The sequence below is a fragment of the Sus scrofa genome, chromosome 7 (genome assembly GCF_000003025.6).
Source record: "Sus scrofa isolate TJ Tabasco breed Duroc chromosome 7, Sscrofa11.1, whole genome shotgun sequence".
NCBI classification, from domain to species: domain Eukaryota; kingdom Metazoa; phylum Chordata; class Mammalia; order Artiodactyla; family Suidae; genus Sus; species Sus scrofa.
This window is the reverse complement of record NC_010449.5, coordinates 20,485,821-20,748,625: the sequence shown is the minus strand read 5'-3', so window position 1 is coordinate 20,748,625 and position 262,805 is coordinate 20,485,821. Positions and strand designations below refer to the sequence as shown.

The following is a 262,805-nucleotide window of genomic DNA, read 5'->3' as shown; positions in this document are numbered from 1 at the left end:
AATATAATAATTTTATGTTTAATAAACATCGGCAATGTGACTTACTAAATTTAATATTCAGTTTTAATTTCTAAGGTAGTAAATAGCCACATAAATATGTAACTTACATTAACAAAACTTTTGGGGGGGTGCTACTAATTTTTAGGAATGTGAAGCAGTCTTGAAATCTAAATATTTGAGAAGCACTAATCTCAATTATTCTCTGATACTTGAATTTCCCAAGTGGGTTGGTAAGTACTTGAAGGCAAATGTCTAACACAAATATTAAGATTTTTGGTTTTTTATTCCTTCATTCTCTTGTCTGTCTTTCCTATCAGCTTTATCACACTGTATGATAACCATGTTTTTCTATTTCAGCCTCACCATATAGAATTCCTTAAGAGAGAGTTTACTTGGCTGATCTTTGTTTTTATTCTCTCTCCTGGTGTCTTTTGCTAAATGAGTGCTCAGTAAGTGTGTGAAAACTCACACATAGCAGAGTAATAAGCCAGGAAACAAAAAAAAAATATGTCCTAAGAAATCTATCAAAATTCATACGTCATTTTTCCCTCCCAAATAGTCATTGTATAAAGCTATATATTTCTTCTGATTAAGGCGATTGCCTAACCTATGTTTGTATCTTGTGCTTTATAAATGCCTTCATTAGAGGCCTGAGAAGGTATAAAAAACAAAAATCTTCTCATTATTGACAAATCCTTTTCTTTTGTGGGTGGGTTTGACTTTTGAAATAATTTAAAATTGTTTGAAAAGAAGCTTGAAGGTGGTTACAAAAACCCTGTTCCTTGTGTCTCTTATGTGGTTCTAAGAGCAATTCCAAAATGTCAGGTAAAAGTGTTTTGCAATGTATCGTTTCTTTTGTAATACTCTCTATGTATTTATTGAGCCCTACTCTGTGCGTTAAGACTAAGTTCTCTGTTTCCCCTGTGTAATTTGACAGTATGTCAGGGACAAGATACTGAAACTTTGGTCTCAGCCCTTGAGGTATCCGGACACTGGTGGGGCAAACCTTGTGGCTCAGGTCTGTTGCTTCCTTGTTGGCCATATGCCTGCAGAGATTGGGAAAAAAAAGATAAAAGTTCCTCTGGATTATTAGTAAGAATGGTTTGTGAGGCTGAAACCAAGAGACAGACTGGAGAGTTTACAATCCTATTTAGGCTGCAGATCTCAAAGTTCTTTTCTTTGGCATATATATATATATATATATATATATATATATATATATATTATATATATATATATATTTATTTATTTATTTTTTTCCAGCTATCCTACACTTTGCACTCTCTGAGCAGGCACGCTAGTGGAGTGCCTGCTTTTATTAGCCCCATCCCTTGGTGACTCAGGAAAAGCAGGTTTTAATCAATTTTATTTGGGGCCTATAACAAGCAGACAGAATCCTATTTGCGTTCTGGAAGTGAAAGACAAATCAGCTGTCTGCCCTGATCCACACACCTGTCCCAACAACTCTTCTTACACTCCTTTGAGTGTGTCTTGATATTCGAATCGTTCTCTTTCCAGCTCCATTTGAACTTAACATTCTACTCTGCATCTTTAACGCTGACCTCAATTTATTGCTATCTTGCGTCTATCAATTTTTTTTTTTTTTTTCCCTTTTTAGGGCCTCTTCTGTGGCATACAGAAATTCCCAGGCTAGGGTTGACTCGGAGCTGCAGCTTCCTATATACACCGCAGCCACAGCAACAAGGGATCTGAGCCACTGAGCTAGGCCAGGGCTTGAACTCCCATCCTCATGGCTACTACTCAAGTTGGTAACCCACTGAACCATAACAAGGAACTCCAAGACCATCAATTTTGAATGGGAAGACCACACCTTTAATCTGAATTTTCCCTGGAGCTGATTTTAGATCTTTTGTTGCTAACAGGCTCATCAATCTTGTTTCAATGCCTAAGACTCCATGGGACATCTATAGGCTCTAAGGTCACTTTGAAGGTGGTGGTGAGGTCCCTCGTGGCATAGTGGGTTAAGGATCCTGCATTGTCACTGCAGCAGCTGTGGCACGAGTTGGATCCCTAGCCCAGAAACTTATACATGCTGTTGGCATGGGCAAAAATAAATACAGTAATTAAAATAAATAAAATAATATGTGTGACTCACACTGTTTCATTGTATAGCATGGCCTTAGAGCATTTGATGACCCACAAGTGGACTTAGAGAATCTCTAATACAGCTTGAAAAGACATGAAGAAATATCTTTGCTTTTTTTTTTTTTTTTAATTTTTCTCGACATGACTTACAGGGATCAGGAGAAAGGCTACTGGTTTTTCTGCCTTCTGGCCTCTACTATGTGGCCAGGAGGTTGAGATCAAGAATTCGAGTGGCTGGTGTCCTAATAACTAGATCTCTGGATTTTGATTTGCAGATAGATAGACTTGATTGATTTAACCTCAGTGATCATACCAGAACACTGATTCACATTAATCAATCTTACACGCTGCTGCTTTGCAAAAAGGGACACCAATTTGCAGTGAAGGGAACTTCAGTAACCTGGTAATCAAGACTCCACACAGCTATTTTCCTGGTGGTTATGCACACTTAACTGAGTTTCAATGAAGAAGGTGCTCATTGCACACAGAAATCAGAACAAAGCGGCATGCTCTTTATTTTTTTTTTGGCAAAATACATTAGTATGATGAAGGTACTTTAGTTGTTTGTACACTTTCAGTGATTTCTTACAATTCCTATGCCCAAAGTCACACTGATGGATGGCAGGTCTAAAGTGATTTTCTATGGTTGCTAATTCATCCATAGCTAATCTTATTAGGCTGTTAATTCCCAGAGGACATGAGCAGTAGTGGACAGTTTCCAAATGTTGAATGAATGTTATTCAGGGAAACCATGGGGTTATCCTTAGTCTCAAAGAGGATGCCTCCTTTTTCATTCACCACTGAACTTAATTTGTATAACCCCTTTTGACTACCACATCTAACAGACATCTTTATTACATATTTTCATCTAGATGTAGTAGTAAAGTGAACTTGAGAATAGAATACACCTGGCCCAACTTAGAGACGATGAGAAGAGGTGAGCTTATCAGCAAAAAGTCGTATCATAATTTTTTTGTTCTAGTCTTTTTCCTCTATTTCTCTTTAAAAATGTGCCATTTTCAGCTATTTCAAATCTGTGGTTCATCCTAAAAGTCAAAAATGTATCTTGTTGCTTTAAATTCCATCTAGACTTTTGAGTTCCCAGTTAGAGAATGTCCTTCTATACCAGGACATGTGTTAGACATTGTTTGTTATTAGAAGTAACCTAGAATTTTCATGCGCTGAAATGCATCTCTTTATTGAAGCATACAAAAATAAATAAATATATACACACTTATTTGAAAACAGATCGTCTCAACTTCCCTGGACTGCCAAGTCTACTGGGGTTTATTTGCAGGCTTGTGTGTGTGTGTGGAGGGGGTCTCTCTTTTTCTCTTATTATCCCTATTCTTGAGGGCCTGACCCCCTACCTGGCACAACCCAGAGGGGAACCTGAGAGCTTTTAAAAAACAGCCTAATTTCTTGCCTTTGGAGAAGTGAAGAGTGCCCCGCCCCCATCTATGAAAAGAGGCATTTGATAGTTTCAATGTCTTCAAATCAAAGATTTAGGTCTCTAACCCCCCACCACCCAGGACCCCCAAGGCCTACGAACCCCCTCCCATCCCGCCCTAACTGCTTTGGACTGGCCCAGAATCCTTGTCCCAGTCCACAGTTCCTGTGGGTCTGTACGCAGAAATCACAGAGGACCTGTGTTACTTCCCTTGCGAAGAAACAGAATTCTGGTGTAAATTTAGGTGGAAATCATTTTGTGTTTGGCCCCCAAAGAAGGGAAGCATGTGCCCAACCACCCCTGAGAAAAAGAACTTCCAGGGGCAAAGGAGCGAACAGGTAATTTAGAAGAAAAACAGAAAGTGGTCTCCGACTGCCCAGGATTTCCCTAGGAGTTGGGGGAGTTGGGGACGCCTGGACGCGTAGTCTTGGTGGTTGCGGAAAAAATAAAGATAGATCACGAAGCCTGAGGCTTCTCGGATCCTTTTCCGAGCAAATCCGAGTGATTTGGTGCGAGGTATTTTAATATTTTCCCCTTTTTGTGCAGTGGAACAAACACAACTTGGGCGCACCGCGGCGGCTCAGAGCCTGCCAGCCAGGCGGGCGACCGGAGCACCAATCAGCGCGCGCCTGCGCTCTATATATACGGCGGCCCGACCCAGGCGCGGCTGCATCGGCGCTTTGCCACTTGTACCCGAGTTCTCGATCTTCATCATGTCGGAGACTGCTCCTGCCGCTCCCGCCGCCGCGCCTCCTGCGGAGAAGACCCCGGTCAAGAAGAAGGCCGCCAAGAAGCCTGCTGGGGCGCGCCGTAAGGCGTCTGGACCCCCAGTGTCCGAGCTCATCACCAAGGCTGTTGCTGCCTCCAAGGAGCGCAGCGGCGTGTCCCTGGCTGCGCTCAAGAAGGCGCTGGCGGCTGCTGGCTACGATGTGGAGAAGAATAACAGCCGCATCAAGCTGGGTCTCAAGAGCCTGGTGAGCAAGGGCACCTTGGTACAGACCAAGGGCACTGGGGCTTCTGGCTCCTTTAAGCTCAACAAGAAGGCGGCCACCGGTGAGACCAAGCCCAAGGCCAAGAAGTCGGGCGCGGCCAAGCCCAAGAAAAGTGCTGGGGCAGCCAAGAAGCCCAAAAGGCCATGGGCTCGGCCACCCCGAAAAAAGCCGCTAAGAAGACCCCGAAGAAGGCGAAGAAGCCGGCCGCAGCTGCTGTGACCAAGAAAGTGGCCAAGAGCCCAAAGAAAGCTAAGGCTGCCAAACCTAAGAAGGCTGCCAAGAGCGCGGCTAAGGCAGTGAAGCCCAAGGCCGCCAAGCCCAAGGTTGCAAAGCCCAAGAAGGCTGCACCCAAAAAGAAGTAGGTTGCTGAACGTCTGCTTCTAAAACCCAAAAAGGCTCTTTTCAGAGCCACCACGGATCTCAAAAAAAGAGCTGTGTACTTTAACTTTGGTCCTACTTGTCTTGTCGCTCTACACTTAACCCCTTCTAATTTTTAATCCTAAGGCGGGTTTGGGCGCGAGCTGTGGCGGACACTACCTTGGAAGGGCGGAGAGGTCGGCGGAGCAGTTCAGTGGGCGGGTAGACAGACCCTCGACCCCTCCCTGTGGGGTAGCAGCACCTTCCTGGGTCTGCCTCCCGGTCAGCAGTTTGCAAAGGCTTTCCGGCGCCTGGCGCACTTGGGACATCCGCCAGCCCCACCCCTCTCCTGTGAACAGCAAAACAACCACAAATACATTCAGCCAGTTTTCAGGCCGAAGGGATATTCCGATTGGGCTAAAAACCCATTCAAAAGTCCCGCCCAGTTACTGGGTTGGCTCCCTGCTCCAGCCCATGATTTTCACGCTGTGTTTCATTGGTTGGTGGCCGGCCTCTATCCATGTTCTATGTTCTCGGATGTTTGTTTTCTTACTGTTGCATAAACCCTTTTACTTGATAGAGCCAAGTGTTGTTTTTCAGTGGTTTTCCATGTATCCGAAAGTCAAGTTGGTGTCTACTGAGGGCGTTGGTAGCGTCCAACCCAGGGAGGAGAGTGCGTGTAGGCGCCCTTGCCCCACCTCCTTCCCAGCGTTGCGTTCTTTTAATTCCTGTTTACTGTGGCAGTAAAGGAACTAGTGAAAAACTGCTACGCCGGCGGCAACTGCTCCTCCGCCCAGGGCAAGGCTAGGCTAGGGATTTTTTTCTGTTCCTCGCATAGTTTAACTTTGGATAAATGTGTGACGGTTTGGAGCACATCAAAAACAACTTTTAGTCGGCCATTTTGTCCTGGCGGGCCGGTCCCAAGTCATTTTAGGTAACTTTAACATCTAAAAATCGGAGATGTTTTAAGTGTATTTTTGTGCAATCCAAATGTTTCTACACGAAAGAGATAAAATATTGGTAAGGTATTGGAAATGGGGGGGAGGCGTGATTTCTCTAATAAAGGGCTTTAGTTTTCATTAACAGTGTTACCTGTGGGATTCTTTCATATGCACGGTGTTTCTGGGTAGAGAAAGTCCAGCGCCCTGCTTTTATTCTGGGGGGGACGCAGGCGGGGGGCGCAAAGAATTTCTCAATTCCATTTCCTGGGACAGGGGCATGCCTGCAGCTCAGTACTTCAACCATTGCCACAAGGCCAAATCTTCTTGTTAATTGCTGGTTGTCGTGGTAGTGGCCCCAGAGTTCATTTCTCATCTTAGACACTATAGGAGAAACCAAGAAATCTAGTGGATAAAAAGAGCAGATTGGATCCAAGTGCAGAGAAAAGCAGCGAGAGACCTGTAGCGAATGCTGCAATGTCTGGATCTCTGTCCCCTTCTGAGTTCTGGTGCTTTGAGCCTTCTGACCTCCTGCCACTGGGGCCTCTCCAGTTGGCTCAGGTTGGGTCAAGTTGCAACAACCAGGAGACCGAATAAAGACACTCCAAATACAATATAGTTTGTGCTTATAGCACCATGTACTTACGTATGTGTCCCCTTTCTCCTTCAAATAATTTCAAGTCCACCATTTGCTTGATTTTCACATCAACTAAAAGGTAGGGGAGGAATCACTAAGCAAAGAGAGTTAATTTTCTTCATACCTCTTGTGAATGCCCTCTGGGGTGTAAATTTACTGGGTTTCTATAGAGTCGATCCTAACATTGAATGTTTCCTGCAAGCGTATTTGCATAGGTGAAAATTGTCCTGTCCTTTGAAACAAAACATATGGCTCAAAACCAAATATGAACATTTTTCAGTAAGGATAGAGGAAGGGTTCATTCACAGAGAGCTAAGTTATAGTAAAAGTCTCTAATTTTACCTAGTCTTGAGACACGGTCTTAAACAATGTTTTCTCAGTTTTTTGTGCATGTTCTTTCATTTTGTTCCATTCCCTCAATTGTTCGTATAGTCACTGACTTGGGTCTAATAAGCCATTCATTTGAATACAAAAACTGGCTAGTTTAACAAAAAGATCATTTTCTTGATTTTGTGTAGTTTATAAAACCTGCATCTTATTTTTAATTTAACTTTATGAGCTATTTTATTTATTATTTTATTTGACTGCGCCTGGGGCATATGGAAATTCCTGGGCCAGGGATCAAACTCCTGCCACAACAGTGACCGAAGACACTGCAGTAACAAGGTAGGATCCTTAACCCACTGTGTTAAAAGTGAACTCCAATAAAACATATTTTATTTTGACATTATTAGTATCATTTTCAGCATTCACTTACCATCATAAAATAATGTTGACAATAACAGTAATATATTCAAATAATTGTCCAAACATGGGTAATTAACCAAAAATGGCAGGGAATATTGCATAAACTAAACTGACTGATAATTCAACAATGAAAATTCATGCATGTTCATGAGTGATAGAAATGTAACCCAGACATTAAGGGTTACTTGCAGTGTATTTTATTCTAAACTTTTTTTTTTTTTTTTTTTTTTCCCCTATACGTGCTCTCATGGCTGAAAATTTAAACATCTTATTACGTCCCCTAGGCGATGCTCTGGGCATCATTTCTTCTATGCCTGAGGGGAATGTAAAAGGTAACTTTAGTTGAAATCCATGCCAGCGAGGAGAAGGTCCAGTACAACTGGTGATAACATCATTAGAGAATTTCAGAAGGGAGCAGGGATTTAGGGCACAATGGTAACAGCAATAATGTTGAAAGCTATCATTTCTTGAGAATTAATTTACAGCATGCCAAGCACTGTTGCTGACCACTCCAAATTTATTTTCCAACACATTCTTGTCACAGCACTTTGAAATGTTACTGAAGCTTGGTCACATTAAGTTTCTGCTCAGCCAATATATTTATACTTTGTGTAATAGTGCTGTTCCTCAGAAATGGAATAAAAGTCACATATGTAATTAAAATTTTTGGGTTTTGTTGCTGCTGCTTTTGTGTGTGTGTGTGTGTTTAAGGCCACATCTGTAGCATATGGAAGTTCCCAGGCCAGAGGTTGAATCAGAGCTGCAGGTTCTGGCCTATGCCACAGTCACACCACAGTGGTGCCAGATCTGAGCCACGTCTAAGACCTATGCCTCAGCTTGTGGCAATGCCAGACCCTTTACCCACTGGCAAGGCCAGGGATCAAACCCATATCCTCATAGCTATTAGGTTCTTAACCGTTGAGCCAAAAAGAGAACTCCCTATAATGAAAATTTTTCTAATAGCCGTATTTTTAGAAAGTAAAATCTATTTTAATAATATTTTAACCCCCTATAATCAAATTATTTCAACAAGTAATCTAAGGCAAAAATATTAAGGACTTTTTTATTCTATTTTTCATACTAACTCTGAAATTTAAGCGCATCTCAACTTGGACAGGTCACATTTCAAGTGCTTAACAGCCCCATATTGCTGGTAGCTACTATCTTGGACACTATAGCTCTATAGCAAATACTGTTAGGACGACACAAGAGAATACTTGCTCTGGCGTAGAATCAAGGTGTTTACAAGGCAAGATTTAAACTGACCTGGTTCTGAAGTCTGTAACTAAAGACCATAAAGTGCACATGGTCATCCTACCTACCTCATCTCATACCAGGCCTTTGAACAGAAGAATCTGATCACAGAATTTAGCCTACATCAGGACACTGCAGCCACTTCCCCATTCATCCCAAGGCCATCTGGCTCCAAGACAGAGTTTTATCCGTGAGGAAGAAACTAGATCTGATCATCCATTTTGGGGAATCTTATTGAATCAAAAAATATCTAGTGTTGATTTGGTATGAGACTCCGTGGCAATGATATTTACTAATAGTATGAATTTGGCCAATTCACTAAAATCTCTTGGGTTAAAGTTCCTCTGCTGTTATAGAGAGAGCGTGAGAGAACTTGCTTTGAGGGTTGTAGCAAAAGTGATATATGTATAATTCAAACAAATCAGTTCATGTTGTCCTCAATCCATGGAAAACTGTCACTATTAGCTATTAGACTGCTCCTTCCAATGAATCGGTGCCTTTTATTTTCTTCCTTCCATAGGGGCCTCTCTAAAGGAAGATTATTTTCAATACAGAATGGGTCAATGTCAATAACACCTGTGAAGTTGTCCCAGCAAACTCATCTGCACACTGGAATTGTTCCTATTGTTCAGAGTTGACTTTATATCCTCCCAGTGAACTTTCTCCTGGTAGCTCTCTTTGAGAATGGTACCTTCATCTAAAGCAACAGGAAAAGCAGTGCTCTGAGTCCGAGAGTCATGCAGGATCTGTGATTCTCAACTCAGAGCACTCTGCTGAGGTACAGTAGAACTTTAAGGGGATAGGGAAGGCGTGGATATTTTGGAAAAGCATAACCAGTGCTGAGAGGTAGATTTACACTGAAGCTAATGAAACTCTAGTGCCATATCCTGTACTTCAAGGCCCTGAAAGGGGTCCATGGGAGTAGGTTGATTTGCTCTTATTTATTTATTTATTGTTTTTTAGGGCCACACCCACAGCATATGGAAGTTCTCAGGCTCGGGGTCGAATTGGAGTTGTGGCTGCTGGCTGGCCTACTCCACAGCCACAGCAACTCCAGATCCTAGCAGTATCTGTGATATACACTACAGCGCAAGGCAATGCTGGATCCTTAACCCCCTGAGAGAGGTGAGGGATTAAACCCTCATCCTCAAGTATACTAATTGGGTTCTGAACTCACTGAGCCACAACAGGAATTCCTGTGAAGAATTCTAAATTTTACAAATCACACATGAAAGGAGCATGACAGAATATTTTCTAAATTTGAAAACAATCCTAAAAACATACATTACTAATAAATAGTGCTTTGAAGCTGAAATTTTGTCAAGAAAGTAAAGCAAATTGTGATCACCCTAAAGGGAATACTGAATTCTCATACCACTGTCTATACTGTTTAGAAAATATTACAAAATAATTGTCCTTTAAAGATGGAAACGGAGCATGTAGTCAAAAAATATGGAAAAATAAAGCATTATAGTCTTGTATTTAATAAAATGTGCTATTTTCTGAATTTCATGATGATGGTTTTGTCTGTTTTGTAAAAGTGGAACTTGCTGATTTTATTATAAATTGTCATTATCTAGTTTGCAATTCTGTTTGTAGTTTTGAGTCACCAAGTTGTGTAAGCTTTAGACCTCAAAAAAACCCTTCATTACTGTTACTTCTACTTGTGGAAAATTTAAACACATTTAAATGGGTGTTTTTGGGACATGGGTAATAAAGAGGAGAGCTCTAGAAATGCTGCCTTTCAGTATCTCAAATTCCCTTGACTTAAAGATGCATAGGCACATATTTTTGTTATATAAATTTAGTGGATCTCTGGCGGTGTGCTTTAGTTTTTAGTGCCTGAATCCCATTTGAGGCAAACCAATTGCAAACGTTGTGTAGATGTTTATGGATACTTAGATGAAATCAAGAGGGCTAAAAATATTGGCAGCACAGCCAAGGGTCTCTACGCAGAGGCAGTGATAAAACACTGCTGACATTACTGAACTTGAGAACTTAAGCAAACTACCGCATAGTCCCTTGGGTAACGCAAACCCAAAGATTAGGTTTCTTGTACTAAAACTTCTCGCCATTTAACTCTAAGAATTCAGCTATCTTATTACAGCTGCTTTTAAGTGAGATTGTGGGTGGCTCTGAAAAGAGCCTTTTTTCTACTGTAAAGAAAAAGCTTTTTTATGCTCTTTCCCCACGGATACGGCGGGCAAGCTGGATATCCTTGGGCATGATAGTGACACGCTTGGCGTGGATGGCACACAGGTTGGTGTCCTCGAAGAGCCCCACCAGGTAGGCCTCACACGCCTCCTGCAGCGCCATCACGGCCGAGCTCTGGAAACGCAGGTCGTCTTGAAGTCCTGCGCGATCTCGCGCACCAGCCGCTGGAAAGGCAGCTTGCGGATCAGCAGCTCCGTGGACTTCTGGTAGCGCCGGATCTCGCGCAGGGCCACTGTACCCGGCCGGTAACGGTGGGGCTTTTTAACACCACCAGTGGCAGGGGCGCTCTTGCGGGCCGCCTTGGTGGCCAGCTGCTTACGCGGCGCCTTGCCGCCGGTGGACTTGCGAGCGGTCTGCTTAGTACGAGCCATCACAAGTAGAGAAACACAAGTTGTGTCTGAAACGCGCCTAGGTTGTTCTCTTTAAATATAGTCAGAAGCATTCTGATTGGTCTTTTTAATTTTTCAAATGTACCGCGCGATAAAACCATTGGCTGAGAGGTGAAGGCGGGACCAGTTAATTATCGGAGAATCTGATTGGATGAATTACGAATTTTCAAATAAATGTTTCATTTCATCCTATTCCAACTACTCCGGGCATAACGAACCATTTCAGGACCGTGTTTACTTTTACCATGTTCAGAAAATGTGAGTGAGACTTGATTCTTCTATTCTTGAAATGCTCGAAGGTCGTGAATCTTGCCGGTCCGCAGGCGAAACTGAGTACAATTGTTGTCAGTCTTTCTCTTAGACAGTTGGGTTAGTTTTTAAATGTCTCAGCCTGGACTGCCCCTTTCCAATTCTGGTTAACTTAACTCCCCTAATCCCGAGATTCTCTTGTGAAACTACACAGAAGCGTTCTTAGGTGTACTATTTTACAAATTACCTTTGATATTGAACTAATGTTTGCTTACACTGTTGTAATAATTTCGCTTAAATTCAAAATTTTGAAAAAGCGAGTTTATTGGCCAAAGGCAAATTTCCTTACTTCTCGCTACTTCAAGGCAGCGTGATTCTCTTTCCTTTTTGTAGTTTTGTGGGTTACAGAATTTCCACCTGGTATACACTAAAATACTTGTTGTGAGACATCCTGCTTCCCTGGAACTGTTCTAACCTCACTGTGTTACAAGACAGACAACCACTAACACAGCATAACCTGGCTACCGGCTTTTTTGTGTGTGAAAACGTGGATGGCTCTGAAAAGAGCCTTTAGATTACTTGTAAAAAGGCTACGTGTTTTGTCTTGACTTTACTTGCCCTTGGCCTTGTGGTGGCTCTCAATCTTCTTCGGTAGCAGCACTGCCTGGATGTGGGACAGACAGGACGCCAGCCTGAGCGATGGTGACTTTCCTCAAAAGCTTGTTGAGCTCCTCGTCGTTGCGGATGGCAAGATGCAAATGGCGAGGTTTAATACGCGTTTTCTTGTTTGTTTTCGCGGGGAGCGTGACCTGCCAGCTCCAGGATCTCGGCAGTCAGGTGCTCAGTAGCGTCGCTAAGTACACGGGGGTACCCGCGCCAACCCACTTGGAATAATTGCACTTGCGGAGCAGGCGATGCACTCCTCCCACCGGGAACTGCAAACCAGCTCGAGAAGACAGAGTTTTGGCCTTAGCTGGAACTTGCTTGCTTGTTTACCGCGTCCAGACATAATAAAACCGTGAAATTAAAAAGAAAACACTGTGCTTGTAACGAGAAAACACCCTTCTAGGAAGAAAACTTTTTAAGGTCAGAGATGCGCCAGTAAGCTATCCGATTGGTTGAAATAGGTGCCTTCTTTAATCCAATAGAAAACGAGAGTGTATATCCCTTATTTGCATAAACCACTCTCCTCCCCATAATGACAATGTACCATGTGTATCCAATCAGAAGTGAGACTTCAAGAACCCTCATTTGCATTGAGCGACTATAAATAAATGGACTCGACTCTTCACACCACTAATCTTGACTGTGGAGACTGCGGTGAGTGTTTCTGCAGCGGTGAAGACACGCCATGCCTGAGCCATCCAAGTCTGCTCCAGCTCCTAAGAAGGGCTCTAAGAAGGCCATCACCAAGGCGCAAAAGAAAGATGGGAAAAAGCGAAAGCGCAGCCGTAAGGAGAGCTACTCCATTTATGTGTACAAGGTACTGAAGCAGGTCCACCCGGACACTGGTATTTCCTCCAAGGCTATGGGCATCATGAATTCGTTCGTCAACGACATTTTCGAGCGGATCGCCGGTGAGGCTTCGCGCCTGGCCCATTACAACAAACGCTCGACCATCACTTCCAGGGAGATCCAGACGGCTGTGCGCCTGCTGCTGCCGGGGGAGCTGGCTAAGCACGCTGTGTCCGAGGGAACCAAGGCGGTTACCAAGTACACTAGCTCCAAATAAGTGCTTTCATAAGCACTTCGTATTTCAAAGGCTCTTTTCAGAGCCACCCACTTTGTCAGAGAAGAGCTGTAACTGTTTGTCTTGGTTTAAATTAAATGCAACACTACTTGCGTTTAAAAATCTACTCTTGTGGTTGTTGATAGTTGAAACATTTCCCAAAGACTGAGCATCCAAGTGCTTATTAAACTGTTGGAATGCTCGCTCTTTTCCACAAAGGTAGAATTTTCTGATGTGGATATTGGAATTTCCCTGCTGGGTGCTGAGGCATTTAGAGGATTTCAGAGGATAGAGGATACCCTCAGGGCATGATAATCCAGCCTGCCCTTTGAAAGGGGGATAAGGGGGGGTTTGGTCAAGGCAGCAAAAAGGGCTGGTAGTGGCTTTTTGTTTTGGAGCCTGAACTCTGGCATTTGGGAATAAAGCCAAGTCGCCTGTGGTTCCTTTAACAAGCTGTGGGCGCTTTCATGGGGTGTTATCTCAAGCTATTTGGACGCGGTTGAAATGAGATTTTCTCGTTTCGCATTAGAATTGTTTACTGATGGCAACAGCCAGTCTAAAGCCTTTTCAATTTTACTCCCATCCCTGAAATACTGGCTCCCGTTTCCTGGATCATTTATCTTTCGGGGTGCCACTAGAAGCGCCTGAGAGGGAGGCATTATCGCTCTAGGAGGGACAAAGTGTTTGAATTTGCCGGCTTTTCCCGTCTGGCGCCACCTCGTCGGTGACCTAGCGGGGCCCCAGTTAGAGAGGAAGATGTGCTGGTTTTCCTCCGTAAACCTTTTTCAAAGAACCCGCGATTCCCAAAATAATCCTGATGGGAAGGTCTTTGGTTGAGGAAGAGGAGTCAGTGAGTGGGGTTGGCCCAGGTCTGGGTTTGAGTGGCAAGAAGAGCTGAGAAAATATCTGCAGATGGCTGCCTATTAGAAGGTGTAGGGGGCGGGATGGCGTATTTTCCTCCAGTTTATGAGCACCATATGGATGTGACATAAAACAGTGTATTTGGATGAAGAAACAGAACTTAAGTGTCTCCAAAAAAGACCAAAGAAAATTTAATTGTAAATGATCTTGTACCAGATCATACACCAGTCATCTGACTCCTATATGAGAAGCATTTTCTATCTCAGCATGCACAAAAAAACATAGTGGTGAAAGCTAGTCCTAGGAATTAAAATAATAATAATAATTATAAACCCCACACCCACATGAAAAAATAAATTACTCAACTCAAGATGAAGTTTAAGAATCACTGATCGTTAGGCTCTCCTCCTGGATGTCTGGGTAGTAGTATTATCTCAGCCTCTTCAAAATGATCTTCTGAGGTAGGGATTATTTTTTTCCCCCTTCTTGTCCTTCATAATGTCTGCCTGTATGCTTTCTTCTGTCTTCCTTTTCTCTCCTTTTTTTTAATAGTTGATATTTTACCTAAAACTGTGTGCTTAAATGACAAAATGAAGCCCAAACCTGAGCTCCTACACTAAAAGCTAGGCCCTTTTGAGATCTGTACTGATACCTGGCTGATTCTTAACAAGCAAACTTGGAAATTAAAAAAAAAAAAAAAAATTCAGATGAATTGGACTCACAGTTAACACCCCAAAACTATAGGAGAGTGGTGAGAAGCCAGAGATAAAAATTCACACATCTCCCCAATTGGATTCAGAAGAAACACCAATTTTTCTCCTTTAAGTATTTTTATAATGGCTGGATTAGAACCCTATTTGGATAATTCTAATATCTGTGTCATCTTGGTCTTTATATACATTGATTATCTTTCCTCACTCAAATGAAAAATTTACTTATTAGTATGAGAGAGATTTTATAAAAAAATAAATTTAACCTGGGCACTTTGCATGTGACTCTGGGTCTTATTTAAATTTTTTTTTTTTTTTTTTTTTGTCTTTTTTGTCTTTTTAGGGCCGCACCCATGGCATATAAAGGTTCCCAGGCTAGGGGTCTAATCCGAGTGGTTGCGCTGTCCTACGCCACAGCCACAGCAACACCAGATCCTTAACTCACTGAGTGAGGCCAGAGATTGAACCCACAACCTCGTGGTTCCTAGTCGGATTTGTTTCTGCTGTGCCAGCCATGATGGGAGCCCCTTAAATTTTTTTTTGTTTTAAAGGAGCTCCCCCCTTCTCCCTGTCTGGGATAGGAGGGGCACTACCTCATTATCAGCAGGTGAAAGTGGCAGTCTAAATTTCTTACTCAGTCTCTTTGACACTAATAGAGAAGTTCCTCATTATTCCTGGGTAGAGGTGTAAGTCCAGGATCACCATGTGGCCTCTGTAGGGATCAATTTTCCTTCTTCCCTTCCAGTTTCTTTGGTTGGTCTAATAATTAAATTGATATGACATCAGGGCAGCCCTTCCCAAGATGTGCCACTTTAGCATGCAGATCATCTGGAGCTGAAAGCAATCAAGGCTGAAAAGATGCAGGAAGAACCTTTGAACTTCCCCTTAAATGCCTAAAAGAGTTTAGAGGATCAGTTCCAGGAAAGCAGCTCTCACCACAAATAACTACAGTGTAATTTGAACTTGGTGTGGTAGACAGCGCAGACTAGCAAAGACCGTTTACTAAAATTCCTCTTCTGTTTGGCCCTGCAAACATTCATTTACAAAACATTTGCTTTTCTTCATCTTCCTATGAATTACCTCCCTACCTTTCGAAATCCCAAACCCCTAATCCCTTCTTCTCTCAGGCCCCAATTGTCTAACTTGTCCTTTTTTCTTATGGCCACAAACCCAGAAATTAAATTTGATTTTTTTCCTGTTAATGTCTCATATCAATTTAATTTTAGACAAGCCAGAAAACCTAGAAAAGCAGAGGAAAAAAAATGTCCTCCCCAACAACCACAACTTCTTTCCTCTCCACATGATCTTGTCACCTAGAACACTCTCTGGCACTTAACATGTGCTCAGCAAATGTATTTTGAACCAATGCTGAATGTACTTCTTTCTTGAGTTCTCTTGACTTTCTAATTCACAATGATTATCTTCTTCTCCATGTGTTCCTTTTAACATAAATTGCTTAAAACCTCCAGTTTGGAATGCAGAATATGGTTTATTACTTAAATTTCAGGTATATGCACCCCTCCCTGCCCTTTTCAAAAGAGAGGATAAAATCTTTGAGACAGCATCTGAGACTCAGAACCTGCGTATCTAACCTATCTTTTTACATCTCCACCATCTTTGAAACATTTCAAAGGCACTGAGACAGTGATTACTGATGTTTATTGCTATTGTTGATGGTGAAGATAATGATAAAAACTAAAAAGGAAGTTGAATGTTGTTAAAAACCATAGAAGTCAGAAGACTTGAGAGAAGGTAAAAAAGAAACAGAAAATGAACATCTTTACTTTCCTGTCTGGTTGCCTGGATGAAAACATGGGCCTCTTACAGAATTGGCTTAGTAGTAATTTTTCTCACATACAGGTTCTTGTTCCTTTTACTATCCTGTTTGACATCAGCAGACTTTGAGGCTTCCACCCTTAAAAATTCCTGAAATAGGAAGCTCCTGTTGTGGCTCAGCGGTAATGAGCCTAGCTAGTATCCATGAAGACACAGGTTCCATCCTGGCCTGCCTCAGTGGGTTAAGGATACAGTGTTGCCCTGAGCTGTGGGGTAGGTCACAGAAGTGGCTTGGATCTAGCATTGCTGTGCCTGTGGCATAGGCTGGCAGCTGCAGCTCCAATTCAACCCATAGCCTGGGAACTTCCATATGCCGTGGGTGTGGCCCTAAAAAAAAAAAAAGTCATGAAATAATAATTTGCCTCCATCTGGACCCCATTTATGAGACTGACGCGCTGCTACTGTGCTAAGAAGTCACTGACAGGACCCCATTTATTTCTATCTCATGTATCATTAAGAGAAAAAAGAGTTTTGTTCATAACCTCTCTTGATTTTCTGATGGTTTAAGACCAGACAGACTCTACAGTAATATTAGTATAATGTTTAATAATACATATGTTAATCTCTCTCTCTCTCTCTTTTTTTTTTTAGTGCTACATGTGCAGCATATGGAAGTTTCCAGGCTACCGGTCGAATTAGAGCTACAGCTGCCCACCTGCACCACAGCCACAGCAACTTGGGATCAAGCTGGGTCTGCGACCAACACTGAAGCTCAGGGCCTGACCCACTGAGAGAGGCAAGGTTGGACTCCACATCCTCATGGTCGGATTTGTTTCCGCTGCTCCAAATGGGAACTCCATCGTTAATCTCATTTTGAGTACTTCTGTGCTATGTGTTTGTTCCCTTATTTCCTAAAAGTCCCAAGACTTCATGTACTTATGTGCTGCAAAGTTCTCAGCCTTCTAAGAGCAAGAGGTCCAGTGTAGGAAGATGGAGTTTACTGAAGTACTTACAATACGGTATTTGGCATGAAAGTGAGAAAATGAGGGTAAGACGGTTGGCAGTGGCACTGGGGAATGATGACGACTTTCTCAGTTCAGAGTCCTTGGTCCCATTAACTCAGGTTTACTTTGGACAAAGTGAACAAACTGAGTCTTTCTGTTTCAAAATCTCTAAGACGAGGATAGTGTTTACTGTGCGTACCTTCCAGGATCATATATCGTCTAAAGGCGGTAGATGAATAAAACGGAAGATTTGCTGGATTATCCAATTCTTGCCTTCAGTTTCCATTGCTCAAATAGTTTAAGAAGACTTGGACCAGGACAAAGAATTGCTTGTTTCCTGTCTACCTCTTTTTTTTTTTTTTTGCAAGAGTTAAAGAGCTGGAACAGTTAAAGCAATGCCTGGCATAGAAGTACCTATCCTTTAAATGTTACCTATTTATAAATTGTTATGTGTGTATGCCTTTCCAAAAATCATGAGTCACAATCCCAGTAGCCAAGTGTAAGAACGATGAGAATAATCATTCCTGCATCTGACTGCGTTTAAGGATAGCACTTTGAGAAAACTAAATAGATTCAGTTGTTACTATTACAAAGACACATCAGACAAGATAATACACGAGCAAACAGAACTGACACTAGATGGGAATGCTGTATGCAAATGAAGGATTCTGGTTCTGATCTCCCATTGGTTATTTAATAATAGCCAATGGGAGAATTGCACGCAGTCTCCCTCCAGTTAGTATAAATACTTCTTTCGCCCTCATCTTCGCTCTATTTCGCTTTCTCTTTTGTTTAGAAAGGCTTTCTGTTTTCCTTAGCAGTTATGTCTGGCCGTGGCAAACAGGGTGGTAAGGCTCGCGCTAAGGCTAAGACTCGGTCCTCTCGGGCTGGTCTTCAGTTCCCCGTGGGTCGAGTGCACCGCTTGCTCCGCAAAGGCAACTATTCCGAGCGGGTTGGTGCTGGGGCTCCGGTGTACCTGGCGGCAGTGCTGGAGTACCTTACCGCCGAGATCCTGGAGTTGGCGGGCAATGCAGCTCGCGACAATAAGAAGACTCGCATCATTCCGCGCCACTTGCAGCTGGCCATCCGCAACGACGAAGAACTTAACAAGTTGTTGGGTCGGGTGACCATCGCTCAGGGCGGAGTGTTACCAAATATCCAGGCAGTGTTGCTCCCTAAAAAGACTGAGAGCCACCACAAAGCCAAGGGCAAGTAAAGTATTACTTGTTTGGCAAGGTATTTTGCTTCCTATCAAGAAAAAAAAAAAAAAAAAGGCTCTTTTCAGAGCCACCCATCTTTTCTACTTAAAGAGCTGTTATGCTTTTAATTACTCTCCCCTTATATGAAGGTTTCGGTACCAGGGTAGAAGTCAAAGCTAGCAAGTGAATTACCCGAAAGAAATCTTTAGCCCCAGTAATTGTTCTTGAGGACTTTACCTGTGACATAACCATTTTACTCTAAACTGCCATCCCTGTCCCAGTGGTGAGAGCTTGGGATTTTTCCTTCTGAGTGAGAGAAGGTTATTAGTGATAAGCACAGATTTCTTTAAGGTTAACTTTCGTCAAAAATGCAACACAAAAATAAATATGCATCTAGATTCAGGAGTTTATAAAAGCATTACACATTTTATCGAGTAGATGAGAGTAAATTATAGATCCTTGACACTCCCCTTTAGTTTCAAAATCGTCTCCCTGATTGTCCACAATATTCGTGCCACACCCAAGAAAACCTTAATATTTTAGATGCTACCCAAATGTAAATTTCCCTAAGCATTTCTAAAATATCTTTGGTTTTTGAACTCAACAAAACCCGTTGACGAAGTTCTTGTTGTTTTGTGCGATTATTTTGTAAATTTTAAGAATTCTAGGGCTTTTGAATGCAAGATTATTGTCCACAATAGATATAGAGGCGAAAGGGTAAATAAGATGACGTCAGGGCGTCAGAGTCTTTTTGGTGAACTCATTCACCAATCTGAAAGCCGCTCTTGAGCCCCACAGGCTCAGAAGTAGACCAATCAGGGGAGGGCGCGGGAACGTTTGAATGTTCTTGGGCCCAATAGTCGGAGGTCTAGCTGTATAAAAGAACGGTGGCTGACTCCTTCTCACTAGTTGCTGTAAGACAAACTCCTTGCTTGTTAGTTATGGCTCGTACCAAGCAGACCGCTCGCAAGTCCACCGGCGGCAAGGCGCCGCGCAAGCAGCTGGCCACCAAGGCGGCCCGCAAGAGCGCGCCCGCCACCGGCGGCGTGAAGAAGCCGCACCGCTACCGGCCCGGCACGGTGGCCCTGCGCGAGATCCGGCGCTACCAGAAGTCCACGGAGCTGCTGATCCGCAAGCTGCCGTTCCAGCGGCTGGTGCGCGAGATCGCGCAGGACTTCAAGACGGACCTGCGCTTCCAGAGCTCGGCCGTGATGGCGCTGCAGGAGGCGTGCGAGGCCTACCTGGTGGGGCTCTTCGAGGACACCAACCTGTGTGCCATCCACGCCAAGCGTGTCACTATCATGCCCAAGGATATCCAGTTGGCTCGCCGCATCCGTGGGGAGAGGGCATAAGTTAACCAGTTTCAAGTGTCAATCTTAAACCCAAAGGCTCTTTTCAGAGCCAACTATAATTTCACTTTTGAGAGCTGTGTCACAAGGCACTAGAATATACTCAGTGTACATTGGTTATTCTACTCTCCTCGACTTTTGAGGTTTAACACAACAGGAGGCAGAACAAAGGAGTTTCGTAGGCTTTTCCCTGAACGAACGGATTTTACACCAAAACGTGAGACTTAATACACTTACCGTGACAGCCACCAATTCCAAAGATTTTTGCCTCCGTTTCTATTTCCACCCATTACTTAAACAACCTTTTCTGACATCTGAGGCAGAAGTTAGTAGGGCCTGGTAAAATAATTTGGATCCCTCTCCTACAAGAAAAACCCACAGAAAACACAAGATAAAATGAATTTCGTAGTTTACTTGTATTTATTTGCTTGCTGGAGTTTTAAAAGGCTTTTGGGTTACATAATATTTGCATTAGAAAAAGTAAATCTTGTCATCTGTGTGTCCTTTATGTTTATTTGTAACATCTCATTTTGCCAGACTACTACAATCCTCTGCCTGGCACAGATCTTTATTCCATATAAGGGATCTGTCAGAAGCACCATTGCCCTTAGCTTAAACCAAGTTGATGGCCCTGCCCCAACTCTTGTCCCTGCTGCTGTCCAAGAATCTTGGTTTTTGCTCTTACAGCTGTGCTAGCTCTTGTGTTCACTCTTTTGATTCCCCCCCACCCCAATATTGCATGTATCTGTAGGATTAAAAAGGTGTTTTAGGTTACAGGGCTTCTTAGCTTTTAAAAGTAAATGTGTCCATTGCTGCTGATGCACAGAGGACAATGGCTGGGTCAAACTGCTCCTTTCTCCCTCTCCGCAGCTAAGGGACATGGATTTGGCTTTTAAGTCTTCATTTAGTGCATTTGTCCAGTGCCTAGGAAGAAAAAAGTAGCACCATCTTAGAATCCACATCCTTTTTAATCTTTCTAGAGTATTCTGGAAGGTGGAAGTATTTGGATGCTGGCTAGCTAGCCAGGGATCAAATCCCAGCTTTACTGTTTAATATGTCATCTTAAAAAAACAATTTGAACATTATCAGAAAAATGGGGATAACACTACCCACTTCATAGGTTTGTTATTGGATAAATGTATGTACTGATTTGGGGGCACACAGCATTATATACACTGAACATTTTCAACCTTTTAAATAAGAACGAACTCTGCCTTTTAAATTTCCTTTTTATTTGGCATTCCTTAGTTGCAGAGATTCTGCTCAGTTCCAAAATAAAACTTTAGCAGATATTTTTATAACCAAAGCATGGAAGAAATTCACATTTGTGAAAGAAAGTTATTGAACACTTTGGACTGGGGTGTGGTGTCAGCATTTTAATATCACTGCCTTAGGCCTCTATTATATTAGGGGTGTGAGAAAGGTGGGGCTGAAGGCAAAAGAATTTAATGTACAGATTGTATTTTAAATGGCTGTGGCAAAGTCCTCAGTCGAACAGGTTTTCATTTTGGTTTTGTTTTTGTTTTCCTCCAGGCTCATAGGAGTTACACCACAAGGTGTAGTTTACAGCTAATGCCACTGGAGTTTTTTAAATAAGGACTTTCAAAGGAAGGGAAGTCAAGGTTTGGGTGCATTTTTCAGACTTGAACTTTTAGTAGTGGCTTTTCCAGTTGTCCCAGTAAAAGTAAGTTATTGCTCAATGAGTATTTTACACACCACACAACAGTGTGATTTAACACAACAGTGGGCAGTCGATATGAAGATTTGAACTGCACCACAGGCTTGGTTGCAGGAAAGCCAGAAGCCTGAGATTGTCAGTGCACCTTGGGAACTGGCACAGAAAAACACATTTGGACAACATGTTTAACATGTGACGTAGGAAAAGCAAAACAATCTGTTGATGCCATGTACTTTATTACATACTGTGTTTTTTTGTTTGTTAGTTTTTTTAAATCCTCTCCCTCTCCTTCTCTCTTCTTGGAAAGAGATTTATGACAATTGAGTTTCTTTTGGAGGCTCTGTCTTTAGGCAGATAATGAGAGTTTAGCGAACTCCTCTCTCTGCATTTTCTGTTTTCTGCAAATGCTCAAAATAACCTATAGGGGAGGGAAAATAATTTTCTCTCTACCCAAGTTCTTGGCTAATATCTACAGTGTAAAAGGTAGATTAACAAGAGAAAAACAAACATAAGTTTAATAGCATGTATGGCGCACACACGCAAGGGAAATACTCAGAAAAATGAACAAAACTCCCCAAGTTGGGCCAAACCACCATCTTAAATACCATCTTCAGCTAAAGACACAAAAAAGTGAGAGGTACCAGTTATGAGATGTTGTCAGGAAAAGGAACAAGGTTAAGTTTGTTTTTCAGAATTAAGTGCAGTGCCTTCTCATGAGATTATGTCGTGATTTAGTCATTCTCTTCCTAGTAGAGAGGCAAACAATTTAAATTTCTACTATAAATGTAAATGTCCCTTACAAGAGTATTCTCCTCTGCTTTCAGAAACTTTTCTTTTTTTTTAAAGTATCAGCTCAAAAATAGTCCTATGCCAAAGAAGCATATGAGGGAAGGGGTATCATATTCAGCTACCCTTCACAACAATCTTCCTGACTAAGTACAATATTTTAATAAGCCTAAACTAAAATTCTCAGCCGAAAATATAAATGGCCCCAGATTCAAAGAGCAAAGGGAGCAAAAACAATCCAGAGATTAAAAATCAACCTATATACTATTTTATTTCTCCCACATTTTCATTGGATCGCCGCCTGCCCAGAGGTGGGCGGGACCCAGAGGGAGGCAGCTATGCCCCCCCCACCCCCGGCCCTGCGTTTTCAGTTCTCAACGAGGTCCGGTTACAGCTTATAATTACTCTGGAGCAAAGAGCGGCTCTCTACTTCTCCATATCGCTGGAGGACTAGGTAACATGTCTGGACGCGGCAAGGGCGGCAAGGGCCTGGGAAAAGGTGGCGCCAAGCGCCACCGCAAGGTGCTGCGAGACAACATCCAGGGCATCACCAAGCCCGCCATCCGGCGCCTGGCTCGGCGCGGCGGCGTCAAGCGCATCTCCGGCCTCATCTACGAGGAGACCCGCGGGGTGCTGAAGGTGTTCCTGGAGAACATGATCCGGGACGCCGTCACCTACACCGAGCACGCCAAGCGCAAGACCGTCACGGCCATGGACGTGGTCTACGCGCTCAAGCGCCAGGGCGCACCCTCTACGGCTTCGGCGGCTAAAAACTTAGGTCTTTATTTCCTGCATAGAAAAAGGCCCTTTTCAGGGCCGCCCACTTTTTCACAGAGGGGACTGTACCTAACTTGCGTTTTAGAGTGTTATTTATAAATGTTTAGTTTTAATGATAACATAGTGGTAATAATTAGGCCCAGCGGTTGCTCGTTCACCAGGTTTAGCCAATCGCCAGCTATACGCTAAGAGTAGAGGGTATTCTCAGTGGACAAATTATATCAGGCCTGAGTGGGTGCTGCTGGCCCCTCACGAAGATAAAAAAAAAAAAAAAAAAAAAACTGCCAGTAAGGCGCTGAGTGAGTTAAGATCAGCACTCTCACCTTGGCCGCTTCTTCCAACGCCGCCGCCACTGCCAGGTTGCGAAAGGTACCCCTGAATTTTGGATTGGGCATCATGATGGCCCTTCCCCACCCCTCCAAGCCGGTGCTTTAGAGTTTTAAAAGTGCTTTGGCGTTGCTGATTTTCCTCCTCAGGCTTGATTGAGGCCCTCTAATCCTCGGGCTAAGCAGAGTTTGTAAATTCCCATTTACTAAGCTAAAGAAGTCTTTTGAACCCTAATGGAGTAGCCCCCTCTTTTACTGTGGCACTCAAGAAGCTCTCTTGCATCTTCCTTTCTCCCGTATTTCCACTGTCTTGTGAATTGTAAAAAGTTTTTTTTATGAAAGTTTCAAAAATGACAATATGGTTATAAAAATTTTTTTGAAGTATGTCCTAAAATTGATAACCAACCAACTGAATAATCAAGATCTTTAATGTTTGAGAAGTGTATTGATGGTTGTTCCAGAAAACATTTTACTGCCTGGTTATTCTGCTAATATATCTCTCTGATACTGGAGGAGGAGTATTGACTTGGTAGTTGGGAAAGGAAAGTGAGATTATTAATTTCAGGTGAAGGTTAATTTTGGGGCATCATCTGCGTATAAATGGTGATGAGACTGGACAAGATCATTAAGAATTTAAACACGGTTTATTACAGCACATTTTAATAGTAAATGAGTGGAAACTAAATTGTCATCAGATGGGACTAGGCAAGTAAAGTGTTATTTATATGCATAAAATTGTGCTTTATAGTTCAGGCTGCTATAACAAAAATACCATACATTGTGTGTCTTGTACAGTAAGCATCTTTCACAGTTCTGCAGGCTGAAGTCCAAGATCAGGGTCCTGAACAGATTCCGATGTGGTGTCTGATGAGGATCCAGTCTCATAGACTGCTGCCTTCTGGCTGTGTCCTTAGTGGTAGAGTTGAATGAATGTATACCTGAATTTTCTACACAAGTGCCCTCTTCTGCCCCCAGGCCCACCAGAGTGCTGCCATGATTATTGCCCATCTACAATTCCGGATTTTTCACTGATTGAATTAATCAGCATATTAGGTTTTCTCTAGGTCTAAGATGCAAGAGTGGCAGATCATGCAGCATTATCTATGTTCTGAACAAGGATTTCATGAGTGTTAGGACTGAGGAATGCTCACACATTTTCACCCAGGGCAGTGGTAGGTATGACTAAAATCAGTCTGAAACTATCTACAAGGCTATTAACTAAAAAAGACAGGCCAACCATAACAGAAGCTGGTCTATGGAGCAACCACACCTCCCTCCAGTATAGGAAATCGATATTCACCCGTCATTACATAGGCTTTGAATGGAGGACAGGAAATTCTTTCTAAATTGCTTAGTGATGTGTATCCCAATGCCTACAACAGTATCTGGCACATTACACAAAATCAATAAATATCTTCTGAAGGACACCAGGACACCAGCTAAGGAAAATATAAAGTAACCACTCTCTCAACCAGGCCCAATTTTTGCTCCTCTGGTCATCCAGGATGCAACTCTGAATGCTCCCTATTGTCAGTTTAAATTAAGACAGTCTAGGTAATTATCATTCCTCAAGAAATCTTGGAGGACAGCTAATAGGGGGGAAATGGTATGCAAAAACTAGGAGGAACACTGACTGAAACTAACATACTGAGCCTGAAATCAGCCCTCCATCCATAAAAATTATTAAAAAAAAAAACAAAAATAGGAGTTCCCGTCGTGGTGCAGTGGTTAACGAATCCGACTAGGAACCATGAGATTGCGGGTTCGATCCCTGCCCTTGCTCAGTGGGTTAACGATCCGGCGTTGCCTTGAGCTGTGGTGTAGATCGCAGATGCGGCTCGGATCCCGCGTTGCTGTGGCTCTGGCATAGGCCGGAGGCTACAGCTCCGATTGGACCTCTAGCCTGGGAACCTCCATATGCCGCGGGAGCGGCCCTAGAAATGGCAAAAAGACAAATAAATAAATAAATAAATAAATAAACCAAAAAACTAGACAGTTCAGTTGTAGCTCAGTGGGTTAAGGATCCAGGGTTGTCACTGCTGTGGTTCTGGTTACAGCTATGGCACAGTATCAATCCCTGGACTGACAACTTCTGCATGTCTCAGGTGTGGCCAAAAAAAAAAAAATTTTTTTTTTGAATGATAAAAATTTACAAAAAAACCCCAAACCCCACAATGTTAGAGGCATTTGTGAATATCTTTTTAGAGGGGAATAAACTTTTCCCTATTAGCCAACTTCAAGTTAATTCAGGTCACTTTTCCAGCTGAGTTCTAAAGTCTGGCATACTTCTGGAACATGCTTGGATTAGGGCCATTCTTGCTTCATAACCTTTTGTGGCTGCAATTGACTAGACCATATTTCCAGGTTTAGCAAGAGAACCTCCTCACAGACCAGCAGTGCCTACTCTAAAAATTTCCTTTTCTGCCACCCTGCCTGACGGTGTGTATGTGTGTGTATATATATGTACATCTCATAAAATTCACCCACTTTAAGTGTCCAACTCAGTGAACTTTAGTATATTAACTTGTACAACCATCACTACAATCTGATTTTAGATACTGCAAAATTCTATCAAATATCTATTCCTCTGTGAAGGAAGGTAAAAAAGTACCACTAACTGTTGAGGGCTGTGTTGACACCAAGATGGAAGCTCGTTTTCTTCATAAATTAATTTTAATTTCGCTTGAATTCAATGCCCTGGATTTTCTGGAGCTGAATCTTGTTTCTTTTACCCACCATTTCAGATTACTTTTTTAATCAAGACAAACCACCGTTGGTGGCGGTAATTTCAGCACTGTTCTCAGGACGCGACTGAGAACCGTTCAGATGTCTGAGTCTGTTTCATAATACGTAAAAACACAGATTAAAAACAAAAATTCACTGAACAGGGCTTTGGAGTTTCTCTCCCGCTTTCGCACGCCCCCAATATTGGTCGCACCAGGAAAATCACATGAGATCATCAGTTCTGATTGGCTAACACCCATGAATGGGGCTTGCCGATTGGGCAGTGCTCTTTGTGCCTGGAAACCAATTAAAGTTTCTAGCTTTCAAGGTTGTATTCCACTTTTAATGAGTTGAGACTCTCAACCCCCAAACACACCAGTATACAGTGAATGAGAGAAAGACTGGGAGTTACCTTGGTGTAGGAATGTAAAGATCTCGGACTTACTTTTGCTGTTAGCTCCGCAATCTTTCCTGATGAGGAACTTCTCATCGTTCATTTTTACTACAGCATAGTTACAGCCTTTTGTTGAATGTTTGGGTGGCCCTGAAAAGGGCCTTTGGTTTAGAAAAAGTTTTGATGGGGAATCAGTACTTAACCACCAAAGCCGTAGAGGGTGCGTCCCTGGCGCTTGAGCGCGTAGACCACGTCCATGGCCGTGACGGTCTTGCGCTTGGCGTGCTCGGTGTAGGTGACGGCGTCCCGGATCACGTTCTCCAGGAACACCTTCAGCACCCCGCGGGTCTCCTCGTAGATGAGGCCGGAGATGCGCTTGACGCCGCCGCGCCGAGCCAGGCGCCGGATGGCGGGCTTGGTGATGCCCTGGATGTTGTCTCGCAGCACCTTGCGGTGGCGCTTGGCGCCGCCTTTTCCCAGGCCCTTGCCGCCCTTGCCGCGTCCAGACATGCTCACAAGAGAAGCGAACCAGCAGCAAACGACAAAGAGCCTCAGAGGCCACCCTTATATACATACTCCCCTCCCCCCCCCCCCCACCGAGAGAATGGGAAGCGCGCAGGCGGGAAATGTGACGCCAATAATCCCCTCCCTTAACCCCTCCTCCAAACCGGCGGAAGGGCGGGGACGGCAGGGCGGGTAGGGCAGTCAGGCAGAGCCAGTTTGACCAATAGTCTGCTTCTTTAGCTGGGCTTTGTTCTAATGCAGTACCGGAGCTAGGCTTAAAGGGAACGTGAGTCCAAAAATTCTAAGTAGAAAAAAAATCGAAGGTAAAAATTTCACAATAAAATTTGTTAGTCTTATAAATATCGAGATCAAAGAAATTATAAATTTAAATTCACAGTTAACTAGCTTTTTCTGACATGTTTTACTTTTTACCCATTTTTGATAACGCTTTGTTTTGCAACTGATGCTTACAAGGCCTTATTTTTTTCAGTTCTCTGCAGTGCCTATTCTTTCCAATGCCTCTAATCTTTTTACTAGAGCATGAGCAGTACTACTTATCAAAGGGGTCAGTCTGTTCGCATACGCAGGGGACTTTTACAGAGGGCACACCTGTGAAAGCTGTTGTTTGCTTTCCTTTTCCAGCAGATGGCAAGCTATATTAAGCCAATTCGAGTTGAAAATTAGTTTACAGCTACTTCATTTGAAAATATGGGTGGCTCTGAAAAGAGCCTTTGGCTTAACTTTCAAAGGAAATCGGCAATTATGCCCGTTCTCCGCGAATGCGGCGAGCTAGCTGGATGTCCTTGGGCATGATGGTGACGCGCTTGGCGTGGATGGCACACAGGTTGGTGTCCTCGAAAAGCCCCACCAGGTAGGCTTCGCAGGCCTCCTGCAGCGCCATCACTGCAGAGCTCTGAAAGCGCAGGTCCGTCTTGAAGTCCTGCGCGATCTCGCGCACCAGCCGCTGGAACGGCAGCTTACGGATCAGCAGCTCCGTGGACTTTTGGTAGCGGCGAATCTCACGCAGGGCCACGGTGCCCGGCCTATAGCGATGGGGTTTTTTCACGCCACCGGTGGCCGGTGCGCTCTTGCGGCAGCCTTGTAGCCAGCTGCTTACGCGGCGCCTTGCCGCCGGTAGATTTACGAGCGGTTTGCTTAGTACGGGCCATACCTACACCTAAAAAAGCGTACTAAGTACTTGCACAAATAAGTTGGCTAGACACATAGCTAGTATATATAGTACCTAGAGTATACTGATTGGACGAGAAAATGTTTACGTCTCAGGCTCTGATTGGTCTTCTTTTAAACTTTCCAACAACCATGCAGTTTCATTGGCTACTACGTTCTATCCTAGACGCTTCTCACATTTACTTTTGTTCTTCTTCCACTGATTGATTTCGTGTCAAAGCAATACTTTGAAAGTTACATTTTTGAAAAACTAAACATTAATTTCATTGATGCTGTAGTACTATTTGCTTATTTACTGGGTGGGGGGGAGTGGGGGCTGAGGGAATAATCCTCCAAAATTGAGGGAAAAATCCCAAAAATGTACTCTAAATCACCGGCTTGATAACCAGATATCAGGTTAGAAATTCGCAAAACCATTTTACAAGGGCTCCTTTGTAATGTTTAAACTGAATAAAGAACTTCTTTTAAACCATCAAGACATAATCTCTAGTAAAACCACACTAGCAGCTTCAGAAATATTTCCTTCAGTAAATCACCTTCCTAAATATTTATGCTCAGACTTTTACACCTGGAGCTTTCCGAAACATGATATCTAAAGCTTGGCATACATACATTTCGCCAGCCACAATGGCTCAGGGAAGTTGCTCTATGGGGGGCAGCGATGGACTTGCTCAATAAATGAATTCCGGACCATAAAGAAGCGAACTTATAATTGCCAAAGACCTTACAATCACTTAATTTCAACGTTAATAACGCCGAACATCACCTCTTTAAAGTTAAGAACCGGTAGCCCAGAGTCTATATTTTGATTGGTTGAGCCCATTATACCGACTAGCCATTAAGGAAGCAGAACTAGCATCCTTCATTTGCATGAAGCCTTTCCATTTCTTTTGATGCCTGTTAAACCCAATAGATACAGTAGGTACAAATCATTTAAAGAAATTCGTGAATACAGTATTTCCTTTTTAAAAGCTATGTTTGATTAAATGCCACATTCCTCTAAGAAATGCTTGTTCTTTTCCAGAAGTATTTACTTATGTAACCTTCCTCTTGGAGAAAGATTGTATGTCTGTTATAACTGTCCTTTAAACTAAGAATCATAGCTCCAATTGTTCTCTTCCAAATTCTTAGAAATTGCACGATACATTTTGTAAACAAGACTCTCAAGAGAATGAAAAAACTATTAGAGAAAACACATCAAAGGCTTATGGAAGCATTAACGTAGAGCTCTTATGTTGAGGAAAACCAGGGAGGCTCAAGTTACTCAGGCTAGTGCGGACTTGTTTGAAAACCGCAGTCGCGCGCGCGCGCACGCGCGCGGGAATTACACGTCACTACTTCATTTGCCCTGGTCCTAGGCGACTGCCCAGGGCCGAATTGTGAGAGAGGCATTTTATTCTCTCAGTAGTTTGATTAGTAATATGAAATCATTTTAGCATCATTAACAATTTTACAGCCACAAACAAATTAAAGGGAGATGGCCTTAACATTATACCTTGGGCCCGACCCTCTTGCTTTCAAACTAAGGCAATTTATCCCCATCTCCCCTCCCCCAACACCTCCCCACGAGCAATGTCTGAGAACAGTTTAGTTCACCCACAGCTTGCTTGCGCCCATCATGCGTTAGGTTTTGAGGTTGGGCTATGTTGTGAGTATGAAAAGGCATTGAAAGTTCGCTAAGCCCATTGGGCTGCAGGAACAAACTGCAATTAACAGAAACTGTTTGCATGCTATGTTTTCCATAGGCGCAACTTTAATGCTAATTGCGGTGTTAGCCAGTTCCTCTGTTTTTCAAATTCTTTTGCCCCAAATACATAATGCATCCTGGTGCGGACCAAGAGCGCCAGTGCCTCCGGTCTTTACCACACATCACTGTTCAGAGCTGCCAGGAAAGGCAGTGGCATCAATGAGAACTTGTCTCGAACCTGCAGATCAGGCCTCCAACCCCTCGATTTCCTCTCCCTCCCAACCTTTTGCATTTATTGCAGTTAGGAACGAATGTCCCTGACCTTGCTTCCTAGAGGTGAAGGCTCAGGTGAAACTCTTTGATTCTTACGTGATTGCCTTACAGCGCCCCGACCTGCAAATAAACCCTGCATTTTTTAAAAGGGAAACAGCACCCTCTGATGGTAATGGGCAGCAAAGCCGTACTCTCCCTTGCCTAGTATTTGTCTCCACGAGGCAACCGGCGAGAAGGGTGGAGGGTTTGTTGTTGGGCGCCTCAGTGCCAGCGCCAGGGAAGCGGGACCATAGGGTTCAGGTGCCGGCGACTGCCTTCTGAGACCCTGGGGGGAACGCAGGGGGCGCTAGGGTGCCGGGGGCGGGCGCCGGCGCGCACCAATCACAGCGCGGCCCCGCCCTATAAATACCGCGCGTCCGGGCTCGTGCTGTCTTACTGCTTTGTCAGGTCCTAGCTGTTTTCCTATTCTTGTTCTGCTCTCACCATGTCCGAGACCGCGCCGCCCGCCCCGGCTGCTTCCACTCCTCCGGAGAAGCCTTCGGCTGGCAAAAAGACGAAGAAGCCTGCGAAAGCTGTAGCAGCTGCGAAGAAAAAGCCTGCGGGTCCTTCAGTTTCGGAGCTGATCGTGCAGGCCGTTTCCTCCTCTAAGGAGCGCAGCGGCGTGTCCCTGGCTGCGCTCAAGAAGGCACTGGCGGCTGCCGGCTACGATGTGGAGAAGAACAACAGCCGCATCAAGCTGGGTCTCAAGAGCCTGGTGAGCAAAGGCACCCTAGTGCAGACCAAGGGTACCGGCGCCTCCGGTTCTTTCAAACTCAACAAGAAAGTGGCCTCTGTGGAAGCCAAGCCCAGCGCCACAAAAGTGGCAGCGAAAGCTAAGGCAACTAGTGCTTCTAAGAAGCCCAAGAAGGCCACCGGGGCGGCTGCTGCTAAGAAGGCTGTCAAGACTCCGAAAAAGGCTAAAAAGCCAGCGGTAGCGAAGAAGCCTTCCAAGAGTCCCAAGAAGCCCAAGGCTGTGAAGCCTAAAAAGTGGCTAAGAGCCCTGCCAAAGCCAAGGCTGTGAAACCCAAAGCTGCCAAGGCAAAGGTGACCAAGCCAAAGACTGCCACGAAGCCCAAGAAGGCAGCACCCAAGAAGAAGTAAAGTTCCGGTTGGAATCTTCAGTAACCCAACGGCTCTTTTAAGAGCCACCAACTTATTTCAAAGAAAGAGCTTTAGTACAGAGAAACCTTACAAACTGCAGTCTTTGCAAATGCAGCGTTTCTAAGGCTGTGTTTGTCCCACAATGTAGAGGCTCAGGGTAAACTTTGCTGTGGGGTCCTAAGTTAACTACTGAAGAAACTAGCGTTTTCTGGTCTCCCAGCAGAGGCTCAGGAGCTCTTTTGCCTGAATCTTGGGCATCTTTACATAAATACCTGGGGGAATGTTGGGGGCCTGTCCAGGTCTCCTCATATCGGTTTTCCGTGGTAATTACCTGTAGCTGTGTTTGAACCTGTGGCTCGGGCTGGGTCCTTATACTATATGCTGGTTTGTCCCTACAATTCCTGAGTGTTCTCTTGAGATTTCTGGGGGCATTACATTCTAGGGTGATATTGCTAAATCGGCATTTTACAAAATGGGGTGGCCCTGTGAAAAATTGTAACCAGTGAAACTTAAGGCTTAACACTACAGGGTGTGGCTGGGGAGCTGTCTGACCTTAGGGATGATGGAGACCCTCTGGCCTGCCAGGCGCTCAGATTGGTGTCTCGAGCTCAGCAGGTAGGCCTCGCACAGCTACCGCACCATCAGGCGGAGCTCTGACCTTGCAAGTCGTTCTGGCTCCGCGACTTAACCTTGGGTCGATTTGCAGGTTGTCAGCTAGTTTCCTGCCATGCGTCAGGACAAAGGATATTGGCTGCACTGGAATTTTAGAGCTAAAGCCCCAAAGCTCTTACCTGGCTTCTCTGATTATGGAAACAGCTGCCCTGATTGGGTGATATTTGAAACTCCCACTCCCTGCCTAACTAGATCTTATTTCTTCACCTGCAGGGTTTTCAACCCAGGCGTGCCACGCCACGTTAAATACTTGGGGGACACTTTCGAGCTTTTGAAACTTTAATTCTGAGATTCAGTTTAATAACATCTTTTTTTCCCACATCCAAGAAAACCAGTACCATATATTGAGCCAGGTTTACTCACTTTTACTTAAGCTCAATTAGTTGTAAAACCCATATGCACATATGAAATTTTTAATAATCAGTTTAATTATTGTCCCCACTGTTTTGCATGGCTCCTTGCATCCCCTTAATGTCTGCCATATTGGCATTTTATATCCCTACTCCCTTTCCCCAAACTGGAATGTTTTGCCTTTTTTTTTTCTTTGTAGGACCGCAGAATTCTTGCTGGCTATCCCTGAGCCTGGTACACGGTAGGTACAAAAATGATTGAATTGCTCAATTCATTCAATAAATTTTTTTTTCCTTTTTTTTTTTTTTTTTAGGGCCACATCATCTGCAGCATATGGCTGTCCCCAGGCTAGGGGTGCAATCAGAACTGCAGCTACTGGCCTACGCCACAACTTATTGCAAAGTGTGCTACTTAACTCACTGAGCTAGGATAGGGATTGAACCCTTGTCCTCATGGATACTAATCGGGTTCTTAACCTGATGAACCACAAGGGAATTCCTCCTGTTTTCCTTTGAATTCAGTCTTTTACATACACTTATCCATATACACGTGTGATTATTTTCTTTTTCTGTTAGAGTTTTATATTATTTACAAAATGGTGATATATGCACTTCTCTTCATGTTGCTTTTCTCTTAACAAAACCTTCCGGGACTTCCCATTGTGGCTCAGCAGTAGCAAACCTCAGTTCAATCCCTGGCCTTGCTCAGTGGGTTAAGGATCCTGCGTTGCCCCAAGCTGAGGCATAGGTCACAGATTCAGCTTGGATCCCGAGTTGTTGTGTTTGTGGCATAAGCCAGCAATCGCAGCTCAGATTCCACCCCTAGCCTGGGAACTTCCGTATGCTGCAGGTGTGCCCTTAAAAAAAAAAAAAAAAAAAATTATGGAAATCCTTTCAAGTCAAATCATCTTTTCTTAATGTTCTTCATGTGAAGTAGAGAAATTTATTCATCCGTTTCCTATCGATAAGAATTGAGTCTCTACCACTGGTGACCACGGTGCAATAAACAATCGAATTCTAAAGCTGAAATTGCTAGATTAGAGTGTATTTTAAATTTCAGTTGGTGCTGACATATCCTGAATAGCTCTTCATTCCAGCCACTGAGGTGTGATCTCATTAATTTCTGCCAGAGTCAAGGGTGTTAAAATCATTTAACTTTGTTATACTTGTGATCTGCATTACCGTGGCCGCCAGTGCATCATTTCTTTAGGTTTATTGGCCATGTGAATAAGCTTTTCAGAGAAATTTCCACTTATATCTCTATTAATTTTTTCACTGGGCAGTTTTTTTTTTTTCCTTTGCCCAATTGTGTTTTTTCTATAGAAGGAAATAAAGCTTATGTTATCACCTCTGTTTCAGATAGTTTTCTACTCTTGGCTTTTTTTCTCTACGTTCCATTTATATGTTTCTTTTACATATATGTTTATATAAAATTTATTATGTAATTTAGAATACTGTCAACTTAAAAAAAAAAAAACAAAAAAACGCACAACCTAAAAGTTGAGAGTTCAGTTTTATTTGGAGCAAAATGAGGACTATAGCCTGGGGGCAGCATTTCAGACAAGCTCTGAAATGCTGCTCCACAGAGTAGGGAAGACCAGTCAATATACATATGATTTTGGTGAAAGAAGGAGGTACACGTAACCAAAGCACACATTTTTACAGGAGGTCGCTGCTAGTCTCCCGAAGGTAACTGCTAGTTACAAGGAGCAGATGTCACCATGAAGGATTTTAGTACTTTTCTAGATATGAGGAGATGCAAGAATGGGGCTCATAAAATCTGAAAATATCTAACTCTCTGAAGACCTGTTCTGCCAGTTTTCCCAGAGCCGAGTGCTCACTCCTGAGCTCCTTTCAGAGGGTGTTGAGGGTTGGCACCTGCAGCAGTTCATGGTTCAATCCATGTAGAAGCAGATGGTAAGTGCCAATCTCAAGTTCACAATATTAAGCATTGTTTTGTTTTGGGGTTAAGCTTTTTTTTGGAGGTGGGGGCTGAACTCTGGCATATGGACGTTCCCAGGCTAGGGGTCAAATTGGTGTTGCAGCTGCCGGCCTACACCACGACCACAGCAACACTGGATCTGAGCCAATCTGCAACCTACACCACAGCTCACGGCAATACCAAATCCTTAACTCACTGAGTGGGGCCAGGGATGGAACCTGCACCCTCATGGATACTGTTCGGGTTTGTAATCCACTGAGCCATGGCAGGAACTCCCACAATAGTAAACGCTTTAATCACATGTGCATCTTTTACAGCTTCTAGATTTCCACTCTTGGTTAAGAAACTGAAACACATTCCTCTTTTTATTCACCTTCTAGATTTTCTTCTAAAAATTTGTGCTTCTTGAAAAATGCTTGGTCTCTAATCCATCTAAAATGTATTTTACGTAGTTTATGATGGAACCTGGGTTTACATCCTTCCACGTGGATGGCCAGTTGCTTTAATACTGTTTGTTAAATATTCCATTCATTGCTCCCACTGACCTGAAATATATCATCTTTGTTATTTATTAAATTCTTATATAATGGGATCTATTTCTGTATTATTCTTTTCTACAGTTCTCTCCATATGAGACATGTACCTTTCTTAATTCTACTCCTAATTAATTTATGTCCTTGTTTCTATCATGAACAGAATACTTTTCTTATTTCCTTTTTTTTTCTTTTTTCTTTTTTGGCTGTCCCTTGGCACATGGAGTTCCTGGGCCAGGGATCAACTCTGAGCTGAGCAGCATTTGAGACCTACCTGCAGCAATGCCAGCTCCTCAACCCACTGTGCCAAGCTAGGGAGTCCCAGTGCTCCAGAGATGCCACTGATCTTGTGCCACAGCGTGAACTCCTCATACCCTTTTTAAAAGTCTTACTGCTAGGAAAATCTAAAATGTATTGTTATGTTGTATCCAGCAAATTTACCAGTCTTTAATTAATTTTACACACATTACTCCTTAAAATAAGAGCCATTTGAGCTTTTCCTCATCAGCAAAATAATGTTATCATTTTTTTCCCCTTAATGTGAATACCAAGCATTTCATTTTCTTTTTGTACTGCATTTGCTAAGAATTTCCAAAGTAAAGGGTTTTTGTTTGTTTGTTTTGCTTGTGTTTTTGGCTGCTCCTGTGGCATGTGGAAATTCCCAGGCCAGGTGTTGAAACTGTGCCATAGTAGCGACCTGAGCTGCTGCAGTGACAACACCAGATCCTTAAGTTGCTGTGCCACAAGGGAACTCTCAACGTTAACTACTTTTAGCAAGCATCCCTTTTTAGTTCTAAGTTTTAATTAACATGGTATTAAGTGTTATCCTTTATCATGATATGTTATTAACTTTTGGTATCTCCATTATATTTAAATTGTTACCTTCAATTCCTATTTTACTTACAAAAATTAAAAGGCTGCTAAACTTTCTTCATGTATTGATATAATCATATGTTTTTTCTCTTTTAATTTGTTCAGTGCTTTGTTAGATGTTAAGCTTCAAACTTAATGTGGCTGAAAGAATGAAATAGAAGAATGAGATGAGTTTCCCTAAGATGGCCATCTGTAAGAGAAGCAGGTGTGCTGTGATGGAATTGGGGGAGGGTGAATCAGAAATTCTGTTGCGAAATTTCCAGAGTCCAAGAGATTATCAAGTGGACGAGGGAGTAGTTGACAGGGTTCAAATGTTGCTGATAGACTGAAGTGATTAGAAGCCTGAGAGACAGAGTTCCCTTCATGGCTCAGCAGTTAACCAACCCGACTAGGATCCATGACACTCAGTGGGTTAAGGATCCAGTGTTGCTGTGAGCTGTGGTGTAGGTTGCAGACACAGCTCTGATCCCGTGTTGCTGTGGCTGTAGCATAGGCCGGCAGCTGTAGTTCCAATTGCGCCCCTAGCCTGGAAACTTCCATATGCCATGAGTGTGGCCCTAAAAAAAGGAAACGAAAAACCTGAGAGTAGTTCCTTTGGTGATCAGTATGGAGGTCACTGGCAGCACTGACAAGAGTAGTTTTACAGAGAATGGAATTGAGATGGAGCCATGCATTTGGGAGTCATTGGTATGTGGATGGCATTATTTAAAGTCATGAGACTTGACGAGGTCACCAAGGAGGTGACTGAGGTGGACAGGAATATAAAGAAAAGGGAAAGGTTAGAGGAGACCTGGCCCTGACCATTTATCATTGATAAATCTGAATCATTATTCTACTGCTTTGTCTTCCCATTTGCTTATTTAAAAGCAAACATTGGATTAGAGCAGTGTTTTTCATGGCCTCTTAGAACATATTAGAGTGTCTACATTGTAGAGGTAAATATGGCTTCCTGGAATCTGGGCTTCCGGCACTTACCTTGTTAGGCTCTGCTTTCTTCTATGGCAGTGGTTCTCAACCAGGAAACATTTGGCAATGTCTAGAGACATTTTTGGTTATCACAGTTGGGGTGGGATGGGGGGTTGCCACTGGCATCTAGTAGGTAAAGGCCAAGGATGTTGCTAAACATCCTATAATGCACAGGACATTCGCTACGACAAAGCTCCACATGTCAATAGTGCTGAGGCTGAGAACCGTACTTTAGAAATAGCCGTTTTAATTAGTTTTTTTAATTACTCTATTATTTCCTTTTGCAAATATTTTTAAATCTTTATATTTAAATGTATCTCCTCCCTTAAAATGCAGCTTGCTCAACCATTCTTGTAGTTTAAAAAAAAAACAAAACAAAACAGGAAGTTGCCTCTGCCTCCTTCCCACTCCAACGACAGCTGTTCCCACTTGTGTCTTGCTGCTGTTGGTGGTTTGGTCCTCATTTACTCAAATTCTGGAATTCAGAGGGAAACTTGTCACCGAGCTTTGTTGAAGGTGTCCCTAGGTTTCTTCTTTGCTCTCCTAATTGTTCTGTTTTTGAGGTGCTACAACTGATTCTTCCCTTGTCTCCCCTGCCTCTGTGCCTCTCGAATCTCCACATTTCTTCTTGGCCCTTCCTACTCTATGTTACAGGGATTTCTCCAGACAAGGCTATCAATGGTCTCCACATTGCAAAATACAGAATCGGTTCACAGGCCTCATCTTCCTCATTCTTTCTGCAGGATTTGACACAACTGATCACTGCTTCTTCCTTGAACCAGTTTCCTCACCTGGTTTCCAAGATTTCACTTGAGCTGTTTTATCTCCCTTCACATTTGTTCCTCCTCAGACTCCTTTGCTCCTTAGATACCTTCTCTGCTCCGTGACCTCTAAACTTTGGAGTAATTTACTTCAGCGCTTGGTCCTTGATTTCTTTTTTTTTTTTTTTTTTTTTTTTTTTTTGTCTTTTTGCCTTTTCTAGGGCTGCTCCCGAGGCATATGGAGGTTCCCAGGCTAGGGGTCTAATCAGAGCTATAGCCGCTGGCCTCTGCCAGAGCCACAGCAATGCGGGATCCAGGCCTCGTCTTCAACCTACACCATATACCACAGCTCATGGCAACACCGGATCCTTAACCCACTGAGCAAGGCCAGGGGTCAAACCCACAACCTCATAGTTCCTAGTCGGATTCGTTAACCACTGAGCCACGATGGGAACTCCTGATCTTCTCTTACCAACTCACTGCAGTGCTCAGCTCATCCAGTTCCACAGCTTTAAATACCACGTGATGACTCCCAGATGTGTATCTCTGGTCTGGGACTTTCCCTCTGGCTCATAGCGATGTTCAAATGACAACTTGACATCGGCATCCTAAACCTGGCATGTCCAATACCAAATGCTTGATCCTCCTCCAAACTGCTCTACCCACAGGCTTTCCCATTTCATCAAATGGTCTGACTGCCAGGGGCTTCCAAGCTGTTTTTCTTTTTATTTATTTATTTTCTTTTTATGGCCAGAATTGTGGCATATGAAAGTTTCTGGGCTAGGGGTCAAATTGGAACTGCACAGCCACATTTCAATTTCCGCTGCAGCTCATGGCAATGCCGGATCCTTAACCCACTGAGTGAGGTCAGGGATTGAACCTGCATCCTCATGGACACTATGTCAGGTTTTTAACCCACTGAACCATAAGAGGAACTCCTACTTTTCTTTTTTTTTTTTTTTTTTTTTTTCTTTTTTCTTTTTAGGGCTGCAGGGCAGCATATGGAAGTTCCCAGGCTAGGGGCCTACTTGGAGTTTCAGCTGAAGGCCTACACCACAGGCATAGCAACACCAGATCTGAGCCGCATCTCTGATCTACAACGCAGCTTGGGGCAACACTGGATCCTTAACCCACTGAGTGAGGCAAGGGATTGAACCCGCATCCTTATGGATACTAATCAGGTTCTTAACCTGCTGTTTTTATTTTTTTTAACTCAACTCAGAGTAAGAAGTATTTATCACAGCAAAGCACACACAAAGTTAAATACCTCATGAGACAATGCTATTTTTATGTGCTATTTTCTATGTTCTAATCTATTATAAAGAAAAAAGTTGGTAGTAGCCCATTAAATTGATTTTATGAATACCTAACAGGTATTGCTTCCTTTAGCCCTGTCCACACCTTCATAAACAGTCCCTTCAACTTCTTCTTTCGGTTCAATATTTTGGTTTAACTTTTTCCTGTTGGACTCCTACCTTGGCTCTCTCCCATTTTATAGGAATCAAAGAATAAAAGGGTAAATGGGATTCAGTATGGAAAGTCTGCATCCTGCTACGATTGCTTCTATTGTCTCCATGAAGGTGGGTGTGAGCAGCCAATAATGGGTGCGGGTGGGGACTGTGAGAGGCTCAAAGCTTTGAGAGGCCAATGTCTGAAACAACTACCACACAGAGTGCAAGTTTCTTGAAGGCAAAGTCTCTGCTTGTTCCCTGCTGAAGCCTCAATGCCCACATAACCCAAAAGAAGTATTTGTTGAGCATGCGGAGATGCAATGAATCTGAGCAACTCAGTTGGACTGGGGAACAGCATAGAAGTCCCAGGGGAGGTCCATGGGCCATGGATTTATACCGGCCAAAATATTCAAGGTTAGGTGTTGTTCACCAGCCATACTCAACCATGTGGGTATAGGTGCAGAAAAAGCAAGTTTATTCATGGTTCAGAAAAACCATGAGGCAAAGGAGCTGAAGATGCTGAAACAGGGTGGTTGAAGGGAGGGGCAGTGGGAGCTTGTTGTAAGGAAGAGAAAGTGAAGACGGGAGGGGGCAGAAATAAGTGTTTTTACCCCTCCTGCTGATGTCCCCTGGCATATTCCCACATCACAGCAAATTTACCTTTCAGCCATCACTAAATGTTTTCCTCATTTGACCATTTTTTCCATACCCACGCTAAACTTTTATTAGGTCTCATAGATGATGATACAAGTAAGCAAGAGTGAAGAATAGAATCCATGTCCATCACTTTGAACTACAAATGTCGGGAGGTCACCCAGACACATGCAAAGGTTACTCTAATGAACACCAGTATCTTGGTGTATGTTGACTCCAATCCAGGCCTTTACAACAGCATAAAATAGAATTGTCTGGAACTTCCAAAGTGAAGGAGGAAATTGAGGGATTAACAGTCTGGAAGCTGGAATGAGCCACAGGCCTACCCAATGCATCCAGCACACCTAGAACCTACTCATGAATGCTGACAGATGAGATGGTGTTTATTGAAAAAATCAATCCTACCAACTGAGATTACAGTCAGGGAGATGCTATCCCAGAGACAAACGAATGATACTTCCATCCAGTGAAATGTCAAAATTTTGTGAAAAAAGTTGTATTGATGATCATGTATAATGTGTCACAGGAGCATAGACTATCATGATGGACAGAGAGAAGGTTTTTAAAAAATAAAACCAGACTGAGATTTACAGCTCAAGGAAGGCTTCCCAGAGACAAACTGATACTTCTAGACTTCAAGTGAAACAATGGTGATAGTAAAATGTCAGGATCAGAGTTCCCATCGTGGCTCAGTGGAAAGGAATCTGACCAGTATCCGTGAGGACACAGGTTTGGTCCCTGGCCTCGCTCAGTGGGTTAAGGATCCAGTAGCAGTGAGCTGCGTGGGTCTCGGACGCAGCTCAGATCCCACATTGCTGTGACTGTGGTGTAGGCTAGAGGCTACTGCTCCAATTTGACCCCTAGCCTGGGAAACTCCATATGCCATGGGTGAGGCCCTAAAAAGACAAATAAATAAATAATAAAGTCAGGATGCAGGGCTTCGAGGTGAGGGAACCCAAAGGGAAGCATTCACCTAGAACAAGAAGAGAAGGGATTTTGGAGGATTTTTCAGTGTGTTCCTAGAGTTGCCCAGCAGAGGGAGGCTTCTGGCTGATAGCAGGCTGACCACAGACAGAAGGCAGAAGCTGGAGGCCTTTAATATTAATCATGGTCCCTACTCATCAGCACTCAGAAAAAGGTTACCCATTCAAAAGAATCCTTTAAAAATTCAAAAAAAAGTGAGGAACTAGATTTACTATTCTACATCAAATTCTAATTTTCATGCATTTGTGAGTGTATCTCCTTAATTTGTCATAACATTCTGTTTTTCCATTTTTCACTTAACCAAACATTTTCACTAGATTAATACATGTTCAAAATAATCACTTACTATGCTGCATAATTCCTCAAACTTGAGTAATTTACAGTTATCTATTTTGTTGGAAGGAATTCTAGAATATTTGGGCTGCCCTAATTAATTTTATAATTAAATAGATATCCGATATGGGGTACTGGCTCCTTCAGAATTGGTTTCTTAAAATATCTTCCAAGGTCATGGGCCTATGAAGTTTTCATAAGATTACTAAATTTCCTAATTTGGAGTTCCCCCCATGGTTCAGCAGTAACAAACCCGACTAGTATCCATGAGGACGTGGGTTCCATCCCTGGCCTCACTCAGTGAGTTAAGGATCTGGAGTTGCCGTGAGCTGTGGTGTAGGTCGCAGACGTGGGTAAGATCCAGTGTTGCTGTGGCTGAGGTGTAGGCCAGCAGCTGCAGCTCTGATTCAACCACTATCCTGGGAACTTCCATATGCCACAGGTAAGGCCCTAAAAAGACCAAAAAAAAAAAAAAAAAATTAGACAATACACAAAAAAGGAATTTTCTAATTTATAAAGCCACAAGTTATACAGGATTTAGGAGACTGGTCCATAACTTTAAAGTAGTTATGAGTATAAATAAAATACTTCCTTTAAGCTTGTTTAAATTTTTATTATATATGAGTGCAAAAAACAAAATAGCTGAGACAACCTCCCTCCTTTTTTTCCCAAAATGCATATTTCTACTTTGATAGAACCAAATCTATCTAATCAGCAGGCTTCTGTGACAACGAGACTTGTTAGGCTAAATATTAAAAAGTCCAAGCAAATGCATTTTTCTCTTATTCTTTATAGTTATCCAAAGAAAATATATGGGGCTCCTATGTTATGAGTGTCTTTGCTGGCAGCAGCTGCATGCAGTTCCCATTTGTCCCTAGCCTGGGAACTTCCATATGCTGTGGGTGCAGCAATAAAAATAAAAAAATTTAAAAAAATTTAAAAAGGACAACAAAAATGCATTTTTGTTATTGTTATCAAATATGACATATTTCAGTTTAAAATGATTTGAAGCTTTGTAACACATTGTTTGGATTATGGCATAAATCACAAAGGCAATGGCTAGTGTGAAATCCTGACAGCTCACACATAATCAGCTGAACAGAAAACTTAATAGTTTCTTTTGGTTCTCTGTCTCCTAAAACAAAATCTTCCCAGTTGTTGAGACCAAATTTTCACCCTCATGTCTCCCATATTTTGGCAGGACATAACAATAAATAAATCTGATTGCGTGTTGATGGAGTTCCTACCCATGGCTTTGGCTTTCTCTATAAATAAGACAATAGTCCTGGGTAAAAGCAATATCTGATATGGTGGCGAAACAGAAACAAGGAAGGAGAGGAGGTCTGTGGGGAGTGGGCAGGGGATTGACCACAGCAGGAATTCCAGGAGAGACCACCTCAAAAAGCATCACTCCCTGAGTTCCCACTGTGGCTCAGTGGGTTACGAACACAACTAGTATCCAAGAGAACGTGGGTTTGATCCCTGACCTCCTTGGGTTAAGGATCTGGTGTTGCTGCAGATTTTGTTTGGATCCAGCCATGGCTGTGGCTGTGATGTAGGCCAGCAGCTGTAGCTCCCTAGCCTGGGAACTTCCATATGCCACAGGCAGGGCCATAAAAAGGCAAACAAAACAAAACAGAAAAGCCAGTCCCCAGAGGAGGCCTGAATGGGACACACAGCAAAAGATTCGGGCAGGATGAGTTTCCCTCCCACACCACATGGACCCACAGGCACTGTGGATGTGTGTATGATACGCAGGTGACCCTCAGCACCTGGGGGTCTCAGAGAAGGGGACACCAAGCAGACTGTGGAGAGGATCATGACCAGGTGACACTTTGGACAGTGACCAGAAAGGAATGGGATGGAGATATAAAGCTTTATCTGATTATCTGTTTCAGGATTTCTGGAGAAACAGGTCCCAGTGGTACCAGATGTTTCCGGGAGAACTTTGCCAGTTACATCAGGCAACATTCACTGTGCACTCTAGCACTCTTCTCTTCCCTTAGATTTTATTTATATTTTTATATACGATTTTTATTTTCTCCATTATAGTTGATTTACAGTGTTCTGCCAATTTCTACTGTACGGCAGTGACCTAGTCATACATACATACACATATATTATTCTCACACTATCCTCCATCGTGTTCCATCACAAGTGACTAGATGTAGTTCCCTGTGCTACACAGCAGGATCTCATTGCTTACCCACTCCAAATGCAACAGTGGCATCTATTAACCCCAGACTCCCAGTCCATCTCAGTCCCTCCCTCTCCCCCTTGGCAACTACAAGTCTGTTCTCCAAGTCCATGAGTTTTTTTCCTGTGGAAACATTCATTTGTGTTGTATATTAGATTCCAGATGTAAGTGATATCATATGGTATTTGTCTTTCTCTTTCTGACTTACTTCACTTGGTATGAGAGTCTCTAGTTCCATCCATGTTGCTGCAAATGGCATTACTTTGTTCTTTTTCACCGCTGAGTATTCCCTGAGATTTTAACAGTAATCAAACACTCAGAGAGCCTTGGATACATGCCTTCTAACCCCTCCTTCAGCAGATAGGAAAACAATACAATAAGGCAGCTCATGCAAGATGCCCAGGTAGTTAATAGCAGCTGGTAAAAACAGTAACTATAAAACATGACATGTTTTTAAGGGTTACATTAAGTATAATCTATAAGTACTGCTCATAGCATGTGTCTAATAACTACAAGGTACAAAAATATTTATATATGTTTAAATATGTGTAGCTTGTATAAGTTACACCTGGCACAACTCTGTTCTTTGCTTAGGTTTCCTAGTTCATCATATTATGCATAATGGATTTATGCTTAAAACATTAAAAACACTCCAGAAAATATAGAAGATGTATGTGGATAGATATGGGAGGGAGAGGGAGGGAAGGCAAGGGCAGGAAGAAGAAGGGAGAGGGCAAACCAGTAGGGATAACAATAAGTTCTAGGAAGTATAGGAAGAGATTCCACACAACTGAAGCCCACAGCAGGAGTTCCTGCTGTGGCTCAGCAGGTTAAAAATGCGACTAGTACCCATGAGGATGGAGGTTTGATCCTTGGCCTCGCTCCGTGGTTTAAAGATCTGGCGTTGCCATAAGCTTCAGTGTAGGTCACAGATGTGGCTTGGACCCAATGTTGCTCTGGCAGTGGCGTAGGCCAGAAGCTGCAGCCTGATTCACCCCTAGCCCAGGAACCTCTTTAAAAATAAAGAGGTGTGGCCCTTAAAAATAAATTAAAAATCCCACAAGAGCTGGATGACATAAGCATGTAAACTGGTTGAGTCCTAAGGCAACTGGGAGTGCTAGGGCCTAGGGCACACTAACATTCTGTACCAGCCAAAAGGTGTTTGTCTTTGGTACCAGCGCCCTACCCCTTCGTATACCACCAGACAGGCAAGTTCTCAATCCCTGGTAAAAGGCTTCAGCATTAAAGATCTTAGACTGGAGAATCATTCATTCATTCAACAAATATTTATTGTGCATCTACTGTGAACTAAGTACTCAACTAGGTAGAAAAACAAACATTCTACTTGCTATAGAACTTAATTTCTTCATCAATAAAATGGAGATTTTAATCCCTGACTTAACCCACCATTTGAGCCCAATCCTTTGTGACTGCCGTGGGTAGAGCTTTTTATCGGTTTCTCTCAGTGGCTCTGCTGGTCTCTGGAGGATGCTGGCAGCCATCCTGACAGCACTGCCCACCTCTGAGCCACCACTCTGCCATTCTGCAAGGGCCTGCCTTACCCTGTGGAGGCTTACTGCTTTAGCTGCTCTGCTGGTCCTGATCCGCTTTGCCTCAAATATATGTAAAGGCCTTTTCCTTATTATCCATCACCAAGATATTGTGGGGGTCTAGAATTGCCCCCCAACCATGCCGAGTACCAGGAGAATAAAAGAAGTGGATTACAACTGGGTCTTAAAAGTGGGTATTAGATAGAGTTCCCTGTGCTATACAGCAGGATCTCATTGCTTATGATGGAGCATGATATTGTGAGAAAAAAGAATGTATACATGTATGTGTGACTGAGTCACCTTGCTGTATGGTACAAAATTGACAGAACGCTGTAAACCAGCTATAATGGAAAAAAATAAAAATCATTAAATAAATAAATAAATAAAAGTGGGTATTAGAGAAGACTTTTCTTCAAATCCATTGAGGGTAATTATTCTCCAGTGGTGACTCAGATGCAGCTCCTTCCACCCTGTGGCTTGTCCATCTTCAGGTCAGGGCTCCTGAGGATACTCTATGGATGGTCTTTAACCCAGCGACTCTGAAGAGAAAAAAGACAAGGAGCACTGTGAGTGGCAGATGCTTGACTGTGGGCCAAGTCTAGAGGGTACAGGTAACTTTTGCCCAATTTCCACAACCAGAACTCAGTCACTCAGCTATATACACTAACAAGAAGGGCTTAGCGGAATCTAACTTCAAGTCCAGGAAGAAGAAAGGGACTAGAGTGAACCAAAGTTTAAGAGTTTAAGAGCTGACAATCACTATGTCTGGCCCTGTCCTTTCTCCCCTTCCTGCTATGTCCCTGTGGCCATCATCTATCCCTGGATGGGGTTGGTGTTGAGATATTAAGAAAATAATGGGAGTTCCTGTTGTGGCCCAGTGGAAACAAACCCGGCTAGTATCCATGAGGATGCAGGTTCGATCCCTGGCCTCACTCAGTGGGCTAAGGATCTACACTGCCGTGAGCTGTAGTGTAGGTCAAGCTATAGCTGCTGTGGCTGTGCGTTGGCTGGCAGCTATAGCTCCCACGTGACCCCTAGCTGGAGACTTCCACATGTCATGGTTGAGGTGGTAAAAAAGCCAAAAAAAAAAAAAAAAAAAAAAAAAAGGGAGAAAAGAATGAACCAATGCAGCTCTTTGAGCATAGGACCTACAGATAAAATGATGCACAAGTCAAATGATTCTGATGATTATGAATCATGTCAGTAAAAGGAATGCGATAACAGGTAATTTTTATTTTTGACTTTTAGTTCAACTTCACTGAAGTCCCTTTTACACAGGAAACACACTGCTTGACGTGTTTGGACAAATGTATTTTCATGTTACTATTACACTAACCAAGACACAGAATATTTCTCACCCAGAAAGTTCCCTTGTGCTCCTTCAAAGTCAATTCAGTAAGACCTAAAAAACGGAGAAAGTCTATATTCATGGATTGGAAGGCTTAAAATTGTCAAGAGGTCAAATCTCTCCAAGTTGTTTATAGTTTTAATATGATCCTAATTAAAAATATATCTGGCACTTTTTTAAAAAGAAATTGGAAATCTGATTGCAAATTTACATTAAAATGCCAGTGGCCAAGGATAGCCAAGCAAATTTTACAAAAAGAAAAAATCCAACGACTTACACCATCCAATTTCAAGAAGTCATTAAAAAGTTCTAATAATGGAGTTCCTGTCGTGGCTCAGCAGTAACAAACCCAGTAGTATCCATGAGGATGCAGGTTTGATCCCTGGCCTCACTCAGTGGGTTAAGGATCTGGCATTGCCATGAGCCGTGATGTAGGCTACAGACGAGGCTTAGATCCCACGTTACTGTGGCTGTGGTGTAGGCTGGCAGCTGCAGCTCGATTCAACCCCTAGCATGGAACTTCCATATGCCGAAGATGTGGCCCTAAAAAGACAAAAAAAAAAAAAAAAAAAAAAAAAAAGTTGTTGTAATCAAGACAGTATGTCCATACATATTGGCCTAATGATGGACAGAAAAATCAATGGAAAGAATAGAATACTTAGAAACAGACCCACTCATCTATAGTCAATTGATTTTGACCAAAGTTCCAAGGCTATTCAATAAAGAATAGTCTTTTCAACGAATGGTTCAACTACATATTCTTGTGGGGGAAAAAAAAAGGACTTTAATCCTTACATACAAATTAACTCTACATGGTTCATAGACCTTAAAACACAGAAGAAGAGCTTCAATACCTTAAGACAGGTAAAGATTTCTTAAAAAGACATAAAACCCTGAACCATAAATAATAAAATGACAAACTGTACTTCATCAAAAGAAAAATTTCTGTCCTTCAAGAAAAGTTAAGACAATAAAGAGAGAAACCACAGACTGACAGAAAACATTTATAATGTATGTATTTAACAAAGGACTTGTACCCAGAAAATACAATGAACCTTACAACTCAATAAGACAAGCAAGCAAAAAAAAAAAAAAAAAAAAAAGAATAAAGTTTTCAACAGACATTTCACAAAATATATACAAATGGCCAGTAAGTACATGAAAAGATGCTAAACATTATTAATTATTAGGGAAATGAAAACTGAAACCACAAGGAAATACCATTTTACACACCACAGAATATCTAAAATTAAAAACAGTGACCCAGTGTTAGCAAGAGTGTAGAGGAACCAGTCCTGTCATACATTTTGGATGGAGGTAGACAGTTACAACTACTTAGGCAAAAGCTCGCTGTTTCTTATAAAAAATTAAACAAATACTTATACATCCCAGCAATTCCACCCAAGAGAAATGAAAACATGTCCACACCATTGATTTGTATGTACGTGTGGATACCAGCATTTTTCACCATGCCATTAACTAGAAACAATCCAAATATTCATCAACAGGGGGATAGATAAATGCATTATAATGTGGCCATATAATGAAATACAGCATAAAAGAGAATAAGCTATTGACACATACAAAGACATGGAGGAATCTCAAAAACACTTTGAGGAAAATAAACCAGATGCAAGACTGCATATGATATAAATTTCACTCATGAAATTCTAGGATGGGAAAACTATAAGCTGTAATAACAGAAAGCAGGTTGGTCATTGCCTGGAGCCAAGGGTATGAATTTATTTATTTATGAATTATGATTTCATAATTATTTATGAATGTATTTCCCTTGTGCACAAGGGAAATAAATGGATAGAAATGTTCTGTATCTTGATTACAGTGGTAACTCATTGGTATATAAAATTCATTGAATTGTATAATTAATACAGGTACATTTTATTATGTATAAGTTATTCCTCAATATAATTGATTTTTTAATTATATTATTGGCTGGAATGGGGGAAAATTATTTTCAGGATAATTAAGCACAGTATAAAATTAAGAATCTTATAATTGACTCTATTTATACATGAAAATCAAGGAGAGAAATAATGGCATGATTAATTAAAATTAAAAGCAAACTTTAAATTTTATTTTAGCCTAACTAAGGCTACCGTTCAATTTTCCATCTTCCATTATTCTGGTTGTTTTATATTATCCTAGTTTATCAACTTATCTATCAAGGAAAAGCTATCAGATAAATTCATTCATATGGGGATATAAACATATGCTAAGCCTTAGTGAACACCTTAATTTCTAAAAAAGATACTGCTTAAACAAACAAAACTAAAAAAATCAACTTTCAAAAGGAATTTTTATTAAAGTATAGTTGATTTACAATGTTCCTTCAGTTTCTGCTGTACAACAAAGTAACCCAGTCATACATATACATACATTCTTTTTTTTTTCATACTACCTTCCATCATGTTCTAACGCAAGAGATTGGACATAGTTCCCTGTACTGTACAGTAGGACCCCATTGCTTATCCATTCTAAATGTAATAGTTTGCATCTACTAACCCAAATTCCCCATCCATCCCACTCCCTCCCCCAGCAAACACAAGTCTGCTCTCCATGTTGTGATCTGTTTCTGTTTTGTAGATAGGGTCAAAAACTCAATACTTAATGGTAAGATTCTACATACTGAAACAAGTAAATGAGAAGATCTGGAGAACAAGTCCTTCTAGATCCTTCCTTCTCTCCCTCTCCACATGAACACATACCCTGGCCCTCATCCAAATGGGATTACCAACACCAGCCACCTGGTCTAATTAGGGTTCCTATTAAGTAGCTCAACAACTGGGGTTAAGGACTATGCTCCCAGAATGGGTTATGTCATATTGGTATGTCCTATCTCTCACTATGCCACATCAGAGTACCTGGCAGCACTTTGTAACTGTTGGAATTTGAGAGTCTTTCACTGGGAGGGTGAAAAGGTAAAATGAGTGAGAGGGGGAGAAGAGGGAAAGATGCACACCTCAGAGGAGCACTTTGCAGTCATCAGGATTTAGATAACTAAAACAACAGGAAAAGGTTAAAAACACGTTGAAAGCTCTTAAGAAAAATCTTAGAAACAGCATGAGATCACAGTAGCAGAGCCTGCCTGCTCTCCACATTATGGAAGTATACAACCTAAACGTTCTTCAACAGAGAAACAGGAACACTTTATGATTTATTCTTTCAAGAGGATGGACTCAACCACATGTATATACATCAACAAAATCAATACCACATGGGAAAAAAAGCAAGCGACCAAAGTGTAGATACAAAAAAAAAAAGGTCAGTACAGCAGGACAGCACTTGATATTACTTTGCCTGTCCTTGAAAATTCATTGAAATGATGTCACATGCATCTAATCTTTGGGAAATTACTTTAAAAATTTTTTTTAATTAAAAACAGGTACTGGGAGAGTACAACCCCTCTTCAGAAGCATGGCTACCCCTAAAGGGGATAGATGGTAAGGTCTTCAGCTTGTTACTTTTTTATTTCTGTATACACAGTCTGAAGCAGTAAGTCAAATGTTGACTTTTAAAAATCTGGTGGTTGGACCTGCAGGTTTCCATTACATTATTTTTTGTGCTTTTCCATTCTTGCAGGAAAGCCCAGTAACTACAGAGCTGGGCTAGAAGGAACTGGTGGTTAAACGGTTCTGCAACAGCCTCACCCCCGCCCTCCTGCCCCCACCCCCCCGCCCCCGGGATCTCTACTCAACTCACCTCTTTTTTTCTGGCAGACCTGGGATCTCCATTTTCATCACCTGACGATTCCACCAGGATCAGTCCTTTCTCCAAAGCTCTCACCCTTAGAGAAATGAGAGAGGGATTCAGAGACTAATCAGAAGATCCCCAGGCATTTCAGCCTCAGACCCTAGCTTAGGGGAGGGACGCGGAGATAGATACCTATCAGGTGAAAGGACCCTGGGGCTGCGCGAAGGAAACTGGCCAATCAGAAACGCCAAAAACAAGCGCCGCGTGGGGCGTGCGCCAGGCATTTAAAAGCACGGGGGGGGGGGGTTGCTCGCAGCGGCCGGGGGCGGAGCCAACTCTGTGGGCGGGGCTCCTTCGCAGTCGACTGTCGCCACTAAACGCGGCGCCGCAACCAGGGCTCAGAATCGCATTGGTCCTGTTTCTGGCGCCGGAATTCGGCCTCATGAAGTCTCCTCCGCTTCGGAGTCTACCCTGCGGCCGCTACATGGCCAGTCCCGGTCCTCTTCGCAAACCCTGCTGCCTTGCTGCTCTCCGCGCGCGTCTCCTGAGCAACCGAATCTCAGGTTAAGAATCACAGATGAGGAGAGCTATGGAAACTGAGGAGGTAAGTGAGGGGAAGGGAAGGAGGGAGATAAAGTAGTACTTTAAATTGTGTTCAAATGCTGTGACTTGGAACTTTTCTTTCAAAAATCAGCTCTAAGGAAAACAGGAGAAGTGAAAACCTAGTTATATACAATGATGTTTATTTCACCGCTATTATCGCAAGAAACCACTTGAATGCATGTGTGATTATGAAATTGCTGCAGTCATTTAAAAAACCACAAATTAACATTTTTTTTAGTGCCGTGGAGGAAAGCTCACATAGGAAGAAAAAAAAGCAAGGTCAAATATATATATGAGGAAAGTGATCTACCACCACTGTAGGAGTGTTCATTCCTTAGAACTGGGAGTATTTCATAGTATTCCACAATAAATGTGAATTTTAAAAATTTTATTATTATTATTTTGGCCTGCACTCTCAGCTTATGGAAGTTCCTGGGCCAGGGACTGAACCCGCGCCTCAGCAGCAACCTGAACCACTTTGGAGACAATGCCACAGTGGGAACTCTGCAAATATCTGTTAACTGAAGCAGTAGATATCTATAGCTATTTCCATATTTATATACAGGAAGCCGGGGAGAGGCAGAGGTAGCAGTGAATGCTGTCTGAGAAGTTGAGCTCAGACCTGGATGTGGTAAAGTTGGTAACTAGGACGTGACCCCAGAATATGAGGTTCTGGAACAGAAAGACTATGACAGGGAAGGTGGAAAAGGTAATGACAGGTGCATTCCTGACCTGGTTCCCAGTGAGCACATGCTGCCATTTTGACGCATTTCCTCTGAGGCACTGTGTAGACGGGGTCTCAGAATTATTCCCATGAAATTCATTTGATTGGAGCCTTATCCATCCACACCATCCCTCTTTGGTTGAAGTTCCCCTCCTGGGATGTTAATTCCCCCCACACTTCCTGTCTGCCCAGCTGGTGATCAGAAAGAATGAGCTCACCTAGCTTCAGAAAAAAGCAGATAAGCAAAAGACTACCCTGAAGCTAGAGTAGAACACATTATGGTCAAAGGCTTTGGGGCCAAAATGACCTTGGCATTGTCTAGAGCCAAAGAGAAGGCAAAGTATCTGGAAGTGAAAAGTAGGAAGAACAGATTATTAATCCAGAAAGGCAAAGTCTGGGGCCCAGTTTGTCTTCTAGGCCATGGTGAGACGTTTGGACTTGACCTAAGAGCAGACTCTTTCTGTGTGGGTTGGTCTGTATTCCTCTGCCTCCCTCAAGTGCTATCCTATCTGTCCCTCCTGCTGTGGCCTGACTGTGACTCTGGTTCTCTGCCACAGCATCACGTATACTCCACTATACCTAATCCTTCATGTAGTTACCAGGGGAGGAGGTGTCAAAAAAGTATGAGGAAGGGGCATCTATATATAAATATATAAATACATAAATATATATATTGGCTTCTGCCCTTGGTTCCTAGCACAGAGCTTCTAAATCCCTTGGAACTTCCTGGATTATAGGAATGTCTCTTGTTCTGATGAGACACCTCTTGGTGGGCTCCTGGATTCAGGATGGGGGCTGATCACCAGAAGGACCAAGTCATGGTTAGTAGCTTGGAGCTTTCAGTCTCACTTCCCATCCTTCGGGAGTGAAAGTGGGGCTGGAGGTTAAATTAAGGTTAATTATGCCCAGGGGATGAAAGCTGTTGTAAAAATCCTCAAAGTACAGGCTTTGAAGAATTTTAGAGCTGGTGAACACCTCCATGTACTGGCAGGGTGGTGTACCCCAGCTCCATGGGGACAGAAGCTCCTGTGCTAGGGACCTTTCTGAACCTTATTCTATCTTTTCATGTGTTATTTGTATCCTTTATTGTATCTTTTATAACATAGTGGACCAGTAGACAAAGTGTTTCTCAGAGTTCTGTGAGCTATTCTAACAAATAATCAAACCCAAAGAGGAATCATAGAAACCTCCACTTTATAGCCAGTCAGTCAGGAGCGTAGGTGACAGCTTGGACTTGAAACTGGCTTCTGAATGGGGTGGGGGGGGCGTGGAGACAGTCTTGTGGGGCTCAGCCCTTAACCAATGGGTCTTCTCTAACTCCAGTTAACGTCAGAATTGAATTGAATTGTGCGACACCCAGCTTGGTGTGGGGAAAAAACAAAACATATCTGTTGTCAGACATAAAGTGAAATATTGTGAGTATGGGAATCGTGGGAAAGTAAAGGAGAAGTAGGAGGTTTTTCCTAGACACATGTATCCTGCCTACTGTCATGTATACTCGATGAATAACCCAAAGATGTAGTTAGAAGCTGGTATGATATTGCTTCTTAACAAAAGAGCAGTAGATTTTTAGACAAGTGACAAAACAAAGGAAAATAACTTTCCAGGTGACACATTGAGAGGAGACAAATACATGGGAGAAAGTAACCCTAAAAAAGGACTAATTTTAGAAAGATTTGTTTTGTAGCTGCTTCTAGTACCTCTCTGGGTTGATAAGGATCTGAGTTGTGCCCACAATTAACTTCTGTCTTTCCTGGCAGAAAGGGGGTAGGGGACACCTTTACAAGTCTCTGTCCTGCTTTTAGGCCAATAGGAGGACAGAGAACTTTTCTTAGATCTGTTTGTTTTGATTTGTTTTTGTTTTCCTCAATTGCTTTCAGCTCAAAATAATTCTTATGCTGAAGTGATATATTTTGAGGTTGGTACATTCTGCTACCCTTCACTTTTTAGTTACAAACCAGCCTCTGTCAGGAGCATGACTAGGAGAATGCTGACAGGGAGTGTGGGTGATGGTCTGACTTTTTCTGTCTTCCTCATGATGGAGGCCTAACCATGCCTCTGACACCCCAAAACACCTCTTTTGCTTCATTCCCCCTACTCCTAGAGAATCGGTGTCACAGGACCTCAATATCAACAAACATCATTTCTTGTATCAACTATTAATCGTTATAGCATTTTGCAGTTGTGTGACATTTTTTGGTCATCCTTAATGTTTGTGTTTTGGCCAACTTCACCATGGTCCTGTCATTAGTCACCTCAGGTTTGATAAATTAGGTTTGATATGGAATATATATATATATTTTTTTAGGGCTTCACCCATGGTATATGGAGGTTCCCAGGCTAGGGGTCTAATCGGAGCTGTAGCTGCTGGCCTACGCCACAACCATAGCAATGTGGAATCCGAGCCTGTGACCTACACCACAGCTCATGGCAATGCTGGATCCTTAACCCACTGAGTGAGGCCAAGGATTGAACCTGCTTCCTCATGGATGCTAGTCAGATTCATTTTCGCTGAGCCATGACGGGAACTCTGGAATATATTTTTCTAAGTAAACCTGGGTGTAGTTAAGGTTCACTTGGTCATATGTGCAATACAATAAAGACTGCCAACAATCATGCCAGCCATAACTATTGACTGAGATTTTAAAATATTTCAAGAGAGCTGGATCTAGCACAGTCTGGAAAATATCACCTTCTTTTCCAGAACTGAATCCCCCATGAAAATTCATTTTTACTCTTAATCTCCTCCCCATTTGAAACATCTTGTTGTAAGCCAGGTTTAACTCTTCTCTTATGCTTTACTTGGTTGCTGCTCAGGCAGAATTCACGCTGAGCCATCTACACTTACCAGCCTATGTTCAAACCCAAGCATTATTTCTTGCTAGCTGTTGTGAGTTTAGAGCATAATCCAAGGCTACGGCTCAGATTTTTATTCTAGATGTCAGTGGCTAGAAGAGTCCCTGTCATCTTGATTTTCCTCTTCTTTTCTACAGTTGACAGAGACAGTTACAGCTTCCCCTGGTCCCCCATCCATGGGTGGAAATGGCATCAAACAAACTGGGAGATCTCACCATCCTGGTCACCCAAAGACTCTTGGAAATCAAAGCTCTGAGCCCACTGGAGAGGGAAGGAGAGGACCAAGCATGGCCTTTGCTCTGAGGTTGCTTTCCCCTAGCTCAGGCTGACTATATGTGGTATTTTTACAGTCATTATAGCCATTTATTCAATGCTGATTTATTAAGCATCCACTAAAAGTTCAGCACTCTTATCGGTACAGGGAAATAACAGTGAAGAAAACAGACCAAGTTTCTACCCCCATAGAATTTAGATTATCTTCTCTATCAGTTAAGCCCAAAAGGAGACTTTGCTCCTTTCCTTACTCATCTGGAGGAGGCAGGAACAAAGGAGAATATTGATAGACCTGGAAATAGGGCCGGAGAGTATCTGAGAAGGAGGCCTTCGGGAAGGTGAAGATATGGGAGCCAGTAGTCATGTTGTAAAAGGATACAACTCCAGCCTCGCAGTCCAGAAAAATCCCTACGACCAGGGGCTGCTCCCTCAGTTGAAGGGAAGTTAGAGGAGAGGTAAGCGCTACATAGCCTTTCTTTTTGCACAGTCTGATGGCCCAGAATCCAGACTGAGGCGTCTGTACCAGGCCAGTGTCCCTCTGCACATTTTCCATACAGACTCCTAAATCCCACCCAGTTCCCTCTCCCACATCCACTTCAAAGTAATGTTTTCCTGAAGTGAAGCCCTCACAGCCCAGGATACAGGGTAAGGCACTAAATCTCCTAGAAGAACTTTCAAGATTCTCCTGGGGGGATCCTCGAGTCACTTGTCTCCGATCCTCAGATAGAACTAGTTCATAATGAGCTGTATCTGGATCCAGTGTCACACTGACTGAAAAAAAAAAAAAAAAAAAAAAAAAAAAAAGACATGATATTTGTTACTAAGAGTACAATTTATTTGAAATAAAACCAGCCTATGTTCAAACCCAAGCATTATTTCTTGCTAGCTGTTGTGAGCTTAGACAAGTCATTTACTGAGCCTCAGTTTTATTAAATACAAAGTAGAGACCATCGTATCTGTTACCAAGATGGTGGGGAGGATTGAATGAGCTAGTGTATATGTTTAGTGTTTGGTAGAATTCCTAGCATATGGTAAGTGCCCAGTGAGTGGAAGTAATAATAATGACATTATTATCATCACCATCGTCTTCAACATCATCACCCAGAGAAGCCAAGTAGCAGAACTAACCAGAGTTAATACGGTTACTCTTTTCTCCATAGCCCTTCCTCTCCCTTGTAGGACTTCTAGGAATCAAGGAATGTTGAAATAGAAATGATCCCTTCCCCATCTTGACTTAATAACCTCCAACACTGAACAACACAGCTAATGTCATAGCTTGTTACTAGAAATCCCAGAATTTTACCAAGGCCTCAGAAAACACACCTAGTCCCATACTTTTAAATGTAAGCCCTTCTTTCTTGCTTCAGATAATATGCCATAGGGATTAGAATAAGATATTACACTGATGATAAATATATATGAAAAATATCTGACTAGAGTTGAGTAAGACAGGAAAAGAAAATGATGAAGTTTGATATTGGCCAGCAATGCAGTTTTTAAAAATGAAAAGTAGGAGTTCCCATCGTGGCTCAGCGGAAACGAATCTGACTAGCATCCATGAGGACGCAGGTTGGATCCCTAGCCTTGCTCAATGGGTTAAGGATCTGGCGTTGCCATGAGCTGTGGTGTAGGTCGCAGACTCGGCTCGGATCCCAAGTTGTTGTGGCTGTGGTGTAGGCCAGCAGCTATAGCTCTCATTCAACCCCTAGCCTGGGAACCTCTGTGTGCAGCCTTAAAAAAAAAGACAAAAAATAAAATTTAAAAAAATAAAAATGAAAAGTGTCAATGGGATGTTCCAAGCAGAGAATTAACAAACTATTGGGTTAAACACCAATAAGGTGGACTGTGGAAATAAGGGAAATCAAGTCTTAGGAAACACTTCCTGTGCTAGATGTTCTCCATCCATCCCTCCAGATCACTCCCTATCTTTCTCCAGCCTGCTCTGTGTCCAGGAAGGCTAATCCCTGTGGACACATCAACCAGGCTCCTTGCCCTCTGCCTGCTATGGGTTAAGCCAGTGGGAAGCACTCGAGGAGACCATAGGTGGGAAACAAAAAAAAAAAGTTAGGAGGAGTTCCCATTGTGGTGCATCGGAAACAAATCCGACTAGTAACCATCAGGTTGTGGGTTCCATCTCTGGCCTTGCTTAGTGGGTTAAGGATTTGGCATTGCCATGACCTGCGTAGGTTGCAGATGCAGCTCGGATTCCATGTTGCTGTGGCTGTGGCATAGGCTGGCAGCTGTGATTATATGTCATTCAGTAAGCCTCCATCTTCCTGGCAGATTTGTTCTGGGGACTCGCCTGAGCTCACTTTGAAGAAGTAATTGGCCATGTTGGGAGGCCCATGTGCAAGCAGCTAAGGGGTGACTTCTCAAATTTGAAGGCAGACTCCAGCCAACAGCCAGCAAGGAGCCAGGTCCCTAAGTCCCATAACCATAAAGAAATAAATTCACCCGACAACCTGAGTGAGCTTGGAAGAAGATTCATCCCCAGTCTAGCTTCCAGATAACACAGCCAGGCCAACACATTCATTGCACCCTTGTGAGACCCTAAGCAAAGGACCCAACTAAGCAGTGTCCAGATTTCTGACTCACAAAACCTGTGAGATAATATATGTGTGTTGTTCTCAGCTACTAAATGTGTTTGCAGCAATAGATAATACAGCCACCAAATAATTTCAGGTCTAGGTCCAATTTTGCAGCCAAAAAAGTTATGAAAAAAACTGAGTTTTCAGAACTCTTTGAATTTTCTAGTTGTGGATAAGAGATTGTAGAAATATAGCAAGCACTGATGAAGAGAATTAAGGGAGAAGGAAACTCAGGCTTTGGAATTGATGAAACTTGCTTTTCATCATGGTTTTAACATTTACCATCTGTACTATCTGGGTCAAGGCTCTAAAACATGAACCACAGTCCATTATACTCACCTACTTTTCCTGCATTGCTCTGAGAAGTGAACGAAATAGTAACAATAAACACTATGTCCCAGCCTCTGTGCTAAACACTTTAAACATATTTTAATTTTCATGGTAACCCAATACAGCGAAATATTCTCATTTTCCAGCCAGGGAAATTGAGGTGGGTATTTGCGTGGAGTGACACAGCTGATAAATAAAAGAGCAGGAATTTGGCAGATCTGCACGGATAACCAGTGTGCTATGTCCCTGTCTATGCACTGAGGCAAACTGACAAGGGAGTGTGACCGCTCCACTGAAAATCCCTGAATGGTTCTCTGGTTGTGGACTTGCCAAGGGACAGATGGTGAACGTGGTTCCCTTTAGCATTTAGGGCTTCTTCACATACCTTGATGGCTCCTTAATATCTTCTTCACATCAAAGTAACGCTCAGAAACATTGCACACAGTATGAAGGTCCAAAGAGAGAGGCTCTGGTTTGTCTAACTTCACAGCCCAACTCCTAAGAATAAGCAGAGGCCAAGACTTCTTTAGTGGTAAATCCTATTGGGCTCCATATACCCACACCCCTTCCTTCCTGCAATCCATACAGGACTCACCTGCTCAAAGTGTCTTTCACATCCTATGGAGAAACAACAACAAGAGGTAAGTGTGGGGACATTGGTATATCATGGTGCATGGCATGTGGGGCTGTTCTCTATAAACACTCCTTCCAAAGAAGCGAGTGACCCTAGCCTTAGATACTGATGGATACCCAGATAGAATGATCTCCATCTGGGCCTCTGGATAGTTAACAGTTCAAGACGTCTATCTGATATCTTCCTTGCAGAGATCTGTCGGGGCTGCAGTGTCTGTAGTCACATGTACCTGTGTGGGCTGCTTAGGGAAGAGGACCAGGGGCTTTGCCTCTGCTCCCTCTAGAAAGACTTGCTTTCAGTGACCTAATTGCCTACAGAGTAAACCCATATTAGAGATCACTCATCACAAAGGTCCATAGTGGTGAATCCACAGATAGCCCCTGAGACTGGGCAGCAATTACTCCATGGTGGTAGAGTCACTCTACATCCTTGATCTTACAGTTCTATTAGTGGGAACTAGAATAAACAGCTCCAGTCAGAGTTTATGTTAATGGGCTGTATCTGTTGTGCAGCTGAAAGAAGGCCCCCAATGAGCTCTGGAGGGCTCTACAAGCAAATCAGGGAGAAGGTTATCCCTCATTGTGGTTCCCTACTTTATCATCCCCTCATGTGGAGGAGTATTTCAGGAGACAGTTTGATGGTCAAGGTTTTGTGAACATGGGACAGATGCAGATGGTAGCAAAAGTGATCCCATGGTTCCATGTGGCCAAGAAACCCACCATATCCATAGTTTTCTAATTCACATTAAGGCACTCTAGACCAGTGGAGGCTACCTTGCAAATATTGACATATATCTAAAAGAAACGTTACTTTAAATTCCCTACACTGGAGTTCCCACTGTGGCACAATGGAATGGGCAGCATCTTGGGAATGCTGGGACCTAGGTTCAGTCCCAGCCCAGCACAGTGGGTTAGGGACCTGGCATTGCCACAGCTGTGGCTTAAGTGGAGACTGTGGCTCGGATCTAATCCCTAGCCTGGGAACTCCATATACTACAGGGCAGCCAAAAAAAAAAAAAGTCCCTACACTAATGTGCCCCTTTTGAGTAAAACAAGCAGGACTTGCTAAGCTTCCCATGCTCTCCCACCATCCTCCTAAAAGCTCAGAAGCAGATGCCTTCTGTCCTTTCTCCAAGTGCATGGCCTTACCTGAAGCAGATTCTGGGCTGAGCCCTGACATTTATTCTCTAGTTCCAGGATGTGGCTCTGGAGTTCATGGCTCTGCTGTTCCAGATGGACCTTATTGTCCCTCAGTCTCCTCAGAGTCTGCTCTTTTTCTTTTTCTAGTTTCCATAGATAAGACTTCTCTTCTTCATGGAGGAATCTCTGGAGATTCTTAAAGTCAGACTGGATTTTTTGTTTCTGAATCTCTATCTTCTCCTAGAGTCAAGAAAGTATTCTCAAAAGGGGGAAGCAAACCAAATGTCCATTGCTGGATGAAGTGATAAACAAAATGTGATATATAGATACAGTGGAATACTATTTGGTCTTAGAAAAGGAATGAAATTCTGATACATGCTGCAACAGGGATGAATCTTGACAACTTTATGCTAAGTGAAATAAGTCAGAAAAAATTTTATAATGATTCCACTTCCATGAGGTACCTAGACGAGTCAAATTCATAGAGACAGAAAGTAGAATAGTAGTCACCAGGAATTGGGAGAAGGAAGGAATGGAGAGTTATTGTTCAATGGAGTTTCACTTTGGGGTGAGGAAAAAGTTCTGGAGATGGATAGTGGTGATGGCTGCATAACAATGTGGAAGTACTTAATGCCCTAGACTTTGTTATATGTATCTTAACATACTCATACACAAAACGGCTACCTTAACATTATTTTCCCCTGAGTCATGAATTTCCCCAAATTCCCTGCTGCAGATTCATCCCCAGGAGGCAGGTACTCAGGTGTGGAGGGGATGTCACAATTCTTTATAGTCACCTGATTAATTTCCTTCTTCAGCCAAGATACAAAAGAGAGGGTAACTTATTCATGGAACTAGAGCCAATGTCAAACACTTTGTCAGTTGCAAAGATTAAAAATGAGTTTTTATTTGGGATATAAGAAGGTAGCTCTGAGTCTGAGGGAATTTCCTAAAGCAAAAGCTTATAATGAGCATCACTACGGCTGGACTTTAAGGCAACCAGGCAAGTAGGAGAGTCATGATTCTCAGCAGCAGGAGGGCTGAGTAGCAGGCTTTTATCATAGTTAACTGCAAAATATTCATCCCCCAACCCAGGGTCCATTTACTTATCTTTACGTGTAAGACTGATAGAAACCAAATGATATATTTTGTGTGACTCGGCTTTCATTTGGGGAGCTAAGAATTGCAATTTCCGTTACTGCTTTCTTTACTCATGCAGTGTTTCAATGATTGTGATGTTTCAGTAGAAGGGTCATTATCAGGATTTCCATATATATTACAATATGTATGGATCCTCTCCACTGCCCAGGATCCCAGAAATGAGAGAATTGGAAGTTAAGTCCTCTGAGAGTTCAAATTTAACAGCCATTTGCAAAGGATTAGGGCAGAGAGGTTGGAAAGTTGGAAGAGACTTCTGAAAGAGGCAAAATGGATCACCAGCCTGTGGGATTTGACTGCAAGCTGATGGATTATGTAAATATTTCCAGAAAGGAACGCTCTCTGATCATGAAGAGGCTGGCCAGCCGCAGAAATGGTCTTAGAGACCTAAAGTCTGTAGTGGCAAGTTGTAGGTTCTTGGAGCACTTTGATCCTCCTTATAAATCAAATAGATTTCCTCCATCAGCCTCATAAGTTTGAGTAACAGAAATCTCAACCTGAAGTGATTCTGTTTTCTTAGTGCTCACAAAAGTTGTTTTCTGAACCTGTGACTGAGAACCATACCCTGTATTGTGGTACATGTGCCAAGACAATAAAGTTAATGAGGCCTTTAAACCAGGAAGGTATTTTGAGATATTTAAAAATTGAAACTTAGTCAAAAATGGCTCTAGGTAAATAGGCATGTCAATTCTGGTTCTTTTGACTGAGGTATCAGAATCTTGGCCGTTAATACTGAAAGGCTAAAAGGGTTGGAGATAAATTCTCATCAATATAGACAACAAGCAACATAAAAACAAAAAGTGGCTGCTTCTTTGGGTTTTATCTATTTGGTCTGGTTTAGTGAGAACAAGCCATTACTAGGTTTCATCCGATCACCCCTATGTCCAAACCCTAGGATGGAAAATTGCTTGAGATCAATAAACCCAAACTCTTACATTCCATTCAGTTATTTGCTTTGCCGTGAACATCTTCAGCTTCATACATTCCTCTTCCAGTTGCTTCAATTGTGTCACTGCTTTCTGGAGCTCTTCCTGAAGGAAAATAGTGGGTCAAATAAAGTCTATTCAATTTGACAACTCTTCATTAGGCATCTACGGGACATCCAAGACTATTGGAATAACATTGAATATGGATTGAGTCCTTACACCTTGCTAGGAAGCCTGCTGCGGGCTGTGTTGCAGTAACGTATTGGATCCTCTTGGCAAGTCTGAGCAGTTAGTAGGCTTTTTAACATCATTTCTGTGCAGGAGAACCTGAGGTTTAGGAAGGGGATGAATAACTTGCCCAAGACACTATAACTGGTAGGTGGTTGAGCTGTTATTCCAGCTCTTCTCCTGACCTAGAACTGAGCTACATCTACCACTAACAGTCTTGCCAGGAAAATGCTGCACATAAAACAAGATAAAAATCACCTAAAAAGATTTTATGAAATAATATGCTGACCCAAACAGAACTGATGTCAGAGTGTTTGGCACACATGGAACTTTGTATGTATTATGGTGAGTAGGGCAGGAAAGACCAGGATGCCAGCTGAAGTTATTAGAAACAGTTAATGGAGGAGGGACCCTCTGGTATCTTTTGAAGAATGATAAATGATTTAGTATCCATATTAAATTTTTAGGTTATTTTTCAATATAGTTTCTCACGTTTTCATGGGAAGCAAGTTTAAGCTTAACCAAATTGCTAGTTGTGGTCAGTACTCACAGACAATTGTCTCTGTCCTAAACCCAATAAGCATACTCATTAATTCTCCAGTGTTCTCAAGAAAGGGCTCTGTGGAGCTTGTTAGCAAAAGACTCTGTCATCCTTGCTATGTGTGAAGTGCTGTTCTAAGCTTTACATATATTAATGTCCAGAAAGCTTATAACAGCCTTATATGTATGTATGTTGGGGAGGGAAGGAACTGTTGTTATCTCCATTGACTGTTGGGGAAACTGCAACATGGAGACATTGAAAAACTTGCTCAAAGTTACCCATCTAGTAAGCAGTAGAACTGAGATTTCAAACTAGGCAGTCTGACTCCTGAGGCTTAGAATCATCACTCCATGCTTCTCCTTTTCTTTTTACTTGGTGGGAAATAATTCCAGTGGGAATATCCCCATTACTGAATTAGCTGTTCCATGGAGTTTTAGGAAGAGTTGCCATGTGCTGAGTGGGGTCAGTACTGATGTGCCCTGATGGAGGACCCAGAGCCTAAGTGGAAGATCACCTCCACCTCACAGGTAAGGGAACAAGGAGCTCACACTGGGGTCAGTTTTCTCAAATCTAGGCCAGGCGGAAAAGGAATAAAAGGCAGTAGGGCTATGCCCACTCCTTCATTTCACACTGATAAAGGGGAGCCTTCCTCTGCATGCTTTTGAGTGAGAAACTTAGGAGTTGCCCAAAACCTCTCTCTCAGCTTCATCCTCCATGACCAACTATTTCCAAATCCTCTACTCACTCCCCTTCTTGAGTCTGACCTAGAACTCTTCCCTTCCTCCTTCTTACAGAATAGTCTGAATTCTGCTCCTCGATATACCTTTCATTTTATCAGCACTTGAATGCTCTTTTTAATGTCAGTCTCATCTTCCACTTTTTTTTTTTTTTTTTTTTTTTTTGTCTTTTTGCCATTTCTTGGGCTGTTCCCGCGGCATATGGAGGTTCCCAGGCTAGGGGTCTAAGTGGAGCTGTAGCTGCCGCCTGCGCCAGAGCCACAGCAACTCGGGGTCTGAGCCTCGTCTGCAACCCATACCACAGCTCACAGCAACGCTGGATCCTTAACCCACTGAGCAGGGCCAGGGATCAAACCCGTAACCTCGTGGTTCCTAATCGGATTCGTTAACCACTGAGCCACGACAGGAACTCCTCATCTTTCACTTTGAATGAAAACCCCGCTGTGGTCAGGACTACTCTCGGCTAGGATTTAGACTCTGCCCTGATTCCAAGGTTCTGGGCCCTGATTTCCATTCCCATGAGATCACCTGCCTTTCCTGTACACACCCTCTGGTCTGGTCACAGCAAGTCAGGTAAACTCCCAGGGCTGGGCCTTTGCACATGTGAGCCCCTCTGTCTGGAATCCCCTCTCTCTTCTCCACACTTCTATATGTGGTTAATTTTTATGTGTTCTTCTGGAGTCACTTTTGGGGAAATTGCCCCATTCCAAATCAGCCAAACCAGGGGACTCCAGGCAGCCTTTGTGTTGGTTTGTCTTTCCTACTAAACTATAGGTTACCTACAAGGTGGTGTCTTTGTCCCCTGTGTTTTCAGACTCTATCCCATGGTCTTGTACATTGTGGTTTCCCAGATTACATACAGAGTGTGAGGCAATAGGACATGCATGTGGGTGTTGGAGCACATGGCAATCAGGGCAGGGAGAAGGTCATCAAAGTGAGACTGGCTAGGGACAAGAGTCTGACCATTCCGGTCAGGATAGACCATTAGGACCAGATTCAGTGAGGACCCCTCATAAGAATGACATGATGAAAACTTTATTCTAGGATCCTGATCTTGGGTTTCAGGCTAAATAATCTCAGGTCTCAGAGTGGGGTGAGGGGCAACATGAGGCCAGGTACTTGCCAAACCCCTCTGGCCCACCACTTACCTTGTAGCCTTGGCACGCGTCTTCCACCAGAGTTGTGGCGTGCCCTCTGTGCTGTGGTCCCCGATCACAGCGCCAGCAGATGAGCTTGCCTTCATTCTCACAGAACAGATGGAGCTTCTCTCCATGTTCCTCACATGACATTTCCTGGTCCATCTCCTTGATGGCTTCAATGAGGCCTCCCAGCTGCACGTTGGGTCGGAGGCTTGACATTTTAAATGGCACCCGACACTGGGGACAGGAGAATGTCTCCAGCCATGGCTGCATTCGGCAGAGATTCTCAAAGAAGTTCACAATGCACGAGTGGCAGTAGCTGTGTCCACAGCTGATGCTCACCGGCTTAGACATGAGGTGCAGGCAGATGGAGCAAGTGGCTTCCTCCCTCATCTTCCTGGTGGTTGTGGTTGAGGCCATGGCTTTTCCTGAAAAGCTCCAATATTGGATTTAGAGGCAGAGAAGAAGCAGCCAGAATTTTCCCACCATGTTCAGAAATTACCTCACCTGAGCCTCTGTGATGCACTGGCTACCACTGGCCTCCACAGGTCATGAGGTCTTCTTTCTAGAGAAAAGGAATAGATTGGAATTTAGAAAATGTGTACAATGTAGCTTTGTTGTGGAGTATGGTAGCCATTATTACCTGTGGCTATTTAAATTAATTACAATTAAATAGAATTAAAAATTCCTTTCTCACACCCACTAGCCACATTTCAGTTATTTAATAGCTGCAGGTGATGGATAGCTAAGATAGCCCAGATATGGAACATTCCATCATTGTGAAAAGTTTTCTTGGACTAAGTGCTGAGAGAGAGAGACAAGGTAGGCCTCCTCAGCAAAGTTGCAGCAAGAGAGAGAACTCAGTGAGGGACTGTCAGACTCTTTCCCACTCTAATAAAGGTTGAGAATAACTAGTACCAGAATTATTTCTTTGTAACTGGTAATGACACTTAGGTAACTGGGTGGTCTATGAAGATTCCATTGAAACAATCCAATTTGACTCTAATTAAACTCCCACTCTTACCCACAAAGAACCATAGACACCAGCTTAATAAAATCCCCAGTGGAGACACAATCAGGATGATAGTGAAAGTAAAAAAGACATCCAGAAGAACCAGGGAACTCTATTAGCCCTCCCTGACCTGACAGAAAGAGAATTAGAAAAAGCTGGGGGAGTTCCGTTTGTGGCTCAGCAGGTTAAGAACACAACTAGTATCCATGAGGGTATGGGTCCGATCCCTGGCCTCACTCAGTGGGTTAAGGATTTGGCGTTGCCATGAGCTGTGGTATAGTTTGCAGACGCAGCTCAGATTCTGCATTGCTGTGGCTGTGGCCTAGGCAGGCAGCTGCAGCTCCAATTCAATCCCTAGCCTGGGAGCTTCCATATGCCGGGGATGCGTCCCTAAAAAGAAAAAAAAGGGGGAAGAGAAGGGGTTGGTTATGGGTAGCAGAGTTCCTGGAGAGCTAGGGAGGTTAACTGTTGCTTCTCCAGAGCAGGACCTGACTCTCAGGAGAACTGCAGGGTGACTGGAGCACGGGAGTTTGCAGAAGCCAGGATGTGGGGACATAGGAAGCAGATGGGGAAGGTAGGGCCTCTGTGGGACCCTGGGTGCTGGACCCCTGGTGTCCTTCAATGAGGACCCGACAACCCAGAGACTTTGGAGGAGGGAACAGGAGTGAAGAAGTCAGCCCTTTACCCACTGCTGCAGCTGCTTCGGGACCCCAGCCCTGCTCCCTGCTTGCCTACTCCTGGCAGTTGGTCAGGGAGGGCAGTGGAGGCTGGAGGAAGTTTAGAGAGTGACCTTTCTTTTGAAGTGACAGTACCAGAATTAAGAGCAGGGATTCAGCCAAAGTTACTGGAGAGGCCATTTCCCTCTAATAAGTAGAACCGGGCTCATGGAGCCACAGAGAATTTCTTCCAGAGACATCTGTTCTTTGGCAGGTTATCTCGCCCAGAAGGTCCACTAGGCTCCTCTCTGCCAGGGATACTGTGCTCCTGGGGAGAAGGACCTACCTCCCCTCCTCTGAGGCCCAAGGGTGCCTGTCTTGGGCCTTCACTCACCTCACACCCTGGATCTTCTGAGACTGGATGTGGAGGGTGGGAAAGGAGAAAGCAGACAGGGTGTGAGAGCTCTGAAGCCAAGGCCTGGCCATTTTCAGAGTTCCAGCAGGCTCTGTTCTCAGAAAACAACCCCTACCCACCCCGCGGCCGCCCACCACCACACACTCACATGCACATGTCTCCTAGCCCTCCGCCAAGAAAACCTGGGCCTGGACCTTTTCCACTCCCGTCACCACAGATAGTCACACACTCTCTGCTAGATCCCTCCGTAGCAGCCAGGAAGTTCACGCAGGCTACAGAAACTCAGAAGTGAAACTACTGTGGGAGGCGGAGCTCTGCCCAGCTGAGGAGGAAACCAGTGAAAATGTGCCCATCTCTTTTGCACTCTGCTTATGCTGAAAGGGAGGGGAGATGCTAAAGAAATTTTTTTTTTTTTTTTTTTTTTTTTTACAGCAGTAAAAGGGATGGATTGGTAATTCAGGAAGTTCTTTTGTGACTCTAGCACAGAGGATCTAAACCCAGGAAGTCTGCAGAGTTCACAGACTCTGACTTGAGATCTTTCTGCTTTTGCCACCAAACCCCTTGGGATTCATAACCTCCCTGGCTGATGTTACGTTTTGCTATTTTTAGGCTGCTTGTTGTTTTATAACTGCTCTGAAGGATGTGGTGAAAAAAAAGGGGTGGTACCATAATGGGGCTCATTGATGGCAGAAAATTTCTCCAGGCAGTCTCCCATTCTTTGCCCTGATACCCTGTCTCATCTGCCTCCTCAGTGTCCCTGTGAAAGATTCTCATCCTTATCAACAGTCAGAGTTGGGCACCAAGGACAGCAAACGGAACCACTAATGGCCCAGCAGTTAGTGGCCTCAGCTGAGAGCCATGTGAGCTGGGAGCATTGCTCAGTGCTCTCTGGGGGTCTAGGGTTGAGTACTTAGTGCCTCAGCTCCAGCCTCTCCAGTTCAAAATAGAAGCAAAAATACTGGGCCCACCCAATTTAGAGTTATTATTTAATGTGAAAAAACTAACTCAAAATAAGACCTTGCCACATGCATAACCTTAGGTGTAAGAGGTATTTGTGATAAGTGCACAGTGTTTGCTTAGGAAATAAATACATGCAGTGGCCCAGGGGAGCCAGTAAGGATGGCTAAGGACACAGGCAGGAGAAGTTAAGTTTGGATTCTGAGAGCTGCCTGGGATGAACTCTGGGTCCTGGGCCCCTGGCTGGGTGGGTCAGTTGCTGACCCTGGAAGTTCATGGTCTGTGCTAAGGGCATTGGACCTGCAGCTGGAGACTGGGGGGAACTTGATGCAGCCACAGTCCTGCTGGTTCAGCAGCTCAGGCTGGAGGCAAAATTGTGAAACAGCTTCCTCTCTTCCCACCCAAACAGGAGTCTCTCTTCAGCACTGCATCCTCCTGGCTGTTCACAGAGCCTTTGGCCGTTTTGCCACCAGGTGACTCACAGTGCCCTGGCATGTCCTGTGGTAGCTGGCCCCACACATGGTACAGGACACATCTACTCCCAAGGCAGCCAGCATGCAGACGGAAGAGAAAGAATGAGACCCCGAATCCTGACCCAATGCAGACTCTGTGCAGATTCGCACGACTTTCATTGTTGTGGATGCGACTCTGGACCCAGCTCATCCCAAATGTGTCCTGTCAAAGGATCAAGAAAAGGAAGCTAGTGAATGCCACCGAGTAAACAAACTACTGCTACCAACAGGCAATGACAACAAGACCAAAGCATCAACCTCATGCCAGCATCTGTCCTGTGACAGCTGCCCCATCTTGTACCTGTTTCCGTTGCATGAAGGAGGGACTGGTTCACACAGAGAGCTGTGGGTCTTGAAGGCGAGAAGGATGTAGGTGAGCCTTTGTGCAGAGACTTGTTCCTCAAAGCTGAGCCCAGACAGACACTAATTGGAGCTGCTCCCCCTGGGGAGACATCACCTCCAGTAAGTGAGGCTGGGCTTGACCCTGTGAGTCTGGACTGTAGGAAGCTAAAGCCCCAGAATGGGGAGTGGGTCACTGGGGTCTCCTTAAAAAGGCCTGGGCTCTGGGTGTTCCTTCTGTGGGGACAGTCATCCCTTAGGTGTCCCTAAGGTGCCTTCTGCAACTCCTTCTGGTATCTTCTCAGCCAGGCTTACTCTGACCACCTAGTTGCACCCCTCGCCCACTCCCATGCCTTCTATGGTTCCCATGGCACTTATTACTGAATATTTTATTTAAGTCCATCTTGCTTTTTTTTGGCCACACTCGCAGCATACAGAAGTTCTGGGATCGATCCCATGCCATATCAGGACAGTGTTGGGTCCTTGACCAGCTGCGCCACTGGGGAACTCTGCTGTTTATTGCTTATTGTCTGCCTTCTATATAAGAATGCAGATTCCATTAGGGTAGAGAGTTTTGTCAGTTCTTTTCATTGATGAATCTCAAGTATCTAGAATAGTTCCAGATATAGTGGTATATGTTAAACAAGAGAGGCTTTCTAAGCTGCACTAAAGCACATCATAGAAGGTACGCACATGTGTGTGTAATGTACGTAGTGTGGTGTGGGTGATATGTGAGGTGTGTGATGGTGTATGGTATGTGTAGTGTGTAATGTATGTGTGTGTGAGTGATATTATGATGTAGCATCTGGTATGCATGTATATGTATGTATGTGTGGTGTGTTGTGGGATGTACAGTGGTGTGTGCCAGGTGTGGAGTGTGGTACAAGGTTTGTATTTGTGTGATATGTGTGATGGAGTATGGTGTGTGAGCAGTGCATGTGTGCATGTATGTCTTGTCTGTACATGTTGCAGGAGGTAGGCAAGTTAACAGGGCAAATAGTAACAGAAAGTACCAGAATCCATGATGGCTACTGGTCTCCCAGAGAACTGTCTCTCTCCCTCCTGTAGAATATATTAATGATTGGGACTGGGTGAGAATGAAAATGAAAGAGCTAGGCCTCTGGGAAAGAGAGCGTAGCAGAGATTTGATAACAGCACACTGCAAAAGTGATCTTGAGGACAAATTTTTCAGTTGAGCAAAGGGGAGAGAGGAAGCAACACCCAGAGGTAGGAAGAGGGGACAAAGGATTATAGGTTAAAGTAAATAAATAAATTTTTAAAAGCCTGGAAGGAGACTGCTCTGAGCTATTCAGAGTGATAGGCATAACAAAGGACTTCTCCAGAGAAGTTTTAGCATCCTTCATGAATAGTTTGTACCTAGAGCTCTCATGGCACAGATGACAGTTTCACTGACACCTGATTCGAAGTGAGCTGGGACTTAAAGAGGACCGTTTTCCTTGGTTGGCCCTAGGAACAGCTGGTAATTACACACCTAACAAGAAAAGGATGTGTACTCTTACCATTTCTATTCAATGTTGTGCTGAAGGCTCTAGCTGGGGAAAATAGGAGAAAAAAGAGAAAATGAAAGGTAATCATATTTGAAAGGAAGAAGAAAAATACTGTCTTTGCCAATAACAATTTTGTATCTAAAAAACTTTAAGGAATCCATATTCAAAAAATATAGATCTAATAAATGAGTTCAGCAAGGTTGCAGGATATAAGATCAATATATGAAATTTCATTGTTTGTCTATATATTAGCAGTGAACAACCTGACAATAAAATTAAGGAAACATTTATAGTAGCATCAAAAATAACAAAATGCTTAGGAATAAAATTGACAAAAGCAAAACAAAATTATATGCTGAAATTTGTAGAACATCATTGAAATATTGTAATTTTTTTTCTTTATCTGGCCCAAAGCAATTAAACATCTAATCAGCAGATTAGAAATATGAGAAATATTAAAGGAAGTTCTATAGAGAGAATGATACCAAATGGAAATACCAATCTAGACGAAGGAATAAAGAGCCCCAGAAATTGTGACTTCATGGGAAAATAGGTAACATTTTTAAAAATGTTATTTAAATCTCTGCAAAAGGTGGTTGGCTGTTTTAGCAAAAATAGTAGCAATGTAATTTGGGATTTATAACATGTAAAAGTAAAATTCAAGGTAACAGCACAAAAGTAAGTAAGAAGTGGAAGTATACTGCTTTAAGATGGATTGTGATAAATTAATGGTATTCACTATAAACTCTAAGCAAAGAATTATAGCTAATAAGCCACAAAAATAAATACAAAAGAATCATGAAAAAATTCAAGCTGTTCAATAGAAGGGAATAAAGAGGGAAAAGGGAACAAAGAGTAGACAGAACACATAGACGAGTAATAATAAGATGATAGGCTTAAATCTATATGTAACAATACTCACATTTAATGTAAATGGTCTAAATACCCCAGGTCAAAGACAGGGGTTGTCACGTTGAATACACACACGCACATGCACACCCACATGCGCACACACACATCAAGCCCCCCCCATATGTTGTCTACAATAAGCTCACTTTAAATAGAAAGACGCAAATTGTGCACTATCACTTTTCACAAGTTTATTGAAACCTCCTAACTAGTCGCCCTTCATCTATTCTTTTTTTTTTTTTTTTTTTTTTTTTTTTTGTCTTTTTAGGGCTGTACCCACAGCACAAGGAGGTTCCCAGGCTAGGGATCAAATTGGAGCTTTAGCTGCCGGCCTGCGCCTGCCCCCCAACCACAGCAATGTGGAATCATCTGCAGCCTACACCGCAGCTCATGGCAGCACCAGATCCTTAACTCAATGAGCAGGGCCAGGAATCAAGAATCGAACCTGCATCCTCATGGATACTAGTTGGGTTCATTAACCACTGAGCCATGACGGGAACTCCAGCCTTCATCTATTCTTGCTTCTTGCCCTCCAATCCATTCTGTGTGTTTCAGTGTTTGTTATTTTTTTCTTCATTGTTCTGGTAAGATGATCTGTGGTTTGAAGGACTGGGATGAAAGTGCTTTCCTCAGAGGTGATTTGTGTTTGCTTTTGCCTGACAGCTGTAAACTCAATTCATGGCTGGAGGGTTTTGTTTTGTTTTTTGCTTTTTTTTTGATAGCCCAAGTGAGGTGAAATTTTATCCCAACTATGTAATAAAATTGGCTTATGGTTATAATTTATCTCTTTTTCTTTTCTTTGTGCCCCATTCTCCTTAGCACCAGTGTTCTCAGATTGCAGTTACCAGGAAATGAGATGGGTTAACTTCTAGTCCACTTTCCTTTGGGATCTCATTTTTATTGGTAGTAGTGGGGTGGGGGTGTCTTCTTTCGCATTTACCACCTTTGTAGGATTGGGGCTTTGATTTTGGACTGTCTTTGTTTTCTAATGTAAACACTTTAAGCTATAAATTTCCCTCTAGGCACTGTTTTAATTGCCTCTCACTAAGTTTGCTATGCCTTATTTTCATTATTCTATAGTTCAAAATATTTTGTATTTTTTATGATTTTAAAGGTGATAGATTATTTAGAAGTAATTTTTTTTTTTTTTTTTTTTTTTTTGTCTTTTTGCTATTTCTTGGGCTGCTCCCGTGGCATATGGAGGTTCCCAGGCTAGGGGTCGAATCAGAGCTGTAGCCACTGGCCTACGCCAGAGCCACAGCAACGTGGGATCCGAGCCGCATCTGCAACCTACACCACAGCTCACGGCAACGCCGGATCGTTAACCCACTGAGCAAGGGCAGGGACCGAACCCGCAACCTCGTGGTTCCTAGTCGGATTCGTTAACCACTGCGCCACGACGGGAACTCCAGAAGTATGTTTTTTAATTTCTAAATATTGGGGGTTTTCTCCTAGATATCTTATTTTCTTTGATTTCTAACTTATCTCTCCTGAGATCAGAAAACATACTCTATATGATTTAAATCCCTCTAAATTTGATTTGTATAGTGGCCCAGAATATGGTCTATCATCATGAATATAACTACTTATACTTGAAAAGAATATGGGTGCAGACATTCAGTGTAATGTTATATAAATATCAATTTGTACAAGGTGATGAATAGGCTTTTTCAGATCTTCTGTGACTTTTCAAATATTGTATCTCATTATTCTATCATCACCAAAAAAAAGGTATTAAAATATCCAACCAGGATTGTAGAATTGTTTATTTTTTCCTTTAATTCTTTAAATTTTTATATCATGTATTTCGAAGCTTTGTTATTAAGCTTATATGTACTTATGACTGTTTTTCTGATGAACTGACTCATCAATACGAAATGTCACTATCTGGAAATGCTGTCTTAAACTCTAGTCTGTTATTAATGGACACTTCAGTCTTTTTATGCTTATTGTTTGCATGGTACAAGTTTTCCTAAACATTTATTTATTTATTTTATTACTCAATGAATTTGTTACATTTATAGTTGTACAATGATCATCACAATCCAGTTTTATAGGGTTTCCATCCCACAACCCCAGCACATCCCCCCACCCCCCAAACTTCTCCTTTGGAAACCATAAGTTTTTCAAAGTCTGTGAGTCAGTATCTGTTCTGCAAAGAAGTTCATTGTGTCCTTTTTTCAGATTCCACATGTCAGTGAAAGCATTTGATGTTGTTGTCTCATTGTTTGACTGACTTCACTCAGCATGATAATTTCTAGGTCCATCCATGTTGCTAAAAATGCTGGTATTTCTTTCCTTTTAACGTCTGAGTAATATTCCATTGTGCATATGTACCACATCTTCTTGATCCACTCCTCTGAAGATGGGCATTTAGGTTGTTTCCATGTCTTGGCTATTGCAAATAGTGCTGCAATGAACATTGGAGTACATGTGTCTTTTCCAGTCATGATTTCCTCTGGATAGATGCCCAAGAGTGGGATTGCTGGATCGAATGGTAGTTCTATTTTGAGTTTTCTGAGGACTCTCCATACTGTTTTCCACAGTGGTTGCACCAATTTACAATCCCACCAACAGTGTAGTAGTGTTCCTTTTTCTCCACACCCTCTCCAGCACTTATTGTTTGTAGACTTTTTGATGATGGCCATTCTGGCTGGTGTAAGGTGGTACCTCACAGTGGTTTTGATTTGCATTTCTCTAATAATGAGTGATGTTAAACATCTTTTAAAATGTGTTTTTTGGCCATCCATATGTCTTCTTTGGAGAATTGTCTGTTTAGATCTTCTGCCCATTTTTGGTGGGGTTGTTTGTTTGGTTTTTTTTTTGGTATTGAGTGGTAGGAGTTGTTTATAAATTTTGGAGATTAATCCCTTGTCAGTCGATTCATTTGCAAAGATTTTCTCCCATTCTGTGGGTTTTCTTTTGGCTTTTTTTTTTTTTTTTAAGGCCACACCCATGTCACATGGAGGTTCCCAGGCTATGGGTCCAATCGGAGCTGTTGCTGCCAGCCTATGCCAGAGCCACAGCCATGCCAGATCCCAGCCGAGTCTGCAACCTACACCATAGCTCACAGCAATGCCGGATCCTTAACCCACTGAGCAAAGCCAGGGATCGAACCCATAACCTCTTGGTTCCCAGTCAGATTCGTTTTCAATGCACCACATCAGGAACTCCCATTCTGTGGGTTGTCTTTTTGTTTAGGGTTTCCTTTGCTGTGCAGAAACTTTTAAGTTTAATTAAGTCTCATTTGCCTAAACATTTATTTTAAATTCATCTGTGTTTTTATTTCCGGGGTTTTTCTTCTAGCTAAAATATGTTCAGTTCTTGCATTTTTATCCATTCTAATAATCTATGCCTTTTAATTGGAGTACTTATAAAATTAACATTTAACATTAACCTTTATTTTTCTTCCCATAAAACATTGAAATATAAATTGAAATAGCTGGCATCCTAATTCTATTCCTAATCTAAGGGGGAAGGACAAAGTTGGAAAAATTTCAATAATTTATCATTTTGTGTAACGTTTCGTATTATACTGTTTTCTTTTGTATATAAAAATATCATTACATTTTGCATGAATTACTAGGACAAAATATTTTCCAGGAAGATATCACATATCTGTCAATTTTGCTTCCATCTTTCTTTCATACAAGCTACATAAGGGACACATTATTTAAAGTAAACGTATTTTACCTGGCTTCTTAGTGCTTTATCTGTTTATATGTTTACCAGTAGATGGCACTCTTGCATTTTTGGTGGCTTATGTCCCTATAGCTTTACCTTTGTGAAAGCATAACTACTTCTTTGACCAATATTAAAGAAATATAATTTAACCTGGCTCTTATGAATGATTTTAAATGGTTCATACCAACAATGGCAATTAAGTCCAAACATTTGTCATTTTAAAATGTATTCATGTATTCACACAATAAGCATTTATTGAACAGCTTTTTTATTGTAGACACTAGGGTGGACCCTAGGGATAAATCAATTAAAAAATATAATTTATTTCCTTTAAAAGTTTCCATAAATTTAAAATATTTAAAAAAAATTAATTATATTTCTAAATGTTACAGCAAGGTAAGAAAAAGTATCGAGGCTGAGAAACAAAGAAGCTCCTGGAAGAACCTGGACACTTCTGCAGCAGTGATAACCTCTGAGCCATGTTCTAAAGAAGAAGTAAAAGTTCATCAGGAGAAGAAGGGAGTCCAGGAATTATAGAAAGACTCTTGCAGAAAGGTCAAGTGTCGTTAAAAAAAATTCCATATTATGTAAATACAGTGAAGTTCCAGGACTGAGAGCATGGACTACATGAGGAGGATTGGTTTTAAATAAATATGGGAATGAAGATAGTAAGGCATCCAGCAGAACTCACTTATCCCTCCTCCCCTCTCTTTTGTGTGTTCTTTTTAAGGAGGGATTACATGGCTGGGGAAATTCATAAACACCGCTGAGCCAGAATGCTGGGGGAAGGTGGAGAATGAACCTGTTTGTTTGCTCATTCCAAGCTAAGCTCTTCCTCCTTCTCACCCAATCCTCTCACCTTTGAAGGGGCCCATATGGCCTAAGTCCAGACCCCAAGGACCCCTTACCCTCGGACAGAACCAGATTCCAACCAGAGATGAACTAAAAGCCTTCCCTGACTCTTAGCTACAGCCAAACTCACTCTCAGCCTCTCTTCCCAGAAGTCTCCCACCCTTTGGAAGACTCCCCAGCATTCTAACGCCCTTGGGGGCCATGGAGGTGCTGACAAGTCCCTAGATCTACACCTGATAAAGTAGTGCTGGGATGATAAGGTCTTCAGCCTTTGCATCAGACCCTTTTCTGTGGCTTTTATGTATCTTCCACCTGTTTCAAACTCTGTTGTCAAGACAACTTTGGTCTTCAATGGTACTTTTGTTGTGAGTTTAAAAAAAAAAAATCTATTTACAAAACGCCTAGCCTGTACCCTTTAAAAACTCATTATCATGAAACTGCGTTATCATGAAAGATAATGCAACAGAGGAGAGATCTTCCAGACCAGGCTTTTGACCGTAATAGTTACAATGGCTCTATTCAGAGAGAGGCCTGGGTCAACCCAGGGTCAGGGACCTGGGGATCATTAAGTGGAGAGCCTTTATCCAGTTCAAAATAATGCATTCTCTCCAAGATATAATTTGTAGTAAAAACAATACTTAAATACAAAATGTTATATGTACTAAAAGTTAAATCATAGTTTTCTGTAATGTTGTGTGTAGAAAGTCATGAATGTATGCGCACAGCCATGCTCTGCTTTGCTGACTGGCATAGTGTTCAGTTTGGTAATACTTCACTGGGAATTAGTGGGAGAATAGGAGAAGGTACAGTCTAGAGCCTAGGCTTCCATCTCCTTCCACCAGCATTTTCTACAGTATCTGTCCTGGGTCTGCTTTGGATTCAGGGCATCCAGGGCTTCTTTCTACATCTAGAAGAGGGCAAAGGCTTTCTTTGGGAAATGAGACTGTGGCCTCTCTTTTTTTTTTCTGGAGATTAAGTCACAGTCCAGCTCAGCTGTCCCAAATAAAGTTTCCATGTGAAAGTTTTCAACAATTTTAATCATGTTCAGCCAGGCTGAACATTAGAATCACCTGGGGAGCTTGCAAAATTCTCATCGCCCACGACACACTTCAGAACAATTATCAGGATCTCTGGGGTCTGGCTCAGGCAATAGTGCTCTTTAAAGCTACTCAGGCAGCTTGAATGTTTACCCAAGGTTGAAAACCACTAGATTAAAGGCCAAGCTTTATAATAAAAATTTCAAAGGAAGTCTCATTTGTCTAGAGATGTAGCAGTGATTTTTATTTTTTTAAGTGGAGTTTTGCTGCCATCCACATACCTAAGCTTTGCTTCTGAGAAACTGGGCATGTGTGTTCCTAAAACTCCCCAGGTGATTCTGAAGCTCCCCTCTCCATAACAGCCACTGACCCCGGAACATCTCCACTGTCGATCTCCCCTGTGAATCTTGGGAAGTGGTAAGTTGATTGTTGGAAGATATTGGGCCTTTAAATCCTGAGAAATACCTTCTAAGTCCTTCAGACTAACATTTGCCACAGTGCAGCAAGCTGGAGACCAAGTCCTTGAACGAGTTTTTGCACTAGAAGAGGCTCGGGTGGTTATAAGTTAAAACTACAAAGTCAGCTGAAGCCTTGAGGGGCAATGAGCTCGGCAGGATGTGGTCTAAAGTCAAGAATTCAGACACATCCAGTTATCAAACTTTAGGCTTAGCTGCCTATCCTGAGACCAAAGTCATGCATGGAAATTAGGTGGAAAATGACTTTGGAGAGAATTGAGGTTATGATCGGTGGAAGTTTTTCTAAGAGGAAACTTCTGGCTCTGTTTTGGAGGAGACAGAGTTGGTTCTCCCAGCAGCATCAACACAGGGTTAGTGAAGACTTGAGATGTTGCATAAAGTAGAGAAATAAAAAGAACTGGAAATGAGGATTGCATAAATTACAAGCACATGGACCTTGTTGGAGACTTGCCTGTTGTAAATGTGAAGTGATGGTCCTGCTGCAAGGCAATCTGATAGTAAGGTTTGCAACCGAGCCAGTTACTTTACTTCCAGGATATTATCTGAAGAAAATAATCAGACCAGTAATCAAAAGTATGTGGTTTATAATGGTATAGGTTTAGGTAGGCATATAGTTAAATTATGATTCATCAAGACAAAATTATATAGCTATTAAAAAGGAAGGCACTCATCCATGTACAAAAGTTCAATATTATATAAAGGTCTCAACAAAATATTAAGTGAAGAGTAGGTAACAAGATAATATGGATACTTTAATCCTATTTTTCCTTTAAATGACATGTTTTTATGAGTATGTGTATTTGTCTATGCACCAGAGCAAACTAAAAGTAATAAACACCAAAACTATGATTCTCTCTTGAAGGCTATGTTGGGTGATCTTTACTTTCTTCTTGATAGTTCCTGTATTGCATTTATTACTTTTAGAACTCATATTTTACTACTTTGGGTGTAGAAAACTTTTTGCCATATAGATTCCTTTATCCTTCATTTATATGGTAGTTGTCTTTTGTGTTACACCTACATATGCTGATAATTTCATCAATTGTTCTAAACTTTGCTTCCAATGTCAAACATATTTTAAGGAACTAAAGAGGAGAAGACTGGTCTACTGTACTTACCTAGGTATTTACTTTTTCTGTTGCTCTTTCTTCATTCCTGGCATCCAAGTTTCCTTCTGGTATGAGTTCCCTCCATCTGAAGAGCGTTAGCAATATTTTTAGAGCAGGTTTGCTGTGAATTCTCTTAGTTTTCCTTCATCTGAGAAAGTTTTCTTTCACCTTTATTCCTGAGGAATATTTTTTACTGGATATAGGATTATACATAGATCATTGTTTTCTTTCAGCACTTGAAAAAGATTATACTACTTCTTTCTGGCTACTATGGTTTCTGATAAATAATAACATAGTCTTTCAAATCATTGTTACCTTCTGAATTTTCCTCCAACTGACTTCAAGTGTATTTCTTGGTCTTTATCTTATAGCACCTTGATTATGGGCATGGTTTTCTTTGGTTTTAGCCTATTTGGAGTTTTCTGATATTCTTGAACACGTACATTTGTCTTTCAGTGTACTGGAGATTTTTCAGTTAATATTTCTCCAACTTTTTTTTGTCTTTACTGTGATATTTTGTGTCTCCTTCTGAGACTCTAATGACACAAATATTGAAAACTTTTCAGAATTGTCCCACAGGACCCCAAGTCTCTATTTAAAAATCTTTTCTCCTCCCTTCTCTTTAGTTCATGTTGAATTTGGTTTTTTTATTTTTCATTTTTTTTATTTTTTTTTCCACTGTACAGCATGGGGACCAAGTTACACATACGTGAATTTGAAGATAGATCTCTACAAATTATTCAGAGACTTCTCTTTCATCTGCATTCTGTCATTGAGCCATTCAGTGAGGTTTTATTTTTTGGGGGAGGTGCTGTATTTTTCAAAGTTCTATTTGGTTCTTCTTTATATTTTCTGTTTCTTTGCTAGGCATTCTATCTTTCCAGTCATTTCAAAAGAATTTACAATTGTTTGCTGGAACATTATTTAAATAGCTGCTTTAAGTCTTGCCAGAAAATTCTAGCGTCTGTGTTATTTAACTTACCGGCATCTGTTCATTGCCTTTTTCCTTGTGAAATGTTGCCATTTTTCTGATTTTTTAAATTTTTATTTTTTAATTGAAATATAGTTGATTAATGTTTCAGATGTACATCAAAACAATTCAGTTATACATATATATGTATTATTTTTTAGATTATCTTCTAATATAGGTTATTATATTAATATTGTTCTCTCTACTATACAGTAGGTCTTTGCTGTATATCTGTTTTATATATGGTATTGTGTATCTGTTAACCCCAAATTTCAAATTTATCCTGATTATTCTTATTCTTCATATACCTAGTACTTTGGGTTCATATCCTGGTCATTTTGAATATTATTAAACCCTGGGTGTTGTTTAAATCCTATTGAGAATATTTATCTTTTTGCCTTAGTAAACAATCAACCTAGTTAGATTTAAGCTGTATGTTCCCATCAGCTTTCTTTGGATCAGGTCAATTTTCAAAGCTTCTGAAGTGCTATTCACATTTGCTTCACATGTGTGCCACGCAGTGGTCAATGTCCATGGAGGTAAGAGAGCCATAGTTCATTCCTCCATTCTATGCTATGTTGCTTAAAGTCTGATCCATGCACACACTGCCTGGAGATAAGCCCAGGAGTTCATAAACAATCTCATGGTATTGCTTTCCCAGGCATACTTTCAATGTCTTGGGGCTCCTCTCTGAGAAGAACTTTGGCTGGAAAGCTGGGACTTTATTTACTCCACTCTGTGGTATTCCTTCTGTGACTGCACATTTGTCCAGGGCCAAATGGCAGATATCCAGAAAAAATAAATGGGAACTCACCATATCATTTTGAGACCACAGTGCTCCTGACATGAGATGAATTTCACCTCACTTAGAGTTTTGGCTATGGGATTGCTTGAAGGCTAGAGTGGAAGAAAATGGAGAAATTAAAAAAAAAATATATATGGGTTTACTCCTACTCTTTTGAGTGTTAGAAGACCCCTTTCTCGGTCCTTGAGCCAGAACTGGAGGACTTCCTCTGGATTTGTCTTTGTGCCCCTGGGCCCACTTCTGGGTTGTGAGCTGCCTGGAGTCCAAGTCAGGGAATACTGAAGAAAAATTAATGACAATTCACTCCCAGCTCAGTAGTACTTCAGATTCTCTTCTTCCCCTCTTTGCCTAGCTTCTGTTTCCATTTTAGAGTCCTCTATAGCTGCTTTATGAATTATTTCCAGGTTTTATAGCTGAAGTCAATGGAGGTACAGCATGGAGTATGCTTATCCATCTTATCCAGTACTAAAACTCCTAGGGTCCTTTTAAGGCAAATGTTAGTAAGTCAAGCATCTATTTCTTTTTTGAACAGAAAAAAAAATTAATGAAAATAGTTTTTTTTTAAAGACTGGTTAAGATGACTATACAATTTATTCTCCCCTCTTTTTCTTTTTTTTTTTTATGGCCTCACCTATAGGATATGGAAGTTCCCAGGCTAGGGGTTGAATCCGAGCTGCATCTGTGACCTACACCACAGCTTGTGGCCACACCAGAAACTTAACTCACAGAGCAAGGCCAGGGATTGAACCTGCATCCTCACAGCACACTATGTTGGGTTCTTAACACACTGAGCTACAGCAAGAACTCCTTCCCTATATTTTTTCATTATATTTTACCAATTTAAACAGGTAAAATATAAATAGAGGGAAATAACAAAACTTCAAACCAGTATAGTTTTATAGCATTTCTAACAGTGAGTTAGAAAGTAAGGAGAAAGTTTTGTGCAAGGCTGGTGCCACGGGCCTACCAAGCTCCAGGACCAGGAGGTGGTATATTGTCTGGGAATTTGACCTTGCAGGGTAAAAAAGACAGAGATAAAGAGTGTTCTCTGTAAGGACATGGGACCAGAGACAGGCTGTATGAAGTCTGTAGCTGATGTTAGACTCTACTGCTCAGGGGTATTAGTTTTCTATTGCTGCAAAATGAAACTACTAGCAACCTAGTGGCTTGAAACAATGCACATTTATTTTTATCCAGTGTCTGTAGGTCAGAAGTTCAGGCATGGCTTAACTGGGCTCTCTGCTTCAGGGTCTCACCTGGTTGCAATCCAGGTGTTAGATGAAACTGAAGACTCATCAGAGGCATGATGGGGGAAATAACCACTTCTGAGCTTCCTCAGATTGTTGGCAAAATCCAGCTCCTTGAAGATGTAGGACTGAAGGTTTAAATTTCTTGATGGAGGTTGCATCAGCTACTAGATGCACCTGATGTTTCTTCCTGTGTGAGAGGTTCCCTAATGCGACCACGTGCTTCCTCCAAGTTATCAAACGAGAAAGAGAGAGAGCAAAGCTATTTGCTTGATGGAGGCTAGTAAAATATAATCATAGAAATGACATCTCACCACCTTTGTCATTCTGTTGGTCAGAAGCAAATCACAGGTCACACCCACACTCAAGGGCATGAACACAGCAATGGATGTGAGGAAAGAGGGACCACAGAGGTTATCTTAGAGTCTATCACATGATGAAAGAAGCAACCAATCAATCTGTGGCTGATAACATCCAGGGCTATGAGCCTTAGCAGATATAGTCCTGAGGAGGCAGGGAGGCAAACACTGCGGCAGGCAACTGGTACCTCAGTTAAGCTGCTTACAGGATCAGAGACCAGATCTGAGATGGCCAGAGTATTATCACAGGGCAGGAATCTTGAATACTAGGGTAGGACCTGGAATGGTTCTAAAATGTGAACCATAAAATGAAGATGAAGGTAACACAAAGAATTCTAGAGACCATAAGGTATGCTTTGAGGCTGAGGAAAGAGAAGAGAGAGACAGAGAAAGACAGATGAGTAAAAAACAGAAATTTTGGTTTGCCTACCAAAATTTCAAAATTTATTAATATAGACCTAAAAGACAGCAATCAGATGCAACAAATGGAACATGAATTTACTTTAAAAGACAATAATATTCAAGTCAGACCAAGATAACTATGTTTAGACTGCTCAAGGAAATGGATTAATTTTACTTAAAATCACCAGGAAATTATGAAACTGAATGAAGTAGAAATTAAACAAAAGCAGACTATTTTTAAAGTTTGGAAATCCTAGGAAAAATATGGGCATTGAAAAAAGAAACTTTATTGCAAAATAACTTTTTGACTAAACATTATTCCTGGAAACAATTTTTGACTAAATACAATGGAAGAGAGCATAACAGCGTTTCTTTCTACCCAAAGTAGCAATGGGCCAGCGTTGTCAGAATTGGCACCATCTGGAAGCTTGATTCAAATGCTAAATCTCAGGGCAAGCCCAGACCCACTGAGATATCTATGACTTTAATAAATCACCACATAATTCACATGCACATTAAATTTAAGAAGTGCCATTTTAGAAGAAAATTTTGAGAGATTTGTTCAGAACACAAAGCAGAAAGACAAAAACATACACACATATGTGTGTACATGTATATACATACCTAAACAAATGGTCACATATGTATATTCACATACACAAGGACACACACAGGTAATTCTATATGCATAGGCTATAACTTGCTTTTTTTTAGTCACTTTTTTGTTTGGTTTTATAGATTTCTTTTAGCATCTCTCTTGTTACTCAAACAAGATAACCAAAATTAACAGCCAGGTCTGGCTCATAAAAAATACACAGAGAGGCTTTTCTTGGGTAAATAAATTAGAAACTAGTGAAATAAATAATTTAGAAAAAAATGATTTCTTTCTATGCATACTGTGTCTGCTTCACAAATTTAAAACTATATGACATTGTAAAAAATGCATCCAAGACAAATGGCATAGATGCAACTCATTCTTGCTTAATTTTCTATGACGCAGGCTCTATCACAATGTATTCACTTAGTCTTATTGATGAGCATTTAGGTTATTTCTAGTTGTCCTTCCATTTTTTTCTTCTTCTAGTTGAATTTTTACTGAATCTGTCTATTAATTCAGAAAGGGTCAATATTTTCATGATATTAAGTTCTCCCATCTAATAATACAGCATATAGTTCCATTTATCCAGATCTTGTTTTATGTCCTTTACTGGTTTTTTGTTTCTTTGTTTATGGCCACACCTGTGGTACATGTAAGTTCCCAGGCCAGGGGATGAATCGGAGCTGTAGCTGAGGCCACAGCAACACTTAATCTGAGCCACATCTGCAATTTACCCCAGCAGCTTGAGGCAAAACGGGATTGATCCTTAATCTACTGAGTGAGGCCAGGGAGTGAACCCACATCCTCATGGATACTAGTCGGGTTCTTAACCCATGGAGCCACTGCAGGAACTCCTTGTTTTATGTCCTTTAATAAAATTGTATTATTTTCTTCAAGTCATACTTCTCTTGTTCAATAATTCTTAAAGATTCTAGAGTGTTTGTTGCTAGAGAACATGAAAATCCTCTTTCAATTTCTGTTCTTGGCTAGTTATTTCTACTATTGAGAAAAGCAATTGATTTTTTTTTTAATGTTTATCATTTTTCCAGTCAGTTGACCAAATTTCCTTCATGCCTTTGTACTTTAATCCCCAGTGATGTTGAACAATTCTTATTCCCCACACCATGCCTCTATGACCTTGCTCTTTCTGGAAGGTCCTTCCCCTATATTACTGACCTTTTCACACCATCTATGAAGACTTGACCACAGACCACCTCCTCCAGGAGGCCTTCTCTGACAGTCCTGTGTTGACAGGGGTCCTTATTTGTTCTTTCTGTAGTCTGTGCCCATTCATATTGTTAGTTCTGATTACTTTTCATCCTAGCTGTCTGTCTTTTTGTATAGTCTCACTCGGTGGACTTTGAACTCTGTGAAGTTATGGGTTAGGTTTTAAACTGATAATCTCAGAAGCTAGCATCATGTCTGGAACACAGTAAATTCTCAAGTGGAATTGTACTGCTCTGATTGGAAACAGCTGTAAATGCCAGATCAGAGAGAATTTTTTTTAAGACTCTGATCTTTTCTGTTACATTCCTCTTGATACTTGTAAATAAGTTATAGATATTCTTGAAGTGTGGAAGCTCACTGAGTTGATTTAACAGTTTGTTATGTGAAAATCATGATGGGGACTAAGGGATTTGGATCAGCTACATAAATCTTGATTTTTAATGGCAAGCATATCTCAAGAATACATCCATTGAGTAAACTAATGTTTATTGAACACACATGATAGGCCAGATACTGTGCCAAGTGCTGTGGATATAGCACTTCTCAAAATACACAAAATTCCTTCAGGGAGCTTGCAAAATCCAACTATAGGATTACACTATTTAAACAAAATATGAAACTTGAAGAATATAGTTTGAATCTTATGGCACTGGACACTGTTGATCACTCTTTCCTTATTACAGTTAGTCCTATTGTGGAGATCCAGTCTTGGCAATTTCTTTTACCAGGGCTGCTGCCAGGTCATGCTGTACTTTTGCACAAATTAGAAAATGTTGCACTTTCATTGGCACAGTATAGGCAAACCAACAAACAAAAACTCTCATTTGTCCTCTTTTTTAACTATTTTCATTGACTGACCAAGTATGGAATGACTTTACAATAAGTCATAACCAGAATTTTCAGTTATAGGAAGGAAGGCACTGTTGTTTCAGTTCTCCATTTTATTTCCTCACTTTTCACAAGTGGACTGTGGTAAGCTAAATAATGCCATCTAAAGAGTTCCACATCCTAATCCCTGAAACCTGTGACTGTTACCTTGTATGGCAGAGGGGATTTTGCCTGTGTGATTGACTTCAGGATTTTTTTTTTTTTTTTTTTTTTTTGTCTTTTTGCTATTTCTTGGGCCGCTCCCACGGCATATGGAGGTTCCCAGGCTAGGGGTCTAATTGGAGCTGTAGCTGCCGGCCTACGCCTGAGCCACAGCAACGCAGGATCTGAGCCGCATCTGCGACCTACACCACAGCTCAAGGCAACGCCGGATCGTTAACCCACTGAGCAAGGGCAGGGATCGAACCCGCAACCTCATGGTTCCTAGTCGGATTCGTTAACCACTGAGCCACGACAGGAACTCCTGACTTCAGGATTTTGAGACAAGAAAGCTATCCTAGATTTTCCAAATGATCCCAATATAATTATAGAAAGTTCTTAGGGAGGTAGGAGTGCCAGAGTTAGAAAGATTTGAAAATGTTATACTGCTGCCTCTAAAGATGGAGGAAGCAGCCATGAGCCAAGGAAGGCAGGTGACCTCAAGAAGTTAGAAAAGGTAGAGAAATAAACTCTCTCCTAAGCCTCCAGAGAGAGTGTAGCCCTACGACATCTTGATTTTGGACCCAGTGAAATCCATTTTGGACATCTGACCTCCAGAACTGTAAATACGTGTTGTTTTAAGTCACTAAGTTTGTGGTAATTGATTACAGCAGCAGAGCCCTAATACAGGGGAACCAAGTAGCAAAATTCCAGTAGGTTCCTTGTGGGAGTGTGGCGAGACTAACTCAGGCAAGGAAAATCAACTAAGGCAATTTGAAGCTAATAAAAGCAGAAAGAGCAAGACTTCATTTTATAAGGGTTGAGAATCAAGCTGGGAAGACCCAGTAGCAGCCACAGTCCAAAATTTAAGAATCACAAATTAAGAACAAGTCCAAATATCAAGATTCGAGCCGAGACTGGATTAGAAAGAGCACAGATATGAAACAGGAAGGAAGCCTGCAGGGTAGCTTCATGGGAAGATATCAGAGTGGTCAAAGTTCACATTTATTAAGCTGTGGGCCCCAAGTGCTTAAAGAAAACCTAGCTGATTTAACAATATTCTTTAATGGGAACATCTCATTTATTGAGGACCTACTACCAGTTAGCATATGTATTTCATTTAACTTGCCCAATATCCCCATGAGTTGAGCATTATAACCCTTGCTTTACTTATGGAGAAACCAACTCAAAAGAGCTTAAATGACTTGTCCAAGGAGACAGAAAACACTAGGAAGTGAAGATGGGGTTGACTTCTCTCCAGTTCCAGGAGCCCTGCTCTTTCTTCCATGCCTGCTCGCTCTTTCAGGAAAAAGGCTTGTTGACATTTTAAGCTGTATGCAGAGTTCAAAGCAGCAAAACATAGTGTCATCTTTTGAGATACTCATTCTATCAGTGAGAACTTAAAATGAAGTTAAAAATTAAGCAGCAAAACCAAACCCAGACTCTCTGCTCTGAGGATGTAGGGCTAAACCTGCCTGCCATGTGACGCATTATTTATCCTTGTGAAATTGTGGAATTATTTGAAAGTGAAGAAGGGATGAAAACTCTTTCTTTCTTCAAGGTAGCCTTATAGTCTAGGTCTTACAATACTGGTTTAATGGTGAAGGTAAGTGCATTTCTTCTTTTTGGGTTGGAGGATAATTACTAATCAATCAGAGCTCCATTAAGGGGAGAGAAGAATTTGAGGGGAAGTCAGAGGAAAAAAACATTATCAGCAGCCTAAGGGTCTCCATCTGCTAATCGTTTCATTGCTAAGTGAAGAGACTTTCTAAAAAAAAGTAATCAATTCAATCAGGACCCTAGAGCAAGGCTTGAAAGGCTACTGGTGACAGTGAACTCTGAACAATGGTCACGTCTCCAAGGATTCTGTGAGTATTAATTGTGACACCTCCATGAATTGGAGAAGCTTTGGCTGTGGAACAAAATACTGGATCAGAACTAACAAGGTTTGGGATTGGAGATTGTGACTCAGGAGCCTTTTCAGATTTCTGTGTGTAGTTGAAATTGTCTCTCAGAAAAAGGAAAATATGAGCAAAGTTGTGAATAATATTTAAGGCAAGAAAACTTGTGTACTTGTAGGGATGACCTGGTCTGTTGCCCTCCTTGTACAACGGAGGAAAGGTGCCCAAACAGATTATGATTAGTGCCTGTTAGTTCTATGGTGGGAAGCCCTGTGGTAGGCGAGGAAGATCCAGGGAAGGTGCCCTCTCTCAACCTGCCCAGAGAAAAATCCCAATTCCATAGCATAGATAGACTCACACAGGCCTGGAAGACACAGCCTGAGCTTGTTGCTTGGAGGAAAGAAGAGCAGACACCCCTGCTTATCTCCTGGGGAGAGGAGCTGTGAGTCTCCTGTGGGCAGGGCCCCAGGTGCACCTTAATTTTGACATAATCCTGCCTTGTAGGATCACCCACTCTTGGTGCTTAGTACATTTCTTTTTTTCATGATTAATTAATTCATATGAATTGATAGCATGATGTAAATGATCTCTGGAACAACTAGTTTTATTCCAGAATTACCAGTCTCTCAGATAAACATGATAAAATGGGCCTCGGTTTTACTAACCTGGAAGAAATGACTTCTTCCCATGTTGTCTGGTGTTTGTAGTGAGATGCATCCCTTCATTATCCATCTTCTGGATTCTAGTCCAGAAGAACCCACTTTTAAAAGAAAATGTTTAAAAACAACTTTGTAAAGCAAAAGCATTTTTGTGGAAAGACAGGTCATTTACTGTAATCCTGTGTTTATTAATCGGAGTGGACCCAAGTGCCAGTCTTGTGACTATTTATTATTCTGTCTGTTGTTAATATGAATGACATTTTACACTATAAAATTATTAATATTGAGAAGGCATAGCTCATACCTTTGTTTTCACTCCCAACTGTCCTGTGAAGTAATGTTATCTCCATCTTTCCTATGAAACAATGAAAGCTCTGGGATCTTATACAATCTGCTCTGCTTCACCCAGACTGTCAATGACGGAAAAGAACTTGGTCCTTGGATACTCTTTGAACTGTAGATTCATGCCCTTTCAACTATGTGTAACATTTACTCTGGGTAAACTAGAAATCTTGGCCAGCTTAGATGATGCAAGACAGACTGTATTAAGGGAAATCTAAGATCATGATGACTAAATAGTGAGCCCTAGACTAAGAATCCATATGCTTATGAATAAAGCATATGGTTTATATGATTAATTTTATACCAAATATTGTTCTATTTTGTATCATAAGATTATTTTTTAAATATAGAGTTTGTACTTAATTTTAATTCAGTTTTTCTATGTCTACTTACAGCTTTGACACTAATACCCACTACCTTTTAGAAGTGTCACTCCTGACTAGGAAGGTCCTTGACAATGTTTATAATTGCGCTAAGACACATTCCACTGTCTCTAAGGGTAAAGCAATTACACCACTTCTCAGACTCCATGCTTTTACATGCTTCTGTCATTATTTTAGAAAAATAGTTTCCACAACTATGTCCCAGAATGCTTTTCCTTTAGGATGGTTTGGGTTGTCTGGCTGATTTCGGTATTTGTCTTAAGCACAGGAAAAGGAAATTAACAACTAAAATTAGCTAGTGAGTCAATATTCAAAGTAGCATATGAAACCATAAAAAGCTAAGGTAGAGATGGCAGCAGATGGAAAGCAAAAGACAACTGAAGTGATAGGTTTGTGATATAATCCCACTAACAAAAAACCAAAAAGAATAGTCTTTTTAAATTTTTATTTAAATATTCAAAGCTCAACTTAAAAGTATGGTTTTGGTTTTTTTTGCTCCACCCATGCCATATGGAAGTTCCCGGGCCAGGGATCAAATCATCCAAGCCAACGCTGTGTTTACGTCACAGCTGTGGCAACCACCAGATCCTTAAACCACTGTGCCAGGCTGAGGATCGAACCCACTCTGCTACAGAGACAATGCCAGATCCTTAACTGGCTGTGTCTGGACTCCTTGAAAGTATTTTCATTATCAAATTTCCTTCTGAACTAAATGATCAAAACTTAATTTAAAATCATAGTAAGCAACAGGGATATAGAGCACAGGGAATTATAGCCATTATCTTGTAATAACCCATAAGGGAGTATAATCTGCAAAAAATACTGAATCACTATGCTGTACACCTGAAAGTAATATAGTATTATAAATCAACTCTGCTTCAATTTTAAAAAACATAACTGAAAATCATATAAATTCCATCTAGAATACCTTAAAATGAAACTACCCTGTTGTGTTTTAAGCTTATGAACATAAAGGGGAGTAGTATTAATATATAGAAAAAAGCAGCACTCTCGGCATTAAGGACACGGTGCTGGCTCAGTTAACTCTGACTTAAAGCAACTTTTCAAACTTTCTGCACATCAGTCTTTGCATTAAATACAAAAAAAAAAAAAAAAAAAAAAGAGAGAGAGAATCTCCAAGTCTCTTTTAGCTCTAGAGCTCAGTGTCTGTAAGATTTGTCAGAGTTTGGTGGGAAAGCTGTAAGGGGAGTATAAGTACTTGCAGCTCCATGTACAGTTAAAAAGTTGCCTTCGGGAATTCCTCTTGTGGCTCAGTCAGTTAAGGGTTCCTCGTCTCTGTGAGGATACAGGTTCTATCCCTGGCCTCACTCAGTAGGTTAAGGATCCAGTGTTGCTGAAAGCTGCAGCATAGGTCACAAATGTGGCTTGGATATGGTGTTGCTATGACTGTGGCCTAGGCCCAGCTGCAACTCTCATTGTACCCCTGGCTTGGGAACTTCCCATATGCCACAGGTACAGCTGTAAAAAGATTTAAAAAAAAAAAAAAATTGCCTACAGCCAAGTCTTGGGATCTTACGTAAGACAGGAGATCAAATGGAAAATGGTCCAAACTCCAGGTCAGCTGGGTGTCCTCTCCAGTTTCTTCAGCTAGGATCTCCGTGTTGAGCCCTGAACTGAACTCCTGATGTTGTCCAGATGTTAACAGGACTAGAAAGCCTTCAAAGGCAGAGCAAAAGCAACTTCATGTTTCCTGGTTCTGACTTTCTGTCGTCAGCAACTGGCCATTATTTGGGTCTTTTTTTTTTTTTTTTTTTTTTTTTTTTAAGGGCTGCACCTGTGGCATATGGACGTTCCCAGGGTAGGGGTCGAATCAGAAATACAGCTGCTGGCCTTTATCACAACCACACCAAAGCAGGATCTGAGCCATGTCTGCGACCTACACTACAACTCACGGGCAATGCTGGATCCTTTACCCACTGAACAAGGCCAGGGATTAAACCCGTGTCCTCATGGATGCTAGGGTTCCTTACTGCTGAGCCACAACTGGAACTCCAGTCCATTTAATAAAAAAGGAAAGTGTCATAACTTAGAGCGATCTTGTCAGAATTCTAGAGACATTTGGCAAGCAGAAAACTATCTTGACTATGCTATATGAAGCCTAATTATTGTTCTTTCAAAGACACTTAGCTTCTTCCAGTTATAAAATTAGTTAACTACTAATAGTTAAAAAAAAAAATCGCTTGCTAAATCTGGAAAGTCATAAAGCATAATGTGACCACTGGGTGTTCCGTAACCCAGAAGCAGCCATTTTTGGCACTTGTGTGAATCTGTTTCTTTCTCCTTGGATGTGCATGTGTCTACACAGGCATAGTGCACGCTAGAGTATAGGATTTTCCCTAATGTTATTCAATATCTTTGAAAGCATTATTTTTAACAAAGTCTTTTATAAGAATCTATCCAAAATGATTCACCAAACACTTACTAGTAGGTTAATTTTGTCTCCAATATTATGCTGTAATAATAATACTGCAAAGAATGTTTTTTTGGACAAAAATCCTTCATCTGTCTCTTTCATTATGAGCTTCCTTTCTAAGATCATAGATTATGATCATTCTTAAGAGTGCAGGTAAGTCTTGTTAAATTTATGTACAGAAACAATGCAAAGCTTTGAATGATGCAATATAAACATGGCACATCTGTTTGTGAAGTCATGGGTACTTCAGGTTAGGAATGGCTGCAAAACTGATACTATTATTAGGATATTATTAGGATGAGGAAATAAATGTATAAATCCCCCAAAACTGGTATGCAGTTACCAAATTAAACATGTCCATTTTGAGGCCATGAATTCTCTTTATCTGTCAAATTGCTGGATTTATTCATAATTGTAGTAGAAAGCCTTTATTCAGTGTGATTTTAAAGTGATTTGAAGAACTTTTTATTCCAATAAAGTGTCCAAACACTGTTAGCAAAGACAAGAATAAATTTTTTTTTTTGGTTGGGGAGCATACCTGTGGCATATGAAAGTTCCTGGGTCAGGGATCAAATCCAAGCCACATCTGTGACCTACACCATAGCTACAACCTACACCACAGCTGCAGCAATGCCAGATCCTTAATCCACTGTGCTGGGTCAGGGATCAAACATGGATTGAACGCTAGATTCTTAACCCACTGTACCACAGCAGGAACTGCAAGAATAAATATTTTTAAACCACTAAATATTACAGTAACACATGTAAGTATTATACAATTTTGTTCTTCATGTTCAAAGATACTATGGAACTTTGTTCTAGTTGTACAGAAAGAACAGAAACATGGTCACGATGAAAGAAAGGGCTGCTCTGGAACTTGCCTCCTCAACTCTTGAGCTAAATTTAACTTTCCCATCTTCCGATCTGCCTCAAGCCATAACATTCCTTACCTTTGCATGGTTCTCTGTGGTTTGCAATTTTCTCATTCAATTCTTCTAGTGCCACTCAGAAGAAGTCTCCTTTCTAGACTTATTTTTATTGAACAGATAAGGAAATTGATAAAGAATTTAAATGACTAATTCTAAATCACTTAGCTGATTTTCTCATAAAAATTTAGTTCTCCATAAACATAGCAATAAAAAATGTATTGTATGGAGTTCCCATCATGGTGCAGCAGACACAAATCTGACTAGTAACCATGAGGTTTCGGGTTCAATCCCTGGCCTCACTCCCCCACTCAGTGGGTTAAGGATCTGGTGTTGCCGTGAGCTGTGGTGTAGGTCACAGCCGTGGCTCAGATCTGGTGTTGCTGTGGCTGTGGTATAGGCTGGCAGCTGTAGCTCTGATTCTACCCCCAGCCTGAGAATCTCCATATGCCGTGGGTTCAGCCCTAAAAAGAAGAAAAGGAGGAAAAAAAAGAAATGTACACCAAAATGTAAATCATATAGCTGTGTTGTATCAAAACTATCACTGATGCTCAGAGAAGGCAACACTGACACAAGCAAATTACTTGTGTGTCTTGTTTTGGATTGTTGTTCTTCCCCATAGGTAAAAGCTCATCGTGGTGAAAGAGATTCAGGGCAGAGGGAATCTCCACCACAGAGTGTGGTACAATACCCCAGGGGAGCCAAATGGACAAGAAGCCTTCCACCAGAAAAGGTAAAGCCACATCTCTTATTTGAGGGCTCCTATGGAAGAATGGAAGCTTATTTCCAGTGCTCTTTCCACACTATTGCTCTCCTCTCCTCCTTTTTCTCCCCTCCTTCTCCTTCTTCTCTACACGGCTCCCTGTTGTAGAGATTCTCCCAGGGTAACATTGGACCAGCTCCTCATCCTGTTTCCTGTGCTTTCTCCTTAGGGAGCCCCACTGAGTTATCTATGAGAAATTAAATCAAATGATCAATAAATCCCGGGACACAAGGAATAGAATGAGTCCAGACAAAGCCATTTTAAACAACCCTCCAATCTGTGTATGAGTTTCTGCTAGAATTTCCTTGCTATCTAGCTATTTATTTCCATAAGCTTTGGAAACCTCTAGTAATAGAGAAATAATTCTTTGGCAGGCAACCAGTCCCACCCTTAGAGTCTATTTGGCCATTAAAAATGATTTCTTCTGTTATATTTTTATTTGTTTCTTCCCAGGTTCTCTCATTGTTTCTCTTTAGTCCCAGGTCTCCACAAAAAGCAATTCATTATTCACATGGGGACACTTTCAGTATTAGCCCATTGGTCCATATTATGGAGACTTAAAATGTGTTTCTCTTGTAGCAAATCACCTACAAAGAGTAAAAATGGTTCCCCATATTAACTTTTTTTTTTTTTTGTAAAGCTGAACATAGGTGAAGGCAGATCCTAGTGACATATGACAAAAATATTTCCAAGTGATCATTATACTAAGGAGGAAGTGGAAGTGCTCACTTATGCATTCTCTCAGGTATTTTAAAAGAGAACCCTTGGGTGTTTGACTAGCTGAATTCAAAGGCAGCTCTCTAAGTATAAACTATCAAGCTTTATGGTAAATGAATATGCAAAACAGATGGGACCACAGACTTGCAGCTGGGAGGCTGACTGTGACTGGTCTTCTCCATCTTCTCCATTCACTTTATTTTGGAACAATGTGACATAAATGCCTCCATATTTGATTGTAAGATCCCAGATTTATCATCTCAAAGTCAACTGAAGATTATGACAAAGCAGGGTTTTTGTTGTGGTTATCTGGGTGAAAAATGATGGTGAGACTGTGTGAGATCATCTGAAGTTTTTTCAGAGTTAGCAGTGGAAGAAATGGAAAGAAGGTGATCTCGGGATACTGATTGAAAACATCTGTATCCTTCTCTAGGTCCTGAATTCTGTTCCTTACGCTATGGACTAGCTCTCATCATGCACTTCTCAAACTTCACCATGATAACTCAGCGTGTGAGTCTGAGCATCGCAATCATTGCCATGGTGAATGGCACTCAGCAGCCTGGTTTACTCAATGCCTCCACAGAAAGACCTCTTGCATTCACCCTCAATCACTCCAACAGATCCATCAAGGAATTTAATACAGGAGTAAGTATAATGGAGAACAGGGCTCTTTGTTGAGAGGGAAAACCCAATTTGAAGGGAAGACTTGGGTCCTAATTCTTTGGTGTATAGAACAGGAATTTACAATGATGAATGAAAAACAATTGGAATTATTTTTCTTGGAAATATTGCTTACTTCTGTCACTAAAATAATCTTTTATTGAGATTATTATCATTACAAGGCAAGGAAACTATAGAAAATGAATTATGAACACTTTTTTTTCTTCTTTTCAGGGCCACAGCTGTGCCAAATGGAAGTTCCCAGGCTAGGGGTTGTATCAAAGCTACAGCTGCCAGCCTACACCACAGCCCAAAGCAATGTCAGATCTGAGCCGCATCTGTGACCTATACCACAGCTCACAGCAACACTGGATCCTTACCCCACTGAGCGAGGCCAGGAAACTTGCATCTTCATTGATACTAGTTGGGTTTGTTTGAGCTGAGCCACAACGGGAACTCCTGAACATTTCTAATAAGGAACAGATTTCTGGATATCTTCAGTATAAAACTAGGTTCTGTCTAAGCACACCCTTCTGCCTGATTCCAAGCAGGTCTCTGTACTTTCCACTGTCTCTGAACCATTTACCACTCTGTAGGTTCTGTGTAATAAATAGCAATGCCAATGGTTCCTGCTCATTCTTGCAAGTGAATTTTATCCTGTAAAAAATCAATTGATACTCTCCTCTACTTGGCCCTCAATTGAATAAGCCATTTTGCCATACACTTAAAATCATTTCAGCATTACTTCCTGCTATAAATGTGTAGTGCTTTGAATTCTCCTTCGGGCCAGTTGTAACAGCTGATCATTTCCCTCATTAACCAATGAATTAAATAAAATCTTTATCATATCTTCATTTTATATTTATACAAGAATCATCATTATATCTTATTTAAATTTCTTCCTTTAAACTATCATTTACTGTACATTTCTAAAGTCATTCTCGTTATTTATGATGTTGTTACCTTGGTGCCAGCTTATTGATAATGACCTCTCTGCCTCCAGTCTTTCTTCCATCATTTGTTCTACACATTCACACTCCTGTGCTCAAAAATCCAGGATACCTTCAAGTGACCAGCTCCTTTCTTGACATGCTGCACTTCTCCAGAACCTCGGCCCACTTCTCAGCACACTCCTATCTGCTACCAATGGTCCAGAGACAGTTTTTGCTCTGAGAAAGTTAGAGTCCTGGTTAGTTTCTGATCCCTGGGTGTCGTTTCAAATGCTGCAAGTCCACTTTTGCTGTTTTCTTCAGTAACAGTGATTTTTCCTATTTCTCTTTATACAAATCATAATCATTCTACAAAGAATGGTTTAAGTATGTTGTCCTTCCTGGGACCTTCCCAAATTGTTTTCCCCACTCCTCAAAGTCCCTATTTTACTACTCCTCATCCTCAAACTTGAATTCTCTCTCTCTTTTTTTTTTTTTTTTTTTTGCATTTTAGGGCTGCATGTGTGGCATATGGAAGTTCCCAGGCCAGGGTTCAAATAGGAGCTGCAGCTACCAACCTACAGCACAGCCATAGCAATGCCAGATCCAAGTCTTGTCTGCAACCTACACCACAGCTCATGGCAACGCTGGATACTTAACCCACTCAGCGAGGCCAGGGATTGAGGCCAGGATTGAACCTACATCTTCATGGATACTAGTTGGGTTTGTTACCACTGAGCTACAACAGGAATTCCTTAAAACTTGAATTCTGGTAAAAATTGTTTATCTTGTGTTATTTATAGTTTTTTTCAAGTTGATAAAATAGTTCCACTTAGAGATAAGTGTATGTTTACATTTTTTGTCTCTTTAATTCAATTTATACCAAGATGCCACTTATCTAGTGGGCTACCAAAAATTATCAGGTTAGATCAGAAGAAAAATGTGATCTTATTAGTGTGTGATATATATTTTAGGAAATCGGCCCTGCTAAGGCAGACCATGATTTCTAAATTTGATATGAGTTCAGTAAAGATGTATTTTTCTTATTTTTTGAAATGAGAGACAGCATGTCACCCAAATTTTACCAGAACCAAAATAGTTAAAAAGAAGCTCTTTTACTATATTTCTCTGATAGATGAAATATCACTCAATGGCTTATTTCATTTACATCTTCCTAACATCTACCTATGTAACCATTTCTTTATCTCTTTTCTTCTTTATTTTCTCTATTTTTTTCTCCCTCTGAGAGGAGCAAATTAAGGGTATAGTTGGAAAAGGTGGAATATTTAAGTTCTGCAATAAATAGAGGAAAACCAAAATTGATATTTTATAGGAGGGTCCCACCAACTCCAAGCAGCTCTGGCTGTAAAGTAGATTTTCATGAAAGAACTTAGCAAGAAAATTTCCTTTTCTTCCCCCCAGGCCTCTGTGTATGAATGGAGCCCAGAGACTCAGGGTATCATCTTTAGCTCCATCAGCTATGGGATAATACTGACTTTGATCCCAAGTGGCTATTTAGCCGGGATATTTGGAGCAAAACAGATGCTTGGTGCTGGTTTGCTGATCTCCTCCCTTCTCACCCTCTTTACACCACTGGCTGCTGATTTCGGAGTGATTCTGGTTATTGTGATTCGGACAGTCCAGGGCATGGCCCAGGTATCCAGGCTCTTTCTTTTTCTTTTTCTTTTTTTTAAGTTTCATTGAAGTATAGTTGATTTGCAATGTTGGGATGATTTCTGTTGTACAACAAAGTGATTCAATTATGTATGTATATACACATATCCATTCTTTTTCAAATTCTTTTCCCATATAGGTTATCACAGAGTATTGGGTAGAGTTCCCTGTGCTGTACAGCAGATCCCTGTAGACCATTCATCCCATATACAATAGTGTGCATGTGCTAATCCCAAGCCCTCAATCCATCCTTCCCCCTGCCCAGCTACTTTCTCTTTCTGGGAGGGATATGGGTTCCTAAATTCTACTAGAGATCAAGAGTCTGAATGCTTTTCATTTCAGGGAATGGCATGGACAGGTCAGTTTACAATTTGGGCAAAATGGGCTCCCCCACTTGAACGAAGCAAACTCACCAGCATTGCGGGCTCAGGTAAGGATGGATCATAGCTTTGTAATCTGCTTCATCCTACCACATCCTTCCTTCCATGCATGGGGTGGCTTGGGGGACATGGAGAAAAGTGCTACCCCCCAAAAAAAATCAACAATGTGACAGTCACATAACAAATAAGAAAGATACACCTATCCTGTAAAGCCACTAAGACTTGGAAGCAGAGAAAACCACCATGAACTAGGATAGTCAGAAAAGCATTTGTAGGAAAATGTTTAAAACTTTAAAAATTGGCATAAATGGAAAAAAGATCAAATAAATGTTATGGATACCCTTTTAACAAAGATATGCAAGTGATAATTAAGACTATCGATGGTAAGGAGATAAATCAGGCTGGAAAATAGAGTTTCAATTGCTCATATTATTCTAAGCTCTTAACTATTCTGAGCTAATTTTCACAAAACCCTTTGATATAAGTACTATTTTAAAACTCATTTTACACAGAAGGGAATTAAAGTATCCTGAGATTAACTTCTCAGAGACAAATAGTTAGCAGGGGGTAGAGATATGATCCCAGGCAATTTAGTTCCAGCGTGCACACTCTCACTCACCATGCTACAGTTCCCTTTCATAGTGTGTGATCACACTAAGGACTGGACAACTTCATCATTGCTGTTGCACTGAGAGTGTATATTTGAAGAACAGAACTGAGACTCAAGTCTCTCTCTTTCCAGTCCAATGCATGGCTGCATCTGCATTTTTTACTCTAAAACAACCCTCCTGAGTTCTGACTCCTTCCATTATAGGTGTCACCATCTCCTCTACATACATGCTCTCAGTAAGTCTTCCCTCTCCTCTAGCTTTGTTTCCTTAAAATTTCTCTCCCCATCAAAGCAAAGTCACCTCCCCAAAGCACGGATGGGGCAGTTTTGCTCACTTGTTTGGGAAACTTCAATGTGTTCCTTCATCTTACAGATAAAAATTGACCTCCTTATTGAATGGTTATAAAGATGCTCAACCTAGCCTGCCTTTCCATTCAGCATCCCTCTGTAAGCAAGGCTCAGGTCACACCACATACAATTTGCATTTAACTCCTATTCCTACCAAAATCCGATCCATCCTACTGCTTAGTTCATGTAAACAATTTGTTAATCTTATCATCAGTTTTAATTTTCTCCTCATGTGTACTTTCATAGAAAAATTGTACTTTTATTATCGTATTTGTATTCCACGTCCACTTTATTCCAAATTGCATATTGGGACCCACTGAAGGGGTCATAAAATCAATTGAATAGGTCAAAATCAGTATTTTAAAATAAAAGTGGATAGAAGATTTTGGAGTGAATTGCACATCGTAAGGCTAAGTATTGATTTATGAAACTTTTGTTGTGTGTGTGTGTGTGTGTGTGTGTGTGTGTACATATTATGTTGCCATGTAAGATATATTTCCTATTGTGGGTCTCTGAAAAATAGAGTTCAGACTCAAGTTCTACATTGTGTTACACTTATAATATTGAATTTTTGTTGCCCTTTTCTCTCCAACTGAACTGAATGTTCCTTGAGGTGGAGGACTTTATCTTGTTAATTTTTGTAACACTTTAATTCTCTGTTGCCAATGTCATACTGCCCCTGTCAAAATGTAACTAATTATAAATACTGATGGTCTCTGTTTGCAGAGAGTTTCTATGACAAGCCAAAGGATTGGGATTTAGTTACACTGGTGTTAAGGAGCCATTGAAGTGTTGGGAGGCGTATCATGATTTATTAATTCTGATGACTTCACATGGCTTTGATGGGGGAGATCTGTGAGCTAGGAGAAAGACTCTCATCACCCAGTAATTTCTAAGTCTGCCTCCTCTCTGTTGGGACAACATGCAGGGAATCCACTCAGTCTCAACCTTTGCTATTTTCCTAAGTGTTTTTTATCCCTCTTCTCTTCAGGCGCAGCGTTTGGGTCCTTCATCATCCTCTGTGTGGGGGGACTAATCTCACAGGCCTTGGGCTGGCCTTTTATCTTCTATATCTTTGGTGAGTCACTTTCTCTTAAATCCTAACACCTCCATTTCCCAGGCATTTAGTTTGATGCTTACCTTACCTCTTGCCCACATTCTTCCCATTTGAGAGAAAATGCCCTTTGTTAAATGAAAGATGGCAAAGACTGTTGAGAACTGTAGATTTCTACTGTGTGGTTCAGATGTCAGAGTTGGTGAAGCACATTTTCCATGTGTCTTCATATTTTATTATAATTAATATTTTTCTGCCAAGATGCCCTTAACCTATTCTCTACCAGGTCAATCTTGCAAAACTCATTAAATGCACCCTTCCCTATGGGCACTACCAAGACTTATCCCATCAGATTAAGTCTTTCTGTCCTCTGTGATACTCACTAATAATTTCTTTTCTAGGCTTTGTTGGTATGTAATTATTCCTTTCCCCTTCTCCCTCTCTTTCACTAGACTGAAATAATTGAGCCAGGGAATCCTTTCTATATTTTAAAAATCACTTTGGTACTACTATAGTGCCTGACTTAAAGCTTCATAAATAAAGGAATGGATAAATCCAGTAATTAGAGGGAATTTAAAGAACATTAATCCCCAGAGTCTTTTAATTTAGATTCTCTTTGAAAGACAAATCTCAGCAATGAGATTTGTTTATGTCCTATTGTTACAACTAAATGGTGTCATTCAGTATGGTTCTGGCTAGGAGGGCTTTCTCATTACTGATGCTAATCCCAGGTCATTTTGGTTCACCCATGTTAATCAGGTACTGTCAAGAAAGATTTTCTGGAAATCTGTAATAGCTGTGTTATTTGAATACAAAAGACACTGTCTTTTGCAAAGGTGTTGGAAATTTTTCCTTGCCTTGCCACATTGATGTTATGGCAGGTTGTTTGGCATACAGATGACTACTTTCTTCTTCAATCCTGACTTATTTGGATCTTCCAAAATAGGACAGTAGTATGTATATTAAGAAATTACTACCAATGACACATAACGTTACACCCACTGGAGTCTGAAGAGTAATTAATCAGATATGCAATGGTATGTTCATTCTCATGTTCTCTCCAGAGGGCTTCGACGTTGACAAATGACATTCTATATTTGAGAGGTGGTATTTGGAACTATTTAGTCACAAGGAGATTTGTAGATGAGATGAAATGAATAGGAAAATTTAGGTCCTTATGGTGGAATAACCATGAAGAGATATGTATACTTTATGGGGGAGGTGTGCTACTTCAGAGGAAACTCCCTTCCCCCAGCACACAAATCTACCTGGAAACTAACTGGGTTGCGGCTTCCCAGGTAGTACTGGCTGTGTCTGCTGTCTCCTGTGGTTCACAGTGATTTATGATGACCCTTTGCATCACCCATGCATAACCGCCAGGGAAAAGGAACACATCGTGTCCTCATTGGCTCAACAGGTATGGTGCACCCCCTTCTACCTGTGGACCACGCAGAGATTTCCAGGGCAGGGTGTGGGGTGCTCAGGAGAAGCACCCTCTGGCCTTTTCTAATGCCCATGTTAATTAGATATTTCCTTTCAGTCCAGTTCTCCTAGACGATCTGTCCCCATAAAGGCTATGGTCAGATGCCTACCACTTTGGGCCATTTTCACGGGGTTTTTCAGTCATTTCTGGTTATGCACCATAATCATAACTTACCTGCCAACGTACATCAGTTCCGTGCTCCATGTCAACATCAGAGATGTGAGTATGCTTCCTGGACTCTTATAAAAATGATAATGGCCATAAAGAGAAATAGTTCTATGCTGCCTGCTACCTTTTGGCTTTGTACATAATGCTCATTTAACCTTCACAATGATCTTGGGAGAGTCATTATAATGATTCTCACTGCACAGGTGTAGAGATAGGGACACACTGAGGTGAGAGGACCTGTCCTGGATTACACAGCTCCTCAGTGGTAGAGCTGCTGCAGCATCTGTGTTCTTAGCCATTATGCAACACTTCTGTACTGGCTGATTCTTCACTTCCCCTCAGAAATGAGTAGTGCTTTTCTCTGGAGAGCAGTGTAGTGCAAGTGCTGGCTCTCTTACCTGAAATAGTGTTCTTCTTATGTGGAAATGGATGCTAATTCCCTTAAAACAACTCAGAATAGCAGGAAGATGGGCTAATGGGTGGCCTGTGTAACTGATAATCTCTGGGGCCACCTGCCCCTCTGTGACTACTCACTGTGTCAATTTCCTTCCTTCAGAGTGGGGTGCTGTCCTCCCTGCCTTTTATTGCCGCCTCAAGTTGTACAATTCTAGGAGGTCAGTTGGCAGATTTCCTCCTGTCCAGGAAACTTCTCAGATTAATCACCGTCCGAAAACTCTTTTCGTCCCTAGGTAAGGATAGTCAGGACGCAGTTAACCAATCCCTTTCTCCACATGTGGTCAGAGAAGTTTCCTGACAGCATGTCTTATTGCCCAGGGCTCCTCCTTCCATCACTATGTGCTGTGGCTCTGCCTTTTGTGGCTTCCAGTTACATAACAACCATTATTTTGCTGATACTTATTCCCGGGACCAGCAACCTGTGTGATTCGGGATTCATCATTAATACCTTAGATGTTGCCCCCAGGTAAGATCTTAACCTGCTTGTTCCCCTCCTCCATTCCCTTCTGGAGGTTTATACCTCAATCTTCTTCTTATAACTCCTTCTTATGAACAAAATGGTGGCATAAAAATGACAAATATCCAAATATGTCAGTATGTGGCCACGACCTAAGGCATTTTTAGAACAATAGTGCCCAATCTTGGCCAGTGACATTTGAATGAGAAGCTTCTGCAGCTTCTCCACTAGAGATTAGACTGTGTATTCTGGGAAAGGAACCTCACATGTGTTTTGGAAAAGCTTCCAGAGTGTTGACGTTATCAGCTACTACGTATATATACATATGTATATATTCTTGCGATGAGCCAAACCCTATTCAAAGGACTTATACATCAACTAATCCTCACAACTACATGCCCTGTCATTGCCCTCACTTTATAAGAGAGATGTTTGAGGAAGCTAAGTGACGTTCCTGAAGACACACAAAGGTAGAGCTATGATTGTGACCCAGGCCAACACCTTAGCTGTTTGTCCAGAGTATGTTGTCCTGTCCAATGTACAAACTACTGCCATGCTGAGCAGCCAGAGTGCCATCCTGGGCTCCTGGGAGACAGAATTATTCCCTAGTTGTTGAGTCAGTGGTTAGGTGATTTCAGGATCGGCAAACAGACATTGCCTCACTGTCTTGAGGGGATCAGAAACTGCATTGGGCTAAATGACTTGTCTATTAGAGCTGAACTGCATTAAAGTTGAGTTGCTGAAAAGCCATGGGCAACTTTCCATGTAAAATCATGTATAAAATCATCTCCCTGCAGATATGCAAGTTTCCTCATGGGGATCTCAAGGGGATTTGGGCTCATCGCGGGAATCATCTCCTCCACTGCCACCGGATTCCTTATCAGTCAGGTTGGGCCAGTTTATTGAACATCTTCCAGTAGCAGGTATTGTTTGAGGCACTGGAGATTCATAGCAGGGTCTCTATTCTAAAGGATTATATGGTCTGATGGGGAAAATAAGCATGGATGTCAACACAATTATCCATGAGGGACTCTAAATCAGGGCTAGTAAGTCAGATTTCCCAGGGAGAGAAAAATATAAGCTGAATTTCTAAAAATAAATAGGTGTTAGGTTGATAAAAAATGAGCAATTCAGGCAGAGAAAATAGTATATGTAACTTCCTAGAGGAATGAAAGTATAAAACATCTCTTAGTTATGACCAGAGTGAATGATACATGTTAAGGAAAAGTAAAAGATGAAGTCACAGATTCAGAAGGGGAAGTTTATGAAGAGCCTGTTCAGATTAATTCCAGTTTTTAAAAACATCATAAAATGAAAACACAAGGCCAGCTGAAAGATAGGTAAAATCATGGGTGAAAAAAGAATGCCTGTGAGACCAGGGAGCATGGCTTGTGAAGCTTGTAGGGAAGATGGAAAGGCAGAACCAGGCTGAGATGGCAGGAAAACATGAGCCAGCTTACAAGGATTTGGCATTTTTGTTTTGTTTTGTTTTCTTTCTTTCTTTGTTGTATTTTTGCTTTTTAGGGCTACACCTGCAACATATGGAGGTTCCCAGGTGAGGGGTCAAATCAGAGCTGCAGCTGCAGGCCTACACCACAGCCGTAGCTATGCCAGATCTAGCCGTGTCTGTGACCTACACCACAGCTCATGGCAACATTGGATCCTTAACCCACTAAGTGAGGTCAGGGATTGAACCCACATCCTCATAGACACTAGTCAGGTTCGCTACCACTGAGCCACAGTGGGAATTCTGGATTTGTTTTGTTTTTAATACATCTCTATGTGATCTAGTTTTCAGGTTAATTTTTGACCAGATGTCTAGGAATCCATTATACCTATAATGCCAGAAATGAAGTATGACTTACAGGGGCTTGGTGAAGAGAATCATACGTGCAGACCAAATATAACTCACATCACATTGAGATGTCCACTAAGGGGTTGCCGTGACTGATGTCAACAGCAAAAAACAAAACAAAAACAGAGAGCACAAGAGTGAAGATCTTTAAGGCATAGTTTTAAATAAGTACTATGATACTTTCTAGAATGTTGCGGTCCAAATTTCTAGAAGAAGATTAGTGTAGGTTAATTTATTCGAGTTTAAGAGAAATCCGTCTTAAGCCAGAACACAATGTTCATTTTGGAGTCCTCTCATTTCCAAGAGTTTCATGAAACCTTCTTTGATAACTCAAGATGTTAAGTGGTTATTGCATATTGTTCCCTAGATTCTTTATGGTCAGTGTTGCAATATACAAAATGGAGGATTTCTAGACCTGGTGCAGAAGGAACTGTGACACTGGTGATTCTGTGTTTCTTGCCTCCAGGATTCTGTGTCTGGATGGAGGAATGTCTTTTTCCTGGCTGCTGCTGTCAACATATTTGGCCTGGTTTTTTACCTCACATTTGGACAAGCAGAAATCCAGGACTGGGCCAAAGAGAGGACTCTTACCCGCCTCTAAGAATATAGAGTTGTAAACTTAAATGCAGTACTGACGATTAAGTTTTTTAACATTTTTTACTTATTTTTTCTTCATATTCATGGCCATAGACTCAGCAATTCTCAACTTTGGTGGTGCGTTAAAATACCTGGGGTCTTTAAAATACCCGGATGAATGGGCTTCCTCCAGAGATTCTGAATGAGTTGGTCTGGGGTAGAGCCCAGATATCACTAATTTTTAGACACACCTCAGGATTTCTAACATGAAGCCAGCATTGACAACTGCTGGACAAACTTGAAACATCAATACCTGTTGCCTTTGAAATTTCCTTTTTGACAGGAACTAGATAAATAAAAATCTGTGTGAAAATAATCACCAATAAATACCTTCACAGAGGTGATTATAGACACAGAGAAGATCTACTGGAACCATAGCTGTATATTATAGAGAACAGCGCAGATAGAATTTTAAGGCTGTAATCCACAGAATTAACATTTTTATTGTTTTTATACGTGGTGAAACAGGGATGTTTATTTATGTGATTACATTCTATTAAAATTCACATTTAAATTAAATGGGCCATTTTTAAATTATTTACATCAGGATATTTCCATCAGGCAAAACAGATATTTACTTATCCTCGCTAATTTCCAGGAGATGAATGACCAGGAAATGACCAAGAGAAAATTAAATTAATGTGGTTTACTGAAAATCATGGGAGAGAGAAGATAGAATTGGAAATCTTGCAAAGTAAAAAGAATGGAGCTGAAGGAAGTCAGTGTGGCACTTCTACAAGAGACAATGAAATCACAACATTGTAAATCAACTATACTCCAATATAAAATAAAAGTTAAATTGAAAAAATTTTAAATAAAAATAAAATTAAAAAAGAAAGCTGGAGGAAGATGACAGAGACACTTTCAAATGAAATGAATGTTCAAATGGAGGAGAAGAATCTTGAAGGTATAACAAGATGAAAGAAATCATAAAACAATACCATCCACCAGAGAAATTCCTTTTCAGGATTGGCCTTCTTCATATTTTCCTTATTTTCCCATGGTTCTCAAATAGTCATCATCAACCCGAGAGGAATGAATTCTGGTTCCTACCACCTAAAGCACATCCTCAAGTTTGTATCTTCATAGAGAGCTGAGGTTTTGCTGCAGCTATTCTAGAGGAGAAATTCTAGAAGCCAAGTAGAACCACAGGGACTAGAGCCTTGGGCTAATTTAGCAGATAAAAAAATCTCCTAATGCAAATCAGTAGGTATTTTTGAGCAGGTGTTTTAAAGAAAACAGATTGCAGGCTCTGAGGGTGATGATGTGCTAAGAACACTCTGACTCTGTCTTTGGATATTTATGATATGGAGAGGAAGGAGAGTGTATAGCAAAGAAGAGAAAAAAAGGAATAGTGTAATAGATGGGTGAATTAAATACAGGGGAAAAAAAAGAGACAACCCAATAGGCAAATGTTTTGAACAAAGACTTCATAAAAAAGAAATTCTAAGTAGCCTATAAATATATAAATAGGTGCTCAACTTCCTTAGGCATTAGAGAAATGAAAATCGAAACCACAGTGAGATACCACTTCACACTTAACAGAAAGGACGAAATAAAAGAAGATGGAAAACAGTGAATGTGGGCAAGGGGTGGAGCAACAGGAACTCTCACCCCCTGTGCATGTGAGTATAAATCAGAACTTTGGGAAAACTTGGAAATATCTCCTAAAGCTAAATTTAGACATTCCAATGACATAGACATTTCACTTGGAAGTGAACATAGACGTTCTGAGAAAAAGGTACAGCAGTGTTCACAGGAGCACTATGTATAACACCAACAGGAAACACCTAAGTTGTCAAGAGAAGAATAAGAAAAAAAATTATGGCCTGTTCATACAGCAATGAGAATAAATAGACCACAACACCATGGATGGATCTCATAAACACAAATTTAAGTGAAAGACAAATCATACCCTCTTTCAAAGTTTAAATAGTGGCTTTTTTGAAACAGACAAAACTAATCTATCCTATTAGAAAGCAAGTAAGGAATTCCCCTTCTTAACGGAGGCTCCTCAGGTGCCGGTAATAACCTCTTATTTGGGTGCTAGTCACATGGCTGTTTTCACTTTGTGAAAAGAGTACATTTATTACTTGTACATTTGTACATATGTAAAAAAAGAAAAACAATCACAAAGCAAATTCAGTGCTTCATTCACTTCGAAGTTTCTCTTCTCTCTTTAGCTGAGGTCTGACAAATGGAGCGATTGGGAAGGAGCCTTGGTCTCTGCTTTCTTCATGTTCTTCCTGATCCTCTTCCTCCTCCTCCTTTGCCCAACCCTCCAGCATCAGAGCAGGAGGGAAGGCAGCGGGACAATCTCTGTGGCCAGCTTTTGGATCAAAGTCTAAGTTCCTAAACAACAAAATGAATGAGCTTTCCAAGAAAATATGTCCATGGAAGCATCGGTTGTAAGCATCAGAGGTAAGAACAACGACTCAGCTTTTCTTGCCTTTCTGGGCATGTTAATTGATTCCTGGCCAATAACATCTGTATCAGAGACACTTAAGTTCTATTTCTCCATTTGGTGGTTTGAAGAAGAGTTAACCATTCATATTTCCTTTTTTTCCCCCTACAGTTTTATTATCCAAGGGGAGTGGGGGTGTCCATTCATATTTCCTAATGACTTCGGACTAGATGCAATTGTGAGCTGATGAGAAACATCTCTAACCCATCTCTCCCATCCTAAAGAGTTGTTTCTAACATCGACAACTCTTTTCTAATGTTAACATTCATGTGAATTAATTCGCTTTTCTCAAACAGCTTGTCGACATCTAACAATTAGGTTCTCTGCTTTTTCTCTTTTGACTGTTAACTATTATGAATCATAATACAGTTCTTAGTGTTGAGCAAACTGTTCCTTGAGTATCCTTTTGCTCTACCACAGGATTTGGTTCACTGATAGTTTATTTAGGACTTTGATTGCTCTATTGGTCTATGACATTAGCTCTGAATGTTATGTGTTGTCTGGATATGGGACTTAGGCTGATTTCAAAAGAAGGGGAAACTTTCCTTATTCCTCAGTACTCTGAAAAAATTAATTGGAAGAAAACTTTATCATTGTATTATTATCTAAAGACTTGAAAGCATTGGTTTATAAAATTATGCAGGCTTAAAGCTACTTTGAGGGGAGTTCTTTGATAAAGTTCTGGGGTTCCTTCATGGTTATGGGCTTGTAAGGGGTTCTGTATTTTCTTCCATCAATTTTAACAGCTTAAGATAAATTGGAAGATCAGCTATTTCATATGCAACTTAAAATATATTTGCAAAATATTCCAATATTTTATCAACTACCTTTTTATAATCATTTTTTCATAGCTGAGGTTTGAACATCTTTTGTACATCTAACATGATGCATGAGTGCTTTCTTTCTACTTCTTCATTAGACCACTTAGTGCTTTATTTTAAAGAGAGCTCATATTTTTAATATATTGTCTTTATATTTTATCAACCTTATCTCTTATTTCCCTTTGTTTTACTTCTTGTAAATTTTGTTTTAAATGCTTTATTTTTATTTGATTATGAAAACTTAAGCTTTAGAGGAAAACTTCTACTCTAAGTCCACTTTAGTGGGAAGATTACACTTTGCTGTAGTGCCCCCCCACCCCGAGTTTTTGTTTTCTTAATGCTTTATTTCATAAGTTAATAACCTGTGGAATAAAAGAGCGACTTTTGACTACTACCTTACATTCCCTGAGGAAACTGGTACACTGAGACATCCTAATAGCTCACCCAAGTGCAGTGCCTTGGTTTCATTACTGTTCTCTGAATTTGCTCTGATTGCAGTTAATGTGTTAATGTTGCATTAAGTACTCCCCATACAAGAATTGCATTCTATCTAATATCATAATTGTCACTGTTATTTAAATGTAATTCAAGGGTCAATAGGGTGGGGCAAGCCAGGTACTCAGGGAGCCTCTTTCTCGGCTTGTATAAGCACAGCCACATGTGTGGCATATGGAAGTTCCCCAGGCTAGACACCACAGCCACAGCAACACCAGATCCTTAACCCGCTGAGTGAGGCCAGGAATCAAACCTGCATCCTCACGGACACCATGTTGGGTTCTCAACCCGCTGAGCCACAACAGGAACTCCCCCTCCCACTTCTTAAAATATTTCAGTGGATAGTATTTTGAAACAGTACTTGGATCATCCTCTGAGTCCCAGAATAGTGGAGAATTTCTTCTTTTAATATGTCATACTATCGTTTTAGAGCCCTACTACATTTAAATATTAACCAGGAAAATAATTTTTGTTTTACGAAAATTTCAAGGCAGTATTGACTTCATGCATGTCTTTTCTGGGGTCTAATAAGGAAATTTGGTCAGCAAGCTAATTTTTGTAGGAGAGGTATATTTAGGCTCCAAGTTATTCTCTTTAACCTGGAATTTCATGCTTTCCCCTAAGACGGTCCAAGGTGTTAATTACTTTCACCTGATGCTGCTTTGAGCATTATGAGTGATTTGTTTTGCAGCTAGTGGTCTTAGAGTTTCCTTCAATTTTGTCTTAATTAGTGATTTTTCTTGATTTGCTGGGAATCCCACAGCTATTTATCTGTATGCCAGTACCTTATTATTGTTTTTTTATCTAGTTTCTACTGACTTTCATCCTTGGATCTTCCCCTCCCCCACCCCCAGATCTTTTACTGTGCATTCTCCATAAACTTCTCAGTGCTGTAAGCACATGAACATATTTCCCAAGGTCTTCCCCAACTTCCACAAGTTCCAGCTTATTTCCTAAAATTGCCTGAAAATATGCCGAAGTCCCCACTACCCCTCTATCCATTAAAAGAGAAAAAAAAAAGCATCCACATTTTGTTGTGAAGCAATACCTAGCGTGTAAACAAAGGGATAATTCCAAATATTGGTTTGGGGATTACCTGTTAATGATTAATATTCACCTATCTTTTCGTTTTCCTACTTTTCCTTGGCTGATGTGTGTGTGTGTGTGTGTGTGTTTATATCATGGGAAAAGATTTGCCAGAGTTGGAATGGTCTGAATTCAGAACAGCTGAAGCAAGACAGGTTCGGGAACTAGTTCTTTCAGATGAAGCTGGAATACTTTCCCAGAGTACAAAGTTTTAAGATATATTCTATAAAATTCTCAGACAAAAGATATGTGACTCCTTCTAGATTTGGTATAAATTATACAACAAGGTGGTTAAAATTTTTTTTATTAAGCTCAAATTGTGTCATGAAATATTTATTCTAATTGTAGTCATTCTTCAATTGTAGGCCGGCAGCTGCAGCTCCAATTTGACCCCTAGCCTGGCAACTTCCATATGCCCTGGGTGAGGCCCTAAAAAGCAAATAATAATAATAAATAAATAAAATCTGTTTTTGGAGTTCCTGTTGTGGCTCAGTGGTAACAAACCACACTAGTATCCATTTGGACATGGTTCAAACCCTGGCCTCGCTCACTGGGTTAAGGATCCGATGTTACCATGAGTTATGGTGTAGGTTTCAGACAAGGCTCAGGTCTGGCGTTGCTGTGGCTGTGGTGTAGGCTGGCAGCGAAAGCTCTGATTCTACCCCAGCCTGAGAACTTCAATATGGCTTGGGTGCGGCCCTAAAAAGACAAAGAAAAAAAAAATCTGTTTTTTCCTTTTTATTATTGTGGAATAGAACTAGTTCTGCCTAAGCCAGCTGTTTGCCAAAATAAAGGATGTTTTCTCCTTGGGAGCCCCCATAGCTGCTCTCAGTACCACTACAATTCCTAAGACCTAAGCTCTTTGCCAAGTGTTGTCAGTGTATATGATAAATAATTCATTTAAATGACTCACTTGCGGAGTTCCCGTTGTGGCTCAGTGATTAAGAAATCCGACTGGGACCCATGAGGTTGTGGGTTCAATCCCTGGCCTTGCTCAGTGGGTTAAGGATCCGGCGTTGCTGTGAGCTGTGGTGTAGGTTGCAGACTCGGTTGGGATCTGGCATGGCTGTGGCTCTGGCGTAGGCCGGCAGCAGCAGCTCCCATTGGACCCCTAGCCTGGGAACCTCCATATGCCACAGGAGCAGCCCTAGAAAAGGCAAAAAAAAAAAAAAAAAAAAAAAAAGAAGAGAGAGACATAAGTAAATAAATAAATAAATAAATAAATAAATGACTCACTTGTGCAGAGGGAGCAAAGGCCATGGACATCAACAGCAGGTGAATGTAACAGCTCTCTTCAGTTTGTGTTGAAACTGCTTTCAGAGTGGTCATGACTGGTTGCTTTTCTGAAACCAAGGGAATGCTTTCACCCTGTTTACATGTGACTCTTCAGTTCCAGAAAGTGTTCCCTAGTTTTAAGGGTGAATTAACTATTATCCCCAGCGGTCCAGCCCTATGGACCCATCTCCACCTCTAACCCTGGCCCCAGGAGTGCTAGCAGAGATATGGGGTGCCGTGGACATAAAGTGTCAGTGAAACAGGGAGTTTCCATTGTAGCTCAGTGATAATGAACCCAATTAGTATCCATGAGGACACAGGTTCGATCCCTGTCCTCACTGAGTGGATTAGGGATCCGGCATTGCCATGAGCTGTGGTGTAGGTCACAGAGGTGGTTTGGATCTTGTGTTGCTATGGCTGTGGTGTAGCCTGGCAATTTGACCAATTTTCCCTAGCCTGGAAACTTCCATATGCCATGGGTTTGACCCTAAAAAGCAAAACAAAAAAGTCTCAATGAGGCTGAACATCACTGAGATTAGTGGGCAATAGCCTTACTTACAACTCTGTTATCACCCAGAATCTTAAAATTTTCAGCCAGCTTGGCATTTGGAGTCATAAATTTTGTTGAGGTTCTTGGAATCAATCTTGAGAAAGAGCTGTTTGGCCATTTCAGGCCGTATATGGTGTATGTGAATGCTGCCACCCAGAAGTTGGATGTAAAGGGTCTTTGGTCTCACCTACAGATATAGGGAAGAACCAAAATGTGTCAGACAGGTTCAGGTTGGTGGTGTAGAATATTATTTACACATCAGGTACAATGAAATTAAGGCACGCCTCTCATACAACTATCGTCATCATTCATACATTTCTTCAAAGTCAATTTTCATCATCTTTATGAGTTCTTTTCAACAGTAATTTAATTGTTCCTTCTCAAGATAAGACTAATCTTAAAGTTGAAGCTCTCCACGTCCTTTCATAAAAAGAGTTGTTTCAGAGTTTCCGTTTTTGTGCAGTAGAAACAATGAATCCGACTAGGAGCCATGAGGTTACAGGTTCAATCCCTGGCCTCACTCAGTGGGTTAAGGACCCGGCATTGCTATGAGCTGTGGCGTAGGTTGCAGACGCGGCTCGGATCTGGCATTGCTGCAGCTCTGGCATAGGCCGGCTGCGACAGCTCTGATTAGACCCCTAGCCTGGGAACTCCATATGCCACAGGTGTGGCCCTTAAAGGACAAAAGACAAAAAAAAAAAAAAAAAAAAAAAAAGAAAGAGTTGTTGCTCATGTTGTATCTTGGCCTCCAGATGGAATTACCTTTCTTCTTCATTTATGTGATGTGAGCCACTTCTGTGTGACTTTGGCTGAGATGCTGGAGGTACCATGATAAGTGATGACATTATGGTCCTCACCACAGAAGTTGACATCCTAAATAGGGGTTTATACCCCTGTTCCAAAAATACATGTCACATGGCTACCATATAGCTTTCTCAGGCTAAAGTAGTGAACAGACACTGTCCTTATCCATGTGAAATGGAGTAAGACAATAAATGTGCCAATAAATGTGAATAAGTACACTTCATATTGTGTGAAAGTGATAAATGCTAAAGAGAAAAATTAAACAGGGAAGGAGGACTCATTGAAAAGGTGACATTTGGGTAAAGTCTTAAAGAGAGGACATTAAAGAGGGGAATTGGCTTTGGGGAGGAGCACTCCAAGCAGAATGTTAGACAGTGAATTCTAAATCAATCTCATAATTACAATTAGGATGAGTGCTAAGGGAGTGCAGATGTAGAAGAATTTAAAAGATTGGAGAGAGGACAGATTGGCAAAGAAGACCTTACTGAGAAAGTGACCACTGAGGTGAGCTCAGAAAGTAAAAACTGATAGATAAAGCAAAATGCTAAATATGTTATAGGCCAAAGACCTGCCATGAATAAGAAGAAAGCATTATAAAAATAATAATGTAATGACTAATATTTGGGGAGTGCTTATTATGTGCCAATTAATTCCAACACGTAGGTAGTGTTTTTAACCTCATTTTACAATGAGGCAACAGAGACAAAAAAGATATTACATAATGGGATTTAGAATCTGGGCAGTTTGACTGGATCTTGATGATCAGGAAAACTCATAAGATAGGAAATGGTTCTGGGGATAGCAATGATTTTGAGAAAGGCCATAAGTTGACACCATTATGAAAGTTACTGACTTTTGATTTATGATACTATGCAGGACTGAGAGCTTTCTTAGTGTGTAACCGTGTTTTAAGAGAATTTGTAGAGAAATAGCAAACATTGGGAGAAAATTTAATCCAAACTTGAGCCTTACTTCAGGCTCCACTTACAAGACAGAAGGTTATTATTTGGCATTTGACTTCAAATGAAGCCTAATAAGACTACTTAATGAAGAGCTGGCAGAACACAACAAAGCACAAGGAAACCAGAACTGCTGTGTTCTCTATGCATGAGTGGTGTGCGTGGGAAGCCAGCCTGAGGTTAACGCCTACCTGTCTTGCACATTGCCCCATTTCTCTCCTAAAATCACTGTTCCCAGATGATCGGCTTATCAAGAGCCCTAACAAAACATAGCAGCAACATTTGGAAAGTGTTGCCTGACTATGCTGAGTGGTGAACAGGCTCCAAACCTGGGTCCAGCATGCCCAGGTCTGCTGGTTCTCCAGTGTTCCTAGTGCCTGGAAGGCCCCCTCGTAAGCTGAGTGGGCTCCCCTTTCTGCTTTACTATTGAGCTGGGCTTTTCCCCACTTCTTTTTGATTTATTTTCCATCACATGATTTGGCACTGAATATGTCACTGCTGCTGTCTCAGCAATCCCAGGGTCATTGCCCTATTGCCCCAGAGAAAGGATTTCATAGCATCTGCCAGCCTCTTCCTGGTTTATACTTTGATTTCAACATTGCCATTTCTGCCCTCATGTGTTGTAGCTCTCTTTTCCACTTCCCCATGTCTTATCAGCTTTCCACTAATTCCTTTTATCCCTAGATTTGCACCTTCCTTGCTAGAAATCATCCCACCCATCCAAAAGCAACTGAAAACCTTAACTCTTTTAGGCATCAAACCCTAGGACTCTCCACTAGTCCGCCAGTAAATATTATATTTACTCCTCAATTCCCCAAACTCCAGTCTTTCATATATATTCCCCATTGTACATGCTTCCCCACCTGGAAAATTCATATGCAACCACTCCTTCCCCTAAGAAACCTTCTAAAATGTTCTTAGGGTGTTCTCATGTGGCACAGTGAGTTAAGAATCCAATTGCAAGAAAGGTTGGGGGAAAAAACTGTAACTGCAATGTATACATCTAAGGATAACCTGACCCCCTTGCTGTACAGTGGGAAAAGAATAACAAAAAAAAAAAAAAAAAAAGAATCCAATTGCGGAGGCCAGTTTGCTGCAGAGGTGCGGGTTCAATCCTGCTGGCCAGTGCGTGGCTACAGATTCAATCCCTGGCCCAGGAACTTCCACATGCAGAGGGCATGGCCATAAAAACAAAACAAAAAATAAATAAATAACAAATAAATAAGGAGGCAGCATTTAAAAAAAAAAAAATGTTCCCAGGCAGAATTAGTTACCCTCTTTAGTTTTTGTCACATCCTATTTTAAAGTTTTGCACTTATATATATTCTATTTGAATGTAATCTCCTAGAGGGTGGTAACCATCTTCTCCATTTCAGCTTTTAACAAATAACCTGACACAAAACAGATGTATGATAATGATACTTTGAATGGTCAATAAATGAATGAAGGAGTTCCCATTGTGGCTCAGTAGAAACGAATCTGACTAGTATCCATGAGGATGCAGGTTAGATCCCTGGCTTTGCTCAGTGGGTTAAGGATGGGGTATTGCCATGAGCTGTGGTGTGGGTCACAGATGCAGCTTGGAAATGTGGTATAGGCTGACAGCTGCAGCTCTGATTTGACCCCTAGACTGGGAACCTCCATATGCCACGGATGTGGCCCTAAAAAAGGCAAAAAAAAAAAATGAATGAATATTTCAGGATTCTCTGGTACTCACAAAGTTTTGTAATATAAAAGGAAACGTCTTAAGGCACATGCCTTAAATTTTATCTCCACTGTGATTTCCAACCAAATAAAAGTCAAATGGGTTAAAAAAAAAAAAAAGGAAAATATATGTAATTGAAATTTGGGGGAGGGTGAAGATGATGAATCTTGGACAATTTTCCTGTTTCTCAAATTTATTTGAAATAGTATTAAAATAAAAAGTATATATACATTCTAATTTATTTACAAAGATGTAGCTTGCATCCTTTCAGTTAAAAAGAAAAATATTTTAAAAAATTGTCTTGGAAGGGTACAAGGAAACATTAATCTGGCTTCTTTCACAAGGGAAATAAAGGGTTGGAGACCATGACTAAACAGTTTTTTTGCTTGTTTTGTTTTTTGTTTTTGGGGTTTTTTTTTTGGTTTGCTTGCTTTTGCCCTCTTTTCTAGTTTTGAATTTCAATCCACATAATTGTGTTGCATATTCTAAATAATGTCATGTTTAAAATAGAACTTATGTTTCAAAATATGCAATATTGTGTTAAAAATTTCTGAATTTTAGAGTTAAAAATACTTAAGAGGAGAGTTAATAACAATCATCTCATTTTAAATGATTTTTATTGAAGGATCATTTATATCCAGAAAGTGGCACATATCAACAAGCTAAATTTTCAGAGTGACAGACCCATATAATTAGTTGCCAGATTAAGAAGGTAACTGCTACTACCATCTAGTAAGACCCTTCAGGCTCCTTTCCTGTCCCTAAGCCTCCCAGAGTAACACTTATCCTGACTTAAATTAGCATATAATTTTTTTGGAATAATTTTAATTTTCAAAAAATTTGCAGAGATAGTATAGAGTTCCCATTTACCTTTCACCCAGTTTCCCCACTTGTTAGCATTTTACACTGTTGTGGTACATTTGTCAAAAGTAAGAAGCTAACACTATGTTAGTATTAACTAAATTCCAGAGTTTATTTATATTTTACCACTTTTTCCATCAGTATTTTCTTTCTATTTCAGGATCCGATCCAGAGTACCACCTTGCATTTAGTTGCCAGATTTCTTTAGTCCTTCTGGTTTTTTAGGATCTTAGCAGTACTAAAGAGTCCTGGCTAGGTACCCTGTAGAATGTTCTCCAATCTCGGTTTGTTTTTCTTACAATTATAGTGTTGAGTTGTGGGTTTTTAAAATAATACCATAGAAGTGAAGTGTTCTTCTCATCACATCATATCAGAGGATACGTAATATTCACGTTATTACTGTGATGTCAACTTTTATCACCTGGTTGAGGTGCTGTTTGCCAGGTCTTTCCCCTGTAAAGTTCATATTTTCCTTTGCCTTTCTCTGTTCTTTAAAGATAAGTCACCGAGTTTAGCCCACTGTCAGTTTGTCAATTTTTTCTTTTCCTCCATGGATTACACTTTGGTATTATAGCTAAAACTTTAAGCCAAATTTCAACTCCTACAGATTTTCTCCTGTAGTTTACCTTAAAAGTTTGGTGCTGTTATGTATTACATTTAGGTCTCTTATCTATTTTTAGTTAGTTTTTGTATAAAGTGTGAGGAATGTCTCTAGCTTCTTTCATTGGCATAGGCACATCCAGTTGTTCCAGCACCATTTAAAGAGGCAGTCTTGTCAGAAACTCACAAGGCCATTTCCCATCAGACTCCCCTTCTGGGTGAAAGTTACCTGGATTGAGGGGGGCGTCTGTGAAGCAGTTTCTTATCCATCACTTCTCTGGTTCCTGGGAGGCATAGAACTTTTTATGTCTACCCTTTGGCTACAAATGCAGGCTATAAAATTACTTGGATGAAGCTTAGTTGGCTCCTCAATGACAGACCAACCCACTCCTTGTGTCATTTGTCATCTGGCCCTTCCAGCCACATATCATCCTGTGGTACTAAGGAAACAGGAAGGTGACACCATGTTGAATTTGCTGTTGGTGTTTGTATAAGTAATAAACTGTCTAAAGACATTTGGGCTCATTGTTTCCCTCCTGGCCAAACATTTGAAAATATGGCAAGCTAGACTAGCAGCTTCCACTGTGCTGCTGCTTAGACACTACTCAACTGCTTGACAGTTTGCTTTCTACCTGGAAAATCCTAGAGAAAACCTAGAAAACTGAAATGATGAAATTCAGCAAGGTGGCCAAATACAGTATTACAGCACAAATTATCAATAGCATTCCAACAAAGAAAAGCAGTGGGAAAGTAATAATGGAAAAAATTCTTTATTATAGTTATACCCAGATACTTTACATCACATAAGATAATAGACAATTTAAAGTAGAAAGGATCAAAGTTTACTAAGAATGTCAACTTTACAGGACCTCGGACAATTCACAAAGAGATAACGCAAAAAGATATTTATATTAGGAATACAAATACATTGTGATAACTATTAACTGAAAATGTTGATGGCTCTGAAAAGATCCTTTTGTTTTATGCTGTTTAAATGCTCTTAATGGCAGCTCCTTTGGGCAGAGCTGGCATAATTGACGATGGTCTTGATATCATATAAGATACAACATGCTTAGTCAATTCCCTGGGCAAGAGTAGACTCATAGACAATCAGATCTCCCTTAATAGGCCAGTACCAGTAACAATCAACCAGGTGGGAGTCGTCTCCTACCAAATGCTTGAAGATATCTTTGGCAAATAGTTCTCAATATACTTGGATGAAATGCCCATGTTGTGTTACACCTGTTTCAAAAGATCAGTAAATTAGATGGACATCTACTTGTTTCTAAGTCATCTCTCCTGCAAATCTTCTACTTGGTAGCAGTTTTCCTAGAGTCCTCTTAAGAGATAGCAAATATTTTTTTTCTTAGAATAATTTATGGAGATAGCAAAATCCTTAAAGGGAGCCCTGGGTGTAATATACCCAGCCTTCCATTACTTTGAGGTAAAAAAATAACAGTTGGTACCAAGTGGGACCTATTTTCTAGTTGCTGAATTCAAATGAGGTGTTGGGGGAACCAATCTTTGATTGGATGAAAAATAGAAAAAAGGATACATGTAAATGAGCTTCTTGGAGCTCACCCTGATTGGGTGGCATTAATACTCTGGTATCAACCACTCAGGAAGCAAAAGGCAATCAGATAGCCTAGTAGGTGATTATAGCTTCTACCAAGAGCACTATGAAATGATGTTCCCTACTGCAACTATTTTTTGTAGATTTCAGTTTCAACAACTTGAGAGATTGACCCCCTTAATCTAAGTCCATGTGGTATACTGTTGGCCTAGTTTGGGTCATATATCCCCTACCTACAATCAAATGTTGTTAGAGACCACCCCTGAATTGAGCAAAAACTATTTGACCTGGGGGTGGAGAATGACTTTGGAAAACATGGCACCTGGGCTAAGGCCCCAGTGTCTCCAGGACTGATTGAAATCCTCAGTAAATTAGAAAAATTCTAAACAATTTATAGAGAAGGTACTAGACTAGCATATTAGGTAACAGATTAAATCAAGATACTATCAAAGATTGAGAACATTATGAAGATGGTTTTATTTTACTTATTTATTGAAGTGTAGTTGACTTACAATGTCATGTTATTTTCAGGTGTGCAGCACAGAGATTCAGTCATGTATATATATTCTTTTCCATTATAGGTTATTACAAAATATTGAGTATAGTTCCCTGTGTTATACAGTAGGTCTGAAGATGGTATTTAAACACTGAAGAATAGCTTTAAACATGGCATGAAATGACATTTAAAGCCTCTAATCCAAAAGTAGAAGGATAGAACCTATCATTTCATTAGAGCACATACACAATAGTACTGTACAACCTTGGAAACAAAAACTGCAAAAGAACTATTTTATTCATAAGGGAAGGTGTTGATGCTGAGAGAAAATTAAACTGACTTTTTTTCCCTGCTGTGTTAACTTACTAGTTGACTGGGTGATTCACAACCAATGAATTATTAGTGTAACAAATGAATTATTAGCAAAAACCACAATAACTAGAACTTTAATTTAAAAAACTAATATGGCTCTTAACTGTCTTTGGTTTATGATATTCAAGTCCTAGTTGAAAAAAACTCCCAACTGGCATAGTTGTTGATGGCCTTGACACCCTCAGACACAGTGTGCTTGGTCACTTCGCCTGGCGGTAGGTTTCATAAATGTCTTCACATGTGGCCAAAGTTAAAAACTTGATTTTAGGGAGTTCCCCCTCTGATGAAGCAGGTTAAAGATCCAGCGGTTGTCTCTATGGTGGCTCCAGTCACTGCTGAGGTGTGGGTTCAATCCCTGGCCTTGGCACAGTGGGCTAAGTATCTGTGTTGCTGCTGCTTTGGCATAGGGCACAGGTGGGCTTGGATTCAATCCCTGGCCTTGGAACTTCCATATGCTATGGTTTCAGCTGGAAAAACAAAAAACAAAGAAACAAACAAAACACTTGCTTTTATTAAATCTAAGACTAGACTACCTTAAGCTTCTTTGACAACTACTATTATCTAACAACCAGAACCTAAGGTCAGTTCCCAGACTGGACTGTGGAATAGAGTCTGATCTGGAATGAGTGAGACACCTGCAAACCCTTTGACTCTGGAGTTCAGGGGAGAAATGGTGCCGCTAATCCCTGTAGAGTAATGAGGAGTGATTATGTGGTTAAACAATCATTTTCTAAGCTGTCCTTTTTGAAAGGCCAAATACTGAAGAGGCTGTGAAGTATAAAACAATAAGAATTGGAAAGGAAGAGATAACTGCTATCTTTATTTCAAAATACGTTTAGCTAGTCCAGTTCTATGGAAAATCATGTTGGAATATGGATTGTGGTTGCCTTTGATCTATGGATTATTCTGGGCTGTCTTGAAATTTTCATATTTTTGAACGTTCTTGTTCATGAAAATGTTGTTTCTATATTTAGTCCTGCTTTATTTTATTTATTTATGTTTTTTGACATTTCGGGACCGCATCCGCGGCATATGGAGGTTCCCAGGCTAAGGGTCTAATCGGAGCTGCAGCTGCCAGCCTACACCAGAGCCACAGCAATGCCAGATCCGAGCCGAATCTATGACCTACACCACAGCTCACGGCAATGCCAGATCCTTAATCCACTGAGCAAGGCCAGAGATCGAACCCAGAACCTCATGGTTCCTAGTCAGATTAGTTTTGGCTGCACCACGATGGGAACTCCTAGTCCTACTTTAATACCTTTTGCAGTTTTCTATGTAAAGACGCTTCCATATTTTTTGTTAGGTTTGTTCCTATGTCTTAGCTCTTTTTTGTTGCTATTGTGTTCCTTTATTGCTATTGTGAATTATATCCTTTTCTTTATAATATCACATTTTGTTTGAGGTTGGTAACTAAAAATGCAATCTGATTTTATTTTTATTTTTTTTATTTATTTAAATTTTTTTATTGTGATTTCTTGGGCCACTCCCGCGGCATATGGAGGTTCCCAGGCTAGGGGTCTAATCAGAGCTGTAGCCACTGTCCTACACCAGAGCCACAGCAAGTCGGGATCCGAGCCGCATCTGCGACCTACACCACAGCTCACAGCAACGCCAGATCCTTAACCCACTGAGCAAGGCCAGGGATCGAACCCGCAACCTCATGGTTCCTAGTTGGATTTGTTAACCACTGAGCCAGACGGGAACTCCGCAATCTGATTTTAAATGTCACTTTTATATCTGTCAAACTTACAACACTCTTATAAATTATAGTAATTTATGTATAGAATTTTTGTTTTTCTATGTAGACAATAGTATCATCTATTGATAATTATAGTCTTCCTTCTTTTCCAATCATTTCCCATTTTTCTCCTGTGTTATTATGTTAGCTATACTTTCCAGTCTAGTGTTAAAAATATGTGGTAGCAAGCATCTCTCTTATGTACCTGATTTTAACAGGAAAGTTCACCTTCGTGTGGAATGTTTTTCTGGTTTTATAAATGTTCTTTAATTTCAATTTAGTTTAAATTTTATTTGAATTTCAATCTACTCTCATTTTGCAGGGAATGCTTTCCTTTATCATTTTGTTGAACTACATATAGAAATCTATGGTTCCTGATGTAGATTGCTAACCCCAACTTTTTAATTTAATTATATTTGATTCTTTTGAATAAGGTGGATTTTAAAAAATTACTTTCCATCATGAATAGCATTACATTTCAAAGGTGTTGGTAATAATAATAATGATGGCAAATGATGACTTTCATGTATTGATTTTTTATTATATGCAAAATACGGTGAGTGGTTTTATTTTATTTCATGATGAATCCCTGTTGCTTTCAATGATCTCTGAATAAGTGAGAATCAAAATAAAATACACTTGTTCCTAGACCCAGATGGTCAGCAAATGTGTCTGGAGGTAAACTAAGCATAGTATAATTTATAGAACCCAGGCTAATTAGAAGATGCAATGCTATCTTACTTACTTGATAGTTCTGAGATTCTTTCTACAACACAAATAGCAAATTAATTTTGTTCACCGTCTTATTTGGAAACACATAACCCCTCAACAGATTAGCACTCGTAATTGTCTTCCATGTCTTCTCCTAAAAATTATATTTGTCACTAATGTTCTCTTTCCTTTCCCATGGCTGCTGTCTTCAATAGCATAAGATTTTGCAGTTTTAGCTAGTCATTTCTAGTCTGTAGTTGCTGAAGTAAGTAAGGGGCATTAAAACTAGGAAGTTGACTAGAAGAAAGCCATATCTAAGGACAGAAGCAAGGAGTATCTGCAGTATGGCAATCTAGCACATAATTGAATGTGTTGTGTAGATAAGAAAAAACTTACCATCCTGCTCAACTGATAAAAGACAAAAATAGTAGAGATGGTCTTCCAGTATGAGCTTGATGATCAGACTGACCCCATTAGTTATAGAGATGATGAGGCCAAACAGGAGTTTGACTTGAACTTGAAGCAAAAAGGGTTTTCCAGTATCATGATGGGGTCTTAAGGTTATGAGCAGACATAACATGTCATTTGCTTTCATGATTTAGAATGTGTGTGAAAAAGCAGCCAAGCTCCAGAGAATGACCATTATCATTTGGTCAAGTCTTTCATTTCAGGATGTTTTTTAATGGCCACACCCATGGCATATTGAAGTTCCGTGGGGCCTGGGATTGAATCTGAGCCACAGCTGTGGCAACCTGGGATCCTTTAACCCACTGCATCATGCTGGGGATCAAACCCGTACCTCCACAGCAACCCTCACTGCTGCAGTTGGATACTTAACCCACTGTACCACAGCAGGAACTCCCCGTTTCAAGATTTTTAGATTCATCTGGTATGATTACTTGACAGCTGCCCTTGATTCACCTGAATCACTGCTGAACATTATGAGTTTGGGGCAGACTGTGCACATGAGAGGTGCTTCCTCTGACAGGATCCATCCTGGCCTTCTAGACTAGACACAGCAAAGGCTTTCTGTGATCACAATGGGATTGTACATTGGTGCCCTCTGAGACATTACTCAAATTCAGAGCCAACATTCTGCTGAGTTGTTGTGTGTCTAATTATTAACAACAGTTGTTCACAGCCTTATGAAAATATTTTGGAGGGTAACCTTAACAGTTACTGAAAGAGAAATGTGTACCCTAGTCTCTCTAATAATTCTTGTGACTAAAGCAAAGCAATTTAAAAGCCAACCCATTTCAAAAGGGAAACATAAATTTTTTAAAGGCGGATATCACAATCTAAGACAAGAAAATATTTCAATTATGTTTAAGTGTTTAAAAATTAATTATAGAAATGAGGCAAAGCTGGAACAGAGACAAATCAAACAAAGTAGAATGCAAGAACAAACAACTCATGAGCATTTTAAAATGAAGTTAAAAATTAAATTGCAAAACCAAGTCACATTTTCTGACCTGGATAATAATGCAAGGTTAGATGCATTTGAATTGTAAAGTTGCTGGTTATTTATTGTAGGGTCCAGAGTCCTTCAAAAATGACTCAGGGAAAAATCTTTTACACAGAAAGTTGAAATTTACATTCCTGGAGTTCCTGTCATGGCTCAGTGGTTATCAAATCCGACTAGGAACCATGAGGTTGTGGGTTCGATCCCTGGCCTTGCTCAGTGGGTTAACGATCCGGCATTGCCAGGAACTGTGGTGTAGGTTGCAGATGCGGCTCGGATCCTGAGTTGCTGTGGCTCTGGCCTAGGCTGGCGGCTACAGCTCTGATTAGACCCCTAGCCTGGGAACCTCCATATGCCATGGGTGTGGCCCTAGAAAAGACCAAAAAAAGACAAAAACAAACAAAAAAGAAAAAGAAGGAAATTTACATTCCTTACTTCTACATAATTGACTTTGATTATCCATGCTTCAATTTCCAAAATGCAGATGGACAAATCTGTTTTTCTTTTCTTATTTCATAATGAATACAATAAAACTCAACTGAAAGAATTGTGAGGAGGACATATAATAAATGCTTGGAAAAAGCAGCTTGGACTCCCCAAGACCCAGGCACCTCTTTCAGAGTCCTTGATCTCAGTGATAGACTTTGCTAGGATCCCACTCCTCCACCAGGATCCTGGGAGGTGGTTTACTCTTCCACAGTAGAGTCCAAATAGGTTTAAATAGTTGAACTCAAAATCAAAAGCTTTCTGCAGGGACCATAAACTAAGCACTGAGAAGGAACTTAAAATCAAAGCAACGAGTGGGAGCTTAAGCCAGAAGAGCTCATAGGAGTGCAGAACTAGGTTTAATTCTCCATGGCAGAGACAGATTCCAAGGCTTTTGTAGGGAAAGGTGTCTGGTCTGCAAGCACAGAGAATGCACGGAGCTGAAAATGAACCATCTACCTAAAGCTGGGGATCTAAAGGCATTGCTTCATCTCTGAGACAAAGACAAGCAGAGCCACATGCAAATTTGGAAAGCAGTGAGAATGTTTTACCTAGGAATATAGGTAAAAACAAGTCAACCAAAAGAAACTGAGAGAGGTTGGCCTTCACTGTGCCTCTGTGGATGTTCCAAATTCATGTTGCTTATTCCCCAAAGTGAGTTACAGAGTGGCTTGAACTGTATGACAACATGTCACAAATATTAGAAATTTATATTATTTTATAGACTTTGTGAACTTACCTATAGACAGCAAAAATAGAAAAATATGGAGAAACTAACTTCACTAAACCAATGTGAGATTTTTTTTTCTTTTGTTTTTTCTTCGTCTTCTTTTTTTTTGTCCATACTTGCAGCTTGTGGAAGTGTGGAGGTTTCCAGGCCAGGGATCGAACCCACACCACAGCAGTGACCTGGGTGGCTGCAGTGACAATGCTCTGATACTTAACCTGCTGAGTCACACAGGAACTCCCGATGTGAGATATTTTTGTTATTGTTATTCCTATGTGTATGTGTGAGGAAAGGGGAAAGGACCAGGGAAAGCAACAGAAGTTCAAGTTTATCTGCAATGTTGCAGTTCAGTATTTCAAAGGAAAAAAAAATTAACAAGATTTCAAAGGGAAAAAACCCCACAAAAATAGTGAAGAAGAGGAAAAACAAAAAAGTACTAAATGTCTATATTTAATTATAATAGCTTCTTTTTTAACTTTTTCAAAACTGAACCACCATTAAAGATACAACAAAGCAAAGCAAAAACAAAATGCAGATGTCTTAGAGAATGCATCTGGGGTTTTGAGGAGATAGGCCTTAAGGAAAAGTCGAGAATCTCACGGCAGAGAAGCCCTTGCAACTGCCAAGGCGAGTCACATTCCGAGTCCTCAAGCACACTTTTCCTGAAAAATTTCTCCAAAGACCACTTGGCCAGAAGCCTTCTCATTCAACTCCATGGTTGATGAGTCTCATTAATGATTAGCTGTTCAAGCCCCAGGTGGCAAAGCATCCCTAGCTGCCTCCGGTAAACCTGTGGAGGGAAAGAGAGCAGAGCAGGTTCTAAGGTGAAGTCATCCCTTAGACACTAAGTTGGTAAGTCACTTTTCTTTTTCTTTTTTTTTTTTTTTTTTTTTTTTTTTTTGCTTTTTTAGGGCTGTGCTTACAGGCTAGGGATCGTATCAGAGCTACAACTGTCAGCCTATGCCACAGTCACAGCAACTCGGGATCCAAGCCGTGTGTCACAGCTCACAGCAATGCCGGATCCTTAACCCACTAAGCAAGCCCAGGGATTGAACCTGCCTCCTCCTGGATACTAGTCGGGTTTGTTAACCGCTGAGCCATGAAGGGAACTTCCTTAGTCACTTATTTTGGTGTTGCTACAAAAGATCTTAAAGGTCCTTTCTGTGTAACAATTGGCAATTTTTGTATACCCTTCTCTAAGTTGCAGGTTTTCTCATATTGATTTTTAAAATGTGCATGAAAATGTAAAAGCCTGTTTCCTTAACGAGGAGAAGAGGAGAGAGATAGAAGTAGAAAGCTGAAGTTTTTCACCCATCACCTATAAACTTTGAGTGTCTTCCGCAATTGAGACAATGGCAATTGTGAAAGACAATTTCAAGAAACAGGTGATCTGGTGAGATGTTTACAGGCTGAGTTTGAGGAATTACATTTTGATGTAAATTGCCTGGGTTAACAATTACTAACAGTAACATCATAATTTCTGTTGTAGCAGCAGTTGGTAGGACACACAGGAAGAGTTGTAGAGTAGTGTGAAGGAACATTCCAGATAAGAAACCACTGGCAACGAAATTCGATTCCTTACATGGAGAATCATTTCTCCCCACAAAGGTTGAGCAGGGATTTTCTCCCGAGCACACTCACAGCAGCCACCAGGCTATTGCCAGTGTCCTGAAGGACTCCAGCCTTTCTGTAATCAAGTTCATTGCCTTAGTTTCCTACTCAGATTAGGTAAGGTTCTGGGCATTGACACGAGACAGGGCTGGGGATGACTCTGGCCTAAGACAGCATCTAGTGGAATGTCAGAACCAGTGCCATGGTGTGAAGTTTAACCAACCTAAAATGCCTGGGGATAGAAGAGGAAATATTGCAATGAGGCAAGATGATGGACTCTAGGACCAGCGGAGAGTGGTAGGTGGGCTTAGGGCAATTGGAAGGAGGTGGTCAGGGAGAATCCTCAAGGCAGAGATGTAGAAGTTACAATTTTTCTGGTGGTATTTGTGGCCTCAGAGAAATGAGAGAGAGTGCTATTAGTAGGAGCCCCCCCTACCCACCCCAAGTCATTAAACCTAGTGGTCTCTGTAGAAAGGTGAACCTCAGTGTGATTCCCTGTGGACACTGCTTCGAACATCTCAGGATGCAGCATCTCAGGATGCCACATACAGTCCCTGACTCAAGCAACCAGCAGGATTTTCTGGACCAATAGTGGAAAATAAGGCAGCTGTTAAAAAATATACATGTGTATATAACTATACATGTGTGTTTATATATACACACATATATATACATATACACACACATATATAGTTTCTTTTTTACAGCCTTAGGTATTGGAGGCTAACTGGAGTGGAATTGTATTACCCTTGCAACCTCACTGCCAGGGCATCCAGAAAAGTCTCTCTTTCTTTTCCTTTTTTTTTTTTTTTTTTTTTTTTTTTTTTTTTTTTTTTGGTGTGTGGTTTTAGGGCCACACCAGCAGCATATGGAGGTTCCCAGGCTAGGGGTTGAATCATAGCTGTAGCTGCTGGCCTACACCACAGCCATAGCAACCAGGATTCAAGCCACATCTTTGACCTACACCACAACTCGCAGCAACTCTGGATCCTTAACCTGATGAGCAAGGCCAGGGGTCAAATCTGTATTCTCATGGATGCTAGTCAGATTCGTTTCCATTGAGCCATAACAGGAACTCCCAGAAAACTTTCTTGAGGTCACCAAGCTTCCCTGGAATTCAGATGTTCCATTGGCAGCCAAATGTTCTCAGAACTTTCCTTTATGTGGATCCCTATTTTCTATGTTCAACCACCTGTTTAGCTGTGTGAGTAAATAAATTATAAAATCTCCTAGGAGAGTGATCACCATGTTATGTGATCACATCTGCTGGAATTGGGCACTTAGGTTTCTAAGACAAGGCATACCTGGTTGTCTAGAATAAAGATAATAGAAAACTGGAAGTAATTTGACATTCAGAATGTTCCAGTCCAAAGAGTCCACAGCAGAGTTGATGGTAAAGTCTCCCAGCCACAGAATTACATTGACTGACATCATAACAAACATGGAAGTGAGAATAAATATCACACGTGGGGAAAAGCTGTTAATGAAAACAACATATCCCTGTTTATACTGCCAGGTTGTGCAAGACAATGTAGATGGCCATATCTTCGTCACTTAGTAAAGATCTCCCAATCTTTGCACTTAGGGCAATTTCCCTGGGTACAAAGGCCTATTTTTAAAAAAATTGAAGTAGAGTTGGTTTTAATATTGTGTTAGTTTCAGGTGTAAAAGGCCTATTTTTAAAGTGTCCTGGCCACACCATGGAATTAGAGTACCCAGTGCCAAGATATGAAGAGGCATCTCTTCAAAGAAAATATGTTGATAGCAAATAAACACATGAAAATATGCTCAACCTCATTAGATAAATGCAAATTAAAACCATGATATTACTATATATCCTAGAATGTCTAAAATTAAAAAAACTGACCACAGCAAATTGTTGAATATGTAGAGGATCTGGAACTCTCTCACACATTGCTAGTGAGAATGTAAAATGATACAACCACTTTGGAAAGCAATTTGTCATTTTCTTAAAAAGTTAAACCTATACTTGCCATATGACCCAGCCATTCCATTCATAGGTATTTAAGAGAAATGAAAGCACATGTCTAAATGAAGTCCTATGCATGAATGTTTATAGCAGCTTCATTTGTAATGGCCACAAACTGCAAACAATGCAATTTTTCAACAAAAGGTGAATGGATAAACAAATTTTGGTAAAGCCATGCAGAAAAGTATGATGACGTATTAATATGCACAGTAGAGACGAATCACAAAATAATTATGCTGAGTGAATTAAGTCAGGGAAAAAAGTAAAGACACGGCGTATAATTCTATTTCTATTAAATTTCTAGAAAATGTGAGCTAATCTATATCGCTAAAAGAAGATTATTAGCCAGAGGTGGAAGAGCAGGATGAATGGGGTGGAGCGGGGAGATGCTGCAAGAGAGGATTACAAAAGGATAGGAGGAAACTTTTAGGGGGTGAGGTGGAAGTTACTATTTTGATGCATTTATTGTCTCATCCTTCAAAACTTTTGAAATTATACAGTTTATATTTATTTATTTAATGTGCTTATTTCTTTATCTATTTACCATGTCTGTGGCATGAGGAAAATCCCCAGGCTGGGGATCGAACCTGAGCCATAGCAGTGACAACACTTGAATCCTTCCGCTAGGCCACCAGAGAACTCCTGGAATTATACACTTTAAATAAACATAGTTGTACATGAGTTATACCTCAAATAATGTTATTTAAGAAAAAAAAGAATAGAAATAGATACATCCAAAGACCACACTCAAGTAGGATAAAGTAATTTCATTTAAATGTAATTATTTTAAAGCCATGATTCCATAATAACTCTCTAAAAAAGGGATATGAATTTATATCCTGAAACTTCACCAAATTCACTGATGAGTTCTAAGTTTTATGGTAATGTCTTTAGGATTTTCTAGGTATAGTATTATGTCATCCACAAGCAGTGATAATTTTACTTCTTCTTTTCCAATATGTATTCCTTTTATTTCTTTTTCTTCTCTGATTGCCATTGCTAGGACTTCCAAAACTATATTGAATAACAGTGGTGAAAGTGGACATCCTTGTCTTGTTCCTGATCTTAGCAGAAATAACTTCATAAATATGCATTTCATAAATGCCATAGAGATTTAATGTATGGTTATAGTTATTCCCCCAATACAATTTTTTTATACTGTATGTATGGTGACCCAGTTACACATACATGTACACATTCTATTTTTGCACATTGTCATGCTCCGTCATAAGTGACTAGACATAGTTCCCACTGCAACACAGCAGGATCTCATTGCTAATCCATTCCAAAGACAATCGTTTATATCTATTAATGCCAAGCTTCCCAACCACCCACTCCCTCCCACTCCCCCTTGGCAACCACAAGTCCATTCTCCAAGTCCATGACTTTCTTTTCTGTAGAAAGGTTCATTTGTGCTGTATATTAGATTCCAGATATAAGTGATATCATATGGTATTGTCTTTCTCTTTCTGACTTACTTCACTTAGTATGAGAGTGTTTAGTTCCATCCATGTTGCTGCAAATGACATTATTTTCTTCTTTTTTATGGCTGAGTAGTATTCCATTGTGTATATATACCACATCTTCCTAATCCGATCATCTGTTGATGGACATTTGGGTTGTTTCCATGTCTTGGCTATTGTGAATAGAGCTGCAGTGAACATGCAGGTACATGTGTCTTTCTTAAGGCAAGTTTTGTCCGGATATATGCCCAAGAGTGGGATTGCTGGGTCATTTGGTAGTTCTATGTATAGTTTTCAAAGGTATCTCCATACTGATCTCCATAGTGGTTATACCAGCTTACATTCCCACCAACAGTGCAGGAGGGTTCCCTTTTCTCCACACCCCCTCCAGCATTTGTTATTTGTGGACTTATTAATTTTGGCCATTCTGTCTGGTGTGAGATGATATCTCATGGTAGCTTTGATTTGCATTTCTCTAATAATCAGGGATGTTGAGCATTTTTTTTCATGTGCTTGTTGGCCATCTATACATCTTCCTTGGAGAAATGTCTATTCAGGTCTTTTGCCCACTTTTCAATTGGGTTGTTAGCTTTTTTGCTGTTGAGTTGTATAAATTGCTGATATATTCTAGAGATTAAGCCCTCGTCAGATGCATCATTTGACACTCCTTTCTCCCATTCTATAAGTTGTCTTTTTGTTTTCTTTTTGTTTCCTTTGCTGTGCAAAAGCTTTTCAGTTTGATGAGGTCCCATGGGTTTATTTTTGCTCTTATTTCTGTTGCTTTGGGAGACTGACTTGAGAAAATATTCATAAGATTGATGTCAGAGTATGTTTTGCCTGTGTTCTCTTCCAGAAGTTTGATGGTGTCTTGTCTTACATTTAAGTCTTTCAGCCATTTTGAGTTTATTTTGGTGCATGGTGTGAGAGTGTGTTCTAGTTTCACTGATTTTCATGAAGCTGTCCAGGTTTCCCAGCAATGCTTGCTGAAAAGACTGTCTTTTTCCCATTTTATGCTCTTGCCTCCTTTGTCAAAGATTAATTGACCATAGGTGTCTGGGTCTATTTCTGGGTTCTCTATTCTGTTCCACTGGTCTGTATGTCTGTTTTGATACCAGTACCACACTGTCTTGATGACTCCGGCTTTGTAATATTGCCTGAAGTCTGGGAGAGTTATGCCTCTTGCTTGGTTTTTGTTCTTCAGAACTGCTTTGGCAATTCTGGGTCTTTTGTGGTTCCATGTAAATTTTTGGATTGTTTGTTCTAGTTCTGTGGAAAATGTCATGGGTAATTTGATAGGGATTGCACTGAATCTTTGGGTAGTATGGCCATTTTTACAATATTAATTTTTCGAACCCAGGAGTATGGAATATCTTTCCATTTCTTTACATCTTCTTTAATTTCTTTGATTAATGTTTTATAGTTCTTGGCATATAAGTCCTTTACCTCCTTGGTCAGGTGTATTCCCAGGTATTTGATTTTTTTAGGTGCAATTTTAAAAGGTGTTGTATTTTTGTATTCCTTTTCTAATATTTCATTGTTAGTATACAGAAATGCGACTGATTTCTGAATGTTAATCTTATATCCTGCTACTTTGCTGAATTTGTTGATCAGTTCAATTAGTTTTTGGGTTGTATCCTTAGGGTTTTCTATATATAATATCATGTCATCTGCATACAGTGACAGTTTTACCTCTTCTCTTCCTATTTGGATGCCTTTTATTTCTTTCGTTTGTCTGATTGCTGTGGCTAGGACTTTCAGAACTATGTTGAATAGCAGTGGTAAGAGTGGACATCCCTATCTTGTTCCAGATTTTAGTGGGAAGGCTTTCAGCTTTTCTCCATTGAGTATTATATTTGCTGTGGGTTTGTCATCAATGCCTTTGATTATGTTAAGGTATGTTCCCTCTATACCCACTTTGGTAAGAGTTTTTATCATTAATGGATGTTGGACTTTGTCAAATGCTTTTTCTGCATCTATTGAAATGATAATGTGGTTTTTGACTTTTCTTTTGTTAATGTAGTGTATGATGTTGATTGATTTGCATGTGTTGAACCATCCTTGTGCACCTGGGATGAATCCCACCTGGTCGTAGTGTATGATCTTTTTTATATGTTGTTGGATTCAGATGGCTAAAATTTTGTTGAGAATTTTTGCGTCTATATTCATCAAAGAAATTGGCCTATAGTTTTCTTTTTTGGTGGTATCTTTGTCTGGTTTTGGAATTAGGGTGATGGTGGTGTCATAGAACGTCTTTGGGAGTATTCCTTCTTCTTCAACCTTTTGAAAAAGTTTAAGGAGTGTGGATATAAGTTCCTCTTTGTACATTTGGTAGAATTCACCTGTGAAGCCATCCAGTCCTGGACTTTTATTTGCAGCGAGTGTTGTTATGACATATTCAATTTCATTTCTAGTGATTGGTCTGTTCACTTGATCTATTTCTTCTTGATTTAGTTTTGGCAGGCTGTAAGTCTCTAGAAAGTTGTCCATTTCTTCCAGGTTGTCAAATATGTTGGCATACAATTGTTCATAGTATTCTCTCATGGTTTTTTGTATTTCTGTAGTATCCATTGTGACGTCTCCTTTTTCATTTCTGATTTTGTTTATTTGGGTTTTTTCTCTCCTCTTCTTGGTGAGTCTAGCCAGAGGTTTGTCAATTTTGTTTACCTTTTCAAAGAATCAGCTCTTGGTTTTGTTTATTTCTTCAATTGTTTTTTTTTAATCTCTATTGATTTCCTCTTTGATCTTTATGATTTCCTTCCTTCTGCTGACTTTAGGTTTTGTTTGTTCTTCTTTTTCTAAGTCATTTAGGTGGTGGGTTAAGTTGTCAATTTGAGATTTTTCTTCTTTTTTGAGGAAGGCCTGTATTGCTATGAACTTCCCTCTGAGAAATGCTTTTGTGGCATTCCATAGATTTTGAGTGGATGTGTCTTCATTATCATTTGTCTTGAGGTATTTTTTAATTTACTTCTTGATTTCCTCATTGACACATTGGTTTTTTAGTAGCATGTTGTTTAGTCTCCATGTAGTAAGTTGTTTTATCATTTCTTTTCCTATGGTTGATTTCTAGTTTCATGCCATTGCAGTCAGAGAAGATATCTGAAATAATTTCTATACTCTTAAATTTGTTGAGGTTAGCTTTGTGCCCCAGTATGTGATCAATTTTTGAGAATGTTCTATGTGTCCTTGAGAAGGATGTATATTCTGATTTTTTTGGATGTAATGTCCTGAAAATGTCAATTAAGTCTAATTTTTCTATTGTTTCCTTTAAGATCTCTGTTGCCTTATTGATTTTCCTTTTTTTTTTTTTTTTTTTTTTTTTTGTCTTTTTGCCTTTTCTAGGTCCACTCCCATGGCATATGGAGGTTCCCAGGCTAGGGGTCTAATCAGAGCTGTAGCCACCGGCCTATGCCAGAGCCACAGCAACATGGGCTCTGAGCCGCGTCTGCGACCTACACCACAGCTCATGGCAACGCCGGATCCTTAACCCACTGAGCAAGGCAAGGGATCGAACCCGCAACCTCATGCTTCCTAGTCGGATTCGTTAACCACTGCGTCACAATGGGAACTCCTCCTTATTGATTTTCTGTTTAGAGGATCTGTCCATTGTTGTGAGTGGGGTGTTAAAGTCTCCTACTATGATCGTATTCCCATTGATTTCTCATTTTATGTCTGTTAGTATTTGTTGTAGGTATCTGGGTGCTCTTATATTAGGGGCATATATATTGATGATTGTAGTATCCTCTTCTTGAATGGCTCTTTTAACCATTAAATAGTGTCCTTCTTTGTCTTTCTTTATGGCCTTTATTTTGTCTGATATGAGTATTGCAACTCCTGCTTTCCTGCCTTGTCCATTGGCATGAAATATCTTTTCCCATCCCCTCACTTTCAATCTATATGTGTCTTTTGCTCTAAGGTGAGTTTCTTGTAGGCAGCAGATTGAAGGTTTTTGCTTTTTTATCCAATGTGCCACTCTGTGTCTTATGATTGGAGCATCTAGTCCATTGACATATAAGGTGATTATTGATAGATACGTATTTATTCCCATTTTAAACTATGTTTTCCAGTTGATTCTATGTTTCTCTTTTCTTCTTTTCTTTTTTGGGTTGGATGGTTTCTATTTATTTTATGCTTGAGGACTTTTCAGTTTTTGTGAATCTAATGTTTGGTTTTGATTTGTGGTTGCCCTGTTTTTTAACCACATTAAGCCCTTCCTATATCTGCTTGCTTTTGCCTGATAGTCATATAGGCTCAAACACATCATTAAAACAAAAAAAAAGAATTATATTTTCTTACTTTCCTTCCCCACATTGTATGATTTTGATGTCTTTTTTTTTTAACACCTTCATGTTTAGATCTGTATGATGGCTTATTTAAGTGATCGCTTTCAAATTGTGGTTTCCTCCATCCTAATTCTTCTCTTTCTCTTTTTTTTTTCTCTCTCTCTTTTTTTTAATTTAGAGAAGCCCTTTCAGTATTTCTTTTAGATTGGGTTTATATTGCTGTACTCTTCTAGCTTTTGTTTGTTGGAGAAATTCTTTATTTCCCCTTCTAATTTAAATGCTGTTCTTACTGGATAGAGTATTCTAGGTTGCAAATTTTTTTCTTTTCAGCACTTTAAATATATCTTGCCACTCCTTTCTGGCCTGTAGTGTTTCTGTAGAGAAATCATCTGATAGCCTTATGGGGGTTCCCTTATAATTAATGCTTTGCTTTTCTCTTGCTGCCTTTAGAATCCTCTCTTTAACTTTTGCCATTTTTATTATAATATGTCTTGGTGTGGGCCTGTTTGGGTTCAGCTTTTGGGGGGCCCTCTGTGCTTCCTGTATCTTGATATCAGTATGCTTTAGATTTGGAAAGTTTTCAGCCATAATTTCTTCAAATGTATTTTCAATCCCCTTTTCTTCTTCTTTTATTTCTGGAATTCCTATTATATGTAGATTGTCCTGCTTTATATTATCCCGTAGGTCTCTTATATTGCTTTTGTGTTTTTTAATTTGGTTTTCTGTCTGCTGTCCTGATTGGGTGATTTCCATTATTTTATCTTCCACATCACTAATTTGTTCCTCTGCATTATTCATTCTGCTCTTTATTGCCTTAAGCTCAGTTTGTATCTCTGCAAATGAATTTTCTAGTTTTTCTTGGCTCCTCATATTTTCTAGTTCCTTTCTAAAGGAATCTGCATTACTGTTAATATCCTCTCTTAATTCCTTCAGTATTTTCAATACCTCCCGTTTGAACTCAATGTCTGTCAGAATGCAGAGGTCTGTTTCATTGTTGTCTGCTTTAGGCGAATTTTCCTGTTCCTTTAACTGGGAATGTTTTCTGTACTCCTTCATCTTGCTTGTGTTTTTCTTTTTCTGTGAGTCCGGGGAAGCCAAACTGTAGTCTTGTAAGGCTACTTCTTTGCAATAATACCCCTTTGTATTTTTTGGGGGGGTCACCATTTATTTTTGGTGTGGGAGTTTGAATGTTTGCTGTCTCTTTCTTCGATGTGAGCAGGCTGTTGTTCCCAGGATGCTCAGTGTGTTTTCAGGGAGAAGAAGGTAAAGAGTAGGGCCAGCAGTCAGTGCCTGGTCATTGGGTTCTCAGTAGCAGCAAGGACCCGCAGGAATGTGGCACAGGCTACTCCTAGTTGCAGTGCTCTCCAGAGCCTGAGTCTCAGCACCCTGCCCCCACCCGAGTGTCTCAGGCTGTTGTGTCTGGGCTGGTGGTTCAGATGATCTGTGTGGCTCTCACTCTGCTTTGCTGTTCTCAGTCCAGCTGCTACGCTTTTCTCGGTGACTTTGAGGTCCCGCCGACTCAGCCAATCTTTCCTCAGTTAGGTGGCTTCCCAGGAGGTGGGTTCCTTTTCTCCTTCACAGCTCCCTCTCAGGAATGCTAGTCCCATCCTGATTCCTTTTATCTCTCTTTTTTTCTTTTGTTCTACCCAATTATGACAAGAGTTTCTTGCCATTTTTGGAGGTTTAAGTTCTCCTGCCAGCATTCAGTTGATGTTCTGTGCCAGTAGTTTTACATGTAGATGTGTTTTTTGATGTGTTTGTGGAAGAAGATGTGCGTGACCTCTTACTCCTCCACCATCTTGCTCTGCCCCCCCCACTATAAATATTTAAGGTGATATATATCATTACACCAGCAACCACTTTATAATATGTAAATATATCAAAGTAATATGATCTACACCTTAAATTTATACAATGTTACATGTCAAATTTATCCAGTAAAAATTGTATCATCTCATTACCCAAGTGTCTAACTATTGATGGCACACTTATCAGCAATACTCACGGTAGGGTTAAATAGGCAAGTAGTATGAGAGTTGTCAGGGCTACCAGAAGCCAGATTCTCAGGTGCAATAGAGGAGGCCAGAGGAGCACAGCTCCAAGGTGACCCTCATTTGAAGTAGCTCTAACAATGATGACAATAAATTACATAGCAACCACTTGCTGAGCACTAGGCATGCACAGTCTATTGCATCCTTACAAATCTTTGATGAAGGTCCTGCTGCTGCTATTGCTGTTGTTGTTCTTATTATTATCAATAGATGGGAAAATGAAACATACAAATTTGCTCCTGGTAGCACTTGGCATGTCAGGTAATTCACAAGCCTGGATTTGAACTTAGAAATGCTTGGCCCCGAGTCCAGCTCTCTTAAACTGGTACACAGCATTCTAGATCCTAAATAATAAGCATTTCCAAGACCTAGGCATAGTATACCCATTATATTGAGCCAAGGATGAGTAATGATCCTCCTTATACCCCATCCAGATGGAATGGTCCAGATTTGTTTGTCTGTTGCCCACTTTTTAAATGTTTCAAAGGAGTTTCTTTTCTTGTGGCTGACACCTTGGATAATATATCACCCTGATAGGTGAAAAACCATCATCAGGAGAGAGGAACATGATGGACACCATGAAAGAGTTGAATCCCACAGTGGGGAAGTACTTCCAAGATACACAAGGGGATGAGAAGCTCAGTCCCAAGAAAGGTAAACTCAACCCAAGCTATGTGGTTTTAGGATTTTATGGTGGATTTTTACAATGTCATAATACGAAGAAATTAATTCATATCATTTATTTATTTAATTCTTTTAAAAAATCAAGTACTGTTAATGCACATTTGCAAATGCATGAGGGGAACAAACACCGTTATTCTAAAAAAGTATTTTATTTTTGATGATTATCTTCTAATCTTAATCCATATGCATTTACATTCTTGAAAACTGCTACCAAATAATCTCCACATAGGATTGTGTAGTCTTCTCTTTATCTCATATGATATTGTAGGAAAAATTGCATCACTTAATTATGTAAAGTACAAAAAATTAATTACAGAAACCTTGAAAAATCAAGAAATGTAAAAAGATTTTAATAAGCTTAAATCAGCCACTGTACTTTGTTTTTATTGCCTGCCTTTATATGTATATTTGACATAGTTCTGTGCTGTGTATATTATGTTTTATATGTTTCAAATCACACATACTCTTCCATTTGTTTTATAATACAATCTTTTCTTTTCTTTTTTGCTTTTTTAGGGCCACACCTGCAGCATATGGAAGTTCCCAGACTAGAAGTCAAATAAGAGCTGCAGCTGCCACCTACACCACAGCCATGGCAACTCCAGATCTGAGCTGCATATGCAGCCTACATCACAGCTAATGACAACACCAAATCCTTAGCCTACTGAGCAAGGGATAAAAAACCACATCCTCATGGATACTAGTTGGGTTAGTAACTGCTGAGCCACAACAGGAATCCCCCCCCCTTTCACAATCATTATTCTTAAAGGATATGTATTACTATTCCAATAGTCCATATTATTATTCCAAAGAATATGTGTTATTATTATTATATCCAATAGATAAAATATTATTTACCTGAAAAAATCCTCCTGTCTTTGGATATTTAAGTTGTGGAATTTGGTCTTTTGCTTTCCTACTAGAAAGATAGATAGATAGATATGACATATTGTATATGTTCTATATAACATTATCTATGTCTATATATATACATCATAATATCCTTTAACATAACACTTATCTGCAGTTGGATTATTATTTCCTCAGGGCTTTTTCCTAAGAAAAGTAAAAATTTGAAGCAATGGTTATAAATATTTTATTTCCACTGGAGACTAAGGTCTCTCATCTATAGAGACCTTAGTTTTTAATCTGAACAAAAGTGAGGCCACATAGAGAATTTTGAGCAGAAAAAGGGGTGATCAAATTTACTGAATGACTAGAGCACTCCAAATGCTGTATTGAGAATAGACTGGAAGCAGAAATTCAAGTTGAAGACTATGGCAAAAATCCAAGCAACAGACATTAGTAGCTAGAACCACATGGAAGAAACTATAAGCCAAAAGACAGCAGTTACCCTGGTGAGAAGTGGTTGAATACTTATATACATTTTGAATGTAAAGATAATAGTATGTTCTAGATAGATTGGATGTAGACTGTGAAAGAAAGATATCAAGGATAAATTGCAAAGTATTTGGAAGGATGGAATTTCTATCAGTTGAGTTGGAAAGGAGTTTGGGTGGAGCAAGACTGGAGGGGAAACTTAAGAGTTTAGTTTTAGATTGATTTTGATTTGTTGATTAATCAATTGATTTTTAGTGGAGCGAAAAATGATGCATCTTAAATCAATAACAACTTCAATTTGACAAAATGCAGTGTTATTGTATAATATATTGACTTTAAAACATGAGATGTTGCTCCAACATTATTTTTCATATATTTTAACTAGTTATCTCATCACCACTTATTACATAATTTTACCTTCCTTCATTAGCCACAACATCCTTTATTCAACATCCTTTACAATCATCCTTTTCTGTATGATTTTTGTGGATAGTCTTCCTTGGATTTTTTTTTTTTTTGGCTTATTATTCTTTCTTCAGTATAATGATGTCTTAGCATTTTACCCTCATGACAAATTTCAGATCTTTATAAAGCAAATATCTTTCAATATTTGCCCTCCACCCCCATAAAAAATTCTTGTAGTCTGCTGATTCATATAGTCGGTCCTTATTATTTTTTACTTACTGCGTTTGTTTTCTATTTTTGCAAACATATTACCACAATCTTTTTTTTTTTTTTTTTTGTCTTTTTTCCTTTCAGGGCCACACCCATGGCATACGGAGGTTCCCAGGCTAGAGGTCTAATTGGAGCTGTTGCCGCCAGCCTACTCCAGATACACAGAAACGCCAGATCCGAGCTGTGTCTGCAACCTACACCACAGCTCACAGCAATGCCAGATCCTTAACCCACTGAGTGAGGCCAGGGATCAAACCCGCAACCTCATGTTTCCTAGTTGGATTTGTTTCCACTGCACCACCATGGGAACTCCCATATTACCACAATTATTATGTCATAATGACCTAAAATAACACACAATTATTATGTCATAATTCCTGTGGCTTAAAGTTCCAGACATGGCTTGGCTTAGCTGGTTCTTCTCTGGGTCTCACAAGGTTGCAATCAAGAAGTTGGCCAGATTGCATTCTCATCTGGAGGCTAGATTGAGGAAGATACATTGTGTTGGGGGGGCTGTAAACTGGTTATTAAATTAAGAATATGCAGATTATGACCTGCATGAGAGGACACAAGCCACCCTCAGGGGATTGGCTTATAGCTCCCTCAGCATCTGAGCTCCCACTTTGGGAAGTGAAAACCTTAGGATCATTTTGATTGAAGGCACACTTCTAGTACATTCACCCAAAAGAAGTAAAGTCACAAGATTATTACTTACAGATAGCCAGAAATGGGCGGAAGGTGGAGGGTGTCATTGCAGTGAGCCAGTGGACAGGGTGTCCTCCACCCTGGGTCACAGGCAAGCAGGAGATAGAATACAGTGTAGCAAGCACCTAATTATAAGGTGATTGGTATAGAGGTCACAAATTTTTCACAGGCTCAGCTCTAAGTGGTTATTTTTAAGGTGTCCAGGTCAAAGCAAAGCAGTAACTTGTAAATCCTAAACTCAGTCCCTTACCCAAATATCAGACTCTAGATGTGAGCAGGGTTGCTGTACTGTAAAAGCCTACTCAGCAACTCAAAATAGCTATTTTCTCATCACACCCACTTCCAAGCTCATTCAGATTGTTGGCAGAATTCATTTCCTTACAGCTAGACAGCTGGGGGGCCTGGATTGTGGGAGGATTTTGGCTGGAGGCCACTCTCAAGTCTAAGAGCCTGCCCACAGTTTGTTACCATGAGGGCTTCTCCAACTTTCTGCTTCCTCCATCAAGTCCACAAGAAGAGTATCTAGCTTCAGTTTGCTAAGATAGAGTCTCACATAATGCAATGTAATCATGGAGTGGCATCTCCTGTTTAGAAGTAATTCATATGACCTGTCCCAATTCATGGGGAAGAGATTACCCAAATATGTGAGCACCATGACATGGGAATCTTTGGGGATCACCCTGGCATCAGTCTGTCACATCAAGTAAAAAGTGAAGTCTCCCGGATTCTGATTAGAGTAGTACTGAATTCCTCAATATAACTTTCAAATTTCAAAAGTCCATAATTCACGGTGTCGATGCCCTCTTCCAGAAGGTAAATACTGTATCTTCAAGATATTTATTCATTGACACATACTCTCATACATGCATACAAGCTCACACATTTTCATATAGTTGGAAGTAACCATTGAAATTATTTAGCAGCCAGGACGGCATGGGTGCCAATCAAAGTAGACACATCTGGAATAATTCATTCATAATAGATGCAGGAAACAAATAACTTTAAGGACATGTATAGTAGCCTGTAGGGAACATTAATATGCAGTAAGCACCAGACTAAGCCTTTTAAATGCACCATCTAGGGAGTTTCTGCTGTGGCTCAGCAGTAATGAACTCACCTAGTATCCATGAAGACATGAGTTCGATCCCTGGCTTCGCTCAGTGGGTTAAAGGATTCAGCATTGCCATGAGCTGTGGTGTAAGTCACAGACGTGGCTTGGATCCTGCATTGATGTGGCTGTGGTATAGGCTGCTGGCTACAACTCTGATTCAACCCCTATTCTGGGAACTTCCATATGCCATGAGTGCAGCCCCCCACCCCAAAATTTAAAATAAATAAATACACCCTCTAGTGTATCTTTCAGCAGTCTCATAAGGCAGGTGTTCACCCATTTGTGAGCCATTAGTCTCCTGGTTTGCTGACACTTCCTTTCGGGAGCCTTTGGCCTCCAAGATCCCAAAGCAAATTGGGGAAATCAGAAGCCACAAGAAAAGATAAATTATTAGTTAATTTGATTTGGCATAGGAAGTTATCATCCAGCCTTCCTTTGCAAAGAAAGGAAAACCTTTACAAAGATTGATTTTATTTATTTATTTATTTATTTATTTATTTTTGTCTTTTTGCCTTTTCTAGGGCCACTCCCCCGGCATATGGAGGTTCCCAGGCTAGGAGTCTAATAAGAGCTGTAGCCACTAGCCTGCTCCAGAGCCACAGAAACGCAGGATCCGAGCCGCGTCTGGGACCTACACCACAGCTCGTGGCAACGCCGGATCCTTAATCCATTGAGCAAGGCCGGGGATCGAACCCACAACCTCATGGTTCCTAGTCGGCTTCATTAACCACTGCACCATGATGGGAACTCCCAAAGATATTATTTTCGAGCTCAGTCTAATTGCAGTGTATATTTCCAGTTTCTTCCAAATTCTTCCTTCCTCTTCCTCTCCATTCATTGCAAAGATTTTTGCTCCACTTAAAAAGAAAAGAGAAGAAAAGAGTAGGATCTTGAGGGAAAGGCTCTTTTGTAAATCCCAAGAAATACAAGCCACCATATACACACAGTACAGTGTTTAAGGGCATAGACACCTGAGCTATACTGTTAGCTGGCCCCTCAGTGCCTGTAAAATAGGAATAGTAGTAGTAGCTGCCTCATAGGATTGTTGTGAGAATTAAATGAGTTACTTCTCAGTCATCACATTACACAACCTGTGAGAAGTATCAGACACACCTGCTGACTCCCTCCTCCCTGTAGGAGTCAACCCCTTTCCCCTTGGTTTCCAGAACTTCACACTCTCCTGGTTTCCTTCCTACCCCACCAACCATTCCTTTTCAGTTTCCATTGCCAGTTTTTTCTCCATTTATCTAACCTCAAAGCATTGGAGAGCTCTAGAGTCCATCCTTGGTTATCTTCTCTATTTATTGTCATTTCCTAAATATGATGGCTTCAAGTATCAGCCATAGGTTATTAATGCCCAGTGTTAATGCCTCAGCCTCTACCTCTCTTCTAAAATTTAGAATTGTATATCCAGAAATGTTTTTAACATCTCCTCTTGGGTGCTTAAAAAGCATCTTTGTCTTAACTGTCCAATAATAAGCTCCACTGCCCCCAAACTTTTCCCACAGAATCTTTTCCTCAGTGAACAGCAACTCCATTCTTCTAGTTGTTTAGAACAAGAGCCTCTCCAGTGCCTCTCCCAAACCCATCTGTAAAACTGAACCCAAGATTTGGTTACTCCCACACTACGATCTCTCTGGGATCTTCTTTCATCTTAGTTCTGCTGCTACCACCTAGTCCACAGTTCTCTACTTCTGCATTATTACAATAACTTCTTCCTGGCAATAGCTGTATTTCCTGCAAATACAAAACCAGATGATTTAATTTTGTGCTCATTTTTTTTTCTGCTATTTTTTCACTATATTTTTCGTAGTTTGTGGGTGTCAGTTTTTCTCTAATGAGAAAATCTTTATAGAGTTTTAATTTCAAAATGTAAATGAAAGTTTGCCCTCAATGACTGAATAATATGAGAATAAATCTACATCAAAGAACAACTCTTTCAATGTTTAAAATATGAGTTATGTATAATATGTGTATTTGTGTATCTATTATACATAATGCACGTAGTATAAATTGTATAATTTAAATATGTATGCATAGGAGTTCTTGTTGTGGCTCAGTGGGTTAAGAACCTGTAAGTGGGTCAATCCAGCATTGCTGCAGCTGTGGCATAGGCCAGCAGCTACAGCTTGGATTTGACCCCTAGCCTGGGAACTTCCATATGCTGCAAATGCAATCGTAAAAAGAAAAATAAATATGTTCATGTATACATGTTTATATGTACTATTACTTTTAATACATATCCTCTATATTTCTATATGTGTATGTATGTATGTATGTATAACCTGGGCAAGAGAGTGTTTTTTTTTAATTGTAGTATAGCTGTTTTACAATGTTGTATGAGTTTCAGATGTACAGCAAAGTGATTCCATTATACATGTATATTTTTAAATATGAGTATTTCATCAGCTATAGACTATAATAACCTAGGAATGGGAGAGACATAATTGAAGGAAGAACAGAATGCCTAAGAGTAAGCCATGGTCTATAAAGCCGTATTATAAAATACCCTTTGACTCATCTCAATGATTCCCTTCTTTTGTAATCTTTCTTCCCCAAAGCCAACAGAAGTGCCATTTAAATCCTTAGTTGATACCTTTCTGCATTATAACTTGTGAAAAATAAACAATGGTTCAATAAGGAAAGCACTAATATAATGTTATAATATTTCCAGCTCCAAGCTTATGTTCCACTCGCTATGGAATAGCTTTTGTCACACATCTCTGCAACTTCGTACTAGTGGCACAAAATGTTGTCATGAACATCACCATGGTAGCCATGGTCAACAGCACAAACCATCAGTCCCAGTTTAACGACTCCACTGAGGGGCTGCCTGTTGACCCATTTGGTGACCCAAATGATTCCCCGAAGAGTCTTCCTACAGGGGTAAGCAATGCAAGATCTAAGTTGTGGTCTTGTTTTTGCCATTTGTTTGTTTGGATATTTACTCTATGTTAAAAAGTTTTCATTGAGGAAATTGTAATTTGAAAACAAATGAAAGATCTAATGAGGCTTCTTAAATTATGAAAGAGCCGTCCTGTAAATGGTGTACCAAAATGTTCTCTGTTTCTCTAAGGCCCCTGTGTATGACTGGAGCCCTCAAATCCAGGGCATCATCTTTAGTTCTATCAACTATGGCATGATCCTGACACTGGCTCCCAGTGGATATCTGGCTGGAAGAGTAGGAACAAAGAGAGTGGTTGGTGTTTCTTTGTTTGGATCCTCACTTCTCGTTCTCTTCACCCCTCTGGCAGCCAACCTTGGACTAGTGTTCCTCATTGCAACTCGAATACTTCAGGGCCTAAACCTGGTACCCAGATATTTTATAAATATGAGCTGGATATGAATTTCTATTTGGGACCACATATCAAGAACTTTATTTTCATTTCAGGGGGCAGGATATGGGGGTCAGTTTGCACTCTGGGAAAAATGGAGTCCTCCACATGAACGAAGCCGACTCTGCAGCATTGCTGTATCAGGTAAAAACATAAAACTGAAATGAGGCCACTACAACCCAACATTCTTGCAATGAGTTCTTTGACAATTTTTTTAATTGCAAGGTTCTTTGTCTTCTGCTTAATATTGATCAAGTATTTATAAATTAGGGAAATGGGTCTTTGGTCTGTGACATGACTTTCAGTTACTTCTCCCAGGTTGTCATTTGTGATTTGACTTTGCTTATAATGATTTTTTGACATTTTTTTAAAAAATATATTTTTGTATAGTCAAATTGATCATTCTTTTCTTTTATGGCTTCTGGGTTTGAGTTATAGTTGGAAATGTTATAAAAGCATGCAACCATGGCTTTTATTGACTATGTATGGTTTCATTTTTTATATTTAAATTTCTGACATATTGGAGTTTATACTAGTGTTCAGTGTAAGGTATGAATCCAAATTAATCTTTGGAATTGCTCTCACTTGTCCTGAGAACTGCTTTCTGATAATGAGAAGCATTATCAGACAGTGTGCCTGGAATTCTGGAGGAAGAGGCTTTAGTTACTTTGAGAAAAAAATGAAAAACAGAAAGAGCATGGCTAACAAATTAGAGCTTGCCCAAGTATGGGTGACGGGTAAGAAAACAAAGGTAGGAGAGCCAGGGACTCTTCAAGTCCAGAAAACAAGCCATGTATACACACATATATGTATACACACATGCTTGACCCTAGGTCTCTCTAGAGCCCTTCACAACCCCGGAGGATTAGTCTTTCTCATCAGAGCTTATATTCAATGATAGGGGAACGGAAGCTCTGATTTGGACTACTTTGGACTAAAGTCACAAAGCTCTGATTTGTGACTTTCCAAATCAGTCACAGCTGACTAAGGGATGTCCTCAAATATAAATAAGGATTAGCCTTCCCAAATCCTCAAACATTTGAAGGATACCAAGAGCATGAAAAAGAAAAACCAAACTCAGAAACTTTAAGAACCAACCCAAATGAAAAAGAAATTAATAAAGGAATTAAGACAAGATTTTAAAGTATTAACAACTAACCTCAGAGAGAGCCAAGGGAATATGTGTAGATGACATTCATTTAAAAAGAACACACTGCTATTTAAAACAGTTGTTATTAATTAAAAATATGATCAAAATATTTTTATATGATGATTTTTAATTTTTCCATTATAGTTGGTTTACCGTGTTCTGTCAATTTTCTATTGTACAATATGGTGACCCAGTTACACATACATGTACACATTCTATTTTTGCACATTATCATGCTCCATCATAAGTGACTAGACATAGTTCCCAGTGCTACACAGCAGGATCTCATTGCTAATCCATTCCAAAGGCAATAATCTGCATCTATTAACCCCAAGTTCCCAATCCGCCCCACTCCCTCCCACTCCCCCTTGGCAACCACAAGTCCATTCTCCAAGTCCATGACTTTCTTTTCTGTGGAAAGGTTCATTTGTGCTGTATATTAGATTCCAGATATAAGTGATATCATATGGTATTTGTCTTTCTCTTTGACTCACTTTACTCAGTATGAGAGTCTCTAGTTCCATCCATGTTGCTGCAAATGGTATTATTTTGTTCTTTTTTATGGCTGAGTAGTATTCCATTGTGTATATATACCACATCTTCCTAATCCGATCATCTGTTGATGGACATTTGGGTTGTTTCCATGTCTTGGCTATTGTGAATAGAGCTGCAGTGAACATGCAGGTGCATGTGTCTTTCTTAAGGCAAGTTTTGTCCGGATATATGCCCAAGAGTGGGATTGCTGGGTCATTTGGTAGTTCTATGTATAGTTTTCAAAGGTATCTCCATACTGATCTCCATAGTGGTTATACCAGCTTACATTCCCACCAACAGTGCAGGAGGGTTCCCTTTTCTCCACACCCCCTCCAGCATTTGTTATTTGTGGACTTATTAATTTTGGCCATTCTGACTGGTGTGAGATGATATCTCATGGTAGCTTTGATTTGCATTTCTCTAATAATCAGGGATGTTGAGCATTTTTTTCATGTGTTTGCTGGCCATCTGTGTATCTTCCTTGGAGAAATGTCTATTCAGGTCTTTTGCCCATTTTTCAATTGGGTTGTTAGCTTTTTTGCTGTTGAGTTGTATAAATTGCTGATATATTCTAGAGATTAAGCCCTCGTCAGATGCATCATTTGACACTCCTTTCTCCCATTCTATAAGTTGTCTTTTTGTTTTCTTTTTGGTTTCCTTTGCTGTGCAAAAGTTTGTCAGTTTGATTAGGTCCCACTGGTTTATTTTTGCTCTTATTTCTGTTGCTTTGGGAGACTGACTTGAGAAAATATTCATAAGATTGATGTCAGAGTATGTTTTGCCTATGTTCTCTTCCAGTAGTGATCAAAATATTTTTAATTGAAATGAGTGGTCAGAATACCTATGTGAAGAGATATGACATCAGTGAATTGGACAAATAAATTGAGAGATTATCCCAGAATGCAATACAAGAAATTCAGGAGATGGCAAGCATGAAGGAAAATTTAAAAGATTTGGAATGAACGCAGTGGCTTTATAGAAGTGGCAACTACCTTTCCTCTCATTTCCTGTTAAATAGGGACAGAGCACCTGGAATAGGTCAATTGACTTTCTAGAGGAATCTTGGGAACCTACAAGACTGCAAGTTCTAGAGTCTCCGTAGTCTTTGGTGTTGGGGGAGTATTTTAGCAGGCCCGTAGATGGCCTCCAGAACCCATTCTGGGAACACAGAGCTAATGGTGTCTGAGGAGGCCCAGACTAAACGTCACTGAAGGAACCTATCAACAGGTGGAGTAGGCTGAACCTACCTGCCTGCTTCAGTAATTCTTAGAGAAACTGCCATTTCCACTGATGCCGAGTTCCTCAGCAGGTACCATTGGTGAACAGCATTACACAGCCCATGAGATTAGAGGAGGACTCTGCAGAAAGGCCCCTGCCCTCAGTGAAAGGGCCCAGGTACTGCCAGCCTCTAGGACAAAATGTACTGTGTCTTCCTCTAAAGGGCCCACAAAAGCACATCTATTCAGGAAACCTTGTAACCACTTAAGGAGCTCAGAAACTTAAGGAAGGAAGACTAAGCAGACCAAACAGAAGATAGCTCATATTTGAGGCAGGTCTCATAGGTAATGGAAACACACACACACACACACACACACACACACACGTATACCTTTAACCCAAGGATCATATATGACAAACATAGGAAAAAATATTCAACTTCACTATAAAAAGAAAACAATGATCTACTGTTTTGCATTCATATTTGGAAAACTATATTTAGAAGCTTTGAGGATGCCCAGTGTTGTCAAGAGATGAGGAAAAACATAATCTTTGTTGGCAGTTTAATTTGGTATGGCCTTTTAGTAGGATACTTCGGTAGCATCTGTCAAAATAAAAAATGCACAGTCTTTGATTTAAGTAAGTCTACTAATGATATTTTACTGTATAGAAATAAATTCTGTTTATGTTCAGAAGTGATAGTTTATATCAGAAGTAACAATAACACTGTAGGTAGAAATTCAGTGACAAAAAAATATTTATAAGAACAATTGCTGAATAAGAAATGTCACAGAACAATAGGTTCATTATGAGCCTGCTTATTTAAAATTAATAATAATTCACATAGCTATTTTTTTCTGGTTGCACCTGCAGCATATGAAATTTCCCAGGCCAGGAATCAAACCCATGCCACAGCAGTGACCCAGGCTGCTGCAGTGACCACTCTGGATCCTTAACCCTCTGTGCCATAAGGGAACTCCATAACTCACATACGTATACATGAAATTTGACAAGTTGATGCTAATGTTCATCTGGAAAATAAAAAAAAAGGAGCTCCTGTAGTGGCTCAGTGGTTAACGAATCTGACTAGGAACCATGGAGTTGTGGGTTCAATCCCTGGCTTTGCTCAGTGGGTTAAGGATCCGGCATTGCTGTGAGCTGTGGTGTAGGTTTCAGACATGGCTCAGATCCTGCGTTTCTGTGACTCTGGCATAGGCTGACGGCAATAGCTCCGATTAGACCCCTAGCCTGGGAACCTCCATATGCTGCGGGTGTGGCCCTAGAAAAGGCCAAAAGACAAAAAAAAAAAAAAGAAAGAAAAAGAAAAAGAAAAAAAAAATAGCCTAGTTTTGAAAAAGTTGTAAAAGGGAAATGTACCCCACTATATATGAGAATACTTTGTAAAGCCATGGAGATTAAAACAGTGCTATTAGCATATCCATAGACAAATCTATTAAGTTTTCTGTCTACTTATTATATAAATGCATTTACAAAGAAATGCATGTGTATATGGATATATATTATATGTGTGTGCAGAGAGGACAAGGTATACAATTATACCTCAGATAATACATTTTTGCTAATAGCTAACATTAGAGAGAAGAGTGGGCATGGATTGGGGGGCAGGTGCAGGGGACTTTGGTGCTTTGTAATTTATTTTTAAAATAAGCATATGTTATATAAGTTGTGTAATTAAAAAATAAAATAGCATAAAAGGAAGCACGGTTATCATCTAAGGAACTGCCAAAAAAGTGGGCCTTAGGAGAACATATAAACTCAATCACAAATTTGAAGTTCATGTATTTTACTATATTCATCTCTTGGTGATACTGCTCTGTAACAAGTCATCCATCGTTCCGTAGGCATCTCTCAGCTGGCAGTCCAAAGCACCACAGCTTACCCTCTCTTTGCAGGAATGATGCTGGGAAGCTGCATTGCCGTCCTCCTGGGTGGTCTCATCAGTCAAGTCCTTGGGTGGCCTTTCGTCTTCTATATCTTTGGTAAGCTGCTGTCTCTTCATTCTCAGGTTTTCATGTTGAGGGAGATTCTTCTGAGTATCTCTCTATGTGTACTTTTCTGGAGTAAATGAGTCAAGACAGAAAAATCCTAGTAAGACAAAATGTCATAATGTAATAGTAGGAAAGAATTAAAGAAGTAGGTTAATTCTTTTAATTATACCAGTGAAGAATTTGGAAGTCCTCCTCTCTATGATGCTATTAACCCACCATGATGCCTTCCTAACACAAAGTTATTGGGTAAAATCTGCTACCCTAGCAGGAAGAAGGGGACAGATTTGCAGAACAGTGGTTTGTGAGAGATGGAAGAATCAGAGTTGAGGGAAAAGAGCTAAGAGCCCCAAAGGAGTAAGGCAGGTAGAGTTTGCAGGAAAAAGTGCCTAATAGGAGGCAATTATGCACAGAGAAAACCCTGGTTATCAGCAGATAACCCTTGATACTTAGCAAAGCACTGATCAGGGTATGTGTATGAAGACATCATCTGAGGCCAGGGCAGGGGAAAATCACTGGAAAAGATGAAAGAATAGTGTCCAGTACTTATAAAGAATCAGGGCTAGTGCCTGTTTCCATAAGAGAGACTTTAAAAATTTATAATGCTTAGGTCATTGGGCAGAATATTCATAAATGTCTTTCCTTAAATAGTGAGAAATAATTAGCTCTATGGGATGCAGTCTCATGGATCCCTCTAAAAAATGATGATGGCCAGACCTATGAGGATTAGTGTTTCCCTATAATTTAACTGTTTCCCAAAACAAAGTTCAAAAATATTTATAGGAATACAAAAATATTCAGCACCCAACAAGGTATAATTCGTAATGTCTGGCTCTAACCATGGGTCACCAGAAATGGATAAACGTGGGAAAACACAATCCATAATAAGGAGAATAATCATTGAAAACCAACCCGGAATTGACACAAGTGTTAGAATTAGCAGACAAGAACAGTTATTATAGGGAGTTTTCTTGTGGTACAGTGATTAAGTATCCAGTGTTGTCACTGCTGTGGCACTGGTTTGATCCCTGTCTGTGAACTTCCATATGCCATGGGTATGGCTGAAAAAAGGAAAAGTTATTATAACTATATTATAACATAACTCTATTTGTTCAAAAGTTAAGTAGAGACATGAAAAATATATTTTTAAAAGACCCTAAAACAAATTTCTGGAGATAAAAACACAATATAAGGATTGAATTAGTGACAGATGATATACAGAAGAAAAGATTAATGAACTGAAAAGTAACAATAGAAGACATACAGATGGCCAGAAAACACATAAAAAGATGCTCAACATCTCTAATTATTAGGGAAATGCAAATCAAAACTACAGTGAGCCAGAATGGCTATCATCAAAAAGTCAACAAACAATAAATGTTGGAAAGAGTATGGAGAAAAGAGAACCCTCTTACACTGTTGGTGGAAATGTAAATTGCTACAACCCCTATGGAAAACAGTGTGGAGGTTCCTTAAAAAATTAAAAATATAACCATCATATGATCCAGCAATCCCACTCCTGGGCATCTATCCAGATAAAATCATATTTCAAAAAGATACATGCACTTCAGTGTTCATTGCAGCACTATTTACAATAGCCAAGACATGGAACAACCTAAATATCCATCAACAGAAGAATGGATTAAAAAAAGATGTGGTACATATACAAAATAGAATATTAATCAGCCATAAAAAAGAATGAAACAATGCCATTTGCAGCAACATGGATGGACCTAGAGATTATTATACTAGGCGAAGTTAGTCAGACAGTGAAAGACATATCTTATGATATCACTTGTATGTGGAATTGTAAAAAAGGATACAAATGAACTTATTTGCAGACTCGCAGATTTTGAAAACAAACTTATAGTTACCAAAGGGGAAGGGTGGGTTTGGGGAGGGATGGATTGGAAGTTTGGGATTGGCATATCACACTGAGGTATATGAGTGATTGCCCAACAGGAACCTGCTGTGTACCATAGAGAACTCTACCCAATATTCCGTGATAATCTATGTGGGAAAGGAATCTGAAAGAGAAAAAAATAGCAATAGGAGTGGGAGGGATCGGGAGCTTGGGCTTATCAGACACAACTTAGAATAGATTTATAAGGAGATCCTGCTGAATAGCATTGAGAACTATGTCTAGATACTCATGTCGCAACAGAAGAAAGGGTGGGGGAAAAAACTGTAACTGCAATGTATACATCTAAGGATGACCTGACCCCCTTGCTGTACAGTGGGAAAAAAAAAAAAAAAGTCAAAGCTAACATAAAAAAAAAAAAAAGAAACTATTCAGAATGAACTACACACACACACAAAAAAAAAAAAACCAATAAAATAAGAACATCAGTAAGGTGTGTAGTGCCCAAAGGAGAGGAGTGGTATGGGGGCACAGAAAGAAATCTGAAGAAATAATGGCTGAAAATTTTCCAAATTGTTGAAAACTATAAACTCACACGTCCAAAAAGCTCAATGAATCTCAAGCACAAGAAACATGAAGAAAACTGCACTAAGTTATATCACAATCAAATGGCACACAACCAGTATAAAGATCAAATCTTAAAAGGAGCCAAAATGAAAAAATATATACAGAGGAACAAAGATAAAGATGGCTATAACTTTGCCATCAAAGCCAATGCAAGCAAGAAGGCAGTGGAACAACATCTTTCAAATACTGCAAAACAAATAAACAAACACAAACAAACAAAAAAAAAACCTGTTAACATAGAGTTCTAGAGCAAAAGACAAAAGTTTTCAAAAACAAAGGCAAAATAAGGATATTTTTAGACAGACAATAGTTGAAAGAATCAGAAATTTAAATTAAAGAGAACAGTACCATTTCCAATAGCATCAAAAAAGTTTATTGCTGGAGTTCCTGTTGTAGCACAGTGGAAATGAATCCAACGAGTATCCATGAGGATGGACGTTTGATCTCTGGCCTCACTCAGTGGGTTAGGGATCCGGTGTTGCCATTCCTAAGGTCTCTGATTTCTATACAGAAATAATCAAGAAATGTAAATGAATGGATTCTAGAAAGCAGTGATATTCATGTGAATTTTTTGAGAGATGGAAAGGGGCTATTATACACAACCAGTATAAAGATCAAATCTTAAAAGGAGCCAAAATGAAAAAATATATACAGAGGAACAAAGATAAATACGGGCTTTTCCCAGGATCTATATCAGAAAATGTCTTAATGTAAAAGAAATTCCCATAGACGTCTACCAACTTTACCTCTGCTTGCAGGAGGTGTTGGCTGTGTCTGCTGCCTTCCCTGGTTTGTTTTGGTTTATGATGACCCTGTCACTCACCCTTGGATAAACACTGTAGAAAAAGACTATATCACATCCTCCTTGGCCCAACAGGTACTCATAAAAACTCCAGCTTTGTCCAGAGAGCTTGTGTCAGCATCTGGATTTAGCAGGGTGACTAAGAATGAATGTATGAGCATGTCACAGATCTTATGCTTCTTATCAGTAAACTTGTTTTCAGGTCAGCTCTTCTAAGCAGTCTCTTCCCATTAAAGCTATGGTTAGATCTCTGCCCCTCTGGTCCATATGTTTTTGCTGTTTCGGCCATCAGTGGTTACTCAACACAATGATTATATACACACCAACTTACATCAGCTCTGTGTTCAACATCAATATCAGAGATGTGAGTATATTTCCCTCGAACCCCTTCTCCTGTTTACATGACTTGAGAATTACTCTGCCTTCAGAAATCATTCTAAAAGAAAAATTTTTATTACCAAGAAATAACCTAAGAGTCACTGAGTAGCTTTTCTGAGGGTATGATAGAAGATGCTACCGATTTCCTTATGAAAGTATGATTTCAGAGTTGTCAGAATGACTGTTAGTGTTTTATCCATACAAGGTGTGGTCTCGCAGCCTCTATTGTGATGGTTTATTTGATTTTTTTCCCCTCAGAGTGGGTTTCTGTCTACCCTTCCTTTTATTACTGCCTGGGTCATTGGTATCCTGGGAGGCTACCTGGCAGATTTCCTTCTGACCAAGAGTTTTAGGCTTGTTACGGTGAGGAAAGTTGCCACAGTTCTAGGTAAGAACAGGACCAAAAGTTCTGATAATTCATGAGGCCTACAACAGCCAAAGATGTATCTTGTTCAATTTGTCTGTTCCTCATTCCTTAGGAAGTATCCCCTCTTCAATACTCCTTGTGGTTCTGCCCTATGCTGCCTCCAACTACATCATAGCAGTGTGCCTTCTGACACTCTCCTCTGGACTAAGCCTGTTGTCACAGCCAGGGATGTACATCAATGCCTTAGACATTGCCCCAAGGTAAGACAGTAATCTCCACTCTCATTCTTATATTTTCTGCAAAAGATTTACCCTGCAGCCTTCCAGGAGCCCCAAACTCTGTGAAATTATGAATCATGGTCAAAGACCGCTGATTGCCTGTGACCATTTCTTCAGGTATGTGGGAGATGGGGTTTATTGATTTGTCTTAGCGCCTCTCATTGAAGATACACAGAGCAGGTCCTTTTTGACAGGATTACTATATGATGGATTCATGTGCAGAGCAGGGCTGAAGGATACTGCCAAGAATCTGTGGATCTAGCCTGGAACACATTCCTGTCACCCACAGGCATTCCAGCTTTCTCATGGGAGCCTCCAGGGCGTTTGCACAGATCTCTGCTGTCGTGGTACCCACTATCAGTGGATTTCTCCTCAATCAGGTGAAGTTTTCTTATCCAGGACTCTTAAAACACTCTGCCAAATCCATTCATAATGATAATAGCATAAAAAAATGTTTTTACATTTTGTGGGGGTTTTTGCCTTGGTTTTTTGGCTGTGCCTGCTGTATATGGAAATTCCCTGGCAAGGGATTAAACCTGTGCCACAGCAATGACCTGAGCCACTACAGTAACACCAGATCCTTAACCCACTTTGCCAAAAGGGAACTCCTTTTTTCACATTTTGGATAATAAAATTAAATTGTGGATAACTTTATCATGAAGATCAGCTTGGCAAAGAAAAATACAGAACAATTTCTTTCATGACCTCCGTCTTTACTCATTCTGAAGCCAAAGCACTTAACTTGCGATTCACTGGTAATATACAGTCTTTGAAATCACACAGCCACATGGATGTCATGTAAGAAGATAATGAGTCCCTGAGTATATATACCTTGCCATATCTTTTGCAACACTTTGAAATTTTCATTCACATAACCATGCAAAAAGAAAGAGATAATGAAAGCAAACATATTTAAGTATCTGACACATGCAGGTATTATTTTAAGTATTTCATATGCAGTAATATTATTTAATCATTGATTCTTATACCAATTATTAAAATGAAAATTAGCCTCATTTTCTAATAGTTAAAATCTGATAGAAAATGTCCTACTGAGAGGATGTAAAATCAGAATTCTTCTTAGGCCTGTCTAGCTCAAAAGCCCACAATCTTCTTGCAAGATTCTTCTTGCATTTAAAAAAGAAATGTTATTATTACATTTATGTTTTCATGATTCATGCAAAAGAGAAAATGTATGGCACTTTATAAACTGACAAATGCATTTCTGGAGGTTATTTGTAAACATCCCTAAATCCATTTTATGAAGAAGATTCTGAATCTATTTTGAAATTCTTTCCATCCAACTGTTAAGCTGTGTTGAGGAAATGAATTTCTACATAAAACCCACTAATGAACATTGTCTTCTAAACTATTAATATGAATTTCACAGAAAAAGGGCTGAAAGGGGTAATATTTACTGGAAAATTTGTCTCCCCAGGACCCTGAATTTGGGTGGAGGAATATCTTCTTCTTGTCTTTTGCCATTAACGCATTAGGACTTATCTTCTACCTTATATTTGGAGAAGCAGATGTCCAAGACTGGGCCAAAGAAAGGAAACTCACTCATTTATAAAGGTAATGAATAATGATTTCATCTATGGTTATAACCAGAGAAGCACTATTTAAAATGTTGATGCCATGTCTTTTTTCTTTCTTAGTTATCCCACCTTGGATGGAAAGTCATTAAGCATCTTATTTCATAAATCAGAAGACTTCAGTGATGGAAATACCAACAGATGGAATTTTCCTTGCTGTGGCTCTTTTCAGATCTGAGATCTTTATTTTACTCAAATTTCTTTTTGAGGAAAATATATGATGAATGGAAATTCAAATAAAATGGTAGCCAAGAACAAAGTCATCATCTTTAAAGAATTAACAGTGTATTGAGAGGAGATGCTGTTTGGGAGCCTGTAGGCTAGATTCATGGTTTCTGGATCTCGAAACAGGAAACAATATTTAGAAACTCTTAATTGAGGGCAGTAAACTCACTAGGGTGATGATTCCTTCTATTTGAGAAAATGAATATTAATTTATATTTGTTGGGCTGGATATTGTCCATGTGCTCTTTTCTGTGTTCTACTCTCCTCCATCCTGCTCAGACCCCAGGAGGCTGACCTAGGTGGTTTGCATCCCACAGTTTTTGTCCACTGGCTTCTGCTGGATTTTGACTGGAGGCAGGAGAATGGGGAGAAGGAGTGTTTATCTTTTAAGGTTCCCCCCAGTGGGCACTGCAGGTGACTGATCCTTCCTCTACAGTTCACAGCTCCTAGCAGAGAGCCCTCTCCAAACATCTGTCAACTTCTCCTCTTCCTCTATTCTTTCAGACCTTTTTTTGGCCTTTATGTTGTGAGCTCTGGGATTCTCCAGACTATCTGTGGTTTCCTTACCATCTTCCCAATTCTGTGTAAATGGTCTCATTTAACACTGTCTTCAAGTTACCCAGTGTGAGTCTGCTATGTTTCTCCCCCTAGAATTCAACTACTTTCAGTAAAATCGTATATAAAGCTCAAAACATGAAGTAGGTACTATTTCTTGAAATTATATTTTATAGGTATCAGTAGGTCCTAGGGGCCACAACTATGTTCTAGCTTGCTCCCCATGGTGATTTCTAACAGGTAGAACAGAGGTCATAGCCATCAAGTTAATTTGCATAGAAGGGATCTGAAGGGCACTAGTTCTGAGTGAAAAATTAGGGCAAGGATATAGAAGATCAGATTTGAATAAACAGCAACAATTACTGAGCTTTTGCATAGTCTAGACTTGAGGCTCTTAGAACACTAGAGTAAATTAGAAACCATCACTATTCCCCATTCAAATGTGGAAGACAGACTTAATAATACACAGCAGTGCATTGTCTTAGGTACAATAGCAGGGGGTCATGCACATCATTAAGGGAGACCAGATGAGGTGTTCTAATGCTAAGCTGAAGAACAGAGAGGAGCTCTCCTTCTGCAAGTAATTCTTGAGCTACATGCTTTATTCTTTTCTTTTTATAGCCGCACCTTCAGGATATGGAACTTCCCAGGCTAGGGGTCAAATTGGAGCTACAGCTGCTAGCCTACACCACAGCCAGGGCAACACCAGATCCAAGATGCCTCTGTGACCTATGCCACAAGCTGTGACGATGCCGGATCCTTAACCCACTGAGCAAGGCTAGGGATCGAACCCACATCCTCATGGACACTATGTCGAGTTCTTAACCCACTGAGCCACAACAGGAATTCCCATGACCTAAATGTTACCTGAGGAGTGTTAGAGTAAAATTTTCCACTTTGGGGCCCAACTTGTGAAAAAGCATATAAACAAGAAAAAGAATGGCTTCTGAAGGGAATCGCTTGCTTACATGGTCAGTGAGTAAAGGGCAGAAGATTAAGTTAGGGAGGTGGGTGTGATCAGAGCATGTTTGTCATGTTAGAGAGCTTGAGAGGTACACCACAGGCAATAGTGACATGGGCAGATTTTCCCTCTAGATAGAACACTCTGGCCCAATTCTAGAATCAGGAAGATTAGTCAATGGTCTACACAGTAGCACTGAGGACTGAACAAGGGATGGAGGAACTGGGATGGAAAGAAAAGTGACATGAATCATGTTTAGGTGCTGGGATTAAAAGATCATGGCATTCGGTTAGATAAATGCAGGAGAAGAGAGGGGGTTAAGGAGTCCTGGGTTTCTAACCTGAGATACTGGCTAGAGAGTGGTCTGAATAACTAAGTCAGAGAATGAAAAAGGGCCCTTTTCAGAGGAAGATAATGAGTTGACTTTGGGACATGCATTAGTAAAAAAGTGGGATAAGCAAGTGGGTAGGTATATTAGTTTACTGGGCTACCATAACAAAATACCATGAGCTAGTGGCTTAAACAGTAGTAGTTTATTATCGCACAGATCTAGAAGTCCAAAATCAAAATTTCAGCAGGGTTGTTTCTTTCTGAGGTTTGTGGAGGAGAATCTGCCTCATGCCTCTCTTCTGGTAGCCTCAGTCATTCTTTGGCTTGCAGATAGCTTTATCTCTGTGTTTTTGTATCATCTTCCCTCTCTCTATATCTGTATCTGTGTCAGAATTTCCCTGTTTTATAAAGACACCACCTTAATGCCTTAATGAGTGAATGGGAAAGTCATCTGCAAAGACCTATTTCCAAATAAGGTGACATTTGGATTTCAGCATCTTTTTGGGAGACACAATTCAATGCATAACAGCAAGCCCAGCATAGAGCCAGTCCATAAATCTGAAATTTATAAAAAGGACTAGGATAAAGACAAAGTTATAAGATGTATAAAGGTACAGATGTTCAGTACTGAAGCCTTCAATGTTTATGTTCATGAAGAGCCTGTGAATGAAAAAACACCAAACCAAGGATTGAATGCCAACATTCAGGAATGGGCAGAATAAGAAATGCCCACATGTAACAGAGCTGAAAGGGTCAGGCTTGTATGTGTGAAGAACAATGGGAGAACATTTATCATGAAAACTCATGAACATGGCCTTTAAGAAAGATCAGCAACTAGTTTACTGCAATTCAGTTACATGAGGTCAGGAAAGAAACACAATTATCTTGTGATTAGAAGTTCATTGGTAGGGTTTTCATGACATTTTTAGCAGAGATATGGGTAGGCAGGTCATTTTGCAGTTTGTTGGTGAGAGAATGGGAATGAGAGAGCAGAGAAAGCAAGAAACTATTTTATAAAGTTTAGTTGTGAAGAGGAACATAGCCAAAGGAAAATAGAAAGGAAGAGTGACCTAAGGGGTAAAGGGACTGGCCTGAAGGAGGCTTTGGGGAAGAAACAGTGGAGCAGGAGTGAAGTTATTGAAGGACCGGGTGGAAAGATGAAGCAAGGTCTTTGAAAACGCAATAAGGATTCAGATACAGGGCTTTGCCTTGAATATATAGAAAGAAAATATAAAATCAGAAACATGAATTGTCCCTTTAGTGAAGAAGCAACCTATTTAATGGGAAAGAATATTTGCAAATCATGTATTTGATAAGGGGTTGATATCCAAAATGTATAAAGAACACATACAACTCAGTAACAAAGAAACAATCTGATTTAAAAATGAGTGGAAGAACTGAATAGACATTTTTCAAAAGAAAACATATAAATGGCCAAAAGGTCCTTGAAATGATGCTCAACATCATTTGTCATCAATGAAATGCAAACCAAAACCAAAGATGATATCTTTACACCTGTTAAAATGGCCATTATCAAAAAGATAAGCGATAACAAGTGTTGGAGGGGATATGGAGAAAAGGGACACATTTTTGATGAGACTGTGAACTGGTGCAGCCGCTATTGGAAAACAGTATGGTGGTTCCTCAGAAAACTGAAAATAGAACTATCACATGATCCATCAACCTTCATTCTGAGCATATATATCCAAAGGAAAGGAAAACAGTATCTCAAAAAGACATCCATACTACTATGTTCACTGCAGCATTATTCAAATAGCCAAAATATATAAACAACCCAAGCGTCCACCAATGATGAATGGATACCTATCATATCTATCTAATCATATCATATCATATCATATCATATCATATCTATCATCTATCCATACATCCATCCCATCCATTTATCTATCCATTTCAGCCATGACAAAGAAATTCTGCCCAACATGGATGGAATTTAAGGCATTATGCTAAGTGAACTAAGTCAGATAAAGGCACATATCACTTACATGGGAAATATAAAAAGTCAAATTCACAGAGACAGAAATTAGAATGGGAGTTACCAGGGGTTGAGGGACAAGGAAAAAGTTCAGAGTACAAACTTCCAGTTATAAGACAAAAAAGTTCTGGAGATCTAATGTCCTGAATAGTGATTATAGTTAGTTAAGACTGTATTATACACTTAAATGTTGCTAAAAGAGTAAATCTTTTACTCTTTTAAAGTTCTTAACACAAAAAAGAAATGTAATCATGGGACATGATGGAGGCGTTAGCTAATACCATGGTGGTAATCATTTTGCAATATAAATATTTTGAATCAACACAATATACACCTTAAACTTACACAATGTTGTATGTTAATCATATCCCCAAAAAGTAGGGAAAAAAAAAGAGAGTCCATTTTTTTCTTAGTAAAATGCAAGCTGCCTACACTGTTGAACAAAATTAAGGAATTCCAAAATAGATATGTTTTTGTTTGATGAACGCTCTTTGTTCCCTATGCCACTGATGTCCCAAAAAAAATTCACCTGGTGCTAATGAAGCCTGTAAGTTTTCCTTGTTAGGCAGTGTAACCTAAATGCTCCATATTTTGTATGAACAGCAAGATATTGATTATTAAATATATTATTAAAATGAGGGGGAGGGAGTGGGATGGACTGGGAATTTGGGGTTAGTAAGTGCAAACTATTACATTTAGAATGGATAAGCAATGAGGTCCTACTCTATAGCATAGGGAACTATATCCAATCACCTGTGATAGAACATGATAGAAAATAATATGAGAAAAAGAATGTGTATATAAGTATCGCTGGGTCACTTTGCTGTACAGCAGAAATTGACAGAACATTGTAAAACAACTAATTTTTTTTAAATGTCTACCTCAAAAATAAAAGATGACTTAAAATTGAATCTGTTGATTAAAATGATTTTACCTTTAGGTGTATTTTTTTTTTTAAGTTGTAGACTATACAGTGAAAGCTCCTAAGGTTTAATACAGCAATTTTCCCTTTCTATTATAATCAAATTTTAAAAAATTATTTCTGTTTTCTTTTCTGAAATCCAAAACACATGCAAAAGTGTTTTCTCTATCCAATTGTTTATAATCTTCCCTAGAGGAGGGACACCTGTATTAATTGCTTAACAATGAAGAAAAATAGGTAAAAACAGGTACAATGGGGATGATTATGAAAGAAAGAAGACATTTCAAATGGGATTATGGTGCTGCTTTGTCTTTGTGAGTGAAGGGTTGATCTATGTGCATGGCAATTCATTCATACAAGTCCATATGACAGGATAGTGGTGGGTTAGGACTGGGAGTCCTTATGACAATGTATCGGGGTTGCACAGGACTGAATAAGTACACCAAGGATTGCTAAGTCCATATGAGACAATACTGGGCGTTAAAAGGCCCACACGGGAGCTTACTGATGGGTTAGTAGGTCTAGATGACTATGCATTTGGTGTTGTCTTGTGCGATATTGTGATTTATAGTAGAAATTATATATTTGGTCTTTGTCCCTTCCTAGCTCCTAAAAGCCTTGGAATTTCAAGTGATGAGAAGTGTCTTTTGTTATATAAATGAAGCTATTTTGGGAATGCCCAAAGGTTGGGGGCTGGTTGCCAGGGGATTCCAACTTGTGATTATAGGGATGGAATTTTCCCACCCCCTTGACCTTTAGGGATGGGAGAGGTGTTAGAAGTTGAATCAACTGTCGATGGCCAATTTTTGAACCACTTATACTTGTGTAACAAAGCCTCCATTAAAAACCTCAAAAGAACAGGGGGTTCAGAGAGCTTCCAATTTGTTGTACCAGACAGCCTCTGTGTGCCAGGCCCCAACTCCACAGGGACAGAAACTCTTGTGTTTGGGAACTTTTCTGGACCTTGTTGTTAAAGTCCTTTGTAGTTAACTGATCATTTAGTAGGTAAATTAGTTTCTGAGTTCTGTGAGCAATACTAGCAAATTAATTGAACTGGAGGAGAGCACCTTTATCATTTCTGAATTCTTCAATTTGGTTATTTGGCCAGAAGCGACCAGTGTCCTCCATAAAGGATTCAGCCGTCTGGCCTACCCACTTGAGCTGGGATGTGCTGACTTAGGATGGATTTTTGCTTGTATTCTGCTTCCTTGACTTCAGACTATACATTCTGATCTCCATTTCCATGACTTTGTATGTAATTCATCATCAGGAATACAGCTTTTCATACCACATTGTTCTTGTAGTTGCTTTCATGTGAATTTTTAAATAGGCATAATTTACATTATGCAAGAAGTGAGCTTGTAAGGGTAAAACCACTGAACTATTTTGTTAAGAGCAGAAGGTAGCAGGTGATATTAAAAGAATAATGACATGTATTGTGGAACCTTCGTTTCCCCAGGCAACATCAATCTGGAGCAGAAATGGGGGGAAATGACTCACATTTAGGTGGGGAAATAGTGCCACAACCTACTCCTACCAAGACTTCACCCTCCAATAAAGCTCAAATATTTCTCAAAATCCCAACAAGGGACTTATTATTATGAATTTTCTATTATCATTGTAATGTCAACATCTGGTATCAAACCAACAAGAAATTTAAAACCATTGCTGATATGTTCCTTTGATTCACTCCTTTTCATTATTTGTATGCTCTCTTACACACATGAGTAGGTACTGTGGATGATATAATAATTATCCCAGGAAGCTATTCCTATACCATTTTAGCTACCAATAATTTAATTATGCCCGCTGTTGACCCAAACCACATAAATGCATTCTAATTTTTAGCCCAAATTAAATATATTCCCACTTAAGCTATGCCTTAGCAATACTAAACAATTCCATCACTTCATCAACCAGCACTAGAGGAGTCCAACAGAATAGAGATGGATAGTGATTTTAACAGAATTATGGATAAAATTGGCTAATATTTTCAAGCCCATAGACTATGTGAACCCATTTCCTCTTTTTTTTTTTTTTTCCTGCCTTTTCTAGGGCTGCACCCATGGCACATGGAAGTTCCCAGGCTAGGGGTCTAATCGGAGCTGTTGCTGCCAGCCTATGCCAGAGCCACATCTGTGACCTACACCACAGCTCACAGCAACACCAGATCCTCAACCCACTGAGCAAGGCCAGGGATCGAACCCACAGCCTCATGGTTCTTAGTTGGATTCATTAACCACTGAGCCACGACGGGAACTCCTTATATGAACCCATTTTTAATGCCCTGCCTCCTTTCACTGGAAGCTCGGAGACAACTCATGTGAATGACAGGTTCTTAATCTTGGCACTGAGAATACTAATTGGATACTATCAACATGTTGATGGCCATGACATTCCAAGGTTGTGCCATGCTTCACTCAGTCTTCAAAGTAAGCCCTTAATGAATATCTGGTGAACACAATTAAAACCCAAGTGTAGAGTGTATTGTTAGGCCACTCAAGATGGCTGTTCTCTTGCTCCCTCTACCTCCCTGGTCAACCTATACCTGCTTCACCTTCACCCTCCTCACATGAACATGCTCTCCCCCTGCCCCTTAAGCCAGAATGACTCTACCTCCTAGTTCATTAAAGGGAAACATCTGCCCTCATGATGGTCATTAAGCTGAGGGGATGTGAATGATGAGCCCTAGCTTCTGGTTTCCCTGGTAACTGCTGAGCCAAACTGACGTCAATTCCCTTATAAAAGGCACCTTCCTCCACCCTTCCTCCCACACACCACCACCCCGGTAGAGGAGGTTGCTGTCGCATCTTGCTCGCCTGACCACCACACATGATGGGGATGTTGCTCCAGGGTCTTTCTTCAGATGTTGTAAGATGTCCCATCCAATAAGCTATTGATGTCCATGTCGCTGTCTCTGGGTTCTTCTGTCTCGAGTCTGAACAACTATGAGGCTTGCAGGCCTGTGCAGTGCAGCCCAATAATCAGTGAGTCAGCCAGGAGGAAACTCCTGTGAGTGTCAAGGTGTTGGGAAATGAGGAGGGATGTCCCACCGAGAAGGCTGTCCCCTAGTATGTGGAGCCCTGTGGAAGATGGCAACCATGAGAGATGTCTCTCTTTTCATTTTTGTATTGATGATAGCCTGTTAACTGCATGGACTCTTTCCAGTTTAAAAATATGTTTAAAAATATGAGCCCTATGTTCATGGCTCATCTAACTGCCCTGGGATGGCTTGTGAATAAGCCACTGTTGAGGGTGTAAAACAGCTATGCATGGCATACAGGACACCCCCTGCCCCAGCCATGGACAAAAATAGTGACCAAGGAATCTACTTTGGAGGTTCAGGAATGGGCGGATAAAAAAGACACACCCTGGCATTTTGGCCTGCCTTACAAGTCCACTGTGGCCAGGCTGTGGATGAACAGCTTAAAAAGTTGAAACCTGCTCCCTCAAATGTGGGCACATCCCAGAGCCTATGCCATTCAAGCTCAACTTCTGACCACCAAAGGACTGTTGCCAACCATTGCTCAGGACAATAACTCACTTTTGCTCTTGCCACAGGACCTGCTCCCAGGGAACAGGTTGTAACATGGCCCTGGGACTGGCAGGTAAATCCCCGTGGTTTGGGTTTGCGCTTCATGGGGAAGGAAATTAGGCTTACAGATTTCACCTGGCTGCCTACAACCATGAAAGGAATTAATCTGGGCTCCCTACTGGGGAAGGCAGCATTACATTAACCTGTGATCTGCTGTACTGCGGTTCCATTTGACACCATCTGAGGGGACTGAGGGTGGCCAGGCTGGATGGCACTGCAGGTGGGGGCAAACCACGGTGGGGGGGATGGGGGTATTACCTCTTGGACGCCTGATAGTCATTAGCTGCTGCTGTCTGTGTGCATTTCTGGTATTGGGTTGCAGCGAGACTCTACATACCTGACCCCAGGGATAACGCAGTTGACAAGTGGACCGAAATTGAAAGGGTCGTGCAGGATAACTGCTGAGCCAAACTTACGTCAATTCCCCTATAAAAGGCAGCTTCCTCCACACTTTTAAGGAGTGGAGTGTATGGTCGGGCCACTCAGGATGGGTGTTCTCTTGCTATCTGTACATCCGCTGCTCCACCAGTGCTTGCTTCACCTACACTTGCTTCACCTACACACTACTCATTTGATTGATCTTCCTACCTGCCTGCCCTGGCCCCAGGCTTAATGACTGTTCTACCTTGAGACTATCTTCACTATGGAGTTCCCATCATGGCTCAGTGGTAACGAACCTGACTAGGATCTATGAGGATGTGAGTTCAATCCCTGGCCTCACTCAGTGGGTTAAGGATCCTGCATTGCCATGAGCTGTGGTGTAGGTCACAGAGGCAGCATGGATCCCCCGTGGCTGCAGCTCCCATCTGACCTCTAGGATGGAAACTTCGATGTGTCACAACTGTGGCTCTTAAAAAAAAAAAAAAACAAAAAAAACAACTCCCTCCACTAGAACTCATCAAACAGATGGTAAGGGGCATACCCGTTTGCTGCTTTCCCTGGTAATTGATGAGCCAACCTGACATCAATTCCCCCTATAACTAGTAAACTTCTGCTGCCATCTCCTGCCTGCCTTTTGCCCATGGTAGGTGTGGCCCCAGGACAAATTCACCACATTAGTTTCCAAACAGAACTTCTTGGTATGTCTTAAAGAAATTTTGGTAAAATTGCTCCTTTGGTTTTAACCTGCAGCTCCCTCTCTCCTCAGTCCTAGAGGCTGAGCCACACTCACTTTTACTTCTCCCAATAACTGCTTTTCTTCATTTCCTATGCCATGGTTAGTGAACTGACAATTCTGATGTTGTATGTCTGTCTCTATCATCCCTTTGGTTAAGTTCTATATTGTTTTAAAGATTTTCCCCATCTCCGGGGAAAGAAGCTACTCATTTAGTTACTTAGGAAAAGGCTCTTCATGAGAACTACCCCATTGGATTCCTCTCTAAATGAGGCCTATCTGGATTATATGAATTATTAATAAACAGTTTAGGGTCATTCTGAGACAAGACCTACCGTAGCTATATGTGTGATTAAAAAAATCAATGTGGAGGTTCTTTCCCATCAAAAGTATCACATCTTCAATTAATAATTACACCATACAGCCCCAGTTTCCTTCATCAGAACTGCATACTACTTTGTGGTGAGCTTTCATTCCTAACACCTGGCACCTATTTTCCTTATTGGAGAGATGCCCTCAGGTTCTAGGAGCCTGTTTTGCCCACAAGTATGAACATGCCTGGGCATTTATGTCCTCCTGGGAACAGGAGGCCAATAATTCAGTGCAAGAGATATAAATACTCCAGCTTCCTTATTCCTACTTCAGACATCTCTGAGGCAAAGTCTACACAGTCTCCCAAACTCCCCAAAGAATTGATCTGGACCTTCCTTGATAATCCCTTCAGATTTTACTTTTCTGTCACTTCCTGAGAATATGTCCTAAGAGAATTTGTCTAGAAGGGAATATGTCTAGAGAATTTGAACTAAGACAGCTGTTTCTATGAGGAGACCTAGGATGCAGGCTCTCAGGGTAGACTTGTGGTGTTGAACCCCTCACAAGCCAGATAGCACAGGGACCCACTTGATGTTAGAGCTTGGGTAATAAGCCTGGCCTACTGTAGCATCATGAGTGCTTTGGCCCTCTCCCATGGGACACTGGGATGGGAAATGGGATACAGGTGAAGGGGAATTCACTGGCTTAGTCAATACTCCTAATGTTGAGAAGTGGGGGGAATAGCAATAACAGATTTGAAGTTGGCGGCTTACTGGTCAGTACCACTGAGGGACTCATGCAGGAGAATACATCAGGGCAGTGTGTGAAAGTCAGAAAAGCTCCCTGGCAGCATTTAAAGATACCAAAATCTCCAACAGCCAGAGAGAAAACCTGTTCTGAAGATCAGACTTGGGATTTGATTGTCAGACTAGCAGAGACACAAAGAATACTGGATTCAAAGGCATAGCGAGACCCTTAATGCTAAAGTCAAGTTTGGGGTGAACCTGAAACTTACCTTGCACAAGTGGCCATAACTGGTGCTGGCAGATAGCAGCCTCCCTTTGCCTGAAGACCATGTATAAAGCACAGTTGATACAGATGCCTTGGAAGAAAATACTTCTATTCTCATTTCTTCTAATACCTGACAAATAATAAATCTAATACTAAACAAAAACTAGGTCAGGTCTTGGTATGACTTAACTGGTGTAGTGCTGGTCCCGATAAGGGAGGGAAGGGGTTATTCACCACCTAAGTGTCAGGGATAAGGAGAGTGTGCCTGGAATATGGGACCAGGGTTTGGGGGCAGAATGTCAGGCTGGGTAATGGACATTTTATCGATATGGAATACAACGCCGTGACTCAGGACTTCATGTTATATAAGCCTAAATGGGACACCTGAAAATTTCCACCCCTCCCAAATTAGTGATTCAGATGCATTACTGCACCCCAGGTGGAATGGCCAAAAATAACACCATTTTAAAATATTGACAGGATGCTGGGATGATGGTCTCTATCATATTCCCATTCAACTCACCAGTGTGGCCCCAGCAACAATGGAATGTAACAGAAGATGGAGGATTATTATAGACTTAATCCAATGGCAGCCTTAATTGCATATGTTGTGCCAGATGGCATATCATTAATAGAACAAATTTATTTTCAACATGTATAGAACTCCTCATTCTTGGAGCAGAGGAAGGCTTCCAATAAGTCTAAAACCAGGAGTGCTGACTTATGTTAGGATCTTCTTGCTAGTAGGAAAGAGAGGAGTCACCATAGTTGCAGGAGTAATTGGCCCTGATCATTGTAAGACAGTTGGTTGCTACTATATAGTAAGAAGAGAGACAAATATATCTAGAGCTCAGGGAATCGCAAGCCCATTTTAAGTATGAATAGGTAATGACCGCATATACATCAGACAAAGTTATGGCTTCAAACTTTCAGAGATGAATTACTTGGTCACCCTCCTCTGTAAGCAATGTAAAGTAGCAAAAGTGCTCACCAAGAGAGGAGATCTGGAATGGATGGATGAAAAAAGATTATGAATCCTTGGGACTGATTCCAGCATCGGGGGTCTTAATTTCTTTTCTTTCTGAAGAATCAGTGCTATGAACTTAATGTGAAGAGAGAATGGATCTGAGCAATGTGAAGGGTAACAGAAGCTGTCAGTGCTCTGTCTACATTTCTAACAGTCCTTTACATTTTGCTGCATGCAAACTTGTGTTTCACTGGCAACAGCCAGAACACCTCTCACTTGGTCTGAGGGCTGTCCTTGGGCTGCTGGAACCTACTTGACCTGTTATCACTGAAAGATAGAAGTGCCTGGGGACTCAGGACCTCCTAGAGGCAGCCAGTGATTGCTAGAGGCTGTCACAGAAATACTTCCTTTAGCCTTGATTAGGAAAACTCTGAGGTACGGCCTAGGCTGTGTCCATTGCTCCCTTGCAGAATTAACTCCAAATTACCTTCCTCCAGGTTTTGCTTATTACCACACCCTTGTTGAGTCTTCTTTCTTTGCCCTGTTCCCTATTTCCCTGCTGTTTTTATTCTATTTTTTGTCTGAAAATACTGCCTGTTTAATAGATATTTAGAAATCTTAATCTCAAGGTCTGCTGCTAAGAGAAGCAACAAATTTATTTTGGTAATATTAATGGTATGTTGATGTTAATGTGAGCATTTTATAATAAAGCAAGAAAAGTAATTACGTTCAGAAAGAACCAAGATGCTCAACATAAGGGAAAAATGCAAGAGTATAAAATTAAGGAACTTTACAAAATCATTCTAACATTCTCTATGAACTGGAAATATTTGACAGAATTCATAACTTTCTTTTCTAAAAATTTTATTAGAATATAGTTGACTTACAAAGTTGTGTTGATTTCAGGCATACAGCAAAGTAAATCAGTATACATATATCCATTCCTTTTCAGATTGTTTTCCCACACAGCTTACTACACGGTACTGAGTAAATTTCCCTGTACTATGCAGTAGGTCCTTGCTACCCATCTATTCTACATAAAGTAGTGTTTATATACCAATCCCAACCCCCTAATTTATACCCCCCACCTGGTTTCCCCTTTGGTAAACATAAGTTAGGCCTCAAAAATCATTGTGTCTGTTTCTATTTTGTAACTTCAGTTGTATCATTTATAGTGTATTCCACATATGAGTGATCTTAGATCTTTAACTTCATTTAGTATAATTTCTGGGTCCATCCACATTACTGCAAAAGGCATTATTTTTTTATGGCTGAGTAATTTTCCATTTTATATCCATACCACATCTTCTTTATCCATTTATCTGTCAGTGGACATTTAGGTTGCTTCCATGTCTTGGCTATTATAAATAGTGCTGCAGTGAACACTGGAGTATAAGCATCTTTTTGAATTATGAATTTCTCCATAAATTCCAGGACTTGGATTGCTGGATCATATGGTAGTTATATATTTAGTTTTTTTAAGGGAAACTCCATGTTGTTCTCCATAGTGGCTGCATCCGCTTACATTCCCACCAATAATGTAGGAGAGTTCCCTTTTCTCCATGCCCCCTCCAGCATTTACTGTTCAGAAACTTTTTGATGATGGCCATTCTGACTGCTGTGAAGTGATACCTCATTATAGTTTTGATTTGCATTTCTCTAATAATTAGTTATTTTGAGTATCTTTTTATGTGCTTTTGAGCCTCCTATCTATCTTTGGAGAAATGTCTATTTAGATCTTCCGACCATTTTTTAATTGGGTTTTTTTGGGAGATATAATGCTGTATGAGATGTTTGCATATTTTGGAGATTAATCCCTTGGTCACTTTACTTGCAAAGATTTTTTTCCCCATTCTGTCATTGTCTTTTTGTTTTATTAATGGTTTCCTTTTTTATATAAAAGCTTTTAATTAGGTCCCATTTGTTATTGTTGCTTTTATTTTCATTACTCTAGGAGGTGGATCAAAAAAGATACTGGTGCAATTTATGTCAGAGTGCTCTATTTTCCTCTAGGAGTTTTTAAATTTTTAATCTATTTTGGGTTTATTTTTGTATATTTCTGTATATGGTGTTAGAGAGTGTTCTAATTTCATTCTTTCTTATAGCTGTCGAGTTTTCCCAGCACCACTTATTTAGGAGACTGTCTTTTCTCCATTGTCTATCCTTGCCTCCTTGGTTATAGAGTAATTGATCATAGATGTGTGGGTTTTTTTCTGGGCTTTCTATCCTGTTCCATTGATCTGTATTTCTGTGTTTGTTTTTGTTTTGTTTTGCCAGCACCATACTTTTTTTGATGACTGCAGCTTTGTATTATAGTCTGAAGTCAGGGAGCCTGATTCCTCCAGCTCTGTTTCTCTTCCTCAAGAGTGATTTGGCTATTCAAGGTCTTCTGTCTTTCCATATAAATTTAAAAATTTTTTGTTCTAGGCCTGTGAAAAAAAATGCCACTGGTAATTTAATAGGGATTGCACTGAATTTGTAGATTGCCTTGGGTGGTATAGTCATTTTGATGACATTGATTCTTCAAATCCAAGAGCATGGTATACACTTCCATCTTTTGTTTCATCTTTGATGTCCTTCAACAACATCTTATAGTTCTCAGAGTACAGGTCTTTTGTCTCTCTAGGTAGGTTTATTCCTAAGTATTTTATTATTTTTGATGGTAAATGGGATTGTCTCCTTAATTTCTCTTTCTAATCTTTTGTTGTTAAGTTATAGACATGCAAGAAACTTCTGTGTATTAATTTTGTACACTACAGCTTTACTGAATTCACTGATGAGCTCTAGTTTTCTGGTAGCTTCCTGAGGGTTTTATGTGTATAATATCATGTCATCTGCAAACAGTGACAATTTTACTTCTTCTTTTCCAATTTGGATTCCTTTTCTATTTCTTCTCTGATTGCCATAGCTAGGACTTCCAAAACTTGTTGAATCAAAGTGATAAGAGTGGATATCTTTGTCTTGTTCCTGATCTTAGAGGAAATTCTTTGAGCTTTTCACCAATGAGATGATGTTAGCTGTGGGTTTGTCATATACGGCCTTTATTATGTTGAGATAGTTTCCTATATGCCAACTTTCTGGAGAATTTTTTTTTATTATAAATGGATGTTAAATTTTGTCAAAAGCTTTTTCAGCATCTATTGAGAGGATCATATGGCTTTTATTCTTCAGTTTGTTGATGTGGTATATAACATTGATTTGTGTATATTGAAAAATTCTTGCATACCTGGGATAAATCCCACTTGATCATTGTGTATGATCTTTTAATGTATTCTATTCAGTTTGCCAATATTTTGTGGAGGATTTTTGCATATATGTCCATTGACTATATTGGCTTGTAGCTTTCTTTTGTGTGGTGTCTTTGGTTTCGGTATCAGAGTGATGGTGGACTCATAGAATGTGTTGGGAGTGTTTCTTCCTCTACAAGTTTTTGGAAGAGTTTCAGAAGGATAGGTATTAACTCCTCTAAATATTTGATAGAATTTACCTCTGAAGCCATCAGGTTCTGGACTTTGGCTTTTTGGAAGTGTTTTTTTTTAATCATATTTTCAATTTTGTTACTGTGACTGGCCTAGTCATATTTTTTGTTTCTTCCTGGTTCAGTGTTGGAATTTGTCCATCTCTTCTAGGTTGCCCATTTTATTGGCATATAGTTGTTTGTAGTAGTCTCTTATGATACTTTGTATTTATGTGGTGCCAGTAATTTCTCCTTTTTCATTTCTAATTTTAATTGATTTGAGCCTCCTCCCTTTTTTTCTTGATGAGTCTTGCTAAAGTTCTATCAATTTTATCTTTTCAAAGAACTAGCTTTTAATTTCATTGATCTTCTCTATTTCCTTTGTCTCTATCTCATATTTTTTTCTGTTCTGAATTTTTCTTTCTTCTAACTTTGGGTTTTATTTTTTTGTTCTTCCTCTAGTTGCTTTAGGTGTTCATTTGGCACTTTTATTATTTCCTGAACTGAAATTGTATTGCTATAAACTTCCCTCTCAGAACTGCTTTTGCTGTGTCCCATGGGTTTTGGACTGTTGTATTTTCATTGTCATTTGTCTTTAGGTACCTTTGATTTCTTCAGTGATCCAGTGGTTGTTTAGTAGAATATTGTTTAGTCTCCATGTGTTTATATTTTTTGCAGATTTTCTTTTCTTGTGGTTGATATTTATTCTCATAGTGTTGTGGTCAGAAAAAAATGCTTGATACGATTTCAATTTTCTTAAATTTTAGTGAGGTTTTATTTATGGCCCAAGATGCAATCTACCCTAAAGAATGTTCTATATGCACTTTAGAAGGAGTATTATGCTTTCAGATGGCAGATTCTATAAATATCATTAAGTCTGTCTGGTATAATGTTTATCTTAATGTGTCATTTAAGGCCTGTGTTTCTTTATTGATTTTTCTGTTTGGATGATATGTCCATAGATGTAAGTGGGGTGTAAAAGTCCCCTACTATTACTGTATTACTGTCAATTTCTCCTTTTTTTTGCCTGTAAGCAGTTGCCTTATATAATGTGGTGCTCCTATGTTTGGTGCAAATATATTTACAGTTGTTATATCTTCTTGGATTGATCCCTTCCTTGATCATTAGGTAATGTCCTTCTTTGTCTTTTGTAACATTCTTTATTTTAAACCCTATTTTGTCTGATATGAGCATTGAGACTCCTGCTTTCTTTGATTTCCATTTGCAATGGAGTATCTTCTTCCATCCCCTCACTTTAAGTCTATGTGTGTCCCTAGATCTGAAGTGGGTCTCCTGTAGACAGAGTATATTCTGGTCTTGTTTTTGTATCCATTCAGGTAGTCTGTCTTTTAGTTGAAGCATTTATCCATTTACAGTCAAAGTAATTATTGATACATATGTACTTACTGTCATTTTTTAAATTGTTTTGGATTTGTTGATTTTGAACTTTTTTCTTCTCTTACTGTTTTGTTCTCTTGTGATTTGATGAGTATCTTTGGTGTTGTATTTGGATTGCTTTTTCTTTTTTAATGTGTGTGTTTATAGACCTTTTTGTGTTAGTGGTTCTCATGAGGTTTTGATACAGCATTCTGAATATATGCAAAATTATTTTAAGTTGCTGGTTTCCTTAATTTCAAATGTGTTTTCAATTTCCTGAGCTTGTACTTTCCTTGTCTCACAAGTGTTGGTTTTGATATCTTATTTGTATGTGACACCTATGTGATTTACTGTATGTTTGCCATTACTGGTGAGCTTTCACATTAATAATTTTCTCATTTTTAGTTGTGGCCTTTTCTTTTCAACCTAGATAAGCTCCTGTAGTATTTGTTGTAAAGCTGGTTTTGTGGTGCTGAATTCTTTTAGCTTTTACTTCTCTGTAAAGCTTTTGATTTCATTGTCTCTGAATGAGAGCCTTGATAGGTATTCTTGGTTCTAGGTTCCTCTCCTTCATTACCTTAAATATATCTTGTCCCTCCCTTCTAGCTTACAGAATTTCTGCTGAAAAGTCAAGTTTTATCCTTACAGGGACTTCCCTAGTATGTTAATTGTTACTTTTCCCTAAGGTTTTAATATTTTTTCTTTGTATTTGTCAGTTTGATTGTATGTGTCTCACTGTATTTCTCCTTTGGTTTATCCTGTATGGGATTCTCTGTTTCCTCAACTTGAATGAATATTTCCTTTCCCATATTAGGGAAATTTTCAGTTATAATCTCTTCATATATTTTCTATGGCCCTTTCTCTCTCCTCTCCTCTTTCTGGAATCCCTATGATGAGAATGTTGGTACATTTAATGTTGTACAGAGGTCACTTAGATTCTCCTGAGTTCTTTTCATTCTCTTTTCTTCGAGAGCGATTTCCACCTCACTTATTCACTCTCCTGCCTCTGTTATCCTGATATTTATTCCTTCTAGTGTATTTTTTGTTTCAGATATTGTGCTATTCATTTTTTGTTTGTTCCGTTAAATCTTCTAGATCTTGTTAAACACTTCTTGTAACTTCTCGATCTGTGCCTCAGTTCTTTTCCAAGATCTTGGATCATCTTTACTATCATCACTCTGGATTCCTTTTCAGGTAGATTGCCTATCTCCTCTTTATTTATGTGTGTGTTTATCTTGCTTCTTCATCTAGAACATGTTTCTCTGCTGTCTCGTTGTCTAACTTTTTATGTTTATGGTCCCTTTGACAAGCAGGTGTATAGATGCAGCAGCTGGTGCCCAGCCCTGGAGTTCTCAGGAGGTGGTGGCAGCTCAAATGTACCCAGAGCATGTGGTGGGAGCTCCAGTACCACAGTACCTCTTCTGGACCAGATGACTGCTAGGTGTGGGGTCCATGAGGGGAGGTAGCAGTGGTTGACCATTTTCAGGACTACTCTTGGTGGGGTTGGGGGTGGTGGAAGTGGCTCCCATGACTTCTCTGTTATCTGGCAGCTCTCAAGACCATTCCTTGTAGCTGGCAGTCAGCAGCTACTTCCATGGCTCTTCACTTTGCCAGGTAGCTCTCTTGAGAGCTCTCTATAGCCATTCCTGGGGTCCCTCCCTTTGTTGGGCAGCTTGTGGGAGCACTCTCTGTAGCTACAGGAGTGGATGTCATTCCTCTGGCCCCTCCCCTTGCCAGGAGGCTTGTGGGATTGCTCTCTGCAGCCATGATGGGGGGTGGAGGCTGTTCTTCCCATTGCTGAGCAGCAGCTATTTGAACTATTGTCCCTAGAGCTGGAGCTGCAGTAGGCAGTGTCCTCCTGCCTGACAGCAGGTGCAGAGAGCACAGCTGTAGTGGTGGATCATGCCCTTTCCTTCCAGCAACTCCAAACAATGGCACCTGGCCTCCAGACCTATCCCAGTTTCCTCAGCTTATGCCCTCGAATGTAACTTCCTTTGATTCTAGTCCCTCCAGGCCATTTCCTCACAGCCAACCCTATCCCACCCTCCTAACCCCCAGAACAGGTAGTCCCAGTTCTAAGTCTGATTTCCAAAGCCCACCCCTGCCCACACAAGCCGAAAATCATCTCAGGCTAGGAAGGGCAGGACGGTAGCACTGACCATTTGTGCAGGACTGTTTCCATTTTAACTGTTTTAAACCAAATACTGGGTTGTCTTTTGAGATGCTAAAGTTACTCCTCTGTCACAGGTGATCTCCTCACCAGTGAGGGGACTTCCCAGGGTGCAGGAGCTTTTCTTTACCAGCTCCTTCCTAGTGGTGCTGGTCCCACCCCACTTCCTTTCTCATTTTCTCTTTTCCTTTTTCTTCTTTCTTTTGTCCTACCTTGTTTTGTGAAGATTTTCTTGCTCTTTTACTTCCTGAGGTCTTTTACCAGCCTTCATCAAATTTTCTGTGCAAATCATTCTACATGTTAGTTGTATTTTCAGGGTTTTTGTGGGAGTAGGTGAACTTCACATCATACTGCTTTACTGTCTTCTCCTACTCTCTATAGCTTATTTTCCTAAAGAAAAAAAAAAAAAAAAAAAAACCCACACACTTTTTCTAGTTCTTCCACTGAAAAGGCCTAGAAGTAATGAGTACCCCAGTGCCCAGAGTGTGATCTCTAAATATTATTTCATTCTGAAGTGTACCAGCACTCCTTAAAGTCCAGGTCTGAGAACAGAAAACACCTAAGAGGACCCTAGAAAAGTTTTTTTGTGCTAGAAAACAAGCTATCCAAGACCACTAAGGTCATGTCGTAATGACGCAAGAATCAGCTTAGAGGGACTCCTACTGGCCAAAGAAGAGACAGTTTGAGCATCAAAAAAGAATAAGGACTGTGATGGATTGAAATACTTCAAATAAATTCCATGAGGTCATAATTTTACTTGGTTGCCTTACTAAGGCACTAAATTATTCTGAAATTTTATAAGGTATCCTAACTTTCCTATTAAATCTATATTTCAGGGTAACTAAATATTTGATAAGGTGAACTTCCTATTTTGTAGAAAATTCCAGCTCGTAAATGAAGTCATGATAGAATTACAAAAATCACCATTTTGCAACTTGTAAAGAAATAACAAGTCTAGGTAACATTAGCAACTGCTAAAAACCACAGGTGAATGGTTGATAAGTGCTTTATTAGTGGATAAGTCAAAGTGAGAATAGCTGAACCCACTGATCAATCTTACTTCACTAAAAGTGAGAAAATATGCTATGATGAAAGCATCCAGCTCCACTAGGATGTATTCTTGTTCTGAATCTAACCAACTCTATCTACATACCTAGCAGTTGCCAGGATGTAAGGGATGAAGAAATACATCTTATGACCCAAGAAGCAATTAACCAGATAAATTATGAGCATCATTTTGCAAATGACTGTGTATTTTTATTGTTTTAAATAACAGCAAATAGAAAATGAGGGAAAGAATTGTTATGGAATTAAAGAAACATATGAGCCATATCAATTAAGTGCCATATGTGGATCTTGTTTGGATTCTCATTTAAATTATCAATTGATAACTTTGAAGCAGTAAAGAAAACTTTAATTAGATTGTACTGAGTTATTTATTAAATGTGCTGATAGCATTTTATATTTTTTAAAGTCCTAATGAAACATATATCCATGCTGTGCTTTTTATAAGAGAATTGACATGACATTAGGTCTGAGATTTACTTTTAAAATACTATGGAAAACAACCATTGAATATATAGAAAATCAAATGGGCAAATATTGGAAATTGTGGAAACTGATGAATGGGTATGTGATTATATTAGACCAGGCTATTTTTTACATGTTTGAAATTTTCCATAATGTTAAATTAAAAAAATTTGAGAGGAGTTCCTATCATGACTCAGTGATAACAAACCCAACTAGGATCCATGAGGATGCAGGTTTGATCCCTGGCGTTGCTCAGAGCTTGTGTTGCGGTGAGATGTGTAGGTAGCAGACGCAGCTCAGATCTTGCATGGCTGTGGTGGGCAGCTGTAGCTCTGATTCAGCCCTAGCCTGGGAACTTCATATGCTACAGGTGTGGCCCTAAAAAGAAAAAAAATTTTGATAAGGAAAACACAGAATCTAGATGTAGAATACAGAAATAATTTCAAATCGTATCAGAGAGCAGTGTAAAGCTTTGGGACCAGCAATCAGGATAATGGTTCCTTCCTAGGTAATCAGTACCTAGAACTGGGGATATTGATACTTGATAGGAACATTATTTACTTGAAACATGGACCTTAAACAATGGCTGACCTGGGACATCCAATCAATAAAAGGCCTCCTGTCCCAGAAAATAACAGAAATTGCCAGCCTTCATGACAAACAGGACAAGTAATGCAAACACCCTGGAATAGCCAAATGGAAATAAGACTTTCATGGATTTCAGAAGAAGAAAAAAATTCCAGCTGAATATGGCAAGATATCAAAATCTCTTGAGCAAATGGGTTGAAGGTTTTCAGTACTGCTTTAAGAGGAAAATGACTAATTTATAAGCATCTTTTGTGTGCCAAACATGTAACATGCACTTGAAAAGATAACAAAAATGCAGTGTTCCCATTATGGCTCTGCGATTACCAAACCCGACTATTATCCATGAGGATGCAGGTTCAATCCCTGGCCTCAGCTCAGCAGGTTAAGGATCTGGCTTTGCCATGAGATGTGGTATAGGTTGCAGACATGGCTTGGATCCAGTGTGGCTGTGGCTGTCACATAGGCAGGCAGCTACAGCTCTGATTCGACCCCTAGCCTGGGAACCACTGTGTGCTGTGAGTGCAACTCCAAAAGGAAAAAAAAAAATGCTTAAGTATGTAGGAAGCTATAGTGCAAAATTCTTGCATTAAGGGCTTAGATATTCCTATCTGATAGGAGGTTGCCTTCAAAGAGTTCCAAGGTAAGATGCTCCCAAGCACAGCTATAGACAGGAGGCTGAACCAGGAGAACTTAAGTCATTGCAGAAGTGATGAGGGAATTCATACTCTTTCTGAGTAGCTTGAATATCAAACAGATGTGACCTTTGTTAAAAATGAAGTGGGGAGAGAAGAGGGAAGGAGAGGGAAGGTGAAAGGGGGCAGGAGAAGAGGAAGAGAAGAGGAAAAGAGGCAGAAGGGAAAGGAGGGAGGAAGGGGAGTGGGAAACCAATAGAGAATTTATAAGACATTGGGAAAGCCATAATATGCCTCTCCAAATAGTAGTGTACATGCAGAGCCACCCTCAATAGAAAAATCCTGGGAACACTTAAGGACCAGGCAGGTTCTAACTCCTTGTAAGGAAAGAGACTGGGGGGTATCTATTATGGTTATGAAATTACTAGCATATCTCTACGAATTCTCCAGTTCATTGGATGATTTTAACACTAGCACTCCTCCCCTGAAGATTCAAGGCAAGAATATAAGTGAAGTTAAAAATTAAGTTTTTAACTGACCCAGGGAGATCAAAGGATATAGTGAAGGATTTAGGTGACTGAAATAAGCAAATTTGGAAATTCTGGATTTTTGAAAGTTGTGAGGAAAGTCTTCACAAGGAAAGAATTGCTTGTCTGTCCTGAATCAGGTTAGTGATTAGATGCTTATATGTAACTCATAAAATAAAATGTATAATTCCCCAGAAGGATGGATAAGGTGGGCTTCTCTGTTAGAGATCTTGTCAAAGGTATTTTGCTATCTTGGGAAATTTTGGGGAAAGATATTTATTTTCACAGGTTTTTTACAAGGGAAATTAAACATATTTCTAGGGGTGAGTGTGAGGTAGAGAGTTACATGAAAAGACAAGGAAAGAAAAGTGTGCATTGTATGGTGTCTGTGGTGTATGAGATGGACAATGTATAAATGTATTTGTGGTGCATATGGTGGTGGTGTGTCTGTTTGTGTACTGAAATAAAGAGCAGTTCCAAAAGATGTTCCAATGTGTAATAACGGTGATTGGCAAATTACTCATTTAAAAATATTTTGCAAATGCAGTCCTAGGAATTTTAAGTGTTTTTTGGTGTCACATAAGCTGATGCGGTCAAAACTTTGTTGGATTCACCCACTCTGTTGAGCTTCCCCCAAGCAAATGCAGACCTGGGGTTGATTTGTCCAGGGTAATGGGGAGGGCATAGCAAATTATTTGCCTCTCCTTACAAGGGCACTGTTAAAAAAACAGATCTTTTAGTTCTATGAAGATATAAGAAAAATAAAAGAATTTACTTTACCTTTAATTCCTTTCCTGACATTCTTCCTTTCTTGTTATACATCAAAGTTTCTGACCCTTAGCAATCTCCTTTTGTCTGAAAAATCTTTTTACATTCCTGCAGGATAGGTTCCCTGGCAATAAATTCCCTCAGGTTTGTTTGTTTGATCATCTTTATTTCTCTTTCACTTTTGAGGGATTTCTTCACTGGATGTAGAGTTACGGTTTGACAGAATTTTTTATTTTCTATAGTTTTCAGGTTTTCTGTATATTTTGAATCAACAAAAATATAATAAAAGTGAAAAAACAGAGCAAATGGTTGATAGAATTGAAAGTGTGCTAGTGTGACAAATCAGGTTTCCTTTTGATTAATGTTTTAAATCAGAGAGGAGTGGTAGGTGGATTTTGATCAGTTCCTCCCTTCATTATGCTGATGTCAATGTGTTTTGCACTTGCAGTGGATAGAGAACAAACTTTTCAGCAGGAAGAGAAGCAACTGGAGCACCCTTATGCTAATGGATAACCAGGTCCCTCCCAAGAAAGGTAGGAATTATTTTCTGTTCCATCATATAGGCTTTCTTCTTGAATAGGACAGCATAGTTTCCATGTGAGAGGATTTTTTTCCCCCCATAAATGTAAGAGATCTCAGAAGCGTTCAGGAAATGGGGTTGAAAAACACAAGCCCTGTTATGGGTTTCCATTAGAAAAACCCTGTAGAAAAAGAATCCATGTATCTTAAGATACATAGTATGTTATTTTGATTTTTATACACTTGTCAGCTTATGGAGAATATCAGAAAGAGGTCCATGATTTTGGCAGTATCCATGGATGGAACTGAGGCAGGATGAATGTTCTTGAATCTTTGCACCCTTGGAAAACAACAGTTGGATTTTACAGAATATTTTTTAAGATCAATTGTTTATCTTGAGTAGGGCAGGGAGAAAACTATAATAAGGAATTACTCCTGTCAAATTAGAGTTATGTGCATGTCATGGGGACAAAAATCCCAGAGGAAGGGGTGGGCAACAGGTTGTATACTTTTTCAATTTATATAAATGTTAGTAGTCTATTAAATTTTATATTCGTATATCAATTTTGATATTTGATATTTTTATATTATCCCTTTTATCTACATTCATATTTATACATGAACATATAAAATAAGTAAATGATATAAACATTTATATGTTTATATGTATAAATGTTTACATGCTTTTAAATGTACACATATGTATATATATAAATGTATATATGTGTGTGGGGGGGTGTATGTGTATAAGGATTTTTGTCCTTATTCTTGACATTTTCTTCCTTTTAGGGTTTTTGGGTTTGTCCCTTTGTTCATTTTCCAAGTCTTTGAGTTTTCTTTTCTCTTCTGATAAATATGTTCAGGGATATACTTTTTGTTCTAAATTTCTATGAATTTGACCTTCAATATCCTACTCTTACTTAGTCCCAAGCACTTTGGAACAAACACCCAGCATGATGTATTTTTTAACTCGACTTATTTAGAAGTAGTTCATGTTCTTCTTGGGGAAATGTGGAGGGAAAAAAATGAACAAAACTCAAAAGGGCACAGATAACTGACCATGACAAGTCATCCTTCACACGCAGTAAGAATTGCTTCACCTTTGCCTTGTAGAGGCTTTTCCCCTCCTCTAGGGATTCTCCCAGTATTTCCTTCAGCTTTCCAAGACTATTCACTTCCCTTTTCCTTTTGATATTTTTTTTAAAGAATGAGGTTGTTTAGAAAGCTTTGGAGCAAGTCATCCTGGGTATGTGTGTATACAAGCGTGGTTTGAGATGTTTTTCAGATGACCTAAGGACAGTGAGTTTAAAGTCAAATGAGGGGCTGGGTGATGATTAAATTTCAGAGGCTTTTTTTTTTCCTTCTGCTCTGTTCCAAGGTTCAAACAGGGCAGAAATTTTTTTCAGTTTGCATGGACATGTCAGGCAGTGCATTTACCCTTTGCCTACTCAGTAAGTCTTTAGCATCTAAACATTTAGGGAGATGGTCTCTTACTAGATCTTCCCATTGCCAGGTCTTTGTATTTGACTCCTGTTTATCCTGTTCCCTGGGAAGTAGAAGAAACCCCTGAGATCAAATGTCTTCAGGGCAAAAATCTGCCTTCATTGATGGGTTTATGCCTTGAGGACTCTGTCTTCACTAGACCTTTGGCCTGAATCTTTCCTGCCAGATCATTCACACTTTCAATGAAATGTTATTTTAAATATAGTTTACCTGATACGCTTATCTGTTTACAAAGGGAGATCAGTCCAGAAAACTAATTTTCCAGGCAATAATGCTTTTTTTTCACTTAACAATATATCTAAATCATATCCCACATTTATACCTAAGGATCTTGCTCTTCATTTTTTGGAGATGCATATGAATTGGAATGAATATAATTTAATTACTGATTTATCTAATTTGTTTCAAATCTCTTACTGCTTCAAACAGTCTTCAAAACTTGTATGTAATGATTTAAAATTCAATTTAGTGGGATTATATAAGAAATACTTAATGCAACTAAATAAAATAGCTTCAAGTATATAATGTAAAATTAACAGTACTATAAAAAGACACAAAAACCCTAATAAAATATTAGCAAGACAAAATCAGTTTGTAAAAATTTTTTAAAAATCACACAGTGTACTTTATCTTGGGACTGAAAGAATAGTTTTATATTAGAAAGTAGATAATTGCCATTCAACACAAATTAAAGAGGAAACTACATGATCAACCTCAACGGGTAGAGAAAAATATCTTTGAGATAAACATTTACGCCCAGTGAAAACTGCTAGGTAACTATGAATATGTGATAGGCAGAATTCTAAGATGGTGCCTTTGCAGTCTTGAGTGAACCAAAGTGCAGAGGATGAAGTAGAGAGCTCAGAGGGTGGAGCCAAGAGCCACAATGATTATTCCCAGGCCTTGAGAAAAATCTAACATTTGTCTAGCTGAATTTCAAAACCCTTATGGATCAGTGACTCCTTTTTACTCTCCATTTTTCCCCTTTTGGAACTGGAATGTCTGTATCAGTTATCCTGTGCCTGTCCCACCATTGGGGGCATACAATTTGTCTCTTTATTTTTTTCACAAATCCACAGATAGATACTGTACCCAGGGGTGGATTACTTTTATGAAGGCTCATCCACACAAGTTGTAAATTATGTAGATGATAAAATTTTGTAAGTTTGAGCTAATAGGATTTTGGTAAGATTTTGGACTTAAGTTGATTCTGTAATGACATGAGACCTTTAGGAACCTTGGGAGGACGTAAGTATGTTTTGCAATGGGCTGAACATGGATATTCTGTGACCACAGGGTGAATTGTAATAGGCAGATTTCTAAGATTTCCCACAAGATTCTGGCCCCTGGTGTACACATGCCTTCCTCTAATTAGCAAACCCTAAGCTAGATGCTGCTGGGAGCGATTTTGCAGATCTAAGTATGGCTCCTAATCAGCTGATCTTGAAAGAGGGAAATTATCCAGGTAGAACTGATCTAATCACATGAGCTCTAAATTTGAATCTAGGGGTCAGAGAGCAGTTAGAGAGGTTTGAAGTGTAAAGGAGATTCTTCCTTGCTGGCTTTGGGGATGGAAGGAGCCATGTGACAAGTAATGAGAACAGCTTCTTAAAACTGAGAGCAGCAATTAGCTGACAAACTAGCAGGGAAACGGCAGCTTTAGTACTGAATTGGAAAAAAACTGAATTCTTTCAATAACCTGAGTGAGCTCAGAAATAAATCCTTCCTTAGAATCTCCAGCCAAGAACTCATCTTGTGCTGCTGATCCCTTGATTTTAGCTTCTGAGACCAGGAGTGGAAAATCCAACCAGACCTGGCTAAAACTTCTGACCTACAGAACTGTAAGCAAATAAATGGCTGTTGTTTTAAGCCATTAAAGGTGTAAAATTTTTTCACACGGCAATAGAAAACAAATATACTTTATAACGCATAAAGCACATTGATAACAAAACCTTCAAACATTATCCAAAATGTAGAAATTTTAGAATCATTCTGTGTAAATCAGGAACAATGGCATAAAACCAGGGATGCTTGAGGCCATCAATAATGTACTGGTAGTTCTGATCCAGTGAGACCATGGAACTAAAGATAGGGGGATAGGAAAAAAAATAAAATCATCATTATATGTATAGTTCCTACATAGAAAATATCTCAAAACTAGCAAATGAATTTTTAGAAACAATATTAACAATATTAACAATATTAACTTTATCCCAACCATAGACAGTTAAAAAATAGAACTAAAGGGAGATCCCATCGTGGCGCAGTGGTTAAGGAATGTGACTAGGAACCATCAGGTTTCTGGTGTGGTGTAGACCAGCAGCAACAGCTCCAATTAGACCCCTAGCCTGGGAACCTCCATATGCCGCTAGACAGGCCCTAGAAAAGGCAAAAAAAAAAAAAAAAAAAAAAAAAAAATAGAACTAAAGAAACACCAAATTACCCTCCATTGTGCTGTAACAATGCAGATTCCCTCCTCTTTTCTTGCAAGCTTACCAGCAAGTGTGCTTTTGGATATATGCCAATTTGATATGCGATCATAGATTCTCTTTTCACATTTTTTTGAAATGTGTGGGGGCATTATTCTACCTACCACCGATCCATAACAGTTATTTGAGTTATAATGAATTCAACCCACGGAAACAAGTTCTACTTATTTTAAGATGCAATTTTATTTGTAGAAATCTATTTGGCACAAACCTTTTCTGGAACATTTGATATTTAGACATTAAACCACATAATTTCCAATAGATTTTTTTTAACCTCTTTAACCCATTGCTCTACCCCACCATCCCACCTCTGGCAATCACTAATTCATTCTCTGTATATGTGAACTTTATTTTTTTTTTATTTTTTTCTTTTTTTTTGCTTTTTAGGCCCACACCTGTGGCATATGGAAGTTCCCAGGCTAGGGGTTGAATCAGAGCTGCAACTGACAGCCTCTGCCACAGCCACAGCAATGCAGGATCCCCAACCCACTGAGGGATCAAGGCCAGGGATCAAACCCACATCCTCATGGATTGTAGTTGGATTTGTTTCCATTGCAACATGACAGGAACGTCAAGCTTGATGTTGGTTTTTTTTTTTTTTAATTCCACACTTAAGAAATACACAGTATTTGTCTTTCTCTGTCTTACTTAACTAGGATTAGTGCCCTTGAGACCCACCCATATTGTTAGCAAGATTTCTTTCTTTTTAAACTAAAACACTAATTCAAAAAGATACATGGACCCAAAGTTCATAGCCTCATTATTTACAATTGTCAAGATATATAGAAGTGACCTAAGTGTCCATTAATAGATGAAAGGATAGAAAAGATGTTTTGTGTGTATATATGAATATGTATATATATACATATACACATAATGGAATATTATTCATTAAAAATGGAATTCTGCCATTTGTAACAACATGGATGGACATAGAGGGTGTTATGCTTAGTGAAATAAGTCAGACAAAGAAAAATATTCTATATTTTCCTTTATATATGGAATCTAATGAATAAAAAAAATAAAAGAGAAACAGATTGACAGATATGGAGGCAAACTAGTAATTAACAGTGGGGAGAGAGAAGGGAGGAATAGGCAAGATGGGGATGGGGGATTAAGAGATAAAGACTTCTATGTACAAAATAAGTAATGAGGATATTTTGTATAGTACAGAGAAATATAGCCATTATTTTATAATAATTTAAATGAAGAATAATCTATAAAAATATTGAATGACTATGATGTACACCTGAAACTAATATTGTGTATCAACTATATTTCAATTTTAAAAATAACCTTATGAACATGACTCATAGAACACTACTTTCGAGTCTCACTATGTCCCTTGTCCTCCTCACCAACAGGAAATTGCTATTTTAATATCTTGTCACATAAATGAATTTTGCCTATTTTTGAAATTGATAGAAATCATGTACATAAAAATAGCATGCACTCTTTGTCATTTATCTTCTTTGAGTATATTTTCTTTGTGATTCATCCAGATTGTGCAGTGTATCAGTGCTTCCTTTATATTTCTGAGTAATATCCATTGTATTAATACACTACGGTATGTTTGTCCATTCCAAACATTAGCTATTTTTTTTGTCTTTTGTCTTTTTAGGGCCACACCCCAGGCATATGGAGGTTCCCAGGCTAAGGGTCGAGTCAAAGCTACAGCTGCTGGCCTACACCACAGCCATAGCAATGCAGGATGCAAGCTGTGTCTGTGACCTACACCACAGCTCACAGCAACGCCAGATCCTTAACCCACTGAGTGAAGTCAGGGATTGAACCCGCTTCCTCATGGATACTAGTCGGGTTCATTAACCACTGAGCCATGACAGGTACTCCACTTCAGCTATTTTTGAATAAAGCTGCTATAAATGTTTCAGCACCAGCCTATTGTAGACACATATTTTTATTTCTCTTGAGTGCCATTTGTTGAAAAGACTGTACTTTCCTCCAATGAATTGCATTAGTATATTTATTCAAAAGCATATGACCATATATATGCCTCTCTCGACTTTCTACGTTCTACTCTTGATGAATTTATTTGGCCTTACAACAACATAACACTGATTATTCTAGCTTGAAACTACCTTAAATACACTGCTTTTTTTTTTGCTTTTTGTTTTGTTTTGTTTTTTCTCCTTTTAGGGCCACACCTGTGGCATCTGGAGCTTCCCAGGCTAGGGATCGAATTGGAGCTATAGCTGCCGGCCTATGCCACAGCCACAGCAACGCCAGATCCAAGCCACATCTTCAACCTACACCACAGCTCATGGCAACACCGGATCCTTAACCCACTGAACAAGGCCAGGGATTGAACCCACAACCTCATGGTTCCTAGTTGGATTCATTTCCAATGTGCCAGGACAGGAACTCCCATTGCATTTTTTTTTTAAATGCAATGTTACTTGGAAATGTGCATCAGTTTCCCAACCATATTATTCATGTAAATGTGGAGACAAAAGCAGTTTACTGGAGGGAAGGGCTTTTTTTGTTATTAAGGGTATTTATTTTCAAGTGTAACTAAGGATATTTGTAAACAGTTCCTTTAAAACAGACATGAGTCAAAGTACTTTGAGGACTGGCTTAATTTTCTGGGACATTCCATTAGGGATGAGGTGTTAGGGGGTATGAAATTATAAGATCAGTCTCACATCTTCCTATTGTATCATAATTTCTCAAAGGCCGGTTAGTAAAATAAAATTTTAAATTGACACCAAGCGGTCCAAATTGCTGAGAGGCCCTTCCTAAAGGTAAAGTATGTTTTTACCTCAGCTGTATTAAACTTTATGTTCTTCATTCCAGTTCCAAAGTTCTGTTCCGTTCGCTACGGAATTGCTATCTTACTGCTCTTCTGTAATGTTGTGGTAATGTCACAGCGTGTGTGTATAAGCCTCACTATGATCGCCATGGTGAACAGCACAGAGCCGCATGGTTTGTCCAACATCTCCACAAAAGAGCTCCAGGATAACATAAAGGTATGTCAAAAATAAGATCCATGGGAAGTTCCCCTTGTGGCTCTGTGGTTAATAAGTCTGACTAGCATCCATGAGGACACAGGTTCAATCCCTGGCCTCACTCAGTGGGTTAAGGATCCGGCTTTGCCATGAGCTGTGGTGTAGTAGTTTGCAGGCTTGGCTTGGATCTCGAGTTGCTGGGGCTGTGGCATAGGCCAGCAGCTACAGCTCCAATTCGACCCCTAGCCTGGGAACATCCATATTCTGTGGTTACAGCCCTAAAAAGACAAAAAAGAAAAAAGTAAAAACACAATTCTACGTACAATTGCATCAAAAAGAGTAAAATTTACAGGAATAAATTTAACTAAGATGCAGCACTTATGCACTGAAAACTATATGACACTGATGGAAGAAATTCAGGATACAAATGAAACAGATTTTGTGCTCATGGATTGGAAAAAATCATATTGCTAAAATGTCCATACTACCCAAAGGAGTCTACATATTAAATGAAGTCTTTATCAAAATTCCAATTACATTTTTCACAGAAATAGAAAAAACAATTTGTGTGAAGCTACAAAAAACCCAGAATAGTCAAAGCAATAATGAGAAAGGAAAAGCTGAAGGCATCAATCTCCTTGATTTCAAATTATATTCCAAAGCTATAGTAATCAAAAAGTATAGTATTGACATAAACACACTCATCAATAATGAAACAGTGTAGATAGTTCAGAAATAAACTCATACTTATGCAGGCAATTAGTCTATGACAAAGGAGGCAAGAATATACTTTGATGAAGAGACAATCTCTTCAATAAATGCTGCTGGGGAAACTGGAAGGCTACAAGCAGAAGAATGAACTTGCATCCCTTTCTTATACACAAAAATTAACTCAAAATGAATCCAATATTTGAACATAAGACCTAGAAACATAAAATTCCTAGGAGAAAACATAAGTGTAAAACTCACTGAAATTAGTCTTGGCTATGACCCTTTGGATTTGACATCCAAATCAATGGCAACAAAAGCAAACTGAAGTGAGACTACATCAAACAAAAAAGCTTCTGCATGGCAAAGGAAACTATCAACAAAATGAAAAGGAAACTGATAAGGGGTTAATATCCAAAATATATGAAGAACTCTTACAATTATACAGCAAAAAAAAAAAAACCCTAAAAATTGAGTAGAGGATCTGAACAGATACTTTTCCAAAGAAGACATACAAACTGTCAGCAGGCACATGATAAGCTGCACAACATCATCAGGGAAATGTGAATCGAACCCATAAGGTAGTACTTCCTATCTGTCAGAATTTTATAAAAAAAAAAAAGACAAGAAATAATAAGTGTTGGCTAAGATGTGGAGAGAAGGGAATGCTTGTGTGGTGGTGGTGTAATGTAAATTATGAAATCACTATGGAAAAGAGTATGAAGTTTTTCAAAATTTTTTAAAAATTACCGTATGCTCCAGCAATTTCTACTTCTGGGTATTTTTCCAAAAGAAATAAAATACTAACTTGAAAAAAATCTTTACCTCCATGATCATTGCAGCATTATTTACAAGAGCCTAAGTGTCTATCAATGGATGAATGGATAAAGCAAAATGGTGTATATAGACAAAGGAATATTAATCATCAAATTATAGCATCTTCCCATTTGTGAACACGAATGGACCTTGAGGGCATTATGCTATGTGAAATAGATGAAGAAAAATACTTTACAATCTCATTTATGTGTGGAATAAAAAAAAAAAAAAAAAAAACAGCTCATAGTAACAGAGAGTAGGTTTGTAGTTGCCTGTAGCAGAGGGGGTAGGGAGCCATTTGGGCAAAATCGGTAATGGCAGTTAAATGGTGCAAACTTCCAGCTATAAAAATAAGTTATGGGAATGATATATGGTCACCAGCATATCATACTGTCAATAATACTGTACTGTAGAGTTGAAAGGTGGTAAAAGAGTAGATTTTAAAAGTTTTCATCACCAGAAAAATAATTTTGTAAGTATATGTAATGATCAATGTTATTTAGACTTTGATCATTTCAATGTATACAAATATTGAATCATTATGTTGTACTCCCAGAACTAATGTAATATGCCAATTATTACTAAAATTAAAAAAACAGGTATTAAATGTCTGTGGTGTAACATGTACTGGCAGAATAGATGCTACCTTTGACTGAAAGTACTTTTCATTGTAGTTGAAGATATCAATGATAAAATGTAGTTATACACAAAAAAATGGTGTTATAAAGGAACAAAGGATTCCCATTACAGAGGGCAGCTTTTTTACATGGGGTAAGGTGGAAGACCAGTTTTCCCACATTCCTGAGCATCATGGTAAATCATATGTAGAGTGGCTAGATGTATCTCCTGTTTTTTGTTTTGTTTTGTTTTGTTTTTTAGAACCCTGTGTATAATTGGAGCCCTGAAATCCAGGGGATCATACTAAGTTCCATTTTCTATGGTGTACTCATCAGCCAAATTCCTGCTGGATATTTATCTGGAATATACTCCTTAAAGAAAATGATTGGCTTTGCATTATTCTTCAGCTCTCTCTTTACCCTGCTCATCCCACCAGTAGCTGAACTTGGAGAAACTCTTGTCATTGTATGCCGAATAATCAAGGGACTATTCCAGGTATTAAGATAATGCAAAAACTAGAACCAAGAGTTTAAATTCCCAGAAAGTATCAGAGACAAAATGTTCTAATCATTCTTCTTTCAGGGGGTAACATTAACAGCTCAGCAAATAATATGGACCAAGTGGGCTCCTCCCTTGGAACAAGGCCGACTTACCTCTCTGAGTTTATCAGGTAATGACTTAAGGGCCTAGAATTGTCATTTCGTTGTAGCATATTCTGCCCTAAGAGCCATAGAAACATGTGTTTCGAACTGTCAAGAGTTTTGGAAACCATCCTCACTTTAAAGATATGAAAACTGTCTAGGATTGAGAAGAGGCTTCCTTATCTCAAACAACAGGGAAAAAAAAAAAAAAACAGTAATCTCTAGGTCCATCCACATTGCTGCAAATGGCATTACTTCATTCTTTTTTGTGGCTGAGTAATATTCCATTGTATATATATGTACCATATCTTCTTTATCCATTCCTCTGTCAGTGGACATTTAGGTTGCTTCCATGTCTTATCTATTGTAAATAGTGCTGCAATGGACACTGGGGTACATATATATATATATATATATATATATATATATATATTTTTTTTTTTTTTTTTTTTGTCTTTTTTGCCATTTCTTGGGCCACTCCCACAGCATATGGAGGTTCCCAGGCTAGGGGTTGAATCGGACCTGTAGCCGCCGGCCTATGCCAGAGCCACAGCAACATGGGATCTGAGCTGTGTCTGTGATCTACACCACAGCTCATGGCAATGCTGGATCCTTAACCCACTGAGCAAGGCCAGGGATTGGACCTGAAACCTCATGGTTCCTAGTCGGATTCGTTAACTACTGAGCCATGACAGGAACTCCTACATGTATATTTTTGAATTATGGTTTTCTCTGGATAGATGCCCAGGAATGGGATTGTTGGATCAAATGGTTGTTCTATTTTTAGTCTTTTAAGGAGCCTCCATACTGTTCTCTATTGTAGTTATACCAATTTACATTCCTGCCAACAACGCAGGAGGGTTCCCTTTCTCCACATCCTCTCCAGCTTTTATTCTTTATAGACTTTTTTTTTTTTTGGTCTTTTTGCCTTTTCTAGGGCCACACTCACGGCATATGGAGGTTCCCAGGCTAGGGGTCTAATTGGAGCTGTTGCTGCCGGTCTACGCCACAGCCACAGCAATGCAGTTCTTTATAGACTTTTTAATGATGGCCATTCTGACTGGTATGATACCTCATTGTAGTTGTGATTTGTAATGCTCTAATAATTAGCATTGATGAGCATCTTATCTTGTGCTTTTTGGCCCATCTGTATGTCGTCTTTGGAGAAATGTCTGTTTAGATCTTCTGACTATTTTTTGATTGGGTTGTGTGTTTTTTGACATTGAACTGCAAGAGCTATTTGTATAGTTTGGATATTAATCCCTTGTCAGCCACTTTCTTTGCAAATGTTTTCTCTCATTCATTTGCAACAGGAATGCACCTAGAGATTATCATACTAAGTGAAGTGAGTCAGAGAACAACAAATACCATATGATATCACTTATATGAGAAATCTAAAAAAATGATACAAACGAACCTATTCACAAAACAGAAACAGACTCACAGACTTAAAAAACATGCTATAGATACCAAAGGGGAAAAGTAGTGGGGCAGGATAAATTAGGAGTTTAGGACTAACTATACACTACTACATATAAAATAATCAGCAAAGACCTACTTCTTAGCACAGGGAACTCTACTCAATATTCTGTAATAACCTATATGGGAAGAGAATCTGAAAAAGAATGGATATATGTATAACTGAATCACTTTGATTAATACCTGAAACTAGCATAACATTGTAAATCAAGTATATTCCAATATAAAATAAAGATTAAATTTAAAAAGAGAAGATACTTTATTATTTTCTTCTCAGTATTAATGTTATAAAAATTTATTTCACTAGAAATTGTATACTCCTACCATGAGGCTACCTTATCTCTATTTGCCTGCATTCATTAGGGGGGGTTCTTTGTGCCTTCTTATTAGGTCTTCTCCTAGGACCCTGTGTCGTCATGCTTATGACTGGATTCATCTGTGACTCCCTAGGATGGCCCATGGTCTTTTATATTTTTGGTGAGTTTCTTTTTATTAAAATCCCAGTCATTATTCAAAATTTTTAAAAAATTAAAAATAAAAACCATCTGCAACTTATGTGAAATTAGCAGTATTAAAAATCATAAATCCCATTGAAGGAAAAAGCAGTCAATACTCATTAATTTCTTATTATAAGCAAGCATCATGCTCAGAATTATACATGAATTATTATATAACTTTCACAAATCTACAGCATCAATGCTACAGATCCATATTCCTTATATGAAATTCTTGGAGAAAGCGATGATCAGAATAAAGATAATATGAGTATATTATTTATACTATTTTGGAGCTCTATCTCATAATCAAACACATTAACTTCTGAGGTGAAACATGAAATTCTCATTTGGCTTTCAAATCCTAGTTTCAGGTTTGTGAATAAGGGACTATGGATGTTGACATTATGCTCATTTGATGGGTAAGGAAAATTACAGATGCTTCTTTCAGAAGGATCTATTTACAAAGTGATTAGTTGAAATGACAAATAAGATACGGCAGCATTACAGGGATAGAGCAGTAATCTGGAGCTAGCAAAATGGAAGCTAATGCCATCCCCAGGTCCAAAGGGACAAGCAAGGCAGTAGTTGGTGGAAAGTCACTAGGGGAGAGTCCTGTAGAGATGACTGCCTTGAGAGGACCCAGGACTTTTCATGAAAGGGCATATAGATGATGTGATGCTAAGAAGGTGATAACTAAAGGAAGAGACACCCTATTCTCACTCAACTTGCTTCCTCTCATCTCCTGTTCAGGCTTTCTGCTGCCCAAATCTTTTTGGAAAGCAGAGGACATGGGAGCTTGTTGATGTTCATTCAAGTCAGCCGTCTATGGCCAAAGCAGGGTAAAGAAGGGTGGGAGAGGAGTACCCGTCGTGGCGCAGTGGTCAACGAATCTGACTAGGAACCATGAGGTTGCGGGTTCGGTCCCTGCCCTTGCCCAGTGGGTTAAGGATCCGGTTGCCGTGAGCTGTGGTGTAGGTTGCAGATGCGGCTTGGATCCCGAGTTGCTATGGCTCTGGCGTAGGCCAGCAGCTACAGGTCCGATTCAACCCCTAGCCTGGGAACCTCCATATGCCGTGGGAGTGGCCCTAGAAATGGTAACAAGACAGGAAAAAAAAAAAAGGGCGGGAGAATGGCCCTAGAGGGACAAACAGAAGACCTCCAGTACACACAGCAAGCAGATCCATAAAGTCTTTTATCTCCACAATTTAATTTCTATTCATCATTGCATTAGCCATCAGTAGTAAGTGTCAGTACTGTGATACTACAAAAACTTTATCGGGAAAGGGGTTCTCTCTGTAGACAGCCCATTCTCTTCCCCATTCAGTCAAGTCTTCATCATAGGATAGAATTCTTGGTATCAAGATTATAGGTTCATCAGGGCCCATGACCCTTCTAATCATCATTCTAGAATTTTTGGCTCATATACCACCAAGACTTCTTCAGATTTGGCAGGAGTCTTCCCTGCATTCATTGAATTGAGACTTGGCCATGGGCGTGACAGGCAAAACTATTTGCAGAAAATGTAGATGGAGCATGATGAGGAAGGCAAGAATTTCCACAAAGAGCCATTCAAAACTCCTAGTAGTGTGGATCCAGGAAGGAACAGTCTCCAGACCAGTGATAAGGGATTTGTGACTAGTGGAATCTAAGAATTCTAAATTTAAACCTAACTCCCTAGATTGTTTTTTTCTTCTGGCTCCCTTCCAATTTTTCTCTTTTCTTTGATTTTCTGTAGTTAGAATATGATAACCACATATTAAGATGTAAATTTGAGGTGTGGGGGGGTCATTCATCCTGCTTGTGTTCTCTGAGCTTCTCCTATCTGTCATTATGTTTGGGAAATTCTTAGTAAGTATTGCTTGAAATATTCTGTTCTTTCTCGTCTCCTTCTGATGTTCCCATTACACATATGTTACACCATTGTAATTTTCCCACAATTCTTGGATATTCTGTTCTTTTTTATTTCTTTCTATTTGCAATTTGGGTTTGGAAATTTCTATGGACATTTCTGGAAGCTCAGTGATTTTTTTCTTTGATGACCATGTGTAGTCTTTTAATGAGCTCATGAAAGGCAGTCTTTGTTTCTGTTCATGTCTTTTGACTTCTAGCATATGCTTTTAATTCTTTATTAGAGTTTCCATCTCTCTATTTAACATTAATCATGTTCTTGTACATTGTCTGATTTTTCCATAAACATTTTAAGCATAGTGGTTTTAAATTCTTGATCTGATAATTCCAACATCTCTGCTATATCTGGTTCAGATGCTTGCTCTTTCTCTTCAATCTATGTTTTTATCTTTTAGTATGCCTCATGTTTTTTCTTGTTGAAAACTCAACAAGATGTGCTAGGTAAGAGGAACTGAGATAAATAGCCCTTTAGAGTGAGGTTTTATGTTTTTCTGGCTAGGGTTTAGGTTGTGCTTATTGTGTGCTGTAATTATAAGTTTCAGAACTACGCTTTCCTCTGAGGTCTTTAATTTTGCCTCTCCTGTTGTCTTTGAGTTTCTCTAGAGACTTCTCCAATAAGGTTTGAGACACTCACTTCTTCCAATTGTTTTCCACTAACTAACCTTTATGATATTGTGGTAAGTTGTGTATGTGGGGAGACAGTGTTCTATAGTCCTGTGACTAGGTCTCAGTGTTTTGGTGACTGTGCCCCTGAGCTTGACCTTTACAAGTCCTTCTCAGTTTTTTTCCCCTTAAGTGAGATAGGAAGAAGAGGCTGGAGTTGTGTATTGCCCTTCCCTTAAGTTGGTTAGGCTCTGGTAAAATAGTTTCCTTTTGAACAATTTTTGTTGAGAAAGGAATGTTCTAGATGTAATTCAAAATGGCTATTTTCCCCTTTCTCTCCAGGAAAAGTTAAGGGCTTTTCCTCCTATATACACTGTGAGAACCTGGTAGGACAGGAAACTCACAAAAGTGAGGGTCTGCATAGCACTAGGCCCCCTTCCCTCAGACTTGTGCACTCTCAAACTTGTTTACAGGAAGCCATCCACTGCTAGATTTTCCCACCCTAGTACTGACTGGTTCCAATGGAGTTTTCTGTTTCTGGGCTTCTGTTCTGAGAAGTTGTCATTCTCTATACCTGGCTGTCCATTACTCCAATTTGGGGAGCAGTGATGTGACCCGTGACCTCAAGTCTCTAATGGATCAAAGCAGAGTATTTTATTTTCAGATTGTTCAGCATTTTCCTTGTTGTGAAGTTGGGAGTGATGATTTCCAAACTCTTTATATACCTCTCAGATGTTAGACTTGGCTAAGTCTCCGTGTCTGTATCAAGTGGAAGTTCTTCAGTCCACGTTAGACCTGAACTCTAAGCTATACCCAACAATACCATCCTTTCCCTGGTTCCTTTGCCTCTGACACCATACACTGAACCTCAGTGATCAGACACTTCCTTTTCATCTCAGTCTGTTTGAGGTTCCTCTTCCTGCATTGAAGGTCATCCTTCTGACCATTGTTTTTCACTCTCTTTTGCAGACCTCTCCTTTTCTGCTTGCCATTAACGTCTCTCTTCCTTCAAAGTTTTCTCCAAGCTTCCCTTCTAGGGCTAGTTGCTGTTCCCAGACAATATGATCCATTCTTACATACCAGTTACCACTTACTCACTCTATGTCCTTGGTCAAGTAGGTAGACTTTTCTGAGCATCTGTTTTCTCATTTTGAAAAAGAGCTAATAGCATCAAATGAATTTTCTCTGAGTTGAATACAGTAATATATAGAAATATATGTATTGCATGTGTATTTACTAGGTATTTACTTCTATCCACTTACCTTTTGTCTTGGGTTTGGGATCTCAGGACACAGAACAAGATGAAAATTATATGTTGTCAAAACATTTTGTTAAATGTTGTCTTAAAGTGTCTTGTAGAAGTCTAACATCTTACAATGACTCTAGGTTTCCACATAGTCTGATCTCATTAGCTCTCAATCTCATTCATTTCCAACTTTACCTTTTCCCTGCCAAGGGATGCTGGCCTCATAACTCTGGACCATGGCACATACTGCTCCCTCTGCCTGGAGTGTCCATGACCACGTTCATGTCCTAGCCTTCCCTGAGCATGGTACTCCTTACTTCCTCTCCCCACAATTTCCTTTCATATCTCTTGCCATTGACAAATTCTACTTTTTATTTATTTACTTTTCATTATCTCTCTTTCTTATCCATTAGAAAGGAAAGTCTGTTAAGGCAGGGCTTTTTGTCTGTTTTATTCACTGCTATATTCCCAGTATCTAGAATGGTACATGGTACATAATGGGCATTTAACCAATATTTGTTAAATGAACAAGTGCACTTCTAGAACCCTACTTCCTATCCTAACAGAGGATTCCTTCCAATCAGGTAATTAATATAAAAAAAACCCAAAACAACAAATAATTTGGCAAACTCTTAGAGGACTTGGACAATTCCTAAGGCCTGGGCTATATCTTAGGAACGTGGCTAAGGCCTAGCTCTCAAAACTGGGTGATTAGCAAGCCTGGTGTGGGCTCAGCTGTGCCCTACTCTCAAATAGAACACCTTAGGAATCTGTGGAGTGAAGGCCTAAGAGCCAGGAGGCCCAGCTGTCCTGAGTGGAAAGAGAGAGAAACTAAGAGATCAGGAGAGGCCAAAGGGTTAGCCACCATTTCTATGAAATTCATTCTGTCGGGAGAGCCAGCTGTGGATATAGAGAAAACAATTAAAATGTGAACCTTGTTGCAAAGTTTCAAAAAAGAAAGAAGGGATCAAGGTTCTCCAACCAATAACAAAAAACATCAATTTGGCAAAAACATTCACTTCAGTCAGAAGCAATTCTAATTCTAACTTGCACTGCTCTGATAGGTGCTATGGGCTGTGTTTTAAGTCTTCTCTGGTTCATCCTGTATTATGAATACCCAAAGGATCACCCATTTATAAGCATCGGTGAGAAGGAATACATCACGTCCTCCCTCGACCAGCAGGTAGAGTGCGCATGCTCACTTTGGTATCCCCCAGATTCTGTGCCAAATGAAATGTGTTCCAGCTTGTCCACTGTGCTAAGTATTAATGGGTTCCTTTCCAGGACAGCTCAAATTCGCCATCTCTGCCCATCAAGGCTATGATTAAGTCTCCTCCACTCTGGGTCATTTCCCTCACTAATTTCGCTTTTTTCTGGACAAATAGCATCCTGAGTATGTATACACCAATGTTTATCAACTTCAGATTTCAAATTAACATAAGAGAGGTAAGTACACCTTTTGTTCATCACTTTGTGAAGGACTGCACCCACTTTTTTTTTCCTGTGACTCTAGCCCTTGTCCACCTCCATTCTGTTGAGCTGAAGTTCTTTATCTGGAGATTTCATTGTTTCCAATTATTATGTCAACATTTCCCAGAGCAAAAGGTGTGGACACAGTATCTAGCACTCCCACAAAAATAAACACTCACTCACGTTCCCACAGATTCCCTGTCTCCCATTCACTATATGATCACCCTTCTGTATTACTTAAAGCTCAACACCATTGTTCCCTACAGGGACTGAGAACCTTCCCTGAAAGTCAATTGGCCCAGGCTCTAGCACCCTTGCCAGCTCAAACCAATCCTCCCCCCCCACCCCACCCCCAGGGAAAGTAAAAGAGTCCTGGGTTGTGAACCCATGATTCAGGTCTTGTTCTGAAAGGGCTAGTACCTCACTGTTTATCTGACTTGGAAAATCACTGATGCCTGGAACCTTCCCCTGTATGATGCCATAATAACCAGAAAAGGCTCCTTTAAAAATGAAGTCTGATATTCCCACTTTGAGTCATTCTATGACATATTTCCAGTAACCCAACCTAGGGACCAGTGTTAACAGTGAGGCTGTGTAAGCTCTCTCTGATTCAGTTTTATCTTCCATGAGACCATGGATATGTTGCACGGATTAACAGCAACTGGTCCAGAAGAAGCATCATATACATGTTTTCAATGCTTAACATTTTCATCTCTAGCTTTTTCTCCAGGGACAGCATTTCTCATTCCCAACCCAGTTTTCCTATTTACCATCTGGTCCTTTCAGGGTCCCATGATACTAACAATAGAAAGCTAGACAGATTGTGATAACTGTTTCTGGCCTCAAAACTGTTTTTCTCTTTCTCTTGGGTAGTGTGTCCCCAGCAGTAATTCTGAGGTTGTATTGCTGATGGTTTCCTGTACGACAGTGTAAATTTTAGATAGTGAATTTCAGTGTAGGGATTACTCTACTTATACTCACTCTCACAATAACATTCCCTCCTCAGAATGGGCTGCTGTCTTCCCTTCCCCATTTGTTCGCCTGGATTTTTGCTGTCCTAGCAGGTCATATGGCAGATGTCTTCCTGTCCAAGAATATTCTCAGCCTACTCACCATCCGGAAACTCTTCACTTCTCTAGGTAAGGAACTACAAGAACATTCAAACACTTTGGGGTATCTCTCCTCCATCTTTGGGGAGTATAGAGGATGCACCTGACTCTGTTGTCTGAATCACTCTACAGGACTTCTTCTGCCTGCCATCTTCTGCCTAAGCCTGCTTTACCTGAGTTCCAGCTTCCATGCCACTATGATATTCCTGACACTTGCTAATGCAACAGGAAGCTTTACTATGGGTGGATTATTAATAAATGTTTTGGATATCGCTCCCAGGTGGGGTTTTAAAAATCTTTCTTTCTTGTATTCAAGTTCTCAAGGATGTTTTAAGATTTCAGCTATTTTGGAGTTGATGATTAGCAGGACAAAAGTTCTGAAGAAGCATCCATATAAGTCAGACATATAAACTTAAGTAATAATTATGTACCTAATGATATATGTAAATGTATGCAACTCATTTGTATTTGAAGAAGAATAACCGAATGATCAGGAGAACAAATCATAGAGTCAGACTATTGGGATTCATGAACATTTTCCTCAAGCAAATTATTTACTTCTGTATGCCAATTTCTCACCTATAAAATAGGAGAAATAAGAAAATGTTTACCTCATAAGAGGATTAAACAAGTTAATATAGTTAAGTACTAGAATAGTGCCTGGAACATAGCAAACATCTATAAGTGATAACTACTTCATTAATAATATTATTTTATGTGTTTATATATTATTACTCCTCATGAAATCCCATAAATTAGGAATATTTATTTTATAATTAGAGAACCTGAGGTTCGGATACTAAATTGTTAGCTTGAGATCTCATCACTGGCGTTGAATATTACCTAGGGTTTTTTTTTTTTTTTTCTTTTTTTGTCTTTTTGCCTTTTCTAGGGCCACTCCCACAGCATATGGAGGTTCCCAGGTAGTGATCTAATCGGAGCTGTAGCCACTGGCCTATGCCATAGCCACAGCAATGCAGGATCCAAGCCGCGTCTGCGACCTACACCACAGCTCACAGCAACACCAGATCCTTAACCCACTGAGCAAGGCCAGGGATCGAACCCGCAACCTCACGGTTCCTAGTCGGATTCATTAGCCACTGAGCCACGACAGGAACTCCTTACCTAGGATTTTAATCAGGTAATCTGTTTGGCAAAAAAATTTTCCTCTTTTTACTATGTTATATCTTCTGTTAGATATATTTATTGTGACTGAAGGAAGTAGTTCTGCCATTTGCACAACTCAGTGGGTGCTGTTCATATTGTACTTTATGGGGCCAGCACTCCCTAGAGAACATAGATCAATATGGAGAGAATTCTATGAAGTTTTTTAAAGTAGTGGCCCTGGGATAGAGAGGTAAAAATCAACCAAGAATAGTCCACTTTGTCACAATTTTGTAAAGAATCTTAACCCATCAGTTCTACACTAAGTGAGTGCTAGAGTAGTGAAGACATGCATCCATTTGATTTACTCAGTTGTGAGACACTCCTTAAAAATGCCTGCAGGAAGTTCCCATTGTGGCGCAGCAGAAATGAATCCAACTGGTAACTATGAGGTTGAAGATTTGATCCCTGACCTCATTCAGTGGGCTGGGGATCCATCACTGCTATGAGCTGTGGTGTAGGTTGCAGACATGGCTCGGATCCTGAGTTGCCATAGCCGTGGCATAGGCCGGCAGCTATAGCTCCAATTCAACCCCCTAGCCTGGGAACCTCCATGTGCCACAGGTATGGCTCTAAAATGTGCAAAAAAAAAGTGCCTACAGGCATTCTGATTATTTGGAATTATATAAAAACATAAAAAGATTATTTGATGTAGAATGCAAAATGCCAACTGATCCATACGCACTCTGAAAAGCAGATAAATTTTAAACTGTATATACAAACAGATAAAAGAAATATCTGTTTTTGTGACATTTGCTGAATATTATTTTTGTGTCTGTCAAGCCCCAGTCTGAGTGAGATAATATTACTAATATAGGGTGGGTGAGGAAAAAAAAGACCAGAGAAATGAATGTATGTAAAGTTGTATGATTAAGGATGACATAGAGGGAGAGTTTATACTTACATATGTCTGCCTCCAAAGCTTATTAGATATAGACAATGCCTCACTAGTGTTATTTGCCAGTGCCTAGCCAGCAATGACTTGGAAAACATAGAACTTGGCCTGAGTTGCATCATTCCACTGGGCCTAAATTGCATGTTAGCTGGGTGCAATTTGGAAAAATCTTAGTCTCTTAAGCTAGCTCATCCTCAATACTTAGGGCATATGTGTGTTATGATGCAACCATATTGATTTCTCTTGCTTAAACTTTTAATGGGTTAGGGATGACACTTACTCCTAATGTTCCTAATCATATACTTCCCTGAATTATTAAAGAGTTCTCTTAGAGGATAAATTGTTCTTTTAGGGGAATATGATATTTGCTATAACTGAGGAATAAGGCAAAGAATTAAATTTGAGCTGAAAGAAAGTAGCAAGAAAGAAGGTCTGGAAGGAAGAGGAGGGGACACATAGATGTGGTTCTGTGAGAATACTATTTGGGAAGTGAGACTGAGTGAGAGAAGATCTGGGAATGTAGTGACCCTCTCTTTGGGGGGTAGCAAGAGTAGAAAAGCACATAGGAGTCTAAAGATGTGTTAAGAAGGCACTGTCATTCCCTTGAATTTCTTAAAGGGAGGCTCCGAAAGTTTTTTTAAATTGCCTTCAATTATTTTTGACTGATGGATGGGTCATGCACCCTTGAATTTCCCTCCATGTGGGACTGAAGTATAGAGTTCAGATATCTGAATCTTATTTAGGTTCTACTAAATCATTATTACACCAAAATATACAATCAATAAAATTGAAAGTCTTAAAGTCTATTTCAGCAGCTATTTACACTTCCAAAATGCTTTTACCATGGGCCACTGCAACTGAAGAATAAGCAATTTTAGAGCTAATTGCTGTCCAAAAAATTGCCTGCATTAAAACAATCTCAGGGTTGTTTTCATTCCCCATGTCAAATACCTCACTGTCTGAGGTTTGGGTGGCGTGAGGGATGGAGCATAAGAAGCTCTCACCTTGCTACTCTCAGATCAATGAACTGTTTTGTACTATGGATGTGTAATTGATTTTCAGAGGAATTGTTATGGTTCTCAAGACTCTTGACACTGGGGATTTTTTTGTGTGTGTCTCTAAATATGGAATGAAGGCACCTCTTTCAGTAAAAAATAGGTAAATCCTTTCCCACCATCACAGCATGCTGAAGACTTCTGAATCTGAAAAGAGAAAGTAGTCATTAAAGGTGTTATAGTTACAGAATATATAATAGGATAAATAGAAAACCACACCTAGACTTTTTATAGCAAAACTGCTAAAAAAAAAAAAAAAAAAAAGTGCTTTCTTAAAGACAGCCGTATACAAAAGGTACATTACTCTCAAAGGAGCATCAGTAATACTGATAGGTGAATTCTCAACAGAAACTATGAAAGCTAAAAGGCCAATTCCTAACAGTGAAAAAAAGGGGAAAAAATCATTACTCCCTTGTTTTCCTTTAAGAATTAAAATAATATATGTAAACATTTCAGGCAAATTGTGAGAATACACCAGCAACTGACTCCCAATGAAATAATTATTAAATGAAAATTCTTCAGGAAGAAGTAAAAAAAAAAATCACAGATGAAGCATGGAGATATAGGAACAAGTAAAGAGAGATGGAGAGAAAAAAATATTACAGTAAATCTAATAATAACTGAATTCACAAAATAAAAACAGTAATACTCCATAGGGCATAAAAACATGTAAATTAAAATATATACATGTGTGTGTAACTGGGTCACCATGCTGTACAGTAGAAAAAAATTGTATTGGGGAAATAACTATTAAAATAATAATAATTTTTAAGTAAAAATTAAAATTTAAAAATGCACAACAATAAATAGCACAAAAGATGAAAGTATAAATGTCCTAAGGTGCTTTCATTAAGGAAATTTTTAAAATATTAATTTGTATTGGACTATAATAAGTCAAGGATACATGTTTTAATCTCCATGATAACTATTGAGGGATAATAAGAATGTAAAAGAAATGATATTTTAAAAACAATGAAAAAGAAATGAAGAATGAAGTTAAAAGGAACATAAAATAGATGGGGAAAATAGAATGGTGGTAATTTTAAGTCAAATGTATCAGAAAAACATGAAATATAAAAGATCTAAAGCTTCCAAATTGTAAATAAAAGCAAAACTAAAACATAATAGATTAAAAGTAATGAAAAAGGGGAAAATGTCATGGTTTAGAGGAAACAAATCTGACTAGCATCCACAAGGACTCAGCTTCCATCCCTGGCCTCAGGGGGTTAAGGATCTGGCATTTCTGTGGCAGAGACTGGCAGCTGCAGCTCCAATTTGATCCCTAGCCTGAGAACTTCCATATGCCACAGGTTTGGCCCTAAAAAGACAAAAACCATTGGGCACGGGGCGGGGGGAGTGGGTGAAGATCAGGCAATGTAGACTTTAAGGCAAGATAACATTATGAGAGATAAAAAAAGAGTATTTTATAATTAATTCACTAGATGATATTTCTAAGCACCTGACATTCTACAAACATAAAGCAAAATTTGAAAAAAATGGTTAAACTTCCACATAGGATTGAACAGCTTGTGCATGACATACATTCCAGCTGGGTAAAACTGGAAAAGTCCAGATAAAATACCATAAGTATTCACTAAAAAGCATCAGACAGCAGCAGAAACCATTAAGACCAAAGACATCAGAAGAAGTGAGCTGCCATTCTGGAAATTGGCAAAAGCTGATATTCCAGATTTGGCCCTGGTAGCAGATTATTGCTCTATACAGAGAAATTAGCCAAGCATTTGGCAGTTGCACAGGGCTAGAGTGACAGAACTGGAAATTAAGGGAACTTAAACACAAAATTAGTTTCTCTTCTTGAGATGTTTGTTGAGTTCTGAAGTTCAATAGGTAGGGGTGAAAAAAAATCTAAGCTAAAAATCAGTAAGAAACATGGCAGAATTTCCCATACAATCTACACTAAGGAATCAAAATCTACCAGGGCCTGGAGAGACATAGTTGAGTATACTGAGCTCTCTATTTAATTCCATGGAGGGCTATACCCAACGAATGAGGGTGGGGCAGGGTACCAGAGGTAAATGGAGTCTTCTCAAAATTGAAACCTAGCCTTGGGAGTTCCCGTCGTGGCGCAGTGATTAACGAATCCAACTAGGAACCACGAGGTTACGGGTTCGGTCCCTGCCCTTGCTCAGTGGGTTAAGGATTCAGCATTGCTGTGAGCTGTGGTGTAGGTTGCAGATGCAGCTCGGATCCCGCGTTGCTGTGGCTCTGGTGTAGGCCGTTGGCTACAGCTCTGATTGGACCCCTAGCCTGGGAACCTCCATATGCCGCGGGAGCAGCCCAAGAAATAGCAAAAAGACAAAAAATAATAATAATAAAGTGAAACCTAGCCTCATCTCAGTTAATTTCCTAATTAGGTTAAAGTGATCAGTTTCCTCCCCTCCAAATCTATAAGAGGAAAGAGTAAATCTTTTCTGTCAAAACTATAATATAGGCGTTCCCGTCGTGGTGCAGTGGTTGACGAATCCGACTAGGAACCATGAGATTGCGGGTTCGGTCCCTGCCCTTGCTCAGTGGGTTAAGGATCCGGCATTGCCATGAGCTGTGCTGTAGGTTGCAGACTCGGCTCGGATCCTGCATTGCTGTGGCTGTGGCGTAGGCTGGTGGCTACAGCTCAGATTTGACCCCTAGCTGGGGAACCTCCATATGCCGTGGGAGCGGCCCAAGAAACAGCAAAAAAAAAAAAAAAAAAGACAAAAAATAATATACATATATAATATATTCTAAAGTCTCTTTCTCTTTTCCCATGATGTCCAGCATTAAATAAAAATTACTAGGTATGCCAAAGGACAGGACCCTTTGATCAATGACCATAAAATGCAGTTAGAGTCCTACAACTGATACAGATATTAAACTTATCAGGAAAGAAGAACTTTGAAATACCTATGATTACTATGCCCAAGAAACCAGGGGGAAAACTGAAGAAAATAGTTGAAAAGATAAATTTGGAATCTATAAAAACAATCAAATGGAAAATATATGAAATGAAGATCTTGATAGGTTTAATGACAAATTAACCACAGAGAAGATAGATTGATAAACTAGAAAATATATCATTAACAAAATCCAAGTCAAAGCATATAGAAAATAGAAAATAAATAGCAGAAATGTGGAATTAAGTAAAAAGGCCAACAAATCTATACTTGAGTCTCAGAAGGAAAAGAGATAAAATGTGATATAAGCAATATTTTAACAGAAAACAGCCCCAAATGACTGAAAGGCAATGAAAGACATTCACACATGCACAAAGGTCTGAAATTAAATTATGATAAAATGTAAATTTAAAAAATAGATGTATATAGTTAGAATGCTGAAAACCAAAGATAAAGAGAAAAATCTTAAAAGGAGCTAGAGAGAAAAGATAGGCTAAATTTCAACTGGCAATAATAAGCCTGACATTGGACTTCTCAACAGAAACTATGAAAACCAGAAGATAATGAAATGAGCTCTATAAAATGCTGAAAAATAAACATCAACCTAGAATTTTATGCCTAGTGAAAATATTCTTCAAAAATCAAAGCAAAACCTTTTCAAACAGGCAAATAGAGAAATTGTCTTCAGCAGATCTTCACTAAAAGAAATATTAAAAGCAATTTTGAGTCAAAAAGAAATTATCCCTGATGAAACCTGAAAATGCCAGACAGACCGAGGAGAAATGGGGGTGGGGAGTGTGGAAAAATGCATGTAGAATTAAAAGACTTTGATATTTAAAAACAACAGAGATTATCTTGTGAGTTGAAATGCAGGAAGAAACAAAATATACTTAGGGATAAAAATACCAATAATGCAAAGAATAGGGAGATACCTAGAGTTTAAAATGTTCTTATATTCTGGCATTATAGAAAAAATAGTAAAATTACAATTCATAATACACTTAAGAGTACATGTTATAATATCAGTGCTGAAAAGAATAGTGAAATAATGTCATAGAAGGAAAATGAAATGAAAATGGATGAATCTAAATAAAAAGTGCCATGAGAAAGGGTAGATAAAATAGAAAATAGAGAGCAGATAAATATAACCACAAATATATCCGTAATTATGTTAAATTAATGTGGAGTAATATTCCAAGTAAAGTATAAAGATTGTCAAACTCATAAAAAGAAGTGCACCTCTATGCTACAAATAAAAGGCACACATTAAGCATGAGGATAGAGACAGGATGAAATAAAAGGATGAGAAAACAAATGCCAAACATGTATTAATCAAAAGAAACCTGGAATAACTATGTTAATATCAGATAAAATAGGCTTTAGTGCACAGAGCATTACTAGAAATAAAGAGTGATGCTTCATAACGGTAAAGAGAAAAATAACGGAATTCTACTTTTTTGGAACCAAATCATACAGCTCTAAATTATATTCATCATGAATTGAGAGAATTCAAAGAACTAGACAAATTTACAAAGAAGGAAGAGATTTTCACACACTTCTTTTGATAGCTTATATAAAAAAAGAGGTAGACAAAAAAAGTAAGGATATGGATGATTAAACAACAAAAATTAATAGACTTGACCTAATTGACATATGTAGAACACTGTACTCCCATTCTTTTCAGTTGCCCATGGGACAGTTTTCTGAAATTGACAATATGATGAATCATAAAGCAAGGTGCAATTAATTTTAAACGACTGAAATCGTTTGGAATATATTTTTCACCACAGTGAAGTTAAGGTTGCAATCAAAAGCAAAAGATAGATAACGCCCATTGCTTTGAAATTCATCTTTAAATTGAAGAAATCATATTTGAAATTTGAAAATACTTTAAATTACAATGAAATATGACATATCAAAGCATGTGGGATGCATTTAAAATCACTCCCAGAGAAATGTATAGCTTTACACATATGTAGTGAAAGGCAGTTAAGTCTTAAAATCAATAATCATGTTTGTATCTCAGGTAGGGAAAAAAGCAGCAAGTAAAACCCAAAGGAAGTAGATGGAAGAAATTATGACGATTAGAACAAAGAAAAAGTGTAAAACCAACAATATCAAAGTTGCTCCTTTGAAAACTGATAAAATTAATGAAATAAAGATCAAGAAAAATAAAGGGAAAATTATCAATATGGGTAATGAAGATGGGTGTATTGTGGTAAGTCTTAGCACAGAATAAAAAAGTAACAGAATGTTATAAACAACTTTACCAAAAAATCTGACAATTTAGATGAAATTGAAAAGTTTCAATTTATATCTGTGCATTGTCATTCATTTTTGTATAGATATTATGGATTTCTTAAAGGAGTTACAAATGTAATTGGACTAACAGGAGGATTAGTTTCTTCCACTCTGACTGGAATGATGCTTAGTCAGGTAAGGAACATCCAGACAAGGGTAATTATTTTTCTGGTATTAATTGCACAGGAAAAGAAGGTAACGCAGATAAAAACTGCAGAGGAAACATCAGCAAGAGGTGAGTTATGAGTTTGGGGGCCATATTATACTTGGCCAAACCAATCATTCCCTCCAAACTTACAGATGATACAATTTCTTTCTTGTTACATGTCATGTAGCTGTGCTGGTAACTCTTTAACCATTGGTTATAGGAACACATGTGGACCTCTGTGATTGTTAACAATGTATGGGGTCTTGATCAAAATAAGTCATTGACTGGGTGAATAGTAACATAAGTAACAAGATACAGTTTTGTCAAAAAGGAATGAAAAATTAGGAACAAGTAGAATTTTCAAATGACCAAAAAACAATTCTATGAAGGCTGATTTCTGTTTCTGCAGACAAAATTATCTGAAAATCTCCTCTTAAAAGTACCTGAAATGTGGGGAGTTCCCACTGTGGTGCAGGGGTTTATGAACCCGACTATATCCATGAGGTTACAGGTTCAATCCCTGGCCTCACCCTGTGGGTTAAGGATCCAGTGTTGCTGTGAGCTGTGGCATAGGTTATAGATGCAGCTCACATCCTGTGTTGCTGTGGTGTAGGCTGGCAGCTGCATCTCCAATTTGACCCTTAGCCTGAGAACTTTCGTATGCCACAAGTGTGGCAATAAAAACACAAAATGAATAAATAAATAAAACCCCTTAAAACATGGAGTTCCCTTGTAGCTTAGAGGGTTAAGGACCTGGTGTTGGTGGCATTGTCACTGCAGCAAGCAGCTCAGGTTGCTGTGTGGCATAGGTTCAGTCCATGGCCTGGGACCTTCCACATGCTGTGGGCATGGCAAAACAAAAAAACAAAACAAAAAAAAACCTGCCTTATCTGGTGCTGAAAGAAAATAACTGCTAGTCTAGAATTCTACAACCCATGAAAAGAAATCCATCATCAAAAATGAAATTTAAATTCATCCATTTCAAACAAAAATAGAAATTCATCAAAACTAGGCTAACACTGAAAGAAAAACTAAAGTTAGTTTTTTAGGGAGAAATTAAAATTATCCCAGATGGTAGATTGGAGATGCAAAAAGGAAAAGATGCAACAGAAATGACAAATATATGGATTATTCTTAAGAAATACTGTATAAATTGATAAGAAACCCTAGTTCACAAAGCTGCTTGCCTAGTGGAGGCAAAACCACTATAATCATCCAAGTAATATTTGAAAACATGTAAACATTTCTCAACCATCACATTTGTTCTGGCTTTTCTTCTTAAGTCATAACTTACCCACTAACCATTAATACTGTTTCATTATTATTTGTTAGATTAATTCATCTTTGGCCGGGATTTATTGTGGCCAGGATTGACTGATCTATTATGACTAGGTTTAGATACACCTGAATACACTTTCTCCAACACACTATATATGATTGGCTTTGCAATCTTTGCTAATATAATTTGATGAATTCTGTGCTCCAAGAATCTATGTTAAAAAATTTTTAAGTGCCTTATCAAATTTTAACAATTTCGTTAAATGCATGCCTGATGTCAAAAAAAAAAAAAAAAAAGTAAGGGGACATTTCAGAGGTTAAAAATGAAGGAAGAGCTTGATTCCAGAGAAGCAAATGACTGTTAAGCCACTGGATCCCTTGGGGAAATTGCCCATCCTGGGTGATCTATAGCTTTAGTTATATTGGACAGACAGAGGGTGAGAGATAATATCCCTAAACTGCTCATAAAAGAAGACTCTGAATGAAAATGCTGGCATAAATCTATAATCACTAAGGACTGAAACCTCACACTACTACCACAAACTTGAAGTAAAACCTACAGGCTGAGAAGAAGCCGTGTGCAGGCATTTCCTCCAAATGTTCCTTATCCCATGACTTTGGCCAAAGAAAGACAATTTGTACTCACCTTAGCCAAATTTCCCATAGAGAGAAGCCTTCCACCATCATGTGCTAGAACTTAGGGTATCAGAAAGTCTGGAAACATCACTATAACCATGGAAGCTCCCTGATCAAAGAGGTAACCTCACTAGAAGAGAACTCAGGAGACCAGGGTGTGTTTTCTTTCTCTGAGCTTGGAGTTCACTCAGACCTCCTGAGCTGACTTGCCCAAAAGATGGCAGGAAACATGCCTCCAGAACTGTCTGAGGTCTCTTCCCAGTGAGGAGACTTGTCCATCTCAGCCTTACTACAAAAGGAGAGGAAAAATTGAATTAAGACTCTTCCAAACATTTGATACAATAAACTAATCCTCTCAAGGGTTTGATGCTCAATCCAAACTCTACTGGATCCAAATGCCATAAGACAAGAATTGAATTTCAAATGGTCCACAGATGCCTAGTGGAAGCAAAGTTTTTTTCTATAGAAACTCATCCTAAATCCATACTCCAGAATTTACTAATGCATAAAGTTTCAGTAAATATGATTTCACAATCAGAAATCATAGAACTCCAGAAAATTTTGGAAAAAAGGCAAACCAAAATAATAAGTATTGATTTAATAAGAGTAAAAATAGAAATCAATTCCATAGTTAATAAAACAGTATAGGAGGTACACAAAATCTAAACCTGGAAACTGGAAAATATTAATAAGATAAACATTCTGGAGCAAGATAAAAGAGAGAAGGTTCAAATAAATAAAATGCAAAATGAGAAATTTTTTCAAAGACTATATAGATTAAAAGCTAAGGATATTAAGAACAACTCTATGCCAAAAACTTTGGAAAATTGGATGATCAAATGCATTTTTAAAATATATATCACTTGGAGTTCCCATCGTGGTGCAGTGGTTAACGAATCCGACTAGGAACCATGAGGTTGCAGGTTCAATCCCTGGCCTTGCTCAGTGGGTTAAGGATCCAGCCTTGCCGTGAGCTGTGGTGTGGGTTGCAGACACAGCTCGGATCCCCCATTGCTGTGGCTCTGGTGTAGGCCAGTGGTTATGGCTCCGATTAGATCCCTAGCCTGGGAACCTCTACATGCCTTGGGAGTGGCTCAAGTAAAGGCAAAAAGACAAAAATAAATAAAATAAAAATCACTTAACAAAATTTCTCAAAAAAAATAAAGACTATGAATAGATGAATAAAAATAGAAGAAATTGAAATAGGGGTCAAACATCTCCATATCTTCCAAAAGATTAACTCAGGCCTAGACTGGATTCCAGCTGTGTTTAAAGAAAATTTTCAATGAACAGATTATTCCTGTCTTATACTATTCATGCCAGAAGTTAAAAAAAAATTTTGAGGCTAGTATAATCTTGACTCTAGAACCAGATGATAACAATAAAAGAAAAAATTTTAGGCCTGTTTTACTTATGAAGTTATAAGCAAAAGTCCTAAAGAAATTATTAGTTAGCCAAAGCCAACAATATATGAAAAAAACAATGTATTATTACCAAGCATATTTTATCCCAGTAAAGGAAAGATGGTTTAATGTAAGAAAATTTCTGGTGTAATTCATCACATAAGGTGAATGGACAAAAAAAAAAAAAAAAAAAAAAAGATTACATCAATTGTTGCAGAACATTCCAATAGCTACGCATGATTTTAAAATAAAATTCCTATTAGCACCAAGAAAGGAATGGAAATTATTTAATTTGGAAGTTCTTATATACCAAAATACATAGTTATTCTTACACAATGAAGAAACATAAGGCATTTCCCTTAAGGTGACAAATGAAAAAAGGATGCTCACACCTACTCTACAGGCTCAAGCCTATTCTACTTATCTTTTTATTTCACTTTTTAATATTGTACTAGAGCTTCTGGATATTGTTCTAAAAAATAAGAGACTTAAGAATTAGGATAGGAGTTCCCATCATGGCTCAGTGGTTAACGAGTCTGGCTAGGAACCATGAGGTTGCGGGTTTGATCCCTGGCCTTGATCAGTGGGTTAAGGATCTGACGTTGCCGTGAGCTGTGGTGTAGGTTGCAGATGCAGCTTGGATCCCATGTTGCTGTGGCTCTGATGTAGGCTGGCAGCTACTGCTCTTATTAGACCCCTAATCTGGGAACCTGCATATGACACAGGAGCAGCCCAAGAAATGGCAAAAAGACAAAAAAAAAAAAAAAAAGATAAAATAAAGCTTCAATTTTTCAATGCTTCTATAATTATTTAAGAAAACCAACAAAACCAATACAATTTTAAAAATAGGAAAAGTAAACAATAATAATTTAGTAAGTTTACTGAAAAATGAAATTAATATATTTAAATCACAATACTTATGAACACTAGAAATAAATATAAATGCCATTCATTCTAGTAACAAATGTTGTAACTATTTTGGAATTAATGCAACAAAAAGATGTAAGATTATAATGGAGAAATTTTTAAATACTGACTTTATAAAATACTATTAATAATGCAACACATAGAGTTATAAATACAAACAAGATATAGCTAAAGTATAAGAAAAATAGTGTATCTAATCTTGGAAAGACTGAAGGAAATGAAAATGTTCTTTTATTTTTTTATTTTTTTTCATAATTTTTTTAATTTTCCCACTGTACAGCAAGGGGGTCAGGTTATCCTTACATGTATACATTACAATTACAGTTTTTCCCCCACCGTTTCTTCTGTTGCAACATGAGTATCTAGACATAGTTCTCAATGCTATTCAGCGGGATCTCCTTGTAAATCTATTCTAAGTTGTGTCTGATAAGCCCAAGCTCCCGATCCCTCCCACTCCCTCCCCCTCCCATCAGGCAACCACAAGTCTCTTCTCCAAGTCCATGATTTTCTTTTCTGAGGAGATGTTCATTTGTGCTGGATATTAGATTCCAGTTATAAGTGATATCATATGGTATTTGCCTTTGTCTTTCTGGCTCATTTCACTCAGGATGAGATTCTCTAGTTCCATCCATGTTGCTGCAAATGGCATGATGTCATCCTTTTTTATGGCTGAGTAGTATTCCATTGTGTATATATACCACTTCTTCCGAATCCAATCATCTGTCGATGGACATTTGGGTTGTTTCCATGTCCTGGCTATTGTGAATAGTGCTGCAATGAACACGCGGGTACACGTGTCTCTTTTAAGTAGAGCTTTGTCCGGATAGATGCCCAAGAGTGGGATTGCGGGGTCATATGGAAGTTCTATGTATAGATTTCTAAGGTATCTCCAAACTGTTCTCCATAGTGGCTGTACCAGTTTACATTCCCACCAACAGTGCAGGAGGGTTCCCTTTACTCCACAGCCCCTCCAGCACTTGTTATTTGTGGATTTATTAATGATGGCCATTCTGACTGGTGTGAGGTGGTATCTCATGGTAGTTTTGATTTGCATTTCTCTTATAATCAGCGATGTGGAGCATTTTTTCATGTGTTTGCTGGCCATCTGTGTATCTTCTTTGGAGAAATGTCTATTCAGGTCTTTTGCCCATTTTTCCATTGATTGATTGGCTTTTTTGCTGTTGGGTTGTATAAGTTGCTTATATATTCTAGAGATTAAGCCCTTGTCAGTTGCATCATTTGAAACTATTTTCTCCCATTCTGTAAGTTGTCTTTTTGTTTTCTTTTGGTTTCCTTTGCTGTGCAAAAGCTTGTCAGTTTGATGAGGTCCCATGGGTTTATTTTTGCTCTAATTTCTATTGCTTTGGGAGACTGCCCTGAGAAAATATTCATGATGTTGATGTCAGAGAGTGTTTTGCCTATGTTTTCTTCTAGGAGTTTGATGGTGTCCTGTCGTATATTTAAGTCTTTCAGCCATTTGGAGTTTATTTGTGTGCATGGTGTGAGGGTGTGTTCTAGTTTCATTGCTTTGCATGCAGCTGTCCAGGTTTCCCAGCAATGCTTGCTGAATAGACTTTCCTTTTCCCATTTTATGTTCTTGCCTCCCTTGTCAAAGATTAATTGACCATAGGTGTCAGGGTTAATTTCCGGATTCTCTATTCTGTTCCATTTGTCTGTCTGTCTGTTTTGATACCAGTACCACACTGTTTTGATGATTGTGGCTTTGTAGTATTTCTTGAAGTCTGGGAGAGTTATGCCTCCTGCTTGGTTTTTGTTTCTCAGGTGTTCTTTTATTTTTAAAAAATGAATCAGTTAAAGAGAGACTACAGGATTTTTCTTCAACTTTCTTTTTTAAATTGTGTATGTTTAAAAAAAGGCATAAATTTACCCTCTTAACAAAGTTTAAGTGTTTTACAATATTGTATAGTTAATATTGTTAACTATTGTTGTATAATAGATTTTAGAACTTTGTCATCTTGCATGACTGAAGCTCATACCCATTGAACAACTCCTTGTTTTCCCTCCTCCTGCACCCTCTAATTTTTTTTAATATAATGATTAGTATTACATTTTTTGGTATGGGTGTTACAACTTTAAGACACATAGTGTGGAACTTTCAACCCTGGAGAGAAGGGAAAACATGGAATTTTTAAAAAGGAAGCAAAAGCCCCTCATTGTGAAAGAAGGTAAGAAATGGGGTAGGTGGGTAGGAATATAGGTTGAAAATCAGAAAAACTGAAAGCACAAACAGATGCTAGAAATCCAAATATACCAGAACTCACAATAAATATAGATGGACTATACTCTGCAATTAAAGGACAAAGGTTAAGACTGGATTCAAAACAAAAGCCATTCATATGCTATTTATATATAAAATGCAAGCCTAAAATAAAGACATAGAAACATTGACAGTTGTAAAGAGAACATAAAAAATGAAGTAAACATTAACCAAAGAAAAATTGCATTAGGAAGAAAAAAAAGGGTTTTCTTTAAATAAAACCACTAGAAACAATTAAGAATCAGCTACTTAACTGTACTATCAGTAGCTACTGAACTATCTTATTCAAGTTTTAGCTCAGCTACTTATAAGCTGTGTGACCTGGAAACATTACTTAATCTAAGTCTCAGTGTTTCCAGCTTTAAATGTCTAAGATGACATAGAAATCTCATGAGGTTAAGGTAATTACCAAATCAGGTCATGTATGCAAGTGTTAGATGTTTATATGGTCAATGCATAACAGCTATTAGTATTTTTATTCTCTTATACTTTTAAATCAGAAATAAGTGTCTTTGCTATGTGTGCTATTGTTTAGCATTCTGAAAATGTTAGCAAACACAACTGTCAAAAAAACTAAATTACAGATAGAGACAACATAAGTGTGGAGGAAAAATATAACATCATATACAGAGAATATTATTGTCATTCTGGGGGAAAAAATCAGGTAGCATAATGTGGAAAAATCTAAAGCACAGTATCAACCAATATTGCAAAATACCTATGGGTATTTCAAAAATTGTGCCAAGTCCATATGAAGAAATCTGCACACTTACTGAGCAACATCAGTGAAATATTAGAAGGAAGAAACACATCAAGTTTCTAGGTTGGACTTCAATGTCAAATCAAAATGAATTCTATTAAAATTATCACAAACTTTATTTATCATTATATTTCTTTTTTTTTATTTTATTTATTTATTTTTTTAATTTTATTTTCCCACTGTACAGCAAGGGGGTCAGGTTATCCTTACATGTATACATTACAATTACAGTTTTTCCCCCACCGTTTCTTCTGTTGCAACATGAGTATCTAGACATAGTTCTCAATGCTATTCAGCGGGATCTCCTTGTAAATCTATTCTAGGTTGTGTCTGATAAGCCCAAGCTCCCGATCCCTCCCACTCCCTCCCCCTCCCATCAGGCAACCACAAGTCTCTTCTCCAAGTCCATGATTTTCTTTTCTGAGGAGATGTTCATTTGTGCTGGATATTAGATTCCAGTTATAAGTGATCTCATATGGTATTTGTCTTTGTCTTTCTGGCTCATTTCACTCAGGATGAGATTCTCTAGTTCCATCCATGTTGCTGCAAATGGCATGATGTCATCCTTTTTTATGGCTGAGTAGTATTCCATTGTGTATATATACCACTTCTTCCGAATCCAATCATCTGTCGATGGACATTTGGGTTGTTTCCATGTCCTGGCTATTGTGAATAGTGCTGCAATGAACATGCGGGTGCATGTGTCTCTTTTAAGTAGAGCTTTGTCCGGATAGATGCCCAAGAGTGGGATTGCAGGGTCATATGGAAGGTCTATGTATAGATTTCTAAGGTATCTCCAAACTGTTCTCCATAGTGGCTGTACCAGTTTACATTCCCACCAACAGTGCAGGAGGGTTCCCTTTACTCCACAGCCCCTCCAGCACTTGTTATTTGTGGATTTATTAATGATGGCCATTCTGACTGGTGTGAGGTGGTATCTCATGGTAGTTTTGATTTGCATTTCTCTTATAATCAGCGATGTGGAGCATTTTTTCATGTGTTTGCTGGCCATCTGTGTATCTTCTTTGGAGAAATGTCTATTCAGGTCTTTTGCCCATTTTTCCATTGATTGATTGGCTTTTTTGCTGTTGGGTTGTATAAGTTGCTTATATATTCTAGAGATTAAGCCCTTGTCAGTTGCATCATTTGAAACTATTTTCTCCCATTCTGTAAGTTGTCTTTTTGTTTTCTTTTGGTTTCCTTTGCTGTGCAAAAGCTTGTCAGTTTGATGAGGTCCCATGGGTTTATTTTTGCTCTAATTTCTATTGCTTTGGGAGACTGCCCTGAGAAAATATTCATGATGTTGATGTCAGAGAGTGTTTTGCCTATGTTTTCTTCTAGGAGTTTGATGGTGTCCTGTCGTATATTTAAGTCTTTCAGCCATTTGGAGTTTATTTGTGTGCATGGTGTGAGGGTGTGTTCTAGTTTCATTGCTTTGCATGCAGCTGTCCAGGTTTCCCAGCAATGCTTGCTGAATAGACTTTCCTTTTCCCATTTTATGTTCTTGCCTCCCTTGTCAAAGATTAATTGACCATAGGTATCAGGGTTTATTTCCGGGTTCTCTATTCTGTTCCATTTGTCTGTCTGTCTGTTTTGATACCAGTACCACACTGTTTTGATGATTGTGGCTTTGTAGTATTTCTTGAAGTCTGGGAGAGTTATGCCTCCTGCTTGGTTTTTGTTTCTCAGGATTGCTTTGGCGATTCTGGGTCTTTTGTGGTTCCATATAAATGTTTGGATTGTTTGTTCTAGTTCTGTGAAAAATGTCATGGGTAATTTGATAGGGATTGCATTGAATCTGTAGATTGCTTTGGGTAGGATGGCCATTTTCACAATATTGATTTTTCCAATCCAGGAACATGGAATATCTTTCCATTTCTTTACATCTTCTTTGATTTCTTTGATTAAGGTTTTATAGTTCTCGGCATATAGGTCCTTTACCTCTTTGGTCAGGTGTATTCCGAGGTATTTGATTTTGTGTGGTACAATTTTAAAAGGTATCGTATTTTTGTATTCCTTTTCTAATGTTTCATTGCTGGTATACAGAAATGCAACTGACGTCTGAATGTTAATCTTATATCCTGCCACTTTGCTGAATTTATTAATCAGTTCAAGGAGTTTTGGGGTTGAGTCCTTAGGGTTTTCTAGGTATAGAATCATGTCATCTGCATACAGTGACAGTTTGATCTCTTCTCTTCCTATATGGATGCCTTTGATTTCTTTTGTTTGTCTAATTGCTGTGGCTAAGACTTCCAAAACGATGTTGAAGAGCAGTGGTGAGAGTGGGCATCCCTGTCTTGTTCCAGATTTGAGTGAGAAGGCTTTCAGTTTTTCCCCATTGAGGATTATATTTGCTGTGGGTTTATCATAAATGGCTTTGATTATATTCAGGAATGTTCCCTCTATACCCACTTTGGCGAGGGTCTTGATCATGAATGGATGTTGAACTTTGTCAAATGCTTTTTCTGCATCTATTGAGATGATCATATGATTTTTGACTTTTTTTTTGTTAATGTGGTGTATGATGTTGATTGATTTGCGTATGTTGAACCATCCTTGTGAACCTGGGATGAACCCAACCTGGTCATGGTGTATAATTTTTTTGATATGTTGTTGGATTCGGTTGGCTAAGATTTTGTTGAGAATTTTTGCATCTATATTCATCAATGATATTGGGCGATAGTTTTCTTTTTTGGTGGTATCTCTGCCTGGTTTTGGAATGAGGGTGATGGTGGCCTCATAGAATGTCTTTGGGAGTATTCCTTCCTCTTCAACCTTTTGAAAGAGTTTAAGGAGGATGGGCACCAATTCCTCTTTATATGTTTGATAGAATTCACCTGTGAAGCCATCTGGTCCTGGACTTTTATTTGTAGGGAGTGATTTTATGACCTCTTCAATTTCATTTCTAGTGATCGGTCTGTTCAGTTGGTCTGTTTCTGCTTGATTCAGTTTTGGCAGGCTGTAAGATTCTAGAAAATTGTCCATTTCTTCCAGATTGTCAAACTTGTTGCCGTATAGTTGTTCATAGTATTCTCTTATGGTTTTTTGTATTTCTGCTGTATCCGTTGTGATTTCTCCTTTTTCATTTATAATTTTGGTGATTTGGGTTCTTTCTCTCCTCTTTTTAGTGAGTCTGGCCAGGGGTTTATCAATTTTGTTCACCTTTTCAAAGAACCAACTCTTGGTTTTATTAATTTTCTCTATTGTTTTTTGAGTCTCTATTTTATTGATTTCTTCTTTGATCTTTATAATTTCCTTCCTTCTGCTGACTTTAGGACTTTTTTGTTCTTCTTCTTCTAATTCGTTTAGGTGGAGGGTTAAGTTGTCAATTTGGGATCTTTCTTCTTTTTTGAGAAAGGCCTGGATTGCTATAAATTTCCCTCTGAGCACTGTTTTCGCAGCATCCCATAGATTTTGAGAGGTTGTGTCTTCATTATCATTTGTTTCAAGGTAGTTTTTAATTTCCTTCTTGATTTCCTCATTGACCCATTGGTTTTTTAGTAGCATGTTGTTTAGTCTCCATGGAGTAGGTTTTTTTCTCTTTGCTTTTCCCATGGTTGATTTCTAATTTCATGGCATTGTGGTCAGAGAAGATACTTGAGATAATTTCTATGCTCCTAAATTTATTGAGATTCGCTTTATGTCCCAATATGTGGTCGATTCTTGAGAATGTTCCATGAGCATTTGAGAAGAATGTGTATTCTGCTTTTTTTGGATGTAGTGTCCTGAAGATATCAATGAAGTCTAACTTTTCTATTGTTTCCTTTAGGATCTCTGTTGCTTTATTGGTTTTCTGTCTAGAGGATCTGTCCATTGATGTGAGGGGGCTATTTAGGTCTCCTACTATGATTGTATTCTCATCCATATCTCCCTTTATGTCTGTTAATATTTGTTGTATGTATCTGGGTGCTCCTATGTTTGGGGCATATATGTTGATGATAGTAACATCCTCTCCTTGGATGGATCCCTTAATCATTAAATAGTGTCCTTCTTTGTCTTTCTTTATGTCTTTTGTTTTAAAGTCTATTTTGTCTGATATGAGCGTTGCAACTCCTGCTTTTCTGTCATGTCTATTGGCATGAAATACTTTTCCCCAGCCTTTCACTTTCAATCTATATGTATCTTTTGTCCTAAGGTGAGTTTCTTGTAGGCAGCATATTGAAGGTTTTTGCCTTTTTATCCACTCAGACATTCTGTGTCTTTTGATTGGGGCATTCAGTCCATTGACATTTAAGGTGATAATTGATAGATGATTATTTATAGCCATTTGATCCTTGTGTTCCAGTTGATTCTATGGTTCTCCATTCTTCTTTTTTTTTTTTTTTTTTTTTTTTGTTGGATGGTCTCCTGTTATTATCTGCTTGAGTGTATTTTTTTTTTCATTTTTTGCAAATGCAATATTTGGTTTTGGCTTGTGGTTGCCCTGTTTTTTAAGTATGCTAACCCCTTCCCATAATTATGTGTTTTAGCCTGATGGTCCTGTAAGTTCAAACACTTCATTATTATATTAAGATTAAGAAGAGAGACATACATACAAACAAAAAGGATTATTTACCTCCTAACATCCCTTGCCCACATTTTATGGTTTTGATGACTCTTTTATTTTTTTCTTTTTAATTTTATTTTGTTTGAAGCATGTTCATGATTAAATCTGTATGCTGGCTTATTTGAGTGACTGCTCTCTGATTGCGGGTTTCCTCAGTCCTAGTTCTTCCTCTTCTTCTTCTTTTTTTTTTTTTTCTTTTCTTTTTTCTTCCCTTTCCTTCCTTTCTTTTTGGTTTAGAGAAGCCCTTTCAATATTTCCTTTAACCTGGGTTTTGTGTTGCTGTATTCTTTAAGTTTTTGTTTGTTGGGAAAAATTTTTATTTCCCCTTCTATTTTAAATGATATTCTTGCTGGATAAAGTATTCTAGGTTGCATATTTTTTCCTTTGAGCACTTTAAATATCTCTTGCCATTCCCTCCTGGCCTGTAGTGTTTCTGTAGAGAAATCAGCTGATATTCTTATGGGGGTTCCCTTGTAGGTAACATTCTGTTTTTCTCTTGCTGCCTTTAGGATCCTCTCTTTATCACTAACTTTTGCCATTTTTATTATGATGTGTCTTGGTGTGGGTCTGTTTGGGTTCAGTTTGTTTGGGGCCCTCTGTGCTTCTTGTATCTTGAATCCAGTATCCTTTAGATTTGGGAAGTTTCCAGCGATAATTTCTTCAAATATATTTTCCATTCCCTTATCTTTTTCTACTCCTTCTGGAATTCCTATTATGCGTAGATTGGCCCGTTTTATATTATCCCATAGGTCTCTTATATTGCTTTCCAGTTTTTTGATTCGGTTTTCTGTCTGTTGACCAGATTGAGTGATTTCCATTATTCTATCTTCCATATCACTGATTCGTTCTTCTGCATTATTCATTCTGGTTTTTACTGCCCCTAGTTCAGTTTGCATCTCTGCAAATGAATGTTCTAGTTTTTCTTGGCTCCTCCTTATATTTTCTAGCTCCTTTCTGAGGGTATCTGCATTACTGTTCATATCTTCTCTTAATTCCTTCAGTATTTTCAGTATTTCTCTTTTGAATTCCAGGTCTGTCTGACTGCAGAGATCTGTTTCATTGTTGACTGTTTTAGGTGAGTTCTCCTGTTGGTTTGACTGGGGGTGGTTTCTCAGCTTCTTCATCTTGCTTGTTGTTTTCTTTCTCCTGAGGGAGTTGTACTCTCCGTGATCGGGCAGTGTTTGCCTTGTCACTGCCGTGGAATATTTCCTGAGGGCTGGCGTTGTTGGTCAATCTTTTTTGAGGCAGTGTGGCTTTTCTGGAGTGTTGATGGGACTAACAGTGTTTCTTTGAAGCAAAGGACGACTTCCTGAGGGCAGACAGGACTGGGAGGTCCACCCCACGATGGTAGCAGATTTCACTTGGTTCTCAGCACCCCCTGGGGTCTTGGGCGGGTAGCAGGGCCCTTGGAGACTCAAGAGGCTCCTCCCCAGGGCAGCCCGACTCAGAAAGACCGTCTGAGATCTTTTCCCGATTCGGCCAGGCTTGTTGCAGCTTTTCTGGGCTGCAGGGGGTCCTGCCTGGAGCTGGCAGTCCTATGCAGCTGGTCCACTAGGTCTCAGCATTCCCTGGGGGCTTGGGCAGGTAGCAGGGCCCTTGGAGACTCAAGAGGCTCCTCCCCAGGGCAGCCCGATTCAGAAAGACCGTCTGAGATCTTTTCCCGATTCGCCCAGGCTTGTTGCAGCTTTTCTGGGCTGCAGGGGGTCCTGCCTGGAGCTGGCAGTCCTATGCAGCTGGTCCACTAGGTCTTAGCACCCCCTGGGGTCTTGGGCGGGTAGCAAGGCCCTTGGAGACCCAAGAGGCTCCTCCCCGGGGGAGCCCGTCTCAGAAAAACCGTCGGAGAATTAGGTCGATCTATTCACGGCCTGGCTAGGCTTGTTCTAGCTTTTCTGGGCTGCAGGCCTTTTCTAGGGGGCTGGTGGTGTTTGGTGCTGCTCTGTGGAAGTGTAGCCCCTCCAAAGGGCAAGCAGGCCTGTGCAGGGAGAGCCCCTGCGGTGGTAGGCTTCAGGCAATTGTTGAGGCCAGCCCTCCTGGATGGCAGGCAGCCCCAGGTTCCGCGAGAGCGTAGGGGGTGGCGGGGGTGGGGGAGGGAATGCACTGGGAAGCACAGCTTTCTGCTAGCTAGCGGGCCTGTAAGCTTGCTGTGGCGTGGGGGGTATTCTATGGGAACCCACCCCTTCTTCTCTCCGCTCCCCAGCACGGGCGCAGACCAGGCTCTTCTCCCAGGTTCCCTCTGAGGCGGCTTTCCACTTCCCCGCCCCTAGAGTATTGCTCCCTTCCTCTGCGACAGCTTTGTTTTCTAGTCTCCCAGGCAGTCTCTGCCCCGTCAAATGATTTAGAGACCTCCCAAGCAGTTTCCGCTCTGCCCCGCCCCCCTAGTCCGGGGACTAATCTCTGGAGCCGAGGTCTCGGTGCCCAGCCCCCACCCAGGCGTCTCAATTTTTGGTGGCTGTGCCCGTAGTTCAGATGGTCCGTTCGGTTCTTGATCAGCTTTTCCGTACTCCAACTTACTGCTACACTCTTCTCTGCATCTGGAGATTCCTCCGGTTCGTTTGATCTTTCCCCCGTGTAGGAGACTTTCCAGGGTGCGGGATCCCTCTCTCCTCCGCAGTTCCCTTTCGGGAGCGCCCGTCCCGCTCGGATTCACCTTCTCTCACTCTCCTCTTTTCTCCCGTTCTGCCCAATAATGTCACGAACTTCTTGCCGTTATTGGAGTTTAGGTTCCTCTGCCAGCGATTGGTTGCTGTTCTGTGCGAGTCATTTCTTCTGTAGATGTGCTTTTTTTGTTGTGTTTGTGGGAGAGGGCGAGCGTGTCCCCCTACTCCTCCGCCATCTTGTCCTCTCTCCTATTTATCATTATATTTCTAAGCACATCTTATTTTTTCTCTCTCTCCAGTTCGTTTGCCTATTACCTATCAAATTTGGTATGTTTTAATTACAGAAATCACTACAAATATATTTAATGTCTAATTTGGCAGGAAGCATACTGTTTTATTTCTTCCATGTCTACTTTTAGTTATATTTTAAATGAAACTGATGATGATTTGGTCAAGTTCCAAAAAAAAAAAAATGCAATTACACTCTGTTCTCATATTTACCCCCAAGTAAATCCTAGATGATTAAAAAAATGTAAATTAAGAAAAGTTACTAAAGTAAAATAGGAGTTTAATAATTATTTAAACTTTGGGCAGAATGTCCTTCAAAAGCATGGCACCAGAAAACAAAACCCAATCATGATGCATTGTACATTTAACTACATAAAGCTTAGCCTCAGCTGATGAAAAAGGAAAGGGCAAAATGGTAAAACAAATCTGTAATATAACTGAAATTTAATGTCATCTCTGAATATAGATGCAGAAAATAAATTACCTATACATAGAATCCACCAACATATTAAAATATATGTGACACCATGATTAAGCCATTTTCTATGAAAGTAAAAGTGGTTCTATTAATAAAATGTATTAATGAAACTGATCATATTATAGGCTGAAAGAGAAAATGTCACCCATTTTCATAAAAAGGAAAGGGTGTCTGATAAATCTTATTCGGAAACATTGCTGTGTATGTAACACTAAGTATATTAAGTATAACACCTTATTGTACCCAAGAAACAACAAAAGTGAAAAACAACTGAAATATAAAGAAATAAGGGGAGTTTCCATGGTGGCACAGTGGTAATGAACCAGACTGGTATCCATGAAGATGTGGGTTCAATCACTGACCTTGCTCAGTGGTTTAAGGATCCAGCATTGCCAGGAGCTGTGGTGTAGGTCTCGGACGTGGCTCAGATCTGGCATTGCTGTGGCTGGTGCATAGGCCAGCAGCCTCAGCTCCAATTCAACCCCTAGCCTGGGAACGTCTCTAAAAAGAAAAAAAAAAAGAAAGAAATAAGGGATGCTTTTATAAATTCTATAAATCTAAATGCTGTATTGCTAACCAGCCAAGAACAGTTATGATGTAGTCAGATATTTCCTGATATGCTAACATTTATGAGATATTTCTCAATGAAAAACCATACACATTCTTGGCATTAGCACTATGTTATATACCTATAATGAAAAATTATATGTACATTGAAATAAACCAAAACATGGACAAATAGTCGTTATCTTTGTAGCGTGAAATTGTGACTTTTTTATTCCTAATGAGAGTGTTTTGCTATGTTTAAGCAACCTGAGTTGAGCCTATATTAATTTTAACATTACATTTTAAATGCTACAGAATACAACCACAAGACCAATAGTTTATAATGACTTTGCACTTTAATTTCTCAGGATTCAGAATCTTCCTGGTTTAAAATCTTCTTCCTGATGTCAGCCATTAATGTGATAAGCCAAATCCTCTACATTATATTTGCTAAAGCAGAAGTTCAGGACTGGGCTAAAGAAAGACAAAACACCTATCTCTGAAGGTAAGAAACAATCAGATTAAGGACAGATTTTGAAACTGGGATTGCAAAAGAGAGGGGATCTGAATGAAGATGGCCCCTGAGCAATCCATGTTGTTGCTGACTTGAGACAGGAGAAAATAAGGTGTGCAGATTTGGGGGAGAAGAGGGGACTGGGTAAAGTCTGAAACTTCGACATCCTGATAGAGATGGCATGCAGCCCAGGAGATGAACTGCTCTAGAATTCTGGGGAGATACTGAGATTAGAGATATAAATTTGGGAACCTGGGCCTAACATTTAAAGGTGAGGAACAGAGGGGGAGACTTGCAAGGGAAGCTGGGAAGCTTTGCCTTTGGTGAAGTGGGAAGGACAGTTGGAGAATGCAGTATTGCAGAAGAAAAGTGAAAAAGGTGGGGATGAGTATCTGTGGCAAATTCTATCACGGGGTCAAATTATATAAAGTCTGAGAATTTACTAATGGGTTTGATAAGAGGCACCCTAAGGGTGATCCTGCCTAGAATGGTTTTCAAATGAATAGCAGAGACAAAGGGTCCATTAGAGTTCAAAGGAGAATTTGGTATTGTGCCTTTCTTCTCTAAACTGTTGGTGGTAAATAAATGGTAGGAGAAATGTTTCTTTGTAGAATCAGTTCAACTAACACACAAATAGAATATCCCCATTTTGCAAACCCCAGTGAATTAAGGGACCCAGGGTCGTGCATCAGTGGCTGTTATCACAAAGAGAGATCTTATGTTTCATTCTGTTGAAAGATCACACCACCACCAAGGTCACCTTCAAACTAAAGATATCAGCAAATACAAGCTGTGGTCAAAAGACTCAGATTCTTTAACAAACGAATTACAAGGAAAAACAAAAGTGATGGAGGAGTCTCTAGATTAAAAGAAACTTAAAAGACACTAAATTTTTAAAAACTGGCAAAATGAAAGTCTGTAAGAATACACGCATGGGTGATACACCTACAAAGACATGCCCAGAAGATGTTACACTGTCAAGATAGTCATTATTGTTAGTCTTATTATAGTCAGATACATGTAACCATCACCACAGTTTCCTCGTCCTTCCAACTCTAAGCAGTCACTCCTGTCTCCATAGAATTGCCTCTCCTGGACATTTCATGTAAATGGAGTCATGTAGTTGGTCTTTCGTGATGAGCCTCTTTTACTTAGCATACTGTTTGCAAGTGTCATTCATGGTGTACCAAGTAGTACTACTCTGCCTTTGTGGCTGAGTGATGTTCGATTGTTTGGATACATCACATTTTGTTTATTTATCTTTTGATGGATATTTGGGTTGTTTCTACTTTTTAGCCATTGTCAATAGACTGTTGTAGACCTTTGTGTCCTGTTGTGTGAAAATTTTAGTTCTTTTGGGTATGTATTTAGGAGTGTAAATTTGAAATCATATGGTAATTCTGTGTTTAACTTTTTGAATATTGTGTTTTCCATGGTGGCAGCGCCATTTGGCATTCCCACCAGCAATGCCTTGAGGGTTCCAATTCTCTGCATCCTTGTGTTTGTTTTTTTCTGCTTTGTTTTTGTCTTGTAACCATCCTATTGGGTTTGAAGTGGTTTTGATTTGTGTTTCTCTAATGATTAATGATGTTAAGCATCTTTTCATTGCTTATTGGTCATTTGTATATCTTCTTTGAAAAAATATTCAAGTCTTTTGTCCATTTTTGGGGGGTTATCTTTTTGTTGCTGTGTTTATATATTCTAGATTATGGAATTATCAGATATGTGATTTGCAAACAGTCTCTCCTGTTCTGAGGTTGTCTTTTTACTTTCTTGATAGAGTCCCTTGCTTTGTAAAAGTTAATATTTATATTTATGATAGCCACTTTATCTATTTTTCTTTTGTTGCTTATGCTTTTGGTTTGTTTTTGTTTTTTTTTTTTTTTTTGTCTTTTGTCTTTTTGTTGTTGTTGTTGTTGTTGTTATTGTTGCTATTTCTTGGGCCGCTCCCGCGGCATATGGAGGTTCCCAGTCCAGGGGTTGAATCGGAGCTGTAGCCCCCGGCCTACACCAGAGCCACAGCAACGCGGGATCCGAGCCATGTCTGCAACCTACACCACAGCTCACGGCAACGCCGGATCGTTAACCCACTGAGCAAGGGCAGGGACCGAACCCGCAACCTCATGGTTCTTAGTCGGGTTCATTAACCACTGCACCACGACGGGAACTCCGCTTTTGGTGTTTTATCTAAAAAACTATTACCAAGTCTTAGGTTGTGAAGATTTACTCCTATGTTTTCTTCTATGGATTTTGTTGTTGTAACTCTTTTATTTTGATATTTGATCTATTTTGAGTTAATTTTTGTAAATGGTATGAGCTAAAGGTTTAAATTCATTCTTTAGAATGCAGCTATCCAGTTGTCCAAGCACAATTTGTTAAAAAGCCTGTTCTTTCCCAATTAAATGATCTTGGCATACTTGTCAAAAATCAATTGACCATAGACACATTGTTTGTTTCTGAACCCTTAATTTTATTCCATTGGTTTATAAATTTATTCTTGGAGTTCCCATTGTGGTGCAGTGGAAACAAATCCAACTAGTATCCATGAGGATGCAGGTTCGATCCCTGGCCTTACTCAGTGGGTTTAGGACCCCATGTTGCTGTGGCTGTGGTGTAAGCCAGCAGCTGCAGCTCCAGTTTGACCCCTAGCCTAGAAACTTCCATATGCTGCAGGTGCAGCCCTAAAAAGCAAAAAATAAAATGAATTTACTTTTATGCTAGTATGACTCTGTCTTGATTACTATCGTTTTGTAGAAAGCTTTGAAGTGTGAGTCCTCCAACTTTGTTCTTTTTTTCAAGACTGTTTTGGCTATTCTGGGTCACTTGCAATTCTATATTAATTTCAGACTGTTTGTCAACTTCCACAGAGAACAGCTGTGATTCCGGTAAAAATTGCATTGTTGAATCAAGTCAGAAGCTTTAACAATATTAAGTCCTCCAATCCATGAACATGGATTTTTTTTGTTCATTTAAATCTTCTTTAGGGAGTTCTCTTCATGGCTCAGCAGTTAACCAACCCAACTAGTATCTGTGAGGTTGTGGGTTCAATCCCTGGCCTCGCTCAGTGGGTTAAGGATCTGGCATTGCTGTGAGCTGTGGTGTAGGTCAAAGATATGGCTTGGATCCTACGTTGCTGTGGCTGTGGTGTAGGCAGGCAGCTATAGCCCTGATTCGAGTCCTAGCCTGGGAATCTCCATATGCCTTGGTGCAGCCCTAAAACCAAAAAACAAAACAAAACAAAACAAAAAAACTCTTCTTTAATTTCCTTCAGCAATGTTTTGTACTTTGCAGAGTACAGGTCTTACTTTTTTTTGTTAAATGTACTCCTGAGTATTTTTATTCTTTTTTGTACTACTTTAAATAAAATTAGTTTAATTTTTGGATTGGTCATTGCAAGTATATAGAAACATGACATGCATATTGATTTTGTATCCTGAAATCTTGCTAGATTCATTATTAGTTCTAATAGTTTTTTTAGAGGAATCCTTATAGTTTCTATGTGGAAAATTACGTCATCTGTGAACATAAATTTATTTCTTCTCTTCCATCCTAGATACCTTTTATTTCTTCTTCTGGGCTAATTGCCCTGCCTAGCACCTCTAATAGAATATTGAGTAGAAGTGGCAAGAGTGGATACCCTTTTCTTGTTCCTGATCTTAGGGTGAAAACATACACTTAAAAATACTTTCAAGCCTTCTCACTCAAATCTGGAACAAGACAGGGATGCCCACTCTCACCACTGCTCTTCAACATCGTTTTGGAAGTCTTAGCCACAGCAATTAGACAAACAAAAGAAATCAAAGGCATCCATATAGGAAGAGAAGAGATCAAACTGTCACTGTATGCAGATGACATGATTCTATACCTAGAAAACCCTAAGGACTCAACCCCAAAACTCCTTGAACTGATTAATAAATTCAGCAAAGTGGCAGGATATAAGATTAACATTCAGACGTCAGTTGCATTTCTGTATACCAGCAATGAAACATTAGAAAAGGAATACAAAAATACGATACCTTTTAAAATTGTACCACACAAAATCAAATACCTCGGAATACACCTGACCAAAGAGGTAAAGGACCTATATGCCGAGAACTATAAAACCTTAATCAAAGAAATCAAAGAAGATGTAAAGAAATGGAAAGATATTCCATGTTCCTGGATTGGAAAAATCAATATTGTGAAAATGGCCATCCTACCCAAAGCAATCTACAGATTCAATGCAATCCCTATCAAATTACCCATGACATTTTTCACAGAACTAGAACAAACAATCCAAACATTTATATGGAACAACAAAAGACCCAGAATCGCCAAAGCAATCCTGAGAAACAAAAACCAAGCAGGAGGCATAACTCTCCCAGACTTCAAGAAATACTACAAAGCCACAGTCATCAAAACAGTGTGGTACTGGTATCAAAACAGACAGACAGACCAATGGAACAGAATAGAGAATCCGGAAATTAACCCTGACACCTATGGTCAATTAATCTTTGACAAGGGAGGCAAGAACATAAAATGGGAAAAGGAAAGTCTATTCAGCAAGCATTGCTGGGAAACCTGGACAGCTGCATGCAAAGCAATGAAACTAGAACACACCCTCACACCATGCACACAAATAAACTCCAAATGGCTGAAAGACTTAAATATACGACAGGACACCATCAAACTCCTAGAAGAAAACATAGGCAAAACACTCTCTGACATCAACATCATGAATATTTTCTCAGGGAAGTCTCCCAAAGCAATAGAAATTAGAGCAAAAATAAACCCATGGGACCTCATCAAACTGACAAGCTTTTGCACAGCAAAGGAAACCAAAAAGAAAACAAAAAGACAACTTACAGAATGGGAGAAAATAGTTTCAAATGATGCAACTGACAAGGGCTTAATCTCTAGAATATATAAGCAACTTATACAACCCAACAGCAAAAAAGCCAATCAATCAATGGAAAAATGGGCAAAAGACCTGAATAGACATTTCTCCAAAGAAGATACACAGATGGCCAGCAAACACATGAAAAAATGCTCCACATCGCTGATTATAAGAGAAATGCAAATCAAAACTACCATGAGATACCACCTCACACCAGTCAGAATGGCCATCATTAATAAATCCACAAATAACAAGTGCTGGAGGGGCTGTGGAGTAAAGGGAACCCTCCTGCACTGTTGGTGGGAATGTAAACTGGTACAGCCACTATGGAGAACAGTTTGGAGATACCTTAGAAATCTATACATAGAACTTCCATATGACCCTGCAATCCCACTCTTGGGCATCTATCCGGACAAAGCTCTACTTAAAAGAGACACGTGTACCCGCGTGTTCATTGCAGCACTATTCACAATAGCCAGGACATGGAAACAACCCAAATGTCCATCGACAGATGATTGGATTCGGAAGAAGTGGTATATATACACAATGGAATACTACTCAGCCATAAAAAAGGATGACATCATGCCATTTGCAGCAACATGGATGGAACTAGAGAATCTCATCCTGAGTGAAATGAGCCAGAAAGACAAAGACAAATACCATATGATATCACTTATAACTGGAATCTAATATCCAGCACAAATGAACATCTCCTCAGAAAAGAAAATCATGGACTTGGAGAAGAGACTTGTGGTTGCCTGATGGGAGGGGGAGGGAGTGGGAGGGATCGGGAGCTTGGGCTTATCAGACACAACCTAGAATAGATTTACAAGGAGATCCCGCTGAATAGCATTGAGAACTATGTCTAGATACTCATGTTGCAACAGAAGAAACGGTGGGGGAAAAACTGTAATTGTAATGTATACATGTAAGGATAACCTGACCCCCTTGCTGTACAGTGGGAAAATAAAATAAAAAAAAAATCTTTCAAAGCCATTCTCCATCTCCACTCTCCTGAGGCTTTCACTTTTATGTAATCCTAATTTATTTTAGCACCATGTGATTTTTTTTTTCTTATCACATCCTGAACAATATCTGTAAGGTATCCTAACAGCCCCCGCCGACTTTCAAAATTTACATCTACTGTATGTCACCACCTACAGCAAATTTTCAATGTAACATTATGATACACCCTGTTACAGAATTATTCACCATAAATTTGGTCAAATATAGGCCATCCCAGAAAAGACGAAACAAGAGATACCTTTCCTTCTTTCAATGGACTGTGTGCACTTAAAGCAGTGACATTTTGGTTAGAAATGTCAACTTTTTTTCTCAGTCATGGGTGAAATACCTGTTGTTACATAGCATTTTCCCTCTTATGGATAAAATGCATTATAGTTGCTAAGTTAAAAGAATACTTATATTCACCTAACACTAGAAAGACATGCAGACTGTTATTAGGCAATGTAAGGAACTGTTCCCACTGGGAAACTCAGAAAATGTCTGTTTATATGAATGACATGTTTTAGTGTGCTTTCTTCATTATCACCCCAGATAGGCTCCTGGTTTGACACCCAAATTAAGCACCTTAGCCACTTCCCTTTTTGGATTTTGGAGAACATTACATCAGAGGAGTAAATCTGCACACCTGCTAACCAGGTGAAGCTGGGTTCAGTCCAGGTTTCCAGATTGCTCTATCCCAATTGCCACAAGATATGGTAGTTTGTTCTTTGAAAGGACCAGGGATGCTTCTGAGCAGGACCAAAGTGTGTGGTTGGTTCAGGATCAGAAAAAGAAGTTTTATTTTCATTTTTCTTAGTAACAAACTTGTTGCAAAGAATGGGAATTTAGTCAAGTACAAAAAGTGTGCCTTGTTAATGCTGAGAATACAAAGCACCCCCATTAGGGAGAACAGCAATATCAGACTACGTGAGTCCCAAACCCCATGAGTGTGCAGTTTTTATTTTCAGGATACAGCATAGATATAGAGCAAATGATGGATGGTTTCATACCATGTGTGTGGATCTAGCAAAATGTTGGAATTTTTTGGACCACTTGCAGAGAGACTTTTGAGAGAAAGGAAGTACGACAAAATTGTACCAGTCTTATGTCAAGAAATGGGTCGTGTGACAAATGCCCAGGATAACCTATAATTGGGATAAGAAAGAAAACTTAAAAAATATACTAAGCCACGTTATTCCTTTGAAATATTTTAAAGCTTTCTTATATCCACTGGGTATAAAGACTCACCAATGACATTTGCATGTGCTTTGCTTTTTCTCTACAAAATTTAGTGTAAAACAGAGTGCTGGGTGATTCTGGGACTAATCTCCTAATTGAGAGGAAGAGGGACCATCACATGGCAGTCACCAGCCCAGGAAGAAGCTGGAGTGGAGATTCCTAGGAGGTCAATCCCACCACCATCCCTTGCCACCACACCCACTTTCTAGGCATCTCTTTTTTTTCATGTATTGTTGATAACATGTAACATGTCTGATTTTTAAATTCAGGTTTATTTATCTTCTGCTCTGCCTCATTTGCTTTATAAATGATTGTTAAATAAGCCAAAAGGCACAAGAAGACTAAATTTTATTCTCAGAATTTGTGAAAGAGCTTCTCCATAATTTTCAGCTTTCACTCCTCCATGTCCTAGGTATGTGGCCAGTGGAACAGCTGGAATTTCTGTACATTAAGGACAGCCTGTTTGGAGAGTTCCCATTGTGGCTCAGTGGTAAAAAAAAAACCTGGCTAGTATCCATGAGGATGTGTGTTCGATCCTGGCCTTGCTCAGTGGATTAAGGATCCTGCATTGCTGTGAGCTGTGGTGTAGGTCATAGACAAGGCTCAGATCTGGTGTTGCTGTAGCTGTGGTGTGGGCCAGGGGCTGTGGCTGCAATTCAACCTGTCCTGGGAACATCCATATACTGCATGTGCTGTCCTAAAAAGCAAAAAAAAAAAAAAAAAAAAAAAAAAGGACAGCCTGTGTCAGGCCCAGGGAGAAATCACTTGTTTTCAGAAGCAACTAGAAGTAACAGATTCTGAATTAAAGAAAAGGACCAGGAAAATACATGAATAAAGGAAGAGTGGTTGGCTCAGAAATAAGCAAGAGACTCTGTGCCTTGATGGCATACACCTTAACCATCACTGATGAAGCCTAGTGTTGGCTGTGATATCACTAGAAAAATAGAATGGAGCAGACCTGGTCTCTGAATATCTTAATATCAAATAAGATAAGGAAAGGAATCCATGAGTGTAGGTGATCCTACATTCTGTGAAACAAAGGGAATTAAAAATTGGGTCAAAATAGGATCACTGTTTCTTCCCTAGCTGATCTCCCATACCACCCAAAGCCATTTCATTGTTGATTCATACAGTGACTAATCAAGCATTTACACACACATACGCGCACACATGAATTTACCATTTACAATGCACCAGATGTTTTTCTGTGTTAAAGATATTACAGAGTAATGTATGTCATAGTTCCTGAAACTTAGGAGTTTACAATCAGAATGCATAAAGAGAACTGTCATAAATGAAGCAGTTGAGGAACAATATGAGGTATTGGAGTTACTCTGCAGGAGGTGATCACCCTGCCTGGCCACCTGCAGGGTGTCTCACCAAATCTAGTCCTCTTGTCTGACAAGAGCACTTGAGGCCTCTCTCTTAATCCCTTTCAAGTAGGAGGCAAGATAAATAAAAGTACTCAGTCAGCTTTCCCTGAACCCCTCACTAGCAGAATTGAACATGATGGCAAGCTGTCTGGTGAAAAGGCAGAAGCTGCCCTTTCTCCATCTCTCATCATCCTCCCAATTGGTAGATCATAAAATTCCTCCCATCCTTCTAGGGAGTTTTCCATTAAGCCATGTTCTTTAGCATACTCAGTTTTATTCTCTTAATTGGATTCTTCTCACAGGTTTTACACATGCTCTTTCTAAACTCCTTCTTTGATTCCATACCTTCCTGCAGATGCTCTCGTGTCTCTTTCTTCCTCTCTGCAGCCAAACTTCATAGCAGTAACTTCTTTTTCCACTTTCTGCTCACTCCTTTTCTTGCCTGATCTCTGCAAATTTGACATGATGCGTATTGACTCATTTGAGGAACACATTCTCTCTTTCCTTCCCCTTCTTACCACCATATTCTCTTGATTTTCCTTCTATCTTTCTAGGCATTTCCTTCCTTTTTTTTTTTTTTAATTAAGACTAAACATTCCCTACCTGGCCATTAAATGTTAGCATTCCTGAAGGTTTTTTCCCAGGCTTTCTCTTCTTACACTCTCTTGTCATCCTGGGCAATCTCAACCATGCTAAGAATTTTAATGGCCACTCTGACATCTAGATGTTTCCTAAATTTATAACTGAAGCCCAGATCTTCCATATGAAATTCAGATGTATGTATCCATTTCCCTTGTCACCTTCACTTGGGTATGATCTCTTTCTAAATGGGAGGCACCCCCATCCTTCTAGTATCAAACCAAAACCTAGGAGTCACTCCAGACATCTTCCCCTCTCTCATTTAGCAAGTCTTGTCAGGTTTATCCTTTAAGTCAAATAATCTATTCATCTCTCACCATATCCCCTCCTCCTATCAGGGGCTGTCACTCTGCCCTGGACCACACGGTGAACTCCTACCTACTTCAACCTAGTCCCTCATGTAGGGGAACCTTTGAAAAAGAGAACCTTGGTTACTTCTCTCCCCTGCCCCAATTAAAACACCTCCCACTGATTTACAGATAAAGATCAATGCACCTCCCTGGTCCCACAGTGCCCTGTGCATTCTTGCTCTTGTAGAAAAGGAGAAAGTTTTCCTTTCCCCTCTTAGGGTCCCTGGCTGAATCTGGAAATTAAACTGACAGACACAGATCAATAGGAGAAAAAGCATCCAAATTCTATTGAATTTTAACATGCACAAGGGAGCCCTCTCAGAGAATGAAGACCTGAAGAAGTGACCAGAGCAGGAAGGTTTTATACCTTTTAGACAAACAATACACTTGTGAAGAATTGACAAGATAAAGTGATTTGGGCAAAGGGTAGTAAATATCGAAGAAGTGACTCAGAAGAAAAGGGTTAGTTTAACAGATTGGTGTGTACAGATTTCTTAGCCCCTAGTTCTCTGTCTCTGGTGATAATGTCTCCTTTCCTCCAGGTGCAGAGAGGGCACCTTTCACATAGGAGTTTTATGACCTGTTTCAGAAAGTAGGGCAATGGGGAGAGATCAGAGTGTACTTCCTTCTTCTACCATTAAAAAAACTTCCTTCAGCTTAAGATAGCTAATATTACAAAGTGCCATGTTTTGTCCTGAACCCCATCACTCTACCTACTACAGTTTCCTCAAAAACTGTGCTTCTCTTACTCTCTGTACTCTGGCCATAGTTGATTGCTCCCTCCTGCCACCAAAACTGCTTATTCTGTACCATATTCCTAGAACATCCTCTCCATCCAATCCTTGCATTAACTGTTGATCTTCAGATCCCAGTTGAATTGAAACTTTGTAGTAGGAGCCCTCCCTCACCCTCAGACTCACCTGTATGCCCTTATCATTCATGTGCATAGCCCGATATACCTCTCATTCCAATCATTGCACATTCACATGTGTGGTAATTTGATTAAAAGTCATCCACCATCTTGAGATGTTGAGCTCCCTGAAGCTATGTTTGGCTTTGGTCTTTGCCATGTCCCATGTTTTATGTTCATTAATATTTATTTAGTGCTTAAAGTTAGTGCTCTCTTTTATGGTCCCCAGGCTGCCCAAATGGGTTCTTAATGAAAGCAGATCCACCAAACACACTCTCCAGACATTTGGAATGGGGGTAAGCCAGCACAGGTCTTATACCTGCATTTTGGAAGATGTGTTAGGTTAATGAGATGAATGAGCCCCACCAAAGGCAGGTAGGATGCCAATAGAGGGGCAAAGGAAAGGTGTCTGAGACAGGAATGGCAGAAGGAACAAATGTTTAAGGGGGTAGGGGAGAAACTGGACAATGTTCACCAAGATACAAGAAATCTGCGTGGATCTGCAAGCCAGCTTTGAGACAGAGGTCATGATGGCCAGAAAGAAGATAGTTGTGAAAGAGCCGACTCTGGAGAGTGACCCAACACTGCAGGGTTCCATAGGAGGTCTGATTCCAAAGCTGGCATCTATAGAAAGCAAGTTGTCTGAAAGAGTTGAAGTCTCCTACTCTACCCCAATTAGTTGCAGACATGTTTCTTCCTCTTGGTACAATGGACACAGCCTTTGTTGTCCTTGCCTCCCTGGCATTTTTCACCTGGGCATCTAGTCCATGACAAACCTCAGAATAGCTCTGCATCCCTCCTCACTTAATATGAGGGTGACTTCTCCTGCTCTGTCCTCTTAGCCCAGGACTTTGGGTTGTATGCACTGTGGTTTCTGTGTTTCAGGTTTTCTTTTGATGATAGCTTTCAGGATTCATCTTATTTGGGTACAATCCCTATGATGATTCTCAATTTCTTCTCTCACGGTTCTGGCTTCCTTTGCTTTGGTAAGAAATTGTCTTCCAGCCCCTGAGGCTTTTACCAGAATAACTAAAGGAAAATTGTTTTGCTACTCAAAATACTTAAGACACCAAATATGTGAGTTTCCCACACCAAGCAGTTCTCTGCAGACACAAACTGGATGTCCTATGATTTAATTCAATTCTGATAGCAACTACCCAGACATCAAAGTAGTAGGTGCCCAAGGTCCTACATTTCTGTTTGATTTAGCTTTGAAATTGAGGATTCCTATAGCCCCCTCCTCAGGTTTGATAATTTGCTAGCATGACTCACAGAATCCAGGAAGATAGTTTACCTACTAGTACTGGTTTCTATATTAAAGAATGCAACTCAAAAACAGTCAAATGGAAGAGGTGCAGAAGGCAAGCTATGTGGGAAGGGATGCAGAGCATCCAGGCCCTTTCCAGGTGCACCATTCTCCCAGTACCTCTATGTGCTCACCACTCAGAAGTTCTCAGAACTCCCCTGTTTAGGATTTTTACAGAGGTTTTATAGTGTAGGCATAGTTGATTGAATAAATAATTGCCTATTGATGAAAAACTAAATCTCCAGCCCTTCTCCTCTCCCTAGACAGGGGATGGTAGAACCGAAAGTTCTAACCTTCTAATCAAGCCTTGGTCTTTTTGTCAATCAACCCCCATTCTGAAGTTACATAGAGCTTCTAGCAACCAATCATCTCATTAGTACACCAAACTCCAGAGACACCAAAAGATCTTAGGAGCTCTTCTGTCAGGTACCAGTGACTAAAACCAAGAAATTACAAGGGTTTTAGGAGCCCTGTGCCAGAGATGGAGGGTAGCAACCAAATATACACTTCTTATTATGCCACAATAATGGTGGAAAGAGTGGAGAACCCATCAAGATTCAAATACACCTTTACTTTCAGGAGCCCACAGTTAAATGATTCACCTTCCCTTCCCAGTCCCCTATAAAACTCCAGGAAGAACTTGCAGTATTACATAGCCAAGGTCTCTGAGAAGATAGTGGAAACAAAGTCCATTCAAGTTGAAAAGCTAATCAGTCAAACAGACATAAGAGGGGAATATCCATGAGGATACAATGACCATCTAAGTGCTGGCATCTGAGGCATCACTCAGTTTGCTCAGAAGTGGGTGAAGGTCTGCCTTTTGCCCAGTCCTGTACCTCTGCTTGGCCAAAGATGAGGTAGAAAAACAGGCCTGCCATGCCCACAGCAAATGAAAGCAAGAAGACATTTCTCCAACCAAACTCTGAATCCTGTAGGCAAGAAACTACATGTTATTAATGGTTTTCTAGTTCTTGGACCTCCTGGGTCAGGAAGGCTCTGGCTCCATGTCCTACTGCCTCCAGCCTCTGTGGGCTTCCTTGTTGCTCCTATAATATTCGGGTACATTTCTGGTACTCTGGCCTTTCCCTCCATTGGAATGTTCTTCCCCTCAACCACTTGTCTCATCCATTTGCTTGCTTCTCATCCTTGTTTAGATGTTCTTTTTCAATGAGCCTTTCCTTGGGCACCCTACTTAAAATTGAAATCCCACCCACTCCTTATGAATGTAAAAACACTATGCCCTTTTTTCTTCTCTTTACTTTTCACTTACCACCATTTAATATACCATGTATTTGTTTAGTTCATTAGTTTTCTAACAGTTTCTTTCCTACAATAACAGCTCCACAAGGTCATGGGCATTTGTTTGTTTTATTCACTTTTACAGTGCATGGCACATGCTAATGTTCACTGCATATTTGTTGAATGAAGGAAGAAAGGAATGAGTGAATGAGTGGGTAATAAGGGAAACAAGGTCAGTTTGAGATTTCTGTTGTAAACTGCCATTTCTCAACAATGTGTTAGTGGCTGGAAGAGAATGGAAGTTTCAAAAAAAGAAAGCATTGATGTCAGAAAAACTACCTTTTCATGTAATTCTCCATTCATTTTCCTGGCTTACTGGTGGGAACCACAGGAAACTTAAGGAATGATAGCATGTGAATGTCATCTTTCAAGTCACGTCTGTGTCAGTATGATTCTTAGGAAATTGTCGAGTCATCAGATGGATTTTTTTCATTCTGACAAATTTAAATGCATCTCTAAGAATGGAAGTCTGTATGAATGTAAAAACTCTATGCAGGCAATACTGGGCAGAGAGATTTCTGCACTAACCACTGATGAGCATACATGTAAGGTGCTGATTGCTCCTTCACTCTGTTATTCACTCAGCATTTCACTCATTTGTTCTATAAATATTTGATGAGTTCCTACATAGGGTGACCACGTCTTTCCAGATTGCCTGGAATTTTCAAGGTTTTAGCATTGAATGTACGACATCCCAGGAAATCCCTTCGCCCAAGAAAAATCAGAATGGTTGGCCATTTTATACTTTACAAGAAATGCCATGATTATTGCTAGAAAATTTGATCATTACCATGAGAAATTTATCTTCTAAGAACTCATAGAGCATAAACTCATACAATGGAGCATTCTCCTTCCCTTCACACTCTGACCAGGGGGTCATTTCTCTGCATGAGTTGAGCCTAGGGTGAGAATGAGAAGCTGGATGACCTTTCTTGGAGACTCTTGTGAGTATTATAATCATCAGAATGTTTGACCTTACCTGACTGATTAAAAATCCAGAAACTGTGGGAGAGATGGTTCCCGATAAATAAGAAAAGATTTGTGATAGTCCCCTGAGTAAGGTTCCGTGCCTAGGAGAGAGAAAGTGTGAGAAAACAATATTCCGATGTAAGCAAAATGTCAGCTGATCTGTTGCAACTCTCTGCTTATCTTTGGGGATTCCTGGAGTTACACTGACCCTTAGTTAAACCTGAATGAAACGTACTGACTAGGGATTAGTATAATCCAGTGATAGGGTCTGGGATGTCCAAGGAGTAACCTGTATTAACTTGTCAACATTCTTTATACAGAATGTACAGATGGATGGTTGGCACCTAGTTTATATGTTCTCTTGGCTTCTGCTATGGAGCCTGATTTTAGCCTTATTTCTAGGTATAAAAGACCTCTCATTGGATGAGACATTGGCTCCTCTGGGACCAAGGTATCTCCAATGTACTTTGGTGGTTCATTTTCTGAAGATGAAATGTATCCTGTTGACTATGAATGGTCTATAGATGGTCTCTGGGAGCTATGTTTGGAAGTCTCAGTCATTTCTGATATTTACCTATATCAGAGGTATATGTTTCTCCATCTATCCTGTATCCTCTACCTTTATTAAAGCCTTCCATGAGAACACCCTGTGATGTTTCATGAGTCTTTTCATTTATCCAGCTCTGTAACTGCTGCATTCCCCAATAGAAAGAGATTGGTATGAGTCTCCAGCTGTTAAACTGTAAGTGTGGCCTCTGACTCCTCCTGTTTTCCCCTAAAAAAACTAAGTACACAGTGGTGGGCTAGCTTTAGATCCCTTTTAGGAATTATTTGAATGTAGGGCTGGTGCTGAAATTTCCTGTGACTCATTGACATGTCACATTGTACCCATATATCTGAGCAGATTTCAGGATACTGGACCTGAACTGAGCTTCTGTGAGGATCAGGCAAAGGAGTCCATACCGAGGAGCAATATCCATGAAGTTGATTAGGGCTCCTGATTGGACAATGCTTTTGAAGGAAAAAGCCAGTATCAAGAAGGCGATGGTGGCGCCAAAGCTGGATCTTACCCAGAAAAGGGACACAGTGAATGCAGATGGGATGACAACCCCTGGGGCAGGAGAACAAACACAAAGTGAATAGGAGGCTGCCCTGAGTATCCCATATCCACCCCTGTATCCACCTCAGTTCTTACCTATGACAGTGAAGAGTTTCCTGATGGTATTGAGTCTGAGGATTTTTCTGGAGAAGAGATAATCTGCCAATAGACCTCCAAGGACAATGCAAATATAGGCAGAAACATATGGCAGGGCTGACAGGATCCCATTCTGAGAACCAGAGTCGAGATAAGGTACATGGCTCACTACCCCCATCATGACACAGACTGATCCCTGGGTTCACTGTCTACATCTATAGCTTTCCTTTATATACACATCACCTTTAATACAAATTCCAGTTACTGGAATGAGCAAATATAATTTTAGTACCTGAGGAAAAATATGCATACAGTTAAGTTTGAAAAAAAATGGACTAATGCTTGATATATATGAATTATGTGGAAATAGATATTAAAAAGAATAAAACTCAGTAAAAAAATAGTCAAAGGATAGCAATATACAATTTACAGAAACAAAAGTAATTCCTAAACATATTACAATGTATCCAACCTCATAATAGTAAAACTACTGTGAAATACAATCTTACATGGACAAAACTGGCAAAAATGCAACAGTTTTTTGAAATGATCTGTGGTGATGCTAGGGGAAATCAGGCACTTCCAAATATTATTAATGCCCTATGAAGGGCAATTTGACAATAAATATAAAAGTTTATAGGGGAGGGAGATCCGGATGGTGGAGTAGAGGGATGCAGAGCTCACCACCCTCCATGAGAACATCAAAAATACATCTACCTGTGGAGAAATTCTCACTGGAGACTGGTGACTACAAACTCATATACAACCAAGGCTGTAAGAAAAGATCTACACTTTGGGAATTGGGAGAGAATTGGTCAGATCAGGACTTGCACCTCCAGAAGAGGAGAGGGATTACACAGGCTCAGAGATCCTTCCTGGGAGTGAGTGGTGAGAACCACATACTGAGTGCTCCAGCCCTGGGGTCTGACACCAGGAGGACAAGTCCCTTAAGTTGTTTGAAAAACAACGGGACTGATCACAGGACTGTAAGAAACCTACTCCACTTATGAACAGCATGCACATACTTGCTTACTCTCAAAAAAAAAAAAAAAAGTCAGAAGAAGCAGATTAAAACTGACAGGAACTCTGGCTGGTTTCCCACCACTGCCCCCAGTGCACACTCTAGGCTAAGCAGAACACCTGCTCCAGCCTCACATGTTCCCAGTGAAGCCCACACTGGGAAGAAGGCTGCCATGGCCAAGGAGAATGTGTGGTTGTGAGGGAAAGATGGAGGTTGGACTTAGCAGAGCATCTGAACATTGCTGGTGCCTTCAAAGGCAATGGATCAGGAGTGGTCCAGGACTCTGATGCCAGGACCACCACAGCCTGCGCCCCAACCTACACTGAGCACCCACTTCAGCTCCTCTTGCTCCAGCACTATTCCCCCTTAGGAAGAGGGTACACACATGTAGTGAATGGAGCCAGCTCAGACCAACCCTCAGGGCTTCTGACTCAGAAGCTTGGGAACTATCCCCACCCCAATAGTGTGCTGTGGGCCACCAAACCAAGGAGAGGCCCTGGCTCACAACTACTCTTGCTCTAGCCTCTCCACCTCCAGCCCTACCTCCTACCCAGGTGGCAGTTGCCAGCACACCCTGGGGGAAGACTTGTGTTCATGTGCAGACTGAATAGGGATGCTTCTACACAAAGACTCCTTCAAATCTGGGGTAGGTAACTGTTCTACCTAATTTCATGAAGACAGCAAAAGTAAAGGAAAATGAAACAATAAAATAATTTAATTCAAATGAAGGAACAAGAGAAAACTGAAAAAAATAAATAATGAAATAAAAATAATGTATAAGGGGAGAGTTCAGAGTACTAGTTGTAAGAATGCTAACTGAATTAGAGAAAAAAATATATGAATACAGTGAAAATTTTAACAAGAAAGTAGAAAACATAAAAAAGAACCAGCCAGAAATGAAGAATACAATAACTGCAATGAAAAATACACTAGAAGGAATTAACAGCAGTCAAGGTGATACAGAAGAATGCACATGTGATTTGGAAGATAGAATAATGGAAATCACCCAACTAGCTGCACAAAGGGAAAAAGGAGAAGAGTTTTAAGAGAGCTCTAGGATGACAATAAGCAAATCACGGCATGTCCTAGAAGAAGAAAGAAAAGTGTCAAAAATATATTTGATAAAATCATGGCTGAAAACTTCCCAAATCTGAAGAAAACAAATGTCCAGGTACAGGAACCACACAGTGTCCCAAACAAGATGAACCCAAACAGACCCACACCAAGATGTATCATAATTAAAATGACAAAAGTTAAAAAGAGAACTCTAAGGGCAGAAAGAGAAAAGTAGAGTCATACACAAGGGAATCCCCATAAGATTATCACCTGGTTTTTCTTCAGAAACTGCAGGCCAGAAGGGAATGGCATGATATATTTAAAGTCCTGAAAGGGAAAATCTGCAACTTAGGATACTCTACCCAGAAAAATTATCATTTATAATTGAAGTATAGATGAAAAACTACTCAGACAAACAAAAACTAAAAGAGTTAACACTGAACCTACCCCAAAAGAAATGTTAAAGGGTCTTTTCCAAATGGAAAAGAAAAGGCTGAAAGAAGTAAGAATCTATAGAAAAGGAAAAATGCTACTATTAAAGGGATATAGTAAAGGCTGTGGAGCAACCACTTGAACTTAAATGACTACCATTTTAAAAGTAGATATAGGTAAACATACATGAACCTGGTATATGTGAACATGGTGATCAGAAATCAGAAACTTACAATAGATGCAAAAATATAAGAGAGAAAGAACACAAGCATACCACTAAAAATCATCAAACCATAAGAAATAAAAGAATAGAGAAGAATGACAAAAACAACCAGGAAAAAAATTTTAAAATTGCAGTAAGTACATGCTTATCAAATGTCAGTAGATTGAATGTTTCAATAAAAAGGCACAGAGTAGCTAATTTGATTAAAAAACAAGACCCATCTATATGCTGCCTACAAAGACACTTTTCAGAACTAAAGACACACACAGACTAAAAGGGGATGGAAAAAGATATTTCATGCAATTGGAAATGATAAAACAGCAATACTCAGAGTTCCCGTGGTGGTGCAGTGGTTAACGAATCCAACTAGGAACCATGAGGTTGGGGGTTCGATTCCTGGCCTTGCTCAGTGGGTTAAGGATCTGGCATTGCCATGAGCTGTAGTGTAGGTCTCAGATGCGGCTTGGATCCCATGTTGCTGTGACTCTGGTGTAGGCCAGCAGCTACAGCTCTGACTGGACCTCTAGCCTGGGAACCTCCATATGCCATGGAGAGCAGCCCCAGAAAAGGCAAAAAGACAAAAAAAAAAAAAAAAACCAGCAATACTCATATGAGACAAAATAGATTCTAAAACAAAGTCTGTAACAAAAGACAAAGGCATTATATAATGATAAATGGGCCAATACAAAAAGATATAACACTCTTTAACATATATGCACCTAACATATAAAGCAAATATTAACAGACATAAGGGGGGAAATTGAAAACAATACAGTAATAGTAGGGAACTTTAACACCTTACTAACATCAGTGGATAGATCATTCAGACAGAAAATCAGTAAGGAAACAGTGATCTTAAATGACACAATAGGCCACTTAGAATTACATTTCATCCAAAAAAAAAAACAAAACAAAACAAAACAGAATACACATTCTTTTCAACTGCACGTGGGACATTCTCCAGTATGGATCATATGCCAGACTAGAAAACAAATTTTATCAAATTTAAGAGGATAAAAATTATACCAAGCATTTTTCTGCAACCACAATGGTATGAAAGTAGAAATCAATTATGGGAAAAACCTACATGTGGAGGCTAAAGAACATGCTACTTAAAAAATCAGTGGGTCATTACAGAAATTAAAGAAATCAAAAAATACCTTGAGACAAATGAAAATGGAAACAACACTCCAAAATCTAGTCTCTGCATGTAGGTTTTTCACATAATTGATTCCTAGTTTCATACCATTTTGCTTTTAGAAAAATGCTTGATATAATTTCTATCCTCTTAAATTTGATAAAACTTGTTTTATAGTCTGGCATGTAATCCATATACTGGAAAATGTTAGCAGAAGGAAGGAAATAATAAAATCAGAGAGGAAATACATAAAATAGAGACCAAAAATAAATTTTAAGAAAACAATAGAAAAGATCAATGAAACCAAAACCAGTTTGTTTGAAAGAATAAACAAAATTGATAAACTTTTAGCCAAACTCATCAAGAAGACAAAGAGAGAGGACTCAAAACAAAGTAAGAAGTGAAAGAGGAAAAATAACCCCCGACACCACAGAGATACAAAAAAATCGTAAGAGAATACCATGAACAGTTATATGCCATTTGGACAACCTAGAAGAAATAGATAAATTTCTAGAACATACACGAATGAACCAGGACTAGACAATCTGAACAGACCAATAATTATTAGTGAAATTGAATTCGTAATAAAAAAATATATATACTCACAGTAACATAAGTCCCAGACCAAACATATAAAGGAGAGCTAACACTGATCTTTCTCAAACTATTCCAAAAAATTAAAGAGGAAGGAACACTTCCACATTCAATGAGGTCATCATTACCCTGATACCAAAACACAAAGACACTATTAAAAAAAAGAGAAAATTATAGGCCAATACTCTGATGAATATGGAAGCAAAAAACCTCAACAAAATATTAGCAATCCAAATTCAACAATATATAAAAAGGATTGTACACTATGATCAAGTAGGATTTATTCCAGAAATGCAAGGATATAAGAGTGATTCAATATCTACAAATCAATGTTAAACATCACATGAACAAAGGGTAGGATAAAAATCAATCATTTCAATAGATGAAGAAAAAGCACGTGGCAAAATGCAACACTCATTCATGATAAAACCTCTCATCAAAGCTGGTATAGAGGGAACATATCTCATCATAATAAAATCCATTTATGACAACCCACAGCTAACATCATACTCAATGATGTTAAAATCAGGAGCAAGACAATGATGCCCATTATTGCCTCTTCTATTTAATATAACTTTGGAAATCTAAACCACAGCAAACATACAAGAAATAAAAGGCATCCAAACTGGAAAGGAATAAGTAAAGCTGGTACTAGTTGCAGATGACATGATACTACATAAAGAAAACCCTAAAGCCTCCAACAAAAACCCATTAGAACTAATAAATTAAGCAAAGTTGCAGGACACAACATTAAGATAGAGAAACCTGTTGCTTTTCTATATATTAATAATGAACTATCAGAAAATTCAAGAAAATCTCATTTACAATTGTATCAAAAAGAATAAAATACCTAGGAATAAATTTAACCAGGAAGGTGAAAGACCTTTACTGTGAAAGCTTATACTGTAAGATAATGATAAAGGGAATTTAAGCTGATACAAACAAATGGAAAGATATTGCATATTCATGGATTAGAAGAATTAATATTAGTAAAATGATCATAGTACCCAAAGCAACGGACATATTTAATGCAATCACTATCAAAATATCTATGACATTTTTTTACTGAAATAGATCATATAATTCCAAAGTTTATATGGAATCACAAAAGACCCCCAAATAGTCAAAGCAATCTTGAGAAAAAAAAGAACTAAGGTAGAGGTATCATGTTGCCTGATTTCAGACTATATCATAAACCTGCAGTAAGCAAAACAGTATGGTATTGGCACAAAAACCGACACATAGACCAACAGAACAGAATAGAGAGCCAAGAAAAAGGAAACTATGGAAAAAAGGAAAAGTCAGCTTACTGAATGGGAGAAAATATTTTCAAATGATATGACTGACAAGGGGTTAATTTCCACAATATATAAATAGCTTATAGAACTCAATATTTTAAAAAATCAATTAAAAAATGGGCAGAATACCTGAATCTACATTTTTCCAAAGATATGCACATGGCTAATGAGGACATGAAAAGATGCTCACTGTTGCTAATCATCAGAGAAATGCACATCACAACCACAATGACATATCATCCATTACCTGTCAAAATAGCTATCATCAAAAAGACTCTAAGAGTTTCCATTGTGGCTCAGGGGAAATGAATCTGACTAGTATCCATAAGGACACAGGTTCCATCCCTGGCCTCTCAGTGGGTTAAGGATCTGGCATTGCCATGAGCTATGGTGTAGGTTGCAGATGTGGCTGTGATGTAGGCCAGTGGCTACAGCTCCAATTCAACCTCTAGCCTGGGAACCTCCATATGCCATGGGTGCAGCCTTAAAAAGACAAAAAAAAAAAAAAAAAAAAAAAAGTCTGCAAATGTTGAAGACGATAGGAGAGAAGGGGACCCTAGTACACTGTTGGTGGGAATGGAAATTGGTGCAGCCACTATGGAAAATGGTATAGAGGTTTGTCAAAAAACTAAAAATAGAACTACCATATGACCAAGCAATTCCACTCCTGGATATATATCCAAAGCAAATGAAAACACTAAATGGAAAAGATAAACACACCCCTGTGTTCATAGCAACAGTTTTTACAATAGCCAAGAAGGAAATTGTGTCCTTCAGCAGATGAATGGATAAGGAAGTTGTGTATATATAAAATGGAATGTTACTCTCAGCCATAAAAAGAATGAAATTCTGGAGTTCCCGTCATGGCGCAGTGGTTAACGAATCCAACTAGGAACCATGAGGTTGCGGGTTTGGTCCCTGCCCTTGCTCAGTGGGTTAAGGATCCGGCGTGCCATGAGCTGTGGTGTAGGTTGCAGATGTGGCTCGGATCCCACGTTGCTGTGGCTCTGGCATAGGCCGGAGACTACAGCTCCGATTAGACCCCTAGCCTGGGAACCTCCATATGCCGCAGGAGCGGCCCAAGAAATAGCAAAAAGACCAAAAAAAAAAAAAAAAATGAATGAAATTCTGCCATTTGCAACAACATGGATGGAACTATAGGGTATTATGTATAGTGAAGTAAGTCAGACAGTTGAAAAAAAAACACTGCATGTTATCACTTATATGTGAAATCTAAAAAATAAAATGAATGAATGTAAAAAACAGATTCACAGACATAAAGAACAAACTAGTTATTACCAGTGGGGAGAGAGAAGGATGTAGGGACAAGATAGGGGTAGAAGAATAAGAGGCACAAACTACTATGTAAAAAATAAATAAGCTAAAGGATATATTATACAACACAAGGGATATAACCAATATTTTATAATAACTTTAAATGGAGTATAATCTATAAAAATATTGGATCACTACGCTGTAGACCTAAAACTAACAAAATACATAAATCTTCTATTTTAAAAATATGTATATATATATATATATATTTATAATGCATTTACTCTTGATTCAGATATGTAGAAATTTACAGAACTAATTGTACAAATGTATGACGAATGAACAAGGTTCTCACTGCAGCATTGCTCAATGATTGGAAATAACCCAAATGTTGTTTAACAAATTTATCATGTACTAATAGGAAAAGATCCCCATTGTACAGTATATGAAGAATACCAACTATTTTGTAATAACCTGTAAGGGAAAGGAATCTGAAAAATAAACTAAATTACTTTGCTGTATACCTGAATTTAACACAAAATCGTAAATCAAATATACTTCAATTTTAAAAAAGAATACCAAGGCATTCCTATTGTTGCACAGTTGAAGTGAATCTGACTAGTATCCATGAGGATGTGGGTCCCAACCTTGGCCATGCTCAGTGGCTCGATGATCCAGCATTGCCATGAGCTGTAGTGTAGGTCGTGGATGCAGCACGGATCCCCCATTGCTGTGGCGTAGGCTGACAGCTGTGGCTCTAATTTGACCCCTAGCCTGGAACTTCCATGTGCTGTGGGTATGGCCCTAAAATGTAAAAAAATAAAAATAAAAGAATACAAACATGTACAATATGTAATGTTTCATGCAAAATAAAAGTTGGCAAAGTAAGAATATATGTTCATGTATGCTTGCATTATCATAAACAATGGAAAAATATATAATAAATTAATTAAAAAATAGTTATCTGTGGAATGAGCTGGGAAAACAGGGCAGGTTGGAGACAGGAATGAAAGTAAGATTTTTCACTCTTTATCTTTTCACATAGTTTTTAAAATGTTGAACCCTGTTACTATCAATTCAATGCCAAAATTAAAAAGCTATTAAAGAAAACGTAAGGGAAAAAGACCATTTTTTGTTGCATGTAATCCAAACAATGAAAAGGATCTCACTGTTACCTGGTCTAAGCTGTTTATTTTACAGATGAATAAACCAATGTCACCACAAGGTTATGCAAGTTTCTGAGAAAAATACTCTGAGAGCAATGCAAATCCAGATGTCTTGACTTCTCAAGCTGGGAAAACTCTACTGTCTCTTTTCAACTTTGTCCTTCCCATCATTCCCCCATCCTCCTTTTCCTTAGCCTTGGCCTCTGAGGATAAAAAGCTCACCCTGCTTCACACCAGGGACCAATCATTTCCAAAAGCTAGCCTCAGGGTGTCTCACTCTCAGTACTGGTATTCTGCTTGTCTGGACCTCCTGTGCCCTGAGCCCCTGGACCGTGGTTCTGATTTCATTGCCTGCTTCTGGCCCCCATCCTCCTCTGGGAAGACTCAGAGTTACTCTACCCTTGGGCTTTCTGATCTTAGTACCTCCAGCCTGCTTGCATGTATGCTCCCCAGACTCTGAGAAGGTCAGTTCTCTGTTGACCACTTAGTGTGGTTTCACCAGATAAGTTAGTCAACATGAAAGTACTGCTTTTTGAGTACAAAGAACAAGAATGAAACACTAATCCAAATACAGGTGAACTGTCACTAACAAGCCAGTTTTGAGGCATTCATCTGATAGGAACTGACAGCCTCCTATCAGTTGATCAGAGCATTTGTTCATTTTGTGAAAAATCAGAGAGCTATAGTCATATATGCATTTTTCTCTATATGTTACACTCGAATAAAATGTTTTTTGGAGTTCCCATTGTGGCTCAAGCAGAAATGAACCTGACTAGTATCCAGGAGGATACGGGTTCTATTCCTGGCCTCACCCAGTGGGTTAAGGATCCAGTGTTGCTGTGAGCTATAGGTCACAGATGCGGCTCAGATCTGGCATGGCTGTGGCTTAGTCTGGGAACTTCCATATGCCACATCTGCTGCCCTAAAAAAAAAAATCTAAGAAAACATTATCTACAGGATTTTTGTACAACTTCTACTTGGGGCTTTAGGTCTATCATAGTGTCTTATTTTCAACATGTGTTTATGCTTCTCTGTCTCAGCCTTCTTGAAGGAAGACTTTGTTTTGTTACTGCTTTATTATTTATGCTTCTTCTAGATATTCTAGTATCTTGTTTGCAAATGTTGATTGGATTGAACATAAAATTTTTGCAAAATTCCTTTAAAATATATTATATTCTACGAACCATCAAGTTGACCTAGAGCCTTAACACTCTGCCACAATAAGCAGTAGGACATATTAAACTGAATCAGAATTCAATTGAATCAGGTTGCATTTCCCCTATGAGGAGCCTTGGCCTAAGACCATGAACAGAGGAGAGATAGAGAATTGCATTTGAAGCAACAGAAGAACAGAATGAGTTTTCTCTTTACTTACATCTCTGATGTTAACTTCAAGTACAGAGCTGATGTATGTTGGTGTGTATGATGTTATAATATAATAATACCAGTAATCAGTGAAGTAAAAGATGAGAATGCTCCAGAGTGGTAGGGATTTGATCATAGCCTTAATGGGAAGAGACCAGCCTGGTGGAGAATCCTGAAAAAAAGTACATATCGATATCCCATCTCTGAAGACCAGAGCTTTTCTCAGTCATCCAGACATAGGGAAATGGCAGAGGGGTTTCACCAACACACCTCCTGAGCCAGTGAACAGACGATGTATTCCTTCTCACTCGTGCTGATAAACGGATGATTCATGGGATCATCATAAACGAGAGCAAACCAGAGAAAAGAAGAGAAACAGCCAATTGCACCTAGGAAAAGAATATTTAGCACAGGATTGGAGTTCTAGCAATTTGACTCTGCTCTGATACGATTGCTGCGGTTGTACAGAATGGCCCCAGTACTCCACTCCTCCCTGCATCCACCCCTTGCATAGCCCCATCATAGGTGGAGGGTGCTTCCTCATCACCTGACTTTGCTCTTAGCCATGTAACTTGCTTTCATCAATGGCATGGGCAGTTCAGAGCTTAGGAAGCCCTGGGTTTGTTCACTTGTCCTCTTGAGTCTTAGCCACTAGTATAGGAAGAACATGCTCCAGCTCCATTGTCCAAAGTAGATGAAACACCCAGAGAGCAGAGCTTCCCAACTGTCCCACAAAACTCAAAGATTAAATGACTGTTGTTTAAAATCACTGAGTTTGGAGAGGTCTTGAAATGCACCATGATTAAGACTGGATCTCATTGTGAAAAGTTATTACTGTGTTTGCCTCGTGTGCTTCAAAATACTGTTACTATTGAAGTACTAGTCAGCACCTCTCCTACTAGACATGCTTCTGCAAAATTTAGGTCATCATTCCATCTTTTCTTATCTATCTCTAGCACTTAAGTGTTAGCAGAAGTACATGTATGCAGCAGATTATACAGGTGATTTCTGGATATGGAATGAAATTAATCCTCAGTAAAGAAATTTTCTCTAATACATATATTACTGCAGTGTTGGACAATTCAACATTTATTGCTATTGAGTGGAAGTGCAATGCATCTTAAAATTCCCTTCTTAGAATCTTAAGAAAGTTGAGAGTTCACTTGCTAGCTTGTTCTTTATATGGTCCTGCACAAATACAGAATACCCGCCACACACCAGGCATTTTGCTAGATGTTGAGACTATAAGGATATAAAGACACAATTTTGTCATCAAGGAACTTAAAAGCAAAAGTTAATGAAAGAGATGAAAGTTAGTACTATTGCACATTGAGGATGGATGATGTTAACATTGGTTCAACAAATACTTAGTGAGTTCTTATTTTGTACATACTGCTTACTATTTCTCAAAACCAGGAGCACAGTAAGCCTCTCTCATTACTCGAAAATTTTATCACCTGTCTTTTGAAGTTTCCATGACAGAGCCTTTGAAGGTTGATATTCTATAGCAATCAATCTTTTATAAATTTTTTTTCTAGTAAGTGTATTGGCCTGACGTTATAGGAGCCCTGGATTTAGGAGTATTAGCCTCTAATGAAAACACCAGTGGGAATTATTGCTTCCACTGGAATCAGGCAGTTTGCAGATGGGATTCCAAGAGAACATTTCAAAAGTCAAATAAACACAAACATTAGCTAAAAGCATCTGGGAAGATCCCACTCTGGGCTGGGTAAAGACAAAAATTTGAAGTGGAAGAATATTGCCTCTGGAATGTTTCACATATCTTTAGAAACTTTTCACAGCATCTCTCTATGCAGCATGTACACTCTGGAGGCCTCACATGATCAACTCTGTCCTGCCGCCTCTACTGGTTGATTCTCTACTCCAATTAATATGTTACCTATAATTAGGTCACATTCTTATAATTTTATGTTTATAGCAATAATAGAAGAAATTTAAAAGAATGTATTAAATAAATAGCATAACTAAAAACAATCCCCCCAAGATTACATTTTCAGCATCTTATGAAAGAAACCCCTCTGAGGTCCTTGTGGGTTCAATTTAGAAGCAGGAAGGAATGTTATGCTGCCTTTAGAGTCATCAGGTTATTCTAAGTACACACTCAGAATATTGAAACAAATGTCATTTGCAAGATTCACAACATGATTATTTCTGAACACTATCATCTTTAATTTTATAAATATCTATACCTACTAGGATTTGGTTAACCAGAGATGACTTTCCTCATAGAAATCATGCTGAGTAGTCTCTGTCCTAAAATCAGACGTATTTGAAAAGCACAAACTCACCAAAGATATAGAAGATAGTAGGCCATCCTAGGGTCTGGCAGAGGAAACCACCAATAAAGAGGATGGTGCAGGAGCCCAGCACTGATCCTAAACAGAAGAGATGAGGATGAGGATGTTCTGAGTGCTTCATACAGATTGACTTCATCACAGAGCTAAGTTGCAACCCAGGCTACCTAGGTACAGATTCTGCTCTTCCACTCAGTAGCTATGTGATTTTGGACAAGTTATTTGTCTATTTGTGTTTCAAATTCCCTTATTGTGAAATGAAAATAATTATATATAACTAAGTTGCAAGATTGTGCTAAAGCCAAAATGAAATTAAAAGTATTTGCAAGAATGTTTGGCTGCCCAGAGGCATTTGGTTATGACCAAGAAAAATAGCATAGGGTATCGCTTTAGAGCAAGGAGACAGAGTAGTTAGGATGTGATGTTTGGCTTCTGTTGCTAGGCCCAGACAGAGTACTCGTGGACAGTGCACATAAGGTGACAATTAGGATATCAATTACCTGATACACTAAGTGTGATGAGTTGACTCCTTTCCAGTGGTGGAGCCCATCTGGTCCAGATGGAATACTGACTTGTTAATACCATAACCTGGAAAAAAGTTGATTCTTGGCTGACTGAGGTCATTTGGGAACTTATATTCTACTTAAGAAATATTTTAAACAGGTACCTGGGCTATGCCTTGGACAATCCGTAGGACAATGAGCCAAGTCACTCCAGTATCAGCTGCTAGTGGAATGAAGAGGTTCAGGACTGAGCTAATAAGTAAGCAAGCACTAGTCAAGTACTTGACTCCAAACATTTCAGCCATATATCCACAGGGGATTGGTGCCAAGAAAGAGCAATAGTTGGGTGAGCTGAGGATTATTCCCTGGATTTCAGGACTCCAGTCGTACATAGCAGCCTTAATGACAAAAAGAAGCTCACTGTTTATCTTTGGCTAGAGAGTTGACAATTTTTATTGTGAGGACTTAAGAGTAAGAGAAAATGCTAATTCCTTTTCTCTCTCTCCAGTTCCTCCAATCTACAAACCTAAGTATATACTCAACATACCCTTTCCTCTTACATGGTTTCCTCAGTTACAAAATTACCTGGCCAATTAGAATATAAGAGCCTGTAGAAAAAGAAAACCTAGAAACAAGAAAGCATCATAGCCAAGGAAATGAAAAAAAAATATGTGAAGGAAGAAAGAGGAAGTAGACTTAAATCTGTGAAACTTATTTTGTGGTGATTTTTGCCATTGTAGGGGAAGGAATTAACCTTAACTAAATGGTAAAAATCTGCTTCCTTCATTCTAACTTTAGTCACTAGTTATACTTATCAACACTGTCAAGATAAACTCTCAAATACATACTTTGTTTTTGTGTAATATGGTTCTTTGAACATAGTAGACAGTAAATATATAACTCTTTAAGTTGAAACATTTGGAAGAAATAACCAGAGACTCATTAAACTTACCACTGCCTTAACTTCCTTCAGAGTTTCATTCCAGTTGTCCTGGGAGTCAGTGGGTGGCCCTTCTATAGAGGCATTGAGTGGGGTGGGCAGAGCTGTGTTGTTCACCATAGCTGGCATAGCAATGCTCATGTTGATTTGTTGGGTGGAAATTGAAAAATTACAGAGATGCACGATAAGGGCCAGCCCATGACGCACTGAACAAAAACCTGAGACAAAAGGGTACAGAAAGTCAGGGTACAATCAGGGTGCTTTTCTCCCACCCTTCCTAATTCTGAAAGCGGGAAAAGATTGCCATTTGTCTAGAAGAAAAAGTATAGAGAGAGCAGACCTTACTCTCTAGTTATCTGGCAAACATGTATACCCCCCGGGAGTATAGGGGAGTATAGTCCTTCGGAACCATTACTCAACCAAAGACAAAGAATGTATGGGATTTTCCAGAGCAAGCATTAAGAAAGAGTTTTCAGGGCTGCCGTTGTGGCTCAGTGGGTTAAGAACCCACCTTGTGTCTGTGTGGATGTGGGTTCTATCCTTGGCCTCACTCAGTGGGTTAAGGATCTAGAATTGCCCCACAAGTTGGGGTATAGATCACAGTTGAAGCTTGGATCTGCTGTGGCTGTGGCTGTGGCTGTGCATAGGCTGGCAGCTGCAGCTCCAATTAGATCCCTATCCCAGGAACTTCCATATGCCTCAGGTGTGGTCCTAAAAAGAAAAATAATAATAATACATTTTAAAAAAAGAAAGAAAAGACAGAGTTTTCCAGGGAGGGTCCTGGAATGAGCTGGTGAGAGCAAGAATGGAAAGAAGTGGAGTTAGAGCAAGAATTAACTAGAAGCTGGAGTTGACTAGATATGGATAGCAAGGGAGAAAAATTGTTGGAAATGATTCCCAAGTGTCCCAAACCAGCTGGGATGGCTTTAGGCACCATATGCAAACAGGAAACATGGAAGATTAATATGTTTGGGGGCTGGGAAGAGATGAGATTTGAAAGGCAGGCTAGGTTAGGCTAGAGAAGTAGGTAAACACCATGTTGATCTGTAACCTAGGCTTGCACAAAATTTGCCAGTGGTCCATGAGAATTCTGGGGTTATCACGGGGGTTGAGTCCAGATACATTAGTTTGACAACAGCTGGCAGGATGGATTGAATATCTCTGGAGAGAAATCCCAGAGGTATAACACATGATCACTGTCACCAAGTCATGTTGGTGCCCCATTTCCTGGTTCCTGCAAGGGAGCACATATAGTTCAAGTGGCCAGCACTGTCCCCTGTTGTGTAGGAATACTCTTGTCAAATTCAAGGAATTGACAGATTCCCCACCTTTGATTTTAACTCTGATAGCATTTAGTTGAGACTCTCTCCTCCCCCATCCACAAAATTTACCCTAGAATTTTTTTCAATATCATATTGATATGACAGGTTAAACTATTGAAGTATCAGTCAGCACCTCTCCTGCTAGACATGCTTCTGCAAAGTTTAGGTCATCATTCCATCTTTTCTTATCTATCTCTAGCACTTAAGTGTTAGCAGAAGTACATGTATGCAGCAGATTTCATTCTGGATGTGGAATGAAATTAATCCTTAGTAAAGAAATTTTCTCTAATACATATATTACTGCAGTGTTGGACAATTCAATATTTATTGCTATTGAGTGGAAATGCGATGTTGATTTACTTCATACATTCTAAGCTTTTTTTTTTAACTCTTGGGAACTTGGAGAAATTGAAAATGAAAATATTCTTTGATTTCCCGAGATAAGATAAGCACAGCACTATAATATAAGGGTTAATAAACCAACCAGTCTAGTTTGAATCTGGATAACATATGTTTGTGTCTGGATGATTTAAATGAGTTATTCTATGCTTGAGTTCCTGCTCCTGTAAAATGGAGATGATGCTGGTTGTACCTTCCTTGAAGGATTGTTGTGTGGATTCAATGAATTAAACCGTATAAATTGCTTAGAACAGTGTTTGATGCCTCATTATGTGATCATCTACTTTTTTACTTACCATATACATTTCCTGTTTCTTTGTGCTCAAGTATTTACATAGGTCCATTGTCATTCTCACTCAGACCCCAAGTTTTGGACTATAAAGGCCAATCATGTGTGATTTTGTTCCCATGTGTTATAACCCTTGCAATGGTCACCTTAGCTGGTTGGAGGCCTACAGTCATGTGCTGACAATAGTGTGTATGTGCATGGCCAGGAAGCAGACAGTGGGAGGATGTCATCTTAGAAGTCTTCGCCAATTCAAGGGAAACTAACTATCCTTCCACTTTAACTCTTCAATGACATGGCATAATTTAAGAAAAGTCCTCCAAAATTTCCAGGTTAATTTCTGTAGTCATGCATGTTGTCCTCTGCTCTTTTGCACTGGCCCCAAGATGCTAGGTTGCAGATCTTTAGAGAGACTGGCAAGTTGTCCAGGGGCAAACATCAGGATGTGGGCATATAGTAGTTTCACCCACCATATCCTAGCACTATGGACCTCACCTTGCCTTGTCTTGAGGCCTGTGGTCTACAAGCTGAGAAAAGAGGCTGTCGCTCTAAGTCGGGGAGCATGAGCTGGGGCTTCACAGCACCCTCTCTTTTCCTCCCAGTAACACTGGGGCATGCTCCAAGGATGAGTTTTGTCTGCTCTTGGCATCCTCTCTAATTCATCCAAACTGCATTAAATCTATCAATGAGCCATAGAGTTTATAGTGTGTGGTAGGAATAATTCCCAAATTTTAACCTAAATGGAGATATTTCTCAAAGGGTTTTGCTTGTTTTATTGATTTCTGTGACTTTTAGAAGGGGATAGTATTGTAGACTCATCTTTAGGGGACATTCCTAATGCAGTCGGGGGTACATTTACCTCCATGTAGGCTTTTGTTAAGGAGCAGGGAAGCAGTATTCATTGTTGTATATTAATTCTCACTGCCATCCCTGCCCTTCTAAGTTCTTTACAGTAATAGAAAAATCCCAGGAAACCTACATGCAAGCAGGATTCCAATAGTGAAGGAATTCAGACAAGGTCTGAAAGGTTGAGCACAATGAGAAGCCACTGTACACAGAGGCAGCCACAGACAGGACTATGAGGATCAGTGATGGTAGACAAGGGGGTTTTGACTGTGACTTGTGGGAATCCTCCTGGAAATCACCCACCCTGTGTTGCACAGGAAGGCTAGCAGTGTCGCATTCATCCTACACTTTAGGATCTCCTAAAGTGACTAAACTGACTCTTGTTTCCTCAGCCTCCCAAAGTCTCTGGACTATTTCCAGCCCCTATATTAAACCCCTTTTTTCTTGAAGTTCCTAGAGTGACTTCTGTTTATCTGGTCGAATGCAGGCAGAAGCTCATGGGCCTCAGGGAGGAAAGGGGTTAGGAAGGTCAATGTGATGTCTGTTCCTACTCTGGCTCCTGAACCCTTAACTGAGCCTGAGAGAGAGAATTGACTCACTTTCTGGCAGAACCTAAAGGTCCAGCTTTTTTCACTCAGAATCTCTAAGAATAGAGGAATAGAACCCATGTGGCCAGATGTGACACATAGTAGGGGGAGGGGAACACCTGGATTTGATTCTGTATCTCGGAAGAACAGTCATGCTCAGCAAAGACGTCAGTAGCCTTTGTTTTTTTTTTTTGTTTGTTTGTTTGTTTTGTCTTGTTTTTTTCACTGTGGATTTGTTTATTCAGACATAATTGGCATGGGTCTGGCCAAAGCACAGTTTCATTCTTTGTCTAGTCCATAGCCTTTGGGGGTACTGGTGCTGGGGGAAAGACCCAGCAGTGTCCTGAGAATGTGATACAGAAGAACCAGCAGTGTCCAGTAAGAATGGGCTAGAGAGAGAGAGATGAGAGGAAAACTGATATTGGACAACAATCGATGAAGCAGCCAGCAGGGTTTATTCATAAACACTAATGAATAATAGACTCAACAAAATAACTGGGTGGGGCTTCAAGAAGTAGTTGAGGTTCTGCCTTATCAGGTGGGAGGATATTTAGCCAAAAAGGATAACCAGTATTCATATAAATCCATTTGTAATAACAGGCTGGGGTCAAGGAGTATTCTCCGGAGGACTAAGCAGCATGGTGGGATGGATGCCCTAGAAGACTGTAGTAGAAACTGGAAAGACCACATGGAGTCCCACTTTTAGACAAATAATCACGGAGAGTTCTTCTAAAGACTGCTGAAAAAATGGGCTGACTGGAGTTCCCATCATGGCACAGTGGAAACGAATCCAACTAGGAACCATGAGATTGTGGGTTTGATCCCTGGCCTCACTTAGTGGGTTAAGGATCCAGCGTTGCCGTGAGCTGTGGTGTAGATCACAGATGTGGCTTGAATCCTGCGTTGCTGTGGCTGTGGCATAGGCCTGCAGCTGTAGCTCCAATTAGACCACCTAGCCTGGGAACCTCCATATGTTGTGGGTACAGACCCAAAAAAGGAAAAATGGGCTGAAAAGGGGACACCGTGTGAGAGGTGACAATAGCACGTTTATATTGTGCTTACTGTATACCAGGCATTGTTCTAAATGGTTTACTCATTATAGCTAATTTATTCCTCAAGGAAAAACATACTATTTTATCAACTCATTTTTATAAACAAGGAAACTGAAACAAAGGAAGTTCAAGTAACTTGCCTAAGGTCACATAGCTCATAAATTGCAAAGTCAAGATTTCGGGAGTTCCCGTCGTGGCGCAGTGGTTAACAAACCTGACTAGGAACCATGAGGTTGCGGGTTCGGTCCCTGCCCTTGCTCAGTGGGTTAACGATCCGGCGTTGCCGTGAGCTGTGGTGTAGGTTGCAGACGCAGCTCGGATCCCGCGTTGCTGTGGCTCTGGCGTGGGCCGGTGGCTACAGCTCCGATTGGACCCCTAGCCTGGGAACCTCCGTATGCCGCCGGAGTGGCCCAAGAAATAGCAAAAAGATAAAAAAAAAAAGTAAAAAAAAGATTGTGAACACAGGCAGTCTGGCATCTAATCTATATTCTTACCCAATATGCTATACTGTGCCATGGAAAATTTATATATATTAGTTCTCTATATAACTGATTTTTAGAGAGAAAGAGTTAGCATAGGATAATTACGCCAATGGATTATAATCCAATCATAACCTAAATATTTAGAAATGGATGAGGTTTTAGTAAAGGGTACAAACTCTTCCATTCTACAGATGAGGAAGCTGAGGCAACAAACAGTATTCATTCTGGATCAAATGATTGTTATTTGTAGAGGAGGTATTAGAATGCATGTCTCCCGATTTCTTCTTTGATGGATAAGATTAAGAGAATCTCCTTTTCCTTAAGATATGTTCACTTCCCAGCAGACATATTGGCTAAAATATTGAGTCTTGCAAAGCATTCCATCTTGATTAAAGTTTTAATTTTTAATGTATTATCTTGTGAAAAGCCATATCCTTAAGAGAATTAATGAATAAAATAGTCATGTATTAAAAGTTTAGAATTAAACAGGGTGTTCAACAGTTTCCCTTATGGTATATTATTGAAAGGTATAATATAACTTAGAGGGAGGAGGAAAAGTAGCTTCTATGTTATGGTATAAAGCAAAAGTCAATTCTCCTTGAGGCAAGTCTGGATCTAATAAGAACAGAAAGAGCTAATGGGATGCTCCCTAGACTTAGAATCAGAAAAGCCAAGATTGTTTTCCATATTTTCTACTCAGCATCTGCTCTGAATTTATTTCTTTAACTATAAATAATATCTTGATATCTCCTGTCCTATATACTTCCAAGGTTTCTTGCAAGAAATGAAGTAATTCTTGATTTAAAAAAAAAAATGCTTTACAGCTGTACAGAATGCTTGGCAATTGGTGGTAGCAAGAAGATGCTGTATATCACCAAAAAGGAAGTTGAGGAGACATAGATCCCATTTTTATCCATACCCCAGTACATGATTTTACCTCTCCTGGAGGTTTGCTCTTGAGCCATGTTTAAATTACCATCGTTGATAGTACCACCCTCTGTGGCCTCAGCTTCTACTGTAGTAGACATTTTGGTTCTCTTCTTCCAGGAACTGGCATTTACCTACTGAAACAAAAGAATGCAAAAGCAAATACAGAGAGAGATGTCCTATATCATACATGTCATGGACTCAGTTCTTCTAAGAATTAAGAGGAAATGTTTGGTGGAAAAAGTGCAAGATTATGGTTCAGGAGACCTGATTGGTTGTCAAGAATCTATCACTATCCAAATGTGTGGCTTTGGAAGCATCACATGTCTGCTTCTCCAAAATGAGGGATCTGGCCTGGATTGGCTTAATGGATTGTCATATTCTTTCCTGTTCTGTGTCCTCATGTCTCTCAACCAATATCAGTATCAACTGGATGTTAAAGGCTAACAGTTTTCTTTGAAATTTCACCCAGAAGACTCCAGTAGATTAAATTATCTGAAGAATTAGATCTAATAGGTAAAATCTTTATATTCTAGATCAAATATATCAAACATCTTTTTAAATACGTAGCTCCAAACATAGGGAGAGATATCCACATGGATGTCATTAAGGGGTTAGAGCTATGAACTTACTCTTCAGAGACCTTGGGCCAGGGGAAGAAGCATCAATTTCAGTGATGCAGGGGCTTGAGACCTAGGTCCCTTTGGGGATGAAAGATGAAGCTTTAGACCCATGCCAGTCTAACATAGAGCCAAAAGCCTCAGAGGGTTCAAAACTCTGCCTCTTGCAACAGTGAGACAGTGATAATTCTCAGCTACATTGTCCTGAGTCTCTCCTAAATATTACAAAAATTCATAACTACGTTATGGGGAGTTGAAGGTTGTAATGCACCCTGTCTTCTTTGTCTGAGAACTCTTTCTCAGCTGAAAAATTGAACTAAGTATTGGGCCCAGGCTGATTTGTTCCAAACAGATCACAGAGAATTACTGAAGACAAAGCTCCACTTGATATGACTTCAAGATCCAAAACTATAAACAAGCTAAGAAGTGATCATCCAAAGTAGGTCCTCAGACTTAATGTATACAGGTTAAACTGCTGAGAACTTCCAAAAATAGAATACACTGATAAGCACATTATATAAGCATTCTTAAAGTAACTGAAGAAATAAGTCTCTAAAACATAAAATGATACTGATAAGAACAGGTAGATTTTTAAAAGGCATTGCAATAATTAATAATTAATATAAAAGCAAGTATATATCTGATTCTTCTATGATATTGCTTTTAACTGTAAGTGGAAACATTGTGTAATGTCTGCAGACGTTTCAACTAAAGTTGGTAGTGATTAACTAACAGAACAGTGTCATTACATCAGTCAAAAGCACAAATGTTACAGACCAAGGAGACTTCCAGTCCTCATTAAAACTCAGAAACTGAGATCCAAATCATTTTTTATTGGCAAAACAGAGTGGCTCTGGTAACTGAGAATAAACCTATCAAAAGAAGGGACTGGGAGCTCCAACTGTGGCACAGTGGGTTAAGCATCCAACTGCGCAGCTTGGGTCTCTGTGGCAGCAATGGGTTAAGGATCTGGCATTGCCACAACTGTGTCGTAGTCACAGCAGTGGCTTAGATTCAATGCCTGGCCTAGGAACTTCCACATGTCACAGATGCAGCCATTAAAAGGAAGGAGAGGGAGAAGGAGAGAAAGGAGAAGCAGGAGAAGAAGAAGAAGACTGAATATCCCCCTATAAAAGTAATTTGCTTATCATGTTTGTTTAACTTTAGGACAATTAGTTTAATTGAAAGGGTTATAGCCATCATCAAAATACTTTCAGAGTAGGATTTTCCCCAAGGATTATACCTATAAGGACTCCTCTAGCATACCATTGCCTAATAGTTCACTGACCAATGGTTCATTCAATTCAGTAAATATTTGTTGAACTAATAAATAGAACATTCTACTACCTTAGCTCTTTCCTGCATCTATGACTGAAGGACTTAGTTCTCATTAAACTGCCCCCTCTATTCTTATTACAGAAGCACTTGCTAGTTTTTCTGGTAACTGGCAACAATGCCACCATTTTGTCCACACCTACATTCCCTTACCCTACATCAGCTGTGCCCCACCTTCGCCCTCACTGCCAACTTCCACTGCCTATTAACTTCAGCAAAGTCTCTAGGAGGGGCACACAATGAAAAGAAAGTAAGAATGACCTCGGCCATGAAAAAAATAAGAGTAGCAGTGACAGCGACTAAGTCAATTTGACTACTTTGCCAAATTGAACTGCCTTACCTGGTTGTGTAAGCGAGTTCTATTTGACCCGAAATGGGAATGATGAGAAGGAAACAGCTCTGAGCAAAAGCATTCCAGACAAAAGAACCAGCAAGTTTATCAATGTAGCCAGTGCAGAGTGAGTGAGGGGTCAAGGGTGGGAGATGAGGTCAAAGCTGTGGAAAGGGGCCCCATGTAGGGTCCCATGGGGTGGGTCAGGGGACTGGATTTATCTTTATTTATCTTGCTTTGGGCTGCCTGGTCTACAAGGGACAAGACTAGAAACCAAGAGACTTGGGAAGAGGCTGTTGTAGTCACCTATTTATTCAAGGGTTTATGGGGCCTGGGCTAGGCTGGTCATGATGCAAAAGATCAGACCAGAGATCTACTGGAGTTAGAGCCAAGAAGAATTGCTAATGAGGTAGATGGAAGGGTGATAAAAGGAGTGGGGGGAGGGGAGTTGGGGACTCCTAGATTTACAGCTTGAGCAAATGAGTAAATGGTGTTGTGCTCAATGAAGATAGGGAAATGAGAGAGGGGGAGCAGCTTTCCATAAGAAAACAAGAGTTTCATTTTGGATGCCTTGGCTTTGAGATGCCTGTTAGACCCCGAAGGGAAAATTGCCAAGTAGATATTTTGTCTGAGCCTACAGCTTGGAACAGATGGCCCAGGGAGAAATGCAAATTTGAAAGCCATTGACCTTTATTTATTTATTTATTTATTTATTTATTTATTTATTTATTTATTTATTTAGAGACCAGGTAAAAGAGGAAGAATCAGCAAAGAAAGTGGGCCAATCATTCTTCTATCAATGTTCCTGTCAGTTTTTCTGGCCAACACTGTTTCTGTGCATTAAACACATCCTATTCTTTTGCCATTCACTAGCTCACTGTAGAAAGAGATTCTTCCTTAAGGTACCATGCAGAGATATTAATAGATCAAATGCTATCTGTGTCTGCTCTCATGAACATTTCCTGCACTAGGAACAGTTCATGGTTCTTATTTAGACCCCCAAAACAAAAGCTGTCTGCCCCAAACTCTTCACTCATTAACTACTTCCCAAAGCCATGTGGGATTGCATTTGTTTTACTTTTCCCCATACTTAAATTAATTGGAAAGGTCTAGTCTATTCTCATTGTTTAATTTTTAGCCCCGATGAAAATCTTACTCTGCCAGAACTTACAATTAATGTAAATCAATTCACATTAAGTGTAATGTGATCAATTTTTTTCAGTTAACATATTCCACAAAAAACAAGCCCAATTTAGAAATCTTAAGCAGCAGGTCATCTAGTCTAATTTCAATATAGGAGTGATATCAACACTAAAAATATAACTGAAAATTGCTGGTTTGCCTCCAGGTCTCTGGGAGCCATCTTTTTGTTTATTTATTTATTTTGCTTTTTAGGGCCACACTCTTGGCATGTGGAGGTTCCCAGGCTACAGGTCTAATCTGGAGCTATAGCTGCTGACCTACGCCACAGCCACAACAATGCAGGATCAGAGCTGAGTCTGCAAACTACACGACAGTTCATGGCAATGCCAGATCCTGAATTCACTGAGCGAGGCCAGGGATTGAACCTGCAACCTCATGGTTCCTAGTCGGATTCATTTCCATTGTGCCACAACGGGAAATCCTGAGCCATCTTTTTGGATGGTTTTAGTCCCAGTTTTATTCCCTGGAGTTCTGGAGCTCTTGTTTCTTTGAGGGAAAAATGACATTCTATCTTAATTTTTCAGAATTATCTCAGAAAAGAATTCCTTTCTCCATCCCCACAATCTCTACCCTGAAATAGCAAATTAAGCTGCTCTCTATGGGAAAAACCCATTCCTACCACCTCAAAAGCAGAGTAATAAAGGGCAAAATATTGAAGGCTAACCTGAGGGAGGTAGGGTGCAGGGTCCTCAGTCCATTCAAATAAATTTCTCTAAGCTTCTTCAAATTTCCTAATCCCCAGGAGGTAAATGATTAGCCCAAAGTTTTAGCATTTCTGTTTCCAAAGGGGAGAGTCTCACTGGCTCAATGGTTTAATTTTTAACTGTGCTTTCATTGTTTCCCTGACAAGTATATTAAGCTCATTAAATCTTCCTCATGCTTCAAGCCCAAATGGTCACTTCCATCTTCCCTTATCTTCCATTCAGCATCAGTGCCCCTTCTTATAGGAGCCTAACAGCCCATGCTCCTTATTTAAGTACTGTCACCCTATAGGGTCTCTCAGGGTTATTATATTCTTCATGAGGATAGGATATGCCTTGTCCCTTTTTGGTCCTCTCTCCATCATCCTCCTGTTTCATAGAACTGGGCTCTCCCCAGAGTGGAGAACTAATATATTTGTAGAGAACTAATATAATATAAACTTGAATGGATTTTGTAGTTTTCTGATTTTAACTATTTGCACAAAGGCCGCTGAGGTTTCTGTGAAACTTGACACCCTGTGATTCTGGTCCCTTTAGTAGCAAAGCATTTCATAAGACCCAGGCATACTTGTGGTCTGTTTCCTCACCCTCCAATTCTCTCTCTTTCAACTGAAGTATAATTGACTTACAATATCGTATTAGTTTCAGATGTACAACATAGTAATTGAATATGATTATACTCCATACAAAGCTATTCTCTCTGGAGCCCACTAGCAGCAAGACAGCACTTGTCAAAGCTATCATCAACCTCCGTACTGGCAAATCCAGTGGTCACTTATCAGGGCTTATCTGTCAGTGCCAGGGAACATGGCATCCTCATGGATACTAGTTGGGTTCATAACCTGATCAGCCACAACAAGAACTCCCTGTATATTTACTGAGTATCGAACTATCTGGATTATAGTTTGTGCTTGTGTGTTAATTATTTAACGTTTTCCTGGAGTTGACTCTTAATATTTAGTGTAGAAAATCAGTCACTCTGAACAATTTTGAGCATACTGTCATTAGGTTTTATCATATTATTACATTTTCTACATAAATAGAAATGTATTTTTGTATAATTTATCTATGATTCAATTTTTCTCTCTACATGTCCCAGAATTTCTTTTGAGAAAAATAAAACCCTCGGCTGCCCCCCTCCTTCCACAGGGCACATGTGCTTAATTCGTGAAACATCTAGCTCACAAATTCGATTATTTTTAGCTACAAATTATGTCATTTCTTCTCAAAAATTTCTTAAAGAGCTTTAGACTTTTCTTCACAACATCCCTGCACATTTTTGTTGTTTGTCCCAAACTTCTGTAGCTTTTGTATCTATGTAATAATTAGTGAGTATATGAATTACATTGTTTTACCTTATAGTCTCATAGAAAAAAAAAAAAAGAAGCTTTTACTTTTTTACAGTAATGTACAGTACAATAATTGGATTTCTGTTTTCATTTCCTTCTTTAGATGTTTCTCTAAACTCAGCGCAATAAATCAACTGCTTGGAAAATTCCTTGACTAAGATGCCTGAGTATATCGCAAAATATCATCAAATAATGAGGGCAGCACAAAGTTTTCTTGGTCATATTCCTGGCTCTCTTGGGAATGGTACTGGTATTTCACTGCCAAACATGATCTTGGGCTTTAGGTTGAGATATGTTTTTTTGTTTGTTTGTTTTTTTGTCTTTTTGCTATTTCTTTGGGCTGCTCCTGTGGCATATGGAGGTTCCCAGGCTAGGGGTCGAATGGGAGCTGCAGCCACTGGCCTATGCCAGAGCCACAGCAACGCAGGATCCGAGCCGCATCTGCAACCTACACCACAGCTCACGGCAACGCCGGATCGTTAACCCACTGACGTCAACCCACTGAGCAAGGGCAGGGACCGAACCTGCAACCTCATGGTTCCTAGACGGATTCGTTAATCACTGCGCCACGACGGGAACTCCGAGGTTGAGATATATTTGACCCATACATTAAGAATCCTATTAGTCTTATTTTACTAAGCACTTTTGTAATGTCAAATAAGTATTAATTATGCCCTTTTGGCAAATTTGAATTTAACATACTTTTGGTGGATTGTTTTTTTATTTTTAGCACTAGCAGGGAGGATGAAATTTCGTTTATCCTTCTCAGGTTCTTTTGGCTGGTCTAATAATTAAATTGAGAGGGGACAGATTAACTGGAGGGAAAAAGCACCAATTTAATTCATACACGTGAAAGTCTCATAGAATTGGGAACTCCCCCAAGTAACTGAAGCAGACTATCTATGTATCATTTTTAGATAAAGAAACAATTATTTGTGAAGGTTTAACAACAAAGGGGCTTGTGCTTGGGGTAGCTAAGGAAGAAGTAATAAAGTTCGTTTATATAGATGTCTTAGCCTTGGATTCCCTAACTCCCGATATACTCTATCCTCCTGGTATAGGGAGGAATACCTTCACATAGAAGGTTTATTTTCCATTTTCAGGGGGAAAGAGGGGGAAAATAATCCATATGCTGTTTTCCATAGTGGTTGCACCAATTTACATTACTAAGAGTATTCTAAGATTCCCTTTTCTCCACATCCTCAGCAATATTTGTTATTTGTGTTATCTTTTTGATGATAGCCATTCTGATAGCCATGGTGTCTCATGGTGGTTTTGATTTGATTTCCCTGATGATTGGCGATATTGATTAGCATCACAGATACAGAAAACAAATCAGTGGGAAGAAGAGCTTTAGGGGATTAAGAGGTACAAACTACTATGTATAAAATAAATTAAAAAAAAAAAGGATATTTGAACAGCACAGGGAATATGGCCAATGTTTCTTTTGTAAGTTTTTTTGTTTTTTTGTTTGTTTTTCGGGTTTTTTTTTCTTTTTTTTGGCCAAGTCCATGGCCTGTAGAAGTTCCAGGGCCAGGCATGGAACTTGCACCACAGCACTGACAGCTGCTGGATCCTTAACCCACTGAGATACCAAGGTATTCCCAGACTATAGCCAATATTTTATAACTTTAAATGAAGTATATTCTATAAAAATATTGAATCATTATGTTGTATACCCAAAATTAATAAATCAACTATACCTCAATTTAAAAAAAAAAATAATATGCCATTGAGGCATATTTTGGGACAGCCTGCCCTGGGCCCCAACAGCATGAATATTACATTTAACTTGAAAACAAAAAGTAAAACCAGCTATAAAAAATTTGCAGAAAATTAGAGAAATCTGAAAATAGACTAGATGTTAGGGAATTATTGTTAATTTTACTAGATATGAAAATGAAACCAAGAATAACATCTCTCAGGAGAGGGATACTGAAACTGAAGTAAAATGCCATAATGCATACCATGTGGGTGTTCATGATATTTTTCTTTCAAGTTTCTCTTTGAAGAACTTAACAGTAAATAGCTGAAAAGTTAACAATATAACATAAAAGTTGAATGTTAGGGTTGGGAAGGAAATATTATCGATGATAACATTTTCAGGTTAAATATAATTTTAGTGGTCTACTACTTAAAATTTCTATGTATATAAGTTTTGTATGTTATATATATCCAATTTTATTTACTGGAAGAAGTAGACTACTATCAAGTCAACATTAAAGTGATTGGTATTTAAAAATATAGCACTCTGTACTGAATAATGGGCTTCCAGAAATTGTATTGGAAGGCAGTGAGGCAAAGAAATGATTTATTTACGTGCAACTTAAGATAATAAAATGAATTCTAAAGTTGAGAAGGGTATTGTGAGGAAATACAGCATTGGTGTGAAAAAACAAGCAAATAATTTTAGAAACAATTTGTTAAAGTGAAACAAATATAAAATCTATAAATAAGTTTACATAAAATACTAGTTCCAAAAGAAGAATTGAGAAGTCTTTGTGTCTGCTGGTTTTTTTGTAGGGGTTTTTTGGGGGATGGGTAATAATATATCAATCTCACCCATAATATTGAGCTCTCTCGTCACTTCCCTTTCAAATGAGGTTATATAAGAGACATCAATATATTACATTTATTTTAAGTAGAAAATGATTTCAAGTTTTTAAATAAAATGGATTTTTTCAAAAAAGCAAAAATTGCATTAAAGAAAAATATCAGTTAGGTGGAACATGTCTAAATCTGACTTTACTTTCACTTTGGCTTTAGAACCCAGTGTGATAAGCCAGGACCACACTGCAGTGACGTGTGATTGTATTGTAGTCTTAATCACATGTAGAGCTTTGCTTGTTCCATACTTTGGATTCTTTTCGAATCATGGATATTTTACATTTGCTCTCTCAGTGAAAGAAAGTAGATTTTATGTCCAAACATTATGTCCATAATTTAAATATAAGATTCTCTCTCAAACTTGAAAATTGATGACCAATATATAAAAATTACAAGACCAAGTTGTTACATTCTAATATTTACCCAGAACCAAGTGTCCATATAATTCACTCGTGGGCTATCTCAAGAGCCATAGGCCAGAAAAAAATTAATTTTTATGGAGAAGAAAAAGGAATAAAATGGAGATGAGGACCAGCTCTAGGTGAATTGGAAGGAAAGTGTTTAACACAACTTTTGAAATGTTTTGATTTGGCATTATAAATCCCATATTATAGATGTCCTAATGTTAATAGCACCTAAGTCTCTTGGAAGGATATTCCTTAGTAGGAGATACTTGGAGCATTTTTGTAGCCTTAGAAGTGTGGTGTTATTTGCCAACATCCCATGGGCATACTCTCCCATCAGACGATTGAACTGAGAGCTAAAAGTTTACTTGCCTCCTTCCGTTGCTTCTAATCCCATGTAACTCCTTACATCATTGAGATACAAGCCCTAAAATAACATTTTCTCACCTATCCACTATGATCTAAATATTTATTATTCTTTCTCAAGAATTGTTTTGCTGTCACAATGCATAAGCAATTGTACTTAATGCCAATACCATAGAATAGCTCCATGAAAGTCCTAGCCAGGATCCAAAAGGGTAATGTTGCTGCCAGACCTGCAGGAGGGTCAGCTGCTCTGCTTACCTGCAAGAGGCGCTAAGATAGATTCACTTCCATACCTGCATCCTCTCTGCAACCATGGGCATCAAGAGTTTCTCTGTTGGTGATATTCTTGGTGAATAGCTTTGGGAGACCCCTGTCATTCAAATCAAATATTCTTTTTTAGGGCACTGTGAATTTATATAAGAAAAGTTGTGATAAAGCATCTCTTTTTAGCAGCAGTCTCTTTGCTGACAATCAATCAATTGTTCTGTTGATTCTGTCTCCTACTTTGTAATTATAAGAAACTGCATTATCTATTATAACCTAATCTCTGAAGTGACATACTATAACTTCTGATGTATTTTCTGAGCCACATAGAGTAGCCCTGGTATAATATGGGGAGGGGGGGCACAAGGGTGCCAGTACAAGGAGGCAGGAATTATGGAGTGCCATCTTAGAAGCTAGCTACCGTGTTAGATCTGCAATTAAGTTGTTCAAAGTATGAAATTGACTTAGAGTTGTCCATGGTTTAATTCTATGCTTACTATCTTTCTCTAGCATTCCACAACATATGGTGGGGATAAGGATTTTGAGGTCAGATTCCTGACTCTAATGACAGTAAAACATTTTTTCACTACTGAACATACGATGTCAGGCTTTCTTTGGGGAAATATCCATTCAACAACTTTAAAATTTTATCCCATGGAGTTCTTGTCATGGCTCAGTGAGTTAAGGACCCAGTGAGTTAACGTTGCCTCTGTGAAGATTCAAGTTCAATCCTTGGCCTTGCTCAGTGAGTTAAGGATCCAGCATTGCCAGAAGCTGCAGCATAGGTAGTGGATACAGCTTGGATCCCATGTTGCCATGGCTGTGGCGTAGGCTGGCAGCTGAAGCTCCAAATAGACCCCTGGCCCAGGAACTTAACATATGCCACAGGTGCATAATGAAAAAAAAATCCCATTATCTTCAGTTTACTAAAAGTCTTTTAACTTTAAATTATTTATAGTAAGTATTTTCAAATTTAGTAACCATTGTTGTGAATATAATGCCTTCTCAGTACTAACTTACTAATGTGGTGAATCACCTTTGTGGATGTCCCAGCATTGAATCATCCATGGGTTCTGGGAAGGAACCCTATGAGGCA

At 39.6% G+C, this 262,805-nt stretch overlaps 9 protein-coding genes, 1 long non-coding RNA gene and 4 pseudogenes across 32 annotated transcripts; 8 read left to right on the top strand and 6 right to left on the bottom strand.

Annotated features, from left to right (window-relative positions):
* LOC574051 (histone H1.2-like protein) lies at positions 4,270-4,910 on the top strand. The gene is given in 2 exon segments (NM_001025216.1): positions 4,270-4,683; positions 4,686-4,910. Coding segments are annotated over 2 exon segments (639 nt in total).
* Positions 10,612-11,111, bottom strand: LOC110261480 (annotated as a pseudogene).
* Positions 11,235-12,501, bottom strand: LOC110261481 (annotated as a pseudogene).
* LOC110261486 (histone H2B type 1-B) lies at positions 12,616-13,189 on the top strand. Its single transcript, XM_021098434.1, has one exon. It carries the CDS (start codon positions 12,685-12,687, stop codon positions 13,063-13,065), a length of 381 nt encoding a protein of 126 aa, XP_020954093.1. The 5' UTR covers positions 12,616-12,684; the 3' UTR covers positions 13,066-13,189.
* LOC110261483 (histone H2A type 1) lies at positions 18,160-18,686 on the top strand. The gene has a single exon (XM_021098433.1). It carries the CDS (start codon positions 18,237-18,239, stop codon positions 18,627-18,629), a length of 393 nt encoding a protein of 130 aa, XP_020954092.1. The 5' UTR covers positions 18,160-18,236; the 3' UTR covers positions 18,630-18,686.
* LOC110261489 lies at positions 19,507-23,210 on the top strand (annotated as a pseudogene). The gene is made up of 2 exons (XR_002345604.1): positions 19,507-19,902; positions 22,880-23,210. The product of XR_002345604.1 is annotated as a histone H3.1-like (transcript).
* Positions 26,787-28,343, bottom strand: LOC110261488 (annotated as a pseudogene).
* LOC110261478 (histone H1.1) lies at positions 30,710-31,503 on the top strand. The gene is given in 2 exon segments (XM_021098429.1): positions 30,710-31,323; positions 31,326-31,503. Coding segments are annotated over 2 exon segments (654 nt in total). The 5' UTR covers positions 30,710-30,782; the 3' UTR covers positions 31,439-31,503.
* On the bottom strand, positions 54,286-66,090 carry TRIM38 (tripartite motif containing 38). 2 transcript variants are annotated; one of them, XM_021098423.1, is made up of 8 exons: positions 65,871-66,027; positions 64,147-64,204; positions 63,649-64,067; positions 61,004-61,099; positions 58,920-59,150; positions 57,733-57,755; positions 57,523-57,635; positions 54,288-54,990 (listed from the first exon to the last, which is right to left on the bottom strand). In XM_021098423.1, the coding sequence occupies exons 3-8, from the start codon at positions 64,057-64,059 to the stop codon at positions 54,467-54,469; spliced, it is 1,398 nt and encodes a 465-aa protein (XP_020954082.1). In that variant the 5' UTR covers positions 64,060-64,067; positions 64,147-64,204; positions 65,871-66,027; the 3' UTR covers positions 54,288-54,466. The 2 variants fall into 2 exon arrangements, with proteins under 2 accessions (XP_020954081.1, XP_020954082.1); XM_021098422.1 differs by having other exon boundaries at positions 54,286-54,990; positions 63,649-64,204; positions 65,871-66,090.
* Positions 75,944-87,484, bottom strand: LOC110261475. Of its 2 annotated transcripts, none has more exons than XR_002345601.1 (4): positions 86,604-87,484; positions 78,890-78,972; positions 77,115-77,281; positions 75,944-76,538 (listed from the first exon to the last, which is right to left on the bottom strand). It is a non-coding gene; the product is annotated as an uncharacterized LOC110261475 (long non-coding RNA). The 2 variants fall into 2 exon arrangements; XR_002345602.1 differs by having other exon boundaries at positions 77,115-77,190.
* On the top strand, positions 85,128-152,079 carry SLC17A2 (solute carrier family 17 member 2). Of its 3 annotated transcripts, XR_002345599.1 has the most exons (21): positions 85,128-85,345; positions 91,007-91,117; positions 92,298-92,509; positions 94,876-95,109; positions 95,470-95,557; positions 97,457-97,543; positions 98,818-98,936; positions 99,060-99,221; positions 99,727-99,859; positions 99,945-100,092; positions 100,881-100,971; positions 102,405-104,199; positions 104,758-104,995; positions 133,695-133,811; positions 140,348-140,983; positions 141,065-141,152; positions 145,824-145,910; positions 149,163-150,211; positions 150,519-150,609; positions 151,668-151,804; positions 151,888-152,079. XR_002345599.1 is itself a non-coding variant. In XM_021098420.1 (12 exons), the coding sequence occupies exons 2-12, from the start codon at positions 91,090-91,092 to the stop codon at positions 102,537-102,539; spliced, it is 1,437 nt and encodes a 478-aa protein (XP_020954079.1). In that variant the 5' UTR covers positions 85,128-85,345; positions 91,007-91,089; the 3' UTR covers positions 102,540-104,997. The 3 variants fall into 3 exon arrangements, 2 of the variants coding, with proteins under 2 accessions (XP_020954079.1, XP_020954080.1); XM_021098420.1 differs by lacking the exons at positions 133,695-133,811; positions 140,348-140,983; positions 141,065-141,152; ... (3 more) ...; positions 151,668-151,804; positions 151,888-152,079 and having other exon boundaries at positions 102,405-104,997; XM_021098421.1 differs by lacking the exons at positions 85,128-85,345; positions 99,945-100,092; positions 104,758-104,995; ... (6 more) ...; positions 151,668-151,804; positions 151,888-152,079 and having other exon boundaries at positions 91,014-91,117; positions 102,405-102,555.
* SLC17A3 (solute carrier family 17 member 3) lies at positions 104,872-156,829 on the top strand. 3 transcript variants are annotated; one of them, XM_021098417.1, is made up of 13 exons: positions 104,872-104,995; positions 133,695-133,811; positions 140,348-140,559; positions 140,750-140,983; positions 141,065-141,152; positions 145,824-145,910; positions 149,163-149,281; positions 149,409-149,570; positions 149,843-149,972; positions 150,064-150,211; positions 150,519-150,609; positions 151,668-151,804; positions 151,888-156,829. In XM_021098417.1, exons 1-12 carry the CDS (start codon positions 104,962-104,964, stop codon positions 151,800-151,802), a joined length of 1,557 nt encoding a protein of 518 aa, XP_020954076.1. In that variant the 5' UTR covers positions 104,872-104,961; the 3' UTR covers positions 151,803-151,804; positions 151,888-156,829. The 3 variants fall into 3 exon arrangements, with proteins under 3 accessions (XP_020954076.1, XP_020954078.1, XP_020954077.1); XM_021098418.1 differs by lacking the exon at positions 104,872-104,995 and adding an exon at positions 122,509-122,614; XM_021098419.1 differs by lacking the exon at positions 140,750-140,983.
* On the top strand, positions 159,589-225,976 carry SLC17A1 (solute carrier family 17 member 1). 8 transcript variants are annotated; one of them, XM_021098314.1, is made up of 14 exons: positions 159,600-159,687; positions 160,378-160,424; positions 175,313-175,397; positions 182,190-182,362; positions 184,745-184,978; positions 185,066-185,153; positions 186,994-187,080; positions 191,922-192,040; positions 192,142-192,303; positions 193,334-193,466; positions 193,569-193,716; positions 201,787-201,877; positions 217,996-218,132; positions 225,315-225,976. In XM_021098314.1, the coding sequence occupies exons 3-13, from the start codon at positions 175,364-175,366 to the stop codon at positions 218,128-218,130; spliced, it is 1,404 nt and encodes a 467-aa protein (XP_020953973.1). In that variant the 5' UTR covers positions 159,600-159,687; positions 160,378-160,424; positions 175,313-175,363; the 3' UTR covers positions 218,131-218,132; positions 225,315-225,976.
* SLC17A4 (solute carrier family 17 member 4) lies at positions 202,922-258,338 on the bottom strand. 9 transcript variants are annotated; one of them, XM_021098408.1, is made up of 14 exons: positions 256,683-258,338; positions 252,540-252,666; positions 246,641-246,846; positions 245,853-246,086; positions 245,686-245,773; positions 245,180-245,266; positions 243,141-243,259; positions 242,881-243,042; positions 233,303-233,435; positions 233,029-233,218; positions 231,929-232,208; positions 230,676-230,768; positions 226,980-227,083; positions 202,922-204,093 (listed from the first exon to the last, which is right to left on the bottom strand). In XM_021098408.1, the coding sequence occupies exons 2-14, from the start codon at positions 252,628-252,630 to the stop codon at positions 203,988-203,990; spliced, it is 1,893 nt and encodes a 630-aa protein (XP_020954067.1). In that variant the 5' UTR covers positions 252,631-252,666; positions 256,683-258,338; the 3' UTR covers positions 202,922-203,987. The 9 variants fall into 9 exon arrangements, 8 of the variants coding, with proteins under 8 accessions (XP_020954067.1, XP_020954068.1, XP_020954069.1 ...); XM_021098409.1 differs by having other exon boundaries at positions 252,540-252,663; XM_021098410.1 differs by having other exon boundaries at positions 233,071-233,218; positions 256,683-258,336.

Coding starts and splice junctions, on each gene's coding strand:
- SLC17A1 (XM_021098311.1), top strand. CDS start 159,716: ATGTCCATGTCGCTGTCTCTGGGTTCTTCTGTCTCGAGTCTGAACAAC. Junction 160,425..175,312: donor CATGGCCCTGGGACTGGCAG/GTAAATCCCCGT, acceptor TTGCACTTGCAG/TGGATAGAGAACAAACTTTT. Junction 193,717..201,786: donor GTTTTGGATATCGCTCCCAG/GTGGGGTTTTAA, acceptor ATTTTTGTATAG/ATATTATGGATTTCTTAAAG.
- TRIM38 (XM_021098422.1), bottom strand. CDS start 64,059: ATGGCCTCAACCACAACCACCAGGAAGATGAGGGAGGAAGCCACTTGC. Junction 59,151..61,003: donor AGCAAATAACTGAATGGAAT/GTAAGAGTTTGG, acceptor TCTTGACTCTAG/GAGAAGATAGAGATTCAGAA. Junction 57,756..58,919: donor CAGCCCAGAATCTGCTTCAG/GTAAGGCCATGC, acceptor GTTTCTCCATAG/GATGTGAAAGACACTTTGAG.
- LOC110261483 (XM_021098433.1), top strand. CDS start 18,237: ATGTCTGGCCGTGGCAAACAGGGTGGTAAGGCTCGCGCTAAGGCTAAG.
- LOC110261486 (XM_021098434.1), top strand. CDS start 12,685: ATGCCTGAGCCATCCAAGTCTGCTCCAGCTCCTAAGAAGGGCTCTAAG.
- SLC17A3 (XM_021098417.1), top strand. CDS start 104,962: ATGTCCATGGAAGCATCGGTTGTAAGCATCAGAG. Junction 140,984..141,064: donor TACTTCAGGGCCTAAACCTG/GTACCCAGATAT, acceptor TTTTCATTTCAG/GGGGCAGGATATGGGGGTCA. Junction 141,153..145,823: donor CTGCAGCATTGCTGTATCAG/GTAAAAACATAA, acceptor CTCTCTTTGCAG/GAATGATGCTGGGAAGCTGC.
- SLC17A4 (XM_021098408.1), bottom strand. CDS start 252,630: ATGTCTACTACAGTAGAAGCTGAGGCCACAGAGGGTGGTACTATCAAC. Junction 245,267..245,685: donor CATCACACTTAGTGTATCAG/GTAATTGATATC, acceptor TCTTCTGTTTAG/GATCAGTGCTGGGCTCCTGC. Junction 233,436..242,880: donor TTGAAGTTAACATCAGAGAT/GTAAGTAAAGAG, acceptor TCTGGTTCTCAG/AATGGGATCCTGTCAGCCCT.
- SLC17A2 (XM_021098420.1), top strand. CDS start 91,090: ATGGACAAGAAGCCTTCCACCAGAAAAG. Junction 95,558..97,456: donor CACCAGCATTGCGGGCTCAG/GTAAGGATGGAT, acceptor TCTTCTCTTCAG/GCGCAGCGTTTGGGTCCTTC. Junction 97,544..98,817: donor TTTTATCTTCTATATCTTTG/GTGAGTCACTTT, acceptor GCGGCTTCCCAG/GTAGTACTGGCTGTGTCTGC.